General features: G+C 48.5%; 13 protein-coding genes and 3 long non-coding RNA genes across 37 annotated transcripts in view; 10 read left to right on the top strand and 6 right to left on the bottom strand.

Moving 5' to 3' along the window:
• ME2 (malic enzyme 2) overlaps positions 1 to 22462 on the top strand; it is a 33628-nt gene extending 11166 nt beyond the window's left edge. The window contains exons 3-16 of the mRNA XM_064403039.1: positions 4975 to 5108; positions 6375 to 6524; positions 7278 to 7353; positions 7717 to 7878; positions 8418 to 8521; positions 9353 to 9462; positions 9570 to 9667; positions 10475 to 10588; positions 10674 to 10788; positions 11614 to 11756; positions 15015 to 15117; positions 15771 to 15841; positions 16347 to 16445; positions 17301 to 22462. Coding sequence (XP_064259109.1) covers positions 4975 to 5108; positions 6375 to 6524; positions 7278 to 7353; positions 7717 to 7878; positions 8418 to 8521; positions 9353 to 9462; positions 9570 to 9667; positions 10475 to 10588; positions 10674 to 10788; positions 11614 to 11756; positions 15015 to 15117; positions 15771 to 15841; positions 16347 to 16445; positions 17301 to 17450 — 1629 coding nt within the window. The 3' untranslated portion in view covers positions 17451 to 22462. The remainder of the gene's footprint in view (positions 1 to 4974; positions 5109 to 6374; positions 6525 to 7277; positions 7354 to 7716; positions 7879 to 8417; positions 8522 to 9352; positions 9463 to 9569; positions 9668 to 10474; positions 10589 to 10673; positions 10789 to 11613; positions 11757 to 15014; positions 15118 to 15770; positions 15842 to 16346; positions 16446 to 17300) is intronic.
• An 884-nt stretch (positions 22463 to 23346) lies between these two features.
• On the top strand, positions 23347 to 31471 carry ELAC1 (elaC ribonuclease Z 1). Of its 3 annotated transcripts, none has more exons than XM_064403582.1 (4): positions 23347 to 23410; positions 25695 to 25919; positions 27103 to 27570; positions 28254 to 31471. In XM_064403582.1, exons 2-4 carry the CDS (start codon positions 25763 to 25765, stop codon positions 28748 to 28750), a joined length of 1122 nt encoding a protein of 373 aa, XP_064259652.1. In that variant the 5' UTR covers positions 23347 to 23410; positions 25695 to 25762; the 3' UTR covers positions 28751 to 31471. The 3 variants fall into 3 exon arrangements, with proteins under 3 accessions (XP_064259652.1, XP_064259651.1, XP_064259650.1); XM_064403581.1 differs by having other exon boundaries at positions 23386 to 23410; positions 25698 to 25919; XM_064403580.1 differs by lacking the exons at positions 23347 to 23410; positions 25695 to 25919 and having other exon boundaries at positions 25930 to 27570.
• A 6853-nt stretch (positions 31472 to 38324) lies between these two features.
• Positions 38325 to 77230, top strand: SMAD4 (SMAD family member 4). 4 transcript variants are annotated; one of them, XM_064402898.1, is made up of 12 exons: positions 38325 to 38472; positions 56239 to 56604; positions 58182 to 58356; positions 58697 to 58726; positions 60439 to 60654; positions 62291 to 62410; positions 62536 to 62646; positions 66054 to 66104; positions 67765 to 67948; positions 68781 to 68949; positions 69984 to 70122; positions 73563 to 77230. In XM_064402898.1, the coding sequence occupies exons 2-12, from the start codon at positions 56356 to 56358 to the stop codon at positions 73772 to 73774; spliced, it is 1656 nt and encodes a 551-aa protein (XP_064258968.1). In that variant the 5' UTR covers positions 38325 to 38472; positions 56239 to 56355; the 3' UTR covers positions 73775 to 77230. The 4 variants fall into 4 exon arrangements, with proteins under 4 accessions (XP_064258968.1, XP_064258971.1, XP_064258970.1 ...); XM_064402900.1 differs by lacking the exon at positions 38325 to 38472 and adding an exon at positions 50346 to 51940; XM_064402901.1 differs by lacking the exon at positions 62291 to 62410 and having other exon boundaries at positions 38327 to 38472.
• A 22607-nt stretch (positions 77231 to 99837) lies between these two features.
• On the bottom strand, positions 99838 to 105612 carry MEX3C (mex-3 RNA binding family member C). The gene is made up of 2 exons (XM_064402828.1): positions 105030 to 105612; positions 99838 to 102140 (listed from the first exon to the last, which is right to left on the bottom strand). The coding sequence occupies exons 1-2, from the start codon at positions 105400 to 105402 to the stop codon at positions 100978 to 100980; spliced, it is 1536 nt and encodes a 511-aa protein (XP_064258898.1). The 5' UTR covers positions 105403 to 105612; the 3' UTR covers positions 99838 to 100977.
• A 6344-nt stretch (positions 105613 to 111956) lies between these two features.
• DCC (DCC netrin 1 receptor) lies at positions 111957 to 137885 on the top strand. Of its 4 annotated transcripts, XM_064402831.1 has the most exons (8): positions 111957 to 112056; positions 116283 to 116603; positions 127883 to 127963; positions 130560 to 130627; positions 130705 to 131356; positions 136810 to 136949; positions 137037 to 137623; positions 137808 to 137885. In XM_064402831.1, the coding sequence occupies exons 1-5, from the start codon at positions 112005 to 112007 to the stop codon at positions 130708 to 130710; spliced, it is 528 nt and encodes a 175-aa protein (XP_064258901.1). In that variant the 5' UTR covers positions 111957 to 112004; the 3' UTR covers positions 130711 to 131356; positions 136810 to 136949; positions 137037 to 137623; positions 137808 to 137885. The 4 variants fall into 4 exon arrangements, 3 of the variants coding, with proteins under 3 accessions (XP_064258901.1, XP_064258902.1, XP_064258900.1); XM_064402832.1 differs by having other exon boundaries at positions 130705 to 130808; positions 137037 to 137885; XM_064402830.1 differs by having other exon boundaries at positions 137037 to 137885.
• A 5546-nt stretch (positions 137886 to 143431) lies between these two features.
• LOC135289482 (protein ERGIC-53-like) lies at positions 143432 to 156841 on the top strand. Of its 2 annotated transcripts, none has more exons than XM_064403087.1 (13): positions 143432 to 143653; positions 144422 to 144576; positions 144660 to 144767; positions 145221 to 145282; positions 146012 to 146111; positions 147300 to 147423; positions 147780 to 147838; positions 148407 to 148539; positions 149359 to 149552; positions 149658 to 149728; positions 151925 to 152075; positions 152780 to 152901; positions 153952 to 156841. In XM_064403087.1, the coding sequence occupies exons 1-13, from the start codon at positions 143470 to 143472 to the stop codon at positions 153986 to 153988; spliced, it is 1500 nt and encodes a 499-aa protein (XP_064259157.1). In that variant the 5' UTR covers positions 143432 to 143469; the 3' UTR covers positions 153989 to 156841. The 2 variants fall into 2 exon arrangements, with proteins under 2 accessions (XP_064259157.1, XP_064259156.1); XM_064403086.1 differs by having other exon boundaries at positions 143433 to 143653; positions 149356 to 149552.
• Positions 156842 to 159458: 2617 nt separating this feature from the next.
• LOC135289483 (complexin-4) lies at positions 159459 to 168719 on the top strand. Its single transcript, XM_064403088.1, has 3 exons — positions 159459 to 159635; positions 161527 to 161614; positions 168103 to 168719. The coding sequence occupies exons 1-3, from the start codon at positions 159469 to 159471 to the stop codon at positions 168328 to 168330; spliced, it is 483 nt and encodes a 160-aa protein (XP_064259158.1). The 5' UTR covers positions 159459 to 159468; the 3' UTR covers positions 168331 to 168719.
• Positions 165374 to 180106, bottom strand: LOC135289484 (uncharacterized). The gene is made up of 3 exons (XR_010352255.1): positions 179433 to 180106; positions 178464 to 178653; positions 165374 to 165546 (listed from the first exon to the last, which is right to left on the bottom strand). It is a non-coding gene; the product is annotated as an uncharacterized LOC135289484 (long non-coding RNA).
• Positions 174660 to 176659, top strand: LOC135290763 (retinal homeobox protein Rx2). Its single transcript, XM_064404709.1, has 3 exons — positions 174660 to 174927; positions 175049 to 175278; positions 175838 to 176659. Exons 1-3 carry the CDS (start codon positions 174660 to 174662, stop codon positions 176288 to 176290), a joined length of 951 nt encoding a protein of 316 aa, XP_064260779.1. The 3' UTR covers positions 176291 to 176659.
• Positions 180107 to 181072: 966 nt separating the features above from the next.
• Positions 181073 to 185800, bottom strand: LOC135289663 (gastrin-releasing peptide-like). The gene is made up of 3 exons (XM_064403453.1): positions 185520 to 185800; positions 184745 to 184995; positions 181073 to 181473 (listed from the first exon to the last, which is right to left on the bottom strand). The coding sequence occupies exons 1-3, from the start codon at positions 185656 to 185658 to the stop codon at positions 181420 to 181422; spliced, it is 444 nt and encodes a 147-aa protein (XP_064259523.1). The 5' UTR covers positions 185659 to 185800; the 3' UTR covers positions 181073 to 181419.
• Positions 185801 to 189576: 3776 nt separating this feature from the next.
• On the bottom strand, positions 189577 to 193733 carry LOC135289662 (signal peptidase complex catalytic subunit SEC11C). 2 transcript variants are annotated; one of them, XM_064403451.1, is made up of 6 exons: positions 193328 to 193525; positions 192562 to 192671; positions 191970 to 192119; positions 190737 to 190856; positions 190159 to 190216; positions 189577 to 189757 (listed from the first exon to the last, which is right to left on the bottom strand). In XM_064403451.1, the coding sequence occupies exons 1-6, from the start codon at positions 193508 to 193510 to the stop codon at positions 189704 to 189706; spliced, it is 675 nt and encodes a 224-aa protein (XP_064259521.1). In that variant the 5' UTR covers positions 193511 to 193525; the 3' UTR covers positions 189577 to 189703. The 2 variants fall into 2 exon arrangements, with proteins under 2 accessions (XP_064259521.1, XP_064259522.1); XM_064403452.1 differs by lacking the exon at positions 191970 to 192119 and having other exon boundaries at positions 193328 to 193733.
• Positions 193734 to 194759: 1026 nt separating this feature from the next.
• On the top strand, positions 194760 to 200572 carry LOC135290540 (uncharacterized). The gene is made up of 2 exons (XR_010353302.1): positions 194760 to 198165; positions 200268 to 200572. It is a non-coding gene; the product is annotated as an uncharacterized LOC135290540 (long non-coding RNA).
• Positions 200573 to 200990: 418 nt separating this feature from the next.
• Positions 200991 to 234591, bottom strand: LOC135290537 (zinc finger protein 532-like). 9 transcript variants are annotated; one of them, XM_064404465.1, is made up of 11 exons: positions 234435 to 234591; positions 233816 to 233957; positions 232097 to 232206; positions 222720 to 225067; positions 218000 to 218181; positions 214981 to 215157; positions 210777 to 210939; positions 207100 to 207378; positions 203589 to 203701; positions 203101 to 203248; positions 200991 to 202850 (listed from the first exon to the last, which is right to left on the bottom strand). In XM_064404465.1, the coding sequence occupies exons 4-11, from the start codon at positions 225045 to 225047 to the stop codon at positions 202356 to 202358; spliced, it is 3885 nt and encodes a 1294-aa protein (XP_064260535.1). In that variant the 5' UTR covers positions 225048 to 225067; positions 232097 to 232206; positions 233816 to 233957; positions 234435 to 234591; the 3' UTR covers positions 200991 to 202355. The 9 variants fall into 9 exon arrangements, with proteins under 9 accessions (XP_064260535.1, XP_064260533.1, XP_064260534.1 ...); XM_064404463.1 differs by lacking the exon at positions 232097 to 232206 and having other exon boundaries at positions 233816 to 233963; XM_064404464.1 differs by lacking the exon at positions 232097 to 232206.
• On the top strand, positions 207377 to 215133 carry LOC135290541 (uncharacterized). Its single transcript, XR_010353303.1, has 2 exons — positions 207377 to 208415; positions 214755 to 215133. It is a non-coding gene; the product is annotated as an uncharacterized LOC135290541 (long non-coding RNA).
• An 11143-nt stretch (positions 234592 to 245734) lies between the features above and the next one.
• On the bottom strand, positions 245735 to 265068 carry LOC135290539 (mucosa-associated lymphoid tissue lymphoma translocation protein 1-like). 2 transcript variants are annotated; one of them, XM_064404472.1, is made up of 17 exons: positions 264897 to 265068; positions 263929 to 264095; positions 261371 to 261492; positions 260826 to 260976; positions 260525 to 260703; positions 260182 to 260278; positions 259468 to 259500; positions 258367 to 258393; positions 257252 to 257284; positions 256227 to 256430; positions 252970 to 253147; positions 251758 to 251832; positions 251246 to 251373; positions 249467 to 249616; positions 248607 to 248764; positions 248286 to 248411; positions 245735 to 247550 (listed from the first exon to the last, which is right to left on the bottom strand). In XM_064404472.1, the coding sequence occupies exons 1-17, from the start codon at positions 265046 to 265048 to the stop codon at positions 247086 to 247088; spliced, it is 2445 nt and encodes an 814-aa protein (XP_064260542.1). In that variant the 5' UTR covers positions 265049 to 265068; the 3' UTR covers positions 245735 to 247085. The 2 variants fall into 2 exon arrangements, with proteins under 2 accessions (XP_064260542.1, XP_064260543.1); XM_064404473.1 differs by lacking the exon at positions 259468 to 259500.
• A 940-nt stretch (positions 265069 to 266008) lies between these two features.
• The window catches only part of LOC135289867 (alpha-protein kinase 2-like), a 44305-nt gene continuing 33152 nt past the window's right edge, over positions 266009 to 277161 (top strand). The window contains exons 1-2 of one of the 3 annotated variants that reach the window (XM_064403747.1): positions 266009 to 267558; positions 274236 to 275916. In XM_064403747.1, coding sequence (XP_064259817.1) covers positions 274555 to 275916 — 1362 coding nt within the window. In that variant the 5' untranslated portion in view covers positions 266009 to 267558; positions 274236 to 274554. The remainder of the gene's footprint in view (positions 267559 to 274235; positions 275917 to 277161) is intronic. The other 2 variants (XM_064403745.1, XM_064403746.1) reach the window with 2 other exon arrangements.

The raw sequence follows: 277161 nt of genomic DNA, 5'->3' as shown, positions 1-277161 counted from the left end.
CCAGCCCAGAGGTCCCTGCACAGGTCTGTGTCCTGCCCAGATGGTTTGCAGGGATTCTTGGATGGGGTTGGCATGGCCCTGCACCTGCAGGTTTTATCAGCTTCCCTGAGAGCTGAGTGCTTTCAGAAGGAGTTACATGGAGCTGTTTAATCTGTAACCAGGTGCCAAAGGTGGTGGGAGGCTATCAAACCTCGTTACCTTGGGCCAGGTGTTCTGCTCAGCACCTCTGGGCTGGGGATGGAGGAAGGGCACTGCCCCTGTGGGATTAATGCCCCTCAGGAGAGCAGGAGCAGCCACATCTGCTGGAAAAGCAGCAGTTTAAAGAGATGCCCCCGGGGCGTTCAGGGTTCCCATGACTTGCAGTGTGCAGCTCTGCCGTGGTGTCCATGGAAAATGTACCCGGCAGAGCCTGGGCCACCTCCTTGGCAGCAGTGGAGCCTTTCTGCTCCTGCTTTTCCCCTCTTGTGCAGGGGAGTGCTTCCAGTCAGCGTGGGTCATCAGCCAGAGTGGAGTGTTCCGTCTGGCAGAGGGGCCAGGGGCTGGTGGCAGCTCTGCCTGCAGAGAGAGGGAGTGCAAAAAGGCTTGGGGATGCCATGGGGATCCGGGCTGTGTCAGTGCACTGCCCTGCTGTGTCTGCCACACCCACCAGGGCACAGACTGCTGCTCTGGGAGAACAAAGGGAGAGAGTCCAGTTCAAAAATGAAGGAGGAAAAAAATCTGGAGAGGTTTTCTGTTCTCATAAACTTTTATTCTCTGGTGGAGATAGCAAAGACACCTTTGATTCTTATGAATGAACTTTATTAATTTGCAGTGGAGGCATCTTGTGCAATAGTGAACTTTGTGTTTAGCCCAAGGGAGCAAAGTCAAGAGAAGCAGCCCACAATCCAACATAAAGTCTGCTTTGTTTTCAAGATGTTTATGATGCTGCTTCAAAGGCTGTGCTCCCTGCTGAATCCGTTCTAACAATTACTAGGAGTTACAAGTTACATTTTTTAAATCTCATGGGTAGCTAATTTTCCAAACAGTGGCATGTTTGGATATAAACTGTATGTGCATCTTTGTCAGGAGCCCTGGATGGGGTTTTTGCTGTGTATGAGAGCATTTATGATTGGTTAAGATACACTCTCATATATGTGGCTGCAAGACTGCAGGCGGGGAAGACTTACCACCACTACGACTTCTCTGCTTGGAAACCTCTCAGAATTCCTTACTCAGTGGTGCTATAAAAATCCTGCTCGCAGCGTCCAGGCTGCTCCATGCGAGGCACGCAGCTAGGATTTGTGTGTGCTGGTATTTATAGCAGCACGGGCTTTGTGTGGTGGAGCCCAGTTGCTGCGAAGTCCCAGTGCCAGTTTGTGGGTTGAAGTTCATGGTGCTTCAGTGTGAGCTTGTCTTAACTAAAATAGCATCAGCATTTCACTCCTGTAGCGTTTTTCATTCCCCCTCCCAGCAGAAGGTTGGTTTTGTGGCAGTGAATTTGTCCGTGGAGTGTTAATTAATTAATCTGTGGGCTTTGAGACGTGCTGGGCTCCCTCCTGCTTTGTCTGTGCTGGCCTGGAGACGACCCCTGCTTGCTGTGAGCTGAGAAGAGGATTAAGGAGGCTGATGGCAGTGAAAGTGAGCACACAGCACCTGGGGGAAGGAAACCCAGCCTGCACACAGTGACCCTGCTGCTCAGACCCAGACTGTAGGAGTGCTTAAGCACTTAATCCCAGGGAAAGCCGGGGGGAGTTTGGGCTTTAGGTGGGGGCTCTTCCCTGCCTTTGGGCAATTGATGCTGGCTGCATGGGCCGGATGAGTGTCCCCTGATGTCCTGGGGCTGGCTGTGTCCCCTGATGTATTGGGCTGGCTGTGTCCCCTGATCTCCCGGGGCTGGCTGTGCCCCCTGATGTCCCAGGGCTGGCTGTGCCCCCTGATCTCCTGGGGCTGGCTGTGCCCCCTGATCTCCCGGGGCTGGCTGTGTCCCCTGATGTCCCGGGGCTGGCTGTGCCCCTTGATGTATTGGGCTGGCTGTGCCCCCTGATGTCCCAGGGCTTGCTGTGTCCCCTGATGTATTGGGCTGGCTGTGTCCCCTGATCTCCCGGGGCTGGCTGTGTCCCCTGATCTCCCGGGGCTGGCTGTGTCCCCTGATCTCCCGGGGCTGGCTGTGTCCCCTGATCTCCCAGGGCTGGCTGTGCCCCCTGATCTCCCAGGGCTGGCTGTGCCCCCTGATCTCCCAGGGCTGGCTGTGCCCCCTGATCTCCTGGGGCTGGTTGTGGTCGTGGGTCACTGGAAGAGTGCTGGGTGTGTGATACTGCAGCTCCATCCTGGGAGATGCTGCGTGGGCAATCCCAAATCCACAACCAAAACAACCTCATGGTCATGGACAAAGATACTGCAAGTGTTAGAAGGACTCAGGGATTTTATCTCACTGCTCTGGCCCAAACTTCTGCTCCAGTTGGAACAAGGACTGAGTGTGTGAAGGCTGATGTCATTCTGATTCCTGATTCAGGCCTAGGCAGAAATTAAAGCCTCTCTGAATACGATATAATTATCATGTAAATCAACAGCTGAAAGTACTTAGTGTCACTTAAAAATTCATCCTGTTTGATGTTATTGTAACTCCAGAGACATTCAACACCCAGGTTCCCTACAGACAGGAAAGAGTGTGAATAAACAGAATAAAGATGGGTTTCTGTTCTGCTTGGAGCTAAGCTCTGGGGTCATGGGCGTTATTGGGGGCCCAGGTTTTAAGGACACAGGTTCCACTCTGCAGGGAGGTTGGGAAAAGCCACATTCCGGTGTCATGCTAATAGTGGAGATCAGAAATTTGGTAGTTGTGGTTTTTACGGGACTGGAGGGGGGGATGTAGGTTTTGTAGTGAGGTGTTTCTCTCAGGTTACAGTAAAATGTCAGCGTAGCCAGTGTGGCCTTCCCCAGGCTTAAACTCCACTGGCCCTGCTGACCAGAGACTAAACTTCTTCTTCCCTCCTCTTCTCCTTCCTCTGAGCACTGTAAATATTTTGGCACCGCTTTTGCTCCTGTGGTGTCTGGAGTAACAGCCAACATGCTGCAAGTGTTTGCCAGCTGTGCTCGGCCTTGGGGCCCGAGCTGCAGGCGGTTTGTGTGGGAGAGGGCTGCTTTCGGAAGGATTTAACTCTGTTTAAATGTATTAAACTGCTGGTGGCAGCAAGCCGCGGCTGCTGAGGAAATGGGAAGGTAGCTGAGAGGAGCTTGTGCGGAGCATGCATTTCTGCTCGCAGAGAATTGGTGTTTCTTGCGAAGCGTGCAGAAGTGGAACTAATCCTTTGCAACACAGGAAAAGCCTCTGCGGCACCCAGAGCACCCTGGGCTCTTCTCTGCTATCAGCTCCTCTCTGTTTGCATGGCTGTGGTCTTTGTGGAAATGTTGGATTGTTCAGATCAGTGTTTGGAAAGAAAATACCACTGAAGTGGCTAAAGTGACTGTTGCACCCCACAAAAAAACCCCAAAAATTAGAAATCAACCCCCAAAAAACCAGCAGCAGGTCAAAAATCTGAAGAATGGACTGTCATCTGAAATTTATTTGTGTTTATATTGGAAGAATACTGTAAAATAGCAGTTAGACTGGGAAAGAAAACAGTGGTTTGCAAATGACTCCTGACTACTTGTAGAAAACTCTACTGTCCTAGGAGTAAAAGGTTAAACTGAAATCAATATTTAGTGTCAAGTCTATTACATGAAAGGTTGGCAGACATGAAGATAAATAGAGAAAAACAGATTCATTTTAGGGTTAAATACTTTGAGTTTTCTGCAAGAATGCAAAACAGTGAAATTTTTGGGGTTGAGTTGTTGGTTTTTTCTTGCTTTCTAGCTCTTCAGGTATTTTATTACCATAGAGCATAGTGTAGAATCAGTACAGAAAAGCAAGTGGATGGCTTTAGTCAGTGTAGTCAAAACAACCTGTATGAAATATGACCCAAATAGGAAAGAGGAAAATAATGTAAAATAGTAATTATTTTAACAATGGGATTTTTTTTCTCTAAGGAGTATTGTTTAGAAACCATTCAGGTAGGATGAATTACACTACAACTGGATTCTTTTTAGAAATTTTTTGTTAATGGGTGTGAGTTCTACAAATACCTGTGAAGAGTCTGTTCTCATATAAACAGAGGTGAAAATATTTGTGTTCTAATCTGAACTGATGCCTTTACTGTCAAGTGGAAAAGTACTGATTTTTATTTCTTGCCACTTGAGGAGTTGAACACGGATGATCTTTGTGGGTCCCTTCCACAAGGATCATCTGATTCTCTGACCTTTCTGGTGGCAGGAGGAACTTGGAGTGTAATTACAAGGCATAAGGCAAACCTTAGAAAGCTGCTTTTTTTTTTTTTTTTAGCTTGGCAGTAAGAATCTGAAGGTTGAGAAACGGTTCAAATTAGTATTCAAATAACAATAAATTTAAACTCTGTCCACTGTCCATCTCCCAAATGGAGAAGAGTGAGAAATTTTTGCAGTTGAACTCTTCTGATTTGCTACCAGTGAGGCTTTTTGGTAGCAGACAGATGGATTAGATCCATCCCTAAGTGAAAATGAAGTATTTGGGTTGGATCTTCATAGAAGCATTAGGGCAATTCAGTAACTTGGGCATCAGGCTGTATTGCTGAAGGAAGCAGCAAATGGAGCAATTCAGATAAAAATCTGAGTGTTGCTGCCTGTGGCTGTAGGGGCCAGCCTGGGTGACAGTGGAACAATTGAAAAAGCAGCTGCTGTTTCACTTTTAACCCGTTTGCAGCAGCACCTCTTTGCTGCCCTCCAGCCCCACCGGGGAAAATTAAACCTGGCAAGGTCTGGGGAAGCTGTGCTCCACAGGAACACCCCCAGAAGGTGAGGAGAGCCCCAGGGGAGGCAAACACACCCCGACCCTGCCTGGAGAAAAGGGCGCAGTGGAAGAGTTCCTGGAAGAGGGAGTTCTGGGGCAAGAGCTGATAATTGCTGCTCCACTCTCGTTTGCAGGGCATGGCCTTCACCTTACACGAGCGACAGATGCTGGGGCTGCAGGGACTCCTGCCTCCCAAAATAGAGACACAGGACATCCAAGCCTTACGCTTCCACAAGAATTTGGCAAAAATGACTGACCCCTTGGAGAAGTAAGCGCTGCTCCGGCCGCGTCCTGTGCTGCGAGTGAACGGGAGTGCTGGGGCTGGGAATGGGAATGCTGGGGCTGGAAATGGGATGGGAATGTGAAAATACTGTGCAGTTTCTAGTTTTTCAGTTCTTGGGTGTTGTTTTCACTTTGCACAGAAATCTGCTTTCATCCCACAGTCAGGTGAGGGTGGGAAGCTTTTTTTTTCTCTTTTTTTTTTTTTAATATTCCATGTTCATAAAACAGCAGAAGAGAGTGTGTGAAAATCAGTAACGGAGCTGCAGACCTGCCTGTAACCTGTCACACGTATTTCTGTGATCTGTAAGATGGAGTGGCAGGTTGTTAGAGCACAGCAGGTGGCTTTCAGCCTGTAAAAATGTGTGATAATGAAGGTAAACTGAGCGGCTGAGATACCAAAACCAGTGTTTAGCATATACAGTAGTTACTGCTAAAAAGGAATTAAAAATTCTACTCTACTACGAGAGCAGAATTTTAAATCTCATCACGTGTATTTTTTTTAATATCTTTTATTGCTTAACCCACTGGTTTGGTGAACTGCAAAGGACTTTGCTGTGTTTTATTTTTAAGATGCCATGATTTAGCATCCCGTTATGTTTTCACATAATCTTTGTGTATCTCTGCCCGTGAAAACACACAGTTTCCTGCAGGCAGGAGGAGAACTGGAATGGCTTGGGGCTCGCTGGGCCCACCAAAGCTCTTTTGTTCTCATCAGAACTGAAAGGTGGCTCTTAAATCCACACTTGCTGGTCCACAACAGTCGTGTCACCTGTACTGGCCGAGTGCCCAGTTGCTGTAGCCCAAGGCAGATTGCTAATTCATTATCTCTGTGTCCTTGGGTCAGCAGCACTGGCTGTGGGTTGGTACACAGTAAACTGGTGGGTAAATTTGCAGAAATTCAGATTCAGTTCAGGCACCCTTCTGGTGGGGCTCGGTTTGCTGCACGTGTGTGTTGGTGCTGGGATTCACCACACACATTTTCTGGGTGGGAAATTCTGTTTGCAAGGGTACCGAGAGCCCCTGCTGCACCCTGAAGTAAATCCCTGGATCAGATTTAGTCCCATTTGCCACGATTACCTTGTCAGCACACAGGGCCTGTCCCGTGCAGCATTTCCATCTCACCTTCTCACGCTGCTCTCTTCCCCAGCTTGCCTTTGGTGCTCCCAGCCTGGCTCCAGGGGAGGGGGCTCTCCTGAGGGACCAGCAGCAGTGCAGACAGCAATGGTGTTTTCCTTGTGCTGGTTGCTCACAGGTATATCTACATCATGGGGATCCAGGAGAGAAACGAGAAGCTGTTCTACAGGGTGCTGCAGGACGATATTGAGCGGTTAATGCCCATTGTGTACACTCCAACCGTGGGCCTGGCCTGCTCCCAGTACGGACACATCTTCAGGAGACCAAAGTAAGGGCACAAACACGCCTTGTTTCTGCTGTTATTGCCCTTTTCCCCACCCTCTTGCCTGAGTTTGGAAGTGGTTTGTGTCATCTTCGCCCGGGTGCAGCTACACGAGGCTTGTGCCAAACCAGAGCAGTAAAGGTTTGTTAAAATATGTATCAGGACACGGTTTATATTGAGAAACAAAACATTTGGAAGCAGACGTGGAGGTGGGTCACATAAATACTCCAGGTGCAGGGCTTCAGACCCATTCCCAGCTCTTCCTAGATGCCAACAGCTCTGTAATTCCAGAGGGGATTTCCCCAGCTACCAGAGTCCCTTCTGTGGCTCTGAGGATCTCTGTCAGAGCAGGGCCTCTGCAAGGGAGTGTAGATTGAAAGGGATTTATGGACTAACCACCTAGGGATTACTCCATTAGAAAGGAATTTGTGCCTAATCAACCTCACCTTGCACAGCAGGGCAGGCTCAGGGGGTTCCTCAGGCCATCACTGTCACCCTGCAGAGCAGGGCAGGCTCAGGGGGTTCCTCAGGCCATCACTGTCACCCTGCACAAGAGGGGTGATTCTGGTGATTCCTCAGGTCCCTGCCCCAAGCAGGAACAGATTTTGTCCTTTGAGCAATTTATATCAGTGGCTGTAAAACTTTGAATTTTAAGTTGTCCTGTTTGGCATTTAGTTTTACAAAAGCAAGGTGAAATTTCTAATTGTCACCCACAAAATATTTCTGGTTTGTGGTTTGTTTTTCTTTTTTTTCTTTTAGGGGATTATTTATTTCCATCTCAGACAGAGGCCACATAAGGTCAATTGTGAACAACTGGCCAGAGAACGATGTTAAGGTACTGTCACAGTGTCATTTAGTTTCTAGTTGTTATTGCATCTCAGCTGAGTCTTTTAAGATTTACTAGAATTTGATGGAAACATAAATATTGAGTAATGCATTCTTGGCTCTTCAGTGATGATGGCAGAATGCAGCCCATTAAGGTAATGCACATCTTGAAGATCAGTGTTGCATCCCAAATGTCAGGTTTATGGGTTGAGGAAAATATTCCTCATGATCTGTTCTTTGTCTGACTGTGCAAACATACCTCAGTTTTTGCCTGGGAAAAAAAAACTCAGCTGCTATTGATCTAATCTTTATAAATTTCAGTGATCGTGTATGATTTGACCTGTTGGTTTTTTTGTTTGTTTTTTTTCATCAGGCTGTTGTCGTCACTGATGGAGAAAGAATATTGGGTCTTGGAGACCTGGGGGTGTATGGGATGGGAATTCCAGTGGGAAAGCTGTGTTTGTACACAGCCTGTGCAGGGATACACCCAGATAAATGCCTGCCTGTGTGCATCGACGTGGGGACTGATAACACAGTGAGTTACCCCTGTAAAAATGGGTTTTTTTAAAAAAAAACATTCCATACTATAAGAGGGTTTTTCTTTTTTTTTTGAGCACTGTTATTTAAGATAAACCCGAATATTTTATGCAAAGGGTAAAAGGTTTGGAATTCACTTTACAGGGATTTAAAAGTGCCCCTTGATTTGTCCATGAAAGGCTGCATCTGGAAGTAATTGGAATGCTGGAACGCTGCAAAATAGGCAGTCAGTTTTGACCTGGCTTTTAAGAAGCTGGAAATGGGAATTAGATTCATTAAAGCAGTTTATTGTTCACAGTATTGATGAGTTCTGTTTAAAAGCAGCCACCTCCAGCCCCGAGTGCCAGCTGCAATTACAGAGCACTGGTGTGGGCCAGGGCTGTACGACTGCAGCACCTCTGGTGTGAGCTGTGCTGGGTGTGCCCTGGGGAGGGACTCACCCTGCTGCTCCCTCTGGGGTGTTCTGTGGTGTGAAATGAGCCCCTGTGCCCTGGGGAGGGACTCACCCTGCTGCTCCCTCTGTGTGTTCTCCTGCAGACACTGCTGAAGGATCCCTTCTACATGGGGCTGTACCAGAAGCGGGATCGCTCGCAGGTCTACGATGACCTGATCGATGAGTTCATGGAAGCCATCACTGACAGGTGGGGCTCTGCTGGCACACAGCAGTGCTGTCCCAGGGGTGAGGAAAGCCCCAGGAGCTGGGGCAGGCTGTGTGTCTGTCCCTGGAGTGACCCAGGGCGCGCTGCCTGTCGTTATCTGCAGCGAGGCACAGAACAGAGGCAGGGCTGCTGGGCTCTGCTGAGCACAGCCTGCTGCCGCAGATAGAAGGGCTGAGGTGCAGGCTCTGCTGCTCTCCTCTGCCTCTCATGGGGGTATCTTGGATTCCCTGCAGTCAGGATGACCCCGAGTCCCTTTTTCCCATGCCTATAGAAAGAAAGAATCGGAATTCTTCAGCTCTGGTTCACAAGGTTGTTTATTGTCTCATATCTAAAACATTCTTTTTTGGACCCACAGAGCTCTGTCCATCAGGTCTGTCAAGGGCACACTGCCTGTCCCCGGGCTGGTGCTCACATTTTATACTATGAATTACATATAGTTTATTTATCATAATTTTCCAATACCTATCACCTATGTTAGACTCTCTACTTCTATCTAAACCAATCCAAAAGTGCCAGCATTACCCAGAAGATGGAGGCTGGGAAGAAGAAGGAAGAAGGACAACGGCCATGTCCCTCCATCATGCCTTCTAGACCCCTATAGTAAAATCCCCAAAATTCCACTTTTCACCCTGTGATTAATTCATTATTAGTAAAACTTTTGTGCCTTGTGATTCTTCACACAAGGTTGGTGATTTGCTGCATGGGTTCAGATGGAATTCCCATGTGTCTTTGGCCTCCTGCCAGGGGCACGTGTCACCCAGGGCACCCAGAGGGGTGTCCTTGGTTCTGACAGGGGTGTTTGCACCTCCGTAGGTATGGCCAGAACACGCTCATCCAGTTTGAAGACTTTGGCAACCACAATGCGTTCCGGTTCCTGAGGAAGTACAGGGAGAAGTACTGTACCTTCAACGACGACATCCAAGGTACACCTTTGTTTGTGTTCCTGAGTATCCGTGCAGGAGCCCTTCCCAAAGCCATTCCCTGCCCTGGGGACGTGTTCAGCTGCCCTAAGATTTCTCTGCTCTCGCAGGGACAGCCTCGGTGGCCTTGGCAGGACTGCTGGCAGCCCAGAAAGCCACTGGGAAACCACTCACGGAGCAGAAAGTGCTGTTCCTTGGAGCAGGAGAGGTGAGTCCTCCTAAGGGCCCAGAGCAGCAAGAGATATTTAAAATGGGTATTTTCTCATTGTGGAGATTTGCCTTTGTGTATTTTCTCCTTGTGGAGATAATATCTGAGCTCCACTGCAGAACTTTTCATATAAGGCCAGCTGAAATGCATTAGCAGAAAGGACTCTGCTTAAACAGGGCTGTGTGAAAGGTGTTTAACATTTGCAGGGACTCACATTCTTCATTTCCCTGCAAGGCTCTGAGAAAAGCACCAGGGACTTGTGTGTGTTTGAAGGGAAACTCACCATAAAATCATGGTGTAGTGAGACCATCTCGTTGATTTTTGTAGCACCGGGGGGAAGCACAGGGAGTTTTTCTCAGCAAGGTGATTCAGTTTGCAGCAGGCTGGTGCTGCAGTGCCAGGAGCAGCCCTGTGCTTCTGGTGCATCAGCACAATTGCTCCTGTGGTGCTGACAAAATGACTTAATTATCCGAGAAGTTCTCCATCTGGGGATGGCCCTGGTGGCAGTAATTGAGCCCTGCTGTGCCTCATTCCTCCTGGCAGGGAGGGGACGGGGCCAGCACGGCCTCCTGCTGCCCTCTGCCAGCCCTGCCTCGGGCAGGAGGGCTGAGCACTTGTGTCCCTGTGGGGCTGGGCTGCCCCGGCGTGGCTGCTGAGCTGGCACAGCGCCTGGCAGAGCTGCCCTGTGTCACTGCTGTCCCAGGGGCTGCTCCTGTGTCCTGAGCAGGCTCTCTGAGGGGTTCTGGGGGGTTTGATGGCAGACCTCTGCTGTGGCCTGTCCCAAAGCCGAGTCCTTTCACCCGGCAGGCCGCCCTGGGAATTGCCAACCTCATTGTCATGGCCATGGTGGAAGGCGGTGTTTCCCAGGAGGAGGCCTCCAGGAGAGTGTGGATGTTTGACAAGCATGGCTTGCTGGTCCAGGTAGGGCTGCAGCACACCCGGGATCCCAGCACAGGTGAGCACTGCCTCCCCTCCCCTCACAGGAGGAACCACTGTGTTGCTGCAGGGCCGAGAGCAGAAGGTGGATGCCCACCAGGAGCCATTCACACACCCGGCTCCAGAGCAGATACCAAAGACATTTGTAGAGGCAGTGAATGTACTTCAGCCTTCAGCTATCATCGGTGAGTAGTGAGCTTATTTTGCTACAGTCTGGCTTTTTGCTGCCTTTAATTTGCTCTGGGAAGCTTGGTGACAGCTATTTGCTGGTGTAAATAAGATGGAAGTGGGAGGTCAGTTTTCTACTTGAAAACACACTGTGTTCCTTCTGAGCCAGGTGCCCTTAGTGACAGAGAGCAGCCACAACCATCGTGTTTTCTACAGTTAGAAAACGTGTTTTCTACACCCCAACTCGAGTTGTTTGGGTGTTTTCTGACCTTCTGTCCCGCTGTGGTCAGGCTCTGCCAGCAGCACGGCTGGAAGCAGCAGCTCCCTGCTGCAGCTCAGCAGCACCTCCGAGGTCACTGACAGCTGTAGGTACTTATTTACAGCTGTGCAGAGAGCAGACAGGATCACAGGTGTTTCCTGGTGTGACTGCAGTTTCCTTGGCACGTGGTTTATTTGGAAAAGGAGAGGGATTTTTGGCAGGGTACCCTGGAGCTTGCAGCCACTGTGCAAACACATCCTAGCTGTGTTTGGTCAGGAGCCCCGGTGTCAGGTGTGCACTGCACAGCTCACACCCAGCAGGGATGAATCATCCACAGAGCACCTGGAATTCCCACTTGTCCAGGACCGTGTTCCTTCTACTCATCAGTACCCAAAAGCAGTGTGAAATAGGTTCCTGGAGCACACTCAGCAGACATTGCTGTGGCAGGTGTGAGTGGAGCAGTGCCAGAGGAGCTTTGCCCTGGGGGAGGCTGCAGGGCTGCCATGAGCTCGGGGTGGGGTTGCTGTCCCTGCCGGGGGCAGCCAGCCTTGATTGTGGTTTTGTGTGTTCCCCTCTCGCCCAGGAGTGGCTGGGGCAGGGCGTCTCTTCACCCAGGAGGTGCTGAAAGCCATGGCTTCCATCAACGAGCGACCCATCATCTTTGCGCTGAGCAACCCCACGGTGAAGGCCGAGTGCACGGCAGAGGAGGCCTACACGGTGACAGAGGTGTGTGAGCCCGGGCTGCTGGGGCTGCTGGGGCTGCTCTCCTCTTCCTCGGGCTCCGTGGTGTGAGAACGCAGCTCTGCCTCTCCTCCCGGCTAAAGGAAATGGGCGTGGTGGGAAAAGCGGTCTGGGTGTTTAGGTGACAACGTTCTGCAAAGCTTCAAACAGCCTGAATCTTGTTACTGCTTTTTAGAGAGAGCGACCAGCAGTACTGTGACATGGCTGTGATCAGTGAGCCCTTGTTTCCCACCGCTCTTTTTAGTTATTTTGTGTTTTATGCAGCCTGTTGGCCTCGCAGCAGACTCAGTGCAAGCTTTGCAATGTCATGGCTGAGGGAGTCCCTGGAGCAAGTGATGCCATCGCAGCAGGGCAGGAGCTGGGCTTGCACCGTCCTGCAGGTGCCACCAGCAGTGACCCCCGGGGCCCTGTGCTCCCCGGGCAGGGGTATTCTCTGTCCCCTCCTGTCCCCGGGCAGGGGTGGCCCCTGTCCCTGCCACAGCTCACCCTGGCACCACCAGGCGTTGCAATGAGTCAGCCAGGAGCAAACACACCTGGTTCTGCACCCTCCCCAGGGCCTCTGCCCCCCTGGCACTCAGGGTTTGGGCTGGTTTCTCCTTAACAGCTCCACCATTATCCTGATAGCACGTCCTGGCCGTGGTTTTGCCTTTATGGAGCCACTCTTCTGTCACTCTTCACGGGTTCTTGTGCCAGGCTGGTGGGGAGGGGAGGGAGGCGGGGCAGCCACAGCAGGGCCCGGGGCTCTGAGCAGCTGCTGGTGCCTCTCCTGCAGCTCCTGGTGCCTCTCCTGCAGCTGCTGGGGTCTCTGTGCTGCTCTCCTGCAGCTGCTGGGGCTCTGTGCTGGCCTCAGCCCCTGCCTGCAGGCCCCAGGGCTGTGGATCCTGAGAGAATTCATTCTTTTCTATTTCTCTTCTCTTCACACAGTCCCAAATCAAGTGGCTGGTGTGTGAAGATGGGTGGGTGGGACCTTTCCTTGCGTCCTGCTGCAGGCTGAGCTCCCCCCTTGCACTGCTCAGCATCACGGCCCCAGCAGTGGCAGTGTCACCGTGCCAGGGTGGCACTCCGCTGTCCCCATCTGGCACCCGGGCTCTGTCCCACATTCCTGGGGCTGGCAGCTCAGGGAGCTGCTGCTCAGGGGGAGCCCTGGAGCAGCAGCCTCTGGGCAAAGTCTGGGTCTTATCTCTTATCAGTGGGATGATCTGGGCTGGAACAGCCCTCCAAGGCCATGGAGTCCAACCATTGCCCAGCTCTGCCAAGGCCACCGCTGTCCCTTGTCCCTGTGTGCCACATGCACATGGCTTTCAAACCCTTCCAGGGATGGGGACTGCCTCACTGCCCTGGGCAGCTCTGCCAGGGATTGAGAGACCTTTAGGTGAAGGAATTTTTCCTGGTGTCCAACCTGAGCCTACCCTGGCTGTTCCCGCTCCTCCTGTCCCTGTTCTCTGGAGCACAGCCCGACCCCCCGGCTGTCCCCTCCTGGCAGGAGCTGTGCCGAGCCGCAAGGTCCCCCCTGAGCCTCCTTTGCTCCAGGCTCAGCCCCTTCCCAGCTCCCTCAGCCTCTCCTGGGCCTCCAGCCCCTTCCCAGCCCCATTCCCTGCCCTGGACACAGTTTTAAATTAAATTAGTTATCTCTCAGATACCTTGCATTAAGCAGAACAGTGAGCTGGGCAGTGTTTCAGTGTATAAATTCCGGTATCTTGGATAGAAGGTAAACAGGAGGTGGTTGTGCAACCAAGGCTTCAGCTGGCATACATAAATGTAAAAACTGCTGCCATCTCTAGCTGAAGGAGGCCAGGAGCACAGTTGGAGGGGGAACCAGCCTAGTTTTTGCTTGCACCCCTTATGGAATACCATCAGATGAAGAGATGTTTTAAGGCAGGAGGCTGAGTTTGCCATGGCTGAGTGCTGAGCCCCAAGGAGCTGGCCCTCAGCCCGGCTGTCCCTGCAGGGACAGAGGCTCCCTGGGGTCAGGCGTGGTGGCATCTGCCTCACAGGAATAGCACAATGCTGTTTGCAAAGTTTGAGCCCGGTGGATAGGAGATCTTTGGGTTTTTCCCTGTATTGGCTCCATTTTTTCTTTTATTAATGATTTTCTGTGTTCCCAGTTACTCATAGGCGTGTGTTATTTGGACAATTGAGCACTGCTGGTCAGTAAATGAACTGGTGTAGTTTTGTTCCAGTCCTTACTCATAAATCCTGCAGTGTTTATGTCTCTTTAAACTTTCCTGCAGCCCAGCTGTTTGTTTTCACCACGCTCTTTGCTTCTCTGAAATGCCCTCAGCTGGACATCAGCTTGCCCTTCAAAATGTGTTTTCCCTCCAGGATGCAGGAATTACCTAGGAGATGGACTCCAGAGCCCTGCCTGTTGTGTGTTTCTGTGGAAATCCCCAGCTTCACTGGCTGTGTCCCGTTTGTCAGGCTGTTAGGGATCAGAGCTGTCACCCCGCGTGTCCCCAGGCCTGGGGACAGCCTGATCCAAGGCAACAAAGGAACAAAGGCACCACCGCCAACCTTTCGTGCCTCGTTTTTTCCCACTAGATGGCACCTGTAAAAGCCTTCAATGCCCCTGTGTGTTCTGAGGGCTGCTGCTGCCTTTCCGTTTCCTTTGTCTTTTGGTCCTGTCCTCTCCTGAGCCCATCTGCTTTGCTCCCTCCACAAAAAGGCTCTGGTCGTGGCTGTGCCTGACATCCAAACACAGCTCCAGAGCCTTCAGCCTCTCTGGTAATTTGTTTTCAAACACTAATCCTGGGGAGCCTTAAAAGTTGTAAACTCATATTCCTAAACATATTACTCAAAAGAAAGTCAAGATTTTTTTGCTTACTGTGGCTTTACTGCTTGAGAAGAGGGTCATTTATCTATCATTTATCACGCTCAGATACGTTTTGATATTTAGTGCCAATTGAAATCCTTTCCAAAGGAAGGCTAAGCAAACCACATTATTCACTGCTCTCCTCTCAGCAGCAGCAGTCTGGCACAGCATCTCCTCCCACCCTCCAGTAAGAAAGTGACCTTTTAGTCCCACTTGTGCTCCAGCCATGGCAGTGGCCACCACTCTTGAGTCTGCAGGGTCCCGGTGGTGCTGGTGAGGGTTAACACACCAGGGCTGCTTGTGTTAGTCCCTCCAAGCAGGGTGATCCGTGCCCCTGTCCCCCGGTGTCCCCTGGCTCTGGTGGCAGCTCCAGGCTCTGTCCCTGCCCAGCTCCAGCCCTGACCCTTTCTCCCTTGCTCCCTGCCTCCCGCCAGGGCCGGTGCCTGTTTGCCAGCGGCAGCCCCTTCGAGCTGGTCACTCTGAAGGATGGGAGGACCTTCAAACCGGGACAAGGAAACAACGCTTACATCTTTCCAGGTAATGAATGAAACTTTAATCACCCTTTAATCTCTGAGACTGGGCTGCCTGCACCGTTCCTTTGGCTCCCTTGCTGCAGGAGGCACAGTTAGTGAAGCAGCTTGCAGAGGTGCTGCCAGCATTTGAGAGCTTGGAGAAATGAGTGGCTGGATGACAGTTCAGGCAGGATGTGGGGCATCCACAGTGAGCAAACCCAGCTGGATGTCACTGAGAAGGGTGTTACAAAGGCTTTGGGAGCTGCTGCATTGTGGTTCTGCTGCTTGTCTGGGGAGGAAAGGAGAAAATTGATGTTAATATGAACTTGGAGTTTTGTTAATAACTCTCAGAGTTAATAGTTCTTGAAGTTGGATCAGCACAAGGGGCTTAGAAAAGTAGCACTGGGGATGCTCCTGCGCCTTCCCCTTCCCTCCCTGGGCTGCAAAACTCAGCTCTTTCTGGAAGGCTCCTGCCGTGCCAGTGGCTGCTCCCCTGGGAGCAGAGCTGTGGAAGGTGTCCCTGCCAGCAGGGGCTGGCATGATGATCTCCAGCCCCAGCCGTGCCATGGCTCTGTCAGCGTGTGCAGAAAGCGGCAGGAAGGTTTCAGGGATAACGCTGGCAGCTCTGGCAGCAGCTTTGAAGAGACGTGGCCCTGACTGGCAGTGGTTTCCTTGCAGGAGTGGCTCTGGCTGTGATCCTCAGCAGCGTCCGGCACATCAGCGACAAGGTTTTCCTGGAGGCTGCCAAGGTGAGTCTGGGAGCAGAGCAGGCTGTGCCTTCTGACACCACAGGGATGGCTTGATGGGCACTTTTCTCAAATCCACAGTGGTTTCCTGTTTGGTTTCTGTTGGCTTGTCCCTCCACAGTGGGGAAAGAGCAGACAAAGCTGTGCCAAGAATGAGGTTCCATGGCGGTTGTGATGAAGCAGGAAGTGTGTCCCTGTGTGAATTGCTGTGGCAGCAGGGCTGTCCCCTGCCCTGCCCTGCCCTGCCCTGGGTTCTGCAGCAGGCTCTGTGCCCAGGGGTTTCTGTGGCTGTGGGGGATTCATCTCCCAGAGTACCACAGCTCGTTTTGCTAAGTGCTTGCAGTCAGTGTGCTGATTGTCAGCTCCTCAGATCCTGAGTGCCTCACTCCAGTGCTTTGGGAGCACTCTGGTGCTGAGAGCACTGCAGCTTGGTTCTCTCAGGTGTCTGGCACGTTATTAGTCACATTTGGGGTGCAGTAAATAAAAAGTGTTCATTCCTCTGACTCAGGCATTGGCAGAACAGTTGACAGATGAAGAGCTTGCACAAGGAAGACTTTATCCTCCACTGTCCAATATCAGGGAAGTTTCTATTTACATTGCTGTCAAGGTGAGTATGAAATATAAAATTGCACTGCACTAACAGTGGTTTGTGTGTACATTAACCTGCTGAGTTGCACAGTGACCCTTGAATATGAGGTGCTTGGGCAGCACCTGGTTCTTTGTGCCTGCAATAAGAGAAGGGGATAAAAATGTTCCCTTTGTTGGATGCTTCAGCTTGGCAGCCACGATGGGCCAAAATTACTCCCCTCTGATTCCTGAAATGCAGTTTTGAGATCCCAGCTAAGGCATCTGTGGATGTAAAGACACTGAGGTGCTGAGGAGAGAAGACAAAGGACTCTGCAGATTCAATGTGAATTAAGCAAAAGCCATTTATTGTGCTTCTAAACATTGTTTATATTTACTTCTCACCTTGGTCTACACAGTCATACATTGTTTGATTGGTAGCTCTGCTTTGTCCTACATTTTTTGGTAGCTCTCCTTTGTCCTACATTTTGTGGTAGCACTACATTGTCTGTACATTGTTTGGTAGCTCTGCTTTGCCCATGCATCCCTTGACTGGTCGCTCTGCTTTGTCTGTACATTTTTTGGTAGCCCTGCTTTGTCTGTACATTTTTTTGGTAGCTCTGCTTTGTCTGTACATTTTTTGGCAGCTCTGCTTTGCCCATGCATCCCCTGACTGGTCGCTCTGCTTTGCCCACAGGGCAAGCAGGCATCTTTTTACTAATCTAACTAGTAGAAGCTGTAAGCATCATTTACCCGGCTTGACGCCCCGTGTCTGCCAGCAGCTTTTCTGCTTCTTGCTGGCTGCCAGCCAGCTTTTCTGTCCCGAGGAGGGCCCGTTCCCTGCCCGGCAGCGGCGGGAGCGCGCGCTGCCCCGGCTCAGAGCGGGCTGTCCCCGCAGGTGATGGAGTTCCTCTACGCCAACAACATGGCCTTCCACTACCCCGAGCCGGCCGACAAGAGCCGCTACATCCGCTCCAAGGTCTGGACCTACGAGTACGAGTCCTTCATGCCGGACGTGTACGACTGGCCCGAGTCCAAGGTGCACTGACAGCCCCGCGCCCGCTCGCAGGCAGCGCCGCCACTCTGCAGGGATCCCCTCCTCAGACCAACTCTAATCATGAGCTCTCACTCCTCTAATTTATTTGCGCTCCTTTCGTTGCCTTTTTTTTTGTTTTTCCCCCCTCCTTACACCCTGTTTTTCACCTGATTTCTCCCAAGTACCTGGTAAACTGTACGGATGATGGCATCTGCCACAGGGATGAGAGAGCCCTCCAAAATTAATTTAAACAATAACATGGCATTTCTAGCTCAGAGCCAGCACCACACCGAAGAATTCCATTAATGATACTTCAGCTACATCTGTTTCATGATGAACTCTAGCTCTCTCATCACTGCTGATCTCCAGAATGATTCATTTCTGCCTTTAATAATCAGTCTTCTAATTGCCCTAGCGTAGTCACACTGTGACATCAAAGGAGACCACTTGTAGAAAAAACAAAAGGGCAGTTAAAGACACCTTGGAGAGTGTGATGGGCCTTCTGTTTTGTTTACTGTTCAAAGATGCCCATGTCCAGACATCCTGGTGGCACTGGCTGCTGTTTCCTCGAGGAGCAGCGAGATGTACACGTGTGGAGTCTGCAGCAAAGTTTGCAGCTTTGTGCTCATCACTCCGTGAAATCTGTTCTCAGGAAAAATGTGAGCTAGTTCAAATTGTCCTTGGGAAGCCTGAAAATAATACTAATCACTTAACAGCTTTTAAAAACAAAGCCATGCTGTCACAGAATAAATTTTATTGGGTAGAGGTAGGACCTGAAGTAATTTATGGAAATATTTTTAGAGATTTTACTAGGAGATTTTAAGCAATGGACTGCAATATGATGCACCAAAGGATCTTTACCTAATTTTTTTAATTTTTTTCAAGATTCTGTTTTGTCTAAGCCAGGTTGTTTTGCTCCCTTGCTCTCACAAAAAGACTCGTGTGCGATGTTTTATGACACTGCTGACTCCGAAGTGGGCTCGCCTGGAGCCAGCCCCCCGTGGGCAGCTGCTGGGGCTGGAGCAGGGCTGCTGCCAGGCAGCTGCTCACACGAGTCTGGCTGAATGCCTGCTGGGGTCTCAGTGCTGTGCCCTGCTCAGCGTGGCAGCTGGACCCACAAGATGCAGCTCTGCAAGCCCTGTGCTGACCGCTCCAGCCTGCTGCACCTACAGCCCTGGTTGGTCAGAGCCCTGGTGTGAAAGCAGAATTCCCAGTGAGTCTTTCCTCGCCAGGGTAGTGCTGGATGTTTGCTGCAGATCCACAGTGTACACTCCCCCAGCTGCCTTGGAGTGAGACAGAAGGGGGACAGGCAGGGACACCCAGTGGTGGCCACAGCCTGTGGCTGCTCCCTGCAGCCACAACAGCCACCTGCCAGGAGCAGAAATAAAGGCACCAGGCTGCCCCAGTTTGCTGCAGCAAGGCAGGAAAGGGGCAGGAGTGGATAAACACTGGATGTGCCAGCAGTGCTGTGCTGGCAGACATCATCCAAAGAGATAAAGCAGGGCTTGCTCCCATGGCAAGCACTGCTCTCCTACCCTCAGTCACACAGGAAAACACAGTCTCCACAGAACAGGCCAGAACAGAGCAGGGAACGTGGTCTCAATGCCCCCTCAGGCGCCCACAGCCTAATCTCTGGCTCTAAAATTGCCCTCACACAAAGAACAGTAAGCTTTGGGAAGGTGCTGCCTGTGTGGGGAAAGAAGACTGATTATACAAACACAGAAAAGAGTGACGTGGGGAAAAACCTGTGGTGTTCAAGCTGTGGTAAAGTGTTGTGTGCTGGGGCTCGAAGTGCTTCACTGCTGAGTGCTGGCACGCACGTGGGCACGAGCTTGCACTTGCAAGTGAATGCACAAAAGGCACCAACACACACACAGGACGTTTTTACAAAGAGTGCTTTTTTCATCTATTTTTGCTATGCCTTGTTTGTATCGTATTTAAATTAGCGGTCTCGCTGAAAGAGAAATTATTTATTCAGTGTATGAATTATTTTTGCCTTCTCTCTGAAGCCTGTTGCGTTGTGCCAGCGGAGTTGTGCATCACTGGGTTCCGGAGTGCTGGGAACACACGCTTCCTCCCTGCTGCCAGCAGCCACTTAGACAGATGGGTGACAGAAATGCCCTGCTCTCCCAGCCGGTGCCGGCAGGGACTGCATTTTCCCAGCCCTGGCAGTGGGATATTCCCGAGAACTAACGCTCCAGCACAGTAATCCCTGTGGAAATCCCGCTGCAGAGGTGAGGGAAAAGCAGTCCCTGAGAGAGGAGCAGCCCGGGGTGTGGCTGGCTCTGTCCCCTGTCACAGCTGTCCCCGGAGCCGGGCCAGGCACAGCTCCTGGGCTCTGTCTGCCAGCCTCTGGGTCCTCTGCAGCTTACATCATGGACAGGATATTTTCCCTTCCATGTGCAGCCCTTGTTTCCTGCTGGCAACAGGTAACCTGTCAGCTCACAGAGTTCTAAGTCCATTTCACTCTCTCTTTCATCTTCTCCAGAATTTTTTTTTATTCATACATAGGATTTTAAGATACATAGATTCATGTTCAGTTTTCCTTCAGGTACAATTAATCCTTAACTAATTACAACTGCTAATACTGCTGGCTACTAAGGAACCAGTTTCCTTTTTCATATTCTACTTAACATGATTTTTCTGTTTGCTGGTTTATTCAAAATATATACTGGTCTTTCTCTGTACAGAAAATTCTCTTAGACGGTATGCAAAGGGAAACAGGTGTCACCAGGATGCATTTTGTCATGTTACATAGTGTAAGTTAAAACAATACATCACCTAAAGGACCACACGTGTTGTAGCTTGTCACACAGCCCCCGTGACTTGCCCTCCAAATGGTTTTATAAAAGACTGTCTTCCACGTCTCCTTGGGGTGTGCAGAACCCTTCTGGGAGGATCAGGAACTTGACTGAGGTCAGTCTTTTCCAGGATTTGTCCAATCCTTGCTTCCTTAAAACCAGCAGGAGCAGGACTGAGCCTCCTGGCAGCAACCTGTAGGGGTGTTTAGGAGAGAGTAAAGTTATCTAATGGAGCACAGCCTTTCTTTATAAAATACCTGTGGTTTTGTTAAAGGTGTTGCAAGGGTTTGTGTGTCCCTGAAGCCTCTGCCCAGGTGCCAACCTGAGCTGCAGGAGACGATTGAAATGCTGTGTCTGATACATTTTAAACCCCCGGTGTGGCACAAGTTCTGGGTTACATTTGTGGACAGTGATGCATCCTGATCTGTTGTGTTTGTTTTCCAAGCTTCAAACCAAGTGACACTTTACCTGCAGAGTGGTGTGTAACAGGTTTCCTGTGGTCGGTGCGTGTCTTCCTCTTGTACTGTTGTTTCCAGCACGCTGTTTTACGGGGATAAAGTAACTCTGTCACACTCCTCTGGTAGTACCTGCCGAGATGAACGATACACCTTTTAGTTTCAATCTTCAGCAGCCCTCCCTCCGTGGTGACTGTTCCTGTGGGAGAGTGGGGATCACTATTGTACAGCTCCCACCCAGGTTTCAGTTCAGCTGACTCCGGCGCGGCAGTCCCGGCTGGTTTTGTTTGCTGGGCTGGCTGCAGAGGGGCACAGCTGAGCTCCTCTGGGGCCTGCAGAGCTGTCTGTGGCTCAGATCAGTGTGAGAACAGCCGGGGCTGGCTGCAGAGAGGCACAGCTGAGCTCCTCTGCCATCCCGCAGAGCTGAGCTCCTCTGTGGCCCTACAGAGCTGAGCTCCTCTGCCAGCCCCGCAGAGCTGAGCTCCTCTGCCATCCTGCAGAGCTGAGCTCCTCTGTGGCCCCGCAGAGCTGAGCTCCTCTGTGGCCCCGCAGAGCTGAGCTCCTCTGCCATCCCGCAGAGCTGAGCTCCTCTGCCATCCCGCAGAGCTGAGCTCCTCTGTGGCCCCGCAGAGCTGAGCTCCTCTGCGGTTCTACAGAGCTGAGCTCCTCTGTGGCCCCGCAGAGCTGAGCTCCTCTGCCATCCCGCAGAGCTGAGCTCCTCTGCCATCCCGCAGAGCTGAGCTCCTCTGTGGCCCCGCAGAGCTGAGCTCCTCTGTGGCCCCGCAGAGCTGAGCTCCTCTGCCGTCCCGCAGAGCTGAGCTCCTCTGTGGCCCCGCAGAGCTGAGCTCCTCTGTGGTCCTACAGAGCTGAGCTCCTCTGTGGCCCCGCAGAGCTGAGCTCCTCTGTGGTCCTACAGAGCTGAGCTCCTCTGTGGCCCCGCAGAGCTGAGCTCCTCTGTGGCCCCGCAGAGCTGAGCTCCTCTGTGGCCCCGCAGAGCTGAGCTCCTCTGTGGCCCCGCAGAGCTGAGCTCCTCTGTGGCCCCGCAGAGCTGAGCTCCTCTGTGGCCCCGCAGAGCTGAGCTCCTCTGTGGCCCCGCAGAGCTGTGTGCAGCTCTCAGAGCAGTGTGAGAACCGCCGGGGCTGTCTCACTGCCCGTGCTTCCAGCTGGATGCTCCGCTGTGGTTTCTGCTCTCGGGACGATGTGGGTGCTGCCCTGCTCTGTCACACCTCGGCTGGCGGGCACGGACTGGTGGAGCAAACCCAGAGCCAAGCTCTGGCTCGGCAGCTGAATTTGGGCAAAGCCTTTCTTCAGCTGCTGCTGCTGGAGGCACATCTGACTAACTCCGTGTGTACCTGCCTGCCCCAGACACGAGGGGCTGGCGCCAGCCTGAGCTCAGCTCTCCACGTGCCACCGGCCTCGGCTCATCCGTTCATCAACCAGACCCTTCCTTGTGGAATAAAAACACTCCTAGGACTAAAGATGGCTGCCTTGTCAACACAACAGCAAAATAATCTGCATTTATTTCTGTATTAAACATATCTACCTTATGCAAATCAGTGTGAGCCTGCTGGGGCGCTTGTGAGAACAGTTCCAGCCTGATCTGTGCGGGGTTGGCTGTGCCTGGGAGGGTCATTGCTCAGCTGAAACTAAAACTGTATGTAAAATGTGAAGTGGTTGGGGTTTCTTCCTACTTTATAACGTTGTAACTCTATTGAAATGTGTGTTCTAGTCTTCTATTTTCTTAGTAAAATGCATTCCCTTTGCCTAAGTCGTACCTGATGGTTTTTATTCTGAAAAGAAAGAAGAAAAAAAAACCACAAAAAAAAAAAGCTTGATCTGTTCAGGACTGTGAACAGACCCTTTGCCAAGGGGCTCTGTAAATGGTTGGATGTGATGATCTTTAAGGTCTTTTCCTAGAATCATGGAATCAGAGGATGGTTTGAGTTGAAAGGGAATCTAAATGACCATCCAGTGTCACCCCCTGCCAAGGGCAGGGACACCTTCCACTGTCCCAGGCTGCTCCCAGCCCCATCCAGCCTGGCCTTGGGCACTGCCAGGGATCCAGGGGCAGCCACAGCTGCTCTGGGCACCCTGGGCCAGGGCCTGCCCACCCTCCCAGCCACCAATTCCTGCCCAACATCCCAAAATGTGTGCCTGCCCTGTGGCAGTGCAGCCATGGCCTGTGTGCTGTCCCTGCAGGCCTTGTCCCCAGTGCCTGGGCAGCTCTCCTGGAGCCCCTGCAGGCCCTGGCAGGGGCTCTCAGGTGTCCCTGCAGCCTTCTCTTGTGCAGGGGAGCAGCCCCAGCTGTGCCAGGCTGGCTCCAGAGCAGAGGGGCTCCAGCCCTGGCAGCATCTCCGTGCCTCCTCTGCACTGGCTGCAGCAGCTCCACGTCCTTGTGCTGCTGGAGCCAGGGCTGGGGCAGCTCTGCAGGTGGGGTCTCACCTGAGCCCAGGGCACAGGGGCAGGATCCCCCTGCCCTGCTGCCCACGCTGGGATCAGCCCAGGGCAGGGGGCTCAGGCTGGGGCAGCTCCAGCTCTCACCCACAGCACCCCCAGCTCCCCCTGCTCTCCCCGGCCGGGGTTGATCCCAGGGCTGTCCTGCCGGAGCAGCTCCGTGCCCCGGCCCTGCCCACACGCTCGCTCCGGGCGCGGCTCCCTCACGCAGGGCGGGCTCTGCTCCCGGCCCGCCCCGCCGGCCCCGCCGCCGCCCGCCGAGGTAAGGCCGGAGCGGAACGGGCCGGAGCGGGGCCGGGAGCGGGGCCGGGCCGGGGGCTGGGGCGGGTCGGGAGTGGGGCCGGGCCCCCACAGCCCATCCCGGTGTCCCCGGCGGAGCCATGGCCTGTCCCGCGTGCCCCGACCCCGGGCCGGGAAGGGCGGGGAGGCTGAGGGGAGCTCGGAGCGGCGGCGCCGAAAGGCAGAGCTCAGAGCCCCTGCCAGGGCTGGAGCCCCTGTGCTCTGGAGCCAGCCTGGCACAGCTGGGGCTGCTCCCCTGCACAAGAGAAGGCTGCAGGGACACCTGAGAGCCCCTGCCAGGGCCTGCAGGGGCTCCAGGAGAGCTGCCCAGGCACTGGGGACAAGGCCTGCAGGGACAGCACACAGGCCATGGCTGCACTGCCACAGGGCAGGCACACATTTTGGGATGTTGGGCAGGAATTGCTGGCTGGGAGGGTGGGCAGGCCCTGGCCCAGGGTGCCCAGAGCAGCTGTGGCTGCCCCTGCATCCCTGGCAGTGCCCAAGGCCAGGCTGGATGGGGCTGGGAGCAGCCTGGGACAGTGGGAGGTGTCCCTGCCCATGGCAGGGGTTGCAGTACAAGTATATTCAATGTTCCTTCCAATCCAAACCATTCAATTCTTGTATGATCCCATGGTTTTACACAGAGGGAAAGGAAAACACAAATACTTGCATTTGCAAAGTGTTTAGTTCTGCATTTTGTCTGAGATGGACGTGAATCATGGCTCCCCCTGAGCCCCCAAGGTCACACTGAGCACCTTGGTGTGCCTGGGAGGACCCTGCTGGCCCTCCTGGGAAGAGAGTGCTTTCCTTTGGAATTCCAGAATCCTGGAATGCTTTGTGTTACAGGGACCTCAAAGCCCACCCAGTGCCACACCTGCCATGGGCAGGGACACCTCCCACTGCCCCAGGCTGCTCCAAGCCCCATCCAGCCTGGCCTTGGGCACTGCCAGGGATCCAGGGGCAGCCACAGCTGCTCTGGGCACCCTGGGCCAGGGCCTCACACCCTCCCCAGGGAGAAAAGCTGGAAGTCTGTGGCATCTCATCTAAAAACAACTGACCTTGAGAAATTATTTTGAAAGCTGTCTGAAGATGTTAAGGCACCTGGAATTTTAAATCCTTCTGAAAAGAAGGCAGGAGCAAATTCTGGGAAGACTAGGGCTGGAGGAAGCCCACTCCATGAGGGGAGAGAGCAGTGGGCTGTCTGTGTCCTGCCCTGCAGACCAGGCTCCTCATCCAGACCCTGTCACAGACACCTCAGCAGCTGGGCACAGATGCTTTTGGGGTGAAACAGGAGTTCCCTGGCCTGGCCTGTGCTCTTGGGTCACCCCTGCTGCTCGTGGGCTCTGAGGTTGCTCTGGGGAAGTGACCCTTCCCCCTCTGCATCTCCTGGAATCCGGGAATGGTGCTTAAACGTCAGCAGAGACTGTTCCGTGAAACTCACCCTGAAATGCTCCTGGAGGGAGGGCTCACGCAGGAAAACTCAACATTTAAACAGAGCTCAGAGGAAAGAAATAGTGCTGGGGTTAGAGTTTAGAGCTGTTCCAGCTGGGTGGGGCTGTTTTCTCTGGGAATCCACACAGGTCGTGTGCGTGGGCTGCGTGTTTGCAATCTTCCAGCGACATGAGAAGGAAATCTCTGCCTGTGAATAATGTATTGTCTGAAAGTCAAATCCTGCTCTAGGCAGGTTTTGCTTTCATGTTTGAAGGGAAAGGGAATTTCATCCTCACACTGAACTGTGGAGGATGCCTTCACATCAGACAATGTTTGTTGGTTTCCCTGCACAAGTACATCAAATCACAGAGTACCCTGAGCTGGCAGGGACCCCCCAGGATCACCCAGCCCAGCTCCTGCCCTGCACAGCCCCCCAGCAACCCCACCCTGGCATCCCTGGCAGGGTGTCCAGAGGCTCCTGGAGCTCTGGCAGCCTCGGGGCTGTGCCCATTCCCTGGGGAGCCTGGGCAGGGCCAGCACCCTCTGGGGAAGAGCCTTGCCCTGATATCCACCCTAAACCTCCCTGGCACACTCCAGCCGTGCCCTGGGTGCTGCTCCTGTCCCAGCGCCTGGCACCTGGGTTCCAGCAGTGCCTGCTCTGTGTTCTGTGTCCCAGCAGTGCCTGCTCTGTGTTCTGTGTCCCAGCAGTGCCTGTTTGTGTCCCAGCACACACCTGCTCCGTGTTCTGTGTCCCAGCAGTGCCTGTTTGTGTCCCAGCACACACCTGCTCCGTGTTCTGTATTCCAGCAGTGCCTGCTCTGTGTTCTGTGTTCCAGCAGTGCCTGCTCCGTGTTCTGTGTCCCAGCACTCAGCCGGTCGGCGTTCCCGGTCCCTGCTGCCCGGGATGTCTCTGGAGCTCACCTTCCTGGGCACGGGCTCGGCGTTCCCGTCGCCGTGCCGCGGGGCCTCGGCGCTGGTGCTGCGCAGGGAAGGGCAGTGCTGGCTCTTCGACTGCGGCGAGGGGACGCAGACACAGCTGATGAGGAGCCACCTGCGAGCAGGTTTGTGCCGCTCTCGTGAGGGAGGGACAGCCCCGGGCAGGGCTGCCCAACCTGCTGGCAGCCGTCTCTGGCCGCCCCTCGGCTCTGGGCTGCCTCCCGCAGACAGTCTGAGCTCACTCACAGGGCTTGGCAGTGCCAAACCCGCAGAGCAGCTCCAAACAGGATCGGTTTGTTTGTTGTTTGTCTGGGGGCGGCTCTAGACACACCAGCCTTCCTGTGGGTAAATGTCTCTTTTCAAGTGTGTATTGGGGGTAACTTTCACCTTTTGGCAAATGAATCAGGAATAAAGCTCACCTCACTGTCACAGTCACTGTGCTTCCACAGTCCTCAGTGGCCAGAGATGACTTTTCTCCCCCAAAGAATGGAGATGAATTGTCAGTTACAAACAGAAATACAGGCTCCTGCTCCTCCAAAACCTGTAAGGGAATTTAATGACAGGCAGATGGAGTAATTTCCATGAAATTGTTTGCTGAATTAATCTTAAAACAAAAGGAGATTCTGTCGTTCCTGAGGCACAGCCCCAGCAGGTGCGGGAGGAATTGCCTGGCTCTGTGGGAGTGGGAGTTCAGCAGAGGAGACAGAGGCAGCCTGGTTACAGGACATTGTCTGCAGCGAGAGAGTTCTGGGCTCTTCTGACCCAGCGAGGGCAGGACAGCCCAGGCACCAAAGGAAGCCCAGACATTTACAGAGCAACTTTTCCTCTTGTTTTAAACAAACCAGTCAGCAACACTGGGGTTCTTGCCTCTTAAAAAACTCTGACATCAAAGCTGCATGCTGGTTTGGTGTTGGTTCTTCTTGATTTTGTTTTGGAGTCAAAAGGAGGAGCAACAGAAACTCCTCATTGTGTCCCTCCTTAGTCTACAGTTCTCCTGTAAGATTGAAGCCCAAATGCTGCCCAGCACTCCCTTGCATTTCACGTGGCAGGTGTCACCATTGTAAATGCTTGGCTTAGAAGGAGCTAAACCTTGCATCTCTGCAGCCTTTCCTCGGCCTGTCAGCCCAAAATCTTCCTTGTGTGGAGGGGGTGGGGAAAGAAATACCTTTTGGTCTGGGATTTGTCTGTTAAGCACTGCTTTTACTTTCCCTCCTCGCTTGTTTCAAACATCTTGCCAAACAGCGATCATTTCCGAGTTGCTGCATTGTTTATTTTCCTGGCTTTGTCTTTTCCTGTTCTCTTCAACAGCCAGAATCACCAAGATTTTCATCACTCACCTTCACGGCGACCACATCTTTGGGCTTCCTGGGCTGCTGTGCACGCTCAGCCTCCAGAAGGGCCCTGAAGGCAGCAAAGCACCCATTGATATTTACGGGCCCCTGGGGCTGCGGAGCTTCCTCTGGAGGAGCCTGGAGCTGTCCCACTCCCAGCCCCTGCTGCCCTACACCGTCACCGAGCTGGTCCCCACGCAGGACCAGTGCCCCCCAGGAGAGTTTAGGGACTTTTCTGGCTTGGACCGGGACCAGGCGCTTGGCCCGGCGCCTCCAGGGAGAGTTCTGCACCTGGATGCAGAGGAAGACTCCTACTTGCTGCTGGAGGATGAGCAGCTGGTTGTGAGAGCCTTCCGCCTCTTCCACCGCGTGCCCTCCTTCGGCTTCGTGCTGGAGGAGAAGCCCCGGCCTGGGAAGCTCAATGTGCGGAGACTGGAAGAGCTGGGTAGCTACTTTTACTTATTTTGCCTCTTTTTGCTTCTTTTATGACCACTTTCCTATGTGTCCTAGCAAATCCGAGCTGCTGTCTCTCTCCGTAGCCTGTTTTAACTCAGTTTTCTGTTTTCTGTCGGAGACATTTTGGCACCTGACCCCCGAGCTGCAGCCTGAGCCGGTGTGTCACACTGGTGCCAGGGAATATCACAGACCACTTTCATGCTGGGAACAGCCGACGAGCTCAGGTGCCAAAGTCTAAACAGCTCAGCGTGGCTGTCAGGAAAACATATGGCCAGTGTATTTTTATTATTTTCTTGACTTTAATATGAGCAGTATAACTGGGGGGTTTTGATATAGTTTCCCTGTGGCTGCCCCATCCCTGGCAGTGTCCAAAGCACCCAGGGACAATGGAGGGTGTCCCTGCCCACAGCAGGATGAACTTGGAGGTGCCTTCCAACCCAAGCCATGCTAGAATTCCATTATTTTCTTCAAACTCACTTCCTGCTAAGGTTACAAGCTCTCAATTAGTACAAAAAATCTGAAATACTAACAGATTTTTATACGGAGGCTGTGCTTTTTTCGGGTGAGTCAGCTTTGTGTCTGGCACACCTGGGGTGGCGTTTTCCAAAGCTGGCACTGATGTAACGTGGTGACTGCGCGTCGCTGACGGGCTGTTCTGCCTCTCCCTGCCAGGCGTGCCGCCGGGTCCCTTGTACGGGCAGCTGAAGAGCGGCGCTGCCGTGGTGCTGGAGAACGGCACGCGGGTGCAGCCCGGCCAGGTGCTGGGGCCGCCCGTGCCGGGCAGGAAGGTCTGCGTGCTGGGCGACTGCGCAGGGCCCGCGGGGCCCGGCGCCGCGCGGCTCTGCTGGGGCGCCGACCTGCTGGTGCACGAGGCCACGCTGGGGGACAGCCAGCGGGACAGGGCGCGCCAGCACGGGCACAGCACGCCCAGCACCGCCGCGGCCTTCGCCCGCCGCTGCCGCGCCAGGAGGCTGGTGCTGACCCACTTCAGCCAGCGGTACCGGCCCGGCGAGCCCCACGGCGGCCGCGAGGAGATGGACACGCTCAGGAGGGAGGCCGAGGCCGCCATGGGCGACCAGGAGGTGACGCTGGCCGAGGACTTCATGACCATCGAGATCCCAGTGAAAAACGAGGGCTTGGTGACCACAGAGGTGCCAGTGAAAAACTGAAACACGAGGACTTTGTGGTTACAGAGATCCCAATGAAACAGTGAAAAACGAGGACCTGGTGACCACAGAGGTCCCAGTGAAACAGTGAAAAACGAGGACTTTGTGACCACAGAGGTGCCAGTGAAAAACTGAAAAACCAAGGACTTCATAATGAGATCCCAGTGAAAAACGAGGACTTTGTGACCAGAGATCCCAAAGAAACAGGGATTTCATTACAAGATCCCAATGAAGCAGTGAGAACCAAGGACTTTCTGACCACAGAGATCCCAATGAAACAGTGAAAACCAGGGACTTCATAACAAGATCCCAATGAAACTGTGAGAATTGAGGGCTTCATGACAAGATCCCAATGAAACTGTGAAAAACAAGGACTTTGTGACCAAAGAGATCCCAGGGAAAAACTGAAAAACCAAGGACTTTGTGACCACAGAGATCCCAATGAAAAACTGAAAAACGAGGACTTTGTGACCACAGAGGTCCTAATTAAACAATAAAAACCAAGGACTTCATAATGAGATCCCAATGAAACTGTGAGAACCAAGGACTTTATGACAAGATCCTAATGAAACAGTGAAAAACAAGGACTTTGTGGCCACAGAGGTCCCAATGAAACAGTGAAAACAAAGGACTTTGTGACCACTGAGATCCCAACAAAACAGTGAAAACAAAAGCCTTCCTAATGAGAACCCAATGAAAGAGTGAGAACCAAGGACTGCATAACAAGAGCCCAATGAAAAAGTGAAAACAAGAGACTTTAGAGATACTGAGATCCTGATTAAAAAGTGAAAATCAGGATTTGTGACCATAGAAATCACAATGAAAAAGTGAAAAATGAGAACTTTGTGACCACAGAGATCCCAGTGAAAAACTGAAAACCAAGGACTTCCTAATGAGATCCCAATGAAACTGTGAGAAACGAGGACTTTATGACCACAGAGATCCCAATGAAACAATGAAGACCAAGGACTTCATAATGAAATCCCAATGAAGCGGTGAGAACTGGGGGCTTCATGACAAGATCCCAATGAAACAGTGAAAAACAAGGACTTTGTGACCACAGAGATCCCAATGAAACAATGAAGACCAAGGACTTCATAATGCGATCCCAATGAAGCAGTGAGAACTGAGGACTTCATAATGAGATTCCAATGAAACAATGAAAAACAAGGACTTTGTGACCACAGAGATCCCAATGAAAAACTGAAAAACCAAGGACTTTGTGACCACAGAGGTCCCAATGAAACAATGAAAACCAAGGACTTCATAACAAGATCCCAATGAAGCAGTGAAACACAAAGGACTTTAGAGATCCTAAGATCCTGATTAAAAAGTGAAAACTCAGGGTCTGTGACCACAGAAATCCCAATGAAACAGTGGAAAACGAGGACTTTGTGACCACAGAGATCCCAGTGGAACAGTGAAAGCCCAGGACTTGATGAGCACAGTGCAAACAGAGGCCTTCATGCCAAGGTCCCTGAAGAACTGAGTTTCCAGGGCTGTTGGGGTCCACTCCGGCTAGCTACAGACCCTTGCCCACACGATCCTTCACAGACAAAGGTAAAAGACTGAGAAGCGCTCTCCTCCACGTGGGAAACATTGTCCTTTATTCCAAGACACACATCAGGTGGACAAACCCATGGGAGGAAAGAGGGCATTCCCTGGTGGCAGGGGACGTTTATACCCTGGGATGGGGACAGAGGGAGAGGTGCACAGCCAGTGGGACACCAGTGAGGAGTAACCCAGGGGAGGGGTAACCCAGGGGAGAGACCACCAGGTGGTACCGGGATGGGTGAGGGAAACACCATGTGATGGGGAAAAGAATAACAAACCACATGATATAAGCTGTACTGTGCAATATAAAACTACTCTGTGCAGGTTCCCACTCTGCCAGCCCCACGCAGCGCCCTGGGCCTGACTGCTGGTGAGGGACACTGGAGTAACCAGGCTCTGAGAGCTGGGGCCAGCTGTGCTCAGCTCTTCTCGTTCCACCCTGCATGTGAAGTTTCCTCATACACGAACAGAGTTTAGGCCTCCTGTCAGAACTGCATTTACAATTTGATCTGTTCTGAGCTCTGGAGCATCAGCGCTGCATTTTCACACCCAGAAAGGTTTGGGAAGCCTGCTCTGGAAGTCTCTAGGCAGGTGGCAAGTGCTCTTCATTAAACTGTCCCTCCAAACGCATTCTGAAGGATAAATTATCCTGATTTGTGCCTGCTGAAATGCCCCTGTGGGGGAGTTCCACACTCTGTTTCTGCAGTGACTTCACTCCTTCTGCTGAGGGCACACAGACCCTGCTTTTACCTCCTGTCCTCCCCACTCAAACCAGAACCTGGGGTTTCCCACATTTTGGCTGAATTTGCTGATCTGAAGCTGTGAGGAATTTTTAATTGAGACCAGACTTTTGAATTATTTTTGATGATGCAGCTTATTTTTTTATCTTTTACATAAGTAAGAAAGGTGAGTTCAGCTCACATCTTCATAGTTTAGTTCAGAAGACTTCTAGTTACAAAACCTTTTAAAGATTTATTAACTAACAAAACACTGTCAACAAGAACTTAATCTTTAAATATTTTATCTTATGGATTCATGCTACAGTGGTTTTTTAGTTAATTATAACACACAAACTTAGAGCAGTGTATCTTTAATTTCTTGATTACTTTTATAACTACTTTTATTTTTTCTATATCTTAAGTTTTAAAACTTTAAACTTTCCTTTGCTTAGCTTAACGTGTGTTGCTTTAAACTCTAAATCCACATTCTCACTTTTAATGCTTAAGTTTAGAAACCTTTTCCAACATCTCAAATCAAATCCTGTGTTTAATCCCAAACTTTAACACACCCAAAAAGTCTAAAAATTCCTAAACTTTATTCTAAAAATTCTAAACTTTAACAAACCCAAATTCCTGAGAATTCCTTACATGTGAGATTGCAGCAGGAAGCACGATCAGTGCTGTTGAGGAGGCTGCCCTGGGTTGTTCCCTGGCGGCTGGAGCCCAGGGCCAGTCTGAGTGCAGTGCTGGTGCTGCTGTGGTGGAGGGGAGGAGAAGGGCTGAGATTCCTGGAGTCGGACCCAGGACATCCCCATGGATGGCTCAGAGCCCTGGCAGGAAGCCAAAGACACCCGGGGATTGGATCTCAACCCATGGAGCAAATTACCAACCTTGTGTGAAGAGCCACAAGGCACAGAAGTTTCAGCAGCATAGCAGCAGCTCTCACAGGGGGAAAGGTGGAATTTCGAAGATTTTCACTATGGGGACAAATATGGAGGGGTTTGGGCGTTGTCCTCTCCTTCTTCCTTCTTCCTGGCCTCCCTCTTCCTGGTGATGGTGGCACTCTGGGATTGGTTTAGGGTAGAAAGTCCCTGTCTAACACAGGTGATGGGTGTTGGAACATAACTGTAAATATGGAATATATAGGTTATATATTACATATATATATGTAATATTTCTATACAGTTATGTTCCAACACCTACCACCTTTACATATTTACAGTTATGCAAAGTTACCTTACAAAAGACAACACCACTCCAGGGGTGTGCAGTGTGCCTCAGACTGACCTGCAGAGCAGAGCTCGGCAGGCCAGACAGAAAATGTTTGAGATAAGAAATAATAAACAACCTTGAGAACGAAACCAAAGACTTCTAACTCCTTCTTCGACAGCTGGGTGGGGGAAAAGAGATTTTTAACACTCCTGGGGGTCATCTCAGCCAGAGGAGATCCGAGAGCTGGTGTCTGGCCACTGGGGCACACTGTTACATCTGCCCAGTTACCCCACCATAAAGGAAAACCAAACTAAATTAAATGTAGCAGCAATTCTAATTAAGTAGCTTAAAATATATATAAAACTGAATACGCTTGAAATATTGACAGTATAATTTGGTTAAAATAAGGGATAATTTGGTCCTGATAATAGTGCATAAGCAAAAATAACCGTGCAGATTAAAGAGTGCAGGGTCCTTGGACCCCTGTCACCCCACATACAAACTTGCCAAGCCAAAATTCCCTTTTTATGCTGTACGTCATCACCATCTCCTCCCATTTTTGATTTGTCACACCTGTATCTCCACCCTCATCATCACCTTCATCACGCATGCTGCACCATTTTTTAGGTGGTCCCCCGCTCTTTGGGGGTCCCTGATGAAGGCCTCTCCTCTTCCTCGGTGTTCTTTGATTCACATTTGGATTACACATGCACACCAAGCTGGTGTAATGTAAGCCAAAGCTAATATCACAAAAGCCAATAGTATGTTCTGGCATCAAATCTCAAAATTAGCGTTTTCCTGGGACCCAACCAAATTTTCTGTTCTTTCTGTTAATTTTCGTCATTGTTATTTCTTGCTTCTTCCTGTCCTGAACATCTGCAGCAAAAGGGGGGCAGCTCCTTCTGCTTTTAACTGTTTTACTATTTCCAAATATTAATTATTGCGTCAATATTGATTGCTGTTTCACACCTATTTACCCCAATACCAGCACCAAACGTGCTTCAGATGCAGAGGGGGTGTTTGATTTCTTGAAGCAGCGATGCCAGGAGGAGCGGCGGACATGAGGAGCCTGGAACTCGCCGATTTCTCTGTTTTTCCCTCAGAAATGCCGTGTGAGGCGGGCAGACTGTGCCGACACGCTCTGGCTCCCCCCTCACTGCACTCCTTTCCCTTTGACACGAGCAGTGGCTTTGACAAGTGCAGGGCCGTGGCACCCCGCTCGGTTTTGGGTGGCCAGGAGCTGGGTGTGCTCCGGGTGTGACGCAGGGACAGAAGGCCGGTGTGGTGCTGCTCGCTGGACACCCAAAAACGCCCTTTTTACACCCATCCACGGCGGTGACAGGCAGCTCACGGCTTCAGGGCTGGGGCTCAGGGCTGCATCCCGGCTCAGAGCGCGTCATTTTGGGTGAGGGGCAGCGAGGGAGGGGGTGTCACCCTGCAGCTCAGGTCGGGGCTCTGGGGATTGCGGCACAGCGGAAATTCCTGCAGTTCCACCGCAATTCCACTGCAACCGCTGCAGTTCCACCGCAATTCCACTGAAATTCCTGCAGTTCCACTGCAGTTCCACTGCAATCCCACTGAAATTCCTGCAGTTCCACCGCAATTCCACTGCAATCCCACTGAAATTCCTGCAGTTCCACCGCAATTCCACTGCAGCTCCTGCAGTTCCACTGCAATTCCACTGAAATTCCACTGAAATTCCTGCAGTTCCACCGCAATTCCACTGAAATTCCTGCAGTTCCACCGCAATCCCACTGAAATTCCTGCAGTTCCACCGCAATTCCACTGAAATTCCTGCAGTTCCACCGCAATCCCACTGAAATTCCTGCAGTTCCACCGCAATTCCACTGAAATTCCTGCAGTTCCACCGCAATCCCACTGAAATTCCTGCAGTTCCACCGCAATTCCACTGAAATTCTTGCAGTTCCACTGCAATCCCACTGAAATTCCTGCAGTTCCACCGCAATTCCACTGCATCTCCTGCAGTTCCACCGCAATTCCACTGAAATTCCTGCAGTTCCACTGCAATTCCACCACAATTCCACTGCAATCCCACTCTAATTCCACTGAAATTCTACCGTACTTCCACCACAATCCCACTGAAATTCCACCACAACTCCACTGCAATTCCACTGAAATTCCTGCAATTCCACTGCAATTCCACTCTAATTCTACCACAATCCAACTGCAATTCCACCGCAATTCCACTCTAATTCCACTGAAATTCTACCACGATTCCACTGCAATTCCACCGCAATTCCACTGCAATTCCACCATAATTCCACTGCAATCCCACTGAAATTCTACCGCAATTCCACCATAATTCCACTGCAATCCCACTCTAATTCCACTGCAATTCCACCATAATTCCACTGAAATTCTACCACAATTCTACCGCAATTCCACCGCAATTCCACTGCAATCCCACTGCAATCCCACTCTAATTCCACTGCAATTCCACCGCAATTCCACCACAATTCCACCGCAATTCCACTGAAATTCTACCACAATTCCACCGCAATTCCACTGAAATTCTACCACAATTCCACCGCAATTCCACTGCAATTCCACTCTAATTCCACTGCAATCCCACTGCAATTCCACCGAAATTCCACTGCAATCCCACTGCAAGCCCACTGCAATCCCACTGCAAGCCCACTGCAATCCCACTGCAATCCCACTGCAATCCCACTGCAATTCCACCGCAATTCCACTGCAATTCTACCACAATTCCACTGCAATCCCACCGCAATCCTACCGCAGTCCCACTGCCATCCATCCCACAGGAGAGCCAAGGCAGGGAATGTTCCCTGCCCTGCCCTGAGAAGAGGGGCTGGAGGCTGCCTCGAGGCCGGATCGAGGCCGGATCATTTGCCGTGGAATTAAACCATGGCTGCTTTTGGGCACGGCAGTGAATCAGAGCACACTCAGCGCCGGGCTGTGTAAAACTTCCGTGCTCTCCGTTTAGTGCATTTCAGCGCTTGAGAACATTTGAGCTGCAGTTGCCTCTTTCCCAGCAGACCCGTGTGTCCTTGCTTACCGTGCTCCATCCACTCCCCTGAAAGTCTGGATTCCAAATTACCCTGTAATTCCGACTGCTAATGAAACCTGAATTAAATTAACGGGTCAGGAGAGGTTTGGGCCATGAGCTGCCCATGTTCTCAATGAGTTTATCGTTCCAAAATTCCTTTGCTTTCAAGCAGATGTGCCTGAGGGATTCCCTGGCAGCAGACAAGGACTCTGCTCTGGACCACGAGGCAGTTTTAACAAGTTCTGGGTGTGTAAAGAGTTTCTGAAATCATTTTTAAGCTCCGAGTAACTAATTTTAAACATCCTTCTGCCTTCCTGGAAGAGCTCCCCTCGGTCCAGTTCCTTTTTCCAGCTGTCTCCAGTGGAAGGAGAGGTTGAAACTGCAGAAGAAGCTTTTCACGCTGTGGGAAGGAGGGAGGGCAGGGAGCCAGAGTTCTGTGAGAGCAGGGATGCTCCTGGGCCCGGGGAGGTGGAGGGGATGTGGAGAGGGGTTCCCTGAGCACAGGAACGCCGGGATACAGCTGTGGGAGCACGGGGAGCCCCAGCCCGGGCCAGGAAGGGAGATCCAGCAGGGAAATGCAGCTGAGGGTGTGCCAGCCTTGGAGCCAGCTGCTCCCCTGGCCCGGGGGGACTGCAGCTGCCAGGGCCCAGAAATAAACACGGCCTTCGTTTGTGTGTTTGTTTGCTTGGAGGAGTTTTGGGGTGTTTGTTTGTTTGTTTGTTTTGTTTGGGGGTTTTTGGGGTTTGTTTTTTGGGGGTTTGTTTTTGTTGTTTTTTGGTTTTGGTTTGGTTTTTTTTTGTTTGGGTTTCTTGCTGTATTGGGTTTTTTTGTTGGGGTTTTTTTTTTGGTTTTTGGGTTTTTTTGGGTTTTTTTTGTATTGGTGGGGTTTTGGGGGATTTTTTTGCTTTTTTTGTTCATTTTGGGTGTTTTGGTTTGGTTTGGTTTTGGTTTAGTTTTTTGGGGGGTTTTTTTGTTTGTGTTTTTTTTTTGTTTGTTTGTTTGTTTTTTGGGTTTTTTGGTTTTTGTTTTTTTTTGCTTGTTTGGGTTTTTTGGTTTTTTGGGGTTTTTTGTTTTTTGGGTTTTTTTTTTTTTGTTTTTGGGGGGTTTTTTTTGTGTGGTTTTTTTTGTTGTTGTTGTTGGTTGGTTGGTTGGTTTTTTTGTTGTTGTATTTTTGTTTGCTTTGGGTACTTTTTTTTTTACAGACTTTAAAAGCAGCCTCTCTCACTGGGTTACGTTTGTTTGTAAGGAGCAGCACGTTAATTATTTACCCGGGGTGGTTTTGTTCCAGAAGTGCGTGTCCTGGCGAGGTGGCAGCACTGGCCCGGGTCTCCCTGAAATCCCTGGTTTGGCACGGGGGGCAGCTTAGTGCAAAGTCAGTAATTCTTACTGGTTATAATAAATAAATAAATATCATTATTAATAGGAACACACGGACGGGCAGCTGCAGTTTGACCTGTGGGACGCAGCAGAGGCTCTGGGAGCAGGGGTGGTGACCAGCCCCGAGCCCTGGGGACACGGGGCCGGTGTCACCCCCGTGCTGCAGCCCGGCTCTGCCCAGCCCTGCACGCCGCTGCTGGCACCAGAGCCAGCCCCGGGTGTCCCCGGCTCACAGCCCTGCTCCTGTCTGCCCCTAAAGCTGGGTTTAACCATCCACGGCGCCCCTGGCACAGCCCGGCAGGTTCGGGTGCGTTTTGGGGTTCTCCCTCCCGGCACAGGTGAGGGAGGTGATGGCTGAGGGGGGTCACAGCTCATTATTTCTGTAATTAGGTGTTGGGGATATGGCAGGAATTGGTGCCAGGGGGTCACAGACGTGTGTATCAAACAGGTTATTAAAGGGGGACCAGGGTTTAATGCCAGAGTGACACCTGGGCTGGCTGGCAAGGGGTTAGGGTTAGGGAGAGCTGCCCAGGCACTGGGGACAAGGCCTGCAGGGACAGCACACAGGCCATGGCTGCACTGCCACAGGGCAGGCACACATTTTGGGATGTTGGGCAGGAATTGGTGGCTGGGAGGGTGGGCAGGCCCTGGCCCAGGGTGCCCAGAGCAGCTGTGGCTGCTCCTGGATCCCTGGCAGTGCCCAAGGCCAGGCTGGACGGGGCTGGGAGCAGCCTGGGACAGTGGAAGGTGTCCCTGCCCATGGCAGGGGGTGGCACTGGATGGGCTTTAAGGTTCCTTTGAATCCAAAACATTTCGGTGTTATGTGAGATATTTCGCCCTTGTGGGGCTGTGCGTCTCTTGGGGCTTTGTTCCCACGGCCACATTCAGGGGTTCACCCTCACGGCCCAGCGTCCCCCAGCCCCTCAGTGCCCATTCCTGCTGTGGAACCACCACCGGGAATGGACACGAGGGCTGGAGCAGGGCAGGGAACGGGGCTGGGAAGGGGCTGGAGCCCCAGGAGAGGCTGAGGGAGCTGGGAAGGGGCTGAGCCTGGAGCAAAGGAGGCTCAGGGGGGACCTTGTGGCTCTGCACAGCTCCTGCCAGGAGGGGACAGCCGGGGGGGTCGGGCTGTGCTCCCAGGGAACAGGGACAGGAGGAGAGGGAACGGCCTCAGGGCAGGCACAGCAGGAATTTCCCCTGGAAAGGGCTCAGGAACTGGAGCTGCCCGGGAGCTCTGCGGTGCCCGGCCATGGGGGCGTCCAAGGCGGCCGGGAGGCGGCACGCAGAGCTGCGGGCGGCTGTCCCGGCGGGAAGGGGGGCCCATCCCGGTGCCGGTGCCGGTGCCGGTGCCGGTGCCGGTGCCGGTCCTGGTCCTGGTCCTGGTCCTGGTCCCTGTCCCGGGTCTCTCCCCTCACGGATCCCGTGACAGCCCCGCTCCCCGCCCTCCCGCTCCCCGCGCCGCCGCAGCGCCGCCCGCCAACCACAAACACAACGCGCCCGCCCGCGCCCCTCTCGGCGCCGCGCAGGCGCCGCGGGACCCGGATGTGGCGCATGCGCGGCGGCGGCGGCGGCGGCCCGGACGTGTCGGCGGCGGCCGCGGCGGCGAGAGCGGCGAGAGCGAGCGGCGAACGGAGAGCGGCGAGCGGCGAGCGGCGCGGCCAGCGCGGCCAGCAGGCGGCGGCGGCGGCCGGCAGCGGGCGGGCGCTGCCCCCGGCGCCCGCGAGCGCCGCCCCGCCCCGCCCCGGCGCGCGGAGGGGAGGGGGCGGAGGCCGCGGGCCTTGCCCCGCCGCCGCCCCTCACGGCGGGCCCGGGCCGCGCCCGCACGGGCCCAGGTAACCCCCGCGCCCCGCCGGGTCGCTCCGGCCCCGCCCCGCGCGCCTCCCGCCCGGCTCGCTCCGCGCCGCCCCTCCCTCACGGCGCCGGCCCGGCCCGGCCGCGCCGAGCCCTCACCGCCCCTCCCGTGCCCTCCGCGGCCAGAACGGCGCGGGGAGCCCCGCACTCCCGCTGCCAAACTTTCTAGTCTCGCGGCTCGGTCTCCGGGCAGCCGTGAGCCGCGGCCGAGCGTCGCCCCGCCGGGGTTTAGGGTCCCGGGTCCCGGGGCACTGCCGCGGGGCGCTGCCGGGGCTCGGGCCGCGCACGGGCTCTGGGAACCACCGGTGCTGATCACCGGGAGTGCCCGGCTCCGCGGCGTGGCCGCGGGCTCGGCAGCCGGGCCGCGGCTGCTGCCGGGGGCAGGGGTGACCCAGCGCGGGATGGGGTCCGGGAGAGCACGGACACACTGCCGCGGACAGCCCGCAGCGCCCTGAGCCGGGACCGCCGAGCGCCCTGCCCCGGCCAGCGGGCAGCTCTGCAGGGCTCCTGTCCCATCCCAGGGCTCCTGTCCCATCCCAGGGCTCCTGTCCCTGCTCTGCAGGGCTCCTGTCCCATCCCAGGGCTCCTGTCCCATCCCAGGGCTCCTGTCCCTGCTCTGCAGGGCTCCTGTCCCATCCCAGGGCTCCTGTCCCTGCTCTGCAGGGCTCCTGTCCCTGCTCAGAGCTCCTGTCCCTGCTCTGCAGGGCTCCTGTCCCATCCCAGGGCTCCTGTCCCTGCTCTGCAGGGCTCCTGTCCCATCCCAGGGCTCCTGTCCCTGCTCTGCAGGGCTCCTGTCCCATCCCAGGGCTCCTGTCCCTGCTCTGCAGGGCTCCTGTCCCTGCTCAGAGCTCCTGTCCCTGCTCTGCAGGGCTCCTGTCCCTGCTCAGAGCTCCTGTCCCTGCTCTGCAGGGCTCCTGTCCCATCCCAGGGCTCCTGTCCCTGCTCTGCAGGGCTCCTGTCCCATCCCAGGGCTCCTGTCCCTGCTCTGCAGGGCTCCTGTCCCTGCTCAGGGCTCCTGTCCCTGCTCAGGGCTCCTGTCCCAGCTCAGAGCTCCTGTCCCTGCTCAGGGCTCCTGTCCCTGCTCTGCAGGGCTCCTGTCCCATCCCAGGGCTCCTGTCCCTGCTCTGCAGAGCTCCTGTCCCTGCTCAGAGCTCCTGTCCCTGCTCAGGGCTCCTGTCCCTGCTCAGAGCTCCTGTCCCTGCTCTGCAGGGCTCCTGTCCCTGCTCAGGGCTCCTGTCCCAGCTCAGAGCTCCTGTCCCTGCTCTGCAGGGCTCCTGTCCCAGCTCAGAGCTCCTGTCCCTGCTCAGGGCTCCTGTCCCTGCTCAGAGCTCCTGTCCCTGCTCAGAGCTCCTGTCCCTGCTCAGAGCTCCTGTCCCTGCTCAGGGCTCCTGTCCCAGCTCAGAGCTCCTGTCCCTGCTCAGGGCTCCTGTCCCAGCTCAGGGCTCCTGTCCCTGCTCTGCAGGGCTCCTGTCCCATCCCAGGGCTCCTGTCCCTGCTCAGGGCTCCTGTCCCTGCTCAGGGCTCCTGTCCCAGCTCAGAGCTCCTGTCCCTGCTCAGGGCTCCTGTCCCAGCTCAGGGCTCCTGTCCCTGCTCAGGGCTCCTGTCCCAGCTCAGAGCTCCTGTCCCTGCTCAGGGCTCCTGTCCCTGCTCTGCAGGGCTCCTGTCCCTGCTCAGAGCTCCTGTCCCAGCTCAGAGCTCCTGTCCCTGCTCAGAGCTCCTGTCCCTGCTCTGCAGGGCTCCTGTCCCAGCTCAGAGCTCCTGTCCCTGCTCAGGGCTCCTGTCCCTGCTCAGAGCTCCTGTCCCTGCTCAGAGCTCCTGTCCCTGCTCTGCAGGGCTCCTGTCCCTGCTCAGAGCTCCTGTCCCTGCTCAGGGCTCCTGTCCCTGCTCTGCAGGGCTCCTGTCCCAGCTCAGAGCTCCTGTCCCTGCTCTGCAGGGCTCCTGTCCCTGCTCAGAGCTCCTGTCCCTGCTCAGGGCTCCTGTCCCTGCTCTGCAGGGCTCCTGTCCCAGCTCAGAGCTCCTGTCCCTGCTCAGGGCTCCTGTCCCTGCTCAGGGCTCCTGTCCCAGCTCAGAGCTCCTGTCCCTGCTCAGGGCTCCTGTCCCTGCTCAGAGCTCCTGTCCCTGCTCAGGGCTCCTGTCCCAGCTCAGAGCTCCTGTCCCTGCTCAGGGCTCCTGTCCCTGCTCAGAGCTCCTGTCCCTGCTCAGGGCTCCTGTCCCAGCTCAGAGCTCCTGTCCCTGCTCAGGGCTCCTGTCCCTGCTCAGAGCTCCTGTCCCTGCTCAGAGCTCCTGTCCCTGCTCAGGGCTCCTGTCCCTGCTCAGAGCTCCTGTCCCTGCTCTGCAGGGCTCCTGTCCCAGCTCAGAGCTCCTGTCCCTGCTCAGGGCTCCTGTCCCTGCTCAGAGCTCCTGTCCCTGCTCTGCAGGGCTCCTGTCCCAGCTCAGAGCTCCTGTCCCTGCTCAGGGCTCCTGTCCCTGCTCAGGGCTCCTGTCCCTGCTCAGAGCTCCTGTCCCTGCTCAGGGCTCCTGTCCCTGCTCAGGGCTCCTGTCCCAGCTCAGGGCTCCTGTCCCTGCTCAGAGCTCCTGTCCCAGCTCTGCAGGGCTCCTGTCCCTGCTCAGGGCTCCTGTCCCTGCTCTGCAGAGCTCCTGTCCCTGCTCAGGGCTCCTGTCCCTGCTCAGGGCTCCTGTCCCTGCTCTGCAGGGCTCCTGTCCCAGCTCAGAGCTCCTGTCCCTGCTCTGCAGGGCTCCTGTCCCAGCTCAGAGCTCCTGTCCCTGCTCTGCAGGGCTCCTGTCCCATCCCAGGGCTCCTGTCCCTGCTCTGCAGGGCTCCTGTCCCATCCCAGGGCTCCTGTCCCTGCTCAGGGCTCCTGTCCCTGCTCAGAGCTCCTGTCCCTGCTCTGCAGGGCTCCTGTCCCATCCCAGGGCTCCTGTCCCTGCTCTGCAGGGCTCCTGTCCCTGCTCAGAGCTCCTGTCCCTGCTCAGAGCTCCTGTCCCTGCTCAGGGCTCCTGTCCCTGCTCAGGGCTCCTGTCCCAGCTCAGAGCTCCTGTCCCTGCTCAGGGCTCCTGTCCCTGCTCAGAGCTCCTGTCCCTGCTCAGAGCTCCTGTCCCTGCTCTGCAGGGCTCCTGTCCCATCCCAGGGCTCCTGTCCCTGCTCTGCAGGGCTCCTGTCCCATCCCAGGGCTCCTGTCCCTGCTCTGCAGGGCTCCTGTCCCTGCTCAGAGCTCCTGTCCCTGCTCAGAGCTCCTGTCCCTGCTCAGGGCTCCTGTCCCTGCTCTGCAGGGCTCCTGTCCCATCCCAGGGCTCCTGTCCCTGCTCTGCAGGGCTCCTGTCCCTGCTCAGAGCTCCTGTCCCTGCTCAGAGCTCCTGTCCCTGCTCAGGGCTCCTGTCCCATCCCAGGGCTCCTGTCCCTGCTCAGAGCTCCTGTCCCTGCTCAGAGCTCCTGTCCCAGCTCAGAGCTCCTGTCCCTGCTCAGAGCTCCTGTCCCAGCTCAGGGCTCCTGTCCCTGCTCTGCAGGGCTCCTGTCCCTGCTCAGAGCTCCTGTCCCTGCTCTGCAGGGCTCCTGTCCCAGCTCAGGGCTCCTGTCCCTGCTCAGGGCTCCTGTCCCTGCTCAGAGCTCCTGTCCCTGCTCAGAGCTCCTGTCCCTGCTCAGGGCTCCTGTCCCAGCTCAGAGCTCCTGTCCCAGCTCAGGGCTCCTGTCCCAGCTCAGAGCTCCTGTCCCAGCTCAGAGCTCCTGTCCCTGCTCAGGGCTCCTGTCCCTGCTCAGAGCTCCTGTCCCTGCTCAGAGCTCCTGTCCCTGCTCAGAGCTCCTGTCCCTGCTCAGAGCTCCTGTCCCAGCTCAGGGCTCCTGTCCCAGCTCAGAGCTCCTGTCCCTGCTCTGCAGGGCTCCTGTCCCTGCTCAGGGCTCCTGTCCCTGCTCAGGGCTCCTGTCCCTGCTCAGAGCTCCTGTCCCAGCTCGGAGCTCCTGTCCCTGCTCAGGGCTCCTGTCCCTGCTCAGGGCTCCTGTCCCAGCTCAGAGCTCCTGTCCCAGCTCAGGGCTCCTGTCCCTGCTCTGCAGGGCTCCTGTCCCTGCTCAGGGCTCCTGTCCCTGCTCAGAGCTCCTGTCCCTGCTCAGAGCTCCTGTCCCTGCTCAGGGCTCCTGTCCCTGCTCTGCAGGGCTCCTGTCCCTGCTCTGCAGGGCTCCTGTCCCTGCTCAGGGCTCCTGTCCCTGCTCAGAGCTCCTGTCCCTGCTCAGAGCTCCTGTCCCTGCTCGGCAGGGCTCCTGTCCCTGCTCAGGGCTCCTGTCCCTGCTCAGAGCTCCTGTCCCTGCTCAGAGCTCCTGTCCCTGCTCAGGGCTCCTGTCCCTGCTCAGAGCTCCTGTCCCTGCTCAGAGCTCCTGTCCCTGCTCAGGGCTCCTGTCCCTGCTCAGGGCTCCTCTCCCAGCTCAGGGCTCCTGTCCCTGCTCAGAGCTCCTGTCCCTGCTCAGAGCTCCTGTCCCTGCTCAGGGCTCCTGTCCCTGCTCAGGGCTCCTCTCCCAGCTCAGAGCTCCTGTCCCTGCTCAGAGCTCCTGTCCCTGCTCAGGGCTCCTGTCCCTGCTCAGAGCTCCTGTCCCTGCTCAGAGCTCCTGTCCCTGTTCAGAGCTCCTGTCCCTGCTCTGCAGGGCTCCTGTCCCATCCCAGGGCTCCTGTCCCTGCTCAGAGCTCCTGTCCCAGCTCGGAGCTCCTGTCCCTGCTCAGAGCTCCTGTCCCTGCTCAGAGCTCCTGTCCCTGCTCAGGGCTCCTCTCCCAGCTCAGGGCTCCTGTCCCTGCTCAGAGCTCCTGTCCCAGCTCGGAGCTCCTGTCCCTGCTCAGAGCTCCTGTCCCTGCTCAGAGCTCCTGTCCCTGCTCAGGGCTCCTCTCCCAGCTCAGGGCCCTGTCCCTGCTCAGGGCTCCTGTCCCTGCTCAGGGCTCCTGTCCCTGCTCAGAGCTCCTGTCCCTGCTCTGCACGGCTCCTGTCCCCTCTCGTGCTGAGGCTCCTGAGCTGCTGCTCTGTCCCCAGCCCCTCCAGGACACAACTCAGGGCACAGCCCTTCAGCCAGGCCTGTCCTGCCCCGGGACACCTGAAGTGGCACTTGTCCTCCCGGCCCTGCCCCTTCCCTGTGACTGCGAGGAGTTTATTCCCACTCTGCATTCATGAACCTCTCTGGATTTGCTTGTTGCATCAGCACGCATGTTTAATATTGATTCAGGAACTTTATTTCAAAGAGCTGAGGCCCAGGGAGAAGCACGCTGATTAGAATTCCGTTTTTAAGTAGATGGCTCTTTACATAATGCATTCAGGCTGGGCTGGCACAATGGGGATGTGAGCTTCGAGAGGAATCACTGCCTTGGTGAGAACAAAGGTGCTGGAGCAGATCCTGCCCAGGAGCTGCTGCTGGGAGAGTCCTGCAGGGATTTTAGGGCTCTGTTTCTCTGCTGTTAACCTCCTAAAAAACTGTACTTTTGGTCAGGGCTGGAATTTTCCTGCTGTGCCCAGAGGTGAGTTTTGGTTGAGCTGTAGCAAAGGCAGAGAGCGCTGCCCCTGTGCAGATTGCTGTAGAGAGCAGATGTTATCAGGCACTGCTCTTGCTGGGCTGTGAAATCACACACAGCACTGCTGGGCAGGCCCCTCTGCCCCTTCTGCTGCAGGGTGGCACACGGACTGTCCCCAGGCTGAGCTGTGTCCCTGTGCAGGGTGGCACACTGGACTGTCCCCAGTGAGCTGTGTCCCTGTGCAGGGTGGCACACGGACTGTCCCCAGTGAGCTGTGTCCCTGTGCAGGGTGGCACACGGACTGTCCCCAGGGCTGTGTCCCTGTGCAGGGTGGCACACGGACTGTCCCCAGGGCTGTGTCCCTGTGCAGGGTGGCACACGGACTGTCCCCAGGCTGAGCTGTGTCCCTGTGCAGGGTGGCACAGGGACTGTCCCCAGGGCTGTGTCCCTGTGCAGGGTGGCACACGGGACTGTCCCCAGGCTGAGCTGTGTCCCTGTGCAGGGTGGCACACGGACTGTCCCCAGGCTGAGCTGTGTCCCTGTGCAGGGTGGCACACGGACTGTCCCCACTGAGCTGTGTCCCTGTGCAGGGTGGCACAGGGACTGTCCCCAGGCTGAGCTGTGTCCCTGTGCAGGGTGGCACACGGACTGTCCCCAGGGGTGTGTCCCTGTGCAGGGTGGCACACGGACTGTCCCCAGGGCTGTGTCCCTGTGCAGGGTGGCACAGGGACTGTCCCCAGGGCTGTGTCCCTGTGCAGGGTGGCACACGGGACTGTCCCCAGGGCTGTGTCCCTGTGCAGGGTGGCACACGGACTGTCCCCAGGGCTGTGTCCCTGTGCAGGGTGGCACAGGGACTGTCCCCAGGGCTGTGTCCCTGTGCAGGGTGGCACACGGGACTGTCCCCAGGCTGAGCTGTGTCCCTGTGCAGGGTGGCACAGGGACTGTCCCCAGTGAGCTGTGTCCCTGTGCAGGGTGGCACAGGGACTGTCCCCAGGCTGAGCTGTGTCCCTGTGCAGGGTGGCACACGGACTGTCCCCAGGGCTGTGTCCCTGTGCAGGGTGGCACACGGACTGTCCCCAGTGAGCTGTGTCCCTGTGCAGGGTGGCACACGGACTGTCCCCACTGAGCTGTGTCCCTGTGCAGGGTGGCACAGGGACTGTCCCCACTGAGCTGTGTCCCTGTGCAGGGTGGCACAGGGACTGTCCCCACTGAGCTGTGTCCCTGTGCAGGGTGGCACACGGACTGTCCCCAGGGCTGTGTCCCTGTGCAGGGTGGCACACGGACTGTCCCCAGTGAGCTGTGTCCCTGTGCAGGGTGGCACACGGACTGTCCCCAGGCTGAGCTGTGTCCCTGTGCAGGGTGGCACACGGACTGTCCCCAGGGCTGTGTCCCTGTGCAGGGTGGCACACGGACTGTCCCCAGTGAGCTGTGTCCCTGTGCAGGGTGGCACACGGACTGTCCCCAGGCTGAGCTGTGTCCCTGTGCAGGGTGGCACACGGACTGTCCCCAGGCTGAGCTGTGTCCCTGTGCAGGGTGGCACACGGGACTGTCCCCAGGCTGAGCTGTGTCCCTGTGCAGGGTGGCACACGGACTGTCCCCACTGAGCTGTGTCCCTGTGCAGGGTGGCACATGGACTGTCCCCAGGCTGAGCTGTGTCCCTGTGCAGGGTGGCACACGGACTGTCCCCACTGAGCTGTGTCCCTGTGCAGGGTGGCACACGGACTGTCCCCAGGCTGAGCTGTGTCCCTGTGCAGGGTGGCACACGGACTGTCCCCAGGCTGAGCTGTGTCCCTGTGCAGGGTGGCACACGGACTGTCCCCAGGGCTGTGTCCCTGTGCAGGGTGGCACACGGACTGTCCCCAGGCTGAGCTGTGTCCCTGTGCAGGGTGGCACAGGGACTGTCCCCAGGGCTGTGTCCCTGTGCAGGGTGGCACACGGGACTGTCCCCAGGCTGAGCTGTTTCCCTGTGCAGGGTGGCACAGGGACTGTCCCCAGGGCTGTGTCCCTGTGCAGGGTGGCACACGGGACTGTCCCCAGGCTGAGCTGTGTCCCTGTGCAGGGTGGCACAGGGACTGTCCCCAGGGCTGTGTCCCTGTGCAGGGTGGCACACGGGACTGTCCCCAGGCTGAGCTGTTTCCCTGTGCAGGGTGGCACAGGGACTGTCCCCAGGGCTGTGTCCCTGTGCAGGGTGGCACACGGACTGTCCCCAGGCTGAGCTGTGTCCCTGTGCAGGGTGGCACAGGGACTGTCCCCAGGCTGAGCTGTGTCCCTGTGCAGGGTGGCACACGGACTGTCCCCAGGGCTGTGTCCCTGTGCAGGGTGGCACACGGACTGTCCCCAGTGAGCTGTGTCCCTGTGCAGGGTGGCACACGGACTGTCCCCACTGAGCTGTGTCCCTGTGCAGGGTGGCACACGGACTGTCCCCAGGGCTGTGTCCCTGTGCAGGGTGGCACACGGGACTGTCCCCAGGCTGAGCTGTGTCCCTGTGCAGGGTGGCACATGGACTGTCCCCACTGAGCTGTGTCCCTGTGCAGGGTGGCACATGGACTGTCCCCACTGAGCTGTGTCCCTGTGCAGGGTGGCACATGGACTGTCCCCACTGAGCTGTGTCCCTGTGCAGGGTGGCACAGGGACTGTCCCCACTGAGCTGTGTCCCTGTGCAGGGTGGCACACGGGACTGTCCCCAGGCTGAGCTGTGTCCCTGTGCAGGGTGGCACACGGACTGTCCCCAGGCTGAGCTGTGTCCCTGTGCAGGGTGGCACGCGGGACTGTCCCCAGGGCTGAGCTGTGTCCCTGTGCAGGGTGGCACACGGACTGTCCCCAGGGCTGTGTCCCTGTGCAGGGTGGCACAGGGACTGTCCCCACTGAGCTGTGTCCCTGTGCAGGGTGGCACACGGACTGTCCCCACTGAGCTGTGTCCCTGTGCAGGGTGGCACAGGGACTGTCCCCAGGCTGAGCTGTGTCCCTGTGCAGGGTGGCACAGGGACTGTCCCCAGGGCTGTGTCCCTGTGCAGGGTGGCACACGGACTGTCCCCAGGGCTGTGTCCCTGTGCAGGGTGGCACAGGGACTGTCCCCAGTGAGCTGTGTCCCTGTGCAGGGTGGCACACGGACTGTCCCCAGGGCTGTGTCCCTGTGCAGGGTGGCACAGGGACTGTCCCCAGGCTGAGCTGTGTCCCTGTGCAGGGTGGCACACGGACTGTCCCCAGGCTGAGTTGTGTCCCTGTGCAGGGTGGCACACGGACTGTCCCCAGGGCTGTGTCCCTGTGCAGGGTGGCACACGGGACTGTCCCCAGGCTGAGCTGTGTCCCTGTGCAGGGTGGCACACGGACTGTCCCCAGTGAGCTGTGTCCCTGTGCAGGGTGGCACAGGGACTGTCCCCAGGGCTGTGTCCCTGTGCAGGGTGGCACACGGACTGTCCCCAGGCTGAGTGGTGTCCCTGTGCAGGGTGGCACAGGGACTGTCCCCAGGGCTGTGTCCCTGTGCAGGGTGGCACAGGGACTGTCCCCAGGCTGAGCTGTGTCCCTGTGCAGGGTGGCACACGGACTGTCTCCAGGGCTGTGTCCCTGTGCAGGGTGGCACATGGACTGTCCCCAGGGCTGTGTCCCTGTGCAGGGTGGCACACGGACTGTCCCCAGGGCTGTGTCCCTGTGCAGGGTGGCACAGGGACTGTCCCCAGTGAGCTGTGTCCCTGTGCAGGGTGGCACACGGACTGTCCCCACTGAGCTGTGTCCCTGTGCAGGGTGGCACACGGACTGTCCCCAGGCTGAGCTGTGTCCCTGTGCAGGGTGGCACACGGACTGTCCCCAGGCTGAGTTGTGTCCCTGTGCAGGGTGGCACACGGACTGTCCCCAGGCTGAGCTGTGTCCCTGTGCAGGGTGGCACACGGACTGTCCCCAGGGCTGAGCTGTGTCCCTGTGCAGGGTGGCACAGGGACTGTCCCCAGGCTGAGCTGTGTCCCTGTGCAGGGTGGCACACGGACTGTCCCCACTGAGCTGTGTCCCTGTGCAGGGTGGCACACGGACTGTCCCCACTGAGCTGTGTCCCTGTGCAGGGTGGCACAGGGACTGTCCCCACTGAGCTGTGTCCCTGTGCAGGGTGGCACACGGACTGTCCCCACTGAGCTGTGTCCCTGTGCAGGGTGGCACAGGGACTGTCCCCAGGCTGAGCTGTGTCCCTGTGCAGGGTGGCACACGGACTGTCCCCAGGCTGAGCTGTGTCCCTGTGCAGGGTGGCACACGGACTGTCCCCAGGGCTGTGTCCCTGTGCAGGGTGGCACACGGACTGTCCCCAGGGCTGTGTCCCTGTGCAGGGTGGCACACGGGACTGTCCCCAGGCTGAGCTGTGTCCCTGTGCAGGGTGGCACAGGGACTGTCCCCAGCGAGCTGTGTCCCTGTGCAGGGTGGCACACGGGACTGTCCCCAGCGAGCTGTGTCCCTGTGCAGGGTGGCACACGGACTGTCCCCACTGAGCTGTGTCCCTGTGCAGGGTGGCACACGGACTGTCCCCAGGCTGAGCTGTGTCCCTGTGCAGGGTGGCACACGGACTGTCCCCAGCGAGCTGTGTCCCTGTGCAGGGTGGCACACGGACTGTCCCCACTGAGCTGTGTCCCTGTGCAGGGTGGCACACGGACTGTCCCCAGGGCTGTGTCCCTGTGCAGGGTGGCACACGGACTGTCCCCAGGGCTGTGTCCCTGTGCAGGGTGGCACACGGACTGTCCCCAGGGCTGTGTCCCTGTGCAGGGTGGCACACGGACTGTCCCCAGGCTGAGCTGTGTCCCTGTGCAGGGTGGCACACGGGACTGTCCCCAGGGCTGTGTCCCTGTGCAGGGTGGCACAGGGACTGTCCCCAGGCTGAGCTGTGTCCCTGTGCAGGGTGGCACATGGACTGTCCCCACTGAGCTGTGTCCCTGTGCAGGGTGGCACATGGACTGTCCCCACTGAGCTGTGTCCCTGTGCAGGGTGGCACACGGGACTGTCCCCAGGGCTGTGTCCCTGTGCAGGGTGGCACACGGGACTGTCCCCAGGGCTGTGTCCCTGTGCAGGGTGGCACACGGACTGTCCCCAGGGCTGTGTCTCTGTGCAGGGTGGCACAGGGACTGTCCCCAGGGCTGTGTCCCTGTGCAGGGTGGCACAGGGACTGTCCCCACTGAGCTGTGTCCCTGTGCAGGGTGGCACAGGGACTGTCCCCAGGGCTGTGTCCCTGTGCAGGGTGGCACAGGGACTGTCCCCACTGAGCTGTGTCCCTGTGCAGGGTGGCACACGGACTGTCCCCAGGGCTGTGTCCCTGTGCAGGGTGGCACAGGGACTGTCCCCAGGGCTGTGTCCCTGTGCAGGGTGGCACACGGGACTGTCCCCAGGGCTGTGTCCCTGGGCAGGGTGGCACACGGGACTGTCCCCAGGGCTGTGTCCCTGTGCAGGGTGGCACACGGACTGTCCCCAGGGCTGTGTCCCTGTGCAGGGTGGCACACGGACTGTCTCCAGGGCTGTGTCCCTGTGCAGGGTGGCACACGGACTGTCCCCAGGCTGAGCTGTGTCCCTGTGCAGGGTGGCACACGGGACTGTCCCCAGGCTGAGCTGTGTCCCTGTGCAGGGTGGCACGCGGGACTGTCCCCACTGAGCTGTGTCCCTGTGCAGGGTGGCACACGGACTGTCCCCAGGGCTGTGTCCCTGTGCAGGGTGGCACACGGACTGTCCCCAGGGCTGTGTCCCTGTGCAGGGTGGCACACGGACTGTCTCCAGGGCTGTGTCCCTGTGCAGGGTGGCACACGGACTGTCCCCAGCGAGCTGTGTCCCTCTGCAGGGTGGCACACGGGACTGTCCCCAGGCTGAGCTGTGTCCCTGTGCAGGGTGGCACACGGACTGTCCCCAGGGCTGTGTCCCTGTGCAGGGTGGCACACGGACTGTCCCCAGGCTGAGCTGTGTCCCTGTGCAGGGTGGCACACGGACTGTCCCCAGTGAGCTGTGTCCCTGTGCAGGGTGGCACACGGGACTGTCCCCAGGCTGAGCTGTGTCCCTGTGCAGGGTGGCACACGGGACTGTCCCCAGGGCTGTGTCCCTGTGCAGGGTGGCACACGGGACTGTCCCCAGGCTGAGCTGTGTCCCTGTGCAGGGTGGCACACGGGACTGTCCCCAGGGCTGTGTCCCTGTGCAGGGTGGCACACGGGACTGTCCCCAGTGAGCTGTGTCCCTGTGCAGGGTGGCACAGGGACTGTCCCCAGTGAGCTGTGTCCCTGTGCAGGGTGGCACACGGGACTGTCCCCAGGCTGAGCTGTGTCCCTGTGCAGGGTGGCACACGGACTTTCCCTGTGTGGCTCCAGTGGCACAGGAGGTCATGTGCTGCGGTGTGCGGATCTCCCTGCTCTGACCACGCAGAGGTTTGTACTGAAAGGAGGAGTTGTTTTTCAGCTGTGTGCTTTCTCAAAAAGTGGAAATCAGAAAGCCCAAAGAAGTGTGTAGAATTCCTGGGGTTTAGAACTCGTGGTGCAGTCACGTCGTTGGTGCAGGGTTAGCTTTTCCCGTGCCTCAGAGGGAAGGTTTGGAAGCAAGCATTTTGCTGCTGTTCACCCGTGGGGCAAGTAGATAATAATCTGATGTGCTGGAAAGTATCTGCACTTTAATCACTTACTCATATCTTCATCAAATCACAAGCTCCTTTTTGTTTTATTGATTTATGGATTTTCCTCTATCGTGTTTATCATGAAACTTCTGCCCTTGCATTATTAAACAGGAAAACTCCAGAGCAATGTGGTGGTGGTTAAAAGCCATCGAGTGTATTCCTGGCATCTCTGTGTTTGTCTAATTCTGGAGGCAGCAGCTGATGCAGGAGCCTTTCTGGTGTGAAATGTTCTAGCAGGACGTCAATTTGCACGCTATTCTAATTAGCCGGTTCGTTAGTGTCGCGTTACTGCCTGGGATCAGAAAGCTGGAGATCTGGCTGTTACTCATGAATCACGCTCCCAGAGCATCGCTGGCGGCTTGGAGGAAGCAATTCTTCTTTTTCCTTAGATACACTTTCCCAGAAATTGCTTTGTGGTCGCAGCTCGGAGGTGCAGTTTCGTTCTTTCAGGTGTGTTGTGCATTAGTTCATTTCCCTGCTCACCCCCCAGAGCTGCATCCCCCACATCCTTCCCTCTGGCACGGCCAGGCTCGCGCTGTCCTCCTGGCTTTGTTTGGCGTGCGTGGCTTTGTTTCCTTGCCCTGGTGGAAGGTGTTCTCTTGGGCCCATGGCAGCGGCGTTCCCTGCAGGCGAGGCTCAGACCTGCAGCGCTCAGGCCCTTGGCAGCCTGGGCATGGGACCGTGCCCCAGGCCTGCCACATTTGTACTGAGGGCAGGAATTCACCCGGGGAACGCCGTGGGACACGCGGGCTGGTGTCACATCCGTCACATTGCCCGTCCCTGCTGGTGACACCAGCCCCTGCCCGGATTTAGTGCTGGGCTGAGGGTTAGTTTGTGCAGAAAGGCAGTTCCCTCTCTGCCTCGCTGCTCACGGCCTTCCTGAGCCCCAGGCGTGCCACAGCAGCATGTGCAGAACCCTTTCTTCTCTGATTCTGACTCCACAGGCTGGCTGGATTTCCATCACGAGGTGCACTCGGGCTCTGTGGGTGTGACACCCTGGTCACAGAGGGAAAAAACGAGATAAGGTTTACCAGAATCAGTCTGAGAGACTTTTAGGGAGCTGAAGATAAATAATGATAGCTTATTGTCATAAATAACCTGCAGGTGATGTTTTCCTACTCTCTGTTTCATTGTTTTTCTCAAAGATTGTTAATGAGGAAGGTGTTTTGTTAATTAGCCAGTCAGGTGAAATGTATTGATTAATTGACCAGCCAGGTCTCTCTGTATGGGAACAAAGTATAAAAGAGGATCCAAAGTAAAGACCAGGCTGTGTGCCAGCAGCCTTCTGGGAGTGTGTGCATTTCTTACTCAGCAGTGGCAGTCTCAGGTCCGTGGTGGATGCAGTGTGCTGCCCTGGTGTGTTCATCAGCCTTCCTGCCAGCACCCTGCATGCGCCTGTGCCAGCACTGCTTCCCCCTCTCCAGCACACCTTTACAGAGGGCCACTGCTGCCCTGACCCCTGCAGGAGCTGTTTTTCCAGTTGTGCTATTTTATTTTTTATTATTTTTTTCTTAAGCACAGCATTCAGCAGCCTGGCTCTTACAAACAAGTGTTAGGTCACACTACTCCTCACGTAAATTTCCCTGTGAGCAGCGAAGGCTCCCGAGTGTCCCCACGTTTGTGAAATCCCTGGTTTGCTGCGGGAAGTGGAGGAATGAGGCACATGAGGTGGGCTGGAGGGGGCAGTGCCCGTGGGGTTTGTGCTGCTGCCTTTTCAGAGCGAGCCCCTTGGTGACCTTGATGGTGCAGCGGCGCTGGCCAGGCCCCACTGTGCGTGCGGGGCTCTGCGGCTGCTGGGTGCCAGGTTTGGTTCCCCTGGGCTCTGTCCCTACTCCAGCTCCCGCTGTGCCTGCTGGGTGCCGGGTTCCCCTGGGCTCTGTCCCTACTCCAGCTCCCGCTGTGCCTGCTGGGTGCCAGGTTTGGTTCCCCTGGGCTGTGTCCCTACTCCAGCTCCCGCTGTGCCTGCTGTGTGCCGGGTTCCCCTGGGCTCTGTCCCTACTCCAGCTCCTGCTGTGCCTGCTGGGTGCCAGGTTCCCCTGGGCTCTGTCCCTACTCCAGCTCCCTGCCCGCTGCGGCTGCTGCTGGCTGCCCTAGGCTTGGTGGTTTGCCCCAGATTGCCACGTGTGGCTTCCGTGGGGGGCGAGGGGGAAGGGAAACTGCTTCTCAGCGGTGAGAGTGTTACTCTAAGGTTGCTTTTAGCATGTAGGAAAGATGTGAGTGTTTTTTAAGGGTCTGTGTTAGTAGCTCCAGGGCAGAGCTCAGCTGGATCACAGTGTTGAAAATGGGAATTGTTTGGATGAAGGGGTTTTTCAGCTAAGTTTAAACATTTGCATGGCTGAATGACTAGAGTGCTTTGACTGGGGTTTAGTAAAGTTTTGGAGACTTTTGGCAGCCCCTGCCCTTTGTGCCTCAGAGGAGCTTCTGTACAGCTGTAGTAACACCTCCATAAAGGCAAGGAGGTGAAATCCACGTGAGCTTTTTTTCCTAACCATGAAAATCAGGAAGACTTTTTTCTGTTTCTAAGCCCCCTTCTTCAGGCTCTGTGTGTGTGTGTGTCTGCCTGTTGTTCTGTAGAACTCAAACTGAAACATACCTCAGTGACTCAAGGGCCTCAAGCGAGGCTGTCCAAGTGATCCTATCTCTTAATACTTAATTTGCTGCCTGAAGAGTTGCTGGGAGTGTTTGGAAGCCGTGTTTTTTGGCACTTTGTTCCTGGGCTGTGCTAGTCTGTAGCGCTGTCTTGCTGGTGCGGCACGAGGTGGAATGCTGGATTTCTGTTCCATAAATGCACTGTTTATCCCTTCATCTGCTTCTTGTGCATCGCCTGGTGTTCTCTGGCTGATCAGGAGCACCTCGCTTGCCCAGAAGGCAGTGCCCTCCCGGGCTTGTGCAGAGGATGCTGAGTGTGAGACCTTGTCTGCGTTATCTGGTCACAGCAGTAAGATAATCGCTGTTTGGAGAGAGCGTGTCCCAGCGGATCCAAAAACAGTGGCCCAGTCTGGGTCAGCGCGGGGCCTGTTTTGCATTCCTGCCCCCAAGACAAGTATAAGTAGGGCGAGGGCAGTCTCCTGGCAGCTTCTCTCCCGTAGGTAAGGCAGCCGTGTGTGATTCCAGCTAAGGCAGCCGTGTGTGATTCCAGCTCGGCAGGGCAGCGCTGGGAGGGCAGCTCGCCCTTTTGGGATCCCTCTGTTGTTCAGGTAACCCTTTCTGGCAGAGCCAGCCACAGGCCTTGCAGTGAGGCTGTGCCAGCCCTGCTGCATTTCCAGCGTTGCACAGCTGCTCCGTGTCCTGTGTTTTATTGCACGGGCTGCATTTCTGAGCTGCCCTGGGGAGGCAGCGTGAGCAGTGCCGGAGTTTGTTCAGGTCTGCATCTGCCTGCAGGCAGGGAGCAGCTGGTTATCCTTCTCCGAGAGACAACTTTGAAAGGCTGTTGTAATTACCTGTCAATCTGAACTTCTTTTGTCTTTGGGATTTACCTCCCTTCGGAGTTCTTGTTCTGGTGCTTAGGTTACCTGGAACTCTAGTTGTTGTGTGCTTCTTTTGTAATTTACTCGTTACTTCTTAGTTAATGAAACAAATTACTTTATGTAGCGCAGAATCATGGACTTGCTAAGGCTGGGAAAGACCTTTAAAACGCTTGACCCTGAGTGTTGGCAGGCCTTGTGTGTAGCTCTGTGAAACACTTGTTGGTGCTGTACAGTAGCTCTCCCTTTTTGTGTGCTGGCTCCTCTCTCTGTGCACAGCGTGTGAGGAGGTGCCGAGACACCTCCCCAGCGTGTGACTGAGCTGAGGATGGGCTCCTCGAGCTGTTTGTGAGGAACTGCATTTGTGGGGCGTGCAGACCTGCCCTCAGAACACCGTGGTGCTTCTGGAGAGGCGCGTGGCAGCGCTGTGCCCGCCGCTCTGGCTCTGACACAGCTCCTGCCCTGGCTCCTGCGCTGCCCCGTGGTCACACAGCAGCAGCAGCACCCACACCCTGAACCAGGCTTTCCGAGGGGCTGAGCAGTCAGAAATTCCCGTTGTGGGGCAGCTGAGGGGTGACTCACGTTCCCTTTAAATAAGGTCTCATTTGCTTGATCTGAACCTTCCGAAAGCCAGCGAGCAAAATTCTCATTCATGGTTTCAGGGCTGTAGGAGATAAAGCTGCGTGTCTAATTTTAATCGTCTCTTTATTTAAAGCTCCTTTAGCTAATAGCTTTATCAGGGCATTTATTTGTGATTACTTGTGCATATCTAGCTGGGGTGGTGTTCTGTATTTAAGGAAAATGATGTTCTGTTCTGTTTTAGCTGACAGGCTTTTACAGATTAGTGTGAGTTGCCATAGAGAATGACTGGCAGTTTAAGCTTGACTTCTGAAAGGGGCTTATTGAATTGAAGCACAAAAAAAAACCCAGCACAGAGAGAGAAATTTTAATAGCTAGGTAAAATCTGTGATCCTGCTTAAATTTAGAGATAATTGTTTTCCTTTGGGAAAAAATTAAGTGCAGAAGCATCCTTACAAAAGAAGAAAAGGCTGGAATATGGGAGGGAGGGGGCAGGATTTTCACTGTGAATTTTTTCAAGTGTATAAAAGCATGGTGTATTCCAGCTAAAACTATAGAAAATATCAAATAAGGAAGAGTCTGTTTCCTTTTAAAATTGTGCTGGATTTGTCTAACAGCATTCGTTTTACAAGGGGGGAAGCCGTGTGTTCACACTGTGTGATGCCATAACTTTCTAAATTAACATCACGCTCTTATTTTTGTGCAACACATTTGTTTCCAATAAATAGCTGCTACTTCAGTGCCTCTAATAACATGGAAAATTCCAGTGCAGTAACAGGTCTCCTCAGATAAAGTGACAGGCTTGTTTTTCCCTGGGCTTCTGAAATCAGATGTATTTTATTCACACGGTCAGGAATGACACGGTGGTTTTCAGAAAGGCTGGTGTTTTAAGCTTACTCAGAGAACGTGGTGAAATCCCTTCTGCGTGTTTGTTGCCAGTGTTTTAGGGAAGGCAGAGCCCGTGGAAATGCCTTGGCTGGTGACTGCATGAAGCCAGAGTTGCCTGAAGAGCCGGAGCAGCTCTTTGGCAGCACGTGCTCCTTCCCTGAGGAAGACCAGGGGGAAGGGGATTTCTGAGTGCCTCTGTCTTGATCCAGGAAAGACAGATGCTGGGGTTTTCATATCCGCAGACACACGTGATCCTGGGTCACCTCAATGGGTATTGAAGAGCAGCTAGGTACAGTTTTGGGTGGCGAGGTGATCCTGGTGTGCCCCGGTGCCTCCTCGCTGCTCTGGGCTTGTGCACATCAGCACCCCTGCACTCCCACCCCGTGTTTACAGCTTCCACCCAGTGAAACCCAGGAAATCATTGCTCTCCTGATTCATCTAAGGATCCCTGCCTTTCTGTGTGCACGTACTGTGCGTGCAAACGGTAACCTTTATTTAAATATTGTTACTAGGGGAAGAATAAATCTTACATCTAAAACTGTGCAGGCCGCCCCTTAGGCATGTTTTAGCTGTCATGGGACAAGCAATGCAGTTCTTTCGTGTGCTTTTAATATCCTGCACTTAGCTTGAAAATAAAAGAAGAAAAAAAGCCACAGGCTTCCTTAGAAACATGACCTGCCATTTGTTAAAAACAATTCTAATGTAGATATTTTTTCCTCCTAGGTTTTACCAAGAGACAGTACATCTAACACTTAACTTGGATCATCTCTTGTTCATCAGCTTGAAAGTCATAACAGCCCCCAAAACTGACCTTTGATCTGAAAGAAAAAGCTGTGACAGATGGACAATATGTCTATTACTAACACACCAACAAGTAATGATGCTTGTCTGAGCATTGTTCACAGCTTGATGTGCCATCGACAAGGCGGAGAGAGCGAAACTTTCGCCAAGCGCGCAATTGAGAGTTTAGTTAAAAAGCTAAAGGAGAAAAAAGATGAATTGGATTCTCTGATTACAGCTATAACCACAAACGGAGCTCACCCTAGCAAGTGTGTTACGATACAGAGGACGCTGGACGGGAGGCTGCAGGTCAGTGGCAGACGGGTTCCTGCTGCATTGCTGCCCGGGTTCCTGCTGCATTGCTGCAGCGCTGGGGCTCTGTCCCTGCCCGGCCGTGCCTGCAGCGGCTGCCGTGGCCTGCAGGAGGAGCAGCAGGCGCGTGTGCTCAGCCCCTGTGTGCTGGCAGTGCTCAGCCCCTGTGTGCTCAGCCCTGTGTGCTCAGCCCTGTGTGCCCGGCCAGCTCAGAGCTGCTCTGCACTGAGCCCCGGGCTCCCTGCCTGGGCACTGCACTGGCCGGGCTTGGTCGGGACTCGCTCCCTGTCCAGCTGGGGCTGTCATCTCCTGCCCCCAGGGCAGACGGCCTGGTGGCTGGATAGCTCTCTGTCTGCCCTAGAGGCATTTTCAAATTATTTATTTATTTAATTATTTATTTATTTATTTATTTATATTAAATAAATTATTTAAAAATTAAATAATTTAAAAATTAAATAAAATAATTTTAAAATGCCTACCCTAGAGGCATTTTAAAATTATTTCTTTATTTATTTCTATTAAATAAATAATTTAAAATCTAAATTATTTAAAAAGTAAATAAAATAATTTTTAAATGCCTACCCTAGAGGCATTTTAAAATTATTTCTTTATTTATTTCTATTAAATAAATAATTTAAAATCTAAATTATTTAAAAATTAAATAAAATAATTTTAAAATGCCGACCCTATATGCATTTTAAAATTATTTCTTTATTTATTTCTATTAAATAAATTATTTTAAAATTAAATAATTTAAAAAATTAAATAAAATAATTTTTAAATGCCTACCCTAGAGGCATTTTTAAATTATTTCTTTATTTATTTATATTAAATAAATAATTTAAAATCTAAATAATTTAAAAATTAAATAAAATAATTTTTAAATGCCTACTCTAGAGGCATTCTTAAATTATTTCTTTATTTATTTCTATTAAATAAATAATTTAAAATTTAAATAATTTAGAAATTAAATAATTTTAAAATGCCTACTCTAGAGGCATTTTTAAATTATTTCTTTATTTATTTATATTAAATAAATAATTTTAATTTTAAACAATTTAAAAATTAAATAAAATAATTTTCAAATGCCTACCCTAGAGGCATTTTTAAATTATTTCTTTATTTATTTGTATTAAATAAATAATTTAAAAATTAAATAAAATAATTTAAAAATGCCTACCCTAGAGGCATTTTCAAATTATCTATTTATTTATTTATATTAATGGATTGGCATTCTTCTGCTTGTAAATTCCTGATGGTGAATTCCTATCTTAGCACCACGTTCCTCTTCTTCTGGGGCAAAGCCCCTTCACATCCAGGGTGGGGAAGGTGACCATACCTGGAGCACAAGTTCTGCTTCTGCCATTTTGTACCCAGCATTTCTTACCTAAGAATCACAGCATTGACTGAACTGTGGCAGAACCCTGACAGAAACTTGTTTCTGCGGGGCACGGAAGGCGTGCAGGAGCCTTTTTTAAGATGCATTTTGGTGGTGGAGGGAGGGCGCAGTGCTGTTGGTGCCCTCCCCGTGTGCTCCTGGCTGCTCCCCACCAGCTCTGTGTCTGGCTTTGCAGGTGGCTGGCCGCAAGGGATTCCCCCACGTCATCTACGCCCGGCTCTGGAGGTGGCCCGATCTTCACAAAAATGAACTCAAGCACGTTAAATACTGTCAGTATGCCTTTGACTTAAAGTGTGACAGTGTGTGTGTAAACCCGTACCATTATGAGCGCGTCGTATCGCCTGGCATCGGTGAGTGCCACACTGAGGGTCACAGTGCAGCCCTGGGGGTGGCTGTGGGAAGCACTGCCCCACTCAGAAACATTTCACTTTTAATGGTCTGGTTTTAAGTTGCTCTTGGGTTTCTCAGTGCATTTTACTGTGCTGCCCTTGTCCAGATGTGAAGGGCGAGTTTGTGGCTGCTGTTTCAGCCTTTCTCTGGGTTAGCTCTTGTTGTGCACCCTGGGAGCAGTGAGCAGAGGGCTGGTCTGTGGTGCAATGAGCACAGTCTGCAGTGCTGGCTTTTAAGGGCTGGTAAATTGTGTTGTGAGATCTCTGAATCATTTCTGTGCCCCCTTTTCTCCCTGCACAGATCTCTCGGGACTGACGCTGCAGAGCTCAGGTGAGTGGCTGTGTTTGTGCTGTGTCCTGTGGGCACGGGCTGCTTTTGTCCCTCTGCCTCCCAAAAACCTCCTCAGAACGTGTCTGGGGCAAGGATCCACAAATCCCTCAGCCAGGCTCGAGCTGCACCCTGCGTTCATTGCTTCCCCCTGTGAAACCCAACCCAAAACCAAAAATCCCACGCTGAGTGCTGCTGGGTAGTGAAAAAAGGCACCCAAAGCTGCGTGCACCTGTATGATATGCTAATTAATTGGATTGGGCACACTAAATGTGATTTAGTAAGAAGGAAAGAATGGAAATTCTGTAATTAATTCTGCAGTTGGATGAAGGAGTCTGATATCCGTGCTTTCCCTGAAGCTTGAGAGAAATTGGACATGAAATCTCGCATGAGCATTAATCAGAAATCTGAGATTCCACTGCTGGTGACTGCTTTATTTCAAAGCCTGTTTTATTCTCCTCCCAGAGGAAATTCATGGAGGAAGAAATTTGTGTGATCCAGTGATTTTAGCACATTATTAAAAGTATCCAAGCAAAAATGAACTGGGAAAAACCCCACCAAACATCCCAACAAACTTAACTTGACAAGTTGTAATGAAGGTGCTCATCTCTGCTGATTTGCATTGTCACCTGTCTTCTGAAAAATTGTCCTTCTGTACAGAACCAGAGCTGAATTTTCCACTGTTAAATTATTTCATTATTTAGCACCAGCAGCTAAATACATCATAAGCATTCCCTTGTCCTGCTCCTGGTCTTGGCATATTTAGTCTGCTTCAAAAAGGAGCACGGGAGGTGATGTGTGTAGGAGTCAGTGGCAAGCATGGAAATAAATTGTTGTAGTGGCGGTGGCAATTCCCTAGTGCTGCGTGTGGAATAGTTTGAATTACTGGCTACGCTGCTGAATGTAGAATTGTTTCCTGTGGTGTTTGAATGTTGATTTGATTCTCTGCTCAGTTTGAATGGGAGTTGCCTAAGATTACCCCAGGGATGCATGGAGTGTACGTGCCGTGTTCACAGATGTGTGTTTTTCGTGGGAGCTCTGTGTGTGTGCCCTGTTTGTGTTCCTGGAGTTGGCTGGTTAGCTGCTGCCTGGGCACAGGCCCGGCTGCCTGAAGGAAATACAATTTTCCCTTGTGCTGTGTGTGTGCAGAGCTGGGCTGGGGAGCAGGGGCTCCTGCACTGGGGCTGGGCTGCTGCTCCAGGGGCAGCGAGCGGGGCCAGCAGCTCCTGTGGGTGCAGGGCCCAGAGCTGCTGCTGCTCTGTGTGTGCCCTGTGTGTGCCCTGTGTGTGTGTGTGTGCCCGTGCTCTGTGCCCTGTGGGACTCTTGCTGTGTATGCCCTGTGCCATGTGTGACCCGTGCTGTGTGTGACCCGTGCTGTGTGTGCCTGTTCCCTGTGCCCTGTGTGCCCCAGGCTGTGTGTGTGACTGTTCCCTGTGCCATGTGTGACCCGTGCTGTGTGTGTGTGACCCGTGCTGTGTGTCCCCGTTCCCTGTGCCCTGTGTGACCCGTGCTGTGTGTGTGACTGTGCTCTGTGCCCTGTGTGACCCGTGCTGTGTGTCCCCGTTCCCTGTGCCCTGTGTGACCCGCGCTGTGTGTCCCCGTTCCCTGTGCCCTGTGTGACCCGTGCTGTGTGTGCCTGTTCCCTGTGCCCTGTGTGCCCCAGGCTGTGTGTGTGACTGTGCTCTGTGCCCTGTGTGACCCGCGCTGTCCCCCAGCTCCCTCCAGCATGCTGGTGAAGGACGAGTACGTGCACGACTACGAGGGGCAGCCGTCGCTGTCGTCGGCCGAGGGCCACTCGGTGCAGACCATCCAGCACCCGCCCAGCAACCGCGCCTCCTCGGAGCCCTACAGCGCGCCGGCGCTGCTGCCGCCCGCCGAGGCCAGCACCACCAGCACCACCAACTTCCCCAACATTCCCGTGGCCTCCACAAGTAAGGTCCCGGGCTGCCGGGGGCTGGGTGGGCCTGCCGGCTGCTCCCTGCTGCTGCCCTGCTCCCTGTGTGCCACCAGGGCTGCCTGGAGAGCTGTGACCTTCCTGTCCCACCCGTGCTGCCTGGGACACGGGTCACAGCAGCTCACCCCTGGCAGAGCACTGCGGCTGTCACTCTGTCCTTGCCCTGGAAATCACAGTTTCATTGTTTTGTTGAGCAGCACGCAGAGCAGCAAGTGCTGTGCTGTGAGGTGGCAGTACCAGGGGATCTTCAGGCAGCTCCTTGGTGTTCCAGTTTAACACCTCTGCTTTTGTAGTGGCTGCTGTGCTGCCAGAATGCAGCCCCAGTTAATATTTATAATTTATAATGGCAGCCCCAGTTAACACTTATAATTTATAATGGCAGCCCCAGTTAATATTTATGATTTATAATGGCAGCCCCAGTTAATATTTATGATTTATAATGGCAGCCCCAGTTAATATTTCCGTAGTTTGTTGGAGTGCTGCCACAAAGGTTTTGATGCTTTTCTGTGTGTCTGGTGCAAGTGGAAGAGTTTGGTGTCCAGCACCAGAGCCACCCTTCGGTGCAGCAGGACAGCAAGGCACTCAGAGCATCCCCAGTTTGGGGAGGTTTCACACAGAGGTGTGTGAGCACTGCTGATCTCATTACCAGACCTGAGTTCTGGTGACACGGTGTTTTAGTGCTCATTGATTTTAGCTGATGAAATTTTGGCTAAAAGTACTGATCTTGGTAACATCACTATGTCTTTATTTGTCTCCAGCAGAGATGAAAAGGGTGTGGGTAGTTAATTGTACTGCCTTTGCACCACAGTTTATAGTCAGTAACCTTTTCTCATCAGTGCCATAATTGTTGGAGGCAAGTGGATGTGAAAAAAAACCTGATTTTTGTGTTTTACTGCAAGTTCTCAATGTGTTAAAGTGTGCTGGCCACACCAGTTTGAGAGTGCAAGTGTAGTTGTGAAAGTGTTCATAAGTTTAGTGTTAATGGCTGAACTGAAGCCTTTTGCAGTCAGATTCTGTTAACCTGTTCTGAAATATCTGTAGTTTTAATCTTAGATAATTCTTGACATATTTATTTAAGAGGAGGGAAAAAAAAACACAGGGCCTTTCTGAGGGCAGTGTTGTGTGCAGCTTTATTGAAGCAGTGTTTATCAAAATGAAACACTGCCCAGAACGTTTTGGAGGAGCGTAAGTGTGAGTGAGTGTCCTCCTTAGGAGCAGTAGGTAAAACGTGGTGAAAGCAAGCAGCTCGCTGGACCTGCTGCTGGCCTGTTTGGGTTCACACTGAGCCATTCCAGCCCTGTTACCCTGTAAAAGATGAGACGTCTCCCCTTCACCCTGAAGGATGAGCTTGACCAGGACAAAGACATGGGCCATAAACAGAGTTCTCTGCATTCTCCTGCTCCTGAACAACGTTAAGGGTGTCAGAGTTACCTGATGCAGAGCATTTTGCCTCACGTTTCCTGGAGGGTGGAAGAGAAGTGCTGAAACCAAGCCTGTGGCAGCTGTGTGTTGCAGTGCCCTTAGCGGGGTGTGTTCTCCTACCCAGCAGTGCTGAGCTCTTCTTAATCAACATTTTGGAACGCTCATGAATAGGTAGTGTGTTCTTTTACCAGGTCAACCTCCCAGTATATTGACAGGTAGCCATAGTGATGGACTCTTACAGATTGCTTCAGGGCCCCAGCCAGGAGCTCAGCAGAATGGGTTCACAGCCCAGCCAGCCACTTACCACCACAGTGAGTATCCATCCGTTCACACCTGCGCCTCTCAGCTTCCTCAGCCCGGTTTCCAAGTGCCCAGGAGCAGGAGAGGACCAGCAGGGGGACGTGGGAGGCTGCCTCAGGCGGGTTTGTCTTTGCAGACAGTACCACCAGCTGGACGGGGAGCCGGACGGCCGCCTACACGCCCAGCATCCCACACCACCAGAACGGCCACCTGCAGCACCACCCGCCCATGCACCCCGGACACTACTGTAAGGAGCCTGCCCTCACACCCCTGCTGCCCTGCTGCCCTCAGCCCTGCTGCCCTGCTGCCCTCAGCCCTGCTGCCCTGCTGCCCTCACACCCCTGCTGCCCTCACACCCCTGCTGCCCTCAGCCCTGCTGCCCTCAGCCCTGCTGCCCTCACACCCCTGCTGCCCTCAGCCCTGCTGCCCTCAGCCCTGCTGCCCTGCTGCCCTCAGCCCTGCTGCCCTCAGCCCTGCTGCCCTCACACCCCTGCTGCCCTCAGCCCTGCTGCCCTCAGCCCTGCTGCCCTCAGCCCTCAGCCCTGCTGCCCTCAGCCCTGCTGCCCTCACACCCCTGCTGCCCTCAGCCCTGCTGCCCTCAGCCCTCAGCCCTGCTGCCCTCAGCCCTGCTGCCCTCACACCCCTGCTGCCCTCAGCCCTGCTGCCCTCAGCCCTCAGCCCTGCTGCCCTCAGCCCTGCTGCCCTCAGCCCTCAGCCCTGCTGCCCTCAGCCCTGCTGCCCTCACACCCCTGCTGCCCTGCTGCCCTCAGCCCTGCTGCCCTCAGCCCTGCTGCCCTCAGCCCTCAGCCCTGCTGCCCTCAGCCCTGCTGCCCTCACACCCCTGCTGCCCTCAGCCCTGCTGCCCTCAGCCCTGCTGCCCTGCTACCCTCACATCCCTGCTGCCCTCAGCCCTGCTGCCCTGCTGCCCTCAGCCCTGCTGCCCTCAGCCCTGCTGCCCTCAGCCCTGCTGCCCTGCTACCCTCACATCCCTGCTGCCCTCAGCCCTGCTGCCCTCAGTCCTCAGCCCTGCTGCCCTCGCTTCTGTGTCATCTGGGAGCTGTGCGTAGAGTCTCACTTCTGCCTCTGCTCTGTCCTCGCTTCTGTGTCATCTGGGAGCTGCACGGACAGCCTCACATCTGCCTGTGCTCTGCCCTCACACCTGCCTGTGCACCCCTCACAGCACCCTCGTTTCCGCCTGTTCTCTGCCCTCTCACCCCTCATTTCTGCCTGTGCACCCCTCACAGCCCTCACACCTGCCTGTGCACCCCTCACACCCCTCGTTTCTGCCTGTGCACCCCTCACACCCCTCGTTTCTGCCTGTGCACCCCTCACAGCCCCCTCACTTCTGCCTCTGAACCCCTCACACCCCTCACTTCTGCCTCTGAACCCTTCACAGAACCCTCACATCTGCCTGTGCTCTGCCCTCTCACCTCTCATTTCTGCCCTCTCACCCCTCATTTCTGCCCTCTCTCACCCCTCATTTCTGCCCTCTCTCACCCTCATTTCTGCCCTCTCTCACCCCTCGTTTCTGCCCTCTCACCCCTCATTTCTGCCCTCTCACCCCTCATTTCTGCCCTCTCTCACCCTCATTTCTGCCCTCTCTCACCCCTCGTTTCTGCCCTCTCTCACCCCTCATTTCTGCCCTCTCTCACCCCTCATTTCTGCCCTCTCTCACCCTCATTTCTGCCCTCTCTCACCCCTCGTTTCTGGCTGTGCTCTGCCCCAGCCGTGCTGCCAGCTCAGAGCCAGCCCCAGGGGCTGTTCCTGCTGCAGCCACCAGGAGCTGCAGGGAAACCTCAGTGTGGCACATGAAATTACTGTTACACCAAAATAACCCAGGCGCTGCAGGGAAACCTCAGTGTGGCACATGAAATCACTCTGTTACACCAAAATAACCCAGGCGCTGCAGGGAAACCTCAGTGTGGCACATGAAATTACCGTTACACCAAAATAACCCAGGCGCTGCAGGGAAACCTCAGTGTGGCACATGAAATTACTCTGTTACACCAAAATAACCCAGGCGCTGCAGGGAAACCTCAGTGTGGCACATGAAATTACCGTTACACCAAAATAACCCAGGCGCTGCAGGGAAACCTCAGTGTGGCACATGAAATTACTCTGTTACACCAAAATAACCCAGGCGCTGCAGGGAAACCTCAGTGTGGCACATGAAATTACTCTGTTACACCAAAATAACCCAGGCGCTGCAGGGAAACCTCAGTGTGGCACATGAAATTACTCTGTTACACCAAAATAACCCAGGCGCTGCAGGGAAACCTCAGTGTGGCACATGAAATTACTCTGTTACACCAAAATAACCCAGGCGCTGCAGGGAAACCTCAGTGTGGCACATGAAATCACTCTGTTACACCAAAATAACCCAGGCGCTGCAGGGAAACCTCAGTGTGGCACATGAAATTACTGTTACACCAAAATAACCCAGCAGCGCTGCCTGGCTGAGCCTCTCCTGCAAAGCCTGTGCTGAGCACAAAAAGAAGCTCATTCACTATGCGGTGTTTGGATGGCTTTTTCTTTCAAAACTTGGAAATTCTTGCCTGTTTCTGTTTTTCAGAGGTTTTGAAGTCATGCTAAGCTTTGGAAGATGTGTCCGTGCACACTTTAAAAACTGCCAGCTTTAAAGAACTTAGTGAAACCCTGCACAGTAAAGTATTTTCAGTTCATGAGTGCATTGGCACACAGAGTTGAAAATATTCTTCACATATGAAGTAGGACAAAAAACTATTATTTTAGGGTACAGGAGATGGGATGGGTTAAAAAAAAAGTGGTCAAGCTTCTGTTGTAGGGGTCTAGCACAGGAAATGCATTATAGGGCTTTAGTTGTTAAAAAAACTGCCACACAAATTAAAGATTTCAAAATTTTGTAGCAAAACGCTTGAACACTTCTTTGTTTTCTAGTACAGTTTTTGTTAGAATGTTCCCTGATATTAGAATATATAATATATATTCTGTATTAGAAGATAGAGCACATATTCTGGTATAGATCACTGTATGCAGCAGGTGTTGTTAGTGGAGGGGAGAATGTACTGTAAATTAACCTTAGACTGTCCTTCCAGCCTGTGTCTGTCTGTAAAGCTGTGGTTTGGACACGGTTATTCAGATCAATTCCTTCATTCTGTGAGGATCCCTTCATTCGGGGTGGTGTTTGTCAGGGATGGCAGGATGTGAGGAGCACTGTGTGCTGTGGATGGGCTGTAAATGTGTTTCAGCGCCTGTGTCTCTCCAGAACTGATACTTGCCTGGCTCTGATGCCACACTGAGCTTTCCTTGGCTGTGTTTTGGCACCTCCCGAGGCCGTGCCTGCCCTGACACCTTGGTGCAGAAGCTGCTGTTGCTTGCAGTGCTGTGTCTGAGTCCTCCCTGCCTGTCCTGCTGCCTCCAGGGACGCGGTTCCTGGAGGGCACAGAAAAATCTGACTCCACGATTGTGCACAGTCTATTTTTCTTTAGAAAGTGTGTTACCTGGGGCTTTTTCTCCACCTTGAGTGGTTGTTTCTCATGATCAAGTCCACAGCATGCTGGGCAGCTTGTTCTGTGCTGGATGAAGCTAGGGAGGGGTGGTTTCATAGGAAAGCAGTTTGGGGGAGAAAACCTTGGTTTTGCCTGTGTGAAACAAACTGCATGTTTTCTTTTCAAGGGCCAGTTCACAACGAACTCGCATTCCAGCCTCCCATATCAAACCATCCTGGTGAGTAAAGCCTGGCACGAAGTGCAGTTCTGTGAGGGGTGTGCTGGTGCTGTGAGGAGGACAGGAGCCTTGTTTCCATGAGCCCTGTTCTGGCTGGGGTGTCTCCTGGGGCACGAGCTGTGAGCAGGGTTTGGTGCAGCCCTGAGAGCAGCCCTGTGTGCTGTGTGTGTGTGCCCAGGGTGTGTCTGGGGCTGTGCCAAGCCCCGCCAGGACACACAGCCAGCAAGGGAATGTCCTTCCCACGTCTGGGTGCTGCTGTTCCTCCCTGGGCATTCCTGGGGGCTTCTCTTGCTGTAGAAGCTCTCTCTGCTGCAAGTGCAAGGTGATATTTTGTGTTTAATGACAGTAGCACTGTTCCCTGCAGATGGATAGCTACATAGTTGAAAAGCCAAAAAATTAAGCTTGTTTTTGTCCAGATAGTACAGCAGTGCCGGGTATTAAATGTTGATAACTGCTGGGTGAACTTAACTGCAGCTGAATTGCGTTTCACGTTGTTTGGTGTCTCTTTCACACTGTTGATTTCACCTTGTTGGGTCCTCAGTGCCCAGAGCAGCTGTGGCTGCCCCAGCCCAGGAGTGTCCCAGGCCAGGCTGGGGCACCCTGGGAGCCCACGGCAGGGTTTGGGATGAGCTGAGCCCTCAGGCCCCCTCAGACCCAAACCCTTCTGGGATCCTGTGATGTGTTGGTGCTCCCCGGCAGGCAGGGCCCAGCTGTGTTTTTCTCTCGTGGAAATGGCCCCTTGCAGCCAGCAGAACCCTCTGTGACTGGAGCTTTTGGCATCTTTGGGGTGTCCAGACACAGAAACCACAGCACACAGCAGCCAGGAGTGTGGCAGGCAGCTGCTCCAGGTGGCACAGCAATGACTGACTCTGACACTCGTGTACGAAGCCTCCGGGTGTGCTTGGCCAGCCTTCACTGCCTGCTGGGCTGGTTGGGGTTCAGGGGAATGCCCAGAGAGTCAGGGTCTCCTTCCTCACAAGGCAGATTGCTGCAGCAGCCATCCTTCCTTTCTGGCCCGTTTTTCTTTCACAAATGCATGGAAGGGGTTAGAAGGCAGCTCTTTGCTTTCAGAACATGCCATTTTGTTCTGCTCCCTCAGCTCGTGCCCCCTTGTTCTGTGCTGTCCCTGATCAGTGTGAGATCTTCGATGTTCTTCCCCCAGTCCTGCTTCCCAGCTCCAGGGAAGCTGGTGATCCCTTCCAAAGTGAGGGCAGGCACAGAGACCTGCCTGCTGGGGGGATCACCCCCATGCCTGCAGCCAGGGCTGGCTCAGAGGCACAGAGGGATCACCCTGTGTGCAGCCAGGGCTGGCTCAAAGCTGGTCTGTCCAGCCCAGCCATGCGTGGGCACACACGTGTTACTCCCATGTGCAAGGCTGGCTTGCAGAGATGCAGATGGCTTACCAAATCTGCCTGGGATGGTAAACCACACACAAACTTGTACGAGCTGAAGTACCACAACCTCAGGCACTGTGCTGGAATGAGGACAAGCCATGTTTGCTGTGGCAGGCGGTGTTTCTGGGGGCTAGCAGACCTGCCTGTGTCCAGGTGTGAGTGTGCCCTCTCGTGTGCCTGGCGAAGGCAGCTGCAGAACGGATGGTCTGGGGTGGTTTCAGAGCTCCCTGGTGCCTTTCAGGCGGCTAACTGTGTCTGTTGTTCAGCTCCAGAGTACTGGTGTTCCATCGCCTACTTTGAGATGGACGTGCAGGTCGGGGAGACGTTCAAGGTGCCCTCCAGCTGCCCCATTGTCACTGTGGATGGGTACGTGGATCCCTCCGGAGGGGACCGCTTCTGCCTGGGCCAGCTGTCCAACGTGCACAGAACAGAAGCCATCGAGAGAGCGAGGTACCGGGTCCTGGCTGCCCCTGGAGTTTGGGAGTGTGCAGGGGGTCTGTGTGATTTACCTGAGCCCTCCGGAGGGGGTTCAGAGCTCAGCTGTGCTGTAGCAGTGCCTGTTCTCTGCTCGCAGAGGCTGTGCCTGGGCAGTGAGGCTGTACCTCCTGCCCCTGTGTGTGCAGCTCAGGGATTAGCCTCCACACCACCTCAGGATGATCTGGGAATGGCTGCAGCACACAGATTGGCCAGAGGAGCAGGGGAAGGCTGGCAGGGACTGTGGGGCTCTCATTCCTTCCCACCGTGCCTGTGCTGGCCTTGGAAGTGGAAGCACACAGAACTAAAGCAATCCTGCAGCTTTTTTTTTGTCCTCCTCTTTGAAAGGAGGTGGGAGAAAATGATGCCTTCTCTCCAGGAATGTCACAATGTGACAATCACAGCCTTAGATGGCCAAAAAAGGAGTAAAACATGGCTTTGTGATTGTTCCTGAGTGACAGTGTGAGATGCAGCACTGAGGGTGCAGACACAGTGCTGTGGGTGTGACAGTGTGAGATGCAGCACTGAGGGTGCAGACACAGTGCTGTGGGTGTGACAGTGTGAGATGCAGAGCAGTGAGGGTGCAGACACAGTGCTGTGGGTGTGACAGTGTGAGATGCAGCACTGAGGGTGCAGACACAGTGCTGTGGGTGTGACAGTGTGAGATGCAGAGCAGTGAGGGTGCAGACACAGTGCTGTGGGTGTGACAGTGTGAGATGCAGAGCACTGGGCGCTGCAGCCTGTGCTCCCACGCAGCTGCAGGGGCGCTGCAGTTCCTGCAGTGGTGCTGACACCTGTTCCCTTGCAGGTTGCACATCGGCAAGGGCGTGCAGCTGGAGTGCAAGGGCGAGGGCGACGTGTGGGTGCGCTGCCTGAGCGACCACGCCGTGTTCGTGCAGAGCTACTACCTGGACAGGGAGGCGGGCAGAGCCCCGGGGGATGCCGTGCACAAGATCTACCCCAGCGCCTACATCAAGGTGGGTCAGCCCCTGCCGTGAGGAAATCTGGGGGATCTGTCCCAGAAATGGCAGGGAGGGGGTGAAATAGAGCCAGCCTCACTTTCAGAACCCCCAAAAGTTCCATGTGTAATTCACATATGGTGAATTACACCAAAGGTGACTTCAAAAACTACTCTAAACTGAAGGTGTCATCTGGGTACTATGAAAGTGAATTTTGTAGCTCATCACAAACTTATTTGTATTTTTAGCTTTAGCAGGTTTAAATTAACTGCAGCTAAAATTTTTAGCCTTGTGTTTCTTAGAAAAGAACATAATCTGTTTCTTTTCTCCAAAAAAGGCAGAGTTGTGAAACTAAATATAAATGCAGCAGAAGTTTAGGGCGTGTGTTAAAGTGTCGTGAACGTGAAGTGATCCAGAGATCAGAGAAAGCTGCACAAAACAAATCATTTTGAGATGGTTCTTACACGGACATGCCTCTGACTGACTGTGAACTTACACAAGCCATGCTCATAAGAAAACAGTCTTGTCTTAACCTGCTTGAAGTTCATACTGGTTTGGCTTTTTAACCAATAATTTTGGAGCGGCTATGCAGTAAAGTGAAAGAAACCCCACAAGCTCTGTGCATGAGCTTTCTAACATGAAAACAGAGTTCTGCACCTGTGTCAGTGGCAAATAGTGATCACAAAGGTACAGAATGCCACCAGACTGAAACCCACAGCCTTGGACTGGGGTCAGGTTCTGGTATTTCTCTCAGACAGCCCACAACACTTGATAATGTGGGACTTGCTGGCTTTTTTAATTTACATGCCCATTTTTCCTGCAAATGGGCATATAAATACAGATTTAACAGGGAAGCAGGGATTTAATCCCCCCTTCAGACGGTATTCTGCACAAGGTCCTGCTTTGGGCAGGTTTTGGTCGTGCCAGTGGTGCTGACAGCACGAGAAGAGTCTGTAAGGATGGGCTGTGAGGGATGGGGAGCAGGCTGTTGGAGATGATGGGGCGGGCAGGGTCTGCTGCTGGGCTGTGACCCGTGCGTGTTTGTGTCGCAGGTGTTCGACCTGCGGCAGTGCCACCGGCAGATGCAGCAGCAGGCGGCCACCGCGCAGGCCGCCGCCGCCGCGCAGGCTGCAGCCGTGGCCGGCAACATCCCCGGGCCCGGCTCCGTGGGAGGCATCGCCCCGGCCATCAGTGAGTACTGCACGCCCTGCCCGGGGGAGAGGGACGGAGAGAGAGCCCTGAGGGGACACTGCCTGAGAGAGAGAGACAGAGAGACAGAGAGAGAGAGCCCTGCTGGGACACTGACCATGCTGGCCACAGCAGGGCTGCCAGCCCAGCCCCTGGCTGTCCCCTGGCATTGCTGCCCAGCCCCTGGCTGTCCCCTGGCATTGCTGCCCAGCCCCTGGCTGTCCCTGCTCGCCCCGCAGTGCCCCAGCAGTGCTGTGTGTGTGAAGGGGCTGCTCCCTGTCCCACAGCACAGCAGGAAGCTCCCCTGTGCGAGGTCCAGCAGCCACAAACAGTCGCTGTGTTCCTTCAAACAGGCATTTCTGGCTGCTCAGACCCAGCCTGGAACATGTGTTTGTGTTTCAGCTCACAAAAACATGCTCCAGACAACAGGGATTGCTGGGCAGCAGAGTCCTGGGCTGCGGTAGGAACATCTACTGTTAAGGACCTTGAGGAAGCTGGGGGTGGCTTTTTCTCTCTCTTTATTGTTATTATTCTGGTCTGGTGCTGTCTTAGTTCCTGAATTCTGGATTTTTGAAGTTGTTCCAAAGCACTTTTAGAGGTGTAAGTGCTTACATGGCTCAGGCTGCTCCGTGTGCCACAGGGTTCCTGTCCTGCCCTGTGGCTCCCTTCAACTGTCCTGCAAATTCTTGAAGGTGTTTTGAGGAAAGTTTGTCACTTTTTATCTTAGCCATACCTGTGATTTGAAGTTGGCCAGCTGTATTTATCTTTCTGCTGTGTCAGGGGAGTGCTGTTGTTTTAATCCAGCAGTGCCCAGGCTGAGTTCCCACACTGAAAATGCAGCATTTGGCAAACCTCAGAAATCAGCATTTTGTGGCTGGATTTCCCAAGTGTGGTTTGAGTGTGTTGTGTCATGTAAAGCATTTGGGTTCCATCCCGTCTGCTCTGTGCAGGCACAGATTTTGGGATGTTGGGCAGGAATTGGTGGCTGGGAGGGTGGGCAGGCCCTGGCCCAGGGTGCCCAGAGCAGCTGTGGCTGCCCCTGGATCCCTGGCAGTGCCCAAGGCCAGGCTGGACAGGGCTGGGAGCAGCCTGGGACAGTAGGAGGTGTCCCTTGTCCCTGCCTCTAACCCAAGCCCATTCTCAGGTTCTGAGTGCAGAGTTTTGTGTCTCAGCTCCTGCTGGAGGTTGCAGAGTGCTGTGCAAACTGAACTGCAGGAAATGCACAGGAATGGGTGCATCCAATGCAGCAGGATGCGGCAGTGAGGCTGGCCTGGCTGGGTGACAGGGAGGTGTGCGTGGAGCAGAGCCAGGCAGGCGTGATGGGACAGGTGTGATGGGACAGGAGCTGTGTCAGTCAGGAGCTGTGTCAGGAGCTGTGTCAGTCAGGAGCTGTGTCAGTCAGGAGCTGTGTCAGTCAGGAGCAGTGTCAGGAGCTGTGTCAGTCAGGAGCTGTGTCAGTCAGGAGCTGTGTCAGTCAGGAGCTGTGTCAGGAGCTGTGTCAGTCAGGAGCTGTGTCAGTCAGGAGCTGTGTCAGTCAGGAGCTGTGTCAGGAGCTGTGTCAGTCAGGAGCTGTGTCAGTCAGGAGCTGTGTCAGGAGCTGTGTCAGTCAGGAGCTGTGTCAGTCAGGAGCTGTGTCAGGAGCTGTGTCAGGAGCTGTGTCAGTCAGGAGCTGTGTCAGTCAGGAGCTGTGTCAGGAGCTGTGTCAGTCAGGAGCTGTGTCAGGAGCTGTGTCAGTCAGGAGCAGTGTCAGGAGCTGTGTCAGGAGCTGTGTCAGTCAGGAGCTGTGTCAGTCAGGAGCTGTGTCAGTCAGGAGCTGTGTCAGGAGCTGTGTCAGGAGCTGTGTCAGTCAGGAGCTGTGTCAGGAGCTGTGTCAGGAGCTGTGTCAGTCAGGAGCTGTGTCAGTCAGGAGCTGTGTCAGTCAGGAGCTGTGTCAGGAGCTGTGTCAGGAGCTGTGTCAGTCAGGAGCTGTGTCAGTCAGGAGCTGTGTCAGTCAGGAGCTGTGTCAGTCAGGAGCTGTGTCAGGAGCTGTGTCAGGAGCTGTGTCAGTCAGGAGCTGTGTCAGGAGCTGTGTCAGTCAGGAGCTGTGTCAGGAGCTGTGTCAGTCAGGAGCTGTGTCAGGAGCTGTGTCAGGAGCTGTGTCAGTCAGGAGCTGTGTCAGGAGCTGTGTCAGTCAGGAGCTGTGTCAGGAGCTGTGTCAGGAGCTGTGTCAGTCAGGAGCTGTGTCAGGAGCTGTGTCAGTCAGGAGCTGTGTCAGGAGCTGTGTCAGTCAGGAGCTGTGTCAGTCAGGAGCTGTGTCAGTCAGGAGCTGTGTCAGTCAGGAGCTGTGTCAGGAGCTGTGTCAGTCAGGAGCTGTGTCAGTCAGGAGCTGTGTCAGTCAGGAGCTGTGTCAGGAGCTGTGTCAGTCAGGAGCTGTGTCAGGAGCTGTGTCAGGAGCTGTGTCAGTCAGGAGCTGTGTCAGGAGCTGTGTCAGTCAGGAGCTGTGTCAGTCAGGAGCTGTGTCAGTCAGGAGCTGTGTCAGTCAGGAGCTGTGTCAGGAGCTGTGTCAGTCAGGAGCTGTGTCAGGAGCTGTGTCAGGAGCTGTGTCAGTCAGGAGCTGTGTCAGGAGCTGTGTCAGTCAGGAGCTGTGTCAGTCAGGAGCTGTGTCAGTCAGGAGCTGTGTCAGTCAGGAGCTGTGTCAGTCAGGAGCTGTGTCAGGAGCTGTGTCAGTCAGGAGCTGTGTCAGTCAGGAGCTGTGTCAGGAGCTGTGTCAGTCAGGAGCTGTGTCAGGAGCTGTGTCAGTCAGGAGCTGTGTCAGTCAGGAGCTGTGTCAGTCAGGAGCTGTGTCAGTCAGGAGCTGTGTCAGTCAGGAGCTGTGTCAGGAGCTGTGTCAGTCAGGAGCTGTGTCAGTCAGGAGCTGTGTCAGGAGCTGTGTCAGTCAGGAGCTGTGTCAGTCAGGAGCTGTGTCAGTCAGGAGCTGTGTCAGGAGCTGTGTCAGTCAGGAGCTGTGTCAGGAGCTGTGTCAGTCAGGAGCTGTGTCAGTCAGGAGCTGTGTCAGGAGCTGTGTCAGGAGCTGTGTCAGTCAGGAGCTGTGTCAGGAGCTGTGTCAGTCAGGAGCTGTGTCAGTCAGGAGCTGTGTCAGTCAGGAGCTGTGTCAGGAGCTGTGTCAGGAGCTGTGTCAGTCAGGAGCTGTGTCAGGAGCTGTGTCAGTCAGGAGCTGTGTCAGGAGCTGTGTCAGGAGCTGTGTCAGTCAGGAGCTGTGTCAGTCAGGAGCTGTGTCAGGAGCTGTGTCAGTCAGGAGCTGTGTCAGGAGCTGTGTCAGTCAGGAGCTGTGTCAGTCAGGAGCTGTGTCAGTCAGGAGCTGTGTCAGTCAGGAGCTGTGTCAGGAGCTGTGTCAGTCAGGAGCTGTGTCAGTCAGGAGCTGTGTCAGGAGCTGTGTCAGCCGGCGCTGACCGCGCTCTCCGCAGGTCTGTCGGCCGCAGCCGGGATCGGCGTGGACGACCTGCGGCGGCTGTGCATCCTGAGGATGAGCTTCGTCAAGGGCTGGGGCCCCGACTACCCGCGGCAGAGCATCAAGGAGACGCCGTGCTGGATCGAGATACACCTGCACCGCGCGCTGCAGCTGCTGGACGAGGTGCTGCACACCATGCCCATCGCCGACCCCCAGCCCCTGGACTGACCCGCCCGCCGCCGCCGCCTTGTAAAATACCCCTCTGTTTATAACCTGAAGATATATTTTACTTCCCTTCTGCTTAACCTTCTGAAAACAGGTTTTAAAAATGTGTTTGCCGCCTTGCTCTTTTAGCAGAAAGCATCTGAACGTGCAGGATTTGGATTTCAGTTATTTCCAGAACTCGGTAGTCGTAATACAGGGCCTGAAGTGGAAGGTGAACGCTTCATAGAGACTTCACAGTGTTGGGTTTGTTCCCTTTGAAACTCTCCTTCCCTACGGTGGCATCTTGGTGATCGGCCTCACGGGAGCCTTTTGTATGCAGAATATATATTATATATATATTTATATCTGAAAATTCCTTCTAGTAGTTAAAAACATTTACCTTGTAGCGACTTTAAAATTCCAACTGATTTGTGATATTCTGTTTAGGGAACAGTAGTTAACAGAAGACTTCTTTATTTTGTTGATGATTGTGTTACAATTTTTCCAGGTTAAAGCCTAGCAGCTGCCAAAAAGTGAGGGGATGACACATACATACATTGTTGGCATTGATCAGAAAATTCTTTCGTTTTTAAAAGTAAAACAGTCATCCTAGATTTTTATTTCTGTTACCATGTGAGTTGTAAACACTAAGGAAGGGGATGGTGCAGTGGTGGAGCTGTGAGTGCTGGCAGGAGCGTGTCCTCACCCTGGCTCTGACTCCTGGGGTCACTCAACCCGCAGCACCTACCGTGGCAAATCTGCACCACTCCTTTTTCGTGTCTACGGCGATCCATCGGCATTGAGCGCTGGGGTTTGTGTCTGTTCACCATTTCCACTCAGGGCAAGATGGCAAACCTGTTTTTATACTCCTGCTTGTTTCAGCCCCGTGCCGCGGCGGGGAGCAGCTGCAGGCACACACTCTCCTTCCCCTGCTACAGCACCAATAAAGGATGGAAACCCACGCACCGAGCTGGCTTTGCTTTGATGTGTGCTGCCCCAGCCAGGAGGGGCCCTGCAGGGCCGGGAAACGCGGCTGCTGCTCCTGCTCCTCTGCTCCTCTCCTGGGGATAGCTGCTCCCGGCGCACCGGGGAGCAGGGAGCAGGAGCACAGGGAGGAGCAGGAGCACACAGCGAGCAGGAGCTGCCTGCCCTCGGCTCCTGGCACACACAGGGAGCAGGAGCTGCCTGCCCTCAGCCTCTGCCCCTGCGGGGTCCTGCAGCGCTGTCAGCGCGGCTGCAGCGGCACAGAAATCCTGCAGGGATCGCTGGGGGCCTGCTGCCCAGCCCCTCCACAGAAATCCTGCAGGGATCGCTGGGGGCCTGCTGCCCAGCCCCTCGCAGTCCCGGGCTCCGGCAGTGCCTTGCCTGGGTGTCGCTGTTCCCGCACGCTGGAATTCCTGCGGGGGCAGCCGGGAGCGCTGCAGGCAGGGACACAGGGGTGGCTCCAGAGCCGCGGCCAGAGACTCATCCATTCCCCCCATTTTCATCATTTCATCGTTTCCCTGTTGGCTCCCTCGGGCTGGCTTTAACGGGTTCGCCTTCTGTCCCTGGCAGGCGGCAGCCCCCGGTCCTCGGGAAGAGCAGTGTTTGTCTCTCGGGTTTTGGCCCTGAGCCTGTTTGGGTTTGTGGGGCTGCCTGGCAGGAAAGCTGCACCCCTCGCTGGCCTTGTGCTTGTGCCAAACTCGGGCAAAACAGGGAAAGGCTGGTGCAGCCTGTGCTCTTCCTGCTGGAGTTGCAGTCTGAAAGAGTTCTCCGGTTAAGGAAAGGTTTCTTGCAGGTGTTTTGCAGGTCTCCACCTGCAGAATGAATGCATGGCCCGAAGTGTTCAGAACAGAACAAAACTGGTGATTTTATTACAGGAAATCACTGTATTTACATCAGGAGAAGTCAGAGGCAGTAAAAGCTGAGAAGGCATTCATCTTCTCCACCACGCAGCTCCCAAAAGGGTGCACTTGCAGCTGTTAAAGAAAGTGAGACAATCTTATTCCTAGTTCTTCATATGCTGTCAAATTAACTTTTGTACATTTATGACAAGGCGTAAAAGGCAGCAGATAATGGGCTGGAACCTGCTCAGCATAAGCAGCAGCACTGAGTTCTTGACAGGCTTGCATTTGTGTCTGAGAGCTGGGAAGGAGCTGCAGCTCCCTGTGCCCCTGAGCAGGGATCCGGGGATGCCGAGCTGCCCCGGCCCCGAAAGGCTCCGTTCAGGTGACCAGCCAGGGTTTATTCAGCTTGCACCTGCTGCTCCCGGGTGGGCTCTGCTCGGTGCCTCCCGTGGCAGCCGCAGAGCCTTTGTGCTGGAGCCCTGTGTGCTTTCCCTTTCTGCTGCCCAGCTGGGATGAGCGCCGGCAGGATTCATGGGGCTGGGACTAGCGCCGGCAGGTTTAGTGGCTTCATCCCATCGTTGTTGGTGTGGAGAGGGAGGGCATTCACACTTGGGTGCAGCAGAGGAAACCTTCCCACTGGAAGGGCTGAACTCCAGCAGGAATCCCCGGGACGGAGACAAAACCATTCCTCCCATCCCTTCTGTGGGTGAGGGCGCTGTGCTGGGGCCCTGGAGAGCTGGGGTGAGCATTGCAGGGACAGCTGTGAGACCCCCCTGCGGCTGTGATCACCCCTGGGTGCCACCACCCCTGGGTGCCCCAGCCCGGAGACATCTCTGCTCTCTCCCGAGAAGGGCCCCTCAGGAGGGGCTGTCTCACTCCTGTGTCCCTGCCCAGCCCTGGCTCCACCCAGTTTGGATCCTCACCCCGCGTTTTCACACTTCTGTAAGTTTTGGTCCATTTCCATATTGGGGTCGGTTGTCCAGTTCCAGCTCAGGTGTTGCAGTCCCATCCTCCCAGTTTGCTCTCCTCAGTTCCCCGTGGTTTGCACTTTTGGGCTGAGGCTGCCGCGGTGTCCTTGGTTCTGGGACTGTTTTGTCTGACTGAGCTCTGAGGAGAGCTCGTTACTGCTCCATACGGAGCCAGTGCAGCGCAGACTCTGGAGAACAGGAAAGCTCAGCAGAGCTTGTCCCCACGGGGGTGACCCAGAGCTGCTCGGGGCCGTGCGAGTGTCCCCTGGCGAGGGCTGTGACAGCGGGAGCACCCCGGGCCGGCCCCGCGGCTCTGCGTGCCTCGGGCAGGCTCGCAGCGCTCACACCCCAGCCCCCGCTGGAGCTGGCCTGTCCCAGTGAGCTTTTCTGTCCTTTTGGGGAGGTTTGGTAGCGCCCCAAAGCTGTGATTCAGCTGGATTGAGAGCTGTGAAGTACCCGTAACCCAAAACTCGCCCTGGGAGGGTTTTTCAGGCGTGGAAACCTAGTTGAGCGTTTCTTTTCTTCAGCCATTGCCTTTTGATAAGCGGTCAACAGAATTCCCAGTAGTTCCTTTGTAGCTTCCTGTATGTTTTTCATTAGACCTAGTTTGTGGATAATACACTGTAGCTCACTTTCCTGAAATTCTGTAACAGAGTATGTTTTTGATTAAAAAAGTTAAAGATTCAGTCTCGGCTTGTTTGTTTCATTTAGCAGAGAGTTTTTACCCCGTTTCTCAGGGGGTCAGAGCTCGGGCCAGGGCTGCAGTTCCAGGGGTCAGAGCTCGGGCCAGGGCTGCAGTTCCAGGGGTCAGAGCTCAGCCAGCCCTGGCCGGAGCCCAGCCCGGTGTCCAGAGGGGAGCTGGGCTGCTGTGAGTGGCCCTGCTCTGCGCCAGGACAGGGACATTGCTGGGGACACCGCCAGGGGCCAGACTGAGAGCTGTGACATCCCTCGTGGCGGCATTCCCCCGGAACACCCTCCCGGGTCTGCAGGACTCGAACCCTCGAGTCCTCCCCGCAGGTTCCCGTTTGGCTGGCCGGTCTCTGCCCGTGTAGCTGCTGAGCCCCAGCACTGTTCCCGTCGCCGTTCCGCAGCCGCGCTCGGCTCAGAGGTCCCCGAGCTGCCGCGGCTCAGCCCGGCCGTGCCCGCTGTGGCTGACCCGGGAGAGCCACACCGGGACCGGGGGCTGGCCCGGCTCCGGCCGCCCTGCGGGGCAGCGCTGCGTTCCGGCTTCAGGATGTTTCCATGCCCGTTCTCTTTCCTTGGCTACACACGCACCCTGCAGAGACAGGCGGTGTCTGGCCAGGCCGGGAGAGGCTGCCTGGGGCTGGGGTGGGCACACGGATGGAGTGGGCACGGGGGGAGAATGAGCGTGGAGCTGGAATGAGCGTGGAGCTGGGAGTGAGCGTGGAGCTGGGAATGAGCGTGGAGCTGGGAATGAGCGTGGAGCTGGGAATGAGTGTGGAGCTGGAATGAGCATGGAGCTGGGAGTGAGCGTGGAGCTGGGAGTGAGCGTGGACCTGGGAATGAGCGTGGAGCTGGGAATGAGCGTGGAGCTGGGAACTCTTGTGGAGCTGGGAGTGAGCGTGCAGCTGGGAATGAGCGTGGAGCTGGAATGAGGATGGAGCTGGGAATGAGCGTGGAGCTGGGACTGAGCGTGGAGCTGGGAGTGAGCGTGGAGCTGGGAGTGAGCGTGGAGCTGGGAGTGAGCGTGGAGCTGGGAATGAGCGTGGAGCTGGAATGAGGATGGAGCTGGGAATGAGCGTGGAGCTGGGAGTGAGCGTGGAGCTGGGAGTGAGCGTGGAGCTGGAATGAGCGTGGAGCTGGGAATGAGCGTGGAGCTGGGAGTGAGCGTGGAGCTGGGAGTGAGCGTGGAGCTGGGAATGAGCGTGGAGCTGGGAATGAGCGTGGAGCTGGGGATGAGCGTGGAGCTGGGAACTCTTGTGGAGCTGGGAGTGAGCATGGAGCTGGGAGTGAACGTGGAGCTGGGAATGAGCGTGGAGCTGGGAATGAGCGTGGAGCTGGGAGTGAGCGTGGAGCTGGGGATGAGCGTGGAGCTGGGAATGAGCATGGAGCTGGGAGTGAAGATGGAGCTGGGGTGAGCGTGGAGCTGGGAGTGAACGTGGAGCTGGAATGAGCGTGGAGCTGGGAATGAGCGTGGAGCTGGGAGTGAGCGTGGAGCTGGGAGTGAGCGTGGAGCTGGGAATGAGCGTGGAGCTGGGAGTGAGCGTGGAGCTGGGAGTGAGCGTGGAGCTGGGAATGAGCGTGGAGCTGGGAGTGAGCGTGGAGCTGGGAGTGAGCGTGGAGCTGGGAATGAGCGTGGAGCTGGGTGTGAACGTGGAGCTGGGAGTGAGCGTGGAGCTGGGAATGAGCGTGGAGCTGGGAGTGAGCGTGGAGCTGGGAGTGAACGTGGAGCTGGAATGAGCGTGGAGCTGGGAGTGAGCGTGGAGCTGGGAGTGAGCGTGGAGCTGGGAGTGAGCGTGGAGCTGGGAGTGAGCGTGGAGCTGGGGATGAGCGTGGAGCTGGGAGTGAGCGTGGAGCTGGGAGTGAGCGTGGAGCTGGGAGTGAGCGTGGAGCTGGGAGTGAACGTGGAGCTGGAATGAGCGTGGAGCTGGGAGTGAGCGTGGAGCTGGGAGTGAGCGTGGAGCTGGGAGTGAGCGTGGAGCTGGGAGTGAGCGTGGAGCTGGGAGTGAACGTGGAGCTGGAATGAGCGTGGAGCTGGGAATGAGCGTGGAGCTGGGGATGAGCGTGGAGCTGGGAATGAGCGTGGAGCTGGGAGTGAGCGTGGAGCTGGGAGTGAACGTGGAGCTGGGAGTGAGCGTGGAGCTGGGAATGAGCGTGGAGCTGGAAGTGAGCGTGGAGCTGGGAACTCTTGTGGAGCTGGGAATGAGCGTGGAGCTGGGAATGAGCGTGGAGCTGGGAATGAGCGTGGAGCTGGGAATGAGCGTGGAGCTGGGAATGAGCGTGGAGCTGGGAATGAGCGTGGAGCTGGGAGTGAGCATGGAGCTGGGAGTGAGCGTGGAGCTGGGAGTGAGCGTGGAGCTGGGAGTGAGCGTGCAGCTGGGAGTGAACGTGGAGCTGGAATGAGCGTGGAGCTGGGAGTGAGCGTGGAGCTGGGAATGAGCGTGGAGCTGGGAGTGAGCGTGGAGCTGGGAATGAGTGTGGAGCTGGGAGTGAGCGTGGAGCTGGGAGTGAGCGTGGAGCTGGGAGTGAGCGTGGAGCTGGAATGAGCGTGGAGCTAGGAATGAGGATGGAGCTGGGAATGAGCGTGGAGCTGGGAGTGAGCGTGGAGCTGGGAATGAGCGTGGAGCTGGGAGTGAGCGTGGAGCTGGGAATGAGCGTGGAGCTGGGAATGAGCGTGGAGCTGGGAATGAGCGTGGAGCTGGGAATGAGCGTGGAGCTGGGAGTGAGGATGGAGCTGGGAATGAGCGTGGAGCTGGGAATGAGCGTGGAGCTGGGAATGAGCGTGGAGCTGGGAGTGAGCGTGGAGCTGGGAATGAGCGTGGAGCTGGGAGTGAGCGTGGAGCTGGGAATGAGCGTGGAGCTGAGAATGAGCGTGGAGCTGGGAGTGAAGATGGAGCTGGGGTGAGCGTGGAGCTGGGAGTGAACGTGGAGCTGGAATGAGCGTGGAGCTGGGAATGAGCGTGGAGCTGGGAGTGAGCGTGGAGCTGGGAGTGAGCGTGGAGCTGGGAATGAGCGTGGAGCTGGGAGTGAGCGTGGAGCTGGGAGTGAGCGTGGAGCTGGGAATGAGCGTGGAGCTGGGAGTGAGCGTGGAGCTGGGAGTGAGCGTGGAGCTGGGAATGAGCGTGGAGCTGGGTGTGAACGTGGAGCTGGAATGAGCGTGGAGCTGGGAATGAGCGTGGAGCTGGGAGTGAACGTGGAGCTGGAATGAGCGTGGAGCTGGGAATGAGCGTGGAGCTGGGAGTGAGCGTGGAGCTGGGAGTGAGCGTGGAGCTGGGAATGAGCGTGTGCAGCGGCGGCGGCTGGCCTCTGAGTCTCTGGATCTCCCGGCTAGCTGCGGCCAGCACCGCCGGCAGCACTGGGGGAGGGGGCACCTTCCCGCTGGTAGACTTCCTGGGGAGAGTGCCTAAGGCTGAATGCCTTTAGAAAAGCGAAGATCCATGGAGCTGTTTGGAGAGGAGCAGGACTGCGACCCACAGTAGAAATAAGGCAGGACCGCGTCGACAGGGAAAACGAAGGTGTTTATTGAAGGAGCGTCGAGCGCGGACAAAGCAAAGCATGCCCAGCAGGGCCTTATAACCAGAACAAAATGACCAATCCAAATTTTTGAGGGGAGGGGATAACACGTAACAAACATCTCGGGTATCCAACGGGGATAAACTGGGGGTAGAGCCCTGGCCCCTGATCCAATCACTCTATACCCAGGGTAGAAGGGTAGGAGGGGTGTGGGCACCGAGTGACAGACAGGCCGCCAGGGAGGGGAAAGGTGTAATTGATGGGGCGATCAAGAAGAGGCAGAGAGAGAGGGGGAGCCCAGGCAGAACCATAAACAGGAATGGGGGATATGGGAATAGACCAACGTAAAACTAACGCACCCCAACAAGCGTGGAGCTGGGAGTGAGCGTGGAGCTGGGAATGAGCGTGGAGCTGGGAATGAGCGTGGAGCTGGGAATGCGGATGGAGCTGGAAATGAGCGAGGAGCCGGGAATGAGCGTGGAGCTGGGAAATCTTGTGGAGCTGGGAATGAGCGTGGAGCTGGGAATGAGCGTGGAGCTGGGAGTGAGCGTGGAGCTGGGAGTGAGCGTGGAGCTGGGAATGAGCGTGGAGCTGGGAGTGAGCGTGGAGCTGGGGATGAGCGTGGAGCTGGGAGTGAGCGTGGAGCTGGAATAGGGATGGAGCTGGGAGTGATCGTGGAGCTGGGAATGAGCGTGGAGCTGGGAATGAGGATGGAGCTGGGAATGAGCGTGGAGCTGGGAGTCAGCGTGGAGCTGGAATAGGGATGGAGCTGGGAGTGATCGTGGAGCTGGGAATGAGCGTGGAGCTGGGAATGAGCGTGGAGCTGGAGTGAGCGTGGAGCTGGGAATGAGGATGGAGCTGGGAATGAGCGTGGAGCTGGGAATGAGCGTGGAGCTGGGAGTGAGCGTGGAGCTGGGAGTGAGCGTGGAGCTGGGAGTGAGCGTGGAGCTGGAGTGAGCGTAGAGCTGGGAATGAGGATGGAGGTGGGAATGAGCGTGGAGCTGGGAGTGAGCGTGGAGCTGGGAGTGAGCGTGGAGCTGGGAGTGAGCGTGGAGCTGGGAACTCTTATGGAGCTGGGAGTGAGCGTGGAGCTGGGAATGAGCGTGGAGCTGGGAGTGGGCGTGGAGCTGGGAATGAGCGTGGAGCTGGGAGTGAGCGTGGAGCTGGGAGTGAGCGTGGAGCTGGGAATGAGCGTGGAGCTGGAATGAGCGTGGAGCTGGGAATGAGCGTGGAGCTGGGAATGAGCGTGGAGCTGGGAGTGAGCGTGGAGCTGAGAGTGAGCGTGGAGCTGGGAGTGAGCGTGGAGCTGGGGATGAGGATGGAGCTGGGAATGAGCGTGGAGCTGGGAATGAGCGTGGAGCTGGGAGTGAGCGTGGAGCTGGGAATGAGCGTGGAGCTGGGAGTGAGCGTGGAGCTGGGAGTGAGCGTGGAGCTGGGAGTGAGCGTGGAGCTGGACTGAGCGTGGAGCTGGGAATGAGGATGGAGCTGGGAGTGAGCGTGGAGCTGGGAATGAGCGTGGAGCTGGGAGTGAGCGTGGAGCTGGGAGTGAGCGTGGAGCTGGGAATGAGCGTGGAGCTGGGAGTGAGGATGGAGCTGGGAATGAGCGTGGAGCTGGGAGTGAGCGTGGAGCTGGGAATGAGCGTGGAGCTGGGAGTGAGGATGGAGCTGGGAATGAGCGTGGAGCTGGGAATGAGCGTGGAGCTGGGAGTGAGGATGGAGCTGGGAATGAGCGTGGAGCTGGGAGTGAGCGTGGAGCTGGGGATGAGCGTGGAGCTGGGAGTGAGCGTGGAGCTGGGAGTGAGCGTGGAGCTGGGAGTGAGCGTGGAGCTGGGAGTGAGCGTGGAGCTGGGAGTGAGCGTGGAGCTGGGAATGAGCGTGGAGCTGGGAGTGAGGATGGAGCTGGGAATGAGCGTGGAGCTGGGAATGAGCGTGGAGCTGGGAGTGAGGATGGAGCTGGGAATGAGCGTGGAGCTGGGAGTGAGCGTGGAGCTGGGGATGAGCGTGGAGCTGGGAGTGAGCGTGGAGCTGGGAGTGAGCGTGGAGCTGGGAATGAGCGTGGAGCTGGGAGTGAGCGTGGAGCTGGGAATGAGCGTGGAGCTGGGAGTGAGGATGGATCTGGGAGTGAGTGTGGAGCTGGGAATGAGCGTGGAGCTCGAATGAGCGTGGAGCTGGGAATGAGCGTGGAGCTGGGAATGAGCGTGGAGCTGGGAGTGAGCGTGGAGCTGGGGATGAGCGTTGAGCTGGGAATGAGCGTGGAGCTGGGAATGAGCGTGGAGCTGGAATGAGCGTGGAGCTGGGAGTGAGCGTGGAGCTGGGAGTGAGCGTGGAGCTGGGGATGAGGATGGAGCTGGGAATGAGCGTGGAGCTGGGAGTGAGCGTGGAGCTGGGAATGAGCGTGGAGCTGGGAGTGAGCGTGGAGCTGGGAATGAGCGTGGAGCTGGGAGTGAGCGTGGAGCTGGAATGAGCGTGGAGCTGGGAATGAGCGTGGAGCTGGGAGTGAGCGTGGAGCTGGGAGTGAGCGTGGAGCTGGGAATGAGCGTGGAGCTGGGAGTGAGGATGGAGCTGGGAGTGAGCGTGGAGCTGGGAATGAGCGTGGAGCTCGAATGAGCGTGGAGCTGGGAATGAGCGTGGAGCTGGGAGTGAGCGTGGAGCTGGGAGTGAGCGTGGAGCTGGGAGTGAGCGTGGAGCTGGGAGTGAGCGTGGAGCTGGGAATGAGCGTGGAGCTGGGAGTGAGCGTGGAGCTGGGAGTGAGCGTGGAGCTGGGAGTGAGCGTGGAGCTGGGAATGAGCGTGGAGCTGGGAGTGAAGATGGAGCTGGGAATGAGCGTGGAGCTGGGAATGAGAGTGGAGCTGGGAGTGAGCGTGGAGCTGGGAGTGAGCGTGGAGCTGGGAGTGAGCGTGGAGCTGGGAGTGAGCGTGGAGCTGGGAGTGAGCGTGGAGCTGGAATGAGCGTGGAGCTGGGAATGAGCGTGGAGCTGGGAGTGAGCGTGGAGCTGGGAATGAGCGTGGAGCTGGGAATGAGCGTGGAGCTGGGAATGAGCGTGGAGCCGGGAGTGAGCGTGGAGCTGGGAATGAGCGTGGAGCTGGGAGTGAAGATGGAGCTGGGAATGAGCGTGGAGCTGGGAATGAGCGTGGAGCTGGGAGTGAGCGTGGAGCTGGAATGAGCGTGGAGCTGGGAATGAGCATGGAGCTGGGAATGAGCGTGGAGCTGGGAGTGAGCGTGGAGCTGGGAGTGAGCGTGGAGCTGGAATGAGCGTGGAGCTGGGAGTGAGCGTGGAGCTGGGAGTGAGGATGGAGCTGGGAATGAGCGTGGAGCTGGGAATGAGCGTGGAGCTGGGAATGAGCGTGGAGCTGGGAGTGAGCGTGGAGCTGGGGTGAGTGTGGAGCTGGGAATGAGCGTGGAGCTTGGAACTCTTGTGGAGCTGGGAGTGAGCGTGGAGCTGGGAATGAGCGTGGAGCCGGGAGTGAGCGTGGAGCTGGGGTGAGTGTGGAGCTGGGGTGAGTGTGGAGCTGGGAATGAGCGTGGAGCTGGGAATGAGCGTGGAGCTTGGAACTCTTGTGGAGCTGGGAGTGAGCGTGGAGCTGGGAATGAGCGTGGAGCTGGGAGTGAGCGTGGAGCTGGGAGTGAGCGTGGAGCTGGGAATGAGCGTGGAGCTGGGAGTGAGCGTGGAGCTGGGAGTGAGCGTGGAGCTGGGAGTGAGCGTGGAGCTGGGAGTGAGCGTGGAGCTGGGAGTGAGCGTGGAGCTGGGAGTGAGCGTGGAGCTGGGGATGAGCGTGGAGCTGGGAGTGAGCGAGGAGCTGGGAGTGAGCGAGGAGCTGGGAGTGAGCGTGGAGCTGGGAGTGTGCGAGGAGCTGGGAATGAGCGTGGAGCTGGGAATGAGCGTGGAGCTGGGAATGAGCGTGGAGCTGGGGATGAGCGTGGAGCTGGGGATGAGTGTGGAGCTGGGAATGAGCGTGGAGCTGGGAGTGAGCGTGGAGCTGGGGATGAGCGTGGAGCTGGGAGTGAGGATGGAGCTGGGAGTGAGCGTGGAGCTGGGAATGAGCGTGGAGCTCGAATGAGCGTGGAGCTGGGAATGAGCGTGGAGCTGGGAATGAGCGTGGAGCTGGGAGTGAGCGTGGAGCTGGGAGTGAGCGTGGAGCTGGGGATGAGGATAGAGCTGGGAATGAGCGTGGAGCTGGGAGTGAGCGTGGAGCTGGGAATGAGCGTGGAGCTGGGAGTGAGCGTGGAGCTGGGAATGAGCGTGGAGCTGGGAGTGAGCGTGGAGCTGGGAGTGAGCGTGGAGCTGGGAGTGAGCGTGGAGCTGGGAGTGAAGATGGAGCTGGGAATGAGCGTGGAGCTGGGAATGAGAGTGGAGCTGGGAGTGAGCGTGGAGCTGGGAGTGAGCGTGGAGCTGGGAGTGAGCGTGGAGCTGGAATGAGCGTGGAGCTGGGAATGAGCGTGGAGCTGGGAGTGAGGATGGAGCTGGGAATGAGCGTGGAGCTGGGAATGAGCGTGGAGCCGGGAGTGAGCGTGGAGCTGGGGTGAGTGTGGAGCTGGGAATGAGCATGGAGCTGGGAGTGAAGATGGAGCTGGGAATGAGCGTGGAGCTGGGAATGAGCGTGGAGCTGGGAGTGAGCGTGGAGCTGGAATGAGCGTGGAGCTGGGAATGAGCATGGAGCTGGGAATGAGCGTGGAGCTGGGAGTGAGCGTGGAGCTGGGAGTGAGCGTGGAGCTGGAATGAGCGTGGAGCTGGGAGTGAGCGTGGAGCTGGGAGTGAGGATGGAGCTGGGAATGAGCGTGGAGCTGGGAATGAGCGTGGAGCTGGGAGTGAGCGTGGAGCTGGGGTGAGTGTGGAGCTGGCAATGAGCGTGGAGCTTGGAACTCTTGTGGAGCTGGGAGTGAGCGTGGAGCTGGGAATGAGCGTGGAGCCGGGAGTGAGCGTGGAGCTGGGGTGAGTGTGGAGCTGGGAATGAGCGTGGAGCTTGGAACTGTTGTGGAGCTGGGAGTGAGCGTGGAGCTGGGAATGAGCGTGGAGCTGGGAGTGAGCGTGGAGCTGGGGATGAGCGTGGAGCTGGGAGTGAGCGTGGAGCTGGGAATGAGCGTGGAGCTGGGAATGAGCGTGGAGCTGGGAATGAGCGTGGAGCTGGGAGTGAGCGTGGAGCTGGGAGTGAGCGTGGAGCTGGGAGTGAGCGTGGAGCTGGGAATGAGTGTGGAGCTGGGAGTGAGCGTGGAGCTGGGAGTGAGCGTGGAGCTGGGAGTGAGCGTGGAGCTGGGAATGAGTGTGGAGCTGGGAGTGAGCGTGGAGCTGGGAGTGAGCGAGGAGCTGGGAGTGAGCGTGGAGCTGGGAGTGAGCGAGGAGCTGGGAGTGAGCGAGGAGCTGGGAGTGAGCGTGGAGCTGGGAGTGTGCGAGGAGCTGGGAATGAGCGTGGAGCTGGGAATGAGCGTGGAGCTGGGGATGAGCGTGGAGCTGGGGATGAGCGTGGAGCTGGGCATGAGCGTGGAGCTGGGGATGAGCGTGGAGCTGGGGATGAGCGTGGAGCTGGGGATGAGCGTGGAGCTGGGGATGAGCGTGGAGCTGGGAATGAGCGTGGAGCTGGGGATGAGCGTGGAGCTGGGGATGAGCGTGGAGCTGGGAGTGAGCGTGGAGCTGGGAGTGAGCGTGGAGCTGGGAGTGAGCGTGGAGCTGGGAATGAGTGTGGAGCTGGGAGTGAGCGTGGAGCTGGGAGTGAGCGTGGAGCTGGGAATGAGCGTGGAGCTGGGAGTGAAGATGGAGCTGGGAATGAGCGTGGAGCTGGGAATGAGCGTGGAGCTGGGAGTGAGCGTGGAGCTGGAATGAGCGTGGAGCTGGGAGTGAGCGTGGAGCTGGGAGTGAGCGTGGAGCTGGGAATGAGGATGGAGCTGGGAATGAGCATGGAGCTGGGAATGAGCGTGGAGCTGGGAGTGAGCGTGGAGCTGGGAGTGAGCGTGGAGCTGGGAGTGAGCGTGGAGCTGGAGTGAGCGTAGAGCTGGGAATGAGGATGGAGGTGGGAATGAGCGTGGAGCTGGGAGTGAGCGTGGAGCTGGGAGTGAGCGTGGAGCTGGGAACTCTTATGGAGCTGGGAGTGAGCGTGGAGCTGGGAACTCTTGTGGAGCTGGGAATGAGCGTGGAGCTGGGAATGCGCGTGGAGCTGGGAATGAGCGTGGAGCTGGGAGTGAGCGTGGAGCTGGGAATGAGCGTGGAGCTGGGAATGAGCGTGGAGCTGGGAGTGAGCGTGGAGCTGGGAGTGAGCGTGGAGCTGGGAGTGAGCGTGGAGCTGGGAGTGAGCGTGGAGCTGGGAATGAGCGTGGAGCTGGGAGTGAGCTTGGAGCTGGGAATGAGTGTGGAGCTGGGACTGAGCGTGGAGCTGGGAGTGAGCGTGGAGCTGGGAGTGAGCGTGGAGCTGGAATGAGCGTGGAGCTGGGAGTGAGCGTGGAGCTGGGAGTGAGGATGGAGCTGGGAATGAGCATGGAGCTGGGAATGAGCGTGGAGCTGGGAGTGAGCGTGGAGCTGGGGTGAGTGTGGAGCTGGGAATGAGCGTGGAGCTTGGAACTCTTGTGGAGCTGGGAGTGAGCGTGGAGCTGGGAATGAGCGTGGAGCTGGGAGTGAGCGTGGAGCTGGGAATGAGCGTGGAGCTGGGAATGAGCGTGGAGCTGGGAGTGAGCGTGGAGCTGGGAGTGAGCGTGGAGCTGGGGTGAGTGTGAAGCTGGGAGTGAGCGTGGAGCTGGGAATGAGCGTGGAGATGGGAGTGAGCGTGGAGCTGGGAGTGAGCGTGGAGCTGGGAATGAGCGTGGAGATGGGAGTGAGCGTGGAGCTGGGAATGAGCGTGGAGCTGGGAATGAGCGTGGAGCTGGGAGTGAGCGTGGAGCTGGGGATGAGCGTGGAGCTGGGAGTGAGCGTGGAGCTGGGAATGAGCGTGGAGCTGGGAATGAGCGTGGAGCTGGGAATGAGCGTGGAGCTGGGAATGAGCGTGGAGCTGGGAATGAGCGTGGAGCTGGGAGTGAGCGTGGAGCTGGGAATGAGCGTGGAGCTGGGAATGAGCGTGGAGCTGGGAGTGAGCGTGGAGCTGGGAGTGAGTGTGGAGCTGGGAGTGAGGATGGAGCTGGAGTGAGCGAGGAGCTGGGAGTGAGCGTGGAGCTGGGAGTGAGCGTGGAGCTGGGAGTGAGGATGGAGCTGGAGTGAGCGTGGAGCTGGGAGTGAGCGTGGAGCTGGGAGTGAAGATGGAGCTGGGAATGAGCGTGGAGCTGGGAATGAGAGTGGAGCTGGGAATGAGCGTGGAGCTGGAATGGGCGTGGAGCTGGGAGTGAGCGTGGAGCTGGGAGTGAGCGTGGAGCTGGGAGTGAGCGTGGAGCTGGAATGAGCGTGGAGCTGGGAATGAGCGTGGAGCTGGGAGTGAGGATGGAGCTGGGAATGAGCGTGGAGCTGGGAATGAGCGTGGAGCCGGGAGTGAGCGTGGAGCTGGGGTGAGTGTGGAGCTGGGAATGAGCATGGAGCTGGGAGTGAAGATGGAGCTGGGAATGAGCGTGGAGCTGGGAATGAGAGTGGAGCTGGGAATGAGCGTGGAGCTGGAATGAGCGTGGAGCTGGGAGTGAGCGTGGAGCTGGGAGTGAGCGTGGAGCTGGGAATGAGCGTGGAGCTGGGAATGAGCGTGGAGCTGGGAATGAGCGTGGATCTGGGAGTGAGGATGGAGCTGGGAATGAGCGTTGAGCTGGGAATGAGCGTGGAGCTGGGAGTCAGGATGGAGCTGGGAATGAGCGTGGAGCTGGGAATGAGCGTGGAGCTGGGAGTGAGCGTGGAGCTGGGAGTGAGCGTGGAGCTGGAATGAGCGTGGAGCTGGGAGTGAGCGTGGAGCTGGGAGTGAGGATGGAGCTGGGAATGAGCGTGGAGCTGGGAATGAGCGTGGAGCTGGGAGTGAGCGTGGAGCTGGGGTGAGTGTGGAGCTGGGAATGAGCGTGGAGCTTGGAACTCTTGTGGAGCTGGGAGTGAGCGTGGAGCTGGGAATGAGCGTGGAGCTGGGAATGAGTGTGGAGCTGGGAGTGAGGATGGAGCTGGAGTGAGCGAGGAGCTGGGAGTGAGCGTGGAGCTGGGAGTGAGCGTGGAGCTGGGGATGAGCGTGGAGCTGGGAATGAGCGTGGAGCTGGGAGTGAGGATGGAGCTGGAGTGAGCGTGGAGCTGGGAATGAGCGTGGAGCTGGGAGTGAGCGAGGAGCTGGGAGTGAGCGAGGAGCTGGGAGTGAGCGTGGAGCTGGGAGTGTGCGAGGAGCTGGGAATGAGCGTGGAGCTGGGAATGAGCGTGGAGCTGGGAATGAGCGTGGAGCTGGGGATGAGCGTGGAGCTGGGGATGAGCGTGGAGCTGGGAATGAGCGTGGAGCTGGGGATGAGCGTGGAGCTGGGAATGAGCGTGGAGCTGGGAGTGAGCGTGGAGCTGGGAGTGAGCGTGGAGCTGGGAGTGAGCGTGGAGCTGGGAGTGAGCGTGGAGCTGGGAGTGAGCGTGGAGCTGGGAATGAGTGTGGAGCTGGGAGTGAGCGTGGAGCTGGGAGTGAGCGTGGAGCTGGGAATGAGCGTGGAGCTGGGAGTGAAGATGGAGCTGGGAATGAGCGTGGAGCTGGGAATGAGCGTGGAGCTGGGAGTGAGCGTGGAGCTGGAATGAGCGTGGAGCTGGGAGTGAGCGTGGAGCTGGGAGTGAGCGTGGAGCTGGGAGTGAGCGTGGAGCTGGGAATGAGCGTGGAGCTGGGAGTGAGCGTGGAGCTGGGAGTGAGCGTGGAGCTGGGAATGAGCGTGGAGCTGGGAGTGAGCGTGGAGCTGGGAATGAGCGTGGAGCTGGGAATGAGGATGGTGCTGGGAATGAGCGTGGAGCTGGGAGTGAGCGTGGAGCTGGGAATGAGGATGGTGCTGGGAATGAGCGTGGAGCTGGGTGTGAGGATGGAGCTGGGAGTGAGCGTGGAGCTGGGAACTCTTGTGGAGCTGGGAATGAGCGTGGAGCTGGGAATGAGCGTGGAGCTGGGAATGAGCGTGGAGCTGGGAGTGAGCGTGGAGCTGGGAGTGAGCGTGGAGCTGGGAATGAGCGTGGAGCTGGGAGTGAGCTTGGAGCTGGGAGTGAACGTGGAGCTGGGAGTGAGCGTGGAGCTGGGAGTGAGCGTGGAGCTGGGGATGAGCATGGAGCTGGGAATGAGCGTGGAGCTGGGAGTGAGCGTGGAGCTGGGAGTGAGCGTGGAGCTGGAATGAGCGTGGAGCTGGGAGTGAGCGTGGAGCTGGGAGTGAGGATGGAGCTGGGAATGAGCGTGGAGCTGGGAATGAGCGTGGAGCTGGGAGTGAGCGTGGAGCTGGGGTGAGTGTGGAGCTGGGAATGAGCGTGGAGCTTGGAACTCTTGTGGAGCTGGGAGTGAGCGTGGAGCTGGGAATGAGCGTGGAGCTGGGAGTGAGCGTGGAGCTGGGAATGAGCGTGGAGCTGGGAATGAGCGTGGAGCTGGGAGTGAGCGTGGAGCTGGGAGTGAGCGTGGAGCTGGGGTGAGTGTGAAGCTGGGAATGAGCGTGGAGATGGGAGTGAGCGTGGAGCTGGGAATGAGCGTGGAGCTGGGAGTGAGCGTGGAGCTGGGGATGAGCGTGGAGCTGGAATGAGCGTGGAGCTGGGAGTGAGCGTGGAGCTGGGAGTGAGCGTGGAGCTGGGAATGAGCGTGGAGCTGGGAATGAGCGTGGAGCTGGGAATGTGCGTGGATCTGGGAGTGAGGATGGAGCTGGGAATGAGCGTTGAGCTGGGAATGAGCGTGGAGCTGGGAATGAGCGTGGAGCTGGAATGAGCGTGGAGCTGGGAGTGAGCGTGGAGCTGGGAGTGAGCGTGGAGCTGGGAATGAGCGTGGAGCTGGGAATGAGCGTGGAGCTGGGAATGAGCGTGGATCTGGGAGTGAGGATGGAGCTGGGAATGAGCGTTGAGCTGGGAATGAGCGTGGAGCTGGGAGTCAGGATGGAGCTGGGAATGAGCGTGGAGCTGGGAATGAGCGTGGAGCTGGGAGTGAGCGTGGAGCTGGGAGTGAGCGTGGAGCTGGAATGAGCGTGGAGCTGGGAGTGAGCGTGGAGCTGGGAGTGAGGATGGAGCTGGGAATGAGCGTGGAGCTGGGAATGAGCGTGGAGCTGGGAGTGAGCGTGGAGCTGGGGTGAGTGTGGAGCTGGGAATGAGCGTGGAGCTTGGAACTCTTGTGGAGCTGGGAGTGAGCGTGGAGCTGGGGATGAGCGTGGAGCTGGGAGTGAGCGTGGAGCTGGGAATGAGCGTGGAGCTGGGAATGAGTGTGGAGCTGGGAGTGAGGATGGAGCTGGAGTGAGCGAGGAGCTGGGAGTGAGCGTGGAGCTGGGAGTGAGCGTGGAGCTGGGGATGAGCGTGGAGCTGGGAATGAGCGTGGAGCTGGGAGTGAGCGAGGAGCTGGGAGTGAGTGAGGAGCTGGGAGTGAGCGTGGAGCTGGGAGTGTGCGAGGAGCTGGGAATGAGCGTGGAGCTGGGAGTGAGCGTGGAGCTGGGAATGAGCGTGGAGCTGGGAGTGAGCGTGGAGCTGGGAATGAGCGTGGAGCTGGGAGTGAGCGTGGAGCTGGGAATGAGCGTGGAGCTGGGAATGAGGATGGTGCTGGGAATGAGCGTGGAGCTGGGAATGAGCGTGGAGCTGGGACTGAGCGTGGAGCTGGGAGTGAGCGTGGAGCTGGGAATGAGGATGGTGCTGGGAATGAGCGTGGAGCTGGGTGTGAGGATGGAGCTGGGAGTGAGCGTGGAGCTGGGAACTCTTGTGGAGCTGGGAATGAGCGTGGAGCTGGGAATGAGCGTGGAGCTGGGAATGAGCGTGGAGCTGGGAGTGAGCGTGGAGCTGGGAGTGAGCGTGGAGCTGGGAGTGAGCGTGGAGCTGGGAGTGAGCGTGGAGCTGGGAATGAGCGTGGAGCTGGGAATGAGCGTGGAGCTGGGAGTGAGCGTGGAGCTGGGAGTGAGCGTGGAGCTGGGAATGAGCGTGGAGCTGGGAGTGAGCTTGGAGCTGGGAGTGAACGTGGAGCTGGGAGTGAGCGTGGAGCTGGGAGTGAGCGTGGAGCTGGGAGTGAGCTTGGAGCTGGGAATGAGTGTGGAGCTGGGACTGAGCGTGGAGCTGGGAGTGAGCGTGGAGCTGGGGATGAGCATGGAGCTGGGAATGAGCGTGGAGCTGGGAGTGAGCGTGGAGCTGGGAGTGAGCGTGGAGCTGGAATGAGCGTGGAGCTGGGAGTGAGCGTGGAGCTGGGAGTGAGGATGGAGCTGGGAATGAGCGTGGAGCTGGGAATGAGCGTGGAGCTGGGAGTGAGCGTGGAGCTGGGGTGAGTGTGGAGCTGGGAATGAGCGTGGAGCTTGGAACTCTTGTGGAGCTGGGACTGAGCGTGGAGCTGGGAATGAGCGTGGAGCCGGGAGTGAGCGTGGAGCTGGGGTGAGTGTGGAGCTGGGAATGAGCGTGGAGCTTGGAACTCTTGTGGAGCTGGGAGTGAGCGTGGAGCTGGGAATGAGCGTGGAGCTGGGAGTGAGCGTGGAGCTGGGAGTGAGCGTGGAGCTGGGAATGAGCGTGGAGCTGGGAGTGAGCGTGGAGCTGGGAATGAGCGTGGAGCTGGGAATGAGCGTGGAGCTGGGAATGAGCGTGGAGCTGGGAGTGAGCGTGGAGCTGGGAGTGAGCGTGGAGCTGGGAGTGAGCGTGGAGCTGGGAGTGAGGATGGAGCTGGAGTGAGCGTGGAGCTGGGAATGAGCGTGGAGCTGGGAATGAGCGTGGAGCTGGGAGTGAGCGTGGAGCTGGGAGTGAGCGTGGAGCTGGGAATGAGCGTGGAGCTGGGAATGAGCGTGGAGCTGGGAGTGAGCGAGGAGCTGGGAGTGAGCGAGGAGCTGGGAATGAGCGTGGAGCTGGGAGTGAGCGTGGAGCTGGGAATGAGCGTGGAGCTGGGAGTGAGCGAGGAGCTGGGAATGAGCGTGGAGCTGGGAGTGAGCGAGGAGCTGGGAGTGAGCGTGGAGCTGGGAGTGAGCGTGGAGCTGGGAGTGAGGATGGAGCTGGGAGTGAGCGTGGAGCTGGGAGTGAGCGTGGAGCTGGGAGTGAGCGTGGAGCTGGGAGTGAGCGTGGAGCTGGGAATGAGTGTGGAGCTGGGAGTGAGCGTGGAGCTGGGAGTGAGCGTGGAGCTGGGAGTGAGCGTGGAGCTGGAGTGAGCGAGGAGCTGGGAGTGAGCGTGGAGCTGGGAGTGAGCGTGGAGCTGGGAATGAGCGTGGAGCTGGGAGTGAGGATGGAGCTGGAGTGAGCGTGGAGCTGGGAATGAGCGTGGAGCTGGGAGTGAGCGAGGAGCTGGGAGTGAGCGAGGAGCTGGGAGTGAGCGTGGAGCTGGGAGTGTGCGAGGAGCTGGGAATGAGCGTGGAGCTGGGAATGAGCGTGGAGCTGGGAATGAGCGTGGAGCTGGGGATGAGCGTGGAGCTGGGGATGAGCGTGGAGCTGGGAATGAGCGTGGAGCTGGGGATGAGCGTGGAGCTGGGAATGAGCGTGGAGCTGGGAGTGAGCGTGGAGCTGGGAGTGAGCGTGGAGCTGGGAGTGAGCGTGGAGCTGGGAGTGAGGATGGAGCTGGGAGTGAGCGTGGAGCTGGGAGTGAGCGTGGAGCTGGGAGTGAGCGTGGAGCTGGGAGTGAGCGTGGAGCTGGGAATGAGCGTGGAGCTGGGAGTGAAGATGGAGCTGGGAATGAGCGTGGAGCTGGGAATGAGCGTGGAGCTGGGAGTGAGCGTGGAGCTGGAATGAGCGTGGAGCTGGGAGTGAGCGTGGAGCTGGGAGTGAGCGTGGAGCTGGGAGTGAGCGTGGAGCTGGGAGTGAGCGTGGAGCTGGGAATGAGCGTGGAGCTGGGAGTGAGCGTGGAGCTGGGAGTGAGCGTGGAGCTGGGAATGAGCGTGGAGCTGGGAGTGAGCGTGGAGCTGGGAATGAGCGTGGAGCTGGGAATGAGGATGGTGCTGGGAATGAGCGTGGAGCTGGGAATGAGCGTGGAGCTGGGAGTGAGCGTGGAGCTGGGAGTGAGCGTGGAGCTGGGAATGAGCGTGGAGCTGGGAATGAGCGTGGAGCTGGGAGTGAGCGTGGAGCTGGGAGTGAGCGTGGAGCTGGGAATGAGCGTGGAGCTGGGAGTGAGCTTGGAGCTGGGAGTGAACGTGGAGCTGGGAGTGAGCGTGGAGCTGGGAGTGAGCGTGGAGCTGGGAGTGAGCTTGGAGCTGGGAATGAGTGTGGAGCTGGGACTGAGCGTGGAGCTGGGAGTGAGCGTGGAGCTGGGAATGAGCGTGGAGCTGGGAGTGAGCGTGGAGCTGGGAATGAGCATGGAGCTGGGAATGAGCGTGGAGCTGGGAGTGAGCGTGGAGCTGGGAGTAAGCGTGGAGCTGGAATGAGCGTGGAGCTGGGAGTGAGCGTGGAGCTGGGAGTGAGGATGGAGCTGGGAATGAGCGTGGAGCTGGGAATGAGCGTGGAGCTGGGAGTGAGCGTGGAGCTGGGGTGAGTGTGGAGCTGGGAATGAGCGTGGAGCTTGGAACTCTTGTGGAGCTGGGAGTGAGCGTGGAGCTGGGAATGAGCGTGGAGCTGGGAGTGAGCGTGGAGCTGGGAATGAGCGTGGAGCTGGGAATGAGCGTGGAGCTGGGAGTGAGCGTGGAGCTGGGAGTGAGCGTGGAGCTGGGAGTGAGCGTGGAGCTGGGAGTGAGCGTGGAGCTGGGAGTGAGCGTGGAGCTGGGAGTGAGCGTGGAGCTGGGAATGAGCGTGGAGCTGGGAGTGAAGATGGAGCTGGGAATGAGCGTGGAGCTGGGAATGAGCGTGGAGCTGGGAGTGAGCGTGGAGCTGGAATGAGCGTGGAGCTGGGAGTGAGCGTGGAGCTGGGAGTGAGCGTGGAGCTGGGAGTGAGCGTGGAGCTGGGAGTGAGCGTGGAGCTGGGAATGAGCGTGGAGCTGGGAGTGAGCGTGGAGCTGGGAGTGAGCGTGGAGCTGGGAATGAGCGTGGAGCTGGGAGTGAGCGTGGAGCTGGGAATGAGCGTGGAGCTGGGAATGAGGATGGTGCTGGGAATGAGCGTGGAGCTGGGAATGAGCGTGGAGCTGGGAGTGAGCGTGGAGCTGGGAGTGAGCGTGGAGCTGGGAATGAGGATGGTGCTGGGAATGAGCGTGGAGCTGGGTGTGAGGATGGAGCTGGGAGTGAGCGTGGAGCTGGGAACTCTTGTGGAGCTGGGAATGAGCGTGGAGCTGGGAATGAGCGTGGAGCTGGGAATGAGCGTGGAGCTGGGAGTGAGCGTGGAGCTGGGAGTGAGCGTGGAGCTGGGAATGAGCGTGGAGCTGGGAGTGAGCTTGGAGCTGGGAGTGAACGTGGAGCTGGGAGTGAGCGTGGAGCTGGGAGTGAGCGTGGAGCTGGGAGTGAGCTTGGAGCTGGGAATGAGTGTGGAGCTGGGACTGAGCGTGGAGCTGGGAGTGAGCGTGGAGCTGGGAATGAGCGTGGAGCTGGGAGTGAGCGTGGAGCTGGGAATGAGCATGGAGCTGGGAATGAGCGTGGAGCTGGGAGTGAGCGTGGAGCTGGGAGTAAGCGTGGAGCTGGAATGAGCGTGGAGCTGGGAGTGAGCGTGGAGCTGGGAGTGAGGATGGAGCTGGGAATGAGCGTGGAGCTGGGAATGAGCGTGGAGCTGGGAGTGAGCGTGGAGCTGGGGTGAGTGTGGAGCTGGGAATGAGCGTGGAGCTTGGAACTCTTGTGGAGCTGGGAGTGAGCGTGGAGCTGGGAATGAGCGTGGAGCTGGGAGTGAGCGTGGAGCTGGGAATGAGCGTGGAGCTGGGAATGAGCGTGGAGCTGGGAGTGAGCGTGGAGCTGGGAGTGAGCGTGGAGCTGGGAGTGAGCGTGGAGCTGGGAGTGAGCGTGGAGCTGGGGTGAGTGTGAAGCTGGGAATGAGCGTGGAGATGGGAGTGAGCGTGGAGCTGGGAATGAGCGTGGAGCTGGGAATGAGCGTGGAGCTGGGAATGAGCGTGGAGCTGGGAATGAGCGTGGAGCTGGGAGTGAGCGTGGAGCTGGGGATGAGCGTGGAGCTGGGAGTGAGCGTGGAGCTGGGAATGAGCGTGGAGCTGGGAATGAGCGTGGAGCTGGGAATGAGCGTGGAGCTGGGAGTGAGCGTGGAGCTGGGAGTGAGCGTGGAGCTGGGAGTGAGCGTGGAGCTGGGAGTGAGCGTGGAGCTGGGAATGAGCGTGGAGCTGGGAGTGAGGATGGAGCTGGGAATGAGCGTGGAGCTGGGAGTGAGCGTGGAGCTGGGAGTGAGCGTGGAGCTGGGAGTGAGCGTGGAGCTGGGAGTGAACGTGGAGCTGGGAGTGAGGATGGAGCTGGGAGTGAGCGTGGAGCTGGGAGTGAACGTGGAGCTGGGAGTGAGCGTGGAGCTGGGAGTGAGCGTGGAGCTGGGAATGAGCGTGGAGCTGGGAATGAGGATGGTGCTGGGAATGAGCGTGGAGCTGGGTGTGAGGATGGAGCTGGGAGTGAGCGTGGAGCTGGGAACTCTTGTGGAGCTGGGAGTGAGCGTGGAGCTGGGAATGAGTGTGAAGCTGGGAATGAGCGTGGAGCTGGGAATGAGCGTGGAGCTGGGAATGAGCGTGGAGCTGGGAGTGAGCGTGGAGCTGGGAGTGAGCGTGGAGCTGGGAATGAGCGTGGAGCTGGGAGTGAGCTTGGAGCTGGGAGTGAACGTGGAGCTGGGAGTGAGCGTGGAGCTGGGAGTGAGCGTGGAGCTGGGAGTGAGCTTGGAGCTGGGAATGAGTGTGGAGCTGGGACTGAGCGTGGAGCTGGGAGTGAGCGTGGAGCTGGGAATGAGCGTGGAGCTGGGAGTGAGCGTGGAGCTGGGAATGAGCGTGGAGCTGGGAGTGAGTGTGGAGCTGTGGTAAGGACGGAGCTGGGAATGAGCGTGGAGCTGAGGAGAGCGTGGGGCCAGGGTCAGCTCAGGGCTGGTGTGAGCACGGAGCTGGGTTGAGCTCATGGCTGTGCCGAGCACGGAGCTCTGCCGATCAGTCCGCTGCTCCCCCCGAGCCTGGCGCGGTGCCAGCTGCCGGGACAGCCCGTGTCCCGGGAGATCCGCTGTCCCAGCCCGGCCCAGCCGTGCTGCGGTCAGCGCGGGCCCCGAGGGCCCCCCCGGCCATCTGCAGCGCCACATGCGCCACATGTCACCTGCGCTGAGCTCTGAGCCTCCTGCAGGGAGCCGCGGGGAGCGGGACGGGCAGACAGACGGCCGGGGCTGGGACTGGGGCTGCGGGATCGGGGCCGGGGCCGGGCAGCCCCAGGGAGAGCTTTTCCCGCGGGCACACCTGGGCCAGCTCGGGCGGTGAGCTGCGGACGTTTGGATCCTGCCAAAATGAAGGCGTTGCCAGGTGGTTTTGGGTGGTTTGGGGTTTCTCAAATGTCTTTTTTTTGTTTGTTTTTACTGACCCGCAGCTGCACTGCGGCCGGGCCGCACGCCCGCCCTCGGAGCCACTTGGGGACAGGGGACGCCGGAGCCACCCCGGACCGGCGGGAGCTGCGGTCCCGCAGCGGTGTCCCCGTGGTGGCCACAGCACCGCCCGGGCTCGGGTTTGTGCCTCGTGTCGGGATGAAGGGCACCCTGCCCTGCCCGAGGGGCTGGGGACATTCCTGGGGACATCCTGAGGGGCTGGGGACATTCCTGTCCCTCTGCCAGCCCCCTGCCCACGCTGTTCCCGTTCTCATTCCCGAGGGGATGTCCCGAGCGGCAGGAGGTCTCTGTGCCGGGCAGGGGTCTCTGTCCTGGCAGGGGTCTCTGTGCCGGGCAGGGGTCTCTGTCCTGGCAGGGGTCTCTGTGCTGGCAGGGGTCTCTGTGCTGGCAGGGGTCTCTGTCCTGGCAGGGGTCTCTGTGCTGGCAGGGCTGTTGCTGGCGCTGCCCTGGGAGCTGAGGCCCCGCGGGGACTGCGCGGCTGCGGTGGCCGGGGACGGCTGGCAGGTGCTGGCAGTGGCCGGGCAGGGGCAGAGGGGCTGGGGACGGAGCTGTGCAGCACGCCAGGAACGGGGACAGCAGCTGAGGGAGCAGCCTCAGGGCAGGCTCAGGGTGGGCACAGCAGGAATTTCCCCTGGAAAGGGCTGCCCAGCCCCGGCACAGCTGCCCCGGGCACTGAGCGCCCGTCCCCTGAGCCAGGCGGTTGTGGCACTGGGGACACGAGGTGGCTCCTGGCCGTGCTGGGCCGTTCCAGGGGAGAAGCCGCTGCGGTTCCGTGGCTCTCCCGGGGGCTTCCAGGCCCTGCCACGATCGCCGTGATCCCGCTGTGATCCCGCCATTTCCCGGGTTTTGGCAGCCGTGTTCTCTCGCTGGCTTTGGGCAGCCTCAGCCCCGCGGCCCGCGGGTCCCCCGCCCTGCCCGGGCTCAGAGAGCCATCCCTGAATCCAGCCTGAGCCCGGCCTGAATCCAGCCTGAGCCTGGCCTGAGCATCCCTGAGCCCGGCCTGAGCATCCCTGAGCCCGGCCTGAGCATCCCTGAGCCCGGCCTGGCCGTCCCTGAGCCCGGCCTTCCCCAGCCCGCCGCAGCCCCAGACCCATTGGGTGCGGGATCTCCCGCAGCTCCTGCGCCAGCTCCTCAGCCCAGAATCCGGTTATTCCCTCAGAGCCGGCGCCCCCAGCTCGCTGAGATGCCTTTACTTCAAACTTCGCCCAAGCAGGTTTTGGGAATGCGCTGCAATTTCATAAAAAATCGGTCCAGGGTGTAAAAAAAAGAAACCAACAGAAGCTGCTCCTCTTTTGTTGGTGCCCGTTCTGCTCCCTCCGCAGCCGTGGCTCGGGAAGGGCCCCCGAGCCCAGCTCGCTGCAGTGCTGGGGCGGCACAGGGACCGCCAGCCCCGCTCCGGCCCCGCTCCGGCACGGCTCCGGCACGGCTCCGGCACGGCTCCGGCACGGCTCTGGCACGGCTCCGGCACGGCTCCGGCACGGCTCCCAGCCCCACTCCGGCACGGCTCCAGCCCTGCTCTGCTCCCAGCTCCCGGCCCCGCTCGCGGCGCGGCTCCCAGAGAGCGGCAATGCTGATGGACCCAGAGCCCCCAGACCCAAATCCCTGACACTTGGAGCCCCCAGACCCAAATCCCTGACACACCCCAAGCCCCCAGACCCAAATCCCTGACACTGGGAACCCCCAGACCCAAATCCCTGACACACCCAGAGCCCCCAGACCCAAATCCCTGACACACCCAGAGCCCCCAGACCCAAATGCCTGACACTGGGAACCCCCCGGGGCATTTTGGGGTTTCTCTGCCCCGTCCCACAGATGGACGCTCAAGTTAATGGAAACAAGTGTTTATTAACTTTTAATATCAGAAAAATAAAACTCTTGTAATTCTCTTTACAGCAAATATATAATATCAGTGCTTTGGCCGTCATAAGTTAAAGGCCCTTTATCATAAAATATATGGATTTTTTTTAAACTTTATTCAAATCGGATCTGTAACCCCTACATATACATAACAAAAAGTGTAGCAAAATTAGCAAATTCTAAACCAGCCTCGGCCGCCCCTGGGCCCCGGACTGCGGGACAGGGCCCTGCTCGGACACGGCTGTGCTCGGACACGGCCCTGCTCGGACACGGCTGTGCTGGGACACGGCTGTGCTGGGACACGGCCCTGCTGGGACACGGCCCTGCTCGGACACGGCCCTGCTGGGACACGGCTGTGCTCGGACACGGCTGTGCTCGGACACGGCTGTGCTCGGACACGGCCCCGCTGGGACACGGCCCTGCTGGGACACGTCTGTGCTCGGACACGGCTGTGCTCGGACACGGCCCTGCTGGGACACGGCCCCGCTCGGACACGGCCCTGCTGGGACACGGCCCTGCTGGGACACGGCTGTGCTCGGACACGGCCCTGCTCGGACACGGCCCTGCTCAGACACGGCCCTGCTGGGACACGGCCCTGCTGGGACACGTCTGTGCTCGGACACGGCTGTGCTCGGACACGGCTGTGCTCGGACACGGCCCTGCTGGGACACGGCCCTGCTGGGACACGGCCCCGCTCGGACACGGCCCTGCCCTCAGGGCAGCTCCCAGACTTGGAATCACAAAATAAAAACCGTTATCTGTAAACTTTTAATACGAAATGTAACTCTTCAAGTGGAAATAAAAAATAAAGTTTTCTGCGTATTTACTAGTTCAACATAGGTGTAATTTCACTTCATCTTTTTTCTTTTTTTTTTTCTGTTATACTGAGAAAAAAACTTTTATCTTGGGAAAATAATGCTTCCAAAACAAAAATAGAAAAAAATCCACCAGAACTCCACTTGGCATATATTCTTTTTTCCTTTCTTTCTTCCTTTCTTCCTTTTTTTCTTTTGGTTTTTCATGTTGTTCTGGTTGCCTGTTTTTGTTGCTTCAACATACGCCAGCACAGATTTGGGAACATACTGAGGATGGAGGAGCTGGAAACATCCACAGGTTGAAATGCAGGAATTCAAGAGACTCTTTTCCTTTTTCTCCTTTAAACCAGTGATTGGAAAGACATTTTTGAAATGAAGCAAACCGACTGCAGGGCCACTGTCACGGAGAAATTAATAACACCACCAGGGCACGCACGCAACTCCCCGACTTTCCTTATCCTTACCAAAAATAAAACATAAATCTATGGTATGTGCAAGACGAAGACTGGACATAACGATGCGTCACATTCTGATCTGCAGACTCGCCAGGAGGTGATTTCGGAACAGCTTGATCGGACAAACGGAATGTCAGCGCCCTCACCGCGGGATCATGGACCTCGGGCGCGCTCCTGGGGCAGGCTCCTGGGGCAGGCTCCTGGGACACGCTTCCCGTGGGAATCACACACCCCGAGGGCCCTGGCTGGGCTGCCTGGGGCTGTTCCTGGCCCTGCCCGTGGCCCGGCCCTGCCGGCGGCTCCCACGGAGCAGTTGTTTGCTGTGCTGGAGGATGAGGCGTGAGTGGACGCAGAGCGCGGAAGAGAAGGAGTTTCCCAAACCTGCTTTGAGCACTGGCAGTGTAGAGAAGGCAGCATTGGAAGTGCGGGTAGCCGAGGGCAGGTGACCCCTGTGGGGCAGCGAGGCTCAGCTGCCAGCAGAGGCCTGGCCACGACAGAGGCCCTGGCAGCGCCCACAGCGTTTGTGTTTCCAGCTGTGTGTGATGGACGAGACCCCGCCGCACGTGGCATCGCATCCCCAGTCGCCCTGTGCTGAACCCCGCTGCCCGCACGGAGCCAGAGCCCGCCCGGCGTGGGTCAGCCGGCAGCGCGGCCGCTCCCGGGCCCGCGGCGCGGCTCAGGAGTGGATGTGGATGGCCTGGGTGACGGCGGCCTGGCACACGGGGCAGGCGGGCGCGTCGCGGGCGCAGATCCGGCCGGCGCACTGCGGGCAGAAGAGGCTGTGGCCGCAGGGCATGAGGGCGGCCGCGGCCTCGCTCTCGAAGCAGAGGACGCAGTCGTGCCTGCGCCGGCACTCGGGGGGCGAGCTGGAGGCGGAGCCGCCGTTGGACGAGGAGTAGCTGTTGGTACCGTTGGAGAAGGCGGGGATGCAGACGGGCAGCCCGGGCGGGGGGCCGCAGCTCGGTGCCTCGCTGCGGGCGCGCCCGGCCGGCGGGAGCTCCAGGCTCTCGGGGAAGGTGGGCGACAGGCGGGGCGTGGGGGGCCGGCTGCCGCGGCACGGCGCCCTGGTGCCAGCCAGCCCGGCCGCGGGCTCATAGGGCGCCCATATGGTCGGGGAGGGCGCGGGCAGGGGCTCGTAGGCGGGCGAGTCCAGCGCCGGCTCCTCCGCGCCCACGGCCGGCAGCGCCTCCCCGATCCAGAAGCCGCCGGCGCCGAAGGGGCTGGTGGGGCTGAAGTCGGCCAGCCGGCTGCCGCCAAAGTAGGAGTCGGTGGAGCCGCTGCCCAGGGAGCTGGAGCTGTCGTGGCGGTAGCTGGAGACCATCCTGGAGCGGGCGCGGGTGCCCGGCCAGGCGCCCTCGAGGCCCACGTCGGTGCCGTTGGCGCGGAAGTCGCTGTGGCGGCCGAGCTGCGGGAAGGCGCCGGTGCGCAGGGCGATGTGCGCCTCGATCTCCTCGCGCGCGCGGTCCACGTTCTCGGGCATGCCCGTCACCTCGAACACGGGCTCCTTGTCGCGGCTGGGCGTCACGATGTACGTGTGCGTCTGCTGCTGGATGCGCTTGATGGTGGCGCCCTTGGGGCCCACCACCAGCCCCACCACGCGGTACGGCACCCGCACCTGCACCGTGGTCTGCCCCGGCAGCGCGGGCGCGCCGCACGGCCCCGCGCCCCTGCCGCGCGACGCCCGGATCAGCGAGAAGTGCTCGGCCGCCGACAGGATCTCCCGCTTGGCCGTGGCCACGTCCTCCTTGCGCCCCGTCACCACGAACACCGGCTCCTCGCCGCGCACCGGCGTCTTGATGTACGTGTTGGTCTTGGCCCGCAGCGCCTTGATCTTGCAGCCTGTGCGGGAAACACAGCGCGTCAGCGGGCGGCCCACGGGAGAGAGCACTGCCTGCCCCATGCCAGAGCCCCACCCCGGGCAGGGACAGCAGCGGGGACAGCTCGGGCTGCAGCTCAGCAGCGCTCCGAGCGAGCTGCCCGCTCGGTGGTGAGTGCCACCACGGTCCCTGCGTGCCAGCCGTGCCTGCAGGGATCCCTGAATTCCCCTCTCTCCTGACCGCGTGTCCCTCGGCTGTGCGAGGCGCTGCAGGAGCCTCTCACACACCGAGCTCTGCTGACACACCAGCCCTGCACCCCGGCCGCCTGGGAGCCGGCAAACATTTCCTGGGAGCAGGGCTGCAGCACAGCCCATGTGCCAGACTCAGAGTCACTCAGCAGCTCGCCCAGAACTCCCTCTGCCCCTGCCAGGAGTGCCACCCAAACCCCCCAGAACTGCCCTCTGCCAGGACTGCCATCCAAACCCCGCTATCCCCTGAGGGATGAGGGCCCCTCTCCAGCCGCCCCAGCACACAAATGGACTGCACACGAGGGGATTCCCTCCTCTCCCGAGGGAATGCTGCCCCAAACAGAAATCAGAACAGTGGAATGTTTCCCTTTGATGTCTAGGGACGGGATGGCAGTCTGTGGGACACAGTGGGCCCTTCCCTGAGGCGCTCCAGGTGCTCAGGTGGGGTGCAGAGAGCCCAGTTTACCCAGCGGAGCACCAGGAGAGCAGGCAGTGTGAAATGAGCAGGCCCGCGGCATTCCCAACACGCCGGGATTCCGCCTGGCTGAGCTGCTGAGCCAGCTGCCAGTGGGGCACAGAGCTGGCACGAGGGGCTCCGGCACGGCTCCCGCAGCCGCTCGCTGCCCTCTGCTCCCGCGGGGCGCCCCAGCCCCGCCGGGCACACGGAGCCGCGTCCCAGGCCAGCCCCGGCTCCCCAGGCCCGGGGACACTCCACAGCAGCAGCGGCACCGGCAGGGGCAGGGCAGGGGCAGGAGCTGGGGCAGGAGCGGGGGCAGGGGCAGCAGCAGGGGCAGGGGCAGGAGCTGGGGCAGGAGCTGGGGCAGGGGCAGGAGTGGGGGCAGGGGCAGGAACAGGAGCAGGAGCTGGGGCAGGAGCAGGGTAGGGGCAGGGGCAGGGGCAGGGGCAGGGGCAGGGGCAGGGGCAGGGGCAGGAGCAGGAGCTGAGGCAGGAGCAGGGCAGGGGCAGGGGCAAGGGCAGGGGCAGGGGCAGGGGCAGGGGCAGGAGCAGGAGCTGGGGCAGGGCAGGAGCAGGGGCAGGGCAGGAGGGGCCGCTCATGGAGGTCCCATCCTGCAGGGCCCCGCAGGCAGGCAGGGAGCGAGCCAGGGCCGGCCCAGCTGGGAAGGAGCAGCAGGAGGAGCAGCAGGAGGAGCAGCAGGAGGAGGAGGAGTTTCATTGTCCCGGGCAGCCCCGGGAGGGCTCGGGCAGGGCCAGGGAGGCACAGGCAGTGCCACAGAGGCAGCGAGTGACTGCAGAACACCACACTGCCTGCCCCAGCCCAGCCCCAGCCCCACTCTCAGCCTCAGCCCCAGCCCTAGCCCCAGGCTCAGGCTCAGCTCCAGCTCCAGGCTCAGCCCCACACGCTGCATCGCCCACTGCTCCCTGCCTGCCCCACAGCGCTGTCTCCATATCTCCGTTGTTATCTCTATCTCCGATTTACTACAAACTCCAGGGTCAGATTCAGAGGATGGAAATGAGGAGCTCACAGCACAGCTCACACACACACAGTGACACAATCCTTCATTGCACACAGATAAGGCGCATTTGGGGACAGACAGACCGGGTTTGGGGACAGACAGGCCGGGTTTAAGGGTTAATTGGGGACAGGAAGGTCCCACCTTGGGGTATGAGGGGACAGGAGGGTCCCCAAAATGGCAGGAAGAGGAGAAGGGATCAGAACCCTCAGGGGGTGAGGATGAGGGGACAGAAAAGGAGGTGAAGATGAAGGTCCCACCTTGGGGTGTGAGGGGACAGAGGGGCCCCATGATGGGAGGAAGAGGAAGAGGAGGGTCCCTCACGGGGAGGAGACACAGGAAGGTCCCACCCAGGTATGAGGGTCCCAAAAATGGCGGGATGAGCTGAAACAGGAGCCAGCCCTGAGGGGGTGAAGATGAGGGTCCCATCCTGGGGTGTGAGGGGACGGAGGGTCCCCAAAATGGCGGGAAGAGGAGAAGCAGGTAAGGAATCTCAGGAGATGAAGATGAGGGTCCCACTCTGGGTATGAGGGTCCCCAAAAATGGCAGGAAGAGCTGAAGCAGGAGTCAGCCCTGAGGGGGTGAAGATGAGGGTCCCATCCTGGGGTGTGAGGGGACGGAGGGTCCCCAAAATGGTGGGGAGAGGAGAAGGGGGTCAGGACCCTCAGGGGGTGAAGATGAGGGTCCCACCTTGGGGTGTGAGGGGACAGGAGGGGCCCCATGATGGGAGGAAGAGGAAGAGGAGGGTCCTCACTGGGAGGAGACACAGGAAGGTCCCACCCAGGTATGAGGGTCCCAAAAATGGCGGGAAGAGCTGAAGCAGTACCCAGCCCTCAGGGGGTGAAGATGAGTGTCCCACCCCAGGTATGAAGGTCCCAAAAATGGCGGGAAGAGCTGAAACAGGAGCCAGCCCTGAGGAGATGAAGATGAGGGTCCCACCCTGGCTCTGAGGGTCCCAAAAAAGGCGGGAAGAGCTGAAGCAGGACCTGACTCTCCGGAGATGAAGATGAGGGTCCCACCCTGGCTCTGAGGGTCCCAAAAAGGCGGGAAGAGCTGAAGCAGGACCTGACCCTCCGGAGATGAAGATGAGGGTCCCACCTTGAGTCTGAAGGTCCCAAAAAAGGCGGGAGAAGCTGAAGCAGGACCTGACCCTCACGGCCCCAAGCGCCGCCATTAGCGCCCCTCACTCACCCTGGCGCCCCACGATCTCGGCCACATGCTCGGAGCTGGGCACGGCCACGCACTCGGTGGTGTTGACGCTTTTCCTTCGGGGCAGCGCCGCCTGCTCGCCTCCCGCAGCCCCGACATCGCCGTAGGTGCGCGGCAGCATCGCCGCCATCATCCCCCGGCCGCCCGCAACATCGAGGCCGCGCGGTAGCAGCGCCGGCAACAACAGCGCGGCTTCCTCGTCCTCATCCTCCCTCAGCTCCGCCTCGCCGCCATCATCCTCCTCCTCCTCCTCCTCCGCGCCGGGCTGCGGGAGGCCGAGTCCTTGCAGGCGCTGCTGGAGGAGCAGCAGCGCCGGCTCGGCGGCCTCGTTGGCCTCGGCGGCTCCGCTCGGCATGGCGCTGGCGGCTACGAGAGCGGAGCCGCCATGGCCGGGGCTGAGCGGCGGGGCCGGGGCTCAGCGCGGCGCGGCGGCCATGGCGGCGGAAGCGGAGGGGGAAGGAGAGGCGTGATTGGCTGAGGAGAGGATGGGGCGGGGTTTTGTGGTGATTGACAGGGCACGCCCCGCGTTTTGAGCGGTTTCATTGGTTGGGTAAAGAGAGGCGGGCTGTCAATCACTCGTAAGCCACGCCCCGAACTCCGTGTGTTCTTATTGGCTGATCAAAGAAGGGGCGTGGCTTTAGAGTGATTGACAGGTGAGGCGTGAGGGAGAAGGACTTTTTTGGGGATTTTAATCCAATTTTCGGGATTTTAATCCAATTTTTGGCATTTTAATCCCGATTTTTTTGGGATTTCTATCATCATCCCTTTCCCAATCCTTATGGCGGTTGGAATCTCAAAAATTTCCATTAATATCTCCCCAAAAATTCCAAAAATTTGGGTTAGAATCCTCAAAAAAGCGGGATTGGAAGACAAAAATCCGGATTTGGATCCCAAAAAAAAAAAATCAGGATGGAAATCCTCAAAAAAATCAGGATTAGATCCTTGAAATTTGGGTTATAATGCCAAAAGTGGCCCAAAAGACCCCAAAAAATCCCAAAGTGATTCAAAAGAGTCCAAAAAGGGACCAAAAGAGACCAAAAAAGGGCCAAAAATGCCCTAAAAATGCACCAAAAATGGTTAAAAAAAAAAAAACAAAAAAAGCCCAAAAATGCCCTTAAAAACACAAAAAAAATGCCCCCAAAATGGCCCAAAAAGTCAAAAAAATTCTCCCCAAAAATTCCCCAGGAATCTCCAAAAATCCCCCAGAAATTCCCCAAAAAATAAGAAAAAATCCAAAAAAAGCTCCCTTAAAAATCCCAAAAAATCCAGCGAAAAATCCCCCCCAAAATCCCCAATATTTTGGGATTCTTTGGGGACTTTATGAGGATTGTTGGGGGTATTTTTTGGAATTTTTTGGAAATTTTTTTTCTTTTTTGGGGATATTTTTTTTTGAGATTTTGGGGGGATTTTTGGGGATTTTTTTAATTTTTAAAATATTTTTGGGGTTTTTTGGGGGTAATTTTTGACATTTTTTAGGGATTTTTGGGGGAAAATTGTGGGATTTTTTGACATATGTTTTGGATTTTTTGGGGATTTTTTGGAGGTTTTTAAATTTTTTTAAATTTTTTGGCGGATTTTTGGGGGGGATTTTTGATTATTTTTCAGGGATTTTTAATTATTTTTTTGAGGACGTTTTGGGAATTTTGGAGGATTTTTTTTTGGGAATTTTTAAAAATATTTTTGAGGATGATTTGGGGAATTTTTTTTTGAATTGAGAATTTTTTGGGGGATTTTTAGGGAGTTTTGGGGGGTTTTTTGGGGCATTTTTTCGACCTTTTTAGGGCATTTTTGGGAGCGTTTTTGGGCTCTTTTTTCCCCTTTTTTGAGGAATTTTTTCCCCCTTTTGGGACAAATTTAGGACATTTTTTATGGAGTTTTTGGGGTTTTTTGGGCCCTTTTGGGGCCCTTTTTGGGGCATTTTTAGGGCAGTTTTTGTGGTATTTTAGGGAATTTTTGGGTCTCCTTTGGGGTGAAAAAAATGGGGAAAAAATTTGGAATAAATAGGGAAAAAATCCCGATTTTTTTCTCCTCCTTTGGATCCATCCCAAAATCCCGGAATTCCCACCGGGATTCCCTAAATGTGGCAGGATTTGAGTAAATTTCCATAAATCTGCATTGATTTACATACATTTGAATTTATTTGCATAAATTGGTGAGAGTGGGGTTTGTTTGGAATGGGAATATTTTGGAGGGGAAAATTGGGGAAAAATTGGGGGAAATTGGGAAAAATTCGGGGAAAAATGGGGGAAATTGAGGAAAAAAATGGGGGGAAAATGGGGAAAAAGCTGGAAAAAATGGGGGAAAATTATGGGGAAAATTAAGTAAAAATGTGGGGTAAATGGGGAAAAATTGGGGGAAAATGAGGAAGAAATGGGGAAAAATTGGGGAAATATAGGGGGGAAATTGCGTAAAAATGGGGGGAAAAAACCTGGAAATTTTGGGACAAAATGAGGGAAAAATGGGGAAAAATTAGGAACAAATGGGGAAAAATTGGGGAAAATTAGGAAAAAATGGGAATAAAATGGGGGAAAATTGAGGAAAAATTGGGGGGAAAATGGGGAATAAAGGGGAATAAAGTGGCAGAAAAATTCAGGGAAAAATAGGGGGAAAGTGGAAGAAAAGGGGGGGAAATCTGGGAAAATTGGGTAAAAACTTAGGGGAAAATGGGGAAAAATGGGGAAAAATAAAGAAAAAATGGGGAAAAACTGGGGGGAAAGTGAGGAAATATTGGGTAAAAATGAGGGGAAAATGGGGAAAAAATGAGAATAAAGTGGGGGAAAATTGAGGAAAAATTGGGGGAAAATTGGGGAATAAAATTGCGGAAAATTGGGGAAAAATTAGGAAAAAATGGGAATAAAATGGGAGAAATTTGAGGAAAAATTGGGGAATAAAGGGGAATAAAATGGCGGAAAATGGGGAAAAATTGAGAAAAAATGGGAAAAAATTGGGAAAAAATAGGAAACATCTAAAACCCTTAAAAACCCCTAAAAATCCCCAAAAAAGTTGATTTATTCCCCTTCCCCCCCCTTTTCCCCTCAGGAACCGCAGGGGGCGCTCGGCAGCCGCTCCCTCCCCCTCCGTTCCCGTTTATTCCCATTTTTACCTCTTTTTTTCCCATTTTTTCCTTTTTTTCCCCTCATTTTCCCCTCAGAATTCCTTGGGATTTCTCGCCTGACTTGCCGCAGATGCTGAAGAGGATTTAGAAGAGAAAAATTCAGTTTTTTGGGGGGGTTTTTTAAAGGGTTTTGGGAGGGTTTTGTTCGCGTGAGGGGAGGGATCTGTCCGTGGTGCCGGAGGGTTGAACGCGCGAGAAAAATCGGATTTTTCACCCCAAAATTCACCGTTTTCACCCCAAAAAAATCCTGATTTTTAAGCCTCAAAGTGCCCACAACCATCTCCCAAAATTGCAGGGATTTAACCCCAAAAAATCCGATTTTTAACCCCCAAATTCCCATTCCTTTGCCCTTCCAGTACCCAAGAAATCCCCATTTTTAACTAAAAAATCACCTTTTTTTTCCCCAAAATCCCGATTTTTAACCCCAAAAATTCAGGGATTCCTCCCTAAAATTTCCTGGATCCATCCCCCAAAATTGCGGGGACTTAACCCCAAAAAACCCGATTTTTAACCCAAAAATCCGGATTTTTTTTTCCCCTTCCAGGACCCATTTTTAACCCCAAAAATTCCCGATTTTACCCCCAATATCGCGATTTTTAACCCCAAAAATTCAGAGATTCATCTCTAAAAATCCCGGACTCCATCCCCAAAATTGCCGTGACTTAACCCCAAAAAATCCAATTTTTAACCCCAAAAATCCCATCATTTTGCCCTTCCAGGACCCAAAACCTCCCCATTTTTAACCCCAAAATTCCCGATTTTTTCCCCAAAATCCCGATTTTTAACCCCAAAATTCCCATGATCCATCCCCCAAAATTGGAGCGTTTAACCCCCAAAAATCCCATTTTTAACCCAAAAAACCCGACTTTTTCCCCTTCCAGGACCCAAAAGTCCCGATTTTTAACCCAAAATTTCCCGGATTTTAACCCAAAAAATCCCAGATTTTAATCCTAAAAATCCCAACATTTTCCCCTTTTCAGACCCAAAAATTCCGATTTTTAACCCCAAAATTCCCATTCTTTTGCCCTTCCAGGACCCAAAAGTCCCGATTTTTAACCCAATATTTACCGGATTATAACCATAAAAAATCCCGATTTTTAGCCCCAAAAATTCAGGGATTTATCCCTAAAAATCCTGGATTCCATCCCCAAAAATTCCAATTTTTAATCCCAAAAATTCCAATTTTTAACCCCAAAATCCCAATTTTTTAAACCAAAATCCCCGATTTTTAACCCAAAAATCCCTGGATCCATCCCCCAAAATTCCCAATTTTTAACCCCAAAAATTTCACTTTTTAACCCCATAAATTCCAAATTTTAACCCAAAAAATCCCAATTTTTTCCCCTTCCAGGACCCCCCCAAAAAAATCCCCATTTTTAACCCCAAAATCCCCGACTTTTCCCCCAAAATTCCCATTTTTTATTCCAAAAATCCCTGGATCCATCCCCTAAAATTAACAATTTTTAACCCCAAAAATTGCAATTTTTAACCCAAAAATCCCGATTTTTTTTTTTCCCCTTCCAGGACCCAAAAAATCCCAATTTTTTAACCCCAAAAATCCCCGATTTTTTTCCCCAAAAATCTCTATTTTTAACCCAAAAATCCCTGGATCCATCCCCCAAAATTCCCAATTTTTAAACCCAAAAATTCCACTTTTTAACCCCAAAAATTCCAAATTTTAACCCAAAAATCCCATATTTTTTTTCCCCTTACAGGACCTAAAAATCGCCATTTTTAACCCCAAATTGCCAATTTTTAACTCCAAAATTCCCAATTTTTCACCCCAAAATTCCAGAGATTTCCCACCAAAATTCCGGGGATTTTGGCGAATTTTTTGTGGATTTTTTGTGAAATTTTTGGGAAATTTTTTTTTTATTTTTTGGGGAATCTTAGATTTTTGGGGAATTTTTAAAGTATTTTTGTTTAATTTTGGGGGGAAATTTTGGGGGATTTTCAGGAAATTTTTTAGGATTTTTTTGGATTTTTGGGGGGAAATTTTTGGGAATTATGGGGGGAATTTTTAAAATTTTTGGGGGATTTTTTGAGGATTTTTTGGGGATTTTTTGGGGATTTTGGGGGGATTTTTTTTTATATTTGGGATATTTTTGGGATTTTTTTGGGACTTTTTTGGATATTTTTAGGATTTTTTGGGGATTTTTGGGGAATTTTTTGGGACTTTTTTTGGATTTTTTTGAAGGATTGTTGGGGAATTTTTTTTTGTTTCTTTTGGGATATTTTTTGTCATTTTTTGGGGACTTTTTTGGATATTTTTGGGAATTTTTGGGGATTTTTTGGGGATACTTTTGGGGATTTTAAAAAATTTTTTGGAAATTTTGTGGATAATTTTTTCGGGAATTTTATTTGGATTTTTGGGATTTTTTGAGGATTTTTTGGGGATTTTTTTATTTTTTTATGGGATTTTTGGGATAATTTTTGGAATTTTGGGGGGATTTTTTGGGGATTTTTAATGGGATTTTTGGGGATTTTTTTGGGGATTTTATGGGATATTTTTTGGGATTTTTGTGGAAATTTTGGGGGGATTTTTTGGGAAATTTTTGGGATTTGGGGGGGATTTTCCGGGGATTTTTTGGGGGATTTTTTTCGGGATTTTTGGGGACTTTTTTGGGATTTTTTTGGGGAATGTTGGAGATTCTTTTGGGATTTTTTGAGGATTTTTTCGGAATTTTTGGGGGTTTTTTTGGGATTTTTCGGGGATTTTTTTGGGGATATTTTTGGGAATTTGGGGGGGGTGGGAATTTTTTGGGGTTTTTTGGGATTTTTTGGGCGATTTTTTGGGGAATTTTTGGGATATTTTTGGGACTTTTCTGTGATTTTTTGGGGGGAATTTTTTTGGTCTTTTTGGGGATTTTTTTGGGCGGAGATTTTTTTGGGGAATTTTTTGGTTTTTGGTGGGATTTTTTGGGACTTTTTTGGGACTTTTTGGATTTTTTTGGGATTTTTTGGGATTTTTTTTATTTTTGGGGGATTTTTTTGGGAATGTTTTTGGGATTTTTTGGGGAATTTTGGGGGTTTTTTGGGGAATTTTGGGGATTTTTTTTAATATTTGGAATTTTTTGGGAATTTTTTTGGAATTTTTGGGGATTTTTTTGGGATATTTTTTGAGATTTTTGGGGAATTTTTGGGGAATTTTTTTTTATATTTGGGATTTTTTTGGGAATTTTTTTGGTCTTTTTTGGGATTTTTTTGGAATATTTTTGAGATATATTTGGGATCTTTTAGGGATATTTTTGGGGAATTTTTGGGGATTTTTTTGCTATATTTTTGGGATAATTTTTTGATATTTTTGGGACTTTTTTTGGAACTTTTTTGGGAGATTTTGGGGGGAATTTTCTGGGTATTTTTTGGAATTTTTGGGGGATTTTTTTGATATTTTGGGGATTTTTTTTGGATATTTTTTGGGATTTTTTTGGAATCTATTGGGGATTTTTTTTCTATTTTATTGGAAATTTTGGGGAATTTTTGTGGGATTTTTTGGAATTTTTTTTTAATTTTTTGGATTTTTTTGGGAATTTTTGGGGGATTTTTTTTATTTTATGGGGTTTTTTTGGGATATTTTTGGGAATTTTTTGGTGAATTTTTGGGATATTTTTGGGACTTTTTTGGGGACTTTTTTGGGATATTTTTGTGGGGTTTTTTTAAATTATTGGGGATTTTTTTTCTATTTTTTTGGAAATTTTTGGGGAATTTTTGTGGGATTTTTTGGGGGGATTTTTTGGGGGTTTTTGGGGATTTTTTTGGGGAATTTTTTTGGGATTTTTTTTTTATATTTGGGATATTTTTGGGATTTCTCAGCCCTTTTTCCCTTCCCTCTGCAGGGCGGGATGGAATCCATCGCTCGGATTTGGCTCCTGCTGCTGCTGCCCAGTGCCACAGGTGAGACCCCAAAAAATCCCCAAAATATTCCCAAAAATTCCCCAAAAAATCCCTAAAATATTCCCAAAAATTCCCCCCAAAATGCCCAAAATATCCTGAAAAAGTCCTGAAAATATCCCCAAAAAATCCCGAAAAAATCCCCCCAAAATCCTGAAAAAAATCTCCAAATATTCCCCAAAAAATCCTCAAAAAATGCCCAAACTATTCTGAAAAAATCCCCAAAAATTCCCAAAAAAATAATCAAAAATTGCCCAAAATATTCCCAAAAAATCCTGAAAAAGTCCTGAAAAAAATTCCCAAAAATTCCCCAAAAATCCACAAAAATACCCAAAAAATTCCCAAAAAATCCTGAAAAAATAATAATAAAAAAATCCTAAAAATTCCTAAAAAATTCCCCAAAAATCCCCCAAAAGACCCACGTATTCCCAAAAATATCCTGAAAAGAATCTAAGAAAAATTCCCCAAAAAATCCCTAAAAATTCTCCAATTTTTTTTAATTACCAAAAAAATTCCCAGAAAATAATCCAAAAATGCTCCAAATAGTCCTAAAAAATTCCCCCAAAAATTCCCAAAAATTCAAAAAAAATCCCCCCAAAATGCCCAAAATAATCCCAAAAAATCCCGAAAAAATGTCCAAATATTCCCAAAAAAATCCTCAAAAAATGCTCAAAATATTCTGAAAAAATTCTGAAAAAATGACCAAAATATCCCCAAAAAATCCCCCGAAAAGCCACAAAATATGCCCAAAATATTCCCAAAAATGCCCAAAAAATTTCCTTTAAAAATCCTAAAAATTTCCCCAAAAAATCCCCCAAAAATCCCAAAAAAAACCTAAAAAATGCCCAAAAAATCCTGAAAATTTCCCCAAAAAATCCTAAAAAAATCCCCCAAAAAATCCTGAAAAAGTCCTGAAAAAATCCCCAAAAATTCCCCAAAAAATCCTCAAAATACTCCCAAAAAATCCTCAAAAATACCCCAAAAATCACCAAAAATCCTGAAAAAAAAAAATCCTAAAAAAACCCTAAAAAATTGCCAAAAAATCCACAAAACATCTTCAAAAATACCCAAATTATTCCCAAAAAATCCTGAAAAAACCAAGAAAATTCCTTAAAAAATCCTAAAAACGCTCCAAAATTTTTTAAAATTCCCCAAAAATCCCCCCAAAATTCCCCAAAAAATAAAAAAAAAATCCCAGAAAATCATCCAAAAATGCTCCAAATATTCCCCAAAAAATCCAAAAAAATCCCCAAAAATTCCCAAAAAATCCTAAAATAAATCCCCAAAAATTCCCAAAAAATATCCTCAAAAATGCCCAAAATTATCCCAAAAAAAATCTGAAAAAATCCTTAAAAAATCCTAAAAATTTCCCCAAAAATCATCAAAAAATCCGAAAATATTCCTAAAAAATTCTTAAAAATCCACAAAAATGCCCAAAAATTCCCCCAAAAATCCGCAAAAATGCCCCAAATATTCCCAAAAAATCCTGAAAAGAATCTAAGAAAAATTCCCCCAAAAATCCCTAAAAATGCTCCAAACTTTTTTAAAAATTCCCAAAAATCCCCACAAAATTCCCCCAAAATCCCCAAAAATTCCCCAAAAAATCCTCCAAAAATGCCCAAAATAATCCCAAAAAATCCTGAAAAAATCCCCAAATATTCCCCAAAAAAATCCTCAAAAAATGCCCAAAATTTCCCAAAAATTCTGAAAAATTCCTTAAAAAATCCTAAAAATTTCCCCAAAAATATTGAAAAAATCCTCAAAATATTCCCAAAAAATCCTAAAAAATCCCCAAAATTCCTCAAAAATGCCCAAAATATTCTGAAAAAAATTTGAAAAAATCCCCCAAAAAATCCCCCAAAATTCCCAAAAAATCCTCAAAAATTGCCCAAAATATTCCCAAAAATCCTGAGAAAATCCTAAAAATTTCCCAGAAAACTCAAAAATTCCACAAAAAATGCCCAAAAATTCCCCCAAAAATCCACAAAAAATCCCCAAAATTACCAAAAAATTCCCAAAAAATCCAGAAAAAATCCTAAAAAAAATCCTACAAAATTCCCCCAAAAATTCCTTAAAAAATCCTCCAAAAATGCCCAAAATATTCTGAAAAGTCCAGAAAAAATCTACAAAAATTCCACAAAAATGCCCAAAATATTCCCAAAAAATCCTGAGAAAATCCCTCAAAAATCCAAGAAAAATTCCCCAAAAATGCCCCAAATATTCCCAAAAAATCCCCCAAAAATCCAAAAAATTTAGGGAAAAATTGGGGGAAAATATTGGGAAAAAATGGAGGAAAATCGAAGGAAAATTGGGATAAAATTATGAAAAAATGGGAAAAACTTAGGGAAAAATTGGACAAAAAGAAGAGAAAAATTTGGAGAAAAATTGAGAAAAAATGGGAAAAATTGGAGAAAAAATGGGGGAAATTTAGGAAAAAATGACAAAAAAATAGGAAAAAATTGGGAAAAATTTGGAAAAAATAGGTAAAAATTGGGGGGGAAATGGGAAAAATGTGAGAAAAAATTTGTAAAAATTGGAGAAAAAATGGGGAAAAATTAGGGAAAAATGGTAAAAAATAGGGAAAAATTGGGGGAAAATTGGGCAAAAGTAGGAGAAAATTTGGAGGAAAATTGGAGGAAAATAGGGAAAAATTAGACAAAAATTGGACAAAAAATAAGTGAAAATTCGGGGGAAAATTGGTGAAAAAATGGGAAAATAATGGAGAAAAAATGGAAAAAATTAGGGAAAAATGTTGACAAATAGTGGGAAAAATTGGGGAAAAATTGGACAAAAATATAGAATAAATTGGAGGAAAATTGAGAAAAAATTGAGAAAAAATGGAGAAAAATGGGGAGAAATTAGGGAAAAATGTCAAAAAATTGAGAAAAATTGGGAGAAAATAGTTTGAAAAAGGGGGGAAATGGGTCCAAAAAATGAGAAAAATTTGGGAAAAATTGGGAGAAACTCAAGGAAAAATTGGGGGAAAAGTTAGGGAAAAATTGGACAAAAATAAGAGAAAAAATTGGAGGAAAATTGAGAAAAAATAGGTAAAAAATGGACAAAAAGTTGCTAAAAATGAGGGGAAAATTGGAGAAAAAAATGGGAAAAAATAGGGGAAAAATGGCAAAAAATCAGGAAAATATTGGGAAAAATCCAGACAAAATGGGAATAATAGGGGAAGATTAGGAAAAAAAAATTGGGGAAAAATTTGTGGCAAATTCAGGGAAAATTTTTATAAAAATTTCCATTTTTTTCTTGCAGGATTTCACCTCCCTCCCTTCACCGAGGTGAAATTCCTACAGGAACCTTCGGGTGCTGGGGTGGCCCAAAAATGGGGAAAAATTGGGGAAAATTGGAGAAAAAATTGGAAAAATTGGGGAAAAATTGCGGGAGAAATTGGGGGAAAATTGGAGAAAAATTGGGCGAAAGTTGAAGGAAAATTGGACAAAAATTAGAGAAAAACTGGGTGGAAAATCAGAAAAAATTGGGAAAAAATTTGGGAAAATTAGGGGAAAAATTGGACAAAAATACGGGAAAAATGGGAAAAATGTGAGAAAAAAATTATGAAAATTGGAGAAAAAATGGGGGAAAATTAGGAAAAATAGTAAAAAAATAGGGGAAAATTGGACAAAAATAAGGGAAAAAATTGGAGGAAAATGGAGGAAAATTGGAGAAAAAATGGGAAAAAAATTTGGGGAAAGATGGTAAAAAATAGGGAAAAATTGACAAAAAAATCAGGAAAAAATTAGGAAAAATGTGAGAAAAAATTTATAAAAATTGGAGAGAAAAATGGTAAAAATAAGGAAAAATTGGGGGAAAATTAGGGAAAAAATGAGGGAAAAATGGATATAAATAGGAGAAAAATTGGGGGAAATTGGGAAAAATTGGAGAAAAAATGGGAAAAAAATAGGGAAAAAGGCAGAAAATAGGAGAAAATTGGGAAAAATCGGGAAAAATTGGGTGAAATTTGGGGGAAAAATTGGAATAAAATTAGGTAAAAATAGGGGAAAAATGGGAAAAAATTAAGGAAAAATTGGGAAAAAATGGGGAAAATTGGACAAAAAAAGAGAATAAATGGGACGAAAATTGGAGGAAAAATTGGCAAAAAATAGGGGGAAAATGATTTAAAAATAGGGAAAAAATTGGGAAAAATTCAGGAAAAATTGGGGAAAAAATTTGTGGCAATTTCAGGAAAAATTTTAATAGAAATTTCCATTTTTTTTTTGCAGGATTTCACCTCCCTCCCTTCACCGAGGTGAAATTCCTGCAGGAACCTTCGGACGTCGTCGTCGCCCGCGGCTCCGACCTCATCCTGGAATGTTCCGTGGAGTCTGACGGAGAAATTCTGGGAATATTCTGGAAAAAAGACGGGAAAATTTTGGATTTGGAGGAGGACAAGAGGAGGAAGCAGCTGGGGAATGGATCCCTGTGGATCCGGAACGTTCTGCACTCGCGGCATCACCAACCCGACGAGGGGATTTACCAGTGCGGCGTGCGGCTGCGGGGAGGAGGGGCTGGGGGCAGCCGCGAGGCCAAAGTCAGCCTGGCAGGTGGGGGAAATTGGGGAAAATTGGGGAAAAATTGGGCGAAAATCGGGAAAAATTTGGTGAAGATCGGGGAAAAATTGGGGGAATATTAGGAGAAATACGGTAAAAAGTTGGCGGGATATTAGGAGAATTACAATAAAAAGTTGGTGGAAAATCGGGGAAAAAGTGGAGAAAAATTAGTAGAAAATTTGGGAAATTTTGGGATAAAATGGGGGAAAATAGGAGAAAAAAGGTGTGAAAAGGAGACAAAAATTCGGAGAAAATTGGGGGAAAATGGGGAAAAAATTGGGAAAAATGGAGAAAAAGTGGAGAAAATTTGGGAGAAAATTGAGGAAAATTGAGGAAAAGTTGGGGGAAAATGGGAGAAAAATGGTGTGAGAAGGAGAGAAAAATTCGGAGAAAGTTTGGGGAAAATTGGGGAAAATTGGGGAAAAATTGGTGGAAATTGGGGGAGTATTAGGAGAAATATGGTAAAAAGTTGGTGGAAATATGGGGGGAAATTGGGAGAAAATTAGAAAAAAAAGTGGAGAAAAATTTGGGGAAAATTTGGTAAAAATTAGGAAAAAATGAGGAAAAATTGAGAAAAAGTGGAGAAAATGGGAGAAAATTTGGGATAGAATGGGGGAAAATAGGAGAAAAATGGTGTGAGAAGGAGAGAAAAGTTGGAGGAAAATTGTGGAAAAATTTGGGAAAATTCGTAGAAAATTGGAGAAAAATTGGGGGAAAAGTGGAGAAAAGTTGGGAGAAAATTTGGGAAATTTTGGGATAAAATGGGGGAAAATAGGAGAGAAATGGTGTGAGAAGGAGAGAAAAATTTGGAGAAAATTGGGGAAAAATTGAGGAAAATTGGGGGAGTATTAGGAGAAATATGGTAAAAAGTTGGCGGAAATACGGGGGAAATTGGGAGAAAATTGGGGAAAATTGAGGGAAAGTTGGGGGAAAATAGGAGAAAAATGGGGGGAAAGGGAGAGAAGGATTGGAGGAAAATTGCAAAAAATTTTGGGGAAAATTAGGGAAAATTGAGGAAAAATTGGAGAAAAAGTAGAAAAAAAATTGGGAGAAAATTTGGGAAATTTTGGGATAAAATGGGGGAAAACAGAAGAGAAATGGTGTGAGAAGGAGAGAAAAATTCGGAGAAAATTAGGAAAAAATTAGGAAATAATTGGGCGAAAATTGGGTGAAAATCAGGGGAGTATTAGGAGAAATACGATAAAAAGTTGGCGGAAAATTGGGAAAAAAGTGGAGAAAAATTGAGAGAAAATTGGGGAAAATTGAGGAAAGTTGGGGGAAAATAAGGGGAAAATGGGGGAAAAGGGAGAGAGGATTTGGGGAAAATTGGGGAAAATTGGGAGAAAATTAGGGAAAAATTGAGGAAAAATTGGGAAAAATTGGGAGAAAATTTGGGAAATTTTGGGATAAAATGGGGGAATATACGAGAATAAAGGTGTGAAAAGGAGAGAAAAGTAGGGGAAAAATTGGGGAAAATTGGAGAAAAAATGGGGAAAATTGGAGAAAAATTGGGGAAAAAGTAGAGAAAAATTGGGACAAAATTTGGGAAATTTGAGGGAAAGTTGGGGGAAAATAGGGGGAAAATGGAGAAAAAGGGAGAGAAGGATTGGGGGAAAGTTGGGGAAAAATTGGGAAAAATTTGGTACAAATTAGGGGAAAATGAGGAAAAATTGAGAAAAAGTAGAAAAAAATTGGGAGAAAATTTGGGAAATTTTGGGAAAAATTGGGGGAAAATAGGAGAAAAACAGTGTGAGAAGGAGAGAAAAATTTGGAGAAAACTGGGGAAAATTGGGGGAACATGGAGGAAAAATAGGCAAATTTGGGTGAAAATAGAGAACAAGTGAAGAAAATAAAAAGAAAAATTTGGGAAAAATTTGGGGAAAATAGGCGAAAAAAGGTGTGAGAAGAAGAGAAAAATTGGAGAAAAATTGGGGGAAAATTGAGGGAAAGTTGGGGGAAAATAGGGGGAAAATGGTGTGAGAAGGAGAGAAAAATTCGGAGAAAATTAGGGAAAAATTGGGGAAAATTGGGAAAATTTTGAAGCACAAAGGGAGGAGGGAGGCAGGGAGGAGGGGCTGGGGGCAGCCGCGAGGCCAAAGTCAGCGTGGTGGGTGGGGAAAAGTCGGGGAAAATCAGGAAAAAACTGGGGGGAAATTGGGAAAAAATTGGGGAAAAATCGGAAAAAGCTTGGTGGAGTATTAGGAGAAATATGGTTTAAAAAATGGGGGAGTATTAGGAGCAATATGGTAAAAAGTTGGTGGAAAATTGGGGGAAAGTGGAGAAAAATTAGTAGAAAATTTGGGAAATTTTGGTATAAAATGGGGGAAAATAGGAGAAAAAAGGTGTGAAAAGGAGAGAAAAATTGGGGGAAATTTGGGGGAAAATTGTAGAAAATAGGGAGAAAATTGGGGGAAAATGAGGAAAAATTGAAGGAAAATGGAGAAAAGTGGAGAAAAATTGGGACAAAATTGGCGAAAATTTGGGATAAAATGAGGGAAAATAGGAGTAAAATGCCCTGAAAAGGAGAGAAAAATTGGAGGAAAATTGGAGAAAAATTGGGGGAAATTGAGGAAAAATTGGAGAAAATTGGGGTGAAATGGAGCAAACGTGGGCAAAATTTGGAAAAAATGGGGGAAGAGTGGAGAAAAAATGGGAATAAATTAGGGAAATGTTGGGAAGCACCGGGGGAAAATAGGAGAAAAAAGGTTTGAGAAGGAGAGAAAAATTGGGGAAAAATTGGGGAAAATGGGAGAAAAATTGGGAAAAAAATAGGAAAAAATGAGGAAAAATTGGAGATAAATGGAGAAAAAGTGAAGAAAAATTGGGAGAAAATTGGAGAAATTTTGGGGAAACCTGGGGGAAAATAGAAGAAAAAATGTGTGAGAAGGAGTGAAAAATTGGGCTAATACTGAGGAAAAACTTCTGGAAAAATTGTGAAAAAATTGAAAAAAATGATGAAAAAATTGTCAAAAATTTGGTAAAAAATGGGGAAAAAACGGGATTTTTTTCAGGGCCGGTGCGCTCGGTGTGGCAGGCGGACTCGGTGCCAGCCGTGCCAGGAGGTTGCGTCCTCCTGCAGTGCCAGTGGCAGGGGGAGGGCTCGGGGCCCCTCCGCTGGCAGCGGGAGCAGCGCGCGGTGCCCAGGGCCACAGGGGGAGAAACTGGGGGAAATTGGGAAAAAATTGGGACAAAATTGGAAAAAATTGGGGAAAAATTGGGGAAAAATTGGAAAAAATTGGGGGAAAATTGGGGAAAAATTTTGGGAAAATTTGGGGTAAAATTGGGGAAAATTAGGAAAAATTTGAGAAAATTTGGTGGAAATATTAGGAAAAATACAGTTAAAAACTGGGAGAATATTAGGAGAAATACGGTAAAATGTTGGCGGAAATATGGGGGAAATTGGGAGATAATTGGGAAAAAAGTGGAAAAAAATTGGGAGAAAATATGGGAAATTTTGAGAAAAACTGGGAAAAAATATGAGAAAAATGGTGTGAGAAGGAGAGAAAAATTGGGGACGAATTGGGGAAAAATTGGGGAAAATTAGGAAAAAATTGAGAGAAAATACGTGGAAAATGCTGTGAGAAGGACAGAAAAAATGGCGGAAAATTGAGGAAAAATTGGGAAAAAATGGGGAAAAAGTGAAGAAAAATTGGGAGAAATTTGGGGGAAATTTAGGACAAAATGAGGGAAAATAGGGGGAAAATGGTGTGAAAAGGAGAGAAAAATTTAGAGAAAATTGGGGGAAATTTGGGGAAAATTGGGAAAAAATTGAGAAAAAATTGGAAAAAAGTGGAGAAAAATGGGAGAAAATTGGGGTAATTTTGAAAAAATATGAGGGAATATAGGAGAAAAAAGGTGTGAGAACCAGAGAGAAATTGGTGGAAAATTAGAGAAAATGGGGGAAAAGTTTGGGAAAAATGGAGGAAAAATTGGCACAATTTGGGAAAAAATGAGAAAAAAGTGGAGAAAAATTGGGAGAAAATTTGGGAAATTTTGGGAAAAAATGGGGGAAATTACGCGAAAAATGGTTTGAGAAGGAGAGAAATATTGGGGGGAAATTGGGGAAAAATTTGGGAAAATTAGGAAAAAAATTGAGAGAAAATACGGGGTAAATGCTGAGAGAAGGAGAGAAAAAATGGCAGAAAATTGGGGAAAATTTGAGAAAAAATAGAGAAAAAGTGAAGAAAAATTGGGAGAAAAATTGAGAAAATTGAAGAAAAATTGGGGGAAAATAGGAGAAAATTTATGTGAGAAGGAGAGAAAAAATGGTGAAAAATTGGGGAAAAATTGCAGAAAATAGGGAGACAATTGGAGAAAAAATGAGGAAAAATTGGAGAAAAAATGGGAGAAAATTGGGTAAATTTGGAAAGAATTGGGGAAAAATAGGAGAAAAAAGGTGTGAAAAGGAGAGAAACATTGGGCTAAAAATGAGGAAAAGATTCTGGAAAAACCATGAAAAAATTGGTTAAAAATCGTAAAAATATTTTCAAAACTTTGGTAAAAAATGGGGAAAAAACGGGATTTTTTTCAGGGCCGGTGCGCTCGGTGTGGCAGGCGGACTCGGTGCCAGCCGTGCCAGGAGGTTGCGTCCTCCTGCAGTGCCAGTGGCAGGGGGAGGGCTCGGGGCCCCTCCGCTGGCAGCGGGAGCAGCCCGGCGGTGCCCAGGGCCACAGGGGGAGAAACTGGGGGAAATTGGGAAAAAATTGGGACAAAATTGGAAAAAATTGGGGAAAAATTGGAAAAAATTGGGGAAAAATTGGGGAAAAATTTTGGGAAAATTTGGGGTAAAATTGGGGAAAATTAGGAAAAATTTGAGAAAATTTGGTGGAAATATTAGGAAAAATACAGTTAAAAACTGGGAGAATATTAGGAGAAATACGGTAAAATGTTGGCGGAAATATGGGGGAAATTGGGAGATAATTGGGAAAAAAGTGGAAAAAAATTGGGAGAAAATATGGGAAATTTTGAGAAAAACTGGGAAAAAATATGAGAAAAATGGTGTGAGAAGGAGAGAAAAATTGGGGACGAATTGGGGAAAAATTGGGGAAAATTAGGAAAAAATTGAGAGAAAATACGTGGAAAATGCTGTGAGAAGGACAGAAAAAATGGCGGAATATTGAGGAAAAATTGGGAAAAAATGGGGGAAAAGTGAAGAAAAATTTGGAGAAATTTGAGGGAAATTTAGGACAAAATGAGGGAAAATAGGGGGAAAATGGTGTGAAAAGGAGAGAAAAATTTAGAGAAAATTGGGGGAAATTTGGGGAAAATTGGGAAAAAATTGAGAAAAAATTGGAAAAAAGTGGAGAAAAATGGGAGAAAATTGGGGAAAAATTGGGAAAAATTGGGGGAAAATAAGAGAAAAAAGGTGTGAAAAGGAGAGAAAATTCAGAGAAAATTGGGGGAAAATGGAGGAAAAATTGGGGAAAATTGGCATAAAATTGGAGAAAAATTGGGGGGAAATTAGGAAAGAAATGTGGAAAATTTGAGGGAAATATTAGGAGAAACATGGTAAAAATTGGGGGAATATTAGGAGAAATACGGTAATAATTGGCCGAAATACATGGGGAAAATTGGGAGAAAATTGGGAAAAAAGTGGAGAAAAATTGGGAGAAAAATGGGGAAAATTGAGAGAAGGATTGGGGAATAATTGGGGAAAATTGGGAGAAAATTAAGGAAAAATGGAGGAAAAATGGGGAAAAATTTGAGGTTAAACGGGGGAAAAGTGGAGAAAAAGTGGGAGAAAAATGGGGAAATTTTGAGAAAAATTGGCGGAAAATAGGAGAAAAATGGTGTTAGAAGGAGAGAAAAATTCAGAGAAAATTGGCGAAAAATGGGGGAAAATTTGGGGAAAATGGAGGAAAAATCGATAAAATTTGGGAAAAAATGGGGAAAAAGTGGAGAAAAATTGGGAGAAAGTTTGGGAAAATTTAGGATAAAATGGGGGAAAATAGGGGGAAAATTATGTGAGAAGGAGAGAAAAATTGGGGGAAAATTGGAGGAAAAAAAGGTAAAAAGTTGTGAAAAAAATTGCAAAAAATGGTGACAAAATTGTCAAAACTTTGGTAAAAAATGGGGGGAAAACGGGATTTTTTTTCAGGGCCGGTGCGCTCAGTGTGGCAGGCGGACTCGGTGCCAGAATTGGATTTTAAATGCATTTTTTATGGGTTTTTAGTAGATTTTAATTGGATTTTAATTGGATTTTAAATGGATTTTTATTGGATTATAATTGGATTTTAATTGGATTTTTAATGGATTTTTATTGGATTTTTAGGAGATTTTTGGGGGATTTTTTGAGGATTTTTACAGAATTTTTAATGGATTTTTCTGGGATTTTTTCAGAATTATTCCAGGATTTTTTTCTGAATTTTTTCTGGGATTTTTTCAGAATTTTTCCAGGATTTTTCAGAATTTTTCTGAGATTTTTTCAGAATTTTCTGAGGATTTTTTTCAGAATTTTTTCATCATTTTTCTGGGAGTTTTCAGAAATTTTTCAGGATTCTTCCGAAATTTTTTTCAGAAATTTCCCTAAATTTTTCCCTAATTTTCTGGGATTTTCCAGAAAAGGTTCAGGATTTTTCCAGGTTTTTTTTCGATATTCGTTTCAGGATTTTCTGGGGTTTTTTCAGGATTTTTCTGGGAATTTTTCCTGATTATTTCACAATTTTTGGAGATTTTTTCAGAATTTTTTTTTCCCCAGAATTTTTCCAGAATTTTTCTGAGATTTTTCAGAAAATTTTCAGGATTTTTCTGAATTTTTTTCAGGATTTTTTCAGAATTTTCTGGGGGTTTTTTCAAAATTTTTTGGGGATTTTTTCAGTATTTTTTCATATTTTTCTAGGATTTTTCTGGGATTTTCCTGGGATTTTTTTCAGAATTTTTTCAGAATTTTTCCAGAATTTTTCCATAACTTTTCTGGGATTTTTCAGGAAATATTCAGGATTTTTTTCAGAATTTTTCTGGGATTTTTCTGGAATTTTTACAGAGGGTTTTTTTTTGTTTTTTTTTTTTTTTTTTAATTTTTCAGGGATTTTTTTCAGGATTTTTCAGAATTTTTCTGGGATTTTTTTCAGAATTTTTTTACCATTTTTTCAGAATTTTTCCGTAATTTTTCTGGGATTTTTCAGAAAATTTTCAGGATTTTTCTGGGATTGTTACCAAACATTTTCAGAATTTTTTCAGAATGTTTCAGGGAATTTTTTCTGATTTTTTTTTTTCCCTGGAATTTTTTTCAGGATTTTTTGGAGATTTTTTTCAGGATTTTTCGGAAATTTTCTGCGATGTTTCTGGGAATTTTTCCTGATTATTTCAGAATTTTTCTGGGATTTTCCTGAATTTTAAAATAATTCTTCTGGGATTTTTTACAGAATTTTTACGGAATTTTTTAGGGATTTTTTTCCCCATAATTTTCAGGAATTATTCCAGGACTTTTCCAGAATTTTTTCCTATTTTTTAGGATTTCTCTGGAATTTTTCCAGAATTTTTTCCGGATTTTTTGGGAGATTTTTTCAGGATTTTTCTGAAATTTTCTGGGAATTTTTCCTGATTATTTCAGAATTCTGGGGGGGATTTTTTTTCTGAATTTTTTTCAGAATTTTCCTGGTATTTTCTGGAATTTTTACTGAATTTTTGGGGGATTTTTTCCAGGATTTTCCTGAAATTTTCTGGGATTTTTCAGCAATTTAACCTGATTATTTCAGATTTTTTTTTTTCCTGGGATTTATCTGGGATTCTTTCAGAACTTTTTCAGAATTTTTTCTGAAATTTCCAGAATTTTTTTCAGATTTTTTTTGAATTTTTTCTGAATTTCTCGGCATTTTTATGGGATTTTTTTTTCCCCCTCAGAATTTTTTCGGGATTTTTTCAGAATTTTTTTCAGAATTTTTTCAGTGTTTTTCTGGGATTGTTCCAGGATTTTTTCACCATTTTCTGGATTTTTTTTCATATTTTTCTGGATTTCCCCCCCCCCAGATTTTTCTCAGGATTTTTTTAGAATTTTTCCATATTTTTCTAGGATTTTTCTGGGATTTTTTCTTTCTTTTTTTTTTCATAATTTTTCCATAATTTTCCTGGATTTTTTTTTTTCGTAATTTTCCAGGATTTTTAAATAATTTTTGGGGGATTTTTACAGAATTTCATCAGAATTTTTTGGGACTTTTTTCTAAATTTTTACCCTTTTTTCTGGGATTTTTCAGCATTTTTTAAAAAATAATTTTTGCATAATTTTCCAGCATTTTTCTGGACTTTCCCCCCAAATTTTTAGTGAATTGTTGCGATTTTTTCAGGTTTTTTTCCCAGAATTTTTTCCAGATTTCCCCCAAAATTTTCTGGAATTTTTGCAGAATTTCCCAGAATATTTCTGGAATTTTCACACAAATGTTCTGAATGTTCCAAAGTATTACAAAAAAAAAATTCCTGGATTTTCCCTGAATTTTCCTGGAATTTCTGGATTTTTTTCAGAAGTTTTCTCAGGATTTTTCCATAATTTTTCCTATTTTTGTCTAAAATTTTCCCAGAATTTTCTCCAATAAAAACAATTTTTTCCCCCATATTTTTTCCAGAATTTTCTGGAAAATTCCAATAATTTTTCTCAAGACTTTTTCGTCAATTTTCCAGAATTTTCCTGGATTTTTTCTGCAATTTCCCTGAAGTGTTCCCAGAATTTTCCCTGAATTTTCTGGGAAAATCAGGGATTTTTCCAGGATTTTTTCCACAATTTCCCAGAATTTTCTGGATATTTTTCTGAAGTTTTCTCAGGATTTTTCCAGATCTTTTCTGATTTTTGTCAAAATTTTCCCATCATTTTCTCCAATTTAAATTATTTTTTCCTCAGTATTTTCCCAGAATTTTTCTCAAATTCTCTCGAATTTTCCTAGAATTTTTTCATCATTTTCCTGGAGATTTCCCAGAATTTTTCCTGGATTTTTTCTGCAATTTCCCCAGATTTTTTTCAATTTTTTTCCCCAGAATTTTCTCCAATTTTAATGGAATTTTCCCACAAATGTTCTGAATACTTTCCTGAGTTTTTCCAGAATTTTCCCAGATTTTTTTTTAATTTTCTGTAAAATTTCCCAGAATTTTCTCTGATTTTTGCTAAATTTTCTGAATTTTCCCAGATTTTCCCAAGAATTTTCTCCAATTTTAATGGAGTTTTCCCCAGAATTTTCGCACACATTTTTGGAATTTTTCCAGAATTTTCCCAGAATTTATCTTGAATTTGTGATGATTTTTTCTGGAATGTTTCCTCAATTTTCCCAGAAATTTCCTCAAATTTCTTCAGAATTTTCCCAGATTTTTTCCTGAAATTTTTTCCCAAAATTTTCCAGAATTTATCTTGAATTTTTGATGATTTTTCCAGAAATTTCCTCATTTTTTCCCCTTGAATTTTCCCAGAATTTTCCCGGAATTTATCTTGAATTTTTTACCATTTTTGGTGGGATTTTCCAATGATTTTCCCAGAAACTTCCTCAATTTCTTCCTGATTTTTTCCAGAATCTTCCTCGATATTTTTTTCTGGAATTTTCCAGAATTTTCCCAGAATTTATCTTGACATTTGACGCTTTTTTCTGGAATTTTACCCTTGATTTTTCCAGAAATTTCCTCAATTCTTCCTTGAATTTCTCCAGAATTTCCCCGGATTTTTTCCTTGCTTCTTCCCACATTTTTCTAGAATTTTTTCCAGAATTTTCCATGGAATTTCTCTTGAATTTTTTATGATTTTTTTTTTAAATTTTCCAAGGACTTTTCCAGAAATTTCCTCATTTCTTCCCTGATTTTTTCCAGAATTTTCCCGGAATTTTTTCTGGAATTTCCCCCAGAATTTTCCAGAAAATTCCCAGAATTTATCTTGACTTTTTTTACCATTTTTTCTGGAATATTCCCTTGATTTTTCCAGAAATTTCCTCAATTTCTTCCTGTTTTTTCCCAGAATCTTCCTCGATTTTTTTCTTGAATTTTCCCCACATTTTTCTGGATTTTTTTTCCCCAGAATTTTCCAGAACTTTCCATGGAATTTTGACAATTTTTTTCTGGAACATTCCCTTGATTTTTCCAGAAATTTCCTCTTTTTTTTTTTCCTTGAATTTCTTCAGAATTTTCCCGGATTTTTTCCCAAAATTTTCCAGAATTTATCTTGAATTTTTGATGATTTTTCTGGAACCTTCCCTCGATTTTTCCAGAAATTTCCTCATTTTTTCCCCTTGAATTTTCCCAGAATTTTCCCGGAATTTATCTTGAATTTTTTACCATTTTTGGTGGGATTTTCCAATGATTTTCCCAGAAACTTCCTCAATTTCTTCCTGATTTTTTCCAGAATCTTCCTCGATATTTTTTTCTGGAATTTTCCAGAATTTTCCCGGAATTTATCTTGACATTTGACACTTTTTTCTGGAATTTTACCCTTGATTTTTCCAGAAATTTCCTCAATTCTTCCTTGAATTTCTCCAGAATTTCCCTGGATTTTTTCCTTGCTTCTTCCCACATTTTTCTAGAATTTTTTCCAGAATTTTCCATGGAATTTATCTTGATTTTTTTTTTTTTTAATTTTCCAAGGATTTTTTCCAGAAATTTCCTCATTTCTTCCCTGAATTTTCCCAGAATTTTCCCGGATTTTTCCTTGATTCTTCCAAAATTTTCCTGAATTTTTCCAGAATTTTCCCAGAATTTTCCATGGAATTTTGATGATTTTTTCCAGAATTTTCCCTCGATTTTTCCAGAAATTTCCTCATTCCTTCCCTGAATTTTTCCAGAATTTTCCCGGATTTTTTTCTGGAATTTCCCCCAGAATTTTCCAGAAATTTCCCAGAATTTATCTTGAATTTTTTAACCATTTTTTCTGGAATCTTCCCTTGATTTTTCCAGAAATTTCCTCAATTTCTTCCTGATTTTTTCCAGAATTTTCCTCGATTTTCTCCTTGAATTTTCCCCACATTTTTCTGGATTTTTTCCCCCAGAATTTTCCAGAACTTTCCATGGAATTTTGACGGTTTTTTCTGGAACATTCACTTGATTTTTCCAGAAATTTCCTCTTTTTTTTTTTCCTTGAATTTCTTCAGAATTTTCCCGGATTTTTTCCCAAAATTTTCCAGAATTTATCTTGAATTTTTGATGATTTTTCTGGAACCTTCCCTCGATTTTTCCAGAAATTTCCTCATTTTTTCCCCTTGAATTTTCCCAGAATTTTCCCGGAATTTATCTTGAATTTTTTACCATTTCTTGGTGGAATTTTCCAATGATTTTCCCAGAAACTTCCTCATTTTCTTCCTGATTTTTTCCAGAATCTTCCTCGATTTTTTTTCTGGAATTTTCCCCACATTTCGGCTCTTCGGCTACACTGTACATCATGAGACATTTTAAAGGTAAGTGTGAATGTAAATATGAAAAATAAATTCATAAAATAAAATACAGTTTAAAATAAAGGGGTTTCTTGGCTTTTATTTGGATAGAGGCAGGGGTTTTATTTTCAACAAGATAACTGTTACAGAAGTAAAAATCTTACTACAGAAATTTATAGTCAATACATAAAGATGTGCATAAAAATACTAAAGAAATATAAGGAATAGATGTAAAACAATATCAATTATATATATATAAAAACTTATAAATACAAATGAAAAAAGAAACATTTTACATCCATTTCCCTTAGAAATATGAATGTGAATAGAAACATTGAAAAATATAACCAAATAGATTTATTTTTAAAAAAAATAAATAATAAATATTAAATATTTTTAAAAGAAAGCGAGGTTGGGGTGGGTTTTGGGGGTTTTTTTGGGGTTTTTTTCCTTCCGGGTTGTTTTGGGGTATTTATTTTAAGGGATCCCCCTGTTCGTTTTAGCCCAGCGCCGCCGCCTTGTGGCCAGAGCGCGGTACTGCAGCCTCCCGCCAGGCAGCCGAGGGGCGGCGCGAAAACGCCTCTCTGTGCCGCGCTGCTGCAGCGGCCGACGGCGTGGGGGGGGCGCTCGACCTTCTCAAGATGGCGACAGAAAAGACGGGCAAAATCGAGGGCCTCCCTCCGTTTACTGGACTGCCTGCGCGGCCCCGGTGGAATTTTCTGTGGCGATTCACGTGCTGTGGGCACGGGCTGCGGCCTCAGCGGCGCCGCGGGCGGGCGTGTTTTTGACGGGAGTTGCCAGGGTTTAGTAGGGTCGCCTTTCTCTGCCGAGGGCCTCTCGCGGCCGCCATCTTGGAAGTGGCGTGTCGCGGACTCGCTTGACCTTCTCAAGATGGCGGGGGGAAAAAGAGCGGGAAAAACCAGGTTACCCTATAATAGCCGAGTGTAGCCGAAGAGCCGAAGATAGCCAAGTGTAACCGAGTGTAGCCGAGTTTAGCCGAAGTGCCGAATATGATCGACTTTAGCCGAACCGAAGCCGAGTTCAGCCGAACAGCCGATGATAGCCGAGTTCAGCCGAAGTGCCGAAACAAGCCCAGCTTAGACCAGCAGCCGAACCAAACCGCCGCTGCACGTACGTGTTTTAATCGCGTAACCAGGCGGACTCGGGAAAGCCGACAGCCGGAGCAGATTTCTGTTTGGTCTGTGTCTGTGAGGAGCGGGCTGTGTGCTGGACAGGCAGAGACGCTGTCGGAGCGTGGCGACAGCGCCAGCTGTGAGCTCTGAGGATGATGAGGGCTCCGAGCAGCCCCAGCCCTGAGCTGCGAGGATGAGGAGGGGGCGGCTCCTGCCGGGAGGAGGCTGTTTTAGGGGGGAAGGGGTTGCCTGAGCTCCCTTTTGCCTGGAGCTGCTGAGCAGAGGGGTTTATGGGGGGCTCCCGACGCTGTCTCGTGGAAGGACGCCGAGAGCTTCTCCGAGGGTCTGGGGGAACACCTGGATACGCACTTGGATGCGTGGAGCATTGCTCAAAGGAGGTGCCGAGGAACAAAGCTCCGTGCCGGGAAGCAGCAGCCGAACGGGTGAGCTCGTGTGGATTTGTAGCGGGGACTTTTCTCCTTTCCCTTTCCAATTTCATCTTGCCAATCCCACCCCGGTGCCCTCTGGAAAAAAAAAAAAAAATTCTTGTCGTATGATGGGTGATTTGAGGGTAGGCCCCCCATTTTCATCATCCTAAGGTCTAAATTGAGGGGGCAGCGCTGTCGTCCCTCCTTTTCAAGGGTTTGAACTGAGGTCAAAATCCCCCTTTTACCACAGCTGGAGGAAAAGCCCTTTTTCTGCTACCGTCGGGGATGAAATTGAAGCGGAGAACACATTAATTCGCCCTGGCTGAAGCGGGCTGAGCAGCCCGCGCTGCCTCAGTTTCGGGGCTCGGCTGAAGGAAGCTGCAGCTCTCGCAGCCTTTGCGGGGTTGAACTGGGGCCGTGCCGCTGCCTTTGAGGGCGCTTCTTGTGCCCGCGGCCCGGCCCCGAAGGTTGCGGCGCGGGAGCGCTCCTGGCGCGGCCCGGGCAGTTGCTGCGCTGGGAGGGGAGCGCGGCCGGGCTGCCGCGGGAGTGCCGGAGCCGCGGCTTTAAATATTGAAAGTTCTTTTACGTCGTGGCTTTGAGGTGGTTTGTAGGAATTGATTGTGTCTTTTTGTTTGCAGTTGGTGTATCGTGAACTTCTTCGATGTTTCGGTTGTTGGCTCAGGTGTTGATGACAGGGCTGTTTTTGAATTGAGTGTTGTTGTCGCTTTTTTTTTTTTTGGTGGGGTATTATGCTTTTAAACGTTAGGTTTTTTATAGTTGACTATGGTTTTTATGGATCGTGAAGCTTGAAGTAGAATGTAGGTTTTAAATTCCGTTGTGGTGGCTTTTATTAGCGTATGTAGTGTTTGTTTCTAGGTAGTGTCCTGTAGTAAATTTGTGCAGCTTTAAAAGTTCATACTATTGCATTTTTGTTTATCATATTATCGGGGGTTTATGTATTTGGTTTGTTTGATTGTAGTGTATGTTTTATGGTTACGAATAGTTAGGGAGGTATTGTTTCTGGTTACATTTATCCTTTGGCTTTGTGTTTCTTTCTAGGTGGTGTTTTTGTTTTATTGGACGGAGGAATTTTGCGGGCCGAGGAGCCGGGCGTCCTTAGGAGAATGGTGAGTAGCAGGCTTGCTGGGTTTTGGCAGCTGTGCGGCTAAGATGGTGCAGTGACGTTTGGCCTTCCTGATTGTAGCTGTGACCGAGGGACCAGAGCCCGGAGACTGCGGGAAATTGCCAGCGAGAGAGGCGGCCTTCCTTTGCAGCGGACGTGGAGTCTCATCCCAGGATGCTCGAGAGATAAGTCGAGGGCTGTGCCACGCTGAGGGGATGGAAGCGAGGTGCTGGGAGGGCCTTTTGAGTAGCTTCTTGGGAGGCAGGGATGTGCAGGAGATGGCCCCTTAGGCCACACGGAGGAGAAGTCTCAGCGTGCTGAGGTGCTCAGGGCAGAGCAGTGCCGCTCCCTGCCCGCCAGGCGGCGGCACGAGGTGCCCGAGGGCCCTTTCCATTCCCTGCCGCTGCTCCTATGGTTTCGGGGCACAGCTTGGCTCTTTCCTAAATGAAAACGGTATAGCATTGCTTTCAAAACCTCTGGATGTCTCCTCAGAGTTTCTTATATTCCTGTATATGTTAAATTAGATATAGCGGGCATATTTCAAAATAAATTTATGAATAAATTCCAGTGAATCTCTACCAAAAATCAGAGGCCCTGAAACACAAGAAGCTGTGCTGCAGGACCTGGTGTGCCCCTGGTTGTACCTCCTGTGCTGTCGGTGCTGCGTGTCAGAGCAGTAGGGATCGACAAGTCCAAAGAGCTGGAGCTGAACCCCGGAGCCGTTTTGGAGCAGGTGGGGGGGACTGGGGCAGAGCTGCTCCGGGGTAGTGGTAGGAACGGAAGCCTTCACAGGGCAAGGTGCTTGATCATCACCATACCCTGCTTTTCCTATGACGGCAACTGCTCTTGGTCATTCCTGCTGTTTGCAGGGAGTAAAAATTGCCTTGGGTATTTGCTACTGGGACTAGTGAGATCCTTTTCCTGATCCTGAGGGGAGACCTTGAAACACAACTGTGAGAAATGAGGATGCTGCAGCTGTAGAAATGGGAATGGAGAGTCCATGGTGAATGTTGTCTGGTGGGTCTCCCAGTGTCCCTGATCTAGTGCTGTGCTGTCACCAAGTCACTTCATTCTGATTTAAACACTATCAATGCACTGAATATGTACATTGGAGGGAAAAATGCCAGTGGGAAGCTTCATGTTCCCAAGGGATCTCTTTAGGGACATGCAGCTTCTGAGCTAATAAGATCATTCAGATTCCCAAGAAGCCTGCTGAGCTGTGGTTCTGGGGCATCTTCTGTGCCAGCCCAGTAGTTCTTTTCCTTGGAGCTCCCAGGGTTTAGGATGAAATGGTGCTCATGCCCCACTGGGAAAGCACGGTGCAAGATCAGCGCTGTGTTTTTTTCCTGCTCTCTGCACTCTCTCAAGGATGACCTGGAGTGCTCTGGCTCATGGCAATATAATCTGTGTGTAACAGCTTCCTGTGCCTGCCTGTGCAGCCGGGACAGTCATGAAGTGTCCCATGGAATCCCTGAGGTTGGGAATGCCCTTGGAGACCGGTGGGTCCAGCTGCTGCCCCAGCACTGCCAAGGCCAACCCCGTCCCCAAGTGCCACATCAGGAACCACCCACTGAGTGGCACAAATTGAAGTGAGGGCTGCAGGCACTGACAGCGTCACTGCTCACTCCCAGAAGGGCTCTCTTGCCCCCTCCCTTCTCCCTGGCCTTCTCAGGTAGGGTGACTGGTCTGGAGAACACAAGGTGCAGGGGGTGTAGCTTAAGTGCAGACTTGGGACTATTTTGCTGCAGTTCAGGGAACCTGTGCCCAAAGCACCTTCAGCTCCTGTGTGCTCAGCTTTTCCTTTGGGTTTTTATGCACCTGGAAACAGATTTTGGAATCCGCCAGTAAATTCAGTAACTTGTCCCAGCCAGAGACCTTTTTGCTGATCTAAAAGTAGCTTTTAAACCACAGACCCAAGGCTTGCAGTACTTTCCTACAGCAGGGTGAGATATGACGGATGATCTTGTTCAGTGATGTCCACAGACAGCTCTTGCTGTTGTTTTTTGGCTCTCAGTGAAGGGAAAGTCACCTGGCTTTCCCACGTGGCGTTGACTGAGGCTGTGAAGTGCAATCCAGAGCTGGTGCTTGGGGCTGTGTGTTTGGTGTGCAGACAACATTCCAGCCTGTCTCCTCTGGGGTTGACTGTGCATTTCCTCAGTTACTTGGACTGGGAAAAGGCCAAGAGGGTGGTGGGAAGCGCTTTCTCCCAGGCCAGGACAGCCTCAAGACAGTGATGTTTTTTTTGAATGTTTGTTGTCTTTTGTTTTCCAGCCCAGGGCTAAGCTGCTGTTCCCTGAATTGGGATGTGGAATGAGGAGGTCTCTGTTGGGAGAATGGGAGAAAGTAACACACCTAACTGGCGTTGGATGGGCAGAGAAATCTGATATTGGCAATATCTGATATTGGCAATACAATGGTGCCAACACAGCTCAGGCGCCAGCAGTTCAGGACAGAGAGGAGAAGGGGCTGACAGACACTGGCGCTGGATGCTTGGGCACGGCTGGAGATGAGCAGCTGGGCTTCCCTCCAGGCTGTTCTGGGTGTGGATTTGGGTCCCGTGTGGCAGCTGGAGACTGGGCAGGTTTGGGGGCTGTGCTGCCCCAGCCTCTTTAGTTCTTGTCCCTGGTTGTCCCCTTTCAGTGGAAAAGCATCCTTGCTTGGCTGGTTGCTCCCTGCAAACAACTCTGAGGTTCCTCGGCACTGGTGTGACCCACTGGCACTGTCGCCTGCCCCTGTCACAGGCGGCGGAGCAGGCAGCAGGAGGAGGCAGCAGGAGCAGGCAGCAGGAGCAGGCAGCAGGAGGAGGCAGCAGGAGCAGGCAGCAGGAGGAGGCAGCAGGAGGAGGCAGCAGGAGCAGGCAGCAGGAGGAGGCAGCAGGAGCAGGCAGCAGGAGGAGGCAGCAGGAGCAGGCAGCAGGAGCAGGCAGCAGGAGCAGGCAGCAGGAGGAGGCAGCAGGAGGAGGCAGCAGGAGCAGGCAGCAGGAGCAGGCAGCAGGAGGAGGCAGCAGGAGGAGGCAGCAGGAGGAGGCAGCAGGAGCAGGCAGCAGGAGGAGGCAGCAGGAGGAGGCAGCAGGAGCAGGCAGCAGGAGGAGGCAGCAGGAGGAGGCAGCAGGAGCAGGCAGCAGGAGGAGGCAGCAGGAGGAGGCAGCAGGAGGAGGCAGCAGGAGGAGGCAGCAGGAGCAGGCAGCAGGAGCAGGCAGCAGGAGCAGGCAGCAGGAGGAGGCAGCAGGAGCAGGCAGCAGGAGGAGGCAGCAGGAGCAGGCAGCAGGAGGAGGCAGCAGGAGGAGGCAGCAGGAGGAGGCAGCAGGAGGAGGCAGCAGGAGCAGGCAGCAGGAGGAGGCAGCAGGAGGAGGCAGCAGGAGCAGGCAGCAGGAGCAGGCAGCAGGAGGAGGCAGCAGGAGGAGGCAGCAGGAGCAGGCAGCAGGAGCAGGCAGCAGGAGCAGGCAGCAGGAGGAGGCAGCAGGAGGAGGCAGCAGGAGCAGGCAGCAGGAGCAGGCAGCCGCCCTTCGCGGGCGGCGAGAGGCGCGGGGGCCGGGGCTGCAAACTCTCTTCCCTACTGCTGGGACTAACTGCCTAGAGAATGACATTGTGGACAGCCCGGTGCCACCTGTGTCTGCTGGAAAAGGCCGGGGGTGAAGAGGCAAACGCCAGAGGTCCTTTGGGATGACGGAGTTGTGGTGTTTGGCTGTGCCGAGAGGGGCAGGAATTCCTAGAGACGATGCTGGCCGGAACATTCGGGCAAGAACCTAAGGCAAATGAGAGTGGGATATCCATGGATAATCTAGCCATGAGAGGGCAGTGAGACACAGCTTATGGTGAAAGCCATGCTTTCAGAAATTACTTCGAAATTCCCCTGACCTTGCTCCACCGTGGAACAAATAAATACAAAGGTTTGCTCCTGCTCTTGCTGAGTGGAGAAATTAATCCAAACCCAAGATGCTTTTACAGCACAGGTGGGAAAGATTCTAAATATAAACAGGACAGCTCTGTGTGTGCCTTGTGATTGCAGAAATAATAGATGTATAATATCTATCTATTACACATATCCTATGTAATAGGCACTAAATATATCCTATATTTCAATAAATATAATACAATATAAAGTTATAATATATGTTATTTATAAAATATTATAAATTCAAGTTATCCTATTACAGTTTATGCTTGCATTGAATATATAATATTTTCCTGCCTATTGCTGAAGGAAAACATCTGGAGTCCGGTAACTACTGCAACAGGTACCCAGAGAGGTTGAGGGGTCTCCATCCGTGGAGATATTCCAAACTGAAAGGCCCTGGGAGCACAGGGCCCTGCAGAGGTCCTGGCCCAAGTATGTGACTAATCTTTGACGACTGGGAGTACTGCAGCCACCCAATAAAGTCTAAGTAGTTAGTCCTAAATTGCACATGCCAAGCAGCTTGCAGAAGTCTTCTGCCATCTTTGTTTCTCTGATGCATCTCAGGTAGTTTGTGACGTGAGTCGTGAATGGAAAGAGGAAGGATAGAGACATTAAAAGATCAAAGATTTGGTGTTAAGTCCTCCCTGCTCAGTCCATGCCTGTGCATTCCCCATTAATCACTCTGTGCCCCTCTACTCTGTAAGCAAATTATCAGGGTGGTTAAATGCAGCTAAGGTGACAATATTTAGAGTTCCCCATGTCTTATCCTCCAAGCCATACCCAGGTAGGTCTCCAGACAGACCTTGTAAGACTGAGCACAGGATGAGCTCCCGTGTGATCTGGACTAACCAAGCAATGAGGTCAGGGTAGGATAATGGGGCAAAGTGAGCTCTGCTACAAGGAAATGTCATGTTGATAAATGCAACTGCAACGTTTTTTATAAACAAAATTAAACTTCATTTGCTTCAGAGTAGCTAATGTGCCGTTAATTCAAAGCCCACAGAAGAACTCACTGGACACAGTTAATAGTCAGCAGCGCAGATAGGCCAGGCTTTGAAAGCATTTAATATTCACTGAAGTGCTGCTTGTATCCAATTATAACTCACTACTTGCCATCTTAATAATTTAAATCTGTCCACTCTCTAAAGAGGAAAAAAATGCACTAATCAAAGACATGAATGCACCTTTTGCTTTTGACAGCATCAAATTAAAACTAAATGGTAGATCTTGAATGAATTACTTTGAAAGAATAAAGGCATTAATGAGGTAATTTCATTATAGAGGCTCATCCAAGCCTATGTGAAAACAAGGGAAGTAAATGGAGAGGAAAGCCGCCGAGGAAATTAGGGTTCCTTCCACACTAATTAATGTTTGGGGGCATTTAGTACAGGCACCAAATTAACTGCTCCAAAGAACGCCATTGACAAAAAAAAAGACATTGTTGCCCTGCCATGTAATTAGAAGACAGTACAAGCAGAACACTTAATGAGTATAAAGCCAGCCTTTAACTTACTCTGCCCAGCTTCTGAAAACATGCCTTTGTAGAGGCCTAAGTTTAAGGAAGCACTGGGCGTACAATATAGGATTGTTTAGGTCCTTCTGGTAGCTGAGCTGTAAACAGGTAGCCCTGAATGACAGACTCTGAGACTCCTGGGAGGCCTGGCTTCCCAGAAAAAAAAAAAAAAAGGGAAAAAAAAAAAAAGAAAAAAAAAAAAGTCTTAAATGCATCCAGAAAGAAGCAAAAAAAAAAAAAAGGTGAATAGACCCAGCCCGGCAGAGCCAGCACAGTGAATGCTCACCGCTGTCTTAAGTGATTACATGATGTTGTGCCACCCCCTCTCATTGAGTTATCTTTACACTGCTTTTGTCTCCTCTAATTGAAGCTGATGAGGTGCTAATTGGTTGCTTTTTAAAAAAAGCACTACTTAAGCACTGGCAAACAGAGTAAGACAGCGTGAGTGGAGTTAATGAGGGCTTAGGGGGAAAAAAAAAAAGCACACCATAAAAACCAAAACCAACCATCCTCAAAACCCAAACCTAAATAGCTATGAGGGTTTGAGTTTTGAGAGAGAAAGGGACAGTTCCAGCACTAAATGAATGCCCACACTATGGCTAGCGTCCTTGGCATTCTCTCTTTTTTTTTTTTTTAATTTAACGTGCTGCCATCAGAGTATTAAATCTGTCACTACAGATGGAGCCAGAGGTTCTGCCTTTGCCATATGCAAATGCATTTCCTCAAAAAGGGTTAACATAACATTAAATACTTTGTATTTTCCTTGTATTCTGTAGGTGGGTCGATACCAGCTCCTGGTTTTCAAGACCAATTCTGTAGTTCCCAGCTACTGAGAGTATTCTGAGTGCTAAAGGAGAGTACAAAAAGGCCTTGCTCTATTGCTGGTGTTGCCTGGCAAGACAGAAACAATAATTCTGTGAGTTTTTGAAGACGACACTGCAAACCCCTGTGTTAAACACAATCTTCTGCTGTTTCTGAGGGGGTTTTTTTATATCTAATCTAGGCACACATGGAAGCACAGGATGCTTTTTCAGGCTGTTTGTCCGAGTAAGCAACACTCTTACGGCTCCAGGAAGAGGCTGCCCTATGATGACAGGTTCAGAATCTCTGGCACTGGCTCAGGACCAACAGTCAACTCTGGAAATTCTTCAGATCCAGCAGCTTAGCAGTTTCCTATTGGACGAGAAGAGGAAAGTGGAAACTCCTCCAGTGAGCTCAAGAAGACAAGGAACTTTTCAGCAAGACAATTTTGATTATCTATTTATGTAGATGAACAATAAAGTGGCAGGGCTTCTCCTTTCCTCCCTTCGTTTTTTTTACCTGTGTATAGAAAACTCAATCAGTATACAAACAACGAGTTTCTTTGGTTTGTGTTTATGCTTGGTAACTTGTAGCTCTATTCACATTCTAAACTGGATTCTTTTCATTTTAATGCGTGGTCACTTATTTTCTTTTGGTTGTCAGGAAAACAAGGGATCTCTTGCTGGCTGCTAGAAAGAAATTTCCTAGAGAACAAAGATACAACCAGTTCCTCCAAACGGGTGCCCATAGCCATCCAGCTATAAAACAGCCAAGAAAGATGCAAAACTGGTAAACCATGCTTTTTCCTGCAGAGGCAGAGAGCAATTCAGTGGTTGCAAAGCTCCTGGAGTGCCATGTGCCAAATCACCTTTGTAATTCGCATTGTCTTTGCTAGAGTAGAGCATTTTTGGTTTGTTTCTGGTGGGACCTGATTGCATTTTCAGACCATCTTATCTGTTGCTCTTACCATCAGGGGGAAATAAACCTCATCTTTGATCTCAGAGGGAATTTGGCAGCTATCCCTGCAGGAGAGGTGGCAGATGGCAGCGTATCCATCAATTGCTGACATAATAAAGCTGGAGCAAGCAAGCAAACAAGCAAGCAGAGGAGAGGCTGGGAAGTGAAAACCCTCCCTTGCCTTTCCCTGTCCTGTTTCCTGCTGCTTTGTCCCATAGTCTGAAAATGGCTTTTTCTCAATTTTGGTCATTCTAGAAATGTTAGTGCAGTAAGAATTCACATGGGGTAAGGTTTAATTGGTTTACAAATTTAGTTTGGATGCAAAAAACACAAGGGATGACAGCAAAGAATTTGGTGTGGGTGTGTCAGCGTGTGTGTCTATTTTCCCCTGAGTTCCACAGGTTTCTTTGTGGTAATTCCAAGAGCTCTTTTCAGTAAAACTCAATTGAAAGGGACTTCCCCATTCTTATTCCTTTGGTTACCAAACCCTTTGACAACTCCTTCCTGCTCACAAACAGAAATAGAGAAAAGTGGCAGTGATGTGCTTGCACTGGAAATGAAATTGTCTGGATAGGTCTCTGTTTATCAAGGGATGCATTAGGGATCATGACCTATATTGCCCTCCCCACTAAGACTGGGACATATAGGGCTTTAGAGAAACAATAAGGACATGGAAACTTGGGCAGAGCTGAGGGAAGACCTAGAGTCAGCAGAGAAATGTGCTGGGGAAAGAAATCAGCAAAGGTAGGGAGGGGAGATAAAACAAGGGAGATAACAAAAGTCTGGCAGAGGTGAGGCTCAGAGTCTGGCGGAGACATCTGACAAGTGACGGGGACTTGTCACACAACCAGACGAAAGGCAGCCGTGAGAAACGGGATGGTTCAAGCTGTACTGAGAATCACATGAGCAGCTCGTCCAGAGCCTGCCTTCCAGAAGCCAAAGTTCAAAGGCAGGGATGCTCCCATGGTTTTTGTGGCTCATTTCTGGGTCATTCTATTAAAGAGATTCTAAATTGGACAACTCCTAATGTTCAAAGAGGTTTAGATGGTTTTCAATCTGTTCAGCTCATCCCTGTGTGAGATAAACATGAATGGCCCAATTGTTCATTTTAATAAAATTCAAATAAAAAGAGCCATCCAGCACCACAGAAGGACATGTTAGAAGGGGGTCTGTCACTGAAGAGGAAAGTGAAGATGGTGCACCTTGATTGGCCCGACTCTGGTCACTATCAAACCAGTAATTGCCACCTTGAAACTTCTGTGGGCTAAAGTTGGATTAAGGCATTTGATTTTCCCAAGCATGTTAAGCTCTTTGCAGTTCCTTTAGTGGATTTAGTCACCTAATTGATGCATCCTTTTGAAATCTACCTTTTTTATGAAGTGGGCTGTGGAAGGCACGATGCCCTTTAATTTATGCCCTGCTATTATTTGTAAGATTTAGCCTTGATCCAGGAATAATTATCAAATTGTGTCTCAAAAAAATAAACCAAAAAACCTGTGATGGCATCCTCAAAAATCTTGTGTAGAGAGGCTACAGCCTTGTTGGCCCTCTCGCCAGGTATTTGGCAGTTGGAAGAAAAGCAAAATATCCCCTAATATTTTGCATGGATTCTCCTTGCCACTGTTGAAACCTTTAACTTATTTAAGGCTATTAATTTTTTTTTTTCCTAGCTACCTGTGAGCAAAGAAGGTAAATTCCCTTCTGGATGTTTGTTTGTTAGCTTGGTTTGGGGTTTTTTTGGTTGGTGGCTTTTTTGTGTGTTGGTTTGTTTTTGAATATTGTGAGTGGCTTCGGTTTTGCCAGCTCACCTTCAGTACAGTTACCCTTAACTGCAAGTCCTGCAGTTTCTGTTTGAGACAGCAGAGTGTTTAAATTTCCACTGTGCAAACAGGTGTCCTAATGTAAAATCACCTGCTTTTATTCCAAGGCTACACAGACGAAAAAGAGGGACCAGCTGGCTTCTAAAATTGTCCTGATTTATACATCCACATATTTTGAAAAAGCATAAAATTAGAGGTGCCTGTGTTTCTGCCACAAGAACACCCCAGCCTTACGGAATATCCTGTGATTGTCCCAAAAAGCAGAGAATGCTGGTTTGTTTTGAAGAAAGCTTTGAAAAATGCCTGTGCAATTCTTTCTGTCACAGAGCTATGGTCCAAGTGAACTGAGAAAGCGGCAGGTATGTAATGGATCATCTCCAATTTCTGTACTCTCTAATATTCTTCAAGCACAGCAATTTCATTCCCAACTGTTCCTTACGGCATACAGAACAAAACAATGCAAGAATCCATTTTGAAAACGTTAATGTGTTTTACTAAATCCATCTATTTTGCTACAGATGAGCTGTTTGACCATTTTATCCATGTGCATGGCATTTGTGTGTGAGATTTGCCCTGTCAAATGCCCCGGGGGATTAACTCCCAGAGTCTAAAGTCCCAGGAGTGGATTGCGTCCGGAGCTCTAGGAAGAGCTGTCTTGCTGTTCAGTATGCTAAATCCCCCAGGGCGATTCCACAGGCAGCAACCTCCGGGCAGGACTAACCTCGGGAGGAAAGGAGCACACAGCGCAAGGTGAGCGTGTCAGCAGCGGCAGCTGACGCAAACAGCGACACCTTCACACTGGGAAGTCACGAAATCCTTCAGTGCTGACTGAGGTATTTCGGGCTTGTCAAGCGTCATTGTTTTGGACTTTTCCTGACCTCGCTCAGCAGAACGGTGGCACCGCCTGTAAGCTCTTTCCTCAGTATCTGTCTGATAAGTAGCCCTGTTAGGCATTTCTTTTCTCTCATCAAATCATCAAATGGTAAGGCAGTTGTTAGTTCGCCTCGCCCAATTCGAATACATTTTGCAGCCAGAAACCATTCCCAGTTCATTAAGTGCCTGACCTCAGCATTAACACCCCCTCTGCTCGGGTTGCCTTGGAAACAAAGCTTCCTGTGCGTAATCCAAGCTTATCTAGCTCTTTATCCTACATGTGACCCTTAATTACTTGCTAAATTAGAATGGTTTTTTGAAAATCACAAGAGGAGGTTAATATGTTCTTCCAGGGCTGGTCAAGCTAAGATGACACCAAATTCACAGGGAATTCAAATTCCATGATCCCTGAAGGCGTCTCTTTCAGAAGGAAGATGAACTTTCCCAATGGGAGGCAGTGTGCCATGATAATGCTTCTGTCACTCACTTTCCTTGCCCTGCTTGTCCAGACCCAGCTTAATGCGCTGTGAACAACGGAGTAAGTAAATATCAGGTTGATTAATTACGGTGCAAGATTCAGTAACCACTTGTCTTCTGTAATTAACATTGTAATTGAAATTAAATAATACACTTTCACACACAGATTGCTGGCCTAGGAGGAGGAGCAAGGGAGAATCAGCAAGGCTGTGACAGGGAGATGAAGCACAGAAAAACAGAGCTCAATATATTAATTGTCTTTTTTAAATTGTGGTACATCTTAAGAAATTCTTCTGTCAAAGAAAAAAAAAGAGGCTTTTTAAAAGGCTGGATTGATGATCTTAGAGGTCTTTTCCAATCTTAATAATTTTATCATTCTAAAAAGAAAATTTGTTACTTCCACATATCTTGGAGTAGAGATTAAATCGGGTTGGATTGATGAAGAATGGCTTAAAATTTCTGAAAGCCCACCTTCTCTTCACTGATTTGATAAACAGAAATAACGAGAAAAGGTAATGCTCTCCAAGATGCCTAGTGCTTTTCCTATCCATTGTTTCCCGGGGCAACTCAAGGACAGTGAGTCTTTGGCTTCAATGAGTGGCTTTATAAAGCTGTGCTAAGCTCAAATGCTAAGGCATGGTCTCAGGAAAAACCAAAAGTAAAATCCTCTGTGATTTCCACACAGCATTTAATTAACTGCACATATATTAAAGCACAGCCAATGAAAAAAAAAAACAAAAAAAAAAAAAAAAACACCCCAAAAAACCAAAACAAAACAAAAAAACCACCACTGTCTGTTTCAGCATTTCCATCTATTGTGACACAGAAAATAATTTTGCCTGTGTGCAAAGGCTTGCTTTCAGGGACATTTATAAAAATCATGGATTGATCACTGAGATGGGAGGAGACCAGACAGGTCTTCTTGCATTTCTGCTCAAAATTCTCAAGTTCAACACAAGATACCTCAAAAGTTTATTAGCATAAGCAGTGGTTCTCCCCACACTTTTTAGCAGTTCACTCACTGGAGCCTCATTTGTTTTCCTTTTTTCTCCTCTGCCCTTTCCAGTGTGGTCTTGTTAATGTGTCCAAATGCTCAGAGCTCTGGAGGCTGAAGGAGAGATTTGTAGTTACTGTGTGTTCACAGAGCTTTTGACTTCCCTGATGAGACCTATGGGAAATATCAAGGCATTTTTATAAGAATAATGATAGAGAAATTATACTAACTACTTCCAGGCAGAATTTGAGACAATGAAGGAATTTAATTTATTATGATTGTACAGAATTATGATTATACAGATTATCAACTTGCCAGTGCAGGCAGTCTCAGCCAATCCAATTGTGTTTCAGGCCAGTGGGCTATTTTCTGTTCTCTTTGCTGAGCCTTCATTTCCCTGTTACCGGGTTTGAATTCAAATGTAATTTTCAGGACAGAATTCAAGAAGTTCTTACAAATAGGAAACATTTTTTGTTTCTTCTAGTGAGCTCATGTAGCAAAACAATTTGAAGAGACTTACCTTGAAGAGTCTAAACTGCTAATATATATAATTTTGGGAGTCTCTGGATGTTTTCCTGCATGTCACAGTGGACTGGAGGGCAGCTTTCTGTGCCTGGGAAGAAGACTTTTAAAGGAGTTTCCATTTTCAAAGGAGGTTTTACAAATCCTCCATGCACAATTGCTAGGACAGCGTCTATGCCAATGCCTTTGCAAGTGTCAAAATTTCAGCCTGCTTTCACATGTGTGGGTGAGTGGTTAAGAGGGAATTATTTCAAGGCTTGTGCTTTTGGGTTTCTAGTCTCCTTAAGCATGGTTCTGGTATTTCATAGGCATGAATTCAGAGGTTACTGACAAATGGAGGAAGCAGACAGGAGAGGGCCTCATGCTGCTGTTTGGACCTCTGATGCACACACCATTTTATCCTCCTGAAGTAATTCCAGAATTTTACCTCAAAAATTACTTTCTAGATCTTTAAAGAACTGAAAAACAGATGAATTTTCTGTGTCTAGAAAGCTGCCAAGAAGTGGCTCCCAATTCACTTGACATCTCCCACATATATGCTCTAAAAAAGCAAAATAGATTCATAAATCAGGGATGGTTTAGGATATTGTTGGATGGAAGACACTATGCAAAACAAAACTTCAAGCACTTCTGTCTCTATAGAAACAAGTGTTAACTGGTCAAGAATACTCAATATATTTATGTAGAAATTCTAAAATTTATCTCAGAAACATTTTGCTTGCCAAGTTTCCCCCCCTCCCGCCCTCAGCCCGGCCCGGTTCCCGCCCCGCTCCCCGCCCTCAGCCCGGCCCGGTTCCCGGCCCGCTTCCCGGCCCGCTTCCCGCCCTCAGCCCGGCCCGGTTCCCGCCCGCTTCCCGCCCTCAGCCCGGCCCGGTTCCCGCCCGCTCACCGCGGTCCCGCCTCTCTCCCCGCCCCTCACGCGCCCGCCCCTGCGCTCGTCCAATCAGGGGCCGCCCCGCTGGCCCTGTGCATTGCCCCGCAGCTCGGCCAAGATGGCGGCGCCGCTCGCCCCGCTGGTGCTCCTGCTCGCCCTCGGCCGCCCGGTGCTCTCCGGTGCGCAGGCCACGGAGGGCGCGGCGGCTGCGCCGCATCGGCGCTTCGAGTACAAGTACAGCTTCAAGGGGCCGCACCTGGTGCAGGCGGACGGCACGGTGCCGTTCTGGGTGCACACGGGCAGTAAGTGCCGGGCGGGGGTGACGGGGCCGGGCCAGTGGCGTTCCTGAGGTGGAGGCCGCAGTGTCCGGTCGGGGGACGCGGGGTCTCGGGGAGAAGGCGCGGGCGAAGCTGGCCGTGGTGCCGGCCGTGCTCTCGGGCTCCACGTGGCACCAGCGGCGCAGAGGAGATGCTGCGGGGCGAAGGCACCTGCGGCCTCCTGGTGTGGCGGCTGCGGCCCTGCGGAGGGGACTCGTGGCGCTGCCGGGAAGTGCTGATGTGTCACTGCTGCCGCGCTCGAGGTCGGCCCGGGCCGTGCTGCCACACAAACTGCTGGGTTTCGTCGTCTTAAAGCTCGAAGTGCCAAGTGTGCCTTGGCCGATAGGACTTGGTTGAACAACGTTTGTTTCTGTGCGCTCTGAGCTAAGGGTTGCGGTGTGCTCCGAAAGGCTTGTTGCCCTTCCTGAGTGTCCCCCCTTGTGAAAGGTGTTGACATTTACAGTTCCATCTTCTCATAGTTTCTGTGCAGTAACTTCGGTGGTTTTAGTTTTTCTCAGACTTTAATTTAGTTGCTACTGCTTAATTCTTAAATGTATCTTTTTTTACTTGACATTATGATACAAGTGACACGAAGACAACTGTCTGTAGATGAGTTTTTCCCCCCTCTTTTTCAAGAAAATAATCCCTAAAAGTAATGTTATTTAATGCAAGCAAATGAATTTCTCTGAATGTATGCCTATTGTTCTTTTATACTGCTAAACAGAATGTTAGAATATCTTGTTTTCTTTCTAGATGCCATCCCAAGTGCAGACCAGATCCGTATAACAACCTCCTTGAAAAGCCAGAAGGGCTCAGTGTGGACAAAAAACAAATCAATCTTTGAATACTGGGAAGTGGAAGTGACCTTTCGAGTTACAGGAAGAGGCCGCATTGGAGCTGATGGATTGGTAGGAGCAGTTTCATCTAACTGAGAAAAACAAATGTGCTTTAAAAGTGAATCTTGACTTACGGCTTTTTGCTTTCTTCACAGGCTATCTGGTTTACAGAAGAGAAAGGCTTGGAAGGTCCTGTTTTCGGGGCAGCTGATAAATGGAATGGTGTTGGAATTTTCTTTGATTCATTTGACAATGATGGGAAGGTTGGTTGGAAGGAAACTCTTGCAGCAAAGATGACAAATTAATTTCCTGCCTGTTGAGGAAGAAACTAGGACGGTGTTTGCTTACTCTTTCCCTCTTTCACTTCAAAGGGATAAAATAAAATAGTCAAGTTTCCCTTACACTGGAAACACCCATTTCCATGAGTGTCTTCAGAGATGCCCTTTTTCTTGGAAGAAATCTGCTTTGGGCAGCTCAGCAGCAAAGATTTTGTAGCAGATGAGGATGACGGTTACTGTTTTCAGTTCTCAGTTTCCAGTCCAGAATGATCCTGAAACTTAAACAATGCATAGTAGGTCTGCTTCGGTGCTTTTGCTTTCCCTGCACAACTTTGGCTTGCTTTTAGACATTTTACACTGATTTTAGCAGAAGGCTTTCAGCTATGTTGCTGATATTCAAATTAAACTAATCCATTTGTGTGCCATTTCTTTTCCTAGAAAAACAATCCTGGAGTGATTGTTGTAGGCAACAATGGAAAGCTGCTGTATGACCATCAGAAGTAAGTTTATTTTTGGTGTTGTTGCTGAATGCTTGCTTTTGAATGATGAAATATTCCATTAAACACTTTGAGAAGCATTATAAAGGCTTCTTTCCTATGAAACTTTGTTGTTTCCTTTACATTTGAGGGGTTTTATTTGTTAAAACACTGCTTTGGCAGTAACAGCAGAGAAATTGGCAACTGATGGATATTTTATTGGCATATGCCCTTTGGGATGGATGAACTCAGATGGGTACAGGTACAGTACAGACTGTTGCTTATGGGGGTCCTCCACACACAGCTGATAATTGGCAGAAGTGACTAACTGAAAGCAAATTGCTGTTAAATTCGTTGTATTACTTTTGATTTCTAATCTTTTATCAGCAGCACAATGGACAGCATTTTGGATTTTGGAGAGGAGAGGTGTCTAGCTCAGTTGGTGCAGTCACTACAGCTTATTTCCATCTAGGTTCCCGGGTGCAGGAATATATCTGAAAATTGTATCTTTGAATGTATCTGGGGAAAACAGATTTCCCCATTGCTGCATTCCCTCTTTCCCTCTGCATTGTGTCCTGTGTACAGCATGCAGTACTGGAGATCCCTGCAGAAAGCTCCGTGCAATTACAGAACAGCCTGGAAAAGCTTGCAGCTTGAAAGAACGAGTTGAGGTTGTTCAGTGGGAGTCACGCTTTTTTGTCCCAGCTGATTGATCATAACACAGAGTTTTACTGGTGTTCTCTTTTTGTACAGCGATGGATCCACGCAAGCACTGGCATCCTGTCAGAGGGACTTTCGGAACAAGCCCTATCCTGTGCGAGTCAAGATCACCTACTACCAAAAAACACTGACTGTAAGTCTGAAATAACAGAATTACTTGTTTTTCTCAGCTTCTTCAATGTGAGACTGGGTTTTCACAGAGCTGCAACAAATATGTCAGTTCCAGTGTTGGAAATGTGGAGCTTGGCAGCAGAGGTTGGAAGGAGGTGCTCTGTTTAAATGCTGCACAGGCTCTTTTGGTTAGATTAGAATGCAGATATTGCTGATTTTTCTCATGTGACTTAGGAGGCAGTTGTGCAGACACACTCGTGATGTGCTCAAACCCTTCTGTTGCTTTGGACCTCCCTGGAGAGGTGTCCCAAAGTCAGGGTCTCTTTAAGCTACAGGTGATCGAGCTGCTCCTGAGCTTGGTATTTCTGAAGCTAACCTGAGAGTTGCAGAGGGTTTTGTAGCTGATATTTGAACCAGAGATTCTTGAAATGTGGCTAAAAACCTACAACTATTCAACAGCAGATTTAAATTTTCTACTGGAGGCTTCTCACCTCCAAAGAATAGCAGGGCTTTCCCCCATTGGTGTACGGGGGCCTTTAAGGCTTCTCTAAATACTAGCTGATTGTGAATTCCTTCTGGGTAAGGAGAGAAAACTACTAATGTGGTGCTGGGTTGTGAAAGCTGCAGAGCGTGTGTTTGTTTTGGCGTCTGATCCCTTCTGGAAAGGCGCTGTTCATATATTCACAGGTAACAGCCATTAAGGGCTGTCATTGTGTAGCAGAAGTTTCTGTAAAAGTAAACATGACTGCACCTGGAAGAGAGCAGACCTTGTCCTGTGTTGTAATGGGAAGAGCTGCCTGTCACTTGAATGAAAGTTAAGCTTCAGCCTCCAAGGCTGCTCTGTTCTCACCTGAGCCATGATGCTTCCTCTAGGAACTCCTCTGTCCCAGATGTTGCTGCTAAGCATAACAGTTCTCTCTTTCTCCAGGGATGCATGTGCAGAATCTCCTTAAGCTTTGAATCAGAACTGCGAGGCATGACTGGTGTAGATCAGTTCTGTGTTGCCCAGAACCTTAGGATGTGGACTTTTGCAAATAGAATGCTTATGTAAAATATTGGTAAATTGTCTCTTTCAGAAAAGAAATAGTTTTTGGTTTCCAGTATGAGCTACCGAGTTTCCCAAAAAAGTTGTATTTTGTGAGCATTGCTGCAAACTGACAAAACAATTAACACAAATGTGGTGAAAATCATAAGTGTTTTGTCCTTTTAGGTATTAATTAATAATGGCTTTACTCCGGATAAAGAGGACTATGAATTTTGTGCCAAAGTAGAAGATATGGTGTTGCCATCACAAGGGTATTTTGGAATATCTGCAGCCACAGGGGGACTTGCAGGTAGAAACTGTTAAAAATTATGGCAAACGCTGTGGGGACTTGCAAGGCTTGCAAGAAAGGTTGGTTGGGTGGTTGGGTTTTTACTACTAGTGTTGATGCATTATACCAATTTTTAACCATGATGGTGTAATTAGCCCTCTTGCAGTCCCAAATTACTGACATGCTTTGGACTTTTCCTGGCTCCAGCTAAAGAATTTTCATTTTTTTCCTGACAAAAACCCTGTATAGTTTCATTCCCCACTACACAAACTCTTGTGAGGATGCTGGTTTTTTGAAGATCCTTTGCAAGTGGAGGGTTATCTTGGGAATTAGAGGCATTTGTAAGGTGGGTTTTTTTGTTTGTTTGTTGAATACAGATGACCATGATGTGCTATCATTTCTGACCTTCCAGCTGACTGAACCTGGGAAGGAAGCAGTAAGAATTTTTATGCATGATTAGTAAAGTATTTTATTGTACATGTTATTGTATGTGCAGCACCAGATTATGGTGCTGCTATTTCCTCTTAAGTCACACGTGGCATTCCTGTTTCACAATTTTGGCATGTAGCTGTGCTGTCATGTGGTTTAGAAAAATTAAATTAGTATTGTAATGTTTTAGTAATATTGTTATTAATATTCTCAAGACCAGAATTCTGGAAGCACCACTGAAGGAACAAAATCTCAGCATGTTAAATCAAACCATGCAGTACTATAAAGTATATTTTCTTTTGGAAGTGGGCAAATTTCAACTTCCCCTACTTCTAGGATGATTCTGTACTGCCAAACAGCATTTGTCCTTGTAAAACTTGTTTTAATTTTCTATTGGGAAAATTTTCTATTTGATCTCCATGGGAATGTGTGATTTTTCACTTCAGCTAAATGTAGGGATGTGCTGCAGTAATTTTGTTAGGTGTTCACATCTGAAATCTGAACAGGAGAGTCAATTGTGGGGGGGAACACAAAAAAATCTCACATGTACCCTTTCCTCCAATAATGTTTTAAAGCCAGCACCAGATGCAGAAATCCCTCAGAAAGATAAAGAGAAGTATCAAGAAGAGTTTGAACACTTTCAGCAAGAATTGGATAAGAAGAAGGAAGAATTTCAAAGGGAACATCCTGATGTGCAAGGACAGCCAGGCAAGTTATTTGAGCTATTTTTCAGTTGTCCAGGAAAACATTTGTTTTCCAGGATGTTCTGAACTAGGGCTACTCTGGCTGATATTGCTAAGCTCCCACTGATGTTACTTACATTATTTAAAAATCTTTACTGTAATTTGTTTCCTGTTTCTAAAGTTATCCTGGTGGTGCCTGTATTGAGAACAAAATGAATGACTGGAAACATGGTGGGAATTATGAACAACAGAAGGGACAGAAGGTTATGCATCTCTGTAAAGTGGTGATTAAGACAGCATGGCCTTTTTTCATTATTTAAAGGATATCTTTTTGGTCCATTTCTGCACAGAAGAGTTTTTCCTAGAAAACTTTTTACAGGTGGACTAGTGCACATCTTGGAACATGTGCTTACCATGGAGAAGCTTTTTAATGCTTGCCTAATGCTGCGCAGACAAGAACCTGATTATTTAAAAATATAATGGAAGCCATGTGTTACTTCCATGGATTTTAATAGCTGTGTGTGACTGCAAGTACACTGGGAATGTACTTTGGGCATGTAGACATGAAATGTCAGGTTGTCATCTTTATTGCGCAGCGATACATTATGACTGTTCTAAAGGTCCTACAGGTTATTTGGATCTGCACTTTTGAGATACAGTTCAGCCTTTCTTTGATAAGAAATAATCCGTTTGCCACAGCGTCTTTTGGATGGTGGGATAGTGAAGTTGTACGAGAAGGCAGATGGATGTGAATATGTTAACAGAGCAACAAGAATGATCCAATACAACTTGTGAGGAATGTGCACATGTGTAAAAAGCCCCTGTGGTTTTTTTTTCTTAGCAGCAGATGATGCTTTTGAAACTGTGAGTGATCGTGAACTGAGGCAAATCTTCGAGGGGCAGAATCGAATTCATCTGGAAATCAAACAGCTTAACAGACAGCTGGACATGATTCTGGATGAGCAGAGGAAATACGTCTCTGCAGTCACAGAGGAGATTGCCAAAAGAGGAGCTGGGTTTCCAGCTCAGCAGGGACAGGTAAATAAAACACATGGTGATTCAGAGCCCAGCCTGATTGCAGCAGTGGTATCCATTTGTTTTTTCCAAGATATGTTGATCTTTTTCCCCCCCTGCCCCTACCAGGTTTCCCAGCAAGAGATAGAGACAGTTGTGAAAACCCAAGAAGAGGTCATTAGACAAGTAAAGGAAATAAGGTAAACACCTTCCAAATATTATGGCTGTGTTTTGAATTTTATAATTTCTGTTTAAATTCTGTGTATTATTTCAGTGTGACAGTATTGACAAACTTGATGTTTGTGCCAGTTCCTTAGTGAAGACTCCCTGCATATATTTAATATCTGTAATAAAGTCAGTTCATGCCCCAAGGATTACTAAGTGTCCTAATTTGTCTCTTTTTTATACTGAAATTACATTATTTTTATAATTAAATTCAACAGCTAAGTTCAGCCCCTTTAAAAACAATGAAGTAAACTCCTTATCTTGAACATGCTATACTGCTAAAATAGATTTGTGAAGATGCTTGTGTTTGATGGGGATGTCTCAATACTTCTTTTAAGATGTTTTGCTGTTGCTGTCTTAATCAGGAATGGCTTTAAGCTGGTTTAGCCCTTCATTTGCAGCAGCTGAAACATTACTTACCTTGTATTTAAAAAAAAAAAAAGAAGAAAAACAATTCCTTCAGTTGTGCTTCTCCCACACCCCCTCCCCCCAATATTAGTTTAAGGGCAGCTCCTGTGATTTATCTAAGTAGGTCAGTTTTTTGTAGAATGAAGATTAGAGTGCTTCCATTTTTGCACTTGTTCTTCCACAGAAGCTTTTATGTTAATATTCTTGATAAATCTTTATACCTTGCAAATAAATTAGATTTTCTTGTTAACATTGGCAGCCTGCCCTTTTAGTGACTACTTACCAGCTCACAGTTTGCATAACATCATCTTAATACTTTTCTTAGATTAAAGAAATGCTTTATTTAGAGAGAGAAATAAACAACCCCTCTGTGCATTGCTTGTCATCCCTCAGGAAAAGGACTTAGGGGCCAAGTAATTTTCTTGGCAAGATTGTGGATTTCTTAATCACCTGATTACAGAAAAAGCTTGCATGTTCCTACAATAGAAACTGTCAGCAGGGTGGTATTAATGCAAAAGTCAATGTAAATTCAATTTGATACAGCCCGTGTCTATTAAGGGAAGTTGTTTTGCTTTTAACAAAGTCTGGAACAGTCTGGGGGAAGGTGGGTGTGCAGATTTCTGTTCCTTATGTAGAGATGGTTCTGTTAGGAGAGAGAAGAACCAAGTGAGTGTCCCACTTGTGTTGTAACACTGTGAGGTGTGTGGAAAGACAAAATTACTATCAGTGGTTATTAAAGATAAAACCTGCCAGTGAGAAATTTACTTCTAAAATGTATCCTTATAACACTAATTGCAAGTCGAGGTAAATGAAGAATTGCTGACCACTCTGCAGAGAGTTGGGAGTGCTCCATGAAAGCATTGAAGTATGCTTCCATCTGGACCAAATGGAAAGTTTTCAGTAAATTAAAAAGAAATCCAAAGGCATACATTTTGATTGTCTATTCTGTGAATAATGAAGAGATTATTATTCACATGATAAATATTTTAGCTCTAGAACAATCCTCTTTGCAACTCAAAAGAAACAGCACAGTAGGGGAAAATTATATAAACATATTGATTAGAGATTAAGGTTTTTTTCTCTCATTGACTAGTTTACTTCAAACCAAATTAGTTATGAAACCTCAACTTTTTCTGGATTTAATTTCATTTGTTGTAGAAGGAAAATGAATTCACAATAAGACAATGTTAAGTATTTTGACAATGCATATGGGAATTGAGTTCCTCATATAAATGGTAATCACGAAACAAGGATGTATCTAAATCTTTTCTTATCCCTAAAGCCTCTTCCTTGTTTTTATTTCTTACATGACTGATTTTATTTATTTATTTATTTATATATTTATTTATTTATTTTTCAAACAGCTTTTGGGTTTCTTCAAAGATTGCATTACACTCTGCTGATCCTAAAGCCTTGGCCAGCGCCTCAGACAGAACTCTTGTTCTATGGCCCTCAGCAGTCAGGCAGGCAAAGCAGATGTCTGGCAACAGAATATTTGCTAGTTCTTATTCTCAGCGGGACTGTGAGATAGGGCACTCTACAAATGGCAACTGTCTGCACAATTAACTATTTTGAAAAAGCATAGTTTGACTAAAGGATTATTTCTTGAGAGGTATTATTGAAAGTTAGTAAAATTTGCTGCCTTTTGGTGCAATTATATATTTCAGCCTAATTCTAATGAGCTAAAAGCTGTCCAGAATCACTGCTGTTTGCAGAAAAGCTGGTGTGTGTTGAAAGCTGGTTTGTTATTTGTCTCGTTTCAGAAGCTCTGTGACTGATGCTCTGAGATCCATCAGTGGGGCTCAGCACCCTGGCTCTGCAGGAGTCTATGAAACAACCCAGCACTTCAATGACATCAAAGAACACCTTCATGTAGTAAAGAGGGACATAGAGCATTTAGTGCAGCGCAACACGGTAATTTATGTCCTGGGAGTGTAAAGTGTGAGTGTAACACAGCTTCCTTTGGCTGTTAGTGAAAAGCTCGGATGAGCCAGCATGTAATTTAGGGAGCAATTAATCCTTCATTAAGCTGCTTCGCTAAAACTATGCTGCCTTGACCTAACTGCATGATCTGCGTCTTGATGAGAAGTTTTGCACAAAGAGCATGATTTTTAGTCTAATTTCCTGTGGAAACAAGGTCAAGCAATTAGGTTTTCTAGGTGCTTTTTTTTGTGTGTTTCTCCCGCTACTTAACAGCTCTAGACAGAGGAGATTCTGTGGTGCTTCTGCACACAAGGGAGAGCTTTAATCAGGGGAAAACTCAGGCAGGCTCTGCTTAAGGCTTCTTAATGCAAAAAAAAAAATACTCTGTTCACATTCAGCAGTACCTTAGTCTAGCCTAGGTAGCAATTAAGCTGAATTAGCTTATGATCTGTAGAAGGTCCTTGATTAATTTACCCTATTTATGTATTCTTTCCCGTGTAAACCTCAATTTAACATCAGGGAATTTGTCTGAGAAGTGTAAAGGTGGAAGGGGAGAGTGAGATGAGGAATAAGATTATTTTTTCAGAGTACTGCTGCTTCTCTCCATCTTCTCTCATTCTTACATCACATTGCAAAGCCCTTGTTCTCTAAGTCTTTTGATGGGATGTCTTGTTTGCTCTTTTCTTGGTTTTCAGCCATCCAGTGACAAACAAAAGTGTCCAGAGTTGCCACCGTTTCCATCCTGCTTATCTACAATGCATTTCTTCATATTTGTGGCAGTGCAAACTGTGTTATTCATTGGTTATGTAATGTATAGGTAAGTCTTGTGTGGCTTAAAGACAGCAGGGCAAATAGGTTTAGAACTGCTGACTGATAATGGCATTGGAATGGTACCATTGTGTTAATCTTAAAACAAGCAGTCATTCAAATTGGAAGAGACCTTGGGAGGCCTCCAGTTAAATCTTATGCTCCAAACGGGGTCCACGCTGAATTCAGATAGGGTCACTGGAGATTTAAACTGGTCAGGTCTTCAAAACCTCTAAGAATGCAAAATTTACCACTGTTCCAGAACCCACTGGAAATGTTGAATTATCATAATGAAGTTTGGTTTATTCTACCCCCCTTCACCCGCCATGTATCAAGTGGGAACCTGACCTGGTTCACCCTGACTCTTGTGTCTTTCTCTTTTCTGTTTTTTGGTTTTTTTCTTTTTTCTTTTTCTTTTTTTCTTTTTTTTTTATTTTTCTTTTTTCTTTTTTTTTTTCTTCTAATTAGGATGGTCTTTCTCTTCTCTTCCCCCTCCTTGTGATGTCATAATGTTGAGATTATATTTGCATTGATGAAAAACACAACCTCCGTGCTTGGTAGTCTTTTTGCCATGAGCTGGAATGATGATTTCCAAGACAAACAAGGAGCTGGTCCCCTGCAGCTCTTTGTGAAACGTTTGTAATTCCAGCACCTGGATGTGTGTCCACAGTGTCTGTATCCACTAAGAAAATTAATGATCTGTGCCAGAGGGTAAAAGGAAATCCCACTTAAAGTCAATTCTTTCCCTGATATTTAGGCAAATCAGATACTGAGAGCTTCAGAAAATGTTCAAGGGTATTTTAAAAGTCAGTTTGCTTGTTCATGTGGGGTTGTTTTTTTTTTCCTTTTGTGTCTGATGCAAAATTGGAAGTACAGTAATGCTACCCGTATCTTTGTGACTAGGAAAAATATATTCTGTTTTTGTGATATGACTTACATTTTCTCTAAGTCTCTATTAATAAGGAATGGAATCTTATAATCCTCAGATAAATGACAATTTAAAGCAGTTAGCTAGTTTCAAATGAAAAAGACTTGAATTATTTTCTGCCTTTTCTTTCAGGAGCCAACAAGAAGCAGCAGCCAAAAAGTTCTTTTGACGACCTGTTCCGTTTGTGTGTACATAACAGCAGTGTGTATGCACAGAAAATTCTACACTTCTGTAAATGAGGGAAATTTTAGTGTTGGATATACTTCAATATTATAAATTATTGAATTTTGTTAAATAAAATGAGTTCCCATTGAAAGTGTTGATGCTAAAAACAGGGAGCAAATGCTGGATGGGGTAAGACTGTGCACCCTGTCTGTGTTTTCAGCTGACTTTTTCATAAACACTGAAAGGCAAACTCCCAATTCCTCTGCTTTTGTGAAGATTCCAGAGGAGGAGTTGAAACACCCAGGCTTGGTGTTTGTCCCGAGTGTGAATTGCAGATGGATGATTTGTGCAGAAAACTTAATGCTAACTGTCCTGACAGAGCAGTTTAAAAAAAAAAAAAAAAAGAAAATAAAAAGAAGGTAAAAAAATCCCAGACCTCAAAGAACCGTTCTTCTGTGGGGTTTGGGGTTTTTTTGGCGGGTAAAAATTTATTATAAACATTTCATTTGTTTGCCACTTGGATTTAACAGTATAAGAATATTTTCGTTAATTCTTATTTAAACACTTTTTAATTTGTGGACACAAAGACAGACCTTTAAGACCCTGACTCTTGATGTAAAAAAACAATTACACAGAACATGCAAAGAAAGGCTTCTCTCCCTGTTTTGCAGTTTGATTTTGGACAGTGAGAAAAAATGTGATAAAGTAGTTCCTTCAAGTACATTGTGGGGCTGATTTCTTTTTTCATGGTTTCAAGTCTGTCTGCAGTTTTTTGGGGAGATTTGTGGAACTTTCCCAACAAAGGTGATTGCTTTATCCATCTTCCAATCTGATTGTATCAAGGATATATTTAGTGTGTGAATTTGTCTTTACTTTTCTAAAGCTGTCTTGTGTCTTTCATGTGTCAAGTACAGATGATTTGGTTTAAGTCTTGACGTGGTGAGTATTGTAAACTGCAGCTATTGATGAAATATTGATGAAATGTTAACTCATTTCTTCACAAACTTGCTTCAGACATGTTTGTTAATCTGTAGAACCAGTGTTTTGTGTCAATTCCTGTTTGGATATCAAAAGCATAAGACTGAACATGCAATTTTGATACTGCTTATCAAGTGAACATTTGCTTCAGGAAAGAAAGAAAGCAGAGGGCCTAACTTAGGAATGTGAAATTAATTAATTTTGCCATGTTTACATATCTGTGGTAACTTTGTCCTTGAGTTGTATGTAGAATTAGAATAACTATCTCTGTGGTTTCCTAAATTCTATAATATACACAAATGCATCAGGATATTTCACTTAGAACTGTTAATTTGTTTGTCTGAATCTGCAAAAATGATCTGTAATATGACTACTCCTATTGCAGTTCTGCAGTCGGCTCCCTTGGAGTGCAACACGTGCTGCCAAATTCACTGTAATGAAGAACACTTCAGTATCGTGCCTGTCAGTTTGGAGAAACGAGAAATCTATGCAATATGCTTTGTTACTTTAAGTGCAGCGTCCAAAAAGTGAATGTCTGTGCTACACTAAGAAAATGACACTGGCTACACACCAATTAACACATCTGCAGCATGGAGGATATTCCAAGCTTTATAGATTCATTTCTAAATTTGAGCAGATTTTGCTGTACTAATGAGAGGAACTACTGCCTCAGGATAATCAGTGAATAAACAACTTTTCAGATAAAGCAGAATAACCCATTGGAATTTATCTCTTCAGTTCTTTCAACACCAGCAAGTATTTCCAGGTGCCTTGAGTCTAAGCTATTACAACCCGGACTCTTGTAATGAAACTTAATATATTTTCTTAAATGGTTCTGAAATTGTACCGTGGTGTTTCCTTTCAGTTGCAGACCTTCTTGCATCAGTGCAACATCCAAACAGAACTCCTTTCACAGCAGGCTTTGCAAAACCCCTCATGCAGAAAGTATTTTGATACATACCTGGCAGAAGGAGGAGCAGTTCTGATGCGTCCATTGGAATGAGCCTGGATTTTTGTTCCTGTGAATTTACCCGCCCATTCCTTTGATTTAAAGCTGGAGCAGCCCATACTTCTGTTTGTTTGGTTAGAAAGGGGGTGATGTCTAGAAGGAAACTTGAAGCCTACAGTTTTCTCTTCAGGAGGAGGCTGCTGGATCAGACATGTCTCCCACACGCAACGCGAAAACTTCTGAGCTAGGGAACAGAAGTTCTCATGTGGAACACCAGAAAACTGGAAACTTTGCTTCATGATTCATTTCACAGCTGTCTCCCCGTGGAGCTTCCATAACTCACTGGATCAAAAGAAAACTCCCAGATGCCCGGCTCGAATTTTGTCCTGTCTGTTCTTGAAGTGATAGCAATAAATTAGGATTCTAAGAATGTTTTTGAGTCAATGTAGCCTCCTGCTAGGTGTCTTTGAGCAGTGACAATGTGTTTGATTCTTATCCAGGAAGATTTCACAGCCAGGAGGAAAAGACACGGAATGCAGTTGGACAGTATTAGGGAGAACAAGTTATATTTGAGTTGTGGATAATAAGTGCAAATATTTGGCAATGACAAGATAATGGGCTTGTACCGGTGGGGGTTTATTAAACAGTGGTCACCCCTGAATCTTTCACAAGTCAAATGCACAGTACGGTTTCTAAATGACCCGCTTTTCGCTTTGTAAATTAATTGCTCTGGTTTGTAACTTCTGTGGGAAGGAAATCTGACCTTTCTCAATGAGCAGTGATGACTGTAACAGCAAAAAATGTCAACTTTTAAAAAACACGTTTTAAATTCAAACAGCTGACAGTTTCATATTTTTTTCTGACTGATGTAAATTGATACTTGGAGTTCAGAGATAACCTTGTTTGAATAAAGGTGCATATTTTTAGTAAGCCTTTTTCTTTTCATTTGGTACATGTCCATGAAATCTAGCAAGTGTATTTAAAGCATTCTTTCCTCTCAGTTCAGAGTCAGAACTCGTACAGATCTGAGTTTAGTTCTACCCAACACTGGGGAGTAATGGCATTTTGAGTCTGAATTCCCTCACTTTTCCCCAGCCAGGAGCAAGTTTTTGAGCAAGTGGAGGACAGGAATCTTGAATTAAATCTATTCTAGCTGACAAAACCCTAAAATACTTCTTTCTAATGGTCCGGCTGCTAGAAAAGGCAAAATCCTCTTGATAGAGGGATGAAGCAGGGGACAGAGTCCTGGTTCTTTCAAGAACACCTAAGTATTTTTGCATTATGTGACTGATAGGAGCACAGAATCTAGAAAAGATTGGGAGTTTGGGTGGCATTTTTGGGCTGGCCTCCCTCTGGAATTTGCCTGGTTTGAGACTGAATTCTGTGCTGGGGTTAGAGATCTGTGTGTTCCTTGGGTGTGGAACACAGGCTTTTATGTATCACCCACTTTCGTCAGATAAAACAGGAACAGAGTCTTTAATTTTGATTTCACTTCAGCTAGAAGGAAAAGACCTGGCTTTAAAGCAGAGGAAGTGACAACATGAGTACTTAATTAGCAGCTGTTTTGTATGTTTTCATGAAGTCTGTGATTCCTGTCATCAGCAAAAAGCAGTAAGTTTCTAAACCGCAACAGAGCAGCTGCCTTGAACAGAGTTACTGTGGGGTGAGTTGTGTCTTTTGTCACCAGCCTCTGCTGTGTTTCTCTGCAGCTTCAGTGCCAATAGGCTCAGTAACTTTTAAAGCCCTTTTTGGTATCTTTGATCTCAAAATCAACATGGGAAAGCCTTTTGCTGATTGTAAGGATGAGAGCTGGAGGGCAAGACCTCTTAGCAGTCCCTCCCCAAGCCAGTCCTCGCCTTCCTCTGTCCTGTGAAGGAATCACTTCTGGGCACAAAATTATGTTAGAAACATTTCTAGAGGGATCAAAGCCTACAGAAAAGTCAGGGAAGCTTCTTTTCAGTAAAGACCAACAGCACAAAGCTTAGCAGGTACCACTTTCCATACACTTGGAGAAAACCCTTGAGACCAAACACTGGAAAAATCAGTGTTTGCAGTTTCAGCTAGAAGAATTTTAAAGATGAAGTCGTTGTTACTTGGAATTCATTATTTGAGTGATAGTTTTAAAAAGAAAGAGTTTCTTGTTTAGTCACTAATAATCCAGGATTTCAGAATGTCCTGTGTGGTTTTTTCCTTGTTGTTTTGGTTTGGGTTTTTTTGTTTTGGTTTGGTGTTGGGGGATTTTTTGTGGATTTTTTTGTGGTGTTTTGGTTTTGGTTTTTTTGGGGTTTTGTTGGTTTGGGTTTTTTTGGGTTTTTTTTGTTTTTTGTTTTTTTTTTTAATAGTAATAGATCTGCTTTAATTAGAAAGGCTGTAATATAGATTAAGGCATTAGGCAAACTGGAATCCTCCCATCTCTCAGTTCTCACTGAAATTATGAGAGTGCTGGGAGAACCATTTAGATAATCAAAATTCCGGAATGTTGCATTAAGGCATGTGCAGTCAGTGCAGTAGGATAAATGCTCAAAACCCAAACTCATGAACTTGGAAAACCTAGCAGGTGATTTTCTTTTTCAAAATAGTCTATGACCTAGGTAACAGATCCTGGAAATCTTCACCTGAGTAGAGCTGGTGAGGCTAATGATGTGACTAAAGGTTAGAAAGAGAAGGACCAGCAGAAACAATCTAGACCCAAAAGGTATCCATACTTTTTTCTGGCACGCAGACTCAGATTTATCCATCCTTTATCAGCAGTTAGGATTACAAACAGCAGGTGTTTTATGCAGCATCAAAGCAGGGTTCTAGATGGAGACAGCCTGGGAAGAGCTGACAGGAACTCAAAAGAAAACACTAGGAAGATCTGACTTGCTTTCTTTGGGGTTACTTTCTTGAAATAAAGTAATCATCACAGTGATGCCTCATTCATCTGCAAGATAAACCAACCACATGAAGAGGGGCTGAAAAAAACCACACAAAATATTTCTGTCCAGTGGGATAAAATATTCATGGATAAAAAGAATAAGGGGTTTTGCTTAAGGAAGAATTCAAGTTTTCAAATCTCGTATCTGAGGGTTTTCCACTCGGTAGCCTGAATTTTGCTATTGGCTACTGAGTCAAGCAGGTTCTAAATTCAGATCCAGGGAATGTTGTGATCTCTGAGAAAGTGAGAGCAAACTTCAAGACTGAAGATGTTAAAATGCTATTGCCCACTACAATTGATTTTTGTGTGTGTGTGTTTGGTACACAATTAGCTTAAAGTATTAATGGAAAAAGTAGGTAGTTGCATCTAACGATTTTTTTGGAGTAATCTGAACCATCTGCCTCTATATATTAAGGAGTTCTTTCTTTAATCCAGATTATGGCTGACAAACTGGTTTTGGCATTCACGTTTCACTAGCACTGTGCCCTTGAAGAGCTGATGTGGCTGTAGAAACTCTCTCGCTTGCAACTGTTGTGTTTGAAAACATTTTTTGTTTGGCTTTCTTGTAGTTGTTTTCTTATAGCTCCTTTCTTTTTTCTTTTTTCTTTTTTTTTTTTTTTTTTTTTTTTTTTTTGAGAAGATGGCCTTTCTAATGAAAAGTATGTTGAGCAACCAGGTAAAGAATTTGGGACTTGGAGGAGGAGGGGAAGAAAGCAAAGAAGAAAGCACTCCTTCTGATCCAGCAGCAGCTGCAGGAATGACCAGAGAGGAGTATGAGGAATATCAAAAGCAAATGGTTGAGGAGAAGTGAGTACCTGTTCCCTTATTATGAGTATGGGGCTGATTCTTGGTAACTTTGTGCAAATAAAAATAGCCCAAGAAGAAGGGAAACATGCTGCTCTTCACTATTTTTTTTAAAAAGCAGATGAATCTTTGCTAGAAAGACTTTCCAAAATAAAAGTTCCCCAACTGGAAATGGTAAAATATTACATTCTCTCTTCCTGCCCCCCCTCCCCATCTTGCAACTCTCTCCTATGCTTTCCTGCTGTCTCCATAGCTTGATATGCTGGACTCATTCCTAGGTGATGTTACTTTGTCTAGAAAAATTTTCCAAGATGTTTGTAGTGCAGGATTTAATTCTATAATGAGTATGATTTGTTCTAGAACTCCACGTGGAGTACACTTTCAATAGGTAATATTGCATTGTCCACATTTACTATGGCAGACCTGAAAAAGTACCGAGTGCTCATTTATCTTGAGCAAAGGTTTAAGATGTTTTTGGGGTTTTTTTTTAATCTACAAAATAAAGCAGAACTTTAAAATCAATTAAGTCTCAATTTTGTCTGTAAAGACAATCTTTACCACTTGCTGTGTTTATAAAAACAAGTAAAATGGAAGATTTGGCGTGTGTAGGAGTTCAAACCATGCATAATTATAAATAAAACGATTGACTTTTAAATCTCAAATGCATCTGTTCCTCTAATGGTCAATTACATAATGGTTGTGTAAATCCTTCTTGTAAGATCATTATAGGTGCCAGGCTAATGACTGATGGAATTTGAGGTATCCAGGTCTGTATTTAGCATCAGACATTTCAATCACGAAGACCTGAAGAGGTCTCATTTGGTCTGGCAAAAAAGCACAGAATGTTTTGCTCCGCCTGTTGTCAAGTGATATCTAAAAGAGAAATGACCACCTGCGGGCAGGAAGATGCTTTATGGAGACTGAGAAGAAATACAGGATTCCTGGCATAGGGAAATGCCTGGGAAAAGAATTACTTCTATACTGTTTTCAAGTGGGGCATGTGTCCTTTCCCTGCTGAACTGTACTGAGGAAGCAGGGCAGGAGTACCCCTACAGGACAGTTAGAAAGTCTGAGAGAAAAGATCACCTCTGGATGAGATGCGGGGCGGTGTCAGAAATCTCTGACATGGGCAGAGCATGGTCCTGTTTCAGGGCTCCATGGATTTTGCCCAGTGTTCAGCTGTGCAGGAGTGGGGACCAGAAAAGTAAATATGCCTTGCTGAACTTGTGCTCAGGCAGTTTGGAACCCGTGAACAACCAGGCTTTGGTCACTTCTCAGATTTTCGGTTTGTTTGTGGGGAGGAGAGAAATCCAAACACTCATTTTAGAAGCAAAGGAAAAGTAATATTTCATTTTGGAAGTATCTTTTACGTGCCAAAATACCTATACTGAAAAAAGATCAATTTTGCAATCGAACTTCCATGAAAATTCTACAGGGGAAAAAATAAATTAAAGGGAGAGGGGGGGTGAAAGATGAGTGTCATCAAATGTTCCCAAAAATCTTTGAGGAGACACATTTTGCAGATAAATGCATATGTAATCTAAAAAAAAAAAAAAAAAAAAAAAAAAAAAAAAAAAAAGGTGCAGACCGGTTCTTAAATCTAATGAAAACATTTTATAAAATCACAGATGAAGTCAGTGCTCTTCCATACAGGGAAGCTTCAGAATTCATTGCTCTTATGAAACAACTAATGCACGAAGAAAGAACAGGAATATTCACAGGTGACAAGCACAGCAAGTGCGTCCTCCTGGCATCACTTTATTGGTATTGCTCCTTTTTTGCCTTTGGACAAGTTACTTATCTTGGGGAATAACTCCCATGTGTAGCTTTTCGCAGCCAAGCAAAAGATTGTTTTTATTAGCATCTTGAAGAAATATTTTTTTCTGATTTCCAGGATGGAAAGAGATGCAGCATTTGCACAGAAAAAAGCAGAGCGAGCTGTTCTGAGGGTTCACCTGAGAGAAAAGTACAGACTGCCCAAGGTAAGCCTGTAGCTCATGAGCTCATCTAGCCCAGAGGCCAAATTTCAACCGATTTTAAACTGCCCATTCCTTTTCCTTTAGTGATCTTGGCACTGTCAAATATTTCCAGAAAAAAACCAAAATATTGAAAGCAAAAGCTTCAAGCAACTTATTTAAAAAAATTATTGTGTTATTTTGTAGGCTTCTGCATGGGCAGCAGAGAGGTAATACAGGACAGAGCTCTCTTTCCAGGGGTTTGGATCACACATTTGCTCTGACCTGTCACTCCTGGAAAGATGTTGGTGTATTTCATTTATACCCCTCAAGGATATGTGGTTCGCAGCAATTTGAGAGTTTATTTGTATTACTGACCTGCCAGCTATGAGTCATTACCACTCCTTTTCTGACCAGTACTTTCCCATGTTTTTTGATTAATTAAAATGGAGGAAGGTAAAGAATCTATCTCCTGTAAATTTAGCTGCTAAAACACGTCGTGCTTAATCCAAACAAGTCACATTTAGGGACTCATCATCAACAGAAAGAGATCAGCACCTGTGGCCTCATCTAGCCAAACTCTGAAATAAGCATTCAGGGTGGAGCTGGGTCACCTCCCAGTGGCTGTGTCTCTTCCAGAGGGAAGCCAGGCAGCACCTGAACTCAGGTAAGATGCATTCCACCCCTAAGAGCCTGGTTCCTCTGGTGCACTAGCTGGACAACATACCCTGAGGGTGAGTTTAATTACAGAAAGATTAATTATGCAAAAAAAAAAAATTAAGTCCAAGATTTTAAGTGATTTATTGGATTGGAGGCCTAAGTCTCTAAACACCAGCATTTTAATTAGCAGCTGAGGAGTAAAATATCATTAGGCTTTACTTTCCTTTTGGAGGCATAGGCTGAGACAGCTCCTGAACAGCATTCACCCAGCATCTTGCCAGAGCTTCCAGCCCCAAGAGGGGCTGCTTTGGAAAGCTACAGGATACTTGAATGTCCAGGTCTCAACTAAACATCAGTGGAGCTGGGTGTCTCTGGTTTTCAAATTCTCCCACTCGTAGTGCTTTTTACAGCTGGAGGTGGTGTCCAGGTCACCAGTCCCCCTTGGCTGAGCACCTCGTAGACACACAAGTGTGCAGTGGTGATCTGACCCATCTCCAGTAGGATCTTGTGCTCTCTGAGGCCATATTTCAATAATAACAATAAAAGATTTGTCTCCAAGGTAGGAGAGTAGCTCTAAGCCAGAAAACAATATTGCAGGATATGTTTTCCTGCATTTGTTTCTCTCTATATAGCATTTCTTGGTTTTCATCAGCCCTTATGAAAATATGTTATAGCAGGACGAGACTGAAACTACTACATGCATGCTAATGTGTCCCTGGAAAAAAAATCAGTGCTGTAATACAACATTCTGGCAAAAAATGCTCTCAGGCTTGTGATAATGCATGAAATATTTTGAAAACTGAAAGTAATTTCAGGTAGCCTAGTATAGTCTAGAAACACTGAATATTACCAATATCAATCACTAGCAAGCATTTTAAGTAAAAACATGAAATTCAGGACTAAGCAGGGCCCCCCTTTGCCACGTAAAGTCTAAAGCTCCATGCTATCTGGGCCAGATTTATAAGAGAAAGTAGACCCTTAATGAACCTAATCCTATTAACAGAGTTGTCAACTTCGGTTTGTCATCAGAAACATGTTTTTAGCCATGAGACATTTGATCTATGGACAACTTTTTCATCTTTGGCATATTCAGTGCATCACATTAATACAAAACATTTTAAAGTATTATATAAATACAGACATTAATATTTTAATAATAATATTTTTTTCAAAAACTCACCAAACTCTCTTATCCACTTGCCGCCTTTTTCCTGAACTGGGAGTCAGTAATCAATTAATTTCTGCAAGGTCTAAACACAGGGGCATGATTTGATGGTGAGCTGTGGAAAATGGAGTCCCGATGCAGGCGTCAGAAGGGAGCAGTCCCCACTGCTCTGCACTGCTCGCCAGCTCTGCGCTCCAAGCTGTGATCTCTGGATTCTCTGAGGGTGTGTTTCCGGGGAGGAAGGCCGGTGGTACTAACATTTGACTCCTGGTACCTACTTGTGAGGTACTTGCAGCCCTTCAGTGGCAAAAGGACAGTGCTGCTGCTGTGTTGCTAATTTAAGTCCCGCCTGCAGGTCAAGGCAAGGTGAACTCTGATTTTGTATTTTCCTGGTGCATTATAGGTGATGAATCACAGGATAAGGTCTGGAGTCAGCTACCTAAGGATCTCTGCACATTAGCATAGGTAAATATTAAGACAGTATAAGTTAGTCATAAGGAAAGCAGTACATCACACAGGGATGCTGGAAAAGAGTTTGGTTCCCTTGTGGATTAGTCTGTGAGCTTTGATCTTTTTTGTTTACAAGTAGACTTCATACAAGCAGCGTTGAACAAGCATTTGGTCTTCTTTGCTCCTTAAGCTGCACAGAAGACTTTACCATCATCATTCAGAGGACTGAAAGTGCCATTTAACAAGCAGTACCAAACTTTGATTGCTCTTCTCCCCTTGTGGAGGGCGTTGTCTTCCTTTAAGGGAGCTTGACAAAACTTCTTCACGAAAGAAGCTCTCTCCCTGAGGGACAGTGCTTTTCCTGTGGGCACGGACTGTGTCTCTCCCTGGGGGACGGTGCTTTTCCTGTGGGCACGGACTGTGTCTCTCCCTGAGGGACAGTGCTTTTCCTGTGGACATGGACTGTGTCTCTCCCTGGGGGACAGTGCTTTTCCTGTGGACACGGACTGTGTCTCTCCCCAAGGGACACTGCTTTTCCTGTGGGCACGGACTGTGTCTCTCCCTGAGGGACATTGCTTTTCCTGTGGGCACGGACTGTGTCTCTCCCTGGGGGACGGTGCTTTTCCTGTGGGCACGGACTGTGTCTCTCCCTGGGGGACAGTGCTTTTCCTGTGGGCACGGACTGTGTCTCTCCCTGAGGGACGGTGCTTTTCCTGTGGGCACGGACTGTGTCTCTCCCTGAGGGACGGTGCTTTTCCTGTGGACACGGACTGTGTCTCTCCCTGGGGGACGGTGCTTTTCCTGTGGGCACGGACTGTGTCTCTCCCTGAGGGACGGTGCTTTTCCTGTGGGCACGGACTGTGTCTCTCCCTGAGGGACGGTGCTTTTCCTGTGGACACGGACTGTGTCTCTCCCTGGGGGACAGTGCTTTTCCTGTGGGCACGGACTGTGTCTCTCCCTGAGGGACGGTGCTTTTCCTGTGGGCACGGACTGTGTCTCTCCCTGAGGGACAGTGCTTTTCCTGTGGGCACGGACTGTGTCTCTCCCTGAGGGACAGTGCTTTTCCTGTGGGCACGGACTGTGTCTCTCCCTGAGGGACATTGCTTTTCCTGTGGACACGGACTGTGTCTCTCCCTGGGGGACAGTGCTTTTCCTGTGGACACGGACTGTGTCTCTCCCTGGGGGACAGTGCTTTTCCTGTGGGCACGGACTGTGTCTCTCCCTGGGGGACAGTGCTTTTCCTGTGGGCACGGACTGTGTCTCTCCCTGGGGGACAGTGCTTTTCCTGTGGGCACGGACTGTGTCTCTCCCTGGGGGACAGTGCTTTTCCTGTGGGCACGGACTGTGTCTCTCCCTGAGGGACAGTGCTTTTCCTGTGGGCACGGACTGTGTCTCTCCCTGGGGGACAGTGCTTTTCCTGTGGGCACGGACTGTGTCTCTCCCTGAGGGACAGTGCTTTTCCTGTGGGCACGGACTGTGTCTCTCCCTGGGGGACGGTGCTTTTCCTGTGGGCACGGACTGTGTCTCTCCCTGAGGGACAGTGCTTTTCCTGTGGACACGGACTGTGTCTCTCCCTGAGGGACAGTGCTTTTCCTGTGGGCACGGACTGTGTCTCTCCCTGGGGGACAGTGCTTTTCCTGCCCAGCGGCCATGGAGCTGTCTAATGTTAAACTGTGTCCTTTACCTGTGGGAGCCAGAGAAGGAATTCCCCCTGTGATATCAGATGGTGACCATCTCCTGCTTGCACTATCTTAATCCTTCTCCCTCCCTCATTTATCTTTTTTCTCATTTCTGTACACACTTCATGCTACAAAATAAAGTTGGTATGCTTGAACTGGACCCATGCACCTTGATTTGGGCAGAGGACTTTACTGTCAATTTGTAACAGAGCACATATTTAGACAGTTTTCTGCTCATACCCGTGTATCGTTGTATATGTAAAGAACTCTATTGCATCTATAGCAAAATAGATCTGGGACTCACTACATCAGAGGCATAATAATCAGGGTCAAAAAATATTGCCATGCACTCAGACTCTATCGCCTATGCTGTTGAATTGTCAGAATAATGTCTGACCCAGTTTTGGCCTGGGCACTCTCCCAAGCAATCCCCACAGCCAGTTTGGGAGTTAGGACAGGCATTCCCAATCGGCAGTAGATGGGACCACCCTGTTTGGTAGGGCACAGAGTTCAAGAGCATCCCAGTGGATTTTTCCAGGCCAGCTGGCCTTGGGGCAAGAGACCAGTTACAGGCATATTTAATTTAATAAAATAGATGTTGCTTCTGTGTTCACTTTTCCATTTCAAATCAAAGTGAACAAGAATCAAATGCTCAAATTCTAGAAGGAACTGAAGAGGCCATATGTGTCTCATGTGCTTCTTTGCTTCTTGTTAAGCAACCACACCCTGTTGAAGCTCATTTTAGGTCTATTAAAGCTGAATGTCAAGTGGGTAGAGGCAGGTAGCTTGGGCAGAATTGTAGTGTTTTAGACTATATCTCAATATAATCTTTTTTGGCCAGAGAACCCTTTGAAGCCCCAGACTGTTGCACTTCACATCCCAGACTTCCATAGGATAGTGGGCTTTGGTGCAAAAACATGCCAGACAATTGTTCGCATTGCCAAAGATGTGAATCACTACAGTAGCATGCAGTGATGATGCCTTAAATTAGAAATCATTTTAAAGGAAAAAGCATGTGTGATTGTCTGATTAGGGGCACTTTTTCAGTAATTAACATTTTTTTATTATCCTCTACTACTACTGACTGAAGAGGATTTTGAAAGGGCTAACTCCTCTGATAGCCATCAGTTGCTGAATAAAAGCTTAAAATAATTTTTCCTACACAATCAGTAAACAAATACCTCTGCTGTTCAGGAGATTGTTTCTAGCTCCCACAGATCTGACTCCAGCAACCCTTACTAAAAAGGTGAAGAGATGTCTTCACCCATTTTTTCAACATAGCAGTAACAATCCTGCTAGAACTCCCTACAGTTTCACAGGAGATATGGGGGGAAATCAGATGAAAGGGAAGTACAGTCATTGCAAACATAAAGTGTGGAAATATGGAACCCAAATAGTGGTTATGCAGCTGACCACCCCCAGCCTGCCTGTCCTTGCTAAGGCCTGCAACAACACAGACATTTCTCATATATGTTCTTGCATTCATTTGTCCTTCCATTCATGCAAAACCCATACCCCTCACTCTAAAAAACACCTCCTGCTGACAGCATTGCTGCTTATTCATATCAGGCCTTTGCTGCTGTCACGGTTAATTTTGGAGATGTAATGATGCATTAATGCTTATCTTTGATGTGTGAACTGTGTCGAAATATCCTGTTCTTCTGAGCTCTGGATCCATCAGAATCCACCAGAAAATGTGAACAAAATCACCATTGTTTGAAAAATTGACATAATCCCACTGATGGTGTATTTCAGTGGGCAGGCAGGACACAAGTATGTGTAATGCTTACTGCATCTCAGCCCTTTTAATCGCTTAACCAGTTTCTTCTCCTGTCTCCTTTTACTTTCTCAGACTCACAACCAACCTCCCTCCTCACTTTTGTTGTCCAAGTCCTCCCATTACCCCACTTAGCAGCACTGCAACACTGATTATGTGCCAGGCAGCCCCTGCTCTTCATCACAACTCAGAGAGGCCAAGCAAAGACCTAGATAGAGTTTAAACATGGTTTGGGAAGATGAGGGACCCTTTTTCCAGTGATTCATTAATCTTTCTTCCAGAAGGCTTCAGTTTAGTGCTGATACCTAAAAATCCCACCCACCCACCCCGCCGCACCTAACAATGGAATAAGGAAATGGAGCCACAGCTCTTCTAGAGCTCTTGTTTCATTGACCAGAAGCTGACAGGCACAGCACAACAGCTGACAGGCTCGATAGTGTCCTGCAGCACGGTTTTGGGGGCTACAAATAACTTGGAATGGAATTCCTGCCCCATCAGCATGGCAAAGATTTCTAAAATGGCAAGTGACACTGAGGGCTTCAGTTTTGACAGTGCTGAAGCCCTTCAAAGAAATATAATTGACATGGCCTGAAAAATCTTAGAACTTTCATGGAGGTTGATTGAGACCCTGAATTTATAAGTTGCACACAAAAAAAATTGACTGAAAAATCTGTGCATGTTTCGGTTCTCCCTAAAAACCTAAAAAAAATCAAAACAAGGCTCACTGGTAGATCCTGGAGAGAGGAGAAATACTCTCATCTGCTGGTTTTGTCTCCTGCTTTAGAGTGAATTGGATGAGAATCAAATACAGATGGCTGGAGATGATGTGGGATTGCCAGAAGACCTTCAGAAGATGGTGGCAGAAGATCAGGAGGAGGAAGAAGACAAGGACTCTATCCTGGGCCAGCTGCAGAACATCCAGAATATGGACATGGATGCCATCAAAGAAAAGGCACAGGCTACCTTCACTGAGATGAAACAGGCAGCTGAGCAGAAATGTTCCATGATGTAGAAGAGCCACCACTGCCCAAAGGCTGTAACTTCAGTCTTGTGTTGCTGGGGATGCAGAGGGAGAGCAGGCAGAGGGAATCACTTAGCTCTATAGCATTCAGTGTAAATATAGAAAAGTGATGAAAGAGAGACTTAAAACCCTGAGGGGAGAGTAAAATTTTACCTGCTGGGACTGCCTAGAAGGAAGTTAGCATTGATCCTCAGTTTTGAACATAACTTTTTCCCCCATGGAAAAAAATGGCTTTATAAAAGTTAATATTGGGAAAAAAAATGTGCCTTTTTCCATTTTTTCCACATGAATGAAATGCTATTAAATGTGTATGTTTGAACAAAATTGTACTTCTGATACATCACATAGAGGTAACCGCTCATTTAATCCTGCTTTCAGAAATAAACACATATTTCTTATAAGAACATGTCTGTTTCAAGCATCTTGAGGCAAACACAGTGTTCAGATACTGACATCTGCTGCAAAACCTTGATTTTTAAAATCGTCTCTGTATTAAGTGTAGCAAAAGGCAAAAAGCATGTAATTCAACAGCTTGGGTCAAAACTGTTGTCATATGCACTGAGTGGGGACTTGTAGGAAAGTAAGGCTTGGTGGCTCTCAGTGAGCCCTGCTCTGGAGCAATGCAGGATTCTCCAGTCTGCTTTCATTTCCCAGCCTCTCAAAGACACTTCAAACACCGAGGGAAAGCAATGACTCCCTGCTTGTCTGTTCTGTGTGCCAAATTCTGGGGCTGGGGGTACCAGCACAAGGCTAAAACCAGCTCCCCACGCTGATTCTGAGAGTTGTCTCCATCAAAGGCTAAACATGGAAGGTATGCCAGGGTGGGGCACCTAAACCTGAGGAAAGGCACAGCTATCACTATTGTTATATCTGCCTGTGTCGATGGGACATGCAGGCTGCTACTCCCAAGGAATTCTATAAAATGAATGGCTTTGTAAGTTCTCTTAGGAGCTAGCCTGGAAATTAAATTTGGAAATGAATATATTAGCACCTTCCTACACGTTTATAAGTCTCTTTCTCTCTCTCTCTCTTTCTCTCTCTCTCTCTTTCTGTCCCCAACCAATCAAGTAAAAATAATAATTTTAAATTAACAAATGCACTAAGTATGATTTATCTTCTTTCTCTTTTCCTTCTTTCCTTTCTTGCTTCCCTCCTTTTCTCTTTTTTTTTCTCTCCCCTCCCCTAGCTTGAAAACCTGTTATCTATTTTCTTCCCCATTGTAGCATGAAGAAAATACTCCTTTTTTCTTACTCATTTCGTTCTTACCTAGGAAACAAAGAATTTACAAGTTCTGACTTTCCTTGCTCTTTCCAGAGGATGTCCTAGTGCATTAAATGGCTCTCATCCAACACGTAATTTCTTTAGTGCACAAAACTTATCTTCAGCAGGTCCCTCAAGCATCAGAGCTATTTTGCCTAAAACCACCAAGACTTCTGATGCGATTTCTTCCTCTTGGGATTCTGCTCTCACATGGCACCACAAAATCTAATTATCTATGTGGAAAGACAAGTGAGCTCTTTTAGGAGGTCTTTACATAAAGTAAATAAAATAGTCACCAGCTCAGTTCAACCAGCCTGAGGTTTGTGAAGCTCAGTGCATTTCCCTCTGCATTGGTATAAATCTGGTTGGTGTCTCCACACTGTTGTGTTGCTTTACAGACTGAATTGTCCTATCTATGAAACACCAAAATAAACAAGCCTAAGGGTTTTGACCTTTGAATTAAAATGTGCTTGGAACTTCCCAAAAATCTTACTGAAAGCATCTGGTGCTTTAAAGGATCTAATTAAATTTGTCAGCAGATATAGGATCAGCGTTTTCACACTTTAAAGGGTCAGAGAAGAAAGTACAGTCAGAATCACCAAACAAACGATTAATGAGACTCCAAAAAAAGTGTCAGGGCTGGCAGAGACAAGCAGGACTGGGAGGTAGCTTGGGACTGGCACAGGATGGGAGCCCAGCCCCACTGAAGTGCTGCTGGTAGAGGAGTGAACTGCCTTAGGCACCACTGTAAGACCAGAGCTCCCACATTTAGTCTGGAGTGGCAGAGCCAGGGCAGGGGGAGGCAAATCTGCGTTGTGCTCAGCAGGAGCCTGATCTTCAGCTCGCTGGAGGTGGCTGCCTGCTCCTGGCAGCACCGGCAGGGCTCATCCCTCCAGCACCGGCACCGGCTGTTCCCATCTTCAGCCGCTAGCCACAGGCCTGGGGAGGCACGTGAGTAGGAGGTGGGAAGGCCACCCCAGGTCCATGCAGCTCTCCAGGTGCTTAGCCCTGGGGACAGGCCACAGGGCAGCCACTGCATGTGCTGGTATGCGAGTCTGGGAATGTGTGTGTCCATACCTGTGCACAAATGCACATGCAGGCGCGTGCATGCGGCTATGCACGTGTGAGAACGGACAGGGACATGTCTGTGTGTCCATGTGTCTTTGTCAGGAGCAGATTAAAGGGTTAGGTCACATGGCAGCTACTGCTGCACCGACCCTACCTGGGATTTGGGTTCTTAGAGTTAATAGGATCGCTGGAGCTCAAGACTGTCATCCCATCAAGATAAATGTCTCTAGTGCCCACTCTTAAGCAATCTGAATTCAATTAGGCTAATTGGAAAACAAGTAAAGAAGGATTGCATTAATATAGCCTTATAGCATGAACCTCCCCTCCCTCCCTATGAGCATGGCAAGTCCAAATGCCAGCGCTCTTGCACCCAGTCCATGGTGCTCCCACCAGAAAGGGCTGCCTGCTTCCCACAGCCTATTCCACACTCACAACCTGGACAGACAGCAGGACAACAAGATCTCTGTGCAACTCCTTGGTGCCAGACAGGATGCTGGGAGGTGGAGAAAACACAGCTGATTCTCCTGGACAGATCAAGAAAAGTCTCAGCAGAAAAACAACGAAAGTGTGAGCAATACAAGTGACAGGAGGAGACAGCAGCTTCCTCATGCATTATGCTTTCAAGAAGGTTCTGAAACTGCACCCTTAGGAATTTTTGGGAAGGAAAAATTCCTTTTTTGGGGTTGTTTTTAACAATCTCCTGGATGATACAGAGCATGCAAACCGCAGGAGGATACAGGTTTGCTCTAGGTGAATATTTCCTCCTTTTCTTTGCTTCCCTCTTGTTGATTTGCAGTCCGACTGTGAAAGTCCCGTTTGTCTTTCAGGGAGGTCCCCCCTGCTGCACATCTTTGGTCTGGAGAGTGATGTCTCTCCTGCAGTGTGACTTCAGCTTCAAATCTATGCCCTGCAAGGCAGTAATTATTTCACCTGGATATAAATAAAAGGCAGGAGAAAAGGAAGGAGGAACCTGTGGCATTTTATGATGCTGATTTCATTGTGTGAAACCACATCCCATGTATATGTCTCAACATTGACTACAGGATGAAAACTATTTCCCTTTAGTCTTCACTATACATGTACAGGAAGGAGGTACAGCATACAGCTGCACTTTACAGATGGGCCATCTTGAGAACTTCTGTTACTTTCTGAGCATAACTTCAGCAGAAATTTTAATAATGCATTGCAAAAGAAAAATAAAAAAGGTATGGAATGCGGGTATACCTTGGAAAGGCAAGTAACAAACCCTACCTCGAGAGAGAACGAATACTCTCAAACTTGATTCTGGTTGCCCCCACAAGTTTCCAAAGGTCAGTGGTCTTTGCAAAGCTGGGATGTACCACAGGATCAGTTTCTGACGCTTCATACTAATACGATACAAATCCCAGAGGGCTGCAAGCGATTCAACTGACAGCCAGGACATCAGACCCAAAGGAAAAAGTTCAGTTACCATTCTTTGCCTATACAAACCCTCTGTGCAATCAGAGGAACCACTAGACTTCTTCCCTCCCTGGAGCACTGTAATGCCTCATGCATGTCACACAGTCCGTGCCTGAAGCATGGCAAGAGAGAAAAGACAGATCTAGAGCTGGAAGAGTCAGAGTTCTCTCTGCTCTGCTACAAGGTTATGGGGGGTTTTTTTTTCAGGTACTTTTTCAAATTGGGATCAAAGGAGTGGCTTCCTCTTTCAATAATTCCACTCGCCTGCAAGAAGGATGTTGCAGTGAAAAATGTAGCTCCACATGGAAAACACAAGTGGAATATTCTAATGCTGAGGAAAGAGGAGCCTTCTCTGTCAGGGAGGAAGGTCTCTTGTGTCCTGTGTGGGACTCAAGCACCGTACTCCAGGGCTAGAAGACTTTTTTTCTGCCTTCACATTGTGATCAACAGCAAAAAAATCGAGTATTGACTCTGTAACTGACCACTTTGACAGGTACCCCAAAAGCAGCATCTGTGCCAGGATCTAATGCCCTTTATGGCACTGACTAAAGGGTTTTTGCTCCTTCATCTCACATTCCTATCTTTCTCAACTACAACAAGCAAAACGGATTCCTAATTTTGCCCAGGACTTCTGGAGGGACAGGTGTGTTTTGTGCTGATTTTGAGTGCTGTAAACCCCCAGCTTCAAATTAGAAGAAATTAGGGACATTGCACAGTTCATTCATCTTCACTAATAGAGTTCCTGGGAAACACACATGTAGATTAAAGGAACACAATGGCCCCTGGCTGATTGCTTTGAGTACCCTCCAATGTCCCTACAATGGTATTGACTGGCTTTTTATAGTGTCCACAAAAGCCACACTAACCTTTTCTTGTCTCTTCTGTTGGCCTCTTCCCTCTGTGCAAACGGATGTCTGAGTTCTTTTGGCCTCAAACCAACCCCCAAGCAGTCAGTGAAGGCAAACCTCCCCTGAAGCTAGGAAAAGCTGGGCACTCCTAAAAGAAATCTACTTTGGGACACAAGAACATAAACCTGCAAAAGGTGTGGACACTGGCAGAAGCAAGCACTGCCAATCTTTGAAGTGATTCCTCTGAAAAAAATCTGTTATGGAGCCTGTTGGGGCAGAAGGGGAATAAAAAGATGCAGATTTATTGAGAGAGGTCATACTTATTAGACTAGCTAATATATCTGGAAGAACAAGGAGTAGCAGTGGTGTTTTTCTTTCACATACACTCTCCTCAGGCTTCAAATGTAAGCATCTTCAAAGCTAAGTGTAGACTGAAAACCACTCTGGATGTTACTGGGTTTGTCACATAAACAAGCTGGAACAAAAGGTAGCTGGTGCCTCAGAGGAACTGGGAAATGCTAGTACGAAAATGACAGAAAGACAAAAGCAGGGATCGATGCAGGAGACGTGATGCTGTTACCGGTTGGTCCTGTGGTAGTTCCACGTCTTCCACCAAGCCAAGTACAAAGAGAAATGTGAGGGATTTGGCTCCCTGCCTCACCTCCAAAAACATTCTCTGCATCCCCCATGAAGCTATGCCCTGTCTGCTACCCCGCCAGACCCACTCGCACCGTGGAGCACAGGGTCACCGAATCAGCTCTTCTCACGGGCTCTGTGAGAAGCGGCATACTTGAAAATACTCTGTGGCATAATTGAAAACTTCTTCGCAAATATTGCTTAGAGCTTCCTCGGGTTTGTGAAGTCTGAAATGCTGAGCCCACCTCCTGCGTCTATCCTGCCCAGAAGCATCTGGTCTGTGAAATGCCTTTGGAGGCAGCCGGGCGCAGGGCGAGTGTCCCGCAGCGCACCAGCGCAGCGGCGTTAACCCCGGTGCCCCTGAGTCGGGCCGGGGCCGCGGATCGTCCCGCAGGGCAGCTTCCGAGCGGCCGCCGTGAAACCGACGCACCTACAAACCGTCCGGGCGGGATCTGGGCTGAGGCCGTCGGACAAGAGAAATGCGGCGAGGCTCTGAGAGCCGCCGAACAGCGCGGGGCCGTGCCAGGGACCCGCTGTCCTCCGGCCCGGCACCTCCGGGCTCCCGCCCCTTCCCGTCCCGTTCGCTGAGTCCCCTTTACCGCGCCCCCGGCAGCGGCTGCCGCGGCTCTCGCCGTCCCGGCTCTGTCCCCCCGTGCCCGGCGCGCTTCTCGCCGCCCGTCCCTCCGCGGTTTCAGACAGCGCTGCCCCTGCCCCGGGTCTCCGACGGCGGCGCTCGGCCCGGGCCGGCCCCCGGCTGCAGCGGAGGCCGCCCCGCTCCGCCTCGGGGGCCCCGGATGGCATCGCCCGGCGCCGCTTGGGACCGGGGCCGGGGCCGGAGCCGGCGGGGAGGGGCGGGGCGGCCGGCGGGGGCCGAGGGATGCCCTGCCTCCCCCTCCATGCCGAAGAGATGCGGGGGCCTCGCCTTCCCTCTCGCCTACCGCCCCCTGGCACTCCTCCCCCGCCCCAAGGAGGCCAGCCCGCCCGGCGACACCGTGCCAGACTTGCCCGCGCCGCCCTGAGGCCGGGTAAGACCGCAGCGGCGCGGCGGAGCCCCGGGCCGGCCGCCTCATGCACCCGCCCGGCGCCCTGCCCGCCATGGCCGAGGGCGTCTTCTCGCTGGCCGCCCCGGCGGCGCGGAGCCCCGGGGGAAACCCGTCGAGGCTTCACAGCATCGAGGCTATCCTGGGGTTCACCAAAGAAGACGGGCTGCTGGGCGCCTTCCCGCCCGACGGCAGCGCCAAGGAGGCGGACCGGCGGGGGCCCCGGCATTGCCTGCCCAAGATGCCCGGAGAGCAGCCGCCGGCCGAGCCCCAGGGCCGCGCTGAGCGCTTCCAAGGTGAGCGCTGTGGATGAACGCCGGGTGCCGGGGGGCGGACGGGTGGGCGCCGCTCCCCAACGCCCCCTGGCAAGCCCCGCGGGGAGATCCCGCCGGTGACCCCCCTGTCTTCCCCTCGCAGAGCCGTACGGTCCCGGCAGCGCCAGCCCCGAGTTGCCCGCTGGCAGCAGCGGCGAGGGGAAGCCGTCGGAAGAGGAACAGCCCAAGAAGAAACACCGGCGAAACCGCACCACCTTCACCACGTACCAGCTTCACGAGTTGGAGCGTGCCTTTGAGAAATCCCACTACCCCGACGTGTACAGCCGCGAGGAGCTGGCCATGAAGGTCAATCTGCCCGAAGTCCGCGTCCAGGTAACGCTCGGCCCGGCCCCCCGCGACGGCCCGGCCCCGACGGCCCCCGGCGCCGGGAAGCCACACACGGCCCGGCCCGACGCGCCTCGGCGCAGCCCCGTGGTCCCGGCGAGCGGAGCGGCCCCGGTGCGGTGCGCGGGCCCGTGACCGCAGCACGGCTCCGGCCACACTCGGGGCCCCGCTGGAGCGCTGCACACGGCTGCCGCACAGCCGTGCGCCGGCCCGGCCGGCGGGACAGCGCGGGGCTCGGGCAGACCTGCGTCCGGCAGCCGCGTCGTCGGTGCTGCTGCCCTTTGAGCGGCGTGTCCGAGCCCGGGGCAGCTGAATCTGCTGCGTGCCAGGGCAGTGGCGGGTGGATGGGCGGGCCAGCTCTACTGCGGGTCTGCTTTCCACCGAGCCGGGGCTGGGGGTCGTGAAGGAACGCCCGAGCCCCCCAGATTCCCTTTTGCCCCAGGTCAGCAAGGCGTGTTTCCCTCACTCTGTTTTGCATGCACCTCTGCAGCCAGAGGCGAACCTCTTTCCACTGCCTGGGGCCTGGCTGATACAGCTCTGCTTGCAGGTTTGGTTTCAGAACAGAAGGGCTAAGTGGAGGCGGCAGGAGAAACTGGAGGTGACCTCCATGAAGCTGCAGGACTCGCCCATCCTCTCATTCAACCGCCCACCGCAGGCAGCACCCATGGGTGCTCTGAGCAGCAGCCTGCCCCTGGAGACGTGGCTCAGCCCGCCGGTGCCCAGCAGCACGGCCCTGCAGACCCTGCCTGGCTTCGTGGCCTCGCCGCAGAGCCTGCCTGGCAGCTACACGCCACCGCCCTTCCTGAACTCTCCGGCAGTGACCCACGCACTGCAGCCCCTGGGGGCCATGGGGCCACCGCCGCCTTATCAGTGTGGGGCCACCTTTGTGGACAAGTTCCCTTTGGATGAGGCAGACCCACGCAACACCAGCATTGCTGCCCTGCGGCTGAAGGCCAAGGAGCACATCCAGTCCATTGGCAAGCCCTGGCAGACAATCTGAACTCCCTCTCAGCACCTGGGAGAAAGCCATGGGGAAGGCACATCCCAGAACGCCTGAGGGACACCCTTACCCTGCTTTGGCTGCCACGGATGGATGGCCAGGCACAGGAGGGCTGTCCCTTACACCCGCCTTTCCCCTACGCCTTGACTTGCTTTTGTATTTTGTGGTACTTTTAATTCCCCTTTCCACAACTCCTGAAGAGTTAGGGGCCTGATCATAGCTTAGGAAAAACAATCTCTTTTGCTCTCCCTCCTTGGCTGGATGCTTTAGTTGCAATAAAAGCTACCGTAGGGCAAAGAGCTATGTAAGGTGGCTGGGAGCTCAGGACTGCTGTACCTGGGGAGGGTGTTCTACTTTTACACCATTAAATGGCACCATCTGCATGGAGGCTGTGTATCATGTTTCTGAACCCAAATGGGCACCTTGGGCTGGACCCTCTCCTCCATGTGATGTACAGAGGGGTGGGAGATGCCTGGCTGTGTGGTCTTCTCTGTTCTCCATCAGCAGAACCCTGCCCAAGCTGGCTGTGGCACTGGGGCCTGCATCTCCATGATGGAGAGTGTGCCCAGATGGGAGTGGGCACAGCGGGGCTGGAACCCTTGCAGTCCTTGGGCCAGGCACACGACTCCCACAGTTGCCCTTGTGGAGCAGTGCCAGGCTCAGGCAGGCTCTGCAGGCCAGAGTCAGTGACAGTCCCTGCCTCTGCAAAGAAGGGGAATGGCAGGAACCCCCAGGGCTCCTGCCCCATGCAGCCCAGCTGCCCACAGGGAGAGACAGACAGTCTCTGGATGGACACTGACACCTGGCTGGGGCCTGGCAGGCTCATCCTGCCCACTCTGGCTGCCCAGGATAGCCCCTGGAGGTTGGCACAGAGCTGGGCCATGCCCGCTCCCCTGCCCACCCAGTGCCCATCACCAGGCTGCCTAAACTAAAACTGCGGCATCTTTATTTTTCATTATCTCCGTTACTGCCTGTAATGGGGCTGAGAAGCTATAATGAAACACCCCTTCTCCTCTGCTGGGCATGGGGTGCTCTACACACTCGGGAGTTTGTGGCAATTAATGTTTCTCATTAGGGAAGAGAGAAGGATGCACAAGTGCCCTCATTGTGTCCTGGGGATGATTCAATGCAGACTGGGAGACCTCTCCTTTCACCATTTCCCACTCGTTGTGGCCAGACAAAGGCTGGCGTCTAATTATATTTTCACAATCTGTGCGTATCTTTTAAGAGTCCAGTCAGAAACAAGTATGTCAGCCCTGTTCAGCTTCACTTCAGAGAGCTTTTTAACCTCAGACAGCAGTTTCTAAACATCCCTTCATAGCTTTCTCCACAGCAGCCCCCATCTATTGTATGGAGAGCTTCTTTTACAGATAATAGGAATCCCTCTTGTTTTCAAACGCCTTTTCCTCTGTCCCCAGCCTCCCTGCAGATCCAACCTGCCTCGTGGGACCAGAGCACACACTGTTCAGGACCCCCAGCTTCCCTCTCCTGAGCTGTGCTGGTCCAGGGCATGCAGGGAAGCCAAGTGGTCCCCCCTGAATTTGAGGGGAATGAAGCCCTGCTGGGGGAGACTGTCCTGCTGGGCTCCGGACTTGACAGTTCTACTGTGTGTGCATTTTTGGCAGTGCTCACCCTTCCCAGCACACATCTCTTTCCTTCCTCGGCAGAAAGAGGAAGTGCTGCCAGGAAAAGAACTGCCATCGCTGTCAGGACCAGGGAGGTATTTTGCTAACTTCTAGTAAGGACACTTGAAGGAGAAGAAAAATCATATTGCTCCAGTTTTTAGGTCTTATTCTAGTGGTCCTTTCACAGGCAAGCTTTGCTTGCATCACCAGTTGCAAGAAGGCATGTCATTTTTTGGTGACTGCAAGAGAAGGATTTCTCTTGGTGTGCTTGAGAAGCCAGGTTTGTGTCAGCAAGAGACACACACTAATGAGTGACTGCACAGAGTCTCCACACTCCTCCTTCTCAGGGTAGGAACAATCTCACGTGTCATTACTGGACTGTAGTCCAGCTGTGGCTCTGAAGCTGAAAACCCTCGTGCAGGCAAGCACATTAAATTGCTGCCCTAAAGTTCTCACCTGTGCTTATTGCTCATGGTTAATAAGCAACTCCCCAAGATTTCAATAGTGCTTTCCCATATTTTGGCATTACTACCCTCCCTTTCTCTTACCTACAGTTCTTCTGCATCCTGTAAAGCCGTTGGCAAGAAGCCCTCTAATTCCTGATCAGCTGTCACCAGTGCTGATGCTTGGTTACTTGAGATAGTCAAAGGGTGGCAGTAGATAAAACCACAACAACAGGGCAGCAGAAGTAGCAGCAGGAGATACCTGCTCACTTTTAATAAGGTCCTGATCCAGCACCTGCAAACAAATAAAGATTATGGCAAGATATGGTGGTTGTTCTTTTATTGGCATATTAAACAAGTGTTTGTTATACCTTCTACAGGTGAACCCTGTAAATGGATCGACTTTGTACAGTCATGTCCTTCAAGGAAAGCTGCTAGTTTATTGCTAAAAATGAATATTTTACCAGCTACACAGAAGTGGGCAAATAAAGAGACAGAGGGATATGCAAACGTGTCTTTCTTCTAGCCTGTCTAGTTTTCTGTGTTCCTACACTTTCTTTCAAATTGTCCCATTCCATTTTAAAAGCTCATTTGTTCATTTTGTTGTAAATATCTTCTTCTCCTTAATTGGGTGCTGAGTCTAATAATCCTGCCTCGGCTTGTTAACTGTACAATACCAGTCAGAGTTAATGACCCATTAGAGATTAATTCCTTAAACAGCATCTAATTGCTCACTGTAAAACCCTTTCTTAAAACTGGATTAAATCATCTAGATCCTTAACCACTTCTTTACTCTAACTTTGCTAAGGCTATTAGCATGGCCTTCTGAGTGGTCTGTTTCTTCTTTTGCTTAAACTGTATTAGCAACATAGTATTTTTAGTGTCCATACTTGACTTCTTTTCAACACCTGAAGTTACAAGAAAGAATAATACAGAAAAAGACTGCCAGAGAATGAGTAACTATGAGGAAAATGCAATGATGGAATTTGTTCATTCAGAGTGTATTCTGATCTCCCTTCCTTCTCTCTATGCCTGATCAAAATCGTCTCAAAATTCAAGAAAACTAGCAGATACCTGAGCTCTTTAATTTTGTCTTGAGGTTCAGCTCGTTGGCTTCCCGGTGGAGCAGGACTGTCTCTGTGTAAAAGAGAGACCCTCAGTCCCCGCTGGATGGTTCGGAAGCTGTCATTCCCTCCAGAGCAGCAGTGTGTGCTACTGCCATGGCAGCCCCTGTGACATGAAAACACGCGTTGCTCAGCCACAGTTTGAATTTCTGTTACTAGCTGCTGGGGTTGAAGGCAATACTGTTCCCTTCCTGTGCGCAGAAAGCTGAACGATCTTGTTTCCATCTGCCCTGGCTACATCTACAGCCATTTCAATTATGGACATTCAGTTTCTTACTATTGCAACATCTCAAGTAACTGCTCAAAGCTCCTCGTTACATCTTTCCTCATCTCTAAGGATGTACTATGAACAGGCGTTAATTCAAGGGGGTTCCCTTCAGCTACAGTGTTTCAGCTTCTCTCTTCTATGCAGTCAGCCTTTGTCGCTGCTATAAGCCTTGGGATTTCCTTCAGTAGTTTGTCAGCCACAGAGTACCCACAAAATAATGGAAAAAAAACCAAAACCAAACCAAACCAAAACAAAGCAAAAAACCCCAATCAAACAATGAAACAAAAAACCCCCAAACAAACAAAAAAACCCCAAAACCCCAAAACCAACAAATACCCCCCCACAAACAACAACAGCAACAAAAAAAAAAAAAAAAAAAAAAAAAATCAAAACAACAACAACAAAAAGTGAACCCAAAATCTCTTTGGACCAGGACACTGATACTACCAGTGTCTCTAGCAGAATTAATACCATGTCTCCTCTCTGAGCATCTCTGTGCTCTGCCAAGACAGTATGTTAAAACTGGCTGACATTTGGCAGTCATTCCTGCGTCATATGACACTTCTGCCCCTTAAAGGTCGGGATTGCGGAGCCGGGCAGTGTGGTGCGACTGAGACACGGCAAACAGCCGCAGCCACGGGGCTCACCGGGCACCGGAGCGCACCGGGACACCCTGCACGGCGGGGACTCAGCCGGTGCCGGGCTTACCGGAGCGCTCCCCTCACGGCCGGGGCTCAGCCGGTCCCGGGGCTCACCGGAGCTCTCCCCTCACGGCGGGGGCTCAGCCGGTCCCGGGGCTCAGCCTGTCCCGGCCTCCCCTCACGGCGGGGGCTCAGCCGGTCCCGGGCTCCCCTCACGGCCGGGGCTCAGCCGGTCCCGGGCTCCCCTCACGGCCGGGGCTCAGCCGGTCCCGGGCTCCCCTCACGGCGGGGGCTCAGCCCGTCCCGGGCTCCCCTCACGGCGGGGCTCAGCCCGTCCCGGGCTCCCCTCACGGCCGGGGCTCAGCCCGTCCCGGGCTCCCCTCACGGCCGGGGCTCAGCCGGTCCCGGGCTCCCGCGGCGCTCCCCTCACGGCCGGGCCGAGGGCGCCCCCCGCCGGCCGCGGCGGCAGCAGGAGCGGGTCCCCGGGCCCGCGGAGCTGCCGGAGCGGGCCGGGCCCGCGGGCACAGCGTCATCCCCGGGCGCACACGGGGCACGGAGGCTCCCGGCGGAGCGGCTGGAAGTACAACGCACGTGCTGTCCCGGGGGAGGCAGTGGCCTCTGCTACTGGCTTTTACACAGAGAATTTCACTGATTAACTCAAATAAAAGCATAAACTCCGCCTTTTTCTTGTTACTATTTATTGCGAATGTTGCAATGTCATGTAGTTTCAAACTAAGAGATGAAATGATTCGATAGGTAAGTAATATAATTAATTGGAAGACCCTTCCGTGACAATTTTTTATATATATATCAAAGCCATTAAAATGAGAAAATGCAACCTTGAAAATGAAATAGAGGATTTGGTCCTTGCTGAACCATACAAGAATATGTGTATTTAAGTACTTTACACAAAGGAATTCTTGTGTACAGAAAAGTGACCGTGTTGATTATCTGATACAATCAAGTGCTTGTGAAATATAGTCTCTTACAGAAAGTATTTGATTTCTTCATGATTTAGTGATCTTCTTTCAGCTTGGAGTGCTCTCTTTCATATTCACAACTTGAAGCAGATAGTCCATCATCTAATAAAAAGAAAAATATATTATTTATAGTCCAGTCCTGAATAAAGTAATTTGCTAAGATAATAAACTTTCTATAAGTTAATAAAGCTAATAGATAACTGCTGTGTGCATTCACATAACAAACATATTCCTAATAATCTTTCCGAAACAGACCCCATTTGTCTTGGTTAGTGTAATAACCAACTGCCAAAGTAGGAGTAAAGTCATTCTCCCAAATAATTCTGTGTGCCATCTCATTTATATCCTGTCTCATTAGTGTGAAAAAGCCAACTAATAGAAACAATTTAAAGTTTATTTTCCAACTTATTTTTGCACTTAGTCCAACTTGCAGGAGAGATTTGCCATCCCTTTTAACTACATTAACTGTAATTTATTCACAGAATAAAGAGCAGGCAAGGTATTAACTGAAAATAAAATAACACAGGTACACCATCCTAAGGCAAACCCCAAGAAGTATTGGGCTCACCTCTTCAATTATTTGACTGTATGTGAGCTACAGCTATTTCCCTCCTCTGAGTGAGTCCTTTAGAAATAATTCTTTTCTTCTTAAGAAATGTGCAGCCCAGTGTGAGCATCAGTGGTGATGCACTGGATGATTTGGGCTAATAAGAGAGACCCTGAATTGAGTTGCTTGAGGCACCTATCTGTATTTACTTCTAGCTTTGGCGCTTCCTGACCTTAAATTTAAAATGCAAGTTTTAAATTAAATCAGCTCTATTTGAAAGCATCCATGGAACAAAGTTCTGGGAGTCTGTTTTTCCCAACACAGGCAGTCTTTGCAGTGTGTGCAGCAGGTGGAGCCCCTCCTGTGGCTGGCATCTCCATCAGTGCATGGGAATGCAGCCCTCGGTGGGCATGTGCTCCTGGGACAGCTCTTCCAGAAGCTGGTAGCTGGGTTCATTGTTTACCTCCTTTTGGTCACATTTAGTACGTCAGTCCAACAGGCCACTGCACAGGAAACAGTAACCTGCTACAAACCTGGTGTCTGGTTCCTCCTAGCAAAAGTTTCTGTTCCAAACTCACACTAAATATGCTTGGAAAAGTATTTTATGCCAAGGACAAATTTTCTGGATGCGCTGTGCATCATCCTCAGCTTCCTGTACCTGGTAATCTTCTCCTGTGCATGGACACCTTCCACAGCTGTGGTGCAGCAGCACCTTACCCCACGGTGCTGTCTAACCAAAGCCTGTGCACCTGAAACCCCTCACATCCTGACAAATCTACACAATCAACCCCCAAAGGCCAGTTATGCATTTGTATCACTATGCACATGAATGTCACATTCTGTATATCAGAGTTCCACCTTTATAAATAAGGCCTCTTTTGTTCAAAATAACTTTAAAATGAAAAATAATTCTCACTATTGAAATGTTTAGGAAACTATCGGAGCCCTCAAAAGAGCAAAGCACATTCCTTTTGATCTTCATATTTTCTTCATCTAGAAGGAAGATCTCAGAAGTACCTTAAATTTTAGGTGCTTTCTTGAAGCCAAGGGGAAAACAGGACATCATATCCTGTCTAGGCTGTGTATCATCAGATGTTTGTGTCCAACAGCAGGAAAGTACAGCTACAGCTCCTTTCATTAGATTTTACTTCAGAGTGGAGACAAAGAAACTGTTGAATGATGGACATCAAAGGTTCTATGGCCAAATGAGGTTCTGCAAGTTGTCTTCTATCTTAGTCACAGGAAAAACATGAGCTTTTTTTACTAATCCTTGCAGAAATCTGGATGGTTAAGGCAATAACCTCATTATTCCATAAGGATGTTCAATGTCTGGCCACAGAAATGCGGATGTTAATTTACGGTGAAAGTACACACATATGGATATGATTCAACTTACCGGAGGCAACTTCCAGCCTTCCTAAGTAGGATTTATTGACAGATATTTTAGAAGTCAGAACATTTCCCTCTTTACATTAAATAATGGAATTTGTTCATTTAATTTGATTACAAAGCTGCACACTGCAGAACTGAAGATAGAATAAATAGTTTCTCTTTTAGATAGTATTAATAATCAGTTACTATGATGCATCACTATCATAAAGCCACAGCCAAAAAGAAACCCATGGGCAGCATTCATATCACTGGTGTGAGAGACTTAAATCACAGCTTAATTTAAAGGGTGAATTTTTACCCAGATTCAAATAAAAGCCTAAGTATTTACTGATTTGATTGCACCAGGATTTCAGGAGGGAAACCAGGCTGAAGTTAGCCCAGGAATATTAATGACATCATATTGCAGTAGAATACGGGAAGGAAAAATTCTTCCCATTAATGTCTTTAAGGGGGCGTATTAATCTTTTTATTCCATTTCACTGTCACCTGAAAGAATTCTGAAGCTTTATCACCATGACTGTGCCTGAGATATTATAAGGAAAGGAATTTTCTTGTGGATCCTGTGATTTACATTAGACCCCAACTACTTTCTGTAAAACCTCCATTATCCTTCCCAGTGTATTTTATAGGATTTCCCAAAATAATAGGGATTAATCTGTTCCAAACCTTGTTGTCTTGTGCAACAGCACTAGAAAGAACATCAGCTTGAGGGATGAGGAGGGGCAGCTTATCAGTAGCCCCAGACTCCTTTAGCAAACCCAGGAATGACCACAGCAGTAGCCAGCACCATGGGCTGGAGAAAAGGCAAAGGAAACAGGGACAAAGCTGGCACCAGAGAAAATTCTGCAGCCCTGTGGCTTTACTCAGCCCAAGGCAGAACATCCTGAACGGTGATGGAAGGGGGCAGTCAGTGTATTGTGGTTCCTCCTGCCCTCACACTTGTTTTTCACACCAGCTTGGCTTTGCTGGGCAATATGTGCTGCTCATTGATCACCTAAGCATAAAGAAAAAGAAAAAGAAAAGAAAAGAAAAGAAAAGAAAAGAAAAGAAAAGAAAAGAAAAGAAAAGAAAAGAAAAGAAAAGAAAAGAAAAGAAAAGAAAAGAAAAGAAAAGAAAAGAAAAGAAAAGAAAAGAAAAGAAAAGAAAAGAAAAGAAAAGAAAAGAAAAGAAAATGCCCCAACCAAGCAGCTTGAAGGGAGCCTAGGCACTAAAATCTACTGAATGCATGCCGTGTTTATACCCACTAGCAAATGAAGTAATCAAAAATACAGTCGGTGAGTGACAATCTGCAATCAAGAGCAGAATCTTACAGTACTGAATGTCTAATACATGTGATGTTTTCTGCTGCTTTTCTGGACAATCCACCAGCTGATATGCTACTGTAAACCAAAAACTGAAAACATCGAGTATCTTTACAGGTTTTATCTTACTTACATGTTTCCAACTGCTATTGTCATCTGTCTCCCAGGTGTTCCTGGTATACCAGGGGAGCCCTCCTTTTGAAAAGTGACCACTTTTATTTTCATTCCTTTCTAGCAGCCTTAGCAAATATTTTGAGATTTCTTCCCACTGCAGATACTCTTCCAGCTGCTTGATATTGTCAGGTAATGCTGAAAATGGTGTCTTGCTTTCTTCTTCAAAACCGTAAGGAAAATCTCCAGTGCTTTTTTTCCCCATTAAATGTCCTGTAACAACAATTAAAGTAGCACAAAATGAACCAAAACAGGTAAAAATTTGATTGTTCAAACATCAGTGGGACTTTGCTACGGAAGGGAAGGGAAGGGAAGGGAAGGGAAGGGAAGGGAAGGGAAGGGAAGGGAAGGGAAGGGAAGGGAAGGGAAGGGAAGGGAAGGGAAGGGAAGGGAAGGGAAGGGAAGGGAAGGGAAGGGAAGGGAAGGGAAGGGAAGGGAAGGGAAGGGAAGGGGGTAGATGATGTCGAGTTGTAGCATTACTGGGAGTGAAGATTTTGTCAGTGTCACACAGTAGTATTAATTTCTTCTGTCTCTTGTGTTACATGGTCAGAGAAAACGTGGCTGAGAAAGGGGCAGCGATTACCAAGAGCTTTGTCTGGAGATAGAGAGAGGCTCTTGGTAAGATTTGCTGGAATTAAAGCGGACGGAGAAGCCGAGGTTTTAGACTTACCCCGCCTGGACACGGGACGCAGGAACCGTGCGTTCCAGCGCCTTTGTAGGAGTTAAACCGCACTTACCCACAGCCCAGTGGCTGCCGCGGGGGTAGATCTTGGTGAGCGCGGGGGTCCCGCCGGGCTGCAGCGGCGCCGCTCCGCCCTGCGCCGTCAGCAGCGCCAGCGCCAGCAGCGGCAGCGCCGCGGGCCGCCCGCCGCGCATCCTGCCCTGCTGCGGCTGCGGCCGCTCCGCGCTCCGCCACGGCCGCCGCCCCCCATTTATCCGGAGCCGGGCCCCGCGCGGAGCCCGCGCCTGCCGCCTCCTCACGGGGCCGCTCCGCCCGCGGGGGGAGCCGGGGCGGTGCCGGCCCGGGCTGCCCCGGGCGGGGGGGCCGCTCTCTCTCGCTTCCCTGGGCAGCACGAGCTCGGGCTCCCCTGCTCCGCCCGCCGGGCCGGTGCCGAGGGCGGCCCGGGGCGCCTCGGGGCGGTGCTGAGGGAGCACCCGGCCGAGGGAGCCCGGGAGCCGCGGGGAGCAGCACCCCCATCCTGCGGGACCGCACCGTGCGGCTCCGGTTCGGCTGCACCTGGGGCAAAGGGTCTCCCTGTCCTTCGCTGGAACAGCAAGTCTGGTGTAAAGGGCTCCAGTATCTCCTAAATTTCCAGTCACAAGTAACAGTAAAGTGGATGCGCATTTATTTACAGGACTTTCTGCTTTCCCTGCACGGGGACTCTCTCTGTAAACTTTGAAGCCCCTGAGGCACCTGGAACTGGCCAACTTTGTAGTAAATGGATGAAAAGAATTCCAGCCTGAAGAGGCAGTGCAGGGAAAAGACAGAGACAGTACATCCCTGGAAAGGCCCTGAAGTGGAACACTTAAAGTGGTTTCACTGGAGTGAAGGTGGGTGAGCAATGATGGGATATGAAGTCTTCATGTGCCGTTTGTCACCCAGGAGAACACAGGGACAGGATGAAGCCACGTGTAATGCGATGATTTTGCTGTCTAGAGAACTATGGCAGGAGCTGGGATACACAGAGCAGAGCTGACTGTAAGGAACTTGCCAGCTCCTCCAGCTAGCCCCACACGACTGGAACTGAACTATCCTTACTACTGGAAACTCACACGGATGTGAATTAACATAATTTCCAGGCAAAATCTTGTACGATTCCTTTTGAAGTAAATCCTGTATCCTGCTGTATTGAGCCAAATTGTTCCCTTGTTTAGTCACAGTTTGTTTCATCTTCTTTCACTGATTAATGTGATTCATTCTTTTCTTTTGGTTATTAATTATGCATTCCTGCTTAATTCACAACAGTATTCTCAAGCCTCAAGTTGCACTGTGCAGCCCGCAGTGCAGCTACTGACATGTGCTCTGTGCTGAGTGACAGTTGATCAAATAAAATATTGCCATCCAGAGAAACTTCTAATTGTTTGGAGCAATCAAGGCAGGAAATTGAAAAATTGAGGAAATTGTCCATTTTCAGAAAACAAAACCAAAACCCACCAAACATGAATTCTTACTCAGTTCCAAATCTCTTGTACTGGAAATACCATGCAAACAATTAAACCTTTCTCATATGTTGTATATGTACTGTGCCTTTATTATTTATTTAGTTGTTCATAAGGATTTATTCTAGTTCTTAATTGCTTACCCTTCAAAGGAAAATAGTAACTTGATTATATAGAGAAATATTATTGTGGACCCCCCACAACAGAAAAGGAACCAGGTACAACCAAAGGGTGTTATGAACTATGAGTGACTCAACTCACTCAAGACAATTTTTCTCTTAAAGAAGAAGCCTGATAACACCAATTTGTGTTTAAACATCAAGAAACAGCTCACTCTTTTAAAAAATATCCCTCCCTTTTTCATATATCCCATGGCAAAGCAAAATGTTGCTGTGCTTCATGGCAGGAAAACATTCATGGTTTTTAAATGCTATTACCCTGATAACACTTTAATTCACTTCCTTTACATTTTAGACAAGCATCATTGTTCTATCAGCAATGCATATTAGATGGCTATAAAAAGGGATAATATAAGAATGGTGTGCCTTTCATCATCTTCTTTGTAGGGATCCTGGCGTTGCACGCAGCCAGGATGTATGTACAGAACAAACACTGGTGGAAGCCTATCTCCAACGTAATAACAGGCGTGATCACTGAGGAATACTCTGTAAATGTTGAAGATGCTGAATAGACTAAGCTCCAGCATTTCTAACCCGCACTCAGGGCAGGTGTTCTGCAAATAACCTCACCATCGACTCAGTGCAGCAACAGCTCCCTGAAGAACTGAAGACATTTCTCAGAAAAGAGCTCCACAACTTTACAGAAGCTGAATAATATGAAATAATAACATTTATCTAGTAAGGCCCAGTGAAAGATAGTCGACACTGTTTGCGCTGCACTTTGGGAAGCCCTGGACAATTGAAGCTTAAGCACAGTGATTGCTCACTGCACATTTAACTTGTGCCAGGCTGCTGCGGCAGCCACAAGTTTGGGTTTACGATTCTTGCGGTGGAGGGGTTCAATAATTGGAGAATTCAAATGGGAAGCATTTATGCCTGTGGACCAGAACAGCCTACAGGGACCATCCAGCCCAACAGCCTGAGCCCTTCCAGGCCGCCCAGAAGCTCAAGGGTGTTGTCCAAGTGCTCCTGGAATGCTAGCTTGGGACATCCAGCCTCTCCCGAGGGAGGCTGCCCCAGGTGTGAGCACCCTCTCAGGATGGCAATGCTTCCTGACATTCACTCTGACCCCCCTGGCACGGCTCTGAGCCACTCCTGGGACTGGATCCCAGTGTCACATTGGCCAGCTGCAAAATGTCCAACTGCACTCTCCAAGTCTGTGCTGACTGTGCTCGCATTGGGTAGGTGGACAGCATAAATCTGGATTTCAGCAACACCAAGAGAAAGAAAAAAATCTTATTCCACGTACACTGTCTCCAAAAAACACATTATTTTTTCTTAACTGGGATGATACACTTCCAGGAAGACTGCATTAACGATCCCAACATTATTCTGCCATGCCATTTATTATATTCAATTTTATTTCTATATAATTTGACACAAAATAAGTAACTTTTATAATACAGTTGGACATGAAAACCGCTTAGTAGGACACAAAAGAAGTAATATTACTCAGAGAAATTCAGCAGTTGTCTGCTGAGCATGAGCTGTTACAACAGAAAAGGTGTCATTATTGTATAATAGAGTATTTTTGCAGAGGTAAGGGATTACAGAAGAAACAGAACTCCAAAGGAAAAAAGCATCATGCTGTTCCTTATCAAAGCTACAAAAACAAAGCCAGCAAGGAAAACAAGTTCTGCTTTGTTGAAAGTGCAACACTGACATTTGAAGATAAGAGAAAAATACCAAATTTCATAAAAGACAGTTATCAGGTAAGTTTTTAAATGAAAAATCAATTTTATGTTTAACACTATTCAGGTGTCATATGATAGGAGAGAATAATACATTCTCCAAACTGGCATAAGAGTTCTGGTTTCCCCGTCTTGGCAATATCCCTGAAGTGTACCACTGTGCTATTCATTCAGTAATTTACAAGTGTTATTACAGCCCCAGAAAACCTTTTTGTTAGGTTAGTTTAAGAGCTAGAACACAAAAGGCAGATCATCAACAGCCTGAGCGCTAGCAACACACACAGTCCCTAAAAACCAGGCCTCTAAAAATCAGGCCATCTGGGCTTTTTTCCTTACCCCGTGAAGGAGCAAATTTCAAATTCAAGGAAAAAGCTCTGAGTCCCCACTGCTCATACCAAGTCGCAGCAGAACCCCCCTTCCTGGCTGTTTTTGGCAGCCACAACCAGCCAACTCAGGCATAAGTCTGACTAAACTCCTAGAACTTACTGCCCGCTCCGAGATTCTGTGTCCTTCCAAGCACTGATCAAAACAGTGTGTATCGTGGAGAAAAGAGGGCAGTGACAGATTAAAAATAACCCCCGAAACTAATAGGAGGGGAAAAGTGGGGTCAGATGCAGCAGCAGTCAGTCAAACCCACTGCAGCATGGCAAGAGAGCCCTTGGCTGCTCCAGCACACAGTCCTCCAAGCCAGTGCCAGGCTAGCCGAGAGCAGTCTGCAGAAGGTGGTGAATAAATCACTTTGTAATTAGCCAGCAGCCAACAGCTTCACTCATTAGGAGTTGTTTATTCAGACAAGACAAAAGCTTGCACAGTTTTGTAACTGTATACAGAAATGAAACCGTCTGAAATATATCAGTTGTTTCCCCTGGGTATTTGCCCCTGTTCTGGTGTTTAGGATTCCCGCTTGAGCAGTACATAGGCTCCCATCACTGCCAGCAGAGCATACTGCAAAGAAACACAGAACACAGCCTCGTTACAATTCCTCTCCACTGAGCCCTGAAAGCACAAACTGCTCCAAAGGTGCCCTCTCGAACATCACACCGCACAATTACAGAGCTCTGGCCCTACAAAACTGCAGGAAGATTTAAAAGTGGTCGAATTCATCATAACCAGGCATCACAACTGCATACACTTAACTAACAAAATTCTAATAAATTACATGTTTTCAACTCCTTACAAACAACAAATTCTACTCCCCAACAGTCAGCAAGGAAAGCCAGCTCATCCTACGTTAGATACCAAACCACAGACACAAGTTTATTAACATGTATGCTTAGAGGCAAGGTTCTTATTGTCTGTACTTGTTATCTTAGCAACTCAAGTATTCACAATGTCAGCATACATACCTTAAATTTTGGGTAGTCATTCATTATTATAGTTACCATTCCTACATAGGGCAAAAACCTGTAATTGACAAAACAGGTGAATGTAAAATTGACCCTCAAATATTTCAAGGAAGTATTTTAATGTTACTCAGTCTGGAATATTTCAGTGTGACCCCACAATCTACAGCTAATGGGGATCTGAATAGGAAGTAAAATTCATTAGTTTTCCTTAATCAAAGTTATCTGAGAAAATCTGAAGAGATTTCAGCTCAGCTGAAGGAGAAGGAGACAAAGTCAAAAGCTCAAACCTTCCATAAAATTTCTGTGGAATGCCAAAACAATTTCCTAGAAATTCCCAGCAATTACAAGGAGAAGCTGGTTAATATTGCATTTTCAGGTGAACTATTTGTTAAATGCCCATTTTTTTCCCCCCACACTCCACATCAGTGTGAGGACTACAGGAAGCAACTTTTCCAGGTTTTCTTTTAAATTACAATTCTATTTGAAAAAATACATCAGATCTGGTTTGTATCAACATCAGAACCGATTTAAGAGCTAATTTTTCTCTTTAATTACAGAGTACATTTTGCTTTACTTACCCTCTTGCTCTTCCAACAACATCTTTCTTCTCTAACCAGTTCTGACCTTCTTTGTACAAGCCTCTATCATCAACTTCATTATTATCCCCTTTAGTCAGAAATTTGATGTTCCCATTTCCTCTAGAAGGCAATGAGGTGATAAACTAAATAGCACTTAATTTAAAAATCTCAATTAACATCTACAAAGCAAATGAGGATGAAAAGTGCTACAAGATTAGATAACAATGTTTGCTTTCAGACCTGCTTATTGAACAACCACCATTAAATCATTAACATTACAGACTTTACTGACTTTATCTATCAACAGATATTAGCAAGAAACATTTTTTACAACACTCCTAGATTGTCAGTTGATGTAAGCAATTACACAATGGACATGAAAGGGACATTGTCCATCCAGGCACTAAACTTCCTCAACAAATCCTGTGTGTTTTATCAGCATCTTCCACAGAACACAAATTCAAATAAAGTTCTTTACAGTCTTCAAATGAATTTTGATTAAGTGCAGATATCAAGAAATGAGTTCTCATAAAGACGAATTAGGTAATAAAAAAAATTAAATAGGCGATTCTTGGAAATTTTAAAAAAGCATGGAAGAACAGATGCTACTCAAGAAATAAACACCTTCAGCTCATGGAGCAAATACATCAGTGCTTGGCTTTTCACTGTGCAGAACTAGGAGCAGAAGCATGGTTTGGAAGAGCTGTTTGGCAGGGCAGGCATCTGCAATCAAGGCCAAACCAAGCCCTCTCCCTGCTGCTTTCAGCAAGAACTGTCATGGGCAGTGTGGCCAAGAGACACAAGAATAACAAGAGTCTCTTCTTTTATCCTGAATCAAATTTGGAAAACTTCAGTTAGCAAAGCTCACACACTCCGTCAGGCTGCACCCTGATTCTGGATCTCCACCTTCCATCAAAAATTTGCTCTTACAACCGAAATCCCAACTGCACAACCAGCAGCAGAGATGTGGACTCTGCTCCCATGCACATTCCTGCTGCCAAGATTCCTCCTGGGCACAGCTCTGCCTGAGCAGCTCCGCTGAGGGAAAGGTCACAGACCCTCACAAAGTGTGACAGAATGGGGACAGAAGTGGATCACATCCTACAGCTGAGCCTTCTCTCACTGCTTATCCTCACCTGCCTTTCTCACACACCAAACCACAATTAAACTGACACTGAAAGCCACGGGGAAGGAAAGGAGCTTTACAAACAAAAAACCACCGAGTTGCATTACTTTTCATGTACTTTGATAACTCTGTGAACTATTGGAATGTCTCTGCCTTCAACTTTAAAAACAACTATTTCACCAGCTCTGATTGGGTCATCATGGAAATTTGTTAGAAACAGCAGGTCTCCCCTGTGAAAAGCTGGCTCCATGCTGCCACTAGAAAAAACAAGAAAGAGAGAGTTTGTTGGCACAAATGAAAGAAGCACCATGAAATCAAAGAACACTTCATTCGTACAGATAAATCCACAATTCTAACAGAGATCTGCAGCTTCACCCATTCAGTTACACTGCTCAGACCTTTACCAGAACCCAAATCCCAGAAAGCAATCTGCAGGAGTTTACCCAGGAGGAAGGGTAAACTCCTGCAGAAGGAAGGTGGATTTTAAAAGGTCTCACACATTCACTGCTCCTACAAACCTCAGTGGGAACTGGGCCATGGCTACTGACAGCGCGGCTTTTGTTCCAGCCCAAACACAGCTTCGAGTCTTTCTTTAAATAGGTGACATTTCAAATTCCAACTGTATCCAAGGGGGAGGGGGAGCGGACAAAAGGCAAAACAATACCTAGACTTGAAGCAGAAAGCCTTTCCTTGACTCACCTGAGCACCACAACAATGGGGCTCTCACTGCCAGTCACCACGATCAGCCCTTTCCAGATCATCAGGGCAGAAGACACAATCATAGCAAAATTTAAGACTTGGTAATACAGCTGTGTGAAACAAGAAAATCGGTTTTTAAAGGTCCTGTATTGTATTTAGAAGAACAATACAGAACTTTAACTCAAGTCCACCCCAAATTCTAGGCTAAAATCCTATTCCAGCACAAGTCTGGTAGCACAGGTTGCCATGTCAGAATCCACCACACTGCAGCATAAAGCTGGAACCCTCTGTGTGCCTTAGTCTTGGGTTCATTCACTCCTGTGTGTCAGTGACAGACGCGAACACTCTGATAAAGGCTTATAAAGCTGGGGAAGCGACCTGGCAAACGATCAAAGCTGGTTCGGTGACACGGCCCTGCCTCCCCGCCGAGCCCGGCGACACGCCGCAGGGACACGGGGGGCTACCAGCAGCGCCTGGCTTTCTGAGAGCGACTTCTGCTTAAAAACAGGAGCTGCAGAAGGCGAGACTCGGCAAAGGTCTCATCATTTCCTGCTCCTGTCATACTGAAATTTCTTATCTGGAAAATCACTGACTTGACTTCTGCCCCCGGTGCTCCCGCTCCGCCAGCCCCGGCAGCAGCGGATGCGCTTTAACCACACTCCTTCTCTGCTGGCTCCTTCTCTCGGCAGCACACGGGGGCAGTGCTGGGAAGGACCCTGCAGGCCGGCGTTTGCAATCCCGCTCCCGGCGAGGCCGAGCCCGGTACCTGCCGCTTGTTCATGCGCCGCAGGTCCCCGAACAGATCCATGGCGGCCCCGGCCAGCACCGCCCGCGCCCCCCGCGCGGCGCCCGCGGTGGCAGCGGCACCCGCGCTGCTCTCTGGGATCTGTAGTTTTCTTCCTCTCCGCCCTGCTGACACACAGGGGGCCTCTGCGGCCAGGTGAACCATAACTCCCAGACGCACCGCGGCGAGAGGACCTGAGGACGAGGCCCCTTGCTTCTCGCCCCTGGAGGTGCCGGAGCAGCTGGCTGTACCGAGGGACCATCGGCGAAGGCTCAGACCCCTCAGCTCGGCGGGAAGAGCCGCACCAGCCCGAGAAGCGCCGGAACGGCTGCGCCGCTCGCCCGGGAGCAGAGAGTCTTGGGTCAGGCGACTGCCGCGGGCACCCTGGGGCCGCCGCTGCGTGTGCGCAGCTCATTGGCTGGAAGGGGAACGCGGGGGGGCGCTGGGGGGCGCGCGCGCTCTGTGGAGGCGGGGGGGGCGCGTGAGGGGCGGGCGGCGCTGTCCGCCAGGGGGCGCTGTGCTGAGCGCGGGAGCGGCGTGAGGGGCTGTGAGGGCATTGAGGGTCCGTGAGGGGTCTTGAGGGGCCATGAGGGCCGTGAGGGGCCGTGAGGGGTCCTAAGGGCATTGAGGGGCCGTGAGGGGTCTTGAGGGGCCATGAGGGGTCTTGAGGGCATTGAGGGGCCGTGAGGGGTCCTAAGGGCATTGAGGGGCCGTGAGGGGTCTTGAGGGGCCATGAGGGCCGTGAGGGGCCGTGAGGGTCCGTGAGGGGTCCTAAGGGCATTGAGGGGCCGTGAGGGGTCTTGAGGGCATTTAGGGGCCGTGAGGGGTCTTGAGGGGCCGTGAGGGCATTGAGGGTCCGTGAGGGGTCTTGAGGGGCCGTGAGGGGTCCTAAGGGTATTGAGGGGCCGTGAGGGGTCTTGAAGGGTCGTGAGGGGCCATGAGGGCCGTGAGGGGTCTTGAGGGGCCGTGAGGGCATTGAGGGTCCGTGAGGGGTCTTGAGGGGCCGTGAGGGGTCCTAAGGGTATTGAGGGGCCGTGAGGGGTCTTGAAGGGTCGTGAGGGGCCATGAGGGCCGTGAGGGGTCTTGAGGGGCCATGAGGGCATTGAGGGTCCGTGAGGGGTCTTGAGGGCATTGAGGGGTCCGTGAGGGCATTGAGGGGTCCGTGAGCAGTCTTGAGGGCATTGAAGGGCCGTGAGGGGCCGTGAGGGGTCTTGAGGGGCCATGAGGAGCCTTGAGGGGCCGTGAGGGCCATGAGGGCTCTTGAGGGGCCATGAGGAGCCTTGAGGGGCCGTGAGGGCCATGAGGGCTCTTGAGGGGCCATGAGGGCTGTGAGCTGTGAGGGGCCATGAGGAGCTGTGAGGAGCCTTGAGGGGCCGTGAGGGCCGTGAGGGGCCATGAGGGCCGTGAGGGGCCGTGAGGGCTGTGAGCCGTGAGGGGCCATGAGGAGCTGTGAGGACCGTGAGGTACCATGCCGGCAGAAGGGTGCAAAGGGACCGAGTGGCATCGCAGTGTCCTCCTCAGCAGCTGTGAGCAGAATGATTTCATGGCAGCAGCTAGCGGAGACCTCAGCATTTGGTCCCCATCAGAGACAAGCACAGAGGCCCAGAAAAGCCGCAGCCGTGTGTGGTGAAATAAATGGGCGGGAGATCTTTCTCCTTTTTTAATGCCTTTATTAAGAAGAATCAGCTCAGGTGGGGAGAAATCAACGGGTTGCGCCCACGCCGCCGTTGCTCGCAGGCGTGGCACGAAGGAGGAGGATGATGCAGCTTTGTCCGCTGGTCTGCAGGCAGAGCTGGGGATTCCGTCCTCACGGGAGAGTCGTGGAGTCCTTGGTTTGTTTGTTTACAAACCCGGGGGGTCTCTTTAATCAGTATCTTTTGAGGTTAGGGTGAGAAACAAAAAGGTCCAAGCAGGTACGGGACAATGCTCCCATCCTTAGACGTCACTTAAGTCACTTGTTGGCTCGTGATTTTAGGGGTTTTTCTTGTAAAAACTGTAAAACTGTAAAAAACCCAGGGTGCAATGCATTTCTCATTTGCATGTTGGCTCTGGTGTCACTGCCCATTCTCTTTACCCTGGAAGGTTTCTCTTGGTGTCTTCTTGGCAACCGGCCGGCATCAGAGGAACAATAGTTAATCACCGGCCATTAACGAGTAATTAAAAACTTTTTCTTTGGCAGCGAAACCAAAGGAGTCTGACCGGTCTGACTTGGTTTTTTTTTTAACTCTGAAACTTAAAAAAAATACAACTTTCTATTCATAACATGTGGCAGCCCCTCGGTACCCTCCGCAGGCCTGGCGGCGCACAGCGATGGGCCGGGGCTGCTCCCTGTGTCTGGCAGTGGGACACCCATTTCCAGTTCGTCACTGAATGGTTGCGTGAGTGAAGCGGCAAGCAGCCACACAGATACAGCCTAGAGCCTGATTTCTTGGGACTTAAATGGGCCAAACCGAGTCAGGCATTCATGAAGTTTAAAATTAGTCCTTGAAGACTGAGAATGGGTGAGCAGAGAACACATGGAAATGCTACTAAGATAAATGGAAACAAACCATCTGACAGCAGTGTTTTTGTAATTTGCTAGAAATGCATCTAAACAGTTGGATGAAACAGACTAAGACTGACTAAGAGAGGCAGAACTGACATTAGACCACAGGGGAAGGTGTGATGCTCTCAGGAATGAACAGAAATGGCAAATTGGCAAGAAAGCTCCAAGGACACCAGGTAGGCATGATCTAGATAAGATCCTTCACCTCATCTAATTATTCTTCCAGTGACACCATTGTTCTTTTACTTACTACACAGGAGTTCCTCTAAGCTTACATCAGTTTAGATTAGTTCTCTGCTATCCTTTAAATACTCAGAGGAAAGCATCTGCTACTATCCCCTTTGGGCAGATGTAATATTCAGAAGTAATTACTAACAGAGAAGGAAAATATACAAGAGGAGACTCAAAGGTGGTGAAAAGATTCTGAATTTTCTTTATGCAGTTAAGAATTTAATTAAAAAGGTGTCTAACAAAGCTATATCCTCTGTACAACTGGGATCTGCCCACTGAAATGTTGTATTGACTCTTGACCAGCAAAAGGTTTTCTGTAATTCCCTGAGTAGGTTTTTCATACCATACTATCTGGACAGATTTTTTTTTTTTTTAATAGAGTTTGTTTGCCTTTGTGTACAAATCTGCTTGCCTTTATTTTTATAAAAAGTCCCAGGAAAACAGAGATGAAAAATGGTGATTGGGACAAAATTGATACAGGCTGTACAATCAACATAAGTGAGACTAACAATCCTCAGTGTCTAAAAACCTCCTTGAACATACCAGTCATTTACACTAGGGTTCACACTATTAACTCATAGCAATCCCAAACAATTTGACAAAAACGTCTTTGTTAAAAATGCTTTGCTATTGGAAGGAAATCTGTCTAATCTCTTGTGTTTTTAGCTGTATATTCCACTTTAGCTATTATTTAATTATATTCATCCTGGGTACCATATCTGCATCAATATGAAAAAAACCAAAACCACAAGAAACCAGCTTTTGTTCCAAACACTGTGTGTCTCACCCAGATTCCTCCTAAAGTACAATAGATTTAATCCTTACTTTGTATTTAATTATATATTTGCACTTAACAGTGAATATTTGAGGCTTTTCTATTACCTGGTCGCACAAGAAATGGCTGAATATAAATAGATGAATTTTCATCCATTTATAGTTGCAATACTGCCACTCACAGAACAAAGACAAATAGCTGGCATAGAAGAATAAATCTCTGAATGTTATTTTGGGTAGTGCTTTATTCATCAAACAGGCAGAGAAATGTTCTTGCCTATTGTGAAGCATGGATATCATTTTTGGAGGCAAAAGACAAGCCACTCAGCAAAGGGAGATGGCAGCAGCTGAGAGAACGTAAATGACAAAGTTCAGTGTTAAAACAATTCCTTGCAGTCATTCCTGATGGAGAGAACTAATAGTGGAAATCGAGGTGTTCAAATCTCATTCTGTAACAAGCAGAGGGAGGAAGCGAGTTAGTGTATGGAGAATTTAGAAAAGGCAGCTTTGTGTTGAGTTCTGGGAGGATCGAAGCTGCTTATGTTTTTGTTCACATGGAGGGGTCTTTTGTCCGAGGCACGAACCCACACTTAATTCTGAGACTGCAGTTCCTTTGCCTGTCGGTTTGCTTGTGCTTGGTGTTTGAGACTCAGAAAACACTTGGACTCCTCCATTGTTTGTGGTGAGGTAAGAGGAACATATTAGGAAGTTGCTTTTCTTCCTTTTCCGGAGATGCTGGGAATCACCCACATCTCTCTTGGTGGCTTTGTTATTTTACCATCTGCATGATTTTGATTTTTAAAGGTTACGTGTATTTTGAAATCTTTCCCTGCGCTGGATGTTTGACTTCAATATTTGTACAGTAGATCTTCTGGAGCTCTGCAGCTAGAAAATCACGCTAGTTTTTTAGTACACAGAAAATGTAGCTCTTGACATTCTGGCAGATTTGCCAGACCTTTGCACACAGCCAGGAATTAGTACTACGTGTATATATAATATTGAATGACAGCTCTTGGTTTTCCAGGAGACTGGTCATGGGCACAGAACTCACCCCTCTTCTGGATACTTTTAATACTTGTGTTTCATTGCAGCTTTGTAACAGCAGAAAGACTATTTGCTTCATGCACAGCCCCACTTTGGAGGCCACTGCTTGGGAGCATGTGTGGCTTTTGTCTTGTGTCACTCCTATCCCGAGTCTTGCCATGTGCCTTGGGAGCTGGCAAGGACCCACTCACAGGCACAGTTTGCAACCCAGTGTCACTTTCTAAAGGTACGAGTCAACATTTTGAGTCTGCTCTGTGACCCAGTGTCTGCAGAGCTAATTGGATTTCAACTGAGTGGATTTGTTCCAGGGAATAGTTTATTTGTGAAAATAATTTCTTTTGCTCGGGAGGAAGGGTAGGGGGAGGGAGGGATCCAGCCATCTGAGCATTCAATTGAATTTAGCAAATAATGTTCTCTTTTTCTTCCCCTTCTCCCATGGAACAGGGAAAAAAAAATCAGAAACAATCACTAAATCAGGAAATATTGTTATGCTTGCCCAGCAGTATTGGTCTGGCCCACAGAGGTACGGCACTGTTAGCCTGTTAGCCAAGTGCTGGACTGACCCGGGGAGAGCAATGCTGGTAATGCACTGCATCCATATCCCCACCATCACATTAGAGCCATTGAATACAAAGTAGCACAATTTGAGAATGGAAAAGAAATGAACTGCATAAAGTCTTTTGCCAAATCAGATAAGGGGACATATCTGAGAAGGGTACTATGCTCAGCTTATTTGGCTAATGGTCACATTACTGTTTTAAATACATTTCTTCCTTCAAAGTAGAATCCTGGGGCTCAGAGAAGAGAGCTGTAGTGCCTCCAGTTAATTTTCCAGGTGAATCTGGGTCATTCCCAGTGCAGTGCCTCAGTGCAACGCCCTCAAATGGCCCATTTGGTCCTCAGTGAGGAAAGCTCTTTTTTGCCAACTAGGAAAGAAATAACATCAAAACCAGGTTTTGTATGGTCATTGTTGAGGAGCAAATCAAATTTTTTTTTTTTTTTAAGTGAGGAATTGCCCAGAGATGAGCCGGGAGTGGCTCCTTCTTTCGTGCTCCTGCGTCCACATCCACTCCTGGCTGCAGAATCTACTTTGTACACAGAGCCCGGGGATGTAGGTCAGGAACGCTTGTGCCTTCCGTGGGTGATCAGTTCTGTACTTATTTCTCTTGTCAGTCCATTCCCCACTCTTCCTAGTCACCCTTCACAGAGCCTGGGCAGATAACCTTTGAGTAATAATCTGAAATTCAAATACAAATAATGGACTACTGAACTGCCCTAATATTTGAGAAAGGTTTTAAACTAAAATAGGTTCTTCTGTGTGCCGTGATTGGCCTGGCAGCTATGTGTGCACGCTAAGTGTACTGAGAAAGGTAATATTAACAGAATGAAAAGGTCAGAGTTGTATAAAAATCCTTTTAAAAGTAAATAGGCTTGCCAAACTGAATTCCCCACAGGTAGACAGAGGTTAAGAACTGAGAACATTTGGGCCTTTGGCAGGTCAAGTTGTGCATCTGTAAATGCCCTTCAGAAATACAAAAACCAGACAAGTGTAGACAAGTACAGGGATTGTGACTGGTCAGATTTAGCTCTGGTTGTACCTCCAGGCAAGCAGGCCAGGGCTCAACAGCTCCTGAGGGATGTATCGGGGGGCACCATGCAGGGTGGGGCACAGCACCCCTGTGTCATGTCTAGGCACCCCAGGGACAAGGGAGGCAGATGCACATGGTAGTCACTGCCCACGTGCCCTGAGGTGAGGTGCTAACCAGTATTAGCAGGTGAAAAAACACGTTTATTGTGGCTGTGTTGGCAGGTGGACCCGAGTGTTGCTGCAGTCCTGGTTGGGCAGTTTGCAGCTGGATATTTGGGCAGAGGTCTCGGTGCACTCCCTGCCTCCTTGAAGAGCAGAAGGGGTAGTATGGGAAGGCACACAACAGGAGGAGATACACAGCCTTAGTTTCTGTTGAAATTTGAGTTTGTACTGTTAAGCACCTTTGTTTCCAACCACAAGATTGGCTGCAAAATGGTGGAGTCTACATAATCCCTTTCCTAACTCTCAGAGAGATTTTATGAGGTTTAATTCATTTCTCAATCCTCACGGGAAAGGGGTAAAAAAGAGAGGAGTATTTGTGTCATCACTGACTGTTAGTGTCACATTGTTAATTAAAAGCAAACAACTCAAATGCCAGGCCTTGGACAAAATTAAGTTTAAACATTTTTTCTATAGTTTACAAGAGGAAATAATTCCTTTAGGCATGCCTACTGATATTTGTGCCTTTTCACCATATCTCACATTGCTTTAAAGGCTTCTGTTCACCTCCTGCTTTTCAGGACATCATTCTCCTGTTAAGGACGTATGTCAGTTCTGACACAGAAATGTGGCTGAAACTTATGGGGCAGTTCAAGACCCTCTATCCCTTAAACCTTTCAAGAGATTACTGGCAGGACAGTTAAATTGTTCTGACCTGAAGAGAGCCCACTGCCAAGCAGCTGGGCTGCACTCTCTGGCTGTGCAGGAGCTCCTGTGGGGACACGAGTGGCAGCGTGACAGCCTGGCACCATGATGCCATTTGCATCATCAGGTTACTTGCAAGTGTAAGACAGTGAAAAGGGAAAATAAAGAAAAGTAATAGTAATGGCTGTGAAAATGGAACTTTTATTATCTGTTCACTGTATACAAAACACCATTCTGCATAGTGATAACTGATTTGTTGTACAGTTGACAGTGCACACCAACAAACAAGTGTTCAGAGGTATCCACTAAACGGGAAGGGCAGTGGTGGCAGTGGCCAGCCAGTGCTGTGCCCACTGTATGCTGTAGGATGAAGTACCTCACAAGCACGTGATATGCCAGTAATAGAAATGGGCTAACAAGCATCTACCCAGGAGCCAAATTAGGAATGAGGATGGAGAGAGCAGAATTAATGTATCTGACAAACAATTTCCAGAATGATTAAGTTTTACAGAGACGGCTGAGAGGACCCATATTTTTTTAAACACTTCAAATTTTAAAACTATTAGAATTTAATGATAAATAACAGAATCTCACAAATCTTTTGGGGCAAAATGCGCCATATTTATTTACATATGAAATGTGTTTAATACAGTCATAATGGACATAGTGTATAGTAACATCTGACAGCAGCAAGACTTTTAAGGAACCCAACAATTACTACTGTTTATCATGCAGCTACCTATATATACACAATTAGTTTTAAAAAAAAGTACAAAATTTTTTTTTTGTAGGGTTACATACAAGGTATAAAATGCAAAAACAAACTAAAAATATACTCTCACAGAGAACTCTATCTGAAAGGGACAGTATGGTACCTTTTTGTACTTGTGCAAGCAAAACTAGTGGTGCTGGACAGGAGTTTGCAATGTCTGGCCGAGCTCTGCAGGGCCTGTGCTAAAGCTGCAAGCCCCAGTCCTCCTGGCTTGGGGCTCCTTCCCAGTTGTGGCTGTGTGTGACACTGAGCACCAGAACTTTTGGCATGATCATGTGGAGCTGGCAAATCCCAACCCCTGCAGCAAGGGTCAACTATTTCCTTTCAATAACCAGCAAGGAAGATACATAATGCTGTGTACTCACTTCTATATGTTTAATAAATTACATTACAAAAAAAAAATCATCATTATAAACCTATTCCTCTAATTACATCTTATTTCTTAAATCCAGAGCAGCCCAGCCCATTTGTAACAATTTGAGCTTTGATCACAAGCACCTGGTGACCTAAAAATGTCACTTCATGATACTCAGAGTTGTGCATTTATACTCTTCAAAAGTACTTTACCATTCCAGGGGTTCTGCACCTGTTCTGGTGTTGCCACCTAAAAACCAGCACTTTATTTTACACATGCAGTGGTACTGTTGTCTTTTGTTATAATATATTTTGTAAGAAAAAGTTTAAAAGCTTCCTTAGACATCTGGAGGTCCAAGTTCTTTAGAATTTAAAATCTCCCCTTAGCTTGCTTCCTCTCTCCTCTCCCCTCCTAGCACCTCCCTCCTGATGCTAATCTTCCTTTAGCTAAACTTTCTTTCAGAAGCATTCAAAAACCAGTTTAAGAGAACCTAAGGAACTGCCCTGGCATTCAGAACTCTGTTTTAAAGAAACTTACTACAAAAGAACAGAAAATAACCAAAAAAACCCCCAATTTTTCCACTAGATACTGATACAAACACATAACCAAAGAGTATAAAAATTATTAGTTTAAATATATACAGACATTTTTCAACTCAAATACTGCTTCAATGCTTCTGAGGGTATAGACAATGAGGTGAAGGGGACACTTTTATGCAGAATATATTGCAACAGCCTGAACAGTACTGTTAACATTATTATACCTTGAACTTTCTGTAGCAAAAATGTCATTAGTATTCCAATGTGGAGTGAGATTTCATCATCCCAAACAGTCTGGTCACTTGTCAGCTGAACTCATTCTTTTGGACTTGATGAAGGCCATGCCATGTGTTCTCATGTGAGTGTTTAAGGCTGCTTCAGTTTCAAAAGTCTTTGCGCACACTTTGCATCTTCTGTCTGATGCCACACTGTTGGGAGAGTCATCCTCATGGTTGGGTTTGTTTTCTTGCTGATTATCCTCCCCAGACCCATTCTGTTTTGATACTGGCTGAGGCTCCTTCAGCTTATGTACAATGAAGAGGTGTCTGGAAAGGGACACATGAGATGTGTAGCAGAGTCCACATTCCCTGCATTGATACGAAGAGCCGTCAGATTTATGCTGAGGAATATGTTCATGAAACTGGAGAAGATTTTCTGTTGTAAAGCCACAAACTGCACACTTGTGAACTTTAAAAACATTTATCTTCAGCTTCTTTAATGGCTGAGTGATTGCACCTCGTGGAGGTCTGAACTCCATTACAGGTTCTTCCAATTTACGCTTTGGACTAGGAACCTAACAAAGAGACAGAAATGGTGTAAGCATAAATATGCAGTTCTTTTCATAACTATTTGTGACTTGCAAATGTCAGAACCTTTCCCTTGGCAAATTCTAAAACAACTCTGATAAACCATCCTTTTGGGGCTCTATTTCACAGAAGATGAGACATTTATGGCATTGAAGTACCTGTATTTACTTAAAGATCCTGAATATATACCCAAAAAAATTAATTCTCAGTGATTGAATGAGTCTTCTAAGTGCTTACCTTTGTGTCTTCTTTTACTTCCCTTTCTTCCATATTGGTAGATTCAGTCATTTCTTTCACATCAGGGTCTTTAATGCCATGCATCAGCTGAATATGTTTTTCCAACATCAACCTCTTGGTAAAAGTACGTCTCGAATCTGGGCAGTGCCTGCAGATAAGAACACACACACACACAAACATTCAAGTGTCATGCTTAACAAGTGCCTTTTGTAGACTGGAAGAGTGGTTGTGTATTTGAGAGTCTCCTGAAAACCAGGTTCCCCAAAGTGGAACTGTGAACTCTCAGCTCAGCCAATTTCGGACTGTAGACTTTGACACACTGCCCTCTCAGGAGCCTGACATGTTTCTGCAGGCAGGATAGGTAATTGATTTGGCCTGTCCTGGGCATCTGAAAGAATGGGACACTGGCTTTTCCACAGTTAAGGAAAGATGTGCAACTAACAATGGTCTTTGTATTCCATTCCTAAATAAATAAAACCAGAACTTACGAGCACGTATAAACCTTCCTAATGCCTTTGTGCTTGATACGATTGTGCCGACATAAACTGTGGGACGAACTGAAAGATTTGTCACATTGCCGACAAGGATGTTTCTTCATTTGCTTTAAAAAAGAAGAAGAGAAAAACTTTCATTAAAAAAGCTGAGTAAAAGTGGTGCATGTGTTGAACCTTCTGATAAACAGGAAAGAAACATCACTTACCCATGTTTGGTACTGTACTTCACATACACCCCCTCTTCAACAACACTGTACAAGTCAGAGCTGGACCCCCTCATGGGGGTCAGTGTGGCCCCCATGAGCTGCACACACACACACACACACACATACACACACCCCTGTCTCCAGCTGTAAACTGGTGTCATGGACAGTGGATGAAGAGAACTTCTTACACCAAAGAAACACAGAAGATCAGAGGACTATTTCTGGATCAGTAAAGGCAGCAGGATGCTTTCCCTTCCTATCACCAAGCCATGTCCTCAGCTGCTGACTAGGAGCTCCTCAGCCACATACAGAGAGTGGTGAAGAGCACAGAAGAAGGACCAAACTTGAATCTCACAGACATTGACACACTACCAGGGTTCAGGACGGTCATGACAAAATGAGCGGCATGATCTGATGCCAACTTGACGGCCATCTGTTTGGGGAATTCTGAGGGGCTGATGTTGCAGCTGGTCAAGTGGAAGGAGAAAGTAAAGGAAGAAATTGAGAAGGGCTGGAGCAGTCACACACCATAGCTGTGTGGCACTGAGCAGAAGCATCAAGCCCGTGGTCAGAAAAGCAGGAGGAGGATGATGCTCAGCAGGACTTGGGGGCACTGTGTGGGGTAGCCAGCTGTGACCCCACACTTGTTCTGAATTCCTTGGGGAGACTCAAGATAGAGACCCAAACAGGATTTTGGATGCACTGGTTTCTACAATGGCAGCCAAACAAAAAAGAACTGAAAAATTAGTTCTGTAATTAAGTGCAGCATGATGTGTTGTACAGCATCTCATCTTGACAGAAGAGGATGGTCAGTGACTAAGCTGGAGTTGGTAATTCCTACTTAGAAAACGTCTGCCCTTTCACAGAAACACACCTGCACACAAGTCCAAGGAGCTCAGCAGATGGCTGCCTGGTGGAAGGTAGACACACATGATCCAGTTTCACACAGGCTTGTTAGAACCCTCCTTTGTCTGGGCTGGTAACTTTTTTTTTGGCAGCACTTTTAAGATCAGGCAGAGAATCACACCAAGGTGGCTACAAAATTTCCTACCCTACAGCTGACTCCCTTCACCCAGGAGCCTCATGAGAGGATCAGAACATGTGAATCTGTCTGCATAGACAGTTCCCAGTAAGGGCTGGAACCTTAAGGATCTGTGCAAAGGGGATATACATAGCAATACCTCTCCTATGAATACCTCTGCCTAATCCAGCCTGGGATCAGCTACAGGTTACAGCTCTTTCACTCTGGTCCTGCAAAAGCAGAAGTCAGAAGTTTGAAACTAGTATTTTCATATACCTTGCATGACAATGGATTTTGTGAATAACGCATTCATCGCTTAATTACAGTTTTAACAATCATTCTGAAAGGATCATTTTAGAGCATTTAACCCACACCTATCATTCTTAAGAAAATAAGACTATAAAGTAGTTCCTCTATTTATTAGATCCATATCACATACTTGGTTATCTTATGCTCATTCCTATTCTCTCTATAGTAAAAGTTTAGTTTTTCAACATAGTCTTTTTGACAGCTAACAATTACAAAAAATTTTGACAGGTTGGGAAGGAATGTAGCACCTGGTCTCTATCCCCCATTTCTGAAAGACATGGAATTGTATTTCTGTTCATTTTAGTATCTGTGTGCCTCATGTGTTATTCAAGGAACTGCTTGAATGGGGATAATAACCAGCACCTGAATGGAAGCAATCAAAGAGGTCTTCAGGCCAGGATTTGAGTGCAACAATTATCTAGTATTCCACAATAAGGGCTATTTTTGAGGTAACATTGCACATAAATATCAGAGAGAGGAAGACACAGATTTAAAGCTAATATTTAAAAAGCATTATTGATATGTGACTAACCTTCTTTTACATGCCTTTGGCTACTCTGCTGTGGATGGAAGCAGACTGAATATCACTCTCTAGTTCACTGTGAAGTGACAGTTTCATTGGGAGGTTGTGCTGCTTTGTTTTTAAGAATCGCATAAATGTACAATGCATTTGATCTTAATGCATTTCTGATTGCCAGTAAAAGCTCTGCTGAGTTAATATTTGGGCAGCAGGAAGCTGAAGGAATGGGGTGGGAGTTACTGGAGGCAATGATGCTGGGGTGCTATTTGCTTGAAGTTGTCCTAAGAAAATTGAAGATGACACTCAATAGTCCAGTATTTTCAGCTTTTCCATAAAACGTTTATAAACAGAATAAAATAATTTGCAGAACAGATTTAGAGATAATAACTGTAATAGAAACCTCTGGAAATGTGCAATCATTTATTACAGCGCATTAGAATCCCGATAACTACGGATTTTCACGTAGAGTGGTTCTCCTCCACTTAGACAAAATCAGCCTATTATCCCTGCCAGTCCTGCTCTTTTGCTGCAGTGCAGCACAGTACATCAGTTTAGCTGCCTGGTTCCCAGCTGAGGAAGGAGTCAGAGCACTGCCACCGGCACACAGCAAAGGTGAAGACTGGCTTGGCCGTGGCTGCCACATGTCAGCAAGGGGCTGGAGCCTGCCACAGCTAGGCAGGGTCACTGTTGCCTTCCTGCCTGCCTGTCTTTTTAATTTCCTTTAACTGAAGTGCTGCTGAACACAGGAAGAACATCAAACAGTCTCTCTGCTGACATGAGGATGCAACATTCCCACATTTCACTTTCAATCCATTTTAAGTAAGATAGCTCAAATTCAGGTGCTTTAAATATAAAATTTAACTTGTTAACTCGGCTGAACTCTTAACTGTCAGATTAGAGCAACAGCTCAACTGTGGAATGTGTCTGCCTTTAAATGAAACACCAGTTGGCACTCACTGGATGAGTAAAACATGACTGAGTCTCCACTCCCTGAGGCTAACAGGCACTGAGCTTCAGAACAGAACAGAATCAAATTGTTTGAGCTGGAAAAGATCTTTAAGACTGGGTCCAACTGTTACTCCAGCACTGCCACATTCACCACACCACCATAAAGAGAGGGAACTGAGAAGGCACAAAGAAGAAATCAGAACCTGGAACAGATTAGATGGCTTGGATGAAATACAGCAATATCTCTCACTCTTTCCATCTTGAAAAAAATTTGGTACTGAATGAACAAGCCTACAAATGATTTTCTCAATAGAATGATGTGGAAACTGAAATAAACTAAGCAGACAAAGCAAAAAAGATGAAACAGATATAAGAACAATGAATAATAATAATGGGACTTAAAGGAATTCTTTTCAAAAAGAAATTTAGAAAAGTATTTAGAAACAAATACTTCACCTTTCAGGTTTAATTCACCTTTTTGTACTGAATATATTCCTTTACCTTTCCATGTTCTTTCCTCATGTGGGAGATGTAAACATCTCTCTGAGTGAAGAGCCTGTCACACTCCCAACATGTCCAGCCAGGACTAGTGACTTTTTTAAGTTCTGCTTTCTTTATGGGAGAAGGAGATTTCTTCTCCAACTTTTCTGTTCCGTTGAGAGATTTTGTGTCCTCCTTGTTGTGACTGGCTGAGTTTTGAGTTGTGGGTTTAGTACTGAGAGGCAGATTTATCCCCAGGTTTGGTGGCCCCTCAACACTTTTCAAAGTTCCATGCATAGACTATAATAAAAAAGAGAGAAAAAGGTACGAAACTGACATAGACATACACAGCTGTACTTAACCAAAAGTCTTCAGTTACTTCTTTGGCATACTATTATCATCAGATCACATTTGTAAAGAAACAGGATTAAGTAAAGGCAAGACCTAGCATGCCCGAACAATAATTGACACCGTATGTAGGTATTTTCACACAAAAAAAATAAGAGACTTACTTTGGAGGTTAAGTTTAAGTTGTGGTTTAGCAGGGAGGAAAAAAGGGGTCAAGAAGTACTTTATGTTAAGTTTAATTTCTTGCTTTACTTACCCGACATGTTAGTTGAGCATCCTCATTTCAGACTATGAGACTGGAGTTTTCCAAGAAGGAAAAGTGTTTTAACTGACCAAATGTTGACTTGGCATATTGGTAAATAAGATAAGCCAACTCTGGAAACATCACACGGCTATGTAATTTATTAACATTTTATGTTGAGGCTGAGGTTAAGGCCAGCCTTACTCTCTAGCCAGGTTATGAGCACACTCATTTAGGGCTACCTTGCTAGGTAATGTGGGGCAAGGTGTGTGGGGCATACAGGGCCCCAGAGCAAGTCAGGGGGGTCTGAGCAGCTGTTCTCCAGCCCCTGGAGCTCCTGGGTGGGAAGCTTTCCTCGGGGACTTATGTCTGCACTTTAAGTCGATGGTCAGTAAGAAGGGAAGAACTCATTCTTCCCCCAGTCCCCATTTCCAAACCAGTGTAGAGCACTGGTGTGACACCTGAGCCTTCCAACACTGGTTCAGAAAGGGCTGGGGGGCTTCAGCTGTGTGTCTGAGTTCCATGCATGGACGTGGACACAGCAACAATGAGGAGGGTTGTGGGCCAGCAGGGAGACTGCAGCACAGAGCTAATCCACTGCTGAACAGGGACCCACAATTGAGGTCTCATGTCTGGAAGGCTTGTCCTTTACCAGGACGGTGTTCTGATCCTGTCACCTACTGACCCTTTCTATAACCCTCTTGGAGGATACATTTAATCAGCCCAAACGGAATTACTTTTCCTTCAGGTAAAACCCATTCAATCCATTCTTGATTCTGGGAATACAGGAGTATCAATGTGATACTCCAGCAACAAGTTCTTTTGTAAATACTCTGGCTCTTGGGACTACCACTGGCTCTAGAGCAAATATCAGCCTCATCAGTAGAACGTGTTCTTTGATTTAACAGCTTTTAAACAGCAGAAAAGCCAGTAATTAACCCCCCATAACTGTTAATAAAAAGCAAAGTGCACAGGACCAACAACTAAGAACCAAGTGCAGCTGTGTAGTAAAGGAGGAGGCTGGCTTTAGTACCCGACTGCACAGGGGAGCAGGAAACGAGGTTCCTGTACTCTTATGCAACTGAAGCTGACCTGGAGATTCCATTCCAGCCTAACCTGTCAGCATGTAAAACCTTAGTGCTCAACTTTCCAAATGTCTTGTAAATACAATACTTGAAATTTGGTTTCTTATTTGAAACTACACCAAGAGCATTAAAGCACAGTATGGAGTCTCAGTGACCTCCAGGCCAGGCCAGGCTGGGGCAGGCAAGTCCTTCACCGTCTTCTCTCACTGGCTGCTGGAAATTTTCTTGTAGTGAGTCATTACAGGAAAATAAGACATACACTTTGCCATCAAGAAATACCGGCATCTGCGGGAGTTATTCTGGGTTATTTTCTGTAGCTTTAAATAATCTCCTCCTGAGCTTCCTTTTGTCCCTTTCTGTCCTACTTTCACCCAGGTCTGTCTCTGTCTTGATGGTTTATGTCTAGCCATACCAAACCATTACTGTCTGTGCAGCTGAGCTCTGCCTCTGTCTGGCACTCATACTCAGGGAGTCCTTTTGTGCTTTTGTCCTCTCCCTGAATCCTTTTCTGCTTTTATCTATAACCTATTACTGGTTTTTTCAGTCCCGCTTAGCTGAATTCCAATTGACACTGCTTTGCTCCAGTCCCTACTGCTATACACACATCCTAAATGCAAAACCTGCAATACTGCTACTGCCTATGCATTGATTAATCCTCTAATTTTAGTCTCAAAAATGTCTGAATCATTTATAGTGAATCATGCTAAAACCCCACTGGTTGCAAGTTCAAATACTGTCATGGAACACTAAAGCCAAAGAAGTTAAGTAGTGCCCAAGTAACTGAGCATAACTTTGAAATGTGAGATGCTAAGCACCCCAATTTCTGTAAAGATAGCTTCTGGCCCTAACTGTGGTCAGATTGAGCTCCTGAAAGTGTTGTCTTCAGGTCTTACAGAAGTACTTGTGTACAGACATAACAATACATTTCCAGTAACATCTGAGTCAGGAAAAACTAATTACAGAAACAAGACTACACAGAATTTGCCTATTTAGTAAAAAAACCCCAACCATCTGAGTAGATCAAAGGAAACAGAAATCAGAGCTTTGCATTGCTGCATGAGAGGAGCATCTACAATATCTTGCAGTAAACATGCAAGAACTAGTGCTACTAGTTCAGAAACAAAGCAAATATCCAGTCCTTGTATTTCTGAACATCCTGGCTCAGCCTTTCCCTCATCTCTTCCTCAAGCTGAAGACTGGCTTTAAGACCACCTGTTTTTTTCAAGACTTGTGATCTTATTTTCGACACTACTTCAAAGAATTCTGTGGTTACAAGTGCTATTGTTGGGACTAAAATGCAAAATGATGGTTTTAGCAGCCAAAAAGATGTCTGGTTTTTCACTCTGCGGTAGAGAAATAGTACTCAGAAATTGTGTCACTGCCAGAGAAGTGCAGTGAGCTCCACAGTCCCATTCTGTGTTCAGGCACCAGGGATTAATAAGGCAGAAAAACCTCAGCTTTGGTGTGTGTGACATGAGGTAACAGTCTGTGTCAAACACACAGCTAACAAATGATAGCCAGGGGGCTGCTGATCCTTCCAACCAGGATCACGGTGAATCGTTAACCCTTAAGGGTGTTTATGAGGAAATCCACTGGAGTTTCGTTCAAAGCACACACATTCAAGTTCATATAACACAGGTAACCTCTACATCTAGCAACATACTGCTTCCTGGTGAATTTGATTTTGTGACGCACTCAGCACTCTCAGCTCCTAACAATTGGAATAATACTTAGAATACTGTAAATAAAACTCAGTATTTGTTAGGATTGGACTTACTGAGATATTCCCAGTATACCAAAATCAATATTCTTACAGAAAAACTCAGTCATCACAGATATGCTGAAGACCAGACAAAATATAAAATTTTAATATTTGAGCACAACATTCACAAATTACCCCCTCAGAATTATTAACATCTGTCTCAGCAGTCTTGTTATTCCATGCCTTTTTACAGCACGTTCTCACAGCATGTATTGCATGACAAATGGTATTGTGAAGGAAACAAGAGAAGATGCCTACACACCTTTATATGATCCATCATAAGCTGTTTCTGTGCATATAGAAGAGAACAGTCTGGACACTTGAAAACAGACACCTTCTGGTTTTCAATGTGCTGATCAAAGTGGCGATAGAGCAAAGGTTGTAGAGTAAACACAGTGTCACACATAGAGCATTTATATATTATTCTAAAAACAGAAGCACAATAAACAGTGTCAGTCATGTTGATGATCTATTTGCAAGAATCATGACGTTAACTTTTTTTCTCATCACAGAAACATCTGACATGTTTAAGCAATCCTTTCACACTGCCTGAAAAAAGTTAAACTAATTCAACACATGCTCCAATTTCAAACTATGGGAGAAACAGAAAAATAGAAAAAAAATTAAAAGTGCAAACAAGAAGCCAGAAAACAACAGCGTGTGCCAGTTACAGATACAACAGCAATATCTGCTCAGGATACTCTGACAGTTTAACACCTTCAGTTTCTGAACTCACATTGTAGATAAAGGCTAATATCCTTGCTCCAGGTTACAAACCTGTATATTGTATATGCAGTACATTGCCAGGGAGTGATTAATTCAATCCTAGTTAGTAATGTACTTCAAGATTATTGCTGTCACACCACAACACAAGATATATACGTTTTTGGCAGTCTTCATGGCTTTGATGCTCCTGAATGCCAAACCTAGACTCTGTCAATGCCCTGAAGCTCCAACAGTGCAGGATGGGATTTCCCTGATCTGCCATTCCATGCCTTGATGAATTTGTCACAGAAATGTAGACACCACCAAAAGCTTCCTTTCTTGGAACACATGTGACTTTTGAACATAGGTCCCCCAGCCTCCTGTTCTTACAGCAGTTTTCTAACCACAGATCATGAGATAAGAGAGAAATCTAAGCCATGTAATCTGTAGTGTTGCAGAGAAAGTTTAGCTAAAATAAAAGAAACCCAACCACAGGCTCTCAGTACAGCAACAGGCACTTCCCATCTTTAAGAGTAACTTCCACTTACAAAAACAACCACGCTCAAACCCTCCTACCTGCTAAAGTGCTAAATCTTCTCATTAGCCACATAAACGCTCCCACTCCTTTCTGTATCCCTCTAAGTAATTATCATTGATAGTGCATTGCTCCAGAGCTCTAGGGATCACTCTGCACTGTTTGGAGATGACAAGAACATGGGCATTGCTTCCATGTCCAAGCTGTCCTGTAACTCCAAATGAAAAACAATACATTTCTTCATATTAACTGGGAAAGACTTTGTTTTTGTGCTGTCAAGGGGTCCCAGTTTCTCACACATGCTAAGATAAATGTATTATTTACACAGCATCCTCTGATGATCAATGTAATGCTGTCCTGCTTTCTGTGGTGAACCCTTCACTGCAGATCTGGAGATTTGTAGAACTTCTTTCTGAATTGATCACATATAAAAACTGTAACTCTCTAAAAACACTACGAGCTGAATCTCTGTATTTTCTGTGGCAGCTAAAGTACTTTACACCCTGCCTTCACAGAAGCAGAACTATCTGGTAAAGATCTGAATTTCAGACAAGTCTCTGGGCAAAGACTGTACTCACTTAAATTCATACCAACACACCTCACAGTATGAGTTATGACTATACACACCTGGAGTATTTCCTTCAGACACAGCAAAAACATGATTTTCAATCCTTAAGAACATACATGCAACCATGTATGCTGGATTTGGTTTGTTAAAATTTAATTGAAGTAGTCAGTGTTTAACATGCAACTGCCTAAAATGCTGTTTAAAGCTTAAAGGCAGTTGTGCTTCCACAGGATGTCATTTACAGGGATGCTGGAATAAGTCAGGCAGTTCATCCCATCCCATCCCATCCCATCCCATCCCCTCCCCTCCCATCCCACTCCCAGGCCTGTTACTCAGCAGTGCTTCTGCCCCACAGTACACACCAAAGCAGCCACATGGCCTTTTCACTTCCTAAAAATCTGTTTAGCAAATTCATGTACTATCTTGGAATAAATACAAGTGTTATCTCAACAGGAAAATACTTTCAGTCACATAAAAGACATTTAGCATTTGGAAAGCTTCCGCGCTAGAGGACAGTATTCCTCCTTCCCAATTTTTTTTTCTTTAAAAAAAGGAACTTGTGGGATAATACACTTTTTACCAAGAGTACCGTAAATATCCCTAATTTGTCTTGATGAACAAGAATTTCTCCAGTATTCAAAAAGAGATCAGCCATGAAAAATATCTTAGTGCCATTCTTAGACACTGCTTACTGAAAAAAGATCACCTCGGTAGTTTTCTGGGAAAGCAGAGCTCAGAGTATGTTACAGGATAGAGCTTCCCAGAGTTGAAAGACAAGACAGCCATCCATTTCCCTACATTAAAACAATCCTATTTCATCCCACTGAGAATCCCTGCATAGAAAAGTCATTTTTCATACACCAAATAATTTAGTGCATCTGTTCTGCAGCAACTGTAATGTAATTGTAAATCACACAGTTCCAAGTAAATGCTAGGGGCAGGCAGCCAGATTCCCCAGGAGCCCAATTCCTGTAAACAGAGGAGTGTGACCTACTACAGAGTCCCTCAGAAGCCATGGGGCACTGCTGAAGCCATGGCCAGAGTCCTTGGACTGTGCCACACACACCCCTGGGGTCAGGAACGAGGCTGGCAGGCCTGCAGTGGGTGCCAGTCATGCAGCCTGGGTGCCCCATGATGCAGCACAGATAACCCAAATGTGAATGTACTGCCTCAAATACAGCCTGTCAGCTCGGCTCAGAACCAGGCAAGCCAAGAACTCTGAACGCTGCAAGGGCTGGGAAAATCCCACCAGTCACTCTGCATGCATTTAGGGCAGCACTGTGATTAAAACTGGCAAATTTAAAGGAAACACCACTTCTTAAGAGGAGTGCTCAACTACGGATACGTAATAAAATTTCATTTCATTTTTTTATCATCAAAGTAAATTCATCGAGGAATGCAATTATAAGTGCATCTGTATGGAAAAAAAATGCAAAATACTTAATTCATTAACCTGATCAGAAACAATTTGGCAGATCCAAGCACAGTTCACTTTTTGTATGTGTAGCATCTTATACAAACAGTGATCTTAATCTTTTAGATTTCTCTAATAAGAACTATGGGAACCTGAAAAAAGTTTTTAATGCTTGTATCTCACAGCCCCTGACTGATGATACCATCCTGAATTCAAACATATATCATTTCCCACACAGCAGAAATTACTTCCATTTGGTATTAGACATGGCAAGTTTGTTACCATTTTGCTTTGCTGGAAGTGTGAACAAAGAAAAAAAATCTGCTGTTAACATGTTAGAAGAAACAGTGAGAAACTGAGCTCTTAGGCATGCTGGTTATTACATCACATGGCACCTTCCGTGTTGTCGAGCCTGCAGGTTGTTCCCATGGTCTGTGTCACCATGTTCCATGCAGTGCTCTGTGCATGCCCCAGAGAAAACATGCAGCTCAATCCCTGTTTGCTCTCAACAGAGCACTCGAGCAGCGAGGAGAGGCAGATGGAGGAGAAGGGGTGCTCAGAGAGGTGCACACCCAAGGGCTGGAGGACTCTGCACACACAGACTCTGCAGCCCCTGCTGCCTTCAGCAGAGCCCCACAGTGTCCAACAGCTTTAAAGAAAGACCCTGAAGCCAAGTCCCACTTGTACCCTGTGTCACTACCTTCAGCAAACCACCATCTTTATGGGCAACCTTCCTAAGTACAGAACAAAACCACTTCTGCTTTAAGCCAGAAAGAGATTACCTATTGGAAAAAAGTTTATATAAACAGATAAAACAGTTTTTCTCAACTTCTCAACCACATTGTGAAAATCACCACATAAGCACTGATTAGAATTAGCAGCTCTTTTTGGAATCACATTATTTTAATTCACAGTAAAAATGCAGATGAGCTAAGCAGATTAAAACATGAGAACGAGCAACACTGGCCACCTGTCCAAATCATTTGTGTAATTACATTTTGTAATCACTCTCTTGTAGCGTGCAGTGCTTAAAAGACCTGCTAGTGCATTCAGAGAAATGTCACCTTTGCCCAATGAACTACCAGCTGAAAAGTCCTGAAAGCACTACACAAACCCCACATCACCAGCAGGCTGACAAACTGGTGGCTGTCAGAGGTGTCCTGCAAGGTGTCCTACAGGACAGAATGCAATTTCACAGGTCATTCAAATGCAGGCAAGTGCAGTAGAAGATGAATTTTGCTTACTTTGGTTCGCCTATCTTGATACCCGGGTGTTGCGTGTAGGCATGGGAGTGTGTGCTGGGAGCAGACTTAAATGCCATGGGACAGATGGGACACTTGTAAAAGACTTCACAGTGACAACCTTGAATATGAGACTTGAGTGCCGCCACGTCAGAGTACACAACATTGCAGTGCACGCAGCTGCAGAGAGAGCAGAGGAGAGTCAGTGCAGCCTGCCCTGAGCAGTGCTGGACATAATCAACATGGATTGTCAAGCAAAGGGAAGAGAGAAACACGCATGGATAACAACTGGATAAAACTATATTTCTCTGTCAACTTAAACAAGCCCGTAAGAATCAACATAACCAGTGATTTGTGGATCACAAAGTAAGGGGAAAGAAATTTCACACATTGTTATTTGAAAATCTAAGAGATATAAAGTCAGAACATATTTTGATGTTATTACAATAAAACAGATAGAAGGGTGGACAGACAAATGCTCTATTGATTGCAGAAAAAATACTTAAATCCTCTGCAAATTTGGAAAGAGATTTTCCAGAATGCATTTTTATCACATGCAGGGCATTGCTTAAAGTACACCACAGCAATTTAGAAACTACCACCAAATGGAAAACCAGTAAGGAAAATATTTTCACCATTTCCCTTGTTTAGATTTAATGAAGATACACTGGTAATGATTTTCTGTACGTGTAATCAAATCAGCACTTGGATTGAAACTCAGGAAAACTAAACCAAATCCCTACTATCAGATCAATATACAATATTGGAATTCAGAAAATATTTTTCAAAAACATACTTCTGCTGTGTCGAAAATTTGTGACCTTTCTGCATCTATTCTAAAATGAAACGATTAAAAAATTGAATTAATATTAGAACATAAGAATTTTTATACACAATGATCCCCTTTAATGCCCTACATCTCCAGTAGCAAATGCTCCCAAGTCATCCCAAGAACATAGTGCAATAAGCAATTACCTGTCAAATGAGACAATTTCTTATTGATCAGTATTTTGCAGTAAGACTTTTATAAACTCTTCAAATGTAGAAGGACTCCACCCTTACATAATTTTAATTTTAGCATCCATCATGGCAGTATGATTGTTTTCATATAAATGTCAATTTAATTTTTCAATAGTTTTACTGCCCTGATGATAGCAATAAAGCAGGAAATAGAGTTCTACATTGAATTCAAGGATCCCATTTTACTTTTAAAATTTATCACCCTTGAATTTTATGAAATGTCATCCATTCTTTTTTTGGGCATTTAATTTACACTCTTAATAATATTCATTGAGTTTATACCCATCTAGTCTCCACTTAGCAATGCATTCTCTAAAGCAGATTATTCTGCTCTTTTTTGGCCATGTTAAGAGCTTCTGTGCTCATAGAGAGCTGAGCACTTCTTCACAGCCGTGCACAGCGTGATGCACTCAGTAACACGTCTACTCCTGAGTGTCCCTCTGGAGAGGGAGGTGGTGTTTTCACCTCCCGTGCCATGCTTGACTTTATTCTCTAGTGGTGCCACATAACAACTGACCCCCAGCATCCACCATTGTATATCAGACAGCTCCTAAGGACCAAGCTTTCCTCTTGGGGACTATTCTTACAGCTGCTTGCTTTCACCTTGGCAGGATGCAGTGAAACTTCAGGCTGAAGTTTTCAGCTGATTCAGTGCAGACAACTAGCCTAAATCACTGGAGTCAAAGGGAAATTCTTGGCAGAGGCCCTGTGGAAAGGCAGCACAGGGTATGCTGCTTCTTAGGCAAAAGCACCACAGTTCTAAGGAGTGGCTGAGGAGGCTAAGGAGGGAGACAGTAACATTCCCAGAGACTGCTTTTGCTTGCCTGGGTGACTTTGGTTTAGTCTCACCAGATCAAGAAATTGTTGACTCAATGTGGCATGAGATGTTCATGAGACATCTTGACAAGTTTAGTGACTTAAGATTCCCAGTGAAGGGGATTCTGCTGGTGTTCCTGGGGCAGACCAGGCGTCTTTAGAGGTGATTCCCTGTACAAACCCAAGGGGCATAATTAGAGGGAAGAGAGTGGAGTGCAGGAAGCAGATGAAGGACATGCAGGACAAGACAGACTACTGCTTGAGAGAAAAGGGTAAAAGAAAAGAACCCAAAGAAATGAAAGAGCTTGGAGTTATGTCAGGCAGTGAACTCAAGCTGAAAGCAGAGGCTTGATGCAGTAAAAATGCTTTCTTCCCGTAGGGGATGGTTGCACAGCCTTCCTGGAAAATGAACTGTGGCACCTTAAGGATGGAAGGAGCTACCTGCTGTAAGATTTTTCCAGGCAGACAGGGTGGATATGTTTTTGGAGTGCTAAGCAAAGCTCGAGGTACAGGTGGCTCTTCTGATTGCTTCCTGTGCTGCCTGCCATTCAAGTGCAAGGAAAATGCTAACAGAAAGCATTTTTTCAAGTCTTTCAAAACGAAACATTTCTATGAAATGCCTCTGCTCCCCATTTTCTCAGTTAGTTGCCATTACAGGGAAATATAAAAGTCAAAGGGAAACTGAGGAGTAACAAAGGAGAGCCAAAAGACAAGGTTGTTTGAGAAAGGCAATTTCCAAGTGATGTAAAGTGATAAAGTCAAGGAATCTTAACTTGCCACAGAAAAGAGAACAACCAGACAGGTGCAGTATGTTCATCAACATCTCAACCATACATTCTCGAAGTACTGACAATGACTGTTCCACCAAAAAGAACAATCTAAAATTCAATGCTTTGGAAAAACTCAAGAAGGTTTTTGAAAACCTGAAATTAATATAAGGCATCTGAATTCTCCTGAATCTGTGTTACACTAGCTAATATTCTGATTTAATAATACACAAAAGTGGATGCCCAAAACAAAGCAGAATCCTAATGTATTTATTCCAGAATCTCAGTACTAATAGTACTGTTGCCATGACAATCTTAAACCCATGAAGCTGGTATTGTTCAAACAGTGCTTATGAAAAACCACATTAAAACCCATAAATTATACATAAATTGACAGCAAAAGGAATCATTATACTGACCGAAACCCAACTCTTCGGGTATAATGCAGGCAGTTCTTAGTGACATGGGTCTGGAAGTGGACAGATCTGCAGATTGCTCCACATTCAGGACACGTGTATGGAGATTTATGCTGATGAATTCTCTGGTGTGATGCAAAACTGCACTGGTTAGGAAGCAGCATCTGGCAGATATTGCATGTCTTCTAAATGATAAACCAGAATAGATGAGACAAAAGGTTTGGTTCAGCTCTACATAACGTCTTGAGTCAAACACTGCAATATAGCAAATAAAGGTTAAATGTCCTAAGTGGGATGGGACCCAATGTAGTAGGCAAGTACAAACACAAGCCCTGCTGACAGAGCAGGCAGGTGCTGATAGCCAGGCTGACTGGCACTCTGGGCTACAAAGCTCCTTCCTACACCACTGACCACGGAAGATACACGTGCTTACAGAAATGATACTCGGGTGCCTTCCCTGATTACCTTAATAGTGTAAGGGGCCTACGTACAACTCCAGAATCAGATTATTGCTATTGTCTCTTATAGCTTGGGACTTGTGAACCTCACCAGTGACTTGCAAAGATTCAAAATCAAACCCAAGACTCCTTCATGACACATGTTTCTGAACATGTATTTGCACATTTTTAGGAATGTTCTAAGAGTCTGGCATATGTAGCGACGTGCACACTCTGCAATAATATTGACCACAAAAAGATCTCCAGATCTGCATTATAAATTATTCACTAACATATGCATGAAGAAATCCTGAAATGAACGCTCTGGGAGCCCTGTGGCCTGGTGTGTTTGAGCACAGTCTCCATACAGTGTTCTCCAATGTCCTGACGCAGCAAGATGGCAAAATGCAAACCATTAAATATACAGCATGTTAAAACATGCCATCCACTGGCATTCCTGCCAGCCCCCAATAGTGTTCAGCGTGGGGAGATGTACTCCTCTCCTGCAAGGCTCTACCTGAGTTCAGCTGTCTACAGGGATTTCAAACTGGCACCTGCTTAAGAGCCTTTGGGACGCAGCAAGGCTGTATTGAGACACACAGAAATATTCACTTTTAAATGCCAAATACTGAACTTGGCCTTAATTGACCAAAGAGTGCCCAAAAGTGAGGGACTCACAGCCTCAGACTGACTAGAATTGTTTTGGGGTGTTAATTTTGTCTTCAGTTCAGATAATGGCAAAACCCTCTGACCAGCAAGAAGTGCTACATTTACTGGGCTCAGTACCATTCCCCAAATCACTCTTTGGCTACTCCTGTATTAACAAGCTGTAATACAATACTGGAGAATCTGAAGCATTATTTGATTACGTAAGAAAACTGAAAACCAGAACTTATTCCAGTAACAGAAACATTTGGAGGTTTCACAGTCCTTCCAAAGCCTTTGGCTTGCAGGACTTCTGAAGGAAACCGGGATGTGATGCCACAAAAGAGCCACACAACACTCCAGCCCCAGCTCAGTGATCTTCCTGATATTGCAGCAAGCTGCCAGACTCATTTGCTGACCCAACATGCCAATAATGCTCTTATAGTTAAGGCCCCTGCTCTGCTATATCAATGAGTACAGAAAATGTTTAATTGTAACTGAGTACAGTAGAACAAGAAGCATCTACTGTGAAATTCTGACATTCAGCACGTTTGCTTACCATTTTATTTTGGGCTTAAGGTGGCATTAACTTCCAGTTCTCTCATTCCAACCCACACCAAAATAAAACACAGTTTGTGAAAATCATCACCTGCCTGCATTTAAAGTCAAAGTTTCAGAAAAAAAAAAAGGGTTAGAAGGAAAAATGGTGGAGGTGGAAAATAAAGATACACACGTACGCTGAGTATGAAGGGAAATGAGCTATGTAGTTTCCATGGGAGCTATATATTCCTATCTATAACTAAGAGAAATACTAACATTCATTAACCGAGATCTGCTACCTTTTCCTCCCAGCAAGTAGATGAGGGTTTTACTCAGCCAGGAAACCTGTCAGTGAGTCAGGATTAATACTCCTCTAGCAGGAATATTCCTTTAGGTCAATATTCCTTTAACAGGAATATTAATGGCAATAAAACATTACAGAAAGGTAACAACTTTATAGTGAATGCATTTTCATTGATAAAACTGTTCTACCATTGCTTATTTTAAACAAAACATTCTACCTCCGTAGCAGGAGTATAAGAGCAGCTACTTACTCACTGGAAACACAAAACTATACATTTTCCATTTCAGGAGCAATTAGATGGGACACTAGAAAGAATAGTAAGCTGCAAATAACCTTTTTTCCTATTACTTGTTTGCAAAATCTAACTCTTTATTTTTATTCTTTCTTCCTTCCAAAGAAAAAGCACCAATCTCATCTAACTTCCCTGTCTTCTTCCCCCCATAATAATGGCAGTTTTACAGCAAAAAGACAGTGCCAAGCACTAAGAAGGAAAACAAGTCAGAGTATTTCTCATACAAGCTTCTCAAGAGGTAACATCTAATGAAAAAGCAGCAACATACTTAGTAATAAATGCCTATACAGAGCCTTTCTCCAGGAAACACTACCCCTACAGGATGCAACCAAACTCAACACAAAAAACCAGCGGCTGCCTGACATATGAAAAGGACTACAAAAATGTGTAATTAAGATGTAAAAGGATACTTCAACAAAGAACATTTAAAACTACATTTATTAAGTGTTCTTTTCAAACAGAAGAACATGAAAATAGCTTATTTTCCTCCAGTGCCTTGCACCGTTGTTTTTTTTTTAACCTGCAGCTTAGCAGACTAGGTTTCCATGAGGAGACACAAACACCCTGACAGGCAGCAGGCAATGCCAACTGCTCCTGCAGCTCCGGGGCTTCCCCCTGAACAGCAGTACCTGGGAACCCACACTTCTCTCCCCACCTCCATGCAGCTGCATTTGGACATTCTGTAAACATCACAATTGCTTTCCCTTAGTAAATTACCAGGATAAACAGTACCTAAAGGACGTGTATGGAGAGCAAACTCAGCAGCAACAGGGCAAAAGCACCAGACAGAGGGAGAAAGGGAAGGGCAAAAGATTTACTTTACTTGGCCATAAAGACAAAAATCCTCACACTCTGAAAGTGAGAACATCACTTTATCTTTGTTCTCTTTCAATTTCTATTTTAGCCTCATCCTCCCAACCTATTCTCTGTCCCTCATCCAACTGCTTTGTCTTGTCGCCTTCTTACTTGCTTGCTTTTCCAGTACCAAACCTACCGGGTTTTTGCAAGGTCTGCTGGACCTTAGATGGAACGTTACCTAATGGGCTTATTATGGGGAAAAAAAAAAATCTATCTACAACCAATAAGCATCAGCAAATCAGTTAGCTCAACACCCTGAGTATGAAGTAGCCCAAGTTGGTGCAGAACATACTCTAATGGTCAGCCATGAGATTGTGTTCAGAACTGCAGCAGCATCTATGGATGGACATGTTCTGCTGAAGGAAACTCCTTCAGGTATGCACACTTGTAGTATCTTACAAACAGAAATTCACTTGCATGGCATTCCACCTGGAATCCAGATGATTCCAGTGTAACTCTGCTAGCCAGTTAGAGGGAGGAGGTAAGGCAGAGCCACATAATCAAGGTTATTTCCACGTGCAAATTTCTTTACCACCTGTAGTGGTAGGTGCTTCGTGGCACAGAATAGGTCCTACATGTAGCAAATAGATCCTGACAGGAACCTGCCTGTGCTCCTAGGACTTGTGCATTTTTTTCCTAACTGCAGGACTTAAAAATCTTTAGCCTGTCCACTGTTGTGTGATTCCCAGGAAGACTCCTGGGGCATTCCTGTCTTGAGCATGCTTGCAGGTTTTCAGCTTCTCCCTCAGGAAGAAGCTGGAGCACCAAGCTCACCTGAATGCTTTGAAACACACCAGAATCCCTTTTAATTGGCACACCCCAACAGAGATCCAACCATATCATTTAATTAACCACCTTCACTCTGCCAGGATTATAAAATACATCGCACACTGATTAATATTAAGTTTTATTGAATGACGTATTTCTTTCAGGTCAGGCCACATACATTAGTAAATAATTTTCAAATGGTTTTTATGTCGAACTCATTAGCATTTGTAAGAGGAAAAGAAACCGAACCAACTAAACCAATGGTCACACAGAAAGGAAGATGTGCAAGTGAGAACAGCACTTTGCACTTTCTGAGGAAGAGCTGAGGCAAACAGCAGCATTCCTGTCAGTAGTCAGTGTGCCATTTGTCACTGCCTGAGTCCCTCCCTGCACGGGAGGGGAATGCCTCGCTCGCTTAGGGCACTTGGTGAAAACTCTAAAACCTGAAGACCAATCTAGAATTAATCACTTAAAGTTATCATTCAGGTTGAATAGACGGGCTGTTAATGAGGGTGCCAATTAAGTGGATTCCACAGGCTAGTCAAATTCCAAAGCACAGAAAGAAGCGTTAACATATTATTAGTAATACCCACGATTATTTTCTGTATTATCATGTTCAGCTGTAAGAAAGGTAATGCTAAATTTTAGCAAAAATACACAGTGTCAATTTCAGACTTCAGGGCCTAAAAAGATTCTAAGTCTTATTTTAAAAAGTGTTGGCATTCACTATGTAAGTGCTTGCAAGACTTTCTGTGGTTTTCATTTATCATTTTAATCATAGAGGTTCAGATAATTAACAGCTAAATGAAAGTAAAAACATATCCAAAGTCTCCTAGGCTTATAGATGAAACATTGGAATGTAAACATAGGATACTCTACTTGTCCACTTGTGTCTGCGGCCTGCTGGAAATGAGTTGCAAGAGATGTCTCATCTTGGAAAACTTCATTGCACTCCAAACACTTTAGACTATGTCTACAGAGTTTTGATGGATCTTCGTCTAGCGGCATAGCTGGAATGACAGGAGAGCTCGCAGGGGCCGAGATCACTGTCCCAGTTAAGCCAGTCTGGATCTTTGTGCCAGCTCCTCCTGCGCTCTGGAGCATGGCCGCAGTAGTATTGCTGGAAGGAGATGCTATCATTTGATCTGCTGGGACTGGTTTTAGGATCAGGTGGGAACACTGCATCACGACGCCCTTCTCCTTGTGCCCACGAGCATGGGACAGGAGACTACATTTATTGTAGAAAACTAAATTCTTTGTACAATGATTACAAGTCACTTCAATTCGCACACTCCTCCTGTCATAATGCTGGGTCAGGCTCTTCTCAAGAGCAAACGAGTCGCCACACTCTAAACACTTGTAACCTCGTGTTGGTAGCGTGATTCCGGCACTGGCAGGGGGGCTAAGGTTTGGGATGTAAACTGGTACAGGATTGACACTGCTCAGCACCTTATTGAATGCTTCCACTACAGAGCTCTGTAGAGATGACACCACCTGCACTCGAGACACTTTTTTCGAAGGCTGCGAGGCGGCTGCAGAAATTATTGCCTGCTTGATTTGCTGCTGGGGTTTTGTTAGCACTTGGCGCAGTTCAGAGGTGGTTTGAGCACCCTGAGGCAAAAGGTTAAGGTTGGCAAGATGGACTGTCTTTGGCACAAGTTTGGCACTGGCAAGGCTCGATGCCGGCACCACGACCGTCTGCTGCTGGATGGCGTTGGCAGCTTTGATAATGGCGCTGCTGGCGCTCTGCACGGACGCAGCAGAGATGACAGTGGCTTTCACTGTGGTGTTGTTAGCCAGTTTCAGATTGATCACTTGGGAACCTGCAGTTTTCACTGCTGAAACGGGCAGGAAGGCAGTAGCCACGGGTTTGATAGTGACCTGTTTGGGGGCAAGTTCTGTAGATCCAACTGCATTGGTGACAACTGAGGACTGCAGAGGAGCTCTGGGAGGAGAGGAGAGAACAGCAGCGGAAGTTGGTGAGGACAAGAGAGATGTCATGGAGGTTACCATGGAAGCACTCTGCTCTGGCTTCTTACCAGAGTCCAAATCAACTTCTGGCAACACCCTAGTAACAGTTCTCTTGATCTCCCCAGAAGAAGTCTTGATGGTTTTTATGCGAACCTTAGGAATTGCTGGTGTTGACCCTGCGGGAGAAGATGGAGACCCTTTGCTACTGTTCTCACTTGAGACGCTTCTGGGACTATCAGGCGGTTTGACAGACAGCTTCTTAGCACCATCAATGAGACTCTGAGACTCAGGAGATTTTTCAATAGCCCGGGGACTTTCACTCATGTCTTTTGGTAATGGAGAAGACTCTCCTGAATTAGACTGTAAATCTTTACTGCTATCTGTGGCTGCCTTTTTAGCACTCAGTGCTGCAATTGCAGCAATGCAGGACGAAAGCTTTGCTGATGACTTCGCTTTGGACTGGGAAATGCTGGCAAGATTTGTGTCACATTTTTCAGTACTCAGTTTTCCATCAAGTACCCTGTTTTCAAGAAGCTTCTCAGAATTGTCTTTTAGTAACTTGTCCTCTGTTTTTCGAGTTTTAAAAGGCTCATAAACACCTAAATTCATGGAGCTTGTCTCTGTCTCTCTTTTAGCAATTTTATTTTTATCTACACTACTTGAAACAGCGATTCCAGATTTAATTAAGTTCTCTGCTCCAAGTGCCTTTAGTTTGTCATATTCCTGCTGCGATAGAGATCCTGCCAAGACATTTGCTCTGAAATTTGCACGTATCTCCTCTTTATCTGGGGGGTCATCCACCTCAATTCTCTCATCATCATCAAATTCTTCTGCACTTGATATTGGGCTGAACTGGTTGAAAGCTGAATCCTTCAGTGTAGTCTCAGAAGCTGACCCATCATCTTTAAGTGATTTCCCTTCATCTTTACTGTAACTCTCAAGAGCTGCTGACGTTAGAAAGCCATTGTGCAAGCTATTGCCTGTGGAATGGTGGCCATCCTTATCCAGACCTTCGGAAGAATCAATAGTACGCACATTTTTCACAATGACGCTCACCCCAACATCAGATGATGATGGGACATGGGAGTCTTCATCTGCGTGAGCATTTTGTTTTATGTGGCTTTCGTGGTCATCGTGTCCAGATTCAATAGCTGCTTTGGGATCTACCATGTCTGGTATGTCAAAGGCTGCAAGAAGGTCATCAAAATCTGGGGTCTTCATATCCCCCATGGCCATGTATTTGATTGGAAGCAAATCTGTAAAATAAGGAAAACGTCATCACTTTAAGCACTAGTAGCCCAGCCTTATACAAAACACGCGCTTGTTCACATCTGCCACGCAAAGAAGTGCCATTTCACTTCTGAAGTAATGTTTTCAGAGATTATTCATTACAGAACAGTGTCCAAGTGTACAGTTGAATTATTACACCAAGAGCTATAGTAATTTATGAACTCCACAGATGGTAACCTGGCAACTTTATTCTGGGCCCAAACTGCAGTGACTTTCTTCCTGTTCCCTCTTCTACACTCACTCCTATCCTCACCCACCCAGACTGCAAAATACCTGGACAAGCATAAAAATAACACAAGACAGTTGTAATTTCTCTTAAGTCTTGACTTTCCTTAATAGTTGCACTATTCATCTGAGGAGTAATTAATCTTCCTGAAAATAATGAAGATATAAACATCTGTAAGACTTAGGTATCATCGACACTGGCTACCTGGAAGTCATTGTGGGCTATGAGAAGGCAGCTGAGGAAAATTTTTAAAGGATACTGGAACAGACACAGACATCTCATGAAACAGCTTCAAATAAATACAAAAGGGTTTAGAAATTTGTTTACGCAGTTCACTTAATGGTTTTGAGCCCTCTGTCTAACCTATGAAGTCCTTAATCAAAAATAGATGCATGCATAGAATCAAAATGACAAAGCAAGTTTCTATGAGGATTAAATGGAAAAGATTGCACATACCAAAGCGTATCAAATCCATGTAAACTGACAGAAAGCTTTAACACAGTTTCTCATAATCTGGGATATGAATTAGTTGCATTCTGGTTGTACATCTGTCCATAGGTGTCTTTTTAGAGTTGTTGCATACACTCAAAAAGAGCTAGATAGTCTCCATAGTCTGAAACTTCCTCCAATTACATATCTTGGAGTCTAATTAACATTTACCCATAACAATGAATGAAGGCCTGCTTACACACTTAATTCCTCTTCCTCCAATATGTTTAAGATCACAATTGCCCAGCAGAGGAGACACAACTGTCCTTTACTGAGAACCACTGCTGCCCTTATCAAGAGCTTCTCTCATTCTTCTAACTTTTCAAGCAATTGAAGTTAAATAAAAAGGGAGACAAACATGGTTAGTTGTGATACACAAGGAAGAGAAGGTCTAACCTGGCCATTTTATTAATCTCATCCTCACTATTTTAGGGCACCCATCTTAAGATTCAGTATATAAACTATGTTTCCACCACAACTGCCAGGAGTCTGTAGCCACATTCCTCCCCCCTCCCTTTTTTTTTTTCCTCCACAAACCTTTTAGTAACTCTTTCCTTTAAGGATAAAACTCTGCCTTTTATCCAAAATTAAAATCAACCAGCACCTTGGCTGCCAGACGAGCTGTGAGTCTATTCCTTCTCTGGGCCAACATGATGCCTGTAAATACGTCAGAAGAGGAAATAAGGCAAGCTCCTGGTTCCCTAGGAAATCATGATTTTCCAGGAACTGGAATTTCTTTGAAAAGTGCTCTGAGAGTGCTTGACAAAAGTTATACAGAAAACCAGTTTCTTCAAAAATTCAAGCACTACTCTGCTTACTTATCATTCAATTATAAAAGTAACAAGGAAAAAAATCTGGATATGGCTAATAGAATTACACAGATGGGGAGCCACAAAGCAGTAAGGTGAAGTGTTTCTGGGTTCTCCTTTTGTGATGGTGGTTGAGAGAACTTCTGGGAAGACAACGAGCCTTAAAAACTTAAAATAACAGATCTGAATATACCCTTAGTACATGGCTTCCCCGAATCTCTTCAGTCACAACACCCACCCCTGCATCTGTGCGTTAGCATCGCACTGAAAGGAAGTTCTGGGGGTGAACCAGCAGTGGTTTATTTGTGTTCATGCTCTCCCAAAGCACGTGTGCATGACTTCCAACCTTGTTGTTTCTTTGGAAACACATCTCCTCAAATGTATCCTGTGAACAGCAGGAAGAACATGGGGCACGGAGTTTTTTAGCCAAAGCAAGGCACTCCTTGTCTGTTCTACTGCCTTGCTTCTCCCAGTCAGCCTTTTTACTCCAGTTCACCTGATAACCACATTCCAGCGAAGTACTCACTCGGGGAATTATGTCAAAACAAGAACCAGACCATGAGAACTCTCCTCTGATAGCAGAAGCAGCAAGCAGGACAAGTAGGACTTCGAAGTAAACAGCTGTTTCTGAAGAACTGATGTTTTGTTTTACTGCATGGAATTGTTATCGCTCCTCAGCCTCTCTATCTGTACCTATTACAGGGGGAACAACTCTAGCCATATGAGGAAAAACAAACCTACCCTTCTATGTTCTCTGTTGAGATGAGGGGACACACCAGAGAAACACACATTTTTTCTTACTTTCAAAGTCAATTTTATCTTGTAGCTCTGGCTTCAGGACACCTGCAAATTAGGCCCAGCATTCTCCACAGAAAGACCAAACTGCCTAGAAGCTGTTGCTGAGATTAAAAGGTGTGTTTCTGGGTAAAGCCAAGCAATTGTAAACACTCCAATCAGAATCGTTCTGAGGAAGTCCAACAGCCTAATGAAGACAAGGAACTAGAATAACCTGGCAGCTCCCAGCCAGGTCCTATCTGCAAATTGCTCAGACCCCTAATTTTTGTCTACCAGGTACAAGAACAGCTTCAAGCTTTCCAGAAATGGCAAACAATCCTCATCCCTTCCCAATACTTTTCTAATTAATATTTTCTATGCATGAAGTCTTCTATAATTTCTGGATCACAATCATGGTTTTACATGCTCAATTTTTACTTTTTTATTTAATCCTTAACCTTTGAAGAACCAACCAACTCTTCCTCCCTGACACTCACCTTCCTACTCATCCAGATCTTCCAAATAGCTAAACCACAAATCTAACAACTTTATACAACTGCTTTAACTGGACCAGACCATCTTTTCTGCCTTACTGAATTCCTACCCTTTGCCTCCTTGCTTTTGTTCAGACAACTACTCACCTTCAGATTCCTCAGCAGCAAATCAATTTGTTATCAAAGGAAATAGGAAAACCACCAAATTTAATCTTCCTCTACTTATGGCATTCACATTCTTGTGACTACATTCCTTTTCCTGCCCTAAACTTTTGTTTTTACCACTCTTTGAACTACATCCATACATCCTCATAGTACATTTGAGCTCTGTGTATCCTGTAGGATGGAGACATTTTCTTTGGCATGTTCTTCCAAAAACACCAGCATTCTTTCCAGTTTTGTGAAATGAGACCACTGAGAGAACACTGAGAAACCTCTTTTCAGGATCTGGCACATGGCAGCATCTTGGTTCTGTTACAGCCACATGTAGGAATTGGTCCGTCACTTCTACTGATCCCCAGGCAGACACACTATTCCAGAGCAAACTTCCAGTAATCTGGAGTAACACTCCACTTCCAAACAAGAGTAACCATGCTTAAATAACATCAAGCTCATTCTGGAAGAAAATGCCTACACAGAGAGCAATACCAGCCCAGCCAGCATAAAACCATACTTTTTTGGGTTTTGGTTTCTGTATTGTTGTGACAAGAAATCTCATCAGATAGATAAGACATAAGGGATTCAATCAGAATTACAGTAACATATATCCTGACATTAGACAAACTTCATCTTAATACACAGATTATGAGCAGTTCATTGGTTATTAGTAATTATGACTGACTTACAGTCATTTGCTCTGGAAGCCAAGTGTTGTAAAGACAGACAAAGCAATATGCTAATCTAACCACAAAACCTTCTTCAGGAAATGGGAACCACATCTCCAATCACAGCCCTGCCTGGTCTGACACACTCAGCAGGCAAGTGGGATGTTCAAGAGGCCACTCCAACCACAGTCAGCAATGGCTCTCATGCTCATCTACATAATGAACATAGTGAAAGGTTCCTTTTCACTATCAAAGGGCCCATGACCTGCTACTGTTGCAAAACCCAGACAAACACCGAGTTCCACAAATCACAGAAATGTCTTTTGTAATATGCAAAGTAATTCTTACCCTAAGAATTTTCGACTTCTTAGGATTATGGTCTTATTTAGCATCCATCTGGCATCCACAGCACCAGTAAGGTCATACCAGTCCTAATGTAAACATTTTTGTGCAGTATGAGGTGTTTTACAGTTAAAATCTATCCCAAGAACCTACTTTTTCTATATTAGACACCATATCCACCTGCCTTCAAAAAAGGGGAAAATCCAATTTGCTTCCATGCTCAAGACTCAATGAGTAAAAGACTTAATCCACCATTCTTACAGCCAAAATAGTGTTACTTCTTGTTTGTGACTCCCTAAGGAGCCTCATCCTGTAGCACAACACATCAGTTTTTGAACTGGGTATTTCAGGTTCTCTTTGGGTATGAGAAAACGAGACGGGAAAGAGGAAGGGAATCTTCTGCTAGCACAGTCTGAAGAGAACCATGCACAGCTGGTTCAAAGTTCAGGACAATCAGCCTTTGGCTGGCAAAAAGAACAGGGACGTTTCAACACGTGAGCAAGGAATCTCCTTATGCACAACATGGGGCTGAACAGGCCATCCCCAGCTACAGCTGGCCACATCCTGTATTTATCAAGAGATTCAGGCCACGGTTTGGGTCTACCTCATTCCCAAATCCCTCCTAAAACAGAGATGAATTCCTGAAAAGCAGGGAAATCTACATACCACTCTTTTTCTAGTCTACTTAGAAATTAATTATAATCATGGCTTAATTTTGTGCTTCTATATGCAAAATAGGCTGGGACAGTACCACGTGAATAATTCAAATGCACAACAACAATGAAGAAAATGTTGAGATTCCCAAATGAGTGCACACTAGAATTGCATTCTAAATGGCACAAGCTTCCCACCTCTTTCCTTTAAGGTACCTTTTTTGAAGTGGATGACAACTGTGGCCCAAGCACAGCATGAGGAGCTCTCCCAGCCAGGCAGGGCCCATCAGGGCAACAAGCAGGCCTTGTATATGCAAACCCCTGAGAACATTAGGGTCAAGTTTGGGTTTTTCTGAACATATATTCCGGGTACTCTGCTGCACATTTGTATTTTAACACATAGGCATATGGCTAGGAAAACAAGAGTTAGTCAATTCACTCCAAAGGACTTGGAATGTGATAAATCCTTACCCTCATTCTGAAGATCAAATAACTGAGACCAATGCAAAATGAGATCCTGGGTGCTGATACAGAAGACCAGCCCTCCAGCACTAGCCTTTGCTGCTGGAAAGCTGGCCTGCGTGCACCATCCAAATCTCCTGATGAAGAGCGTTTACAGATATTAGACTGAAAAAAGATAACTCACCAAGAACACAGACTCCATCTATTCAGTTTTCTCATCTTACAGACACCAAAAATCCCTGCAAATTCAAAATCTCCTTTGCTAAAAATAAAAATACATAATACAGATAGCATTCAAAAACCCAAACAAAACAGATTAAAGGAATTTTGTCACAATCCAAGAACTTAAAATTTTAAAGCTGCCTACTATTCTGGCAGAAGGAAAAAAATTCCAAAAGATGCTCATGTGTAATATATGAATTTTAGCTGACGCTTGGAAAAGAACATGCATCCTCATCAGGAAAAGATCCTCCTCCTATCATGCAACAAGAATTCCTGTTTGCAAGCATCATTCTGCTACAGGCGTCTATAGTCAGATATAGACCCTCTGCATCCTGACGCTGAAGAACAGGAGCAGAAATCATCACAGAGATCTGTCAGGCATTTTTTGCTCCACCACAAGCTATTCACTGCTCTATCAAACCTGAAAAACAACACATCACAGCTGCAGTAAAGCTCACAAACCCAGAATTTCAGGCCAAATGTTAGCATGCTATTTTCACTTTTCTACAATTAATAGCTCAGTGCCTTACGTAATCTGCTGCAGTCAGAAACAAAAAGGTTCCCTTGTATTGTCACCCTGCCTCAGCAGCCAGCACACAACTTACCCAGTATCCACAACCTCTCAAGGCTTTTAGGACTGTCTATTCTGCTGAGCACAGAGGAAAGGACCCTCATTTCACACCACAACAGAGTATTTCCAATGGTCTGCCTCCATATTAGCTTGATTGTAGGTTACCAAACCAGCTAACACAGCCAGGACTAGGAAGATTTTTAAAAAATCACACTGGTTGGGATTCCAGAGTTGCTGATTTCCTGTTATAGGAAGTAACAGTTCTAGCAAAAGAATCCCCCAGGCAAAATGTTTAGTGATCCACTGTGCAAGCTCTAACAGCCTTTGTTCTTCCCTTTGCTAGATTCATTACTGCTTCCTTCTCTCTGCCCCTCTCCCTCTCTCTGAATCCTTCAGATTTCAATATAAGATAAAAACGTCAGCTCAAATCTAAGTACACATTTTGGATTTTCTAGCTGAGAAAGAAAAACTACAAATTCTGTCCATTATCCATTGCTGTAAGTTAAAATCAGTCACCCCTCTGCAGTTGCTGCACTGCCCATCCGGTTTCCTATGCACAATATTATAATTCACACCACTGGAGCTCCATCCAACCCCCCCCAAAATACTTCTTTCCACTTGGCTGCTGCAAAATCCTCCCCAGGTCACAAAAGTTTAAGAAAAGCTATTTCTTTTGCACAGGTTTTTTCTTCGTAGGCGATATTAAGTACATGTTTAACACTGAAGACCTTAATTAAAAACCAAGTATTGGGTCTCTGAGATGTGTTCAAACAACAATGTGTAAATAATCAGACAGCAAATCCTGCATGTGTGAGTCTCTTAATACAGCACAGAACAGCTCCCTGCCACAACTGGTCGGCAATTCATGATTGTCATTCAGAGGCCTATTCCATATCACTACACTGTGAAGAAAAAAGTTTATCTGGACATATTTCAATGAAAATACTGTATTTAGCCAAGATACCAGTAAGTCTTTACAAATAATAGCTTTAATCCTTTTAAAACTGGAGGACCTTAATAGCATTTCTTCATTAACACTTAAACAATTGTCTCCTTCCTAATGTGCCAAGTGTGCAATCAGGATGTAACTCCAGCTATTGTTCTATTCAGCCCAAACCACCACTCTCACCTTGTGAACCTTGACCTTTGAGGGATTTTTTTAGCCAGTGCTCAGTTACTGCCACAGCCGCATTACCTCTGCAAACACCAAAGGGTTAAAGGCAGCCCCAATCAATAGGCCTACAAGGAAAAAAAAAAGGGAAAACGAGTATGCCTTACAGCATCTTTTCAATGCTTTTATGCAAAATTCTACAATAATATTGTTTCCTTCTGGCCTTAGAGAAAGGCACAGCAACTCCCCCCCCTTAATGTTTCCTAAGGAAGCAAACCACAAGACAGCACCCTGTAAATAAAACAGCATGCAAAGCATCCTCAGTCACAAGCATATCTACAATTACAAATAATTCAATCTATTTTATTTAGTTTAGTTTTAAAATAGACTGCATAACCAGTGTCCCACCCTTGCAAAGCAAAAATATTTTAGTAAGGGTCATAAATCTCAGCTCTTGCCCATTCCTTAAGCATAAAAAGGCACGAAAAGCCAAAGTAATCGCAGTTACTGCAAATATGTACATTTACATACAGAACCCTTTATGACTACGTTAGCCACATACCAGTGCTGTGTGTCTAAAGTGTGCATTCACATACTGTTTTGGGATGGTATCTTTCTGCAAGCTCCTCTGCTTTTGGCTGCCATGAAGGGAGGAAGCTATCCCAGTGTAGTAGCTCAGTGACTGCATTGTGTTCAGGAGCTGATCTGCCTCAAACCAGTTCCAGCCGGTTCTGGTCACCCTACATAAAAAGCTATGGCAACCCTCGCTGAGTTGCCAACAAGACCCTGAAAATCGCAGGGGCTGGTTTTTGTGTGGCACGGGGCTGGCACAGCCCTGTGCCCCGGCTCCCCTCTTGCCCGGCCCACGCGGCCCCTGCTCCCCAGAGCCCCCCACACGCTCCCTTGCTCGCCTCCCCCACTTACCTCCCACAACCTGGCTGAGAGCTGTGTGTGCGTGCCTGTCTGTAGCTAACAAAGAGACCGCAATAAAAATCCTCATAGGATCTCTCTTGCAGCACCAGGCAGGCTCGGCCACAGCCCTGGGAGACAGGCTGCTAACCCGGACTGCTGCCCCTCTGCTCCCCAGATGAGGGGTGGCTACTCACACACGTCACATCTGTCCCCTCATGCCCACGGCCATGGGGTGCCCGATCAAGGGCTTCTCCCATCTGCCCTCCCCACTCCTCGTTCCATCTGGGGCCGCCCGAGTGGCATTTTCTGTGCTCTGAGCAGCATTACTATAGAGTACCCACAAATGCGCCTCCCTCCCCTCAAGAAATCCATTTCCGCAGCAGCAAGATGCCTACAAAATAGTTCCTTTGCCCCCTCCTCGCAGCACCGACTTGGCTGCTGCACTGATTTTTTTTTTTTTCTTTTGCTATTCGACTACGCTGGAGGCCTTGAGAAGCAGCGAGCTGCGGCCCCACGGCTGGGCAGCCCCCCCGGCTTGCACCCGGCGGCTGGGGAGGCCCGGTCAGGCTCTGCGCAGCTCCCACCCCGCAGAGATTGTGCGGACAGACCGCCTGCCCGGCGCTGCGCCTCTCAGGCGATGCCTGCCCAGGGTCTCAGCCCCTTGCGGTGCCCACGCCGCTCCGGGGGTCCGCACCCACCTGTGCCCGTGGCCGCTCTGCTCCTGCCCGCTCCCCTTCACCTCGGCCACGCAAGGGCCTTCCTCCTGCATGGCTGACAGGCACCCAGACCGAGACAGCAGCCACCCCGCTCCTCTTGGCTACTCACCCTTGCTCTGGGAACACCAGTAACCACCTCCGCCTACGCGCTGAAACCCCCTCCTCTCGGAGGCTGCGGGAGATGCTGCTCTGCAGGGCTCCCTCCGGGTGGGTGGGCGACCCCGGCAAAGCCCCTCTGCCCCTGGCTGCACCTGCAACTGAACAGAGGTCTCGGGCACAACCCTGCACCCCTCCCTGCGGAGACACCTTCTTCGCATCCCTCATCCCCACCCCGTTCTGGGGAGAACCACCATGTTCTTCCGCTGCCTCGGCCCGTCTTCCCCACACAGGCTGTTGCGGCCGCAACCGCGGCCGGCCCTCCCTCGGCCCCTCGGCCCGGGGGGCCGCTCCCTCCTCCGGGCTGCCGCGGCCCCGGGCACCTCCCCGCGGGTCTGCGCGCTCCCGGCCCGAATTGGCCCTGTCCGAGCGGGCCTTGCGAACCCTGGGGACGCCGGGGAGGAGAGGCCGTGGCCCCTTCGGCGGCGGGGAGAACGATCCGCCCCCGCCCGGCCGGCCCGGAGCCGCCGGCCCGGGCAGTCCTTGCACGGGTGCCCCCGGGGCTCCGGCCGCCGCCGGGCCGGGAGGAAGCGACCCCATAGCATGCAACCTCCGGTCCCCATGCGACACACCTGCTGCGGCCGGAGCCGGCGGGCTCGGGCAGGGCTACGGCCCGCGGCGCGGCCCGGCCCCGCGTCGGAGGAACATAATGGCAGGAGGCTGCGGGGCTGGGCGGTGGGGGTGGGGGTGCTCGGCGGCACAGATGGGGAGACGCTCCCGTGTGATTCCGTGTGGAACGGCTCCCTGGAGAGTGCCGGGGGCGGGGAGGCTGCGGGGCCGCCGAGCGCCGCGGGGCCGGGGCCGGGTCGCGGCCTCCCGCAGCCCGCACAGCTCGGGGGGGTTTCCGAGCGCTGCCGGCGGGCAGAACCGCGCCGGCCGCCGGGGCCGATCTCCCCCGCGCTGAAGCCGGCGCCGCCCGGGAGCCGTGCGAGACGCTGCTCGGGGCCCGCCGGGCTGTCCCCGTGCCCGAGCGCCTCAGGCCTCGAAGGGCAGCCGGGGGAAGAGCCCGCGGCCGCTGCTCCGGTTGCAGGCCAACAAAGGACGGGAGGAGCCACTCGCTGCCGGCTCTGGCGGTTCAGCCCCTCCGCCGGCGGTGCGGCCGCTGTGCCCGGGCCCGGCCGGGGTCACCCCCCAGGTCCCGGGACGCGGCCGGGAACCGTGTCCCGGAGCGATGCTGCGTTTCCTTCCACACCTGGTTAGCCGGACACTCTGGGGCCCGCCTGCACAGCGCTTACGGCCCGTGCGCTGCCTGTGACCGGCCGCCTTTGTTGGCTGCGCAGCATCCTGGCGGCATCGCCATTGCTAGGAACGGCAGGACGAGATCCCGCCCTCTCTCTCTTGCCACCGTGCAGCACCATTTTCAGAATGTAAGGTTTTGCACGCGAATCGCTTTATTGAAGCGTACTAATGGCTTTAAATACAAAACACCCGTCTCAAATTTACGCTGTGAGCATACAGTGTACTAAATATTCCGGATAAAATAATGCTGGTGTATTAACGTGTCTTATGAGCCTGTTCGGAAGGCAGCAGAGTCCCAAAGGCGTTCTGCACAAGCACAGCTCCTTGTGGGAAGCTGCCCCAGTAGCTGTGCCCGCAGGTATCGGTAGGGCAGGGGATTACCAATCGCGCCGTACCCCGGCTGCTCCAATCCTGCTTCCACATAAACATTCTACCTTGTTCCAATTAAGCAAAACAGCAGCAGAACATAGGTTCTACTGATTTGAATTTGAGTATAATAAATGGATGTTAGGATTATATAAAAGTGGATTGGTGCACTAGTTGTAATGTTCAAGAAGGGTCATGCAGTTCAGCTTGCACAAGCCTTGGGCTCATCCTGTAAGTGACTTGCAGAATTAGGCCATGATAATTACAACACCCTGTTTCTTCCCAATTCACCAGTAAACTGATTTGATTAAAGAAGTGAAAACTACACTCTCTTTACTTATATTGAATTTCTGTGGTCAGCTTGCATAATAGCATAAAGAAGATGGCAGCTGCTACTACTTCTCTGGTATTAATATCTGAAATGTTAATCGATTTCACAGTTCATACATGGCACAAAGGTCCTTGCGTGTGCTGCCTTTCACACAAATCTACTTGTTTTCCATCCAGCCAGGTGTCCTTGGCAACTCCATAGGAGAAAAAGTCTCACCCTAAGTATTTGACTTAAAACACGTAAAATGAAGAGAATTTAAAGTATATTTTACAAGTCATGCCAGGCTGATAGCACTTGTCCAGTGTTTTTTTTTAATTCAAGAACACAGAAAAAGAGGTTCAGCACCATGAATGTCCCTGCAGTCACTTCTGCATTGGGAGTTTTTGGCACGTTGACCTTATGTCTGAAGTCTTAGAGCAGAGGTCCTGTTCACTCTCCCAGACACTCTGCCACATAATGCTTAGAACCTGTGGTGGGAGGGATTCTCCTTGTTTCAGTTATCCTGTTTTATCCTTTGCCTTTGCAGCAGCCAGCTTCAAAGTCCCCAGCCCTGCTGTCCTCGCATGGACAATCTTCATCCCAACCAATGCAACCATCACCAGTGGATCCTTCCCGCTGGACTGCAGCTCTGAGCTGGGATCTCCTGGTCCCCTGTGCTGACACCTGCAGAGTCCCAGAACTTGTGCTTCTTTCTCTGGGAACCTTGAGCCCCTCCTTTTCTTTTCCTGAAGAAATGCCTCCAGTGCGACCCGCTGTTCCTCCTGAGCAGCCAGCAAGGAGTGCTGCCAACTCAGAACACTTTGATGCTACAGTGAATGCTGAACTTGAGTGCAATAATAACTTCTTAATTATTTAACTTCTAAGGATTTTAAGGCTCTTGAAATTCAGAACGCTGAACAGTGGTGTATTCATTTCATGCCTTCTGTACAGGGATCAATTTTAACTGCATCAAACAGAGCTTCTGCACTTTAAAGATGTGCTGGGACCAAAGAGGATTTTGCAGGTGGATTGACACAATAAAAACTGAAGTCAATTTACATCTGATTTTTTATGTCAGAATAAATAATGTCTGTTTTGTCCTTCCTACATTTGGGGAACAATAAGAGAACATTTCCTTTTTAGCTAGCAAAACATGCTTAACTTAAAGCAAGGAAGGTAAAATACAGATTCCATATTTCCAATCCTAAATTTGTTTTCAGAGTAACAGCTTTACAACTTCCAGCAAATGCTTAATAGTGTTTGTTAATTCCATTGCTTTTTTCACCATAAAATTTCTTGTAACATGTGATCAGCAAGAGCAGAAGAGAAGCATACATCTCTTGTTTTAGAATACTTATATTTTTTCTTTTTATCACTGTTTAGAATGCAGTGGTACTTTCCTTTAATCACGTATATTTAAACATTCAGTATTTAAAAACCAGCTTACAATTAAACTTCCCCTTTTCAGATGCTCCTATCACTAATCTCTAGGTATTTTCTTGGGGAAAAAAAATCATTTTCTTTCCTGGTTATTAAAATATATCTTCTATTACATTTTGGACTAAACCTCCCAGGACTGCTTTTTAAAATTACGAGTTTTATTAAAAGAAGGTGATCTCATAGGAGATAAGATGAAGGACTTTGGTAGGGAGAAATCTACAAACACCGCCCAGAGCTGAGGAACATCTCTGCAACAGGCAGTTTCCCCCAGATTTAAAGAATGTGTTCATGGAAGATGGCAACTCATGCTATCCACGTGTAAGGAGAGAATCTTTAACTGCAGAGTGAACATTTGCAATGCCCAAGTAGCATGAAGGGTGAGAATCCCTAATGACTCTCAAGATGTTAAATGCTGTAAAGGCCCAAATACTGCAACATCTTGAACAACTCAATGTCTTGAGACTCCCATTTTTAATCATCTATAAAAGAGATGCTGATTTAGATATAATACAAAGCCAAGAGGATTTTTCAGGGCTTAATTATACTTTTTCTGGCTCTTAACAAACCAGAGCAAACAAAGCATTATCCAAAGGAATCGGAGTTGGTTAGTGAGGATCGTGGGCCTAAAACAGTTCTGTTTGTGAGGAGTTGCAGTCAATACCTCAGTTTTTCCACATGCATGAGGTGTGACATATGAGGTAACACCATGCTGTGCCATGCTGAGAGCTCCCAGCTCCTCTGAGCAGGCAAGAGCAGAACACACACACCTCAGGCTCTTACTACATGTGAACTATAGCGTGCAGTGTATTCCCAGTGGGGAAAAAAGGGCTTTGCTCAAAATCTGCACATATGTGAGCCTCAGTGTTGCACATGCAGCAAGCCGGGTACACAGGCCACATGCCTGCAGCGCTTGCTGGCTCATCCCCAAGCAGCCAAGCAGTGACACTGGCGTTCAAGGCAGACAGCTGAAGGCACTGTCACAGGGTTACATCTGTTGGCAAAAGTGTGCCTTCAAGCCCAAGCGTTTCTAGATATGAAATGGGAAAAATGAAATGGAAAAATCTGTATGACTTGATGATTGTCAAAAGCTGGGAAGGCATTTCTTCTGCACAGGAGTACCGTTTTTGGAGAAATTGACTGCTCCCAGAGGAGCAACAGCAGAACATTGCTCCCCACAGGCAAGGTGGCCAGAGCTCCTCTGGGCAATCTGCCACTGCCTCACTCCCCTGACAGGGAAGAATTTCTTATTTCCAATCTAATCCTGCCCTCTGTCAATTTAAAACTGTCATCCCTTGCCCTGTCACTACAGGCTCTGGTGGTAAAATATGCACCCTAATACTTTATGTCTGTATACTCTATTTATACAGCATCTGCCACCCCGAGGCTCCCTGAGCACTGGGCACTCAGTGCTGAGTGCATCACACCAGTACTTTAGCCAGAGCAGCAGCTCAGGATGTGCAGGCAGCAGCTGCTGAGGGACAGCACACACCTGATCACAGCCATCCTCCAGCAGCACAAAGAGCACAGCCTCAGGCCACACCTCCCAAACTCAGTCCCCCACCTGCTTACACAACACAACCACAGGCATATTGCTGATGGATTTTTGGATTTTCTGTTACATTTGGATTTTCCGCTTACGAACACGTTCCGGGTGCTGGGCCAGAAGCCCTCAGTCAGTTGCTCATCAGGAATTAGCCACCTGCGTGATTAACATCAGTACCACAGAGCTCAGCAGCCTGGCACATTGAAGAATGCCTGTTTTGTTCCCCTAACATGCCATATGTATGGGGCTTTTTCCTTCCTCCTCCTTATATTAATTCAAGTATACAAGGATTATTTCTGAATTATTCATCATACAATATCTGATTAGACTGTGGCGGTGCCGGTTCTCACTGCTTAATGAATGAGCCATTAGGCTTTTGCAGATGGTGCCATCAGCAGCTCCTGTGCTGTGTGTTCTGTGCATTTACCCAGCAAAAGGAGAGCACTGAACCTGAACACAGCATGGGAAATGAGTAATACCCATGCAGTGATCCCGCAGACCACACGAAGAGAGCAAGTGTTGCTGTAAAACTTATATTCTGTCCTAGATGTCCTAAAAATTTTTCAGAAAATCTTGGTAAAGCTAAGTATATATCCCACCAAACTACTTAATACATCACTTCAAGCAGTGAAGTAGAGGACAGAAACTGACAGCAGTTTACATATGTGGTCCTGAAAGGTGTGACAACTGCTGCCATGATTTATGGGCATGAGCAGGGCCAGACATATCTGTGTGCTCCAGGCACTTCTTTCGTGGAAGAGGAGACCAAGAAGTGAGAGAAGACACTGTATTCCAGAACCCAAGTGGGTTCTGTGTCTGTGAGAACAGACACAACAGGCACAGCCGTACCCTTGCTTTGGGAGAGCCTTAGGAAATGGGAGGCACTGCATAGCTCTGGGTGTCAGTGAGCTTGAGAAATCCATCCCAAATCACACAGCTTGGCGGGGCTCCTGCTGGTCCCTCGGGGCTGCCACTGGGACAGCTGGGGAGAGGGGTGCTGGGGATGGTGCTGTGTGACACAAGGGGTGCTGCCCCTCTGCAGGAACGGGCACACAGGCACTCGGGACCAGCAGCAGCTGTGCTTGCACTTCTGCCTTTCCAGTGCCTTCTCTGGAAAACGGAATAAGCACATAATAAAAGAAGGAGGAACCCAAGAGTGATTTTTCAGCCACTTTTCCTCTGTTTGCTTCAGGAAATGTCCTCACAGATGAGGGTGGCAGCAGCAGCTCAGCCTGGCTGTGGTTCCTGATTCCAGGCTGCCCATGATGATTTTCCTACAATGAAAGCCAAGTTAAATTCAAGGCACCTTGCTGGTTTGTGGCCGGCATGGCCAGGGAGTCTTTCAAGTACTCATACTTTCCATGCTGGTCCTTGGCATCTCCTGCTGGAAAAAGGACATCTGATTCATCCCCACCTACCAAAGATGAGTCAGGATTACACAAATTCCATTTAGTTTGTGTAACAACACTACTTACTACTTCCCATGTTGCAAGCTTTCCCGTCTGCTGCCATAAAAGTCTACTGAACAAATCTCTGAACACACAGTGATCAGCAAGAGATACTCCCAGTGGGGGCTGGTGGCTGCTATGTTCTGGTTTTTGGTCCCTCCCTAGGACAGACGGGAGTTGTTATCACCATTTTAACTTCTTTCAAATTGCAAATACTGCTGCCTCTGCAGTGATTCTCCCACCAGACACGATTTAGTAACAGCTGGCTATTGGTCGCAGCTCAAACAACAGCCTGTTGGCAGCTTCCCTTTCCTGACAACCTGACCCCCAAGATCTGCTGCAGGCAGTCCCCTAGCCCAAGGTACATGTCCTGTCCTTGCCAGTTCACAAAATCCTTACTGGGCTTACCCATGCTCCAAAAATGACTTTGCCTGTGTTAGCATGGCAAGAGGGAGGGAAGCTGCTGCACTCTCCACCTGCTGAGTGCTCTGCTATTCCACAGAAGTGTTAAAAGTACCCAACAACCTACACCACCAAAAATACTTTGGAGTGCACCTGAGTTAGAAAAACACTTGTGCTGGCACACTGCACCGCCCTACTGCATGCCACACGGATGTGCCAGCACTAGGGACAGCCTTCTCCCGTTCAGAAAGGGACAGAGGAGACCAGGATGACCTGTTGGGTACAGAGGAGGGGACAGGCACCAGAGCAGCATCCAGCCCCAGCCGCAAGGGTTTCGACGCTCAGTAGCAGTAGCAGCCCATGCTTAGTTCCATCAACCAGATCAGCAGTCTCAGATGGCTTTCCCCTCTGCAGTACAAGTGGGCAGGCTCTTGACTTGTTTCATGTGGAGGAACAGCTGCAGCAGCTCCAGCTCCAGCTCCCAGCCTCTGCCTGGAAGGGTCCTCCAGGGACAGAGCACTGCTCCCTGTGGGACGCGAGGCGCTTGAGCGTGGGTTTCCCATGCAGTGCAGTGGGCACCGGGAGCCACTGGCAAGGCACCTCCTGCTGTCACTAGTGACAGTGCTGGGGGCTGGCTGCACTTGCTTGGCCAATTATAGGCTCACGTTGTCTGGGGGGGGTCATCCTCCCTTTCAGCCCCAGGGATCTTTTCTCTTTGTCCTTTCACCTCTGAAACCTCTGCTTCAGAAGTTAGGCTCCCACGCAGCCACCCTGCAAGAACTGGCTTGGCTTCAGATCAGTCAAAAATTTCCATCTTGCACTGCATGGGTGCAAATAATAATGCAGGCTGAAAAAGCAACTGCTGAGCATCATCTCTCTACCCATGAGATTTTGTTATTACTTCTTAGAGCTGTCCAAAAATGTCCGTCTTACATAACTAAACCCACTCTAGTTTGTGATACATCAGAGTTCTAATAATACCTTTTGTACCTTATATATACACCACAGTTTGAACATCCCAGAGCTGGCAGGCAGATGGAGTTTAACAGGAACTATTCCATCAACAGATGCTACTACCACCGAGTTCTCTTTGCTCAGTCTGGGAATGAACTGATGGGCAAGGCAAGAAAACATGTTTTCTTACAGAGACACCATCTGCCAGCTTGAGAAGCTGCTGTCACCAGTGACTCAGGATAACTTGTATAAGGAGAAACATTGCTAATGCCATTCTCAAGACAGCCCTATTATTAACTATATGTTAACTGTATTGTAACGATTGTCTAGCATCAAGACTATAGCAATAAGAAAATACTGTAACTAATTAGTCTAAAAGGAAAAGAACTGTAAACAAAATTACTTGAGAAAGGGCAGTTATTTATCTTGGGAACCTTTAGGTAACAAACCTGGGTTTAATCCTTCTTTGCTATCGTATTCTGTTAAGAATTGTTGCATGACATCAGACAGAGCTTTTCCAGTTGTGGAAACTTACAGTCTCCATCAAACAACAACAAAAAAAGGTTTTTGTTTATTGGAGCTTATAAAGAAAAGAAGGGATTATTGGATTGACAGCAGCAGAGATGAGGAGTTCCCATGGATTGTTTTATAGAACAGGATGATGGGAGGTGTAAAGGTGTCCCAGCACATGCAGGTACTAAGGGCCTGCTGGGCACATGGCTCTTCTCACAGATCAGAAAAGGAAAAAAGATGCTGATGGCAAGGCAACACCAGAGTGGAGGGTAAAACACCTCATTCCAAGTAAAACTCAGCTGGCAAGTGGTTTGCTCCTGTGTATCCCACCACAGGAAAGCAAGTTGTACTCATGTTAAAACCTGGATTATCCTAGTGCAGACAGCAAGAGAGGAACTAGCAGGGAGGCTCTGCAGTGGTAATGAGTCCCACCTCTGATTTATGTGCTGGGATGCAGTGAGATGCAAACAGCTGCAGTTCTCCACCTGCCAGCATGGGTAAACGGCTTGTCGTGAAGCAGAGCTATTTTCTGATTAAATAAACCCACTACTTCCATAAAATAAGAGCTAGCAATCCAATGGGTGTTTCAAAATTGTGTTTTCTTGCAGCTGCAACACTGAACCAGAATCTGCAGCAATTTTCTGCATATCCCTAAGGCAGGGATGAAACAAAGCCTACAAAGCTTTGAGAATCAGCAAGCTACTATTTTATAGCAACTCTGTAGCTTCTTAAAAGACTGTTATGCTTCTTACAGACCAAAAAAATACCAGATTTTGTACGTTATGAATATCTCAAAGCAGTCCTGAAAAATTTCTGGACCAATCTCGGTCTTGCAAGACAGGTCTCATGCATACTGCTGGCATTCAGCAGAAGAGGAAAGAGAGGAAAAGAGCTGGCAGGTACAAAGAAGACAGGATGTGAACAAAGACTCCTGGGACTGCTTTAAACACCTGCAGCTCTGGCAAACAGCCCTTTCAGAGCAGAATCATCTGAGCGGTTTCTGACAGGCTGCCTGATGGTAACCCAAAGAAGAGGTGCTTAGCTCTGTAGGCATTGATAGCTTCTTTGTGGTGACTGCTGACAGGACCCAAAGCAACGGCCTGAAGTTGGGGCAGGGGAGATTTAGGTTAGATATTAGAAAAAGGTTCTTCCCCAAGAGGGTGGTAGGACACTGACCAGGCTTCCCAGGGAATGATCACGGTCCCAAGGCTGCCAGAGCTCCAGGAGCATTTGGACAATGCTCTCAGGCACAGGTTGTGACTCTTGGGAATGTCCTTGTGCACAGCAAGGAGCTGGACTCTGTGATCCTTGTGGGTCCCTTCCAACTCCCCGCATTCGATGAGTCTGTGTGCCATGCACAGTCAACATCCCTCTTCTTACAGGATGTCGGGAAGCAGAGCTGGCGCATCTTTAGAGAGATGAAATAAATCATAACCACCACGTCAAGTCATCAGAGAGCCCAGGAAGCATCTGAGAGCTGCTTGATCTTCTGTGTAGTGAAGTAATTTGCTTAACAGGTTGAAGACTTTTCATCCTAATTGCAAGTGCTTTGAAAGCTGAAAGCAGGGTGCCAGCAGGTTCTGTCGGAAGGGCAGATGGGGAAGGGCTGGCCGCTTCCTCCCACATCCGCTGCAGATGCGGAGGCTGGTCGCTGTGGTAACGCGCCCCCACGGGGAGCCGGGGCTCCTGCTCACTGCCTGCCAGCAGGGATGGGAGGCAGCATTTCTTCTCATTAGCTCTTCAAATGAGCCTGCTATGACTAAATTGCTGCAGCAATACCTTAGAAATTACTAACTGCTTCAATGCCACAACACAGAGGTGTCCTCACTCCATTCCTAGACTACTGCAATTACTAAATGATCAATCTTTTAAAAAAAAACCCCAACAAACCAAATTCCCAACCTGTTCTCCTCCACCTGATACTTAAACCTATCTCCAATTCCCAGCAAAAACCTTGGAGCTCAGAAAGCTGCACTCTAAAATGTGAGTAGATCTTACTGTACCCTGAACTAAAATCCTGTGCAAGGAATAAGTAATACCAAAACATATCCACATCACAGCAGTGAGGAATCTGTGTCAGGGTGAACATAGCCCAGGAGCTTACTGCGTGTGAAAGCTGCCAAAGTCACTAATTAGCTGACAGAATGAGGAAAAGTAGTTGACGCATGAACCAAGGCAGTAACTACAGAGACAGCAACACCAGCCCTGAAATCTGCTGAAGAGTTCCATGATGCAGATGGTCTTCTGGAGCCAGAGGCAGCTTCAGGACTCTCAGGATAACAAGAGGAGTCAGCCTGCACAGCTCTCTGGAGGTACAGGAGGTAAATGCACTCCTACCTTACTGCAGTGTGGTGAGGGACAATGGAAGAACTGTCTTGGCCTTTCTGAAGCACATGAACCCTTCTTTTGCCAGAGAGGCCCGAGTTTATTTAGATTACCTTAAACCTTTCTTCTAAACATATTCAACATCCAAACCCAAGTAACAAACACTTAAGTTATACAAAACAGTACAGCAATGCTACAGCAGAGGGCAAAGTAATTTAGCCTACCAGATACTTCAGCAAAAAATAATTATCTCCAAATAACTGCACTGTAGGAAAAAAACCAAAACCCCGAGGCTTTGATTTAAAAAGCGTACCACAAGTCAAAGAGAGCAGTAACAACTACCTAGGTTTAGGCATGTCTTTTAATCCCACCAATTTCACTGAGATTGAAATGTTAATTTATGCCTGTTGAACTTTTAAAGTGCTTTCCTGGACCTGGGCCAAAGGAAATGGGTGCTGCTTGCTGCTTGCTCTGAAGAAGCAGAGTATTTCATTCTGAACACTAATGATTAAAACAGAGCACTTCCTAAAGACAGTGCTGCAGTGAGAAAATGCCTTTCCATCACCAGTCTCTTTTTAAAGAGGGTTCAGACAGATAAAGTTTTCTTCTAGACACTCTACTGTCACAGGCAGACTTTTGTCATACAATTTGGACAAATCTGAGTGATTTAGGTCACTTAGAGAAACTCTGTTAAAGGTATTAGCAAAGTCAGGTTCGATGTAAATGTGCAAAAGGGTGATGAGGTTGAACGGCAGCGTTCACTCTGGTGACTGCTACATGGATTATGCACACAGAGGAAAATCTGCCTAGAATCAATGTAGCATGATTTACACAGGCACTATGAATGCCAAAGGCTAAGAGAGGCTCTGCTGCTGAGTCACAGGGTTCAGACCTGGGCAGGGGTTTACGCCTGAAGAATTTGGCACCACCTAACTGCTGACTATTTAACATCTGTGAAATGAATTCCTATGAACGCAGCAGGAACTGAATTCCAGATCTAAGATGGCAATATCTATGCTATACTTCCCACAGAGGATTTAAATCAATTCACACACGCAGAAGTACTTACATGCATATACAAATATTTCCAAGGATACCTGTTGAAGATCAAATGCCTTTGCACCTCTCGAGAGGCAGGGGTTTAGCTTTGAGGAGCAAGGCTATCAGCCCAGGCCCAGATCTATATATCTTGAGCTGAAGCTCATGATTCAGATTTCCCTTCTTTTCTGTTAAGGAAATTCTTTCCTTCCATGTTTTGTTTCAATAAAATCTTGGGCTTTTTAAGGCTGGAAGGCATAGAAGAATGTAGCAACTACATATGCACGTAGTACATAATTTTGTGGACAAACAATTTATTACACAGTAAGAAAAAAGAATAAGCTTTTATACATATTAGGAAACTGACAAAGTATTAGCTAAGTAGTACACTCCTACACCTTGTCTCAAGCTATAATCTGATTTAGAAGTCAACTGCACAGAATAGTTAATGCAGGTCCATGTCATTCATTAATAGGTATGGTGCTATTTAACACCCTGCAGAAGGAAAACAGAAATCCAAGCTCATGTACAGATTACTTCAAGCATGGCTGTCGTCCTGGAAACAGCTATATCCATGTACCTATATCCACCTTTCAGCGCTGAGCAACCTGAAGATCACCAGATTTAGTTAAAGAAGCATTAACATTCCAATCTCAAAAGGTTTATGGCCACACCAGGACATTGCCAGGCCACCAGATCACAGCACTCTCCACTGGAGATTGAAACTGGCTTGTCCGCTTCAATAACATTCACTGATCTTGTTTTCATGATGAGGATCTTAATTAAAGCAATTCTTCCTCTCAACATTACCAGTTGTACAGGAGAGGCTACTACCCCTGCCTGAAAACTCCCTTTGATTTTAGTTTCCTTACACCCCGATATTTTTTGCATTTTCAAGGCATCAAGACTTTGAATGACCTAATAAAACATGACTCTTCTTGTGATTCTTGTTTTAGCCCTCAGCATGTCTGTGAGACTGACCATACAATACCTTGCTTGCTGAGCAGGCACTTGTCCTCATCTTTCCAGTTAGTGTTCCTCCAGAACAGGAAAAATCAGGTATCAGATCAGCAAAAATCTTAAGTGTTATGTAAAAGAAAAAAAAATCAAAATAGAATCAATCTACCACAGTATGATTCCATGACTTTGCACCCTCTGATAATCTGTAGTTCTCTTAAAAACAAAAGTGATGCCAATTTGTTGGCTCTCCAGGTTCTGGGTTCCTTGCACAGTTCTTATCCCTCTCAGATGCTGCCAGATGCTGGACATCTGGCAGTCAGAGAGGAGAATGCAGTCAGAGCTGCTTTTTGGCTACATCCGAGGCACTGGAGCGTCAGTGACCAACCCTAACACACGATGGCCAAAGAACAGAATAGGAAACTTTGAGCACTTCAGATTTTTCTCTGTACCAAACAACAATAGTAGGTGAAAAAAATAGAAAGAATGCATTTTTCATTCCTAAATCTGTTGGTCCAGTTTTGTCTCTTAAGATACGAAAAATTTCCATCACAACCTCATTCCCAGCACTTACTCTAGGCCCTGCAGGGCCTTGTCTGGAAGTCTCCAAACTCCAGAAGATGGAGAAGCAGTGTGGAAGCCCCTCTGCTCAAGGATGCCACTCTGGTCTAGTCCAAACACATCCCAGCTATTGCTGTTCAGAGAAGCTAAGGCTGTCAGAGAGCAAGAATTCCAGTTCAACAGTATCATCAGTGGTCTCTACTGGTACATTATGCTTTTCCACAGTGGGTGAGTAATGCTGTACTTCGTGTCTTGAAGCCGAGATCCTGGAAGTTCCACTGCAGGAACATGCCTCTGGTTGTGTGATGCTGTTTGAGCAAGTACAGTTTGGATGGTAAACACCTGGTGAGGAATTGGGTTGGCAATGACTAGGGATGTAGTATTCAGCTGCCTCTGGACTAAATTCTACTGGATTATGAAAAGGATAACCAGGCATGCAACATGTCTGGAGACAGTTCTTGGTTTTGAATCCAGGGTGAAGCCCTAATTTAGCAATAAGGGGCTTCCCAACATTAATCTCCTTTCTTTCATCCATTGTATCTTCTATTCCTGAATACTCATAGTGCAAGCAAACGGTGAAGATTAAATGTTCCTGTAAAAGCAGAAAGAGAGAAAAAGTTATACTTCCTCTCCAAATAAACACGACAGGAAACCCTTAGGGAGGCTCCAGTCTCCTGGAGAAGCAGAGTGACCTCTTCAGGAGCTAGAGACACACAATGGGCAGGCCTTGTTTCCTGAGGTCCTCTTTTGGTCACTCCTTGTTCACTGAACAGTCTGTATTTCCAGAAGCACTTGTGTTACCTCAACTGCCAAAAGCACTGAAGAGGAGATGCCAGGCTGTGTCTGGCACAGATGTTCATGACACAAAGATACAGGGACACTTAGCTGTGCCCCAGTCTGCTGAAGAGAACCTTTCAAAAACTGTGTGCCCAGGAGCACAGGCAGATGATACACAACACTTGCATCTCCTACTAATGACTTTGTAAGAGGCAGCTCTGCTTCAGGTCATGTTCCTCCTAAAAAGCATAGGAATACCCTCAGAGCATGCAATAGGTGATCTGCACAAAAACAACCATCTTGGCCAAGTTCAGCATGGGACTGAAAAATAAAAAGGGCCTTGCACACCGGTTTCAGGATTGCATATGCATCAATTCCCTGCCTTTTACTTTTCAGCTGAAATTAAAGTCACTGGACTGTGTCATTATCCATTCTTCCCCTCCAAAGAACTTACTACACTAACAATACACAGCTGCCTCAACAGAACTGCAAAGCAACATTAACAGTGTCAATTATCTGGGCAAACTTCTAATGAACAGTACATACTAACCTTTAGTTTTTGCAGTGAACTCAGCCTGGTGTAGAGGCAGTGTTTGGGAAGATCCTTTGATACTAAATAGCTTCCAGTTTCCTCAGGAGTTCCTTTATTGGCCTCTTTAGGATCTACATCCAAGTCCTGTTGCAAGAAAAAAAAGAGATCTTAATTGAATATATAGAATTTGTAGATCATAAAATAGTACTTCTTTCAGTTTGAGAAGTTGCAGCATTTTAGACCCATTTTATTATACAAGATGCAACTTGATATGGGTGGAGCAGAAAATTTTCAACTTCAGTGGAGCAAGATAATAAAACAGCAGCAGGAAGCACTTACAAGTGGGAAGTCTGTGATGTGGGCTCTGCAAGCTGTGATTTCAGGGGGCTTCTTAACTATTTGTGTATAGATTATCATGACATTGGAGAACTCGGCTGCAAACCCCAACTGAATCTGAACACCACACTGGAACTCAAGGGCCATACTTTCTGGAAGCTCTGCCAAGAAATAACACATTGTTACAGTCTAAATATAAATTTGGCATATGCATTTTTCTTTTTCAATCCTTTAACAAACAAGAATTAAGTGCTTGGAATCACAAATAAACTTCTGCATCCCTGAGAGAGTCTTCCTATATGACGAATGGTCTTAGAAATGCCATCCCTGACCCTCTGCCCCAACTTTCAAAGAAATTTGAAGATGTACTCCAACAGGTTTAGGTGAAAAAATGTAAAAACATGTCTTAAACCCCACTGGCCTCCTTAAAAGGCTAGGAAGCCTGGAACTCATTTCAGTCTTATTTTATTTTTCTTAGTTGTCTGCATTGAAAACTTCTTTTCATCATGCACATTTAGCATACAGTTCACCTGGCTATTTTAGGTGATGACGTTAGAACTAGATCAATGACATCTTACCAATGTCTCTGCTAGACAAGCAGTACTGGGAGACTGGCCCAGAAGACAGACAACCCCTAAGTCTCCCCTCCAGTGTCTGAGTGGTCTTAAATATACTGAACATACATGAATTTTACATGTCACCCTGTTCATTACTATCTCATGCAGGGGTAAACCCCAACTCAAAAACTTCCAGCTGAACATAGTAATGAAAATGTAGCTATAGCCTTGAATTTCTTCCATTTCCATTCAGTAGTACAAGCCCTCCCTTCTCCCATCAGGATCTAAAGGCAGACTGTACAGTACCATGAGCTTTGGCCCACTGCAGGTTCCGTGCCAGGGACTCTGCAGAAGATGTGCTTTGTTGAACAGGATCAGTTAATGCCCTTTTCTCTGACAAGCTGCTGCGGATCTCCAGGGCTTGCTTGCCTTTGGTAAGGGGACACTTGCCCATATCTAAAAACAAGATGCAGAGAGGTTCTTTCAAAATCAATGCTGATGCAATTCCAAGTGAATTAAGTACCTTCCTGCAACGTGTGGTTACTGTGGTTATGCCAGAGCCAGCACATCCATCAAGAGCTGCAGTTTTACAGGTACTCCTTGCAGTTTTACAGGTACTCCTTGCAGTTTTACAGGTACTCCTTGCAGTTTTACAGGTACTCCTTGCTCAGCTCCTCCTTCCCTGAAGGCCGAAGCAGCCCTGCAGAGCCCGAGGGGTTGCATGCAGCCTGGCTAACATCGTCCCCTGTTCCTCAGGACCAGTCCAAGCAGCATCACAGCTCTGACTGGGTAAGTTCTTAATTACAGGGGCTAATTTCAAGAATGTGAGTAATTCTGTTGGAGGAGATTATTCTAAAGAACTGGGGGCAAGGGGAGTATTTTAGTTTTAGATACAAGGGCCCAATATTGATTATTTAACAGCATGACTAATGACCCACATGTCAGGACAGAGAATAAAACTTGGAAAGTTTGCAGCTGATTAAAAACTGAGAGGAGTGGCTGATACCCCACAAGACTGTACTGCTCCTTAGAGTGTCCTGGACAGGCTGTGGAATTGAGCAGAGAGGAATGTCATGAAGTCCAGTAACAGGGAACACCAAGTTCTGCTCCCAAGCGGGAATAATCCCTTGCAGAGGCCCACAAAGGGCCCTGACTCACTGGGGATCTGCAGGGAAGGACCTCTGCAAGGAAGGACCTGCTTGGAGACCTAGTGGCCACCAAGCTGACCATGAGCCAGCACTGCACTCTTGTGGCACAGGCACAGCAACAGCCATGGAGCAGCAGGCTGCAGACTTTTCCATGGGGGCTGTTTCCATGGAACACTCAATGGGAACATTCCTCTGGCACTGCCTGCACAAACCTGCATACTCCCTGACACCCAACACCTGGGAACACTCACAGCAGTCCTTGTCATGCTGCCTGACAAGTCAGTCTTTCCCTGCCCTCTTGAACAGAACATAAAGCTCTGTGACCTGCAGCTGCCCCAGGCTGCTGAACCCAGGGCAGAGCTGGGCTGATGCACCTACACACACCAGAACAGTCTGACACTGTTCTGCGTTTGCACAGAAGCAGTATGCTTTCCCTCCACACTTTTTACTTTAGTGTTTCTCCCATCAAAAACATCAAAAATACAATCACCGAACCAGGCAAATTAACACAGTGCACTGCCCTTTTTACTGCACTTAGAGAACAAATCATTATCATTGCTACAGCACTCTGAGGCAAGTAGGATTATGTTAATTGTTTAAATGAATATGCAAACGACTAGACTACCACAAGCAGCTGGCACCACAGGACAGAAGAGCTGTTTTGTGGATGGACAATTCAAAGCTCCATGCAGAAAGATACTTAGAACAAATAAGGTTCACTGAAGAGGAAAGTATAAAACTGAACAATATTAAACAAGCTGAGTATCAGTAATGTTGTTAATATGCTGTCCAGTAGCACCTGCTATTTGGACAAAACACAACAAGAGAGAGATTTAATGAGTGTAACACATTCACCATGACAGGAAAGACACGGAAGCAAAGTTGTTTGCAGTAAGGCAGACTGAGGAGACTGTTAGTGCAGTAAGCTGGAGTTCACCTTCTGCAACCTCATCGAGCAGAACAGTGACCTTCTTGTCTTCTAACAAACGGTCCTTCAGGAACTTCATGAAGATTCCATTGGCCAGCCCCAGCTGCTGAATTTCATAAGCTTCTGCTCCTTGGCACCTGTGACATCATCAGCATTGGACAAGGAAAAAACACTGAAAAACCTGCAGGATTAAGAGTAAATGTATACTGGGAATGGGGAAAGAAACCCTACAATTTGAAAACTAGGTTGTGTCCAAGGCCAACCTGCTCTTCATGTTCCCTTGCAAGCAGCTGATGGAAGTTTCTCTTAAAATGACATCACAGACTAGACCTGTTCATCAAACTGCTCACATGAGGAGCTTAAATGTATTATTGACAACTTTAGCAAAGCTCCTGACTACTTCTGTTCAGCAGTTTTTGCATTGAAAAGTGACCAAGGTTACTGGCCCACAGCACAGTTCTGAAAAAGATCAGCTATACAGTATCACTCATTTCGGCGACACAGAAGAATAACTTCCTTACGTTGCATATCCAAAAACAATGTTGGCCGTAACCTTCAGAGCATCCAAGATAAGAATTGTGTCATCATATTCATTTCTGTAATAAATGGAAACATGAGTTAAAACAGCAATTTGAGAACTCATAATGGCAACAAAATCAAAACACAAAACAGAGGGAGTTCAGAACCAGTAATTTCTTTCACTCCCCCAAGTCTGTAATGAATCCTGACTGCTCATATCCAAAAGTCAGCACCATCAACACTCTGCCTGAGGGCAGTGTAAAGACAGAGGCACCACGCATTACCCAGAGAAGGGCATGCTCTAGTAGCCAGGAGAGTTTGGCTGCATTCTCTGCAAAACACAATTCTGATATCCACCCATTTGAGGTTACTTTAAAAATGGCATGTTTTTTTAAAATTTTTCTTTTCCTCACCAAACATGGTGCTGTTAGTACAATGGATTTTCTATTTGGACAGCAGACTGAGAAGCCGATTGGGTCATGGGCACTTCATTGGCAGGGAAGTTTGGAGGCTGCACAGATACTGAAGTGCCAGCAACTTTGTGTTGTGAAACATTCCTCAGAGACCAACTGCCAAAAGTGCTGACTGAAGAGCTGATTTCAAGTGCAAGTTTAATTGATCACAGTAGTTTCTCAACATGGAAAGAACACAGTACTTTGTGTAGAAAAATCCCATAAATCAGTTGGTTTTTAACCTCTAAATAAAGACACAAGGTCCTCAGTATAGAAGCAAAGTCCATGGCTCTCAGGAATTCTAAAATAAGCACTTCACTTGAGCCCTTCTGCTAAGTTAACAGGGCTTTGATCACAGGGCTTCTCCTTCCTCCCTGCAATGAAGAGGATGGATAATGATCTCAGGGGAAAGGGTCCCGTTTCTTCTTTAAGATGCCAAATTTAACTTTAATCTGATCAGTCTGTTTATAACTTCTAAAAAACAACAGCAAAAAAGAAATAAATGTCATTGAAATCAGGAGGTAGGAATGTACCCATGGGAACAAAGTCTAACCACCAGGTTCACATCTCTATCCAAGGCCATGGGCAGAAGTCTGTGGGTGAATCCTACTGATGCTAAAAGCACTCAGGTGCAGGCTGTGAATTCTCAGAACCATGAACTTTGCACTACAGTGAATTTTCAGCCTGAAGACTTCTCTTTGGCAGGAGGCCCAGCTTTCTGTTCAGAGCCCAGAGAGCTGCAGCCGGGAATGCAGGAGGTACCTTTTGCGACACATATCCAGCAGGAACACGTTGAGTCCCGTCTGCTTCTCCTGCATCAGCCGCAGGATGTTCTGCACGCACAGGCAGTTTGCTGAGCGGTAGGGATTCGGGGCATCCACAGGAACCATGAAACTGTTCCCATAGTTTTCGTAGCCATGGCCAGCATAGTATAACAAACCTGAGTTCAAAACAGGTGTGATAGTGAGCAGTGCATCAGAGACTTCTGTCCATTGTAGCGGGTCAAAACCAGCGCTGACTGCGGGCCAGGGAGTTCACTGAAGCCACTTCAAGCCACAATAACATCAACTCCACAATACAACAACACAATAAATTAAAAGAAGCACAAAAATCACACATGCAATAGAATCGGTTAGATATTTGCATAAACACACCAAGTTGAATACACTTAAAATGCTCTAATAGCTATGACCTCTAACAGAGACAGCCTGTTATGTGTGATGTGTAACTCACAGAGAGGAACAAGGAAATGTGCCAACTGTCAAACATCTTCTCCACATGTGCAATTACAAGGCTCTGAGCAGCACTAAGTCTGCAGCTTATAGACAGAAAAAAAATAATGCTGAAGAGTTTGGTAGGACTCCAGAGCACATGCCCATTACCATCTACCAACAGCTCATGTTCAGTTGATTGCAGCTATATCTCCTAGTTACAGACTCATGACTCTTCTGGGTCTACTAAACAAACTCTTCTCATGCTTACCTAGCCAGAAATTATTATCCTGCCATCATGTCCTTCATGTGTCACTGCACAACAGTCTACAACATTTTAAGATTTAAAATCTTCAATAAAAAAAGAAAGTTGTTCTCAACCCTGAGAAAGGGAACTGCAAGCTAGGACTTAGATTTTCCTTATATGAATAAAAATGTCCAATATTAGTCATTTAAATTTGCATGAATATTAGATGATCTTAGAATCAGTAATCTCTACTGCCATAAAATGCAGTTACCAGAGGCTTGTATGATTTAACTGAATTTTTCTATTGTCTATTCCCAGTGCTGGTTTTCCTTAATGATGCAAATTCCATCTTCTAAAAAGAATTTTTATTTGTCTAGTCAAAGCAGTCTGTGGGTCAGATCTGCAATTAGAATATAGTGCTCAGCTGAATAAAAGTCAACAGAAATCTGACAATTTATGCTGACTAGAGATACCATATTCTTATGTTGTTATTCTTACTAAAATTTAGTAAGAATAACAACAAATTCTTACTAAAATTTGTCTGAATCTGCCACTACAACACTGGCAGATTCAGACAAAACCCAAAATAAGCCTCACCCTAACATACTAGCCCATGGAGGTGGGCATGCTAGATGCTTTCACCTTTTCAGTACACACAGCTACAAGAAATGAAAATATGACAGCTACCTGAGCCTGGTGAGCTTCAAGAGAGCTAAAAATGGTATGAAGTGCAACTGCATAACCTTGTGTCAGGCCCTAGATTAAAAGGAAAGTCTTAATATGATTTCCAGAGCTTGGATCTGGACCTAAATCAGGGTTATATTTGAGATTCTATGTATCTGACCATATATTCTGTAAGTAATTGGACTGACTGACTACATTGCTTTTCTATCCTTGGCAGATGACTGTGCTATGTGCCAAGTACCTGCAACAGTTAATACGCTGAGCTCAAGATCAGAAATAAATCTGCGCATACCTGGGGTAAGTGGAGTAAACATATTTGGAGGGCCTCAACAGAGACTTGCACACAACAATTTTAAGTAGGCTCAAGTTCCTCAGAGACGTCAGCATTGAACTGATATCTCCCTCCCTCCCTCCCTCCCTCTCTCAGTCCCTCTCATTTAAGAAGAAAGCAGCCTAAATATTTTTAGCCTTTCAAACACGTGGGTCTTACTCTGTGTGGAATACAGGGTTTTACCCTGTGTGGAATACAATGTTAATTGCAACCTACATTTAGAACAGCACAGACTAAGACAGCAGAGGAGACAATCATCATCACTTTGTTTACTACTCCTGCTCTTAAGGACCAGCATCTGAAATGCCACTTTCCTGGCAGTAAGCCAGAATTACACAACCTAGTAAGCATCAGGTTTATATGCAGCAGGGACTAAACAGCAGTAGTCATTATGCCTCTTCTATTTGAAACTATGCCCACTAGAAAAGGCAATAAATTGTTACCTATTTGTGCACTGACAGCACCTTTTATAGGCTTTAAGCCATTCATAGCCACTATGCAGAAAGAACAAAGTAATCATTTAAACAGAAGTAGTTGTTGCCAAACACCACCGAAAACTGTTCTGCTTACCTTTTGTATCAACTGGCTGGAAAAGTACAACTGCAAAAATATGCCATGTAAGAACTTTCATATGGTGCTGCTGAGAAATTAATTAAAGCCTTTCAGTACTTTATTTGCTACATTCATGTCCACAATTAGGGAGAAAAATTGAGAAGGTGCAAAAATCTCAAAGCTCACCCAAATAGATAAGCCCATCTATTTCCCAGGGAATAATAAAAGCAAACTGCTCTCAAAAGCCTCATGCTCCTGCCAGACTGAGGCTTCGTGTCAGGCAGGTTTTGGCTCAGATATAAATGCCCAAATGTCAGAGCAAGCAGTTCTGTACAGAGAGAGCATCAAGTAACACATTCGTAAAAAAAAGTCATGCTAAGAAATAAGCTGACCTTGTGTTCTGAAAAGGGATCAAATAATGTTTTCTCAAATGGATTTTTACTACAGGAATTCTGCAATCCAATAAATAGGGACCTGGGAAAACATTTTGCTCTCTGTCCTAAATAATTTTTGGAGTTTTCTGTACAATCTTAGCAAATACAATCTTAGAAAAATGACAAAATAATGGCAGTCAGCAGAAATAAGAACTTTTGTTACACTCTAAACCAGATCACTCTTGGCCTTTTCCATGCAAGGCTTTTGCTCCATGCATAAATTCCATCATGCTCTCCCCCACTTCTGTCTTGTACTTTGTGCCCCAAAATCAAATCTAGGCAAGCAAAGTACTATCAATACTATCAAACATAATAAAAGCCTGCACTGCAGTTTTAGGTGTGGTTAAAGAATGAAGTTCAAACATCTGATCTGTTCTAAAAGTAAAGGAAGAATAACATTTTAACCAAAGTCAGAGGATATGCTGGTGGGTGCCTTTAACTTTTTCTTCCTGTTCTACATACATCATATTTACCCTGAAGGTTGTTTAGCCGAGGCAAATATGTTGGTACTTGATGCATACAAAATGGACCTACTTCAGAAGGGATTTCTGTATCCTTACCATAAACTCCTTCATCCAGGAGAAGTAAAAATTCATCCACTGCATTTCGCATCTCAGACTCAGTAAGATCCAGCAAAGACACAACTTTGAAATCCAGCTGCCTTAGCAAACTGGTCAATTCATAGACATCTACCATTGGAGCCTTGAGCTGGGGATGATTCCAGTAGCTCATGTTTCCTATTAACAGAGCCACCTTGTCTGTGGCTGCCAAGACACACAGAGAAAAAAAAAGTCATATTTATATATTGCATGGATTCAACAGCTTTAAACTTAAAGTTTTCCAAAGTGAAATCTCACTTCAGGCACAATATTTTATCTGATTTTACAAGTCACCCCACATCAACAATACAGCTCAACTCTCTTTTCAGCCTGAAGAAAAAAAACTCACCCACATGAGAGGGGAACACTTCCACTTCCCCTCACACTAATGAATCTGAGTCATAAAATTCTGACAGAGGCCAGCAGCCTTTCCATCTGGTTAAGTATCAACAGGACAACATGCCTGACCACTCAAGTCTACAGTGCAAATTTAAGAATGTGATTTATAAACTTCATATCACATGTGCTATCCATCTCTTTATGAGCTTCAGCTCAGTATCAAAGCATCCACATGATAGAACAGGGAGAGCTGCAAGGACAGTATTTCCTTAGCAGACAGAATAGCAATCCTTTCTATCACATCATCCCAATACCACTGGCTCCAAGTGTTCAAAGGAATGGAGTAACACACTGGCTAAGGCCTGGCCACAGGCATCTGAAGCAGTAAACTGAAACAGATGAGAAGCTGCAAACGCTTCACAGGGTCATTAAAAACACCGGTACCCTCAGCACACTTTACTCCTGAAAGGGCAAACAAGCATACTAAAAGGAACTACACAAATATCCACAGATCTCCCTCCCTGGAGCTCCCTATTTGCTCCATGGGTCTTGCACTGGCAGTGTCAGTAGCAGCAATACTCAGGAGCAGCAAAGTCTGCATCCTAGATGTCAAATACATACAGTCATTTCAGTACAAAACTACTTACCCACAGGTCTGTGACTTGATTCTTCTTGTGGCTCTGTTCGAAATAGAAGAAAAGAGCAGAGTGTCAGTGACAACAGGAAATGAACTGCATCTTCCCCACAGCCACAGTCCAGTAGCACTGCTTTCTCTAGCACTTTGCTAGTTTAATGCAAGAAAAAGTCCTCTTTTTGTTCTGGTAGGGTGTGGGGGTGTTTTGTTGATATTGTTATTTTTGTTTAGATTATTTCCTTCACCCTCTTCCAGCAAACAACCTGACAGGATGTGAATAGCTAATTCTATAGGTTAAGGAAGAATAGATGCTGAATCTCACAAACTGCACATTGGCATTTTCAGTGACCAGTTCATCGTCTCCAAACAAAATGCAGACATGCAAGGTGGGGGATGCTTAGCAGGGATTCCCATCTGAATGTGAAAATTATTTTATTCTGCACTTCACAGAGGGGTGGCAAAGCCAATGCTGTGCCAAGAGAAACAGTAAGCAGCATGCCAAAGTGGCTCACCTAGATAACATGACACAGTATGACAGAGAAGCCCTTCAGTTGTTGAAACTGAGGCTAGGCAAAAAAAAAACAAAAAAACATATTTGCTATCTAACCCAGGAAATTATCTTTGGGAGTTGAGGTTTTGGAAAAACTGTATCAAGGATAATCCCCTCTGGAGCAACACTTCTACAATAACCACCTAACAGGCTTCAAATCACATTGGCTGTCTCCAACGTGACTGGAAGAAATATGCCACTCAACATATCATGAATGATAGCCAGACACCTCACATCTTTTTCACCGTAATTATCTGAGAAAGCAGCAATGTGCTAAAACCGAGAGTCCCAGGAAACCCCAGACAAGAAAGATAATTCCCTTTGTATCTATGTAAGTATATGTGCAGCCTTGGGTTATTTTACAAATAGCATCCCTATGATTCTCTATATCCTTCAAGTTAAATCTCCTGGAACTAGAAAGCTGGGCTGCTCTTAAGGTGATACCAGCTCCTATTCAATTCTCAGTTACAGGTACATCCAAATACTGTAAAGTTCATACTGCAACCCACCAAGCTTTCAGTGATTTGTAACATAAAATAAAGATGCCAAGTTAAAGTTTTTCAAAATTTATCACTTACCTGATTCCTGAAGATCACTTAAATCTTCTGTGAAGAAAAACACCAATAAAATAATAGTTTAAACAAGAAGGAGAACCCCCATTTTATTAGTAAAAATGTGTCATGCCATTATTAAACAAAGCTCAACACAGAAAACGAACTACCTTTCTAAAATACTTTTGACTTTGCGTTTTTGCAAATCAAACTTTTTGTGCTTATTCCAGACAGAGAAGAGAAAATCCTATAGCAATACGTTAAGCTGTGCTAGATATAGCATTGCAGTACAGTAGATGCAAAAACAAAGGAGGGGGCAGTTAGGACACCTCAGTCTCACAGGCATGCAAGTAGGTTGAAGGAAAAAGGAACAAGGTATTAGAATCATCCCACTGAAGAACAGATGCTTGAAGGGCTGCTAAAAAAGCAACATCCTGAGCAAAAAATCTGATTTTGGGAAGCCGTGTGTATTCAGAAAGACTTCAGACACAATCTTCAAACATCCTAAGCTACCAGGGGATTCATCTCTTTCTTGTGAGAACACTGGAAAGCAGGGAAAAGAAAAGGAACATCTCTGGAGCAGCAGTGCTGCCTCAGAGCAGCGTGGCACCATTGCACGCGATCCCCCGTGCTGCAGACACTGCAGCCTCTGAGATGCTCGGCGGTCGAGGGAGGGATGGCACCAACATTAAGGGTCACAATACACTTCTCCCTACTGCAACAGTGCCAAGGAGAACAGAAATCATCCTTGGGACGTTGCTAGAAACACTTCTGCAGACATGGGGCTGACACTGGAACTAGCTCTAGCCAGCTTTCTAAGATCACCCCGGTACCTGAATATCTCCAGATTTTCTTGCTAGGATGTTGCCTCCTGCGCCCACCAAAGAAATCTCCAGATCACTTGAGTACCACAAAAGAAGGAAGCAGCCTGTTTTTTCCCCTGTGTGATCTAGATCATGGTGTCCAGGCAATGAAGAGAGAAGCACATGTAGAAGGACTGTTGCATCATTCATCAGTGTTTTAAACCCAAGCTCTTAATCCACACATGCCTTTCAGCAACACACTCAACAACCTGTCATTCCCACCACCGATTTTCAAAACTGATGCACAATTAGAGGTTTACATTACCTTCGGTGCACTCCACTGCCATAGCTTTCCTTCCTTGTGTTTTAAGGAGGGGAAAAAATTGGAAGATGAGCTCTCAGTTATGAGAGTTAGCACACAAGGTGGAAGACAAAGGGCACTGTCAAGCTGCTCTGCAATGTGGCTCACTTTACAGCAGTGTAAATTTGCATTGGCCATAACACTGTACAGTAATGATTCCTGAAACTCAGGAGTACTAAACCAGGGTATTTCTTAGGTTAGGAAGTTACACAGTAGTATTGCCAGATAAATCTGGAAGCTATGCAAACAGATCTGCTCCTCTTCAGTTCACTACCAATACACATGCACTGAAATGTGTTCATTCATTCTACTTGAAATGAACAATCTCACCTCTCCTGATTGCCGAAGGACTCCATGTACCAGAGTTCATATCCCCAGCAAGGGTTAAAGTGGTTTTTAGTTGTCAAAAATCATAAATCAGCTAGCAATCTGTTAACAAGCCACATACATGCTGGCAGGGCCAAAAAGGGACAGCAATTCTGTGCTGGTTACCATAAAAACCCAAAACTCTAAAATGCCATTTGCTGGATGCAAGCGCAGGTGTTTTAACAAATGGATAAACTAAAAATATAGAAGGCATGTGCTTGTCTTAATACTGAAAGCTTCAAAAATAAATTTGAGTGATGTGGAAGAAATGGACAAAGGAGCTGATCTGTATGAAGTAGAAGAACTCCTTACCTATAATGACTTCTACTTTCTTGCTGTCTTCATCCTCTCGGTCATTGAATACGTGACACCAGTATGTTCCTTGATGTCCCACATCCACATAAGTTACCTATGCAACCATCATCACAATCATCCCAACAGACCTCCAAAAAATACCTGCATCAGGTATTTAAGCCTTGCATCTAAGCACCACAGGCAAGAAAGAGTAAAAAAAACTAAAAGCAGCACTTCAAGTGAGCACTTCATCAGAAGTTACCAAGGTTCTGGAGAAATTATTTTCTTCAAGGGAACCTTCTGTGGTAAGCTCAAGGTGGTCAACATTAGCTCCCAAGTGTGGCCCATTGCAGTAACTTACCGTGTAGACACTTTTGCTCCCATTTGCCAAAGGAAATCCATTTCTGAACCATTGGTAATGAGGAATTGGGTTTCCAACAGCTCCACATTCCAGTACCAAAGCATCCCCCACTGTCAGGTTTTGTGGCTGAGGCTGATTACAAATGCACAACTTGTTTTCAGGCGAACCTCTTAAGAGCCCTTATAAAAGGAAAAGCAAGTAAAAAGAAAAGGAAGTGTGAGACAACCTAAGCACAGCAATAGGGACCCAAGCGCCTTGAGGAAGCAGGAAGGCACTTTCAGAAGGTGTTTTTGCCACTCACCGTGGGGCGGATCCTGAAGCTCACAAACTTCAAGGCGTGCCCACCGACTGAACGTGAAAGAAGATTCACTGTTCACTCGGCAGATGTAAAAGCCAGAATCCTTTACAGTCACTGGACTCAGAACCAGTTCTGGAGAATTACCGTGGGGAACCTGCATCACAGGTGAACCAAAAATACTTCAGTTTTAATTGGTTTAATCTTAACCAGGATCAAGCATTATAATATTTAATCCCAAGTCCTTAACACCATCCTCAACTCCTTCACTTACTCGAAACTTACTGGTAGGCTGACACAACTGAACATACAGCTTCCTTTCTGCCCCATTCCACATTCACAGCCCCCAGGAATGAAGTGGTGTGAACACAAGGAATCACAGTTTTGTTTTAGCACATTCGCAGGATCATCCAGCATTTCTTAAACTTTAGGAGTTTTATGAGTATATAAAGCAATCTTCTCTCGTTGTAAGAGTCTTAAAAAAAGGACGATCCAAAATCATTGTGTTATTTTCACTGTTTAAAAACACTGCATTCTCTATGAACTCTTACCTCTCTTTCCTGCTTGAACCACTGGTATTGCACAAATGGGTGTCCTGTTGCCCAGCAGCACAACTTGACGACCTGACCAGAGAGCACTGCTTGAGAGTCTGGCTGTACAACAATCTTTACACCTTTAAGACAGAATTTACACGTAGGAAAGTTATGAAGAAATACAAGTCCATAATTTATATTTGCATTTAAATTGCCCTTGGAGCACAGAACATTTCTGTCATTAAATATACTTGAAAATAATTTTTTTGTACTGTGTATACACACAGTTCCAATTAGTTGTATTACTTTAGGAGATTCAAAATTGTCTTCCACTACACAAAATGGATCAGTACTCAATGGAGCTCATAAAAGATTTAAAGTATATCATTCAGGTATTTTAATTTTAAAAGAAATAATATGTCTCATGGTATCATGGATCCCTTTTTGGAAGGATATTCTCAGTTTTAAATGTTTGCTCACTCCCAACAGTTTCTTTGAACTGTTCAGATTAAGGCCCAGCCTGAGGGAATCAAAGCAGTCAGAGTTCAAGTCCAACAGAGCACATTTTCCTGTTACTTCTTATGCACTCTTATGAACTGAATCTTTGGTTTCAGCTTTATGCCTCTGACTCCTGCAGAACACAAGGGTGAGGTTTTCTGCAAGGTAAAATTTTCTACTTCAAATCTTAACTGCCAGGAGAGCAACTCTGACACCACTCCGATATGATGCAGTTATTTTCTTAACCTAAACCATTCCAGATCTTGTTACAGGATGGTCTCAAAACCAAATCCACTGGTATACCCAAGGTCATCAGAAGGAGAACAGAAAGTTTAAAAATCATGATTTGAAGCATTCTTTGCTCTGGATGGTACAACTAGACCAGAACCCTTGGAGACAACAGGCTGAAACAGAGAGCACATGGCTGGGAAATCACATAGCCTTGCCTGGCAGGACAGTGAGTTCTATCAGCTGCCTCCACACACAGCATTTCTCTGAAAGAGTGGAACATACCGGCAGCTACTCCAAAAAAGCTGCAGCACTGAAATTCCCTGCCTTTCTTACTCCAAAATCAATTCCTTCTACACCTAGCACTGGAGATCACTACCTCAGTTCCTCATTTAGCACTTCCTCTGCTGCTTTCTGCACTTAAACTGTGTTAAGTAGTTTTTAAGCATCACAATCCTCTAACATGAACCAACAGAAAAAGCAATTATACTATTTCAATTTAAATGACAGAAAAATTAAGGCTTGCTCTTTCCAAAACTTTCACTTTTTCTTTTTCTTTTTTTAAAATGTCTCCCAATTTGCATCACAAACAGCTCTTAAGAACATAGAGCAGAAAAATCCACTGCAAGATAAGCATTTTGCACTCATCAGAAGCATTCCAAACACTAAGAAATCTGATCCATAATTTCTTCACAGTTTCATTTATTTTCCTGCGGTTTATTCAGCATCACACAGTCACTTCCTGTACGTACCATGGAATTTAATGGTTGGAAAAGAAAAACCTTCCAGCTTAATTTTGTGATTGATTACAAAGACACATAAATACTTCTTCCATTTTACTTGGAAAATGCAGAGCATAAGTGTTACCTTTGAATATGGCAAAGTGACATCTGTGGTTACCAGGCTTTGAAACCATGCAAATTCAGTATTCATAATCTAACCTACAATCCAATTGTTATATCCTGAGCTGACACACTGGGAAACACTTGATGGAAGAGTGAAAAGCATTGCTACAATACACTTGAAAAATCCCAAGATTGTCCTAACAATGGTTCTCAGCCCATGGCTTCTTTTCACACACTGTCCAAAGAACCGGACAGCATCACCATGGTAAGGAGCCTGCAGGACTCATTTCCACTTCCCATTCAAAGAGAAGATTTTTCATTTCCCAGGAGGTTGAATTTCACCCCATCCTGACGAAGAAGGACCTAAGACAGAGGGCTCTGGTTCTGTACTACAGCAAGTAGCACTTGATCTACATGGTCCTACTTGTGTATCTCCTCATGCTGCCCCACTTCCTAGACTTTGTGAACAACCACACCGAATCACAGAATACGCTGAGCTACAAAGGATCCACAAGGGTGATCAAATCCATGTGTTAGTAGAAAATAATCTAGTTCTATCCTAAATTAATCTGTTCAGTTAGCAAGCCGGACCAAATCCAGCACGTACTGGAACCACCCTAACTGGACCCTTCCCCTTCACTTGGGATAAGTTACTTACTGACACCTCCAGACCCCAGTGCTGGCAGCACTACCTGTCTGTCCATCTCAGGTCCATAAGCATCTCCCAGAGGCACAGGGAGACCAAACCCCAGCCAGCAGACAGAATGACAACACCCAGCACACCCAGGCAGCCAAGTGCAAGTCTGCAATAACACTGCATGAAGGCTTGGCTCACATTTAACCTCAGAATCAGATCAGGCAATAACCTTGGTTATCATCTGGATCCCAGCTACCAGAATTCAAGCACTGAAGATGTTTTTGGTTACTGTAGAGTGCTTGAGTAGAACCGTGAGTGTTCCCAGTCTAAAATTCAGGGCTGCAGTGAAAGCACAGCCCAGAACTGACCTGAATGGCTGAGACACCGGAGAGCCTCTGTGTGCTCCAGGGCCTGCAAGGACTCTGCCAGTTCCACCACAGTGCAGCCCCGATCCCCCAGCAGCTTCAGGAGACTCCAGCTGGGACTGCCTTCCGGCTCCAGCACCTGGAGGGAACACTGCTCCAAGTCCAGCGGGCTACGGAATAATGTGAGAAAGACACGACACAGACCTTCTCAATACCTTTTCCTCAGAAAGGACCTGGGTAAACAATCACTTGTAGATAAATAAAAAGACTTTTAAAAATAGAGATGGGAAATTCCTAGTTGATTTGGACATATTTGCAGCATTTCCTTCAAGTTTCAGGAGTTCAGAGGTTATTCGGTGACACCTCCACAGACAAAAACTACTATTAGTGAGCTAGATGGTAAAAGAGATGCATATACCTCACAATTCTCAGCAAATGTATTAAGAAACCTTCTAATTTTCACTTTTAAAGTGTCAGCAGAAAAAGTAGTACAGCACCTTTCATTTCCATGAGCCTAATTCAGAAGCCGTAGAGAGTGAGTCAGACTCTTAACTTCAAAGTACAGGAAGACTGATTTTAAAGTTGTTGTAAACAAGTGACTGCTGGAGGCCAGCCTAACACACCGACTGCGCAGTGTAGTTAACTGTGTCTGAACTTTATCGTTTCCACTTTGGCGTCGTTGTCATCACGCACGTTCAATCACAGCGGATTCAATCAACACAAATAAAGAAATAATGACAGCTTCCGAAAGAGAATACAAGGTTACGTATTTCCACTAAAAAGGTTCATCAACGTTTCCTTCCTTAAATCACAGTGCCACGCAAACCTGGGGGGGAGATACCTTCAGTATGCGGTGATGCCTTCACTTATCAAGCGGACTTTCAGTGTTTTACGGGATTAGAGAGATAAACACGCACCGCTGGGCCGCGCCCCGCCGCCGCTGCCCGCGCCCCGCCGCCGCCCGCGCTCACCTCAGCCGCACCGTGCCGCGGCTCCCCGCTCGCTGCGCCAGCTCCCGCCAGCCCTTGCCGGGCGCCGCGCGGTCCAGCAGCTCGCTGAGCCTACGGAGCAGCGGCCCGGCCAGGCGGCTGAGGGGCAGCGGCCCCGCCGCGCCGCGCTCCATGGCTGCCCGCCGCGGCGGTGCTGCCGCCCGGAAGGAAGCGCCGCGCGGGCAGCGCGGGACGGGGCGGCGAGCGGGGTGCGGCTGAGGGGAGCGCGTGCACCGCGCCCTGAGGGGACCAGCCCTGAGGGGGACCCAGCCCTGAGGGACCCAGCCCTGAGGGGCCCAGCCCTGAGGGGGACCCAGCCCTGAGGGACCCAGCCCTGAGGGGACCAGCCCTGAGGGACCAGCCCTGAGGGACCAGCCCTGAGAGACCCAGCCCTGAGGGGGCCCAGCCCTGAGGGGACCAGCCCTGAGGGACCCAGCCCTGAGGGGACCAGCCCTGAGGGACCCAGCCCTGAGGGGGCCCAGCCCTGAGGGCCCAGCCCTGAGAGACCCAGCCCTGAGGGGACCCAGCCCTGAGGGACCAGCCCTGAGAGACCCAGCCCTGAGGGGGCCCAGCCCTGAGGGACCAGCCCTGAGAGACCCAGCCCTGAGGGGACCCGCTCTGAGGGACCAGCCCTGAGGGGCCCACCCCTGAGGGACCAGCCCTGAGGGGACCAGCCCTGAGGGACCAGCCCTGAGGGACCCAGCCCTGAGGGGACCCAACCCTGAGGGGGCCCAGTCCTGAGGGGACCAGCCCTGAGGGACCAGCCCTGAGAGACCCAGCCCTGAGGGGGCCCAGCCCTGAGGGACCAGCCCTGAGAGACCCAGCCCTGAGGGGCCCAGCCCTGAGGGGCCCAGCCCTGAGGGGACCAGCCCTGAGGGACCAGCCCTGAGGGACCCAGCCCTGAGGGACCAGCCCTGAGGGACCCAGCCCTGAGGGACCAGCCCTGAGGGGACCCGGCCCTGAGGGGGCCCGGCCCTAAGGGACCCAGCCCTGAGGGGCCCAGCCCTGAGGGCACCGCGCCGCGGGACGGCCCGTCGGCCCCTTCGGACACCGAGAGGGAACACACCGGGTGTGGTTGTACCCGTGTTGAAATGGGAGTGTCGTGTATCCGACTGCCAGGGCGAGACCTCCTGCAGCGTCCCCAGCTGGCGCTGAGAAGGCCGAAGGTGGCTTTAGAACCGGGCCTGGGGCGGAAACCAGACAAAGCCCACAGGACGCTGCGGGCAGGGTTTCGCTTTGAAGAGAAACAGCTTTATCCAACTGCAACCAGCACGACCATGGACTCTCCTCCTTGACACAACTTTCCCCAGCCTGCTGCCACTGTGGAAGCGCGCAGAGTAAGGCACCTTGCGTCCTTAGCGAGGGAGAGGAGGGGCTGCTCGGGAAGAGCCTCCCAAGGAGATGTTCCCGTGGGTGATGCTCATCACTGCAAACGGACAGATGATCTGAGGCGAATTCTCACCTCTCTGGTATTGCAACTCGCTCACAGTGGACTGAAAGTGACTAAGAAAGTAATTTTATGAACATTTTTAATCAGTGATCAAGCATTCACATAGCTCAGAGAGGTGGTAGATGTCCCATCCCTAGAAGTGTTCAAGATCAGGTTGGATGGGGCTTGGAGCACCTTGGTCTGACAGAAGCTGTTTCTGCCCATGTTGGTGCAGGACTATATGACCCTTAAAGGCCCCTTCCAACACAAACTGTTCTGATTTGGACATGGCTGCCTGTCATTTCCCTGGGGGTTATTTTGACTATTAGGGTCTTATATAAAGCATAGATATCCTTATTGCTATTTCTGGATGAGGGTGGTTAGAAGTGCTGTATTTATTGCTGAAGACCTGTTTCCTATCTGTATAGATAACACTGGGAGCAAGAAGTATTTAGCACAGTAGTATCTTGTAACCAGTTTTAGCTGCATCCTTCAAAATGCTTAAGAAAAAAATTGGCACAAAAGTTGCTTTTCAGCCTCTTCCAGATCCCTTGAGCTCAGGGCAGTTTGTGCAATTCATTCCACTTTGCCCTGTGTGAGACTTGTCTCCTTGGGTACCAAGAGTGGAAACACTTTCTTACTTCGGGAGTTGCTTATTTGCCTTTGAGGGATGAGAATCATTAAGTAATTTCTGTGTAGAGATTATGAAAAGTCCACTGTCCACCTTTGATTTCCTCAGCCTACTTGTTAGGCACTGTGGATTTCCTCATGCTCAGCAGAACTTTTGTGCACTTAACTTCCAGCAAGTAAGAAATTCCCAATGTGCCTAGGAGAGCAGTAATGTACTTCAAAAAACAAGCCAGTGCTTTGTTATGAAAAGCTAAGGCCAACACTTCCTCTGTCTCAAGGCCATTAGGAAATTCCTATGGACTTCTATGGAAGTAGGATGTGCCCTCTTCTCACTGCCAACTCCCTGTCTGGCAGAGGTTTTCCCAGGAAGGGCCATCTGCTGCATGTAATGAAATCGTCTCTCTTAAAAGTCAAACTGTTCAGTGATCAGACTCCCTATCCTGAGGTCACACTCAAAACACCGGCGAAGCCGTCGGGCTGGCGTGCAGCTCCAAACAACGCGCGCAAATTCGGCCTCCTTTGTCTCCAGCAGCGAGGCCCAGCCCAGGAGCAGCCTATCCCAGAACATCCACAAAGAGCTTGAGGGTAAGTGAGGGGTCGGCATGTTTGGACTTTGAAAATTATTTGTCTGCTTTTTTTCTCCTGTGGGCAAATAGAATGTGTATCATAAAAGACTAATAAAGGAAGAAAAGCAAGTTAGTTTTATTATCAATGCAGTACATGGGTATAGTGATTTATACTGCTATTGACCAGGAAATGGGATTTGTTATTTCCTTCTGCTAAAGAAGAGCCATTTTTGTTTATCCTGATAGATTTGGGTTTTTCTAAACATGTTGCATTAATAATTCTGCTCACTGTTTCTGAAACTACACTCTGCTACTATTTCCACCAAGTCTCCTTAAGACAAAATTGCAAAAATTGTACGAAAGCAAGCTTCCTTCTCTAAAGGCTGCGTAAGTGATACTGGGTGTCCTGAAAAACACATTTATGAATTCTAAATATTTATTGCACGGTCTAATACTCATTAGATAAAAAGTTCCTCCATTCTTGAGAAAAAGGTCTGGTCACTTGGTAGTAATAGACGATTCCCAGGCTTCATGAATTGCTCAGTCTGACAGGGTCAGATGCTTGACAGATGTTAAAAATAGATTAAGACAGATCAGTGTTAAGAGTCGTGCTGTGATTGCTTATTTTAATTACTCTATATTAAGGTGTTTGTTTGACATGTGCAGAGCCAGTCATTTATTATTCTATTTAGCTGATGAATTATGGCTGAGGTGTTTTTATAGTGTGGGGCTGTTTACAGTGGGTACTGCACTAATCAAAATGTTGTCAAAAAGCCTTGGATATTGGCAGCTGAAGAACCGCAATGTATCACAGAATTTTTGGCAAGGGCATATTTTCCAGACATTTGCTTTTTGAACAGCCACAACTTCACTGATGTTTTTCTTACCTAGACCTTGTTAATCCAATAGATAGTGTGATAACTGGTTTAGATAATTCAGCGTTTCTGTGGTTTAGTTTCTGACACTGTGCACTCTTTGACAAGTATGCTGCTCGAGGGGTTCCATTTGGTTGTGGCATGTCGACGGACTTGGAAAATAATAATGTTGTTATAGTTATTGTTTGTATTTGAGACAGAACTGAACCAGGCAGAACTCCTGTGAGGTGGAGAAACAAGTAGAAAATGCATCATTGTAAATCCGTGCGCATGTGGGTTCTCATTTCTACCCCATCAAATGTTTCACTCTGTAGTAGGCTCACTGCTGTATAAATCCTTACTATAGCCCTGGGGTTGAGTAGAGTTCACAAAGTTACAATGAATCTGGAATCCTGGTTTCTATTCTCTTGGAGGTTGTAACTTTTACAAGGTAACAGTTTAAGAATGCAACCATGATCACAACTCATTTAGAAAATGTTTTTATGTGTTCCAAGTTGGGAAGCTTGTATAGACCAGGAATAGCAGATCAGAAATTTCATGTGGAACTTGATTCCATTAGTACTTACAGATGCACTGAGCTTAAAAGTTTCACAATGTCAGTGTTGATGAAACCTTTAACCAACAACTTTTGAAATCTTTGATTTCTATTAAAGAGAAAGTTTAAACAGAGAACATCAGGAAAAGCATTTAAACATAGCAAAACATTCATGGCAACCTTTCTGGAAAGATAAAGTTATATGTTCCAGATCATAAGTATATTGTATGTATTTCTGTACAGGGCATATAAAACCTCATTTAAGAAATACATATTGGTGTGTAATGTCCGTGTTAAGTGTATAACTGAAAAGTCTTATGTTTTGTTTTACTTTGGAAGAAGAAAAATGTGAAACTTCAAAAGATCTCTGTTGAGAGCTGCCCTGCATGAGGAGTAAAAAAAAGTATGTTCCCAGATAAAAAACAGTTGACAGGGTAGGAATGGGGATTGGATGCAATTATACCTGCTGACTTCTTAGAGGAGCTAAACGAAACATATGCAAAGTTCTGTAGGAAAGCTAAGACATATTTGAGGGACATTCCAAGGAGAATGGCAAGGGAATTAGCATTAACCTTGGAGCATTGCAGATTTAAGCAGGACACTCAGATTTCACAGGTGACAGGTTTTTTGTTATACATATGGTGCTGTAGTTGGTCAGTCTTGGGATCCTGTGGTTAGCAGAGATTTCTTTTTGCCTTTTTTTAATTTTTATTGTTTCTGCTCTACCTATGCTGTTTTCTGTTCCTTTAATAAATATTTCTTACATCTTGCTGTTCATACCAGCAAGCTTTCTGGTTGGATCTATGTAATATATGACCATTTCTGTTCATCATCAAGACAAGTTCTCTGGTTATTGGTGGCTTGGTTTGGAAATATTTCATGTTCATTTTACATGAAGTCTAATTATATAGACCAAATTATTATATTTCTTTGTGGTTTAGCTACCTGTGAGTAAACATCTCTTAAAGGGAATGTATAATGTATGCTCAGGCAGGTGGAGAAAGAGCTTTTGCTAAATCTAAGAAAAGTAGTGGGGTAGGGTAGGGTAGGGTAGGGTAGGGTAGGGTAGGGTAGGGTAGGGTAGGGTAGGGTAGGGTAGGGTGAGATGGGATGGGATGGGATGGGATGGGATGGGATGGGATGGGATGGGATGGGATGGGATGGGATGGGATAGGATAGGATAGGATAGGATAAGATAGGATAGGATAGGATAGGATAGGATAGGATAGGATAGGATAGGATAGGATAGGATAGGATAGGATAGGATAGGATAGGATAGGATAGAAGATAACTGTGTTGCAAAAGAGTAACTCCAGGTCCCAAAGTTCAGCCTGTGGGGTGGAGACCATAGTAGGAAGCTCAGCTGGCAGCTGGGGAGTTGTCTCAGGCCAAAAAGCTCAGACTAAAAAAAGCAAAGCACACAAGCACTGGCTCTCTAAACAGGACCTGTCTGCTGGAGAAGTGTTCGAAGAACAGGTGAGCAGACTGTGTGTGGCTCACATCCACATCCTCCTCAGGTGCACCTATGTACAAAGGAGAAAGGCTGGCCTTTTTGTGTGTACGACTTTGGTGAAAGTTAATCCTCGGTCACTTAAGGCAAAGGGTTCTGACCGAATTGCTGTGGCCAGCAGCAGTTCAGTTCCTGCAGCCATGGTCCACGTGCCCTGAGGCACACAGTGTTTCTGGAGCTCTCTCTCATGTTTCAGGTATCCATCCCAGAACTGCTGTCAGCTTGGTATGGAGAGCCCAGAGTGTTGGTTGATGAAAGGCTGTTTCCCAGTGTGAACCACTGCGGCATTATCAGTGTCATTCCCCCGGTGCTCTGCTGAGATATCCCTCGTGTGGGCTCACTCAGCCGCCCCCACTCCCACTCCTCTGGCCGGGTGGGTGTGAGGCATGTCCTTGGCAGGACCTGCTCTGAGTGGGAGCTTTGAGGGGGTCACAGCTCGGCTCCATCGAGGGGTGGGCATTGACCAGGTGCTCACTGTGCCATGGGAACGCGTGGGACAGGCCCTGAGCCCCAGGGCTGGGGCCACACAGATAACAGGAGGTGGTTCCTGGGTGGGTGGGACAGCTCCAGCAAGGTCAGGGACGAGTGAGTGCTGCTGAAAGATAGGGAGGAATCCTACTGAAAACAGTGTGGGCTGAGGAGGGCCTGCACACAAAACAGAGATTACTTCATGAATAGATATTGAATGAAAGAAAAATGCTTCAGAGAGGTCATAAAGGGGATTTTTCCACTGACTCTTTTCCCAGCCATTCTTTTGTTAAATATTATTTGACATGGATTGTTTTTCACAAACCCTGATAACTTCCTGCTGTCAAAGGGTTTTGGTGAAGCAGCTCCATCTGCCTCTTGCTGCCTTGTTAATCTGACTGTTTCAGGTTTGCATCAGTTCAATATTTCTCCTCAATCACACCCAAGCACAGTTGTCAGGTTGCTGTTCTCATGCTGCTCCCAGCTTTGTTCTCCCTTAATCTCAGTTCCCAGGCACAGAGCTCTGGCAGGACCAGACCCTGCTGAACATGAACTTGTGTTTCATTTGCCTCAAGGGCTACTGTAAAAATCCCCCATGGTTCTGATCAGTACGAAATGGAAAATCTGTTTACAGAAGATTAGAGAGCCAAACAAGGCATATTTCCTGCCATGACCTGCTCAAACCTGGTGTGCGAATTCCTCCTGTGTGGCTGTGCTTCAGGTGTCTCCTGTTGTGAGCCAGGACCTGATTCAGCAAGTAACATCATTGGTTTTCAGAGTGAGAGTTGGGACAAGCAGCCACAACACCCTGGCATGTTCTCATGTCTTCTGCCAGCAAGTGTTCAACTCCCAGTTTATCGAGAAATTAATTTTCAGGTTACTAGTCAACAGCTGATGGTAAATTAGCATGGTGTCTCCCATTCCTCTTCCCTCTGTGAATTGCACTGTGCATCCTCTGTCACAAGTTTTCCTGAGGAGCTGAGAGGGTATAGTACTAAACGTTCTCTTTCCAGTTTCTGTCTAAATTCAGTAATTGAACTTTTAAAAAAATCTTCATACTTTCTATTTTCTTTCCAGATTTAAAAAAATAGCATCTCTTTGTCTTGGGTGGAAACCCATCATTTGTTGCAGTTTTCTCCTGGAATGTTATTTTGCTTTCATTTCTGTGGTTGCATCTGACAGTGCATGGAAATCCAATGTAATTTTCATATGGAAAAATCTTGACAGCTCTTTTCCTCTCAATGTCAGAGTGCAGCCAAACTGAGACAATGATAACTGTCTAGTACAATGGCTTTAGTAAAGGCTCTTCATTAGTCAATCTACATTAAAAACGTGTTGCCAAAGCACTTTTCAGCTGGGGAAATTACCATGCTTTAAAAATAATTTGCAACCTCCAAAAGAGAGGAGCGAGACATCTGGTCTTCTGAAAAGCAAAAATGAGAGAAGCATTGAAAGAATGCAACAGGAAACGTTAGGCAAATGCATATTTAAGAGGAGAGGCTGAACTCTGAAGGGTATTTCCATGGTACTGTAATAAAATGGGTGAGGAAAAGATTAATCCCTACTGCTCTGTTTTTGTTCTGTTAAATGTATTCCTTGGAGTTGAAAAGGAAAGCAGTGTGATCAGAAAGGCTGGTCTGGTTGCCCCATGTGCTGTTTGTCTGGGCTCCTTGGTGTACGTGGACTCAAACTATTTGTCACACATGAAATAAATGGCAGGAGATCTTTCTCCTTTTTAATGCCTTCATTAAGAAGAATCAGCTCAGGTGGGGAGAAATCGACAGGTGGCATGAAGGAGGAGGGTGATGCAGCTTTGTCCGCTGGTCTGCAGACAGAGCTGGGGACTCTGTCCTCACGGGAGAGTCGTGGAGTCCTTAGCTTGTTTGTTTAAAAACCCGGGGGGGTCTCTTTAATCAGCATCTTTCAGGTTAGGGTGAGAAACAAAAAGGTCCAAGCAGGTACGGGACTATGCTCCCATCCTTAGATGTCACTTAAGTCACTTGTTGGCTAGTGATTTTAGGGGTTTTTCTTGTAAAAACTGCAAAACTGTAAAAAACCCAGGGTGCAATGCATTTCTCATTTGCATGTTGGCTCTGGTGTCACTGCCCATTCTCTTTACCCTGGAGGGTTTCTCTTGGTGTCTTCTTGGCAAACGGCCGGCATCAGAGGAACAATAGTTAATCACCGGCCATTAACGAGTAATTAAAAACTTTTTCTTTGGCAGCTAAACCAAAGAAGTCTGACGGTTTGACTTGCTTTTTTTAACTCTGAAACTAAAAAAAATACAACTTTCTATTCATAACATAAATGGCTTCGTTGGATTACACAGCAAGAAAGCTTTTCCTGCTGCTCTTCACCAATTCTGGAATAAATGTAGTCACTTTTTTTTTCAGAGCCATTAGTCTGGCATCCTCCAGGAGGTCAAATTTACTCAAAACTGCTACAGTACTTTTCCAGTGCTGCCATGTCACACCTTTTCCAAGGTGACTGATGAACCAGAGTGCTCCTAGCAGTGTACAAAAACATCTAAAGTATCTAAAATCCTAAGATTTGGGAATGCTAAGGAAAGAAGGGCTTTGTTACGGAAGAGAGAAATTATTCCACATTTCTTTGGATTCAGCCAGTGGAAGCCTTTTGGTGTATCTCACTTGGATTTTATGTGAACTCAGTATTGCCAGACCACTGTGCTACTGCACACCCACTTGAGGGGAAAACTTGATATGAGCAGGAAATTGAAGTAAGCCTGCCTCATTTCACTGTTCTTTCAGCACAGGAATGACAAATATCAAACCAGAGCACAAGAAAATTGCTTTTAACACAAATTGTCCTAAAAAGTCTAAGCAGGCTGGTCGTTCTGGGTATTTCTACAAACAGAGTTTGGGATTTATGTCTCTATGATGCCAGTCCAAGGAATAACCTGCTGTTTTGCCAATGTGACTACCAAAGCAGCAGGTAGCTGTAGCAGTGGTGTACATGTGGAAAGGTACAGTCTGCAGGTTCCTGTTTGCATTTAGAGAAGTTGAAGGGCTGTGTACTAGAGCCCCTGTTGAGGTGCCACATGGATGCGTGGGTGTGCTCAAGGATTTATTCTAGCACAGATCACTCCGGACACTTGCAATGTGCTGCCAGTAAGTGTCATTGCATAGGCAGCCAGGTTAGGGTTACTGCCTTAACGTCTGATCTTGGGTTTTAAATAATGATTTCTTGTTTTGAAAGTGCTTGCAAATATGTGTCAACTGACCACCTTTTAGAAAATACCTATAGCCATTTCAGAAATAATTTTAAACTTTGTCTTCTTTTACTTGCAGGTGCACAGAACAAGATCTGCACTTCACTGAGAGCTAGAATGACTTTTCTTGACCCAGAACCACATACAAAGAACAAAACTTGCCCAGAATTTGTTGTTGTCGTAAATGAACTCATGACAGACTTCAGGGCAGAATGAGCAAAATGGGAAACATTTTGCACAATGCAAGAGTTCCCCCTGCCAGGGTGAGACTGTGTTGATTTCATCAGGTTCTGACTCTTCAAAAATCATTCATTCACTGCTTGAGAAACTCAGCAAAGCAGGAGTTTTGTCTCCACTTGAGAAATCCCTCAAGACACTTGCCTAACACAGAAGACAAAATGGATGTTAAAAATGTAGTTAAATCCCAGGCAACTTTTTCCTGCCTGAAAGATTTGTTAGAGGGTGGTGATGACCTGCTTCATTTTAACGGTGTGGTTGATGTCACTGCTGGAAGAGCAGAGGAATACTGCAGCAGACAGGTGTCTTCCCACCCCACAGACGTAACCACTTGTCACACAGGCAACTGTTGCCTTAACACACAAGACTCTGCATCTCCTCAGTCTCTGGCAGATGTCCAGGCATGTAAAGGGCCTGGGCTGGGCAGACCTCTAAGCAGGAATTCCCTGCTGGGTGAGCAGGCAGACACTTCCCTAGGTAATCTCACCGATTTTGGAAAAGATGACTCTGAAAAGTCTGCTGCTGTTCTGGAGATTTATGCAGAGAAAGTAACAAGTGTAAGTGATGACTTTTCTGATGATGACCTGGAGTACTTTGAATGTTCAGATGTGCTTACAGTACATGAAGATGAAATCTGGAAAAAGAAATTAGAATTTTTATTAGAAAGTGATGATGAAGATGATCTAAAGCTGAGTAAGGATTGTGATGGGTGTGCTTACTTCCTCAGTGAAATGCCTTGTGTGTTCCAAGTGTCAGATAACACTACGCCTATGGATACCCCCATTGGCTTCTGTGAGCATCAGTCAAAAATCAAAGGAGTAAACGTAAGGAGAGACCCCTCTATGTACAGCCAGTCAGCTCTGCAGACAGAGATGACTCTCACTGTTGGACACCACCGAGATAAAAGTGCCATTTTGAAAGACAAAGAGAAGAATCAAGTGCCTGTTGCTTCTGCAGCCACTGGAAATGAACATCCCAGAAGTGAAGAAGAGACTAATGGAAGTGGCCATCTGGCTGCAGGTTCCTCAAGGGACGAACCAAAGCCCAGGGACACTGTCCCTGCCCAGGTAGATTCCTCTGCCCATGGCATAGGTGCTGCTTGCACAGATCAGGCTTCGGGGACAATGACAGAAACCAGCCCCGACGGGGACGTGCTGGGGGAAAGCTCACTGCTGCTGGAGGAGGGGAGAAGGAATGTGCCAGAGGGAAATGCACGGCACGCTGTCTGTACCTTAACAGAAAGTCTGAGGAGAAACCTTTTGAAGCTGTTAAACCCCGTAGAACTTTGCAGATATGTAAGTACTATAGGACAGTCTTTCCAGGCTGCAGCAGCAGGTAGGGAATCCAGAGCTCCGTCTCCCAGCCAGGAGGGGGTCTGCTCAGCACAGATTACCGAAGAGGCAGAAAGTGTGCCAATGCAGGCTGGTCTGTGTCCGACAGAAGAGGCAGATCACTGGGAAAGGAAAAGGACTTGGAGGCTGTCTGAGCAAAACCAGATGCCAGATGAGAACATCTCATTTGGGGTAAGTAACATGTTTATCATTTAACACAAAGAGCTGCTCTGCTGAGCTCAATGTGATTTATTCCTGCTTGTCACAAAATAATGTAAAATCAAAATTACTTTGAAAGATCCTATTCATGTACTTCTGAATGACAGCTACGGCTGGGAGGGAAATCTGGGTTTAGAAAAGGCCCAAGTAAAGCCTAAGCTGTTCTAATTATAGAGTGAGCCTGATAATGGTGAGAGGCACTAATGGGCCTCTGGACAGCTGGATAGGGAAATCTGATATGGAGGGTATTGCACAGGTCTTAGCAAAGTAATGCTTCTTTCAACCCAGAAAGTTTCTCAACTACCTGTTGGTATTTGAGCAGAGAATGCTTTGATTTACTTTTTTTTCAATCTACGTGCAACAAACAAAACCGTCCTCCACTTATGGTGCTGGAAACCTAAACCATTCAGCAGGGGTTTGCTCTGGTTTTGTAACAATGAAGGGAATTCAGTGCAGAGAGTTCATGTTACAGAGGTGAATGGAGCTCTGTGATTTTTAAAAATAAAACAATGAAAGAGTTGGATATTATGGTTGAAACATACAAACCAATTAAAAGTTCAAACCCCTCTGGTACTCTCCAAGTATTTGCATATTTTATGCTGTTGGTAGAAAATGAGCTGGAGAAATCACTACAGTTGTAGAGACTGGTATGATGCTCTACCAGTTTTCCTAAGTAGGAAAATTGAATCATCATTTTTATTTCACATTGTAAAGACTCAAGATATATAAATACTATTAAATAATGAATAATCTTATTGTCACCAATTTTTCTGGTTTGAAGGTGTGAAGCTAATTGCATAGGAAAAAAAACCATTTGTCACAAAAATTTTTTTCCAGTTGCACATGCTTTTCTTCATCTGATCATTTGGGCAAAAATATTTCCCAGTTCTGGGTGTAGTGTCACAGTAGAGTGACTTTAATCTCACCACTGGGGTGTCTTCAGCAGTCAGAAATCACTGAATTATTTTTCCTGAAAAATGCTGATAAATTTCTCTGGTTTTATGGTACATAAAATTCCAATCCCATCTGAGGAGCACATGATGTCTGTATGATGGGGAATACCCCTCACTTGAATTAACCTCCTCAGAGCTTCCTGCGAGGGTGTATGGCCGTGGTTTGCCAGAGGCTTTGTTTGCTTGTTTTTTCCCCAAGTCCAGTGCAATAATTTAAATCCCAGAAGCCTCTTAGCCAAGAGCAGCTGTCAGGTGCCTGGCATAA

The sequence above is a fragment of the Passer domesticus genome, chromosome Z, assembly GCF_036417665.1.
Source record: "Passer domesticus isolate bPasDom1 chromosome Z, bPasDom1.hap1, whole genome shotgun sequence".
NCBI lineage: Eukaryota > Metazoa > Chordata > Aves > Passeriformes > Passeridae > Passer > Passer domesticus.
The sequence above is the reverse complement of the archived record's forward strand: the minus strand, read 5'-3'. Positions and strand labels throughout refer to the sequence as shown.

Bases quoted from the DNA above. Each gene is read 5' to 3' on its own strand.
- LOC135290539 (XM_064404472.1), bottom strand. From the start codon at position 265,048: ATGGAGCGCGGCGCGGCGGGGCCGCTGCCCCTCAGCCGCCTGGCCGGG. The intron at 261,493-263,928 runs GTCAGTTCTGGG...TCTGTCTTAAAG, and splicing joins CCGGTGTCTCAGCCATTCAG to GTGTAAAGATTGTTGTACAG. The intron at 251,374-251,757 runs GTAAGGAAGTTA...ATGATGTCACAG, and splicing joins ATTGTTTTTGGATATGCAAC to GTGCCAAGGAGCAGAAGCTT.
- MEX3C (XM_064402828.1), bottom strand. From the start codon at position 105,402: ATGCCGAGCGGAGCCGCCGAGGCCAACGAGGCCGCCGAGCCGGCGCTG. The intron at 102,141-105,029 runs GTGAGTGAGGGG...TTTCCCGCACAG, and splicing joins CGAGATCGTGGGGCGCCAGG to GCTGCAAGATCAAGGCGCTG.
- LOC135289663 (XM_064403453.1), bottom strand. From the start codon at position 185,658: ATGCGCGGCGGGCGGCCCGCGGCGCTGCCGCTGCTGGCGCTGGCGCTG. The intron at 184,996-185,519 runs GTAAGTGCGGTT...TTGTTGTTACAG, and splicing joins CGGCAGCCACTGGGCTGTGG to GACATTTAATGGGGAAAAAA. The intron at 181,474-184,744 runs GTAAGTAAGATA...TCTTTTTATTAG, and splicing joins ACAATAGCAGTTGGAAACAT to ATGATGGACTATCTGCTTCA.
- ELAC1 (XM_064403580.1), top strand. From the start codon at position 26,859: ATGCTTGGCTTAGAAGGAGCTAAACCTTGCATCTCTGCAGCCTTTCCT. The intron at 27,571-28,253 runs GTAGCTACTTTT...TCTCCCTGCCAG, and splicing joins GCGGAGACTGGAAGAGCTGG to GCGTGCCGCCGGGTCCCTTG.
- LOC135289482 (XM_064403086.1), top strand. From the start codon at position 143,470: ATGGCGGCGCCGCTCGCCCCGCTGGTGCTCCTGCTCGCCCTCGGCCGC. The intron at 143,654-144,421 runs GTAAGTGCCGGG...TTTTCTTTCTAG, and splicing joins GTTCTGGGTGCACACGGGCA to ATGCCATCCCAAGTGCAGAC. The intron at 145,283-146,011 runs GTAAGTTTATTT...CTTTTTGTACAG, and splicing joins CTGCTGTATGACCATCAGAA to CGATGGATCCACGCAAGCAC.
- LOC135290763 (XM_064404709.1), top strand. From the start codon at position 174,660: ATGCACCCGCCCGGCGCCCTGCCCGCCATGGCCGAGGGCGTCTTCTCG. The intron at 174,928-175,048 runs GTGAGCGCTGTG...TTCCCCTCGCAG, and splicing joins CCGCGCTGAGCGCTTCCAAG to AGCCGTACGGTCCCGGCAGC. The intron at 175,279-175,837 runs GTAACGCTCGGC...CTCTGCTTGCAG, and splicing joins TGCCCGAAGTCCGCGTCCAG to GTTTGGTTTCAGAACAGAAG.
- LOC135289483 (XM_064403088.1), top strand. From the start codon at position 159,469: ATGGCCTTTCTAATGAAAAGTATGTTGAGCAACCAGGTAAAGAATTTG. The intron at 159,636-161,526 runs GTGAGTACCTGT...TCTGATTTCCAG, and splicing joins AAGCAAATGGTTGAGGAGAA to GATGGAAAGAGATGCAGCAT. The intron at 161,615-168,102 runs GTAAGCCTGTAG...CTCCTGCTTTAG, and splicing joins AAAAGTACAGACTGCCCAAG to AGTGAATTGGATGAGAATCA.
- SMAD4 (XM_064402898.1), top strand. From the start codon at position 56,356: ATGGACAATATGTCTATTACTAACACACCAACAAGTAATGATGCTTGT. The intron at 58,357-58,696 runs GTGAGTGCCACA...CTCCCTGCACAG, and splicing joins CGTCGTATCGCCTGGCATCG to ATCTCTCGGGACTGACGCTG. The intron at 68,950-69,983 runs GTGGGTCAGCCC...TTTGTGTCGCAG, and splicing joins ACCCCAGCGCCTACATCAAG to GTGTTCGACCTGCGGCAGTG.
- LOC135289662 (XM_064403451.1), bottom strand. From the start codon at position 193,510: ATGGTTCACCTGGCCGCAGAGGCCCCCTGTGTGTCAGCAGGGCGGAGA. The intron at 192,120-192,561 runs GTGAGTCAAGGA...TGTTTTTTCTAG, and splicing joins CCCATTGTTGTGGTGCTCAG to TGGCAGCATGGAGCCAGCTT. The intron at 190,217-190,736 runs GTAAGTAAAGCA...TGTCAATTACAG, and splicing joins GTTGTTGGAAGAGCAAGAGG to GTTTTTGCCCTATGTAGGAA.
- DCC (XM_064402832.1), top strand. From the start codon at position 112,005: ATGGAATCCATCGCTCGGATTTGGCTCCTGCTGCTGCTGCCCAGTGCC. The intron at 112,057-116,282 runs GTGAGACCCCAA...TTTTTTTTGCAG, and splicing joins GCTGCTGCCCAGTGCCACAG to GATTTCACCTCCCTCCCTTC. The intron at 116,604-127,882 runs GTGGGGGAAATT...GATTTTTTCCAG, and splicing joins GGCCAAAGTCAGCCTGGCAG to AATCTTCCTCGATTTTTTTT.
- LOC135290537 (XM_064404471.1), bottom strand. From the start codon at position 231,071: ATGAGGGTCCTTTCCTCTGTGCTCAGCAGAATAGACAGTCCTAAAAGC. The intron at 225,068-231,001 runs GTAAGTTGTGTG...CTTATTTTACAG, and splicing joins TGAGAGGTTGTGGATACTGG to ATTTGCTTCCAATCAAATAC. The intron at 202,851-203,100 runs GTAAGCACTTAG...TCTCTTTGTTAG, and splicing joins AAGTAAAAGAAGACACAAAG to GTTCCTAGTCCAAAGCGTAA.